Here is a 235,354-nt window from a genome sequence, read left to right as displayed (position 1 = left end):
TGTGTAAATGTAGTAAGGTTAGATCCCTAGCTGACACTCTGTAATGTATAACATCAGCAATTTTAATTTTTTTTTTTTTTAAAGGAGTTTAAGTCAAAATGTTCATTCCTGTTAGGACTGAAATACAAAATATGCCATTTCAGACATGGCTTTTACTGATTCCCTTTCTCTCTTGTCTTGCCTCTTGCTGCAAGTACTGATTTCTTTATAATCACACAAGCATGTTCTGTTCTTGAAATGTAAGTGCTGACTTTCCACTTGGAGCCAGATAGAGCCTTCCATGCTTTGATGTGTGTGTTAGTCTGCTGTGAATAGCTGTGCTACTGCCTTTTACCTAAATTCTTAGTCTGACTATCACTAAAAATTTTAGACTCTGCAATTTGTCATTGGAAAATAACAGGAGTTGCAAATATAGGGGCACTGCTGGCACCTGGTTGTAACAGTGTGACACTTCGCAGCTTGAATTGCCCTTCTAACAGGAGTAAGTTGCAAAGGATGTTACTGAGAGAGTTTGTGTGCTTCCTTCTGTGGAACAGTGACTACCTTATAATAATTGTACTCTTGACTTCCCCACCCAGAGTAACAGAAAAGAGCGTGTTACCACAACAGATTTCCGTCTTCAGCAGCATAATAAAGTGTTGCATGAATCGTGTCTGCCTCTGCGGTAATTCCCTGCCATACTAGCTATCTGTGGGAAAGGGGAGAGGGGACTGTGGGAAGAGCCTACCTGCCTCGTTTCCAAGCTGCAGGGGGCATGCTGGGAGAGGTGAAAGAAATCTGTTGCACTTTAGAGCAGACCAGCAGCTTTTACCAGTTGCAGAAGTGACTGGAAACTGTTTGGTGTTTTTCATGGGGAGAGGAAAAGGAGGTGACTGTTCAGCAGCCCTGATAGTTTGCTTACCGGCGCCGAGGTGTTTCGCTGCAGTTTTCTTCAGATCTTGGACAAGTGGCCAGAGGAACCATCCAACTTTGGGTAAGAATTCCTGAATATTTAGGTTGATGAAGAACCAGAGAGAGCTGTAATCATCACTCTTACAGTGTGAGAAGGGAGAGAATGGGAGACAGGCACAGGCAAATAGTGGGAGAGAAAGAAACTTGTGAATCTGTCTCTGGGTTTAGAGTCCTGTCCCTGAGGCTCTCCTTGTAAGAGCCTCTCCTTAGGTTAATACAAAGTTGGGAGCAGAAAATCCATGCCATAAGTAGCTTGGATGAAAACTTCATGGGTGAACCTGGAGAGAGGTTACACTAGAATTGGTATCAAATAGTTTTGCAGAGTTGAGGTATGCTATGACCAAAACCTCAGTGGGAGGGGGTGGGGGATGTGAGTACATGTAATGAATTAATGTTTATGGATGTGTTAGCCCCATGCAGACTCGGCACACTTCCTTACTTGGTTCTTTGTGGAGTTTGTTTTAAATGACGAATGAGGTAATGAGGAGACTGAGTTACCCATGATGTAAAATCGTCTGCATCAGTAATTAAAACATGTAATTAAGGAGGGGAGCAGGTAAAGGTGACCAGAAACTCAATAACTGGATATTCATTACTAACTTGAGTAATGAAATACTGGAAATACTGGTCAGTCTCTTTACTGTAAGAACTGGAGAGCAAATGCCCTTTTGCCAAGTTGGCTGGTATCCTGTCTGCCAGTTTTTCCTCTCCACCAGTTTAGCTAAGCTACTTTAGAAGACTTGTATAAATTGACTGCTTTAAATGCAAGATGTAAAGAGGTTGGTGATAACTTCCAGACATTTTAAAACAGCTACTGAGATTTAATATTCTTGGTGCTATTCAGATTGCTTAGAATAGCAGTGTGGAAGCTTATCTTGTGGCACATTTCATATACCTCATCACTTACTTGAGTCCATAAGGGTTTTGGCAGAACATTTAATTTAGTATACTTTGCCTGGAATGTGAATTTGACAGCAAATGTATTCTCAGATCTCTTACATATTTTATATTTATGTCCTGTAAGCTTGTTTTCTTTTACATGCAGTGTTCGTGGGGGTTTTTTGGTTTGGGTTTTATTGGTGGGGTTTTTCCCCCTTGAATAAAACATCTTCCCTTTTCTCCCTCCTTTGTGTGAAGACCATGCAGGGAATGGAAACAATATATTTTGTGTTGTGCTGCAAGGGACTGCAATACATGCATAATGCACAGGATATTCTGGGTTTAATCTAAAAGCAACATAAATTCCTGCTACAAATGCTAACAGTGTTTATTTGATTTACTTTAAAAAAAGGGCTGAGCTAGATGTAGAAATAATGTTATGGCACCATCCCAGAGTCCCAGTTTTGAGCCACAAGCTGCCCAGGGCTAAAGGACATAAAATATATTTTAACCCTTTTCAAGGAGTAAATTTTTTTTTTTAAATGTTCCACACTGGATTGGAAGTTTAAATGGAAATTCTATTTACAAATATATACAAAAGGCATTCAGGTAAAAGGAATATACCTGGGCCTACCGGGCCAAAACCTCCCAGAGCCTTCCAGAAACCTCCACCCCACTCAGCCTCAGTAGGCCGAAGAGCAGACCAAACTGTGCCCCCACTAAACTCAGGCCTACAGCAGGCTTCACCAGGCCCTGTGGCGTAGCTCAGAATTCCCTGCCAGCCAAGCCCAACAGAAAGCCTCTCCCCCACAAACCATAAGATAACAGCACTCATGTCCTGACCAGAGAGCAGAGCGAGCGAGCTTGGCCTGTGCACTCCTTAAATAGAGAGATGCAGGAAAACAGAATAGAATAACAGATTTCAGTGTCCTGGGATGAGCTGCCTGTCCCCCCTGGGAGTCTCTAGCCTCTGCAGGACTTTGCTTTGTGGTTGTACCAATTAACTCTCAATTACCCTTAACCTACAACACCCAGCTGATTATTGTTCTGGTCCACTCTTACTCATATATGAGCCTTTTGAGACAGTTGTGACCATTCTAGTGGTTATCCTGTGTTGGATATCAGTTAACTGAGGCTTCTTTGCACTGTGTCTACTACACCTGCTGCCTCTAATTGCACTGGGGCCCAATGTTCTCATAACCCAGCCTTGCTTAAGAAAATTGGCAATGTGCTCTACTTCTTCATTCTTTAATTCCTGTTTCTTGCCCTAATGTCTACAATTCCTCATCTTGCAGTAAGAAGAGGACTGTACACTGTGGCTCCTCCTGAGTTTGTTGTTAGCTCTGTGATTACTTCTAGAAATGCTGGCACTAAGCTAAGTAGCTTAGTTGTAACTTTGGGTTTTCTCCAGAAGTCTCCTCTTCAGACTCCCAGTGATGCAAGCCAGGTGGATGCAGCCAAGGCCAAGCACTGCTTGTTTGTTCGGGGTCTGCCTGAGCCTCAAGAGCAGTAAGATGGTGTCTCTGCCCACTGGAGACACGTGTTGTGCTGCTCAGCAGGGATGGCCTTTGGGCTGTGATTGTGCAAAGGCAGGAGCTGCTACAGGAAATGAGAATGCTGACAAAGGGCAGCAATACCATAACGCTTCACAGAGCAAGCACGCAAAATAAGTCAAATGCAAGATCAAATTGGAGCTTGATTTCCTGTTAGTGAAGAGCTGATTTAAAGATAAAGCCTGCTTTAAAGGTAATCTTTTGCCACAAAATTAAGTACTTGACCATTTTCCTCCATTAACTGCCTCTTTTTCTCTTGTGCATGCATGTTTTTCACACATTGCCTGCTTTATTTTTGTAATTGCTAGGGAGCTTTTCTGGGAGAGTTTGTTGTTCAGTTTTCTTCCAGCTTTCAACCTGGCATTGCACCTACTGCATTTGTGGTTGAAGAGCAGAGCTCCCTGCCTTGCAGCTGGGACCCGACTGTGCCCTACCTGTGTGTGTCAGTGCTAAGAAAGCTAAGTGCAGAAGAAAAGGCAAGTCACTATAAGATGATGTTATGGGGTGCTCCAAACTCCCCCTTCCCCCACCTCCAACAGCAGAGGTTTGATGGGGCAAGACAAAGGTGTGAAATTGCTTTCACACACACACCCCTCGGGGAACAGGTACAAGGTGCCCGTTCTTCCCGCCTTGAGCTGGAGCCCCTCACATGTGTTCACCCGTGGGGGGAAGCCCGCGCTAGGATTTGGAGCTGTGATTGGCTGGGTTCTTCGCGCCCAGTGTATGTTGGCACTGGACACATTGTCCAGGAAAACCTTAAACAGAGTGACCAGACAGTCGTCTGGACCCGCGCTCTGGCTCTCATTTTTGGATCAGCTTTGGCAGTCATTTTGAACTCGCTCTGGATTCACGGCGAAATTGGAGAGCTCAGCGCTCGGACCTGGCTCCTCGCCGGACCTGCCTACCCTGGGGTCCTGCTCCCTGCCTGCTGCTGGAGTGACCCTGCTGCCGTGAAACTGCGGCTGTCGGCTGGGACAGGCCGGCAGTGCGGCTTCCCTTGCCCTGCTCAGACAGTGCTGCCGCATGAGTCTTGCCTCGTGGCAGCTGTGTCTAAGGACACTTTGATTCTGGCGGGTCCCTTCTCCTTTGGATTTGTGCCGCGTTACCCACACATTGGATTATAAACTTGCAGTGCTGGAGCCGCCACCGAAGAGAGACCTAGGCACTGTCTGCAAATTCCTGCTCCGTCCTGGTGAGTACAGCCTGCATTCTCCTTGGCTTTCCCCAAGGCCCTGACTTGCCTCTGTTTGGGGTAAAGCTATTTTGTGCCTTAGCCTTTTCCATTTTGTGAATTCTCTAAATTATACTGAAGTTTCCCATGAGCATCCTGGTAGAATTCATGATGGAATAGAACCTGTACATAATGTAATCAGTTTTGTAGATAATTTTGGGGTGGGTTTTTTTTTGAAAATAAAGAAAACTGTATTTTTATCATTCCTGCCTTGTTAATTTAATCTATGGAGCTTTTCTGGGAGAGTTTGCTGTTCAGTTTTCTTCTAACTTTCAACCTGGCATTGCAGCTACTGCATTTGTGATAGAAGAGCAGAGCGCTCTGCCTTGCAGCTGGGACCCGACCGTGCCCTACCTGTATGTGTCAGTGTTAAGAACAGCAAAGTGCAGAAGAAAAGGCAAGTCACTACAAGATGGGCTGGGACAGATGACAGCTCTGGGAAAGACAAGCAGGGAGGAAATTGGTGGAGAAGAACTGCAATGCAGGCAGACTGTGAGGAGAAGGGTTTTGTTGGCCCCTCTGCATTGCTGCCCTAATTTGACAGGGATCTATATAAATTTTGTATCCTGCAAAAGCTGTGCAAACCCTCTCCTGTGGTTGCAGCTGCTGTTTTTCCAGAATGGCTATGTTCAGTCCTTAGGTACCAACAACCTTGGCAAAGCAGCTGGTTTTGAGAAGATTAAGGCAGGCCTCACTGTATCCCATTATTAGCTAGGATATGCTGCTATGATGTTATGAGCTAACAGCTGACCGAAGCTTCAAAGCACTGCTCGCAGCACTGCAGTGTCATGCTTTATTTGTGCAGCTCACTGCTCAGCAGATAAAATATTTAGTGGCACTAAAATTTGGCTCTCTGGTGTATGCATCTTTTGCAACAAAAGTACTGAGAAGTTTTTTAGTGTGTGCCAGTCAAATTTCACAGCTTAGAGCCATGAAGAGCCAGCTTTGGCATGATCCTACTGTGATGCATAGCCTGGAACCAAGACCTTTACATTTCCTGTGGGGAGGATGATGTGATGCCCACACATAGTGGTCAGAGACAAAATGAGAGCCAGCAAGAGATGCTAGGAGAGGTTGGGGGGGTGTGTGTTAAACTGAATTCCCAGCCTTTGATTTTTGTCTTGAAGTTAGCCCTCTCTGGGGACACAACAATAAGGAAGACCCTGACAGTCACTCAAGCATTTACTTAGTAAAATGTCAGACTCGGGTTCAGCGTTGTCTTTGACCAGGGGATCCCAAGTCAGCATCTCCCTCCTCTGCATGTTTATGCAGATGTTCAGCAGAGCCTCCATGTATTTCCCTGCTCTCTCAGGTGAGGAGCAGGCTTCCCTCCCTGACATTGGGACATTCTCTTGGCAAATGGGGCATGAGAAATTATGAACTGCCTGAAGAGGAGAAACTGATCTGTTTTCTGGGTGAGCGTGGTCATCACTGGGTTACTGTGTGAACTGGGGACAGTATAAGAGCCACCCTGCTTTCAGCTGGATCAGGGGTCGCTGTGGCAGCCTGGGCTTACTTATCTTCCTAGTGTACTTGCTGGATCTGTGTCTTTGGGGACTGGGTGTGGTCCTTCTCCAAGGACTGCCTGGTACTGGGTGAGACTCCATATCATGCAAGGATAAAACTCTATGAACAGAGAAGACTTAGAGTGAAAACTTGGGTTATGAGATCATGCTCTTTGCCTGAGGGCTCTGCTTTAAAATTGTGGGAGACCTGAGGCTGCTTTTGCCCTCAGCATTACAGTTGGCTCATGCTCCCACCCTGAGAGGTGCCAGCACTTGTCAGAGGGGTGGGGTGAGAGGTTGGAAGCACTAACAGGTTTAGCTTCTACTTTAGATCTGATGCTGCAGATTTCTCTGAAATAATTTAAAAGTTGGCTGGTTAAGTCCTATTCTAGGTGTGGAAGCTTTTTTACAGAGCTCACCTCTGGGTAAAGTGCCTGGAGCTCTGCTGAAGGCAAGATGTGTAAACTGAGTAAAAGTTGTTTCCCTCTTCTCTTCATGCATTCGTGTCCAGAAAGAGCAAGAACAAATTACTTTAAGCTGTCACTGGGTAATATGTGTTTGCAAAAAGCCTGTTCCCCATTTATTGTTACATAAATGGGGAATTGGTGAGATAAATCAAGTTGCCACCCCAGCCTCCTAAGCAGTTTATCAGCTATGTTTTGCCTGCAAGTTCAGCACACTCAGATGTCATCAGGCAACCATTTCCATACCGAAGGCGCACTCTGCACAGAGGCTGGCTCTCCTTGGAGAACTCCTCGTTTTCCCAGTCCAGTGGCCTCAAGCCACCTGACCTGCTGACTATCTTGCAGCCACAGGCAAATTTCTGAAGTTGTGCATTACTCACACTCTGTTAGGTATAAAAATAGATGGGCCTAAATCATGGATAGCCTAGTGGGATTTGTGGCTCTATCTAATTTTTCTTGCTATCCCTGTAGGCCAAAATGATAACCCAGAACCACTAATCTCTGGACACATAAGGTTTTCAGTGTCTAAATAAGCTTTTGGTGCTTCAGGTCAATCTCCAGTTAGGAGTGATTTGTTAAAATGCTGGTTGCTAGATTAGGAATGGCTTGTTCTAGATGTTTCTGTCTGAAACTGCAAGAGAATAGTAAAAAAACCCCAAACCACTATTATCTTGTTGATAAGTTTGTAGTATTCATAGAATAGATTCATAGAGTGGTTTGGGTTGGAAGGGTCCTGAAAGATCATCTAGTTCCAACCCCCCTGCCATGGGCAGGGACACCTTCCACTAGACCTGGTCGCTGAAGGCCTCATCCAGCCTGGCCCTGAACCCCTCCCTGGAGGGGGCATCCATGACCTCCCTGGGCAACCTGTTCCAGTGTCTCACCACCCTTAATTGTAATGAATTTGTGATATCCAGCATAAATCTGATGTCCTCTGTCTTCAGTCCATTTCCTCTCTTCCTATCTCTACAAGCTATTGTAAAAAGTCCCTACCCAGCTTTCTTGTAGGCCCACTTTAGGTGCTGGAAAACTGTTCAAGCCCTGTGATCATCTTGGTGGCCAAGAAGTGGCCAAGAAGTAGGTTCAAGTCCAGAAACTGAACTGTCACAAGTTCTTACCATATCTGTCTTTAAAGCTGCAGAAATTTGGAGAGTGCAGAGTGTGAGTGGTTAAATTCAGCACAGGTACAAATTGCTGTTTGCAATTGTGGTACCATTTCTTACTGCATAAGATCAAAATGTAAGACATGGACTTGCTGGAATGTGTCCAGAGAAGGGTCATGAGGATGATGAGAGGGCTGGAGCTCCTCTCCTACGAGGACAGGCTGAGAGAGTTGGGGTTGTTCAGTTTGGAGAAGAGAAAGCTCTGAGGAGACCTTATTGTGGCCTTCCAGTATCTGAAGGGGGCCTACAAGAAAGCTGGTGAGGGGCTTTTTAGGGTGTCAGGTAGTGACAGGACTAGGGGACATGGAGAAGGACTAGGGGAAAACCTAGAAGAGGGTAGATTCAGGTTGGATGTTGGGAAGTTCTTCACCATGAGGGTGGTGAGACACTGGAACAGGTTGCCCGGGGAGGTGATGGAAGACCCATCCCTGGAATTTTTTAAGGCCAGGCTGAATGGGGCTCTGAGCAATCTGATTTGGTGTGAGGTGTCCCTGCCCATGGCAGAGGGATTGGAACCAGATGATCCTTGATGTCCCCAGCCCTTACAATTCTGTGATTCTGTAACACTACATTTTTGCTGCAGTAAAGCAGAAAAACTGCCACTAGAGGGTGGTGGTAATACAGAAAGAAAGAAATCCTTTTGGAATTGGGCTCTTTCCAGGATAAAATAATTTATACTTTCCTACACGTGTATAATCATGGGGCAGATTTTACTGCTCAAGTCAGATTTGTTTGATTCCTGTTGGCCTTTTTTCCTCATCAGGTGATTTATATCGTTCTGTTTCAGCTGTAAACAGCAATAGCAGGTATCTAGTTTCATACTTTAATGTATATATGAATACTAAAATGATGTTGTTTCATCATCTTTGCAAGGGATTTTTTATTGACTTGCAAAAAAAGCCTGGATTTTCCAGTTAAAAACTACCCATTCACTTCAAGTTGCATTCCATTTTAGAACAGATAGAGTGCAGGCTTTCAGGGTTTTTTTCCCTCTATCTTCCCCCACCCCCCTTTTTCCCTCCCCCCTTCTTCCTAATTATTTTTTTTACCAGTGCAGTATGACCTAATGACTGTTAATGTTCATTTAGGGATCATCAGGCTGGAGTTTAAGCCTAGTGCAAAGAGGGTTTATATATGTACCATATATATGGTACAACCACATGTATCTATCCAGGTATGTACATGTATGGTATAACCTTATGTTATATGGTTGTACCATACCAACCCTGAGCTGTGGAGGCCAAGGTTCAGGGATTGGTCAGTGCAGTGGCTGAGTGGCTGATCCAAGGCTGGGTGGCTCAGGTTCCAGGGCCAGGGCTGCTCTGGGCCGTGGCAAGCCCGGTGTGATGCTACTGAGCGTGCTCTGGCACAATGGCTGTGAGCAGGTGCCCATGCTAGCCCACCATGGTCCTTCATTGTTGAGCTAGGGGAGTTTTGCCAGTGCTGCAGTCTGCATCAGCCTCAAGGAAAAGCTGCAGGAGGCATTGGAGGGGGCTGAGAAATGGAGGGGAAGTGGAGGGGACACGAGGGCCAAAGCAACAGCAGGGACCTCACCGTCTCCCACCTATCCTCCAAGAGGAGAACTAGCTGATGTTGTGGCACTTTTAGCATCAGTGATGCACACAGAGTGCACCTGCAGACCTCGGCAGGGATGCGGGTTTTCCGGGCTCAGGAGCCAGGTTGGGGTTGGTGCCCCTGCACCCCTGCCATAAACTGCTCCAAACCTGCTACCTCCTTCTGTGCTGATGGCCAAGCTCCTGTGTCACCTATGATTCACCCTTTGCCCCAAGGCCGGGTCAAAACCTCAAACCAACTGTATTTATTTTTCTTTCTTCTGTGTTGGAAGGTAGCTGGACAAAAGACATTATCTGTGTCATTACCATGAACACTTGGGCTTTGATGTGATCTGAAAAGTCTTCGCGTGTGTTTCCCCTGCTGCTGTTTTACGTCACTACACACAGTGATAACTCTGCCAGGGGGCAGCAGCCCGGCCTGAGCTGGCGTATTCGAACGATGATCACAAGGGGTTTGGTGGTGCGCAGTAAACACATTCTTTCACCATGGCTGTGTTGACATTGGGACTCTTCAGGGGACAGGACGGTGCCTTTGAACTGCTGTTGCGACTGAGTCGTGCGTGGGATGCAGATGCAGCATGCAAAAGCCCCCCTGTGGTGTGCTGGCTTCACAGGACAGATTTTCAATGACTCATTGAGAAGATGAAAATTTTCTACTTGCCTTTAATCTTCGCCTCATAAAAATCACTTGGGTGCAGGGGAGCAACAATAAAGTGCACAAACTTAGTGCTCCTGTGATGAGATGGATTTAGCTTTGGAGACCCAGTGGTGGTGGGGACCTTGGTCAGCAGGGTGGGGCTGGGAGTCATGGAAGGAGGTTGGATTAAACTGCAAAGATGGGTTGGGGTGGGATTGGCTGCAGGGCAGAACTGAGTGCACAGCCAAGGTGGTGGCTCCTTCTCATTGGCAGGTTGGCCATTGTGTGTGTGGTTAAAAACAATGTTCAGCCTGTTACTATGGCAATGATGTAGCACGAGTTGTCATGGTGATGGAGCAGAATTTTTTCGTCACACTCCTACAGTAGAGTGAGGGATGCTATTCTGGGGGGCTCTGAACTTGACCATTCACCTAGGACCTTTTCTTTGGTAGAAACACTTGCACCCACTGTGGTCAGTGGATGTACCTAGTCCTTCCAGTACCATCCTGCAGTGAGTGGATGCACCTAGTCCTTCCACTGCCATCCTGCAGTGAGTGGATGTACCTAGTCCTTCCACTGCCATCCTGCAGTGAGTGGATGCACCTAGTCCTTCCACTGCCATCCTGCAGTGAGTGGATGTACCTAGTCCTTCCAGTACCATCCTGCAGTGAGTGGATGCACCTAGTCCTTCCACTGCCATCCTGCAGTGAGTGGATGTACCTAGTCCTTCCACTGCCATCCTGCAGTGAGAGTGGATGCATCTTGTCCTTCCACTGCCATCCTGCAGTGAGTGGATGTACCTAGTCCTTCCACTGCCATCCTGCAGTGAGTGGATGTACCTAGTCCTTCCACTGCCATCCTGCAGTGAGTGGATGTACCTAGTCCTTCCACTGCCATCCTGCAGTAAGAGTGGATGCATCTTGTCCTTCCACTGCCATCCTGCAGTGAGTGGATGTACCTAGTCCTTCCACTGCCATCCTGCAGTCAGTGGATGCACCTTGTCCTTCCAGTACCATCATCTGTTTTTTCCGTGTTAGTTTTCTTTCGCATTTAGAAAGTTAAGAACAGCTCTGCTAAGCCATAAGTTGCTAGGACCACACCTAATTATGTGCACTACTATCCAAGGTATGATAATTAAACATACTTCTGCTAGTGAGGCTGTTTCCAGACACTTCCTTAGTGCTGAACATGTTCTTCACCACTGTATCTGCCCATTGTTAATTGTCTAACATCCGTTAGGTACTCATTTGAAAACAAAACAAAGCAAAACCAAACACAAAAACCACAACAAAAAACCAAAACCAAAACAACACAAATGATTTTAAGCTGATCTGAAGTTATGGAGAAAATGTGCTTCAAATACTCCCTTTGAGTGTGGAACAGTAAGCTTTCTGCCCTAGAAATCCATCTTGTTGTTCAGTTTTATTTAAGTTGCCTTCGCTTTCTCTTCCTCTTTGTCTTCAAAAGCAGCATATCATTTTTTCCCTTACTCATAAGCTATGTATCAGTTCCTCTCTGGCAAGGGTTTTTTTCATATAGGTCATCAACAGGATGAGTCCACTGTATGGAAATTATATTCCTTTGGAAGGTACTTCCTTTGGCGAGCTGTTGTTAACTCTTATTTTAGCCCTATAGAAACCAAGAGTGTAACTATTGGACACATTTGTGTGTTTTTTTCCAGTTGCTCAAGAAAACACACTCCTGTAGTGCAGAGCATATTCAGCAATTTGCTTTTGTAAAGATAAAAATTTCATACTTCACTCTGGTGAGACCCCACTGGGAGTACCATGTCCAGTTCTGGAGCCCCTATTACAGAAAAGGTATTGAGGTGCTGGAAGGTGTCCAGACAAGGGCCACAAAGATGATCAGAGGGCTGGAGCACCTCTCCTATGGAGACAGACTAGGGCTGTTCAGTCTGGAGAAGAGGAGGCTCCAAGGAGGCCTTATTGTGGCCTTCCAGTAACTGAAGGGGGCCTACAAGAAAGCTGGTGAGGGAGTTTTTGGGATGTCAGGTAGTGATGGGACTAGGGGCAATGGAGGAAAACTAGAAGTGGATGGATTCAGGTTGGATATTAGGAAGTTCTTCATCATGAGGGTGGTGAGACACTGGAGCAGGTTGCCCAGGGAGGCTGTAGAAACCCCATCCCTGGATGTTTCTAAGGCCAGGCTGGATGTGGCTCTGGGCAACCTGATCTAGTGTGAGGTGTCCCTGCCCATTCCAGGGGGTTTGGAACTAGATGATCCCTGAGGTCTCTTCCAACCCTGACAATTCTATGCTTCTGTGATAACTTGACTCAAGATGATGGCTGTTTTTAAAAAGAAAAACAACCCAAACCATTCTGCTCATAATCTACTTTTAAAACTCCCCAAGCCTTTCATTACATTTAAGTTTCTGTGCTAAACCATTCCCCTCAAAGTGAAGCCTGAAAAACAGCATTAGTGGTGTTTCACACAGGCATGCATGCTGCTTTCAGAAACTGTCATTTACAGGCACCAGGGAGTCTGGGAAATGGAAAAACTGAGTTTGGGATGTACAGCTTAATAGCACTGACACTTCATAAGTGTCTTCAATATTTTATTTGGTCCTGCTTTTTAGCAGGTAAGTTTTGGGTATGCCAGCAAAACTGTATTTATTGCCAGAGAGTATAGGGAAAATACTGGCTCAGAAACATCCTGGGATTCGAACCTGTACAGTGCTGGGTTGGAATTTGGGTTCTTCTTGAGGCTGCATAGCTTTGGATTTTGGAAAGTAACTGTAGTGATAGACTTTTAAGCCCTTTTTGCTTTAAGAACCAATGCTTGTGGGGTTCTTTAGCATATGACTAATGTGAGGAGCTCCTGCTGGCCACACACACTGGAGTGCTTAGTTCCTCTAAGCAAAGTCTAGTTTTTACAGCATCACTGAGACATCTGTGAATGATAGCTTTATTATTTTTATCCCTTGACCACAGCTTTTTAATTACTCCCATATATGTTGTTGAACTCATTGACTTAAGAAACAAAGGTTTCAGAGACTCACTAGGCTGTGTGGTTCCCATGTATTAATTTAACCACAAAAATTCAGCGTCAGAGTGAGGTAAACCCTCAGCTGTACATTGCTGGGAATCAGTGAGGTATCACCATGTGCTGTTTCCTTGGATATATCCAGGGGTCCTTGTTGGAGATGAGTTACGGAGCTCCATGGGCCTGTAGTCAAACTTGGTGCAGCCTCTCATGGTTGGCTTCTTAACTCAGGCTTCTCAACTCAGGTTTCTCAGAGACTTTAATTTTACATGAAGCTGTTTCAAATACTGGGAAATATTCTGTTGGTTTTTAGTCTACAGAAGAGAAGACTGAAAGAGAATTTAATAAATGTTTACAAAGAGAGGGGACAAGCTCTTCTCAGTTGCACCTTGTGATAGGACAAAGGGCAATGGATAGAAACTACAGCACAGGAGGTTCCACCTCAACATGAGGACGAACTTCTTCACTGTGAGGGTTGCAGAGGATTAGAATGGGATCCCCAGAGAGGCTGTGGAGTCTCCTTCTCTGGAGACATTCAAGAGCAATCTGGATGCATTCCTGTGCAACCTGCACTAGATTCTATGGTCCTGCTCTGGCAGTGGGGTTGGACTCGATGACCTCCAGAGGGCACTTCCAACCCTGTGAGCCTGTGAAAATGTTGCTCCGTTTCGTTAAAGATCTTGCAGATGTGACACTCCTGCTGCATCATCTCATCTTCCTACTATTTGTTGATTTTCACATAAAATTTTCCTTGCTTTCATTTCCTTGAATCTCTCACATGCTGGACTCAAAGCCAGAGCCTCCTTGGCTCTTGTCCCATCACCATAAATAAATAACAAGCTGGGAGGCCTGTCCAGTGCCCTCTTGTTCTTCAGGTGTTGCGTCAGCCCTGGAAGCCATTCAAACCTCCCCAGATAGTCCCTGCTCTCTGCTAGGATCCTCTCAATCTACTTTTGTTTGGGTTAATACAAGTCTGATGTCATGGGACATTTACAAATCAATGAAGTATGAAAGACTTCATAGGGTCTTTATTTGGACATTTATTCAGGCACAAACTGTGATGTGAATCCTGCTGTGTCTCAGAGGATCAGGTGACGCCAGTGAGCGAAGATTTGTCAACTGCATTGTTGTTCTGCAGGTGTATTATTGGGAGTGATTGTTAATAAATAGCCTCCAGAAGATTCATTGCACTGTAATATTTTTTTTAAAATGTATTTTAAATTTTTTCCCCTACCTTCTCAGTCTTTCTGATGACAAAAGCAAACTCAGTTTGAAATCATTAATAATGCTGATGTTACATTGGTACAGAATCACAGAATTGTCAGGGTTGGAAGGGACTTCAAGGATCATCTAGTTCCAGCCCCTCTGCCACACTAGCTCAGGTTGCTTAGAGCTACATCCAGACTGGCCATAAAAACCTCTAGGGATGAGGCTTCTACCACCTCCCTGGGCAACCTGTTCCAGTGTCTCACCACCCTCATGGTGAAGAACTTCTTTCTAACACCCAATCTGAATCTACTCATTTCTAGTTTTGCTCCATTCCCCCTAGTCCTGTCACTACCTGACATCCTAAAAGTCCCTCACCAGCTTTCTTGTAGGCCCCCTTCAGATGCTGGAAGGTCACAATTAGGTCTCCTCAGAGCCTTCTCTTCTCCAGACTGAATGGCCCCTACTCTCTCAGTCTGTCTCCACAGGAGAAGTATAGATGAGAAGATTTATGCTCAAGCTTGTGGAGTGCTCCCTCCCCTCTCCCTCCCAAATGAAAGACACTATCTGTCACTGTAGCTGGAGAGAGGTGGTTTAACAGTGTTCAGCTGCTGAAAAACTTTAAAGCTCACTGAGATGAAGGAATTGTTTGAAGTCACACTTGTAACTTCTGACAGTGGAGGCTGCTCGTGGGATGAGAGGACAGGCAAGCCCACTAATGAGTAAATTTGGGTTTATGAGCACTGAGGGAACTTTTCAATGATGTTGAACTAACTCAGCCAGATCCAGTCAAAACTCTTGTCTCTTGGAAAAATATTTATTCACAGGCACAACACTGGCTCAGAAAGTTGTTCTCTTGCTAGAAGGAGGATTTATGAAATTGCTGCAAATATTTTAACAGGAAGATCTGATGAATGAATGTTTGTCCTAGAGATTTTTCTAAGATATTCAACAAACTCTTAGAGTTAGTAGATGAGTAGAGGCAATTTTAAACAGCAGTGAAACTCCTCTGGTATGTACACCACTGCTTCTTTATGTGGCAAGGAGTGTAAATGAGACATTGCAGTATGCTGCAGAGACCTACCAAAAAGAACTGATGTCATGGCACAATCTTTTTACTTCTGTGAACGAAGTCAAGCAATGTTTGACATGCTCTTCATGCCCTGCCATGAATACACTGCTAGAATGCAAAGTCCAGGAGGGAGGAGAGGTCAGCATCCATGTGAAGGTAATTGGAGTGCTAGTTTTGATGGTGGGAAGCACATATGCTGCAGGAAAGATGATACTGTCACCTTCAGCCTTCCTAAATACATCAGTAAGTGTATATATGTTAGGAAGAAGTTCTATACAGAGGGAGTGATTGCCCATTGGAATGGGCTGCCTGGGGAGGTGGTGGAGTCATCGTCATTGGAGGTGTTCAGGAGACTTGATAGGATGCTTGGTGCCATGGGTTGTTTAGGTGGGTTGGATTGGTTGATGGGTTGGACGCAATGATCTTGAAGGTCTCTTCCAACCTATTATTATTATTTCCATAAAATGAGCAGGGAGGTCATTCTGCCTCTGTACCCAGCACTGGTTAGGCCACACCTTGAGTCCTGTGTCCAGTTCTGGGCCTCTCAGTTTAGGAAAGATGTTGACTTGCTGGAACATGTCCAGAGAAGGGCAACAAAGCTGGTGAGGGGTTTGGAGCACAAGCCCTATGAGGAGAGGCTGAGGGAGCTGGGGTTGCTTAGCCTGGAGAAGAGGAGGGTGATGAGAGACCTTATTGCTCTCTACAACTACCTGAAGGGAGGTTGTAGACAGGCAGGGGCTGGTCTCTTCTCCCAGGCAACCAGCACCAGAACAAGAGGACACAGTCTCAAGCTGCACCAGGGGAGGTTTAGGCTGGATGTTAGGAAGAAATTCTTCACAGAGAGCGATTGCCTGTTGGAATGTGCTGCCCAGGGAGGAGGTGGAGTCACCATCACTGGAGGTGTTTAGGAGGCAACTTGATAGGGTGCTTGGTGCTATGGTTTAGTTGATTAGATGGTGTTGGATGATGGGTTGGACATGGTGATCTTGAAGGTCTCTTCCAACCTGGTCTATTCTATTCTATCATATCCTCTCCTCTCCCCTACTTGATGAGTGTGTTGGTTGAGGAGAAATATTAGGAAACCTTGCCAGAGTCTTAGGAGTAGCAATTCTTCTGCCCTCCAGGTTTGGGGTAGGAATGTGGGACCAGTTTGTGTGTATTGATGTTCCTGTGTAATGGAGACTTGAAAGAGAAACCAAGAGCTGTTGATCTTATCCTTCCAGGGCTCAAGAAGGAGTTGGTTGCACAATAAATAGGAGAATTGAAAAATGTTGTTGTAGCAGTTTAATCAAGTGACTGCTGAAAGTTATATAATTTTGCAATATAAAATATATATTTAGGGAGAGATTATTTCTCTATAAAACACTCTTAAGAGCTCACTGAGGGACACTTGGTGTTAACAGATACATTCAAAAGAAAGTAGTGTCCAAAAAAGTAATATTTGTGGAAATTCAGTGGCTGCAGAACATTTATAAACCAGGAGGTGCAGGAGCAAGCTCTCCCCATGTGTTGTGAGATGAACAGGCAGGGAAGACGGCTTGCCAGGCTGAACAGGGAGCTCTTGCAGGGGCTCAGGAGGGGAAAAGGAAAGAAGAAAGGAGAGTTTACTGCCTTGGGAAGATGGGGCAGGCAACTCAAGATGAGTAGAGTGATCTCATTATCTCATGCAAACAATATCAGAAAAGCAAAAGCCCTGCTAGAACTCCATCTGGTTGCTGTGATAAGGGATAATAAAGAAGGGTTTTGCAAACCCATTAACAATAAAAGGAGACCCAAGGAGAATCTCCATCCTTTATTGGATGCAGGGAAGTATGTTGCCCCTAAGGACGAGGAAAAGGCGGAGGTACTCAGTTTAGGAAAGATGTTGAGTTGCTGGAATGTGTCCAGAGAAGGGCAACAAAGATGGTGAGGGGTTTGGAGCACGGGCCCTATGAGGAGAGGCTGAGGGAGCTGGGGTTACTTAGCCTGGAGAAGAGGAGGCTCAGGGGAGGCCTTATTGCTGTCTACAACTACCTGAAGGGAGGTTGTAGCCAGGTGGGGGTTAGTCTCTTCTCCCAGGCACCCAGCACCAAAACAAGAGGACACAGTCTCAAGCTGTGCTAGGGGAGGCTTAGGCTGGATGTTAGGAAGAAGTTCTTCATAGAAAGAGTGATTGATTTTGGAGTAAGACTTACTGTTATTGAGAGTGTTATGAAAAACCTCAGTTTATATAACTTATGCTTCATTGAGTGAACTTCTCCTTGGGGTCCTGCTGAACAGAGGGTGGCGTGCACTGCTAGAGGAAGGGAAAGGAGTCATGCTTCTGTGTCCTCACATTGCTGAGCTGAGCTCTCTAAATAAAACACATAGCTACTAAATTTTTCATCTGTCTCTCTCAAATAGAAGTCCTTAGTGTGATGGCTCTTTGCATTCTTAAATACTACTATTTTAATAGCAGTTTTTGCCCACCAGCACCCTGAATTGGAGATTGAGGTTCCCCTGTGTGCCCCTGGAGCTTGCCCTGCATGAGGGGGCCTAGATATTCCAAAGCTGTTTGCCAGAACTGACCTATAGTTTTCCTGCAAGTCATTATCCCACCAGGAAATGCTGCTTTGTGAAAGCCAGGCTATTTCCCAAAGACATAATTCTTAGCAATATTTTATTCTTGGAAGAGCAAAAGAAAATATATTGCTTATGTTAACCACAGAAACACTCAGGTTTGAAAAGACCCTCAGGATCATCAAGTCCAACCATTAATCCTACTCTGCAAGGTTCACCTCTAAACCGTATCCCCAGGCACCTCATCCAAATGACCTTTAACCTCATCCAGGCTTGGTGACTCAACCACCTCCCTGGGCAGCCCATTCCAATCCCTGACCACTCTTTCCATGAAAAATTTTATCCTAAAGTCCAGTCCAAACCTACCCAGTTGCAGCTTGAGGCTGCTCCTTCTTGTTCTATCACTAATTACCTGTGAGAAGAGACCAGCACCTACCTCTCCACAACATCCCTTCAGGTAGCTGTAGACAGCAATAAGGTCTCCCCTCAGCCTCCTCTTTGTCAAACTAAACAGCCCCAGCTCCCTCAGTCACTCTTCATCAGATTTATTCTCTAGGCCCTTCCCCAGCTTCGTTGCTCTCTGCCCTGGCTCCAGGACCTCCACATCTCTCTTGTATTAATATGCCAAAACTCAACACAATACTCGAGGTGTGGCCTCACCAGAGCTGAGTACAAGGGGACATTTACCTCCCTACTCCTCCTGGACTCAGCCTTTCTAATCCCAGCCACCATGCCATTGGCTTTCTTGGCCCCCTGGGCACACTGCTGGCTCATATTCAGCTGCTTGTCGATTAGAACCCCCAGGTCCCTTTCTGCTAGAGCACAGTTGTTTTATGCAAGATGTTACAATGCAATGCATTTATACATTAAAGCTGAACATTTGCAGCAAAACCTTTCAGTAAAAAAAAAAAAAGAAAAAAGAAAAAAGAAAAAAGAAAGAAACTTCAAAAGTTTCATTTAAGAACAAATTACAGTGATGCTTTTGTCCATTTTTGTTATGCAAAATGCATTTAAGCTTGTGGAATTGGCTGTGAAAGGGGGAACCCTGTTAACAAGCCAGCTTTGTTTTCTCCCTCTGAGCTGCTTCATGCTTTGTTTTATGCCTTGCATTAAGGAGGTGTTCAGCTGTGCAAGAAATAATGTTTCCTCAATTTGTGGCTGACCTTTTGATTGCTTAAACTCATTTGCTGTAGGATGTATTTGGATGTATTTGCAGTCCAATCTTCTGTAATTTATAGTTTAGGCATACACTAAATAATTCATAAATATGTAATGCAGAGTTAATATCTAATGTATAGAATGAGGCATTCACTTTGCTCTAATTCTGAAGTCTCTTAAAGGACTGTGGGACTCACTGGCTTGGTATTTCAGTCTGGAAGAGAGGGTGTCACTTGTGAAATAATTAGTCAAGACACTTCTACTCTGCCCTGGTGAGGCTGCATCTTGAGTATTGTGTCCAGTTCTGGGTCTCTCAGTTCAAGAAGGACCTCAGGGAACTGCTTGAAAGAGTCTCTTCTCCCAGGCAACCAGTACCAGAACAAGAGGACACAGTCTCAGGCTGCACCAGGGGAGGTTTAGGCTGGAGGTTAGGAGGAAGTTTTACACAGAGAGAGTGATTGCCCATTGGAATGGGCTGCCTGGGGAGGTGGTTGAGTCACCACCACTGGAGGTGTTCAGGAGGAGACTTGATGGGGTGCTTGGTGCCATGGTTTAGTTGTTTAGGTGGGTTGGACGCGATGATCTTGAAGGTCTCTTCCAACCTGGTTTATTCTATTCTATTCACCTCTCAAATTGTTAGTAAGGTCTAGAGATTTATGTTTAAAGCCTGAGAATAAGCAGCCTTCCACTGCAGGTACTCGTCCTACCTGGAACCTGAACTGAAGTTCTCTTTTTCCAGTTTCCCTTCTCTGGATCACAGGATGTTAGGGGTTGGAAGGGACCCATGGAGATCATTGAGTCCAACCCCCCTGACAGAGCAGGACCATAGAATCTAGTGCAGGTTGCACAGGAATGCATCCAGAGGAGTCTTGAAGTCTCCAGAGAAGGAGACTCCACAACCTCTCTGGGCAGCTTGTTCCAGTGTCCCACGTTCCTTACAGTAAAGGAGTTCCTCCTCATGTTGAGACTTCCTGTGCTGCAGTTCATATCATAACTCAAACTATTCTGTCCCAAATGATCAATCTCCAAGCTGTGCAAGAAGCATGGATGAAAATGTTTGAAATAAAAGAGAGCAGCTTGGGCTCTACAAGGAGCCTTGTGACTGAAAACCTCAGCTGTCACTTTAAAGAGGTGAAGGAACACAAACCCCAAGCCTTCCACACATGTGCAAACTCTTAACTGCAGCTGCAGAAAGGCTTGAAACAAATTTGTAGTGATAAAATATTTCTTATCAAATCCCAATGCATGTTTCATTTTGACCTTACTGAGAAGCACTCCTAAAAAGGAAGTAAATGAAGTAATTGTCCTTCTTTACATATTTACCTTTATTTCTTACAGAAGCATAACAGAACTCCATCAAGTTGTTCATTTACTAAGGCAGTTACCATTCCTCTAGCTCAGAAGGCAAACTTGATTTTTGAGGTACTATGAAGGCTTGTAAAGGAAACCTGTTTAAATAGAAGACTCCAAAAAGTTTGAAGTTAGTTGCTGAAATAATCACCTTTAAATCAACATATTTCTGGGAAAAAATATTACATCAGCAGACACAAGAGTATTAATTTCTGTATCTTTATGTGTGTTTGGAAGGAAAGCTAGCTATTAACAAATGCCTGTCAGAATCATAGAATCAGGGAGTGGTAGGGGTTGGAAAACACCTCTGAAGATCATCTGGCCCAACTCTCCTAGAGTATCCTTCCTGCCCTTTTTCTGAACCAAAATGTATCAAGTCATTTATCACGACTGCAAAATTAGGCATGGATTATGGAATTTTCTTTCTAGAATGATATAATTAAATACATTGTTAAGACAGCTTGTCTTTGAGTTAGGAATTTACTTCAGTGTTTCCACTACCTACACTTCAGAGAAAGATTAACTTTTGCTGAGCAATAGCATTGAAATAGCCAAACCCTTTCCACAAATTTGGTGGGATTTTAAACGGTTCACATATCAATTTTTATTCACTCTTGAATTTCATGGAATCATTTCCATTTTTATGTCAATATACAGAAGACCTTATTTTCAATATAAGGCAGCTTCAAATCCAAAATCCATCATGTTTTGATTTCTAAATACAGTTAAAAAAAGCCAAGCCCTTAAAGATGCTAGCTTGGTCTAGTAGAAGGTGGCCCTGCCCTTGGCAAAGGGCTTGGAACTGGATCATAGAATCATAATATCACCAGAGCTGGAAGGGGCCTCTAAAGGTCATCTAGCTTAACCTCCCCTGCCTTCCCCACCACCAGCTTTCATCTTCCCAAAGCAGCTCCTGCTCCCCCACCCCCACCCCAGTAAGGGGGCCCAGCCAGCACCCATGGATGGTATTGGAGTAGACATCGATAATTGCCCTACCTGACCGGGGGGCCACCAGGCCCCCCGGCCTTTGTTGTCACCACCACCATCACCCAGTGTGCACCATGGGCACTCACCAGTGATGAGAGGAGGATCCTCAGCCCAGATGGGCTCAGCTTAGAGGTTCTGCTGTTCCTGGTGGGGATTAAAAAGGGGAGTGGGTGGGGAGGGCCAAGTGGCCACACCTGGGGTGGGAGGAGACTCCAACAGAGCCCAGGATTTGAGGGGAAAAAGGGGCAGGTGGGGTGCATAAGGGGCAGATATGGTGGGACAGGGGAGGTGGTGGTGGTGAAAGGAGGGGATTTTAAAATAGCTTTATTTTCCATAAATCTTTCATAATGCTCAACTGCAGTTCATGGTTTGCTTTGCCTCCATGCAAAAAGAACAAACTCATCAATACTTCACAAAGTAAAGCACAATGGTGGCTATTACAATGAACTCTTTCCATAATTATCATTTTGCTTGGCAGGAAAATCTGTGCTTTTCAGATCAAAATAACAAGCTTTAACAAAAAGAGCTAAGGTAGCATTAGCATGAACCTTTTCTCTTTTCACCTGGGAGAGCAGATTTGAAGGGGCTATTGCTGCAAAAAAGAAGTATAAAAAATTAAAAGCAGAATTTTCAGGCAGATTTTCAGAATCGTAGAATCATAAAATCATAGAATTATCAGGGCTGGAAGGGACCTCAAGGATCATCTAGTTCCAACTCCCCTGCCATGGGCAGGGACACCTCACACTAGATCAGGTTGCTCAGAGCTAGATCCAGCCTGGCCTTAAAAACTTCCAGGGATGGAGCTTCAATCACCACCCTGGGCAACCTGTTCCAGTGTCTCACCACCCTCATGGTAAAGAATTTCTTCCTAACATCCAATCTGAATCTACCCATTTCTAGTTTTGCACCATTCCCCCTAGCCCTATTACTACCTGACACCCTAAAGAGTGCCTCCCCAGCTTTCTTGTCGGCCCTCTTCAGATACTGGAAGGCCACAATGAGGTCTCCTTGGAGCCTTCTCTTCTCCAGACTGAACAGCCCCAACTCTCTCAGCCTGTCTTCACAGGAGAGGTGCTCCAGCATTCCATATTTCATGCTCTCCCAAGGGAGCAATGCTTATTAAATGAAACCACCCTTACTTTGTAGCAGAAGGTGCAGTTTTGTGCCTCTATTTGTCAAGGCTGGAGAAGAGTTTTTTCTGCACTCAGATCTGTAAGGCTTTTCCTTCACGGAGGTTAGAGCCACAGAAGGGTTCCCACCAAGACACCTTGACTCATATCTTCACACTAAGGAGTTAGCAATGTCAAATGCCAGATTTGTAGCAGCAATACAATAAAAAAATCTGTAAATTTGATTCTTTCAAACCCAAAGTTTATCTGGGGCTGAACCATAAGATATTCAAACTAGATACTGACACTAGAACTTGTCTGAAGATGGGAAGTAAGGCAAAAAGGAAACTGCAGACTTTTCTGCAGGATTACTATGAGCTGTACTAAGAATACAAGAATGTAGTCAACTCAAGGATCCTATTAGTACCTGAAATTCAAACTAACTTCATGCAATAGCAAACATTACCTTAGAAAACTGACTTTTCAGGTGAATAGATTTGCAAAACCATCCTTTAGTGCTCAGGTTACTGCAGGGGATGTTCCTTTTCCCACCTAAGTTTGGTTTGGTTCACAGTAAATATGAACATTAATCAGCACCCAGAAGCACAGTAGATTTGTTTTTACTTTGTAATTGAACCTCATCATGAAATGAGGAGAGGGCAGTAGGAAGGATCTCTGAAGAATTTGAAGGTCATTCTAATGAAAAATCTTCACACTTAAATGTTAAGTGCTTGAAATCACAAACACTGTGGCAAAACATGTCCTGAGAAGGGCAACGAGGCTGGTAAGAGGCCTCAAGCACAAGCCCTATGAGGAGAGGCTGAAGGAGCTGGGATTGTTTAGCCTGGAGAAGAAGAGGCTCAGGGGAGACCTTATTGCTGCCTACAACTACATGAAGGGTGGTTGTGGCCAGGAGGGGGCTGGTCTCTTCTCCCAGGCAACCAGCACCAGAACAAGAGGACACAGTCTCAAGCTGCACCAGGGGAACTTTAGGCTCGAGGTGAGGTGAAAGTTCTTCACAGAGAGAGTTGTTAGCCATTGGAATGTGCTGTCCAGGGAGGTGGTGGAGTCACCATCCCTGGAGGTGTTCAAGAGGGGATTGGACGTGGCACTTGGAGCCGTGGTCTAGTAGTCATGAGGTGACAGGTTGGACTTGATGATCTTTGAGGTCTCTTCCAACCTTGTTGATTCTATGATTCTATGATTCTAACATTCTGGGATTCTGTGAAATTTAAACAGAAGCCAACTAGAGTCTATTGGACAGTTTACTTTAGGCCTTTTGAAAGCTTTTTTCCTTTATAAAAATCAAAAGGGTATAATCTGAAGCACAAGACTTTGGAGTACATCCTGTGTTCTTATACAGCTTAACTTGCTGGTGGTTGGGCTCTTGGTCAAGGACACACAACTTGCTGTGGTCTGGATGCCCACACTTCTGCTATGGAATGTGCACTTGCTCTCTATAAAAGGTTAACCTTACAGAATCTTCACACAAACTGTGAGCAACTCTTATGAACTGAACCATGAATTTTCAGTATTCAGATACCCTGAGTTACAAAATAGAGCTTAAAATAAGTTGCTTTGTATTTCATACTCTGAGTAGCATATGGGGGGAACTGAAGTTTCCAGAGGACTCTGTGCTTTGGGTTAACAGGACAATGTTACAAATAACCATCCCAGATACAGGTTTGGATCACATCTGCCCACTGGTAAATAATCTGGTGATGCCTTCCATTGCCTGTCTTTGTCTGGTGTCTCAGCTTCTGCTTGGTTGAGACTTCTTGTATGGTCTTGGTGGCCCACTGCAGCTCGAGCTGTCACTCCTGCTTTCAACAACAAGGTGACCGACACAAAAAACCTTGTGGTGAATAGGAAGCTTGACAGGAATTACAGCATCACTTTTCACCTGAGTTACAGTGAGGCGTTTTTTTCCTTCCTGCTCTTTTAAGTGTTGAAACATAGTAAAAAACACAGGGATTGAAGTGTTCTGCAACTTCCCTTAGCCTGTACTGCTTCCTTCCTCCCATCCTGGCCAAGAGGAGACCCTGCTGCAAAATACTGGATACACAAGAGTAAAGTGGGCCTGGTTCATCATCTCTTTTGTAGAATCTTTTTGCTAAAAAATAATTGGAAAACTCTAACCAATTACAGAATCACAGAATGTTAGGGGCTGGAAGGGACCTCAAAAGATCATCCATCCCACCCCCCCTGCCACAGCAGGATCACCTAGAGCAGATCCCACAGGAATGCATCCAGGTGGGTTTTGAATATCTGCAGAGAGGGAGACTCCACAACCCCCCTGGTCTGTATTGCCACAGACAAACCCAATGTCTTTCATCAAAGCTTTTGTAACGTAGAAACTGCAATAATCTTGGAAGGAAATGCTGAGAGATAATCAATAAACCAGAAATGCGGACAAGAAACTTATTTTTTGTTGCCAGGGCTCCTATGGCATTGGATGCCACAGCAGCAAAAAGCCTGGGGCTCACACAAAAACTGCCTGGTGGAAACTGCTGCTGCCACAGAAAGCTGAATGAGGAATTGCCTGAGTGTTTTGCCTTTCATTTTACCTCCCCTGGTGATGGGCAGTGTGGGAGGTGGAGAAGAGTGAGGGTGGGTGTGGACAGGAGGGAGGACTGTGATGGGCATCCAGCCAGAACCCTGCCCAAGCACTGTTCAACGTTTCCCATGTTGCTGTCCTAAATGCCTGTGTCTCATGGAAAGTGAACAGCTTTGGCTGCAAGATTACTGTTCTGGGCTACCATGTTGGAAAGCAGCTCTAACCCATTCTGCCCCAGCCCCTCTCTGTCCTTTGATTTTTCCCTGAGAGGAGGTGTGGAGATTAAAGAGGTAAAATCCTAAATCACAGTGGAATAAACCAGTCTATACAAAGGGATGGCTTTCATAGCCTTTGGCTTTACCAGCTGAAAGAAATGCATCTAGGTTTCAGTGCCCCTTGTGGGGAGAGAGAATTTAGTTTGTTTTGAATTGCTATCAGTACTTGCTGAAGTGCTGTAATTCTGTTTGTGCAGATACGTGGATGTCATCCTGGGAGGTACAGCTTATATTGATCTCTCTTTCTCTCTCTCTAACATTCTGTCTGGGGAGAATCAGAGCTGATAAAAATAATAGTAGGGCAAGCACTGCAGACAGGTAGCTGTTTTACTGAATGCTGTAGGCGCAACATGGAGGAGAAAAGTCCTGGCTGGCTCATGGATAACACATCGAGTCATAGAATAGTCTGGGCTGGAAGGGACCTCCAAAGGTCATCTAGTCCAACCTCCCTGCAGTCACTTAGTTCCACCCCCTCCTGCCATGGGCAGGGACTCCTCACACCAAATCAGGTTGCTCAGAGCCACATCCAGCCTGCCCTTAAAAAATTCCAGGAATGGGGCTTCCACCACTTCCCTGGGCAACCTGTTCCAGTGTCTCACCACGCTCATAGTGAAGAACTTCTTCCTGACATCCAATTTGAATCTAACTTTTTCTGGGTTTGCTCCATTTCCCCTAGTCCTATCATTACCTGACACCCTAAAAAGTCCCTCCCCAGCTTTCTTGTATGCCCTCTTCAGATGCTGGAAGGCCACAATAAGGTCTCCTCAGAGCCTTCTCTTCTCCAAACTGAACAGCCCCAACTCTCTCAGCCTGTCCTCATAGGAGAGGAGCTCCAGCCCTCTGATCATCTTTGTGTCCCTTTCCTGGACACGTTCCAGCACTCCAGTAACAACCTGCACATTAGTGCTGTTTCATCCCATTCAAGAAGTCACTGCTGGAAAAACATCCCTTTCAGTGACAGTCTTATTCCCTGAGCTCAGTGATTTATATCTCTTAGAGGGTAATTCATTCAAATAAATGTAACCCACTGGTTAATGTGGTTTGGTCAGTGTTTATGGGTGTCAGTGTATGCTGCTGAAAATGCATGTGGCAGGTATTAAGGAAGGAATTGATGTTCTCCATGGAAATAAGAACAGGCAGGGGTTGGGTTTGGCTTATCCATGCTGCTGTACTGAGTGCAGCTGCTATTGATTTCAATCCCGCAAGTGTCTGACCTCCTTTGCACAGCACAACTTGTCTGTCTTCATATTTTACAGCTGAATTTGTTTCACCTTGTACTTCACACTCTTATTCCATTACTGCGCTACTTGGGGGAAAAAACAACCCAACAACCAAAAATAAACCCCACAAACAAAACCACCACAAAACCAAACCGACAGGCAGTGCAGTTTCTTAATTAAAAAAAAAGAAAGAGCAAAACCTCCAACCTGGAGCAGAAAGCTTCTCTTCAGTGCCTGCGGTGACCAGCGTGGCCTGACCGCGGCCGGTGCGCTGCAGCCGCTGAGGCCGGCTCGGGGTCGCCATCCCAGCGCCCTCTGCTCGCCCTGGCTGCCAGGAGCCCAGCGGCGGCGGCCGGCGGCTTCCTGTGCGCTGAGCTCTTCCTCATCCTCCTGCGCTGTGTCCCCTGCGTCCCGGCTGCCAGGTGGGGTGGGGGGAACCCTGGCGCTGAGGGTTTTGTCCTGATCTGGGGATTGGAGGGGGCAGGGGGGACTGTGAGGCTGCTGGGGGCGTCTGTGGGGTCGGTGGGGCTGGGGGGCGCCTCTGGGGGGATATGGGGGCGGGCCTGTGGGGTCTGCGTTGAGGGCTCTGGGGGTTATGCACGGAGGGGTCTGTAGGATTATGGGGGGAGGAGGGGGTCTGTGGGGTTGGGATCAGGATCCTCTGCGGCTGAAGGGGGGATCTTGGGGTCAGGATTGGGATCTTCTGGGGCAGGGTGCGAGTCTGTGTGGTTCTGGGGGTCTGTAGTGTTTGGGGGTCGGTGGGGCCCGGCTGCCCCTGCCCCCCGCAGACTCCTGCAGCGCTGCTGAGGCTGCTGTGGCCGCAGACCCTGCTGGGCACCTCCAGCCAGGCCTTGGGCAGCAGGGCCCAGCCAGGCCCCCGGGGGGCGCTGCATGGAGGGCGGCATGCAGGCCCCAGGGAGGCTGCGAGAGCCTTTGATGCCTTTTCCAGCTGCCCCAGCACGGCCAGCTGCAGGGACCTGGGGTGTGTGGAGGCAGTTCAACCCCTGACACCCCCCCCCCCAACCAGCCTCCCCGACTGTCCCCCACAAACAGCCTCCCCTGATCCCCCCAAACAGCCTCCTTTGACCACCCCACAAACAGCCTCCCCTGGCCCCGGGTGCCCCCCTGGCAGCCCATGCTGACCACAAGCAGGAGAAGCAAAGACCCAGTCCAAAATGCCTCCTGGGTCTCAAAATGTTCCCCAGGTATCAGTACTGGGTCCAGTTTTGTTCAATATCTTTATCAATGACCTGGATGAGGAGATTGAGAGAACCCTCAGCAAGTTTCTGATGATACAAAACTGGGGGGGTGAGTGGTGTTGGCTGACACCCCTCAGGCTGTGCAGCCATCTAGTGTGACCTGGACAGGCTGAGAGCTGGGTGCAGGCAAACTTCATGAAGTTCAATAAGGACAAGTGCAGAGTCCTGCACCTGGGAAGGAATAACAGCAGTTACCGGGACAGGTTAGAGGCTGCCCTGCTGGAGAGCAGCTCCACGGAGAAAGACCTTGGAGTCCTGGTGGACAGCAAATTCTCTGTGGGACAGCAATGTGCCCTTGTGGCCAAGAGAGCCGATGGGATCCTGGGGTGCAGCAAGAAAAGTGTATCCAGCAGGTCTAGGGAGGTTCTTCTACCTCTCTGCTCTGGTGAGACCACACCTGGAACAGTGCCCAGTTTTGGGCTCCCCAGTTCAAGAAAGAGAGAACTTCTGGAGAGTCCAAGGGAGGGCCACGAGGATGCTCTGGGGACTTGAGCATCTCCCCTGTGAAGAGAGACTGAGAGCCCTGGGGCTATTTAGTCTTGAGAAAAGAAGACTGAGAGGGAATCTCATCAATGTGTATAAATATCTGAGGAGAGGGGGCCAAGCTCATTTTGGTGGTGTACAGTAATAAGACAAAGAACAACAGGTTCAAACTTGAACTTGATTTCACCTCAACATGGACTGAACATGAACATGAACATGAACATGAACATGAACTTGATTTCACCTCAACATGAGGAGAAACTTCTTTACAGTGAGGGTGACAGAGCACTAGAACAGGCTGCCTAGGGAGCTTGTGGAGTTTCATTCTCTGGAGACTTTCAAGACCCACCTGGATGCATTCCTATGCAGACTACCCTAAGTGATCCTGCTTTGGCAGGGGGGTTGGGCTGGATGTTCTCTGGAGGTCCCTTCCAACCTCTGATACACTGTGATCCTGTGACCCACAGAATGGCTGTGATCCTGAGATGTCAGTGGCACAACTGAGGATGCACTGCCCTTGAGCTGCCATGGGGCACAGCTCAGCTGACCTCAGAGTTCTGCATGAAAAATTGTGTTCTTGCTGGGTTTGATTGGCAGGCATGTACTGAAAAAGTGGTAGAACACCTGTGCCTTGGCCAATGCAGCTGCACCCCGCTGGTGTTATTTAGTGCATCAGGAATAGTGTGGCCAGCAGGACCAGGGATGGAATTCTGACCCTGTGCTTGGCACTGGTGAGGCCTCACCTCGAGCCCTGTGTGCAGTTCTGGGCCTCTCACTGCGACAAAGATACTGAGGTGCTGGAGTGGGTCCGGAAGAGAGCGACGAGACTGGTGAAGGGACTGGAGAGAAAGTCTGATGAGGAGAGACTGAGGGACCTGAGGTTGTTTAGCCTGGAGAAGAGGAGACTGAGTGTGGGGACCTTATCACACTCTACAAGTACCTGAAGGGAGGTTGTAGTTAAGGTGGGGTCAGGCTCTTCTCCCAGGCAACTTGTGACAAGACAAGAGTGCACGGCCTGAAGCTGCACCAGGGGAGGTTTAGGTTGGATGTTAGGAAGCATTTCTTCATGGAAAGGGTAATTAGAGACTGGAATGGACTGCCCAGGGAGGTGCTGGAGTTGCTGTCCCTGGAGGTGTGTAAGGAGAGCTTGGATGTGGCACTTAGTGCCATGGTCTGGTCAATGTGGTGATGTTAGGTCATAGGCTGGACTTGATGATCTCAGAGATCTATTCCAGCCTCAATAATTCTGTGAATCTGTAGTGTTACTTAATCTCTCAGTCAGCAACAAATTCTGCATATCACCTTCCAGCTCCTAGACCATGCTGGCTCTTGACATATCTGCCATGTGAGTGAAAAGGTAAGGAAATAGATTGCTTTTAATGCCACAGCACACGTTTTGGCCTCCCATCTGGCTAGGACACTGCATCAGAGGGCCTGGTCTGTGACCTGCCATTTTCAATCTCCTTTCCACCAGTTTTGGCCTTGTTGGTCAGTAGCATGGCTGGACAAGAGCAACTGAAATGCTGTGCTAGGGTCACAGGGGTGGGCAGAGGGACCATGGGGCAGGGGAGAGGTATCCAGCAGGGCCGTGTGTCAGGGAGAGGCCTGGGAGGCTGGTGTGAGCCAGGCTGAGGCCAAGGCTGCTGCTGTAGTCAGGGCAAGATGCGGCACTGAATGAGTGAGTAGAGCGCTCAGGTCACAGCCTCCTTGGCAGGAAAACTTGCTCACACTGGGTCTGCCAGAGCCATGGTGCCAGGAGGGACCTGTGTGGTCAGCTGCATGAGCTGCAAATGCCCTTGAGTAAAAGAGAAAGCAAGGCAGTGGCTGCAGTTACAGTGGTATGTCTAAACTAGTGGTGTTTTTTTCTTTTTTACCAGTAATTGAACTGTTTTAACCAACTGGATGCTAAATTGTTGATCTATTTAGGCTTTCATATATTGCATTTGGTCTTTTTTTCCCTGCCAAGTTCATGGAAAAAGCAATATTCCTCCCTGCAAGAATGGTACTTTCATCCTGCACCATCACTAGTTAATAGGCTGGTTTCAGTTGTTCCCCAGGTACCATCCAGATCAGTATCAAGGCTTTTGTCCAACAGAGTAATTGAATGAGGTGACTGTGCACCCTTCTGGGCAGAGTAAGTCACAGTGAGCTGCAGAGTAAACAACAAACCACCCATCTCTCCCGAGGAGAGGTTAAAAACTAGCTGATCCTCTGCATGTTCCTCATGCTGGCTGAGGAGGTGTTTGCACAGGCCAGGGCAGGGCTGGGTCCTGGAACTACACGTGGCTTGGAACAGCAATTTTCAGCAGTGGCCTAGACCTAAACACTCCACTGCCCCTGCTGCCTATTTTCTGTGCAGTTCATACATTTTTCTCAGCAAAACATCAGCACTCCTTTGCTTTGCTGGGTGCCAGTAAAGTCAGGAGCTCTCTACTCACCTGCCAAAATCTTTGGCTGCCTCCATGAGAGCCGGGCTTCTTTCCACTGCAAAACCTGGAAGCAAACTAAGTCATTGGTGCAATGCAACACCAAAACTTCATGTTATACAACAGGAGGAAACTCTTCTTCTCTTTTTTTTTTTTTCTTTCTTATCTGTTTTAAAACAGATTAGAAGCCACCAGAGAGGCCTCCGTCACCAGCATATAGGTGGACTGTGGAAATTGGGTTACACGTCCTCTGGGCTGTGCAGGACCTTGAATGTGGGAGGACTGACCGTTGCCGTTCCCTCCTGAATTTCTTAAGTTGTTTTGTTGTGCAGTGGGGGACAAGAAGAAAGACCTGAAGTAGGTCACTGGGCAGTGTGATACAAAAGCTGCCACCACAGGCTGATCAACAAGCTCACTAAGGAATGGTTGCTTTACGGCAGCTTTCCCAGCATAAGGAGCACAAGACCTGCTCTGATGCAAGGGTGGTTAGCAGGCCTGTCCTCTGGTACTACCCTGCACCACCTGACATCTGTCCATTTTCCTCTTTGGGCAGATGGTGGTCCTCAGCCACAGAGGACTTTAAAACCAACCCCTTCAGATGTGGCCCCTGCTGCTTTTTTTTTTTTTTTAATGCAAGGACTGGAAATGTGTTTCCAGGTAGCAATATTTCCCTGAGATGGGCAGCATGGAGAGCCTGTCTGAACAGCTGCAGTCCAAAGCCAGGAATCACCTTTGACAGGCTGTGATCCATGGCTGCACATCTCAAAGTACCTATGGCACTGTGCACACACCCCCCCACCCCCCCCAACCTGCAGTGTGATGGCATCCCTTGTGCTGTAGGAAATGCCCCAGGCAGGCTGTTGTATTCTTTTCACTCTGGGACTGTGTTTTTAAAATGTGGAAGCTGGAGTGTTTGTTACACCCCATTTTTTTTCCTGTGGGGAGCAGGAGGGTGGTGGTGGAGGGCGATGGGACAGTGATGCAGGGTGGGGTGTGGGTGGTTGGGGGTTGCAAGGGACCTCAAGGATCATCTAGTTCCAACTCCCTGGTCTTATAAACTTCCAGTGATGGGGCTTCCATCACCTCCCTGGGCAACCTGTTCCAGTGTCTCACCCCCCCCATGGTGAAGAACTTGTCCTAATGTCTAATTGAAGTCTCACCTCCTCTAGCTTGCGTCCATTCCACTTAGTCCTATCCCTACCTGACATCCTAAAACGTCCCTCCCCAGCTTCCTTGTAGGCCCTCTTCAGATACTGGAAGGCCACAGTAAGTTCTCCTCGGAGCCTTCTCATCTCCAAACTGAAAAACCCCAACTCTCTCAGCCTGTCCTGATAGGAGAGGAGCTCCAGCCCTCTGATCATCCTCATGGCCCTTCTCTCAACATCTTTTCTGGACACTAATGTTTTTCCCTTCACATGGAAGGTAAAGGTAGATTTGCAATCCACATTAGAAGATAGCCAGGTGGTTTACCCAGGAAAGCTACACACATAGACAGAACTATCTTCTTTATTATAAAGATACACTATGAAGAACAAACCTGAATGTATACTGAAGCTTGTAATGGTACATGCCAAAAATGTACAGTACTATACATAAAAGTGCATTGTCACAACAGATTAACAGTACATTTCTCTTCCAGAACCGTGAGATTTCCATGTTTTTACTTGTTCTTTTGAGAGAGTGGAAGGAATGCAATGGGAATGCAGCCATACACAAACAGGGAAGGATGCAATGGAAATGCAACAGTACAAGAGCAAGGCTAAAGCTCCTCTAAAATTTAAAGGCACTTTCACATGTACATACTACAGATGTACATTGACACAATTAGGTAACAGTCAACAAGCAGGAAGCTACCAGTACTGCAATTTATCAAACTTGACAGTAAAGGACAATACTGATCGGATTAGGTGTGCAGGAGTTACCCTTTTAGTACGTCTGTAGTTGTAGCAGTCTTTCCTGTTACATATCCACTTACTATACTTTTAAGTATCTATAATAACCATCAAACTACACATTTAACTGTGTGAATGCACTTAACGTGGCTGCATTCACTAAATGCACTGTTTCTAATATTTTCTTTTGCTAAACAATTTCTAATATAAGCATTATGGAGTCCAGTACAGTTATTTAAACATACAAAAAAAATTCCCTATGCAATTTCAAGATACAGGTAATCCATCTCACTTACGCCAGGTGGGTTAATTGAAAAATGCCAGACTAAAACTGCATGGAGATGGAAGCTGAAATTCCAGTTTGTTCCACTGATCCTGGTAAACTGGGGAACTGCTCAAAAGTATCTTCTGGTCCCGACCAAGTGAACAGACCCTAAAGACCAGTGCTGGGCTGCAGCTGGGGCCAGCCTGGCGCAGGCGCTTGCCCTGGTTAGGGTTAAGGTCGTAGAGTTGAGAGGGGTGGAGGTTCACTGATGGATGCCGCATGGTTTTGCTCTGGTGGATTAAGACTCTGCCTCTAACCTAGAGGTGCATGAAGCCTGTGGCTGGCTTGAGATGGGTTTGCAAATACCAGGAGCAGTTTGGCAGCTCATGGGGTACTTTTAAACAGGTACCAGGTGTGAACACCTGGGGCTTCATGTTACCTATCTACAGGGTGTAAACCAGAGCAGGAAGAAGTTGCTCCTAGGTAACAGGAAACCGCTCCAGTCACCTCAGTAATGATGTCCATCAAATTTTGTCACTACTCTTCTCCCCCCCAAACTCAACCACAGGGAGTGGTACAGCTTCAAGCTTTCCAACAGCGAGGTCTTAAGAATACATGGAAAGACAGATCTTAAAGCCAGCTGTACTCCTGGAGGTGACCCACTATAGATTTCTTTCCCCATCTTCTTAGCTGAAATTTATTTGAAATTTATTTGATGGATTGGAAGTCAGGAAAATATATTCACAGAAACTTGTTTTATGGATTGGAAGTCGGGAAATTGTTCACATAACTGATTTTATGGATTGGAAGCCGGGAAAAATATATTCACAGAAACAATATTATGGCTTACTGTTGCAATGTGCAAACCAGCTGTACATGTAGCTCACACCTAACAGAGTTTAACAACAGAGCACTAAGCAAAGATGACAGTTGTCACTCACACAGACATAAGGAAGGGACTGATTTCTGTCATTTGAAAAAATGAGGGGAAGAAGGGGAAAAGTGGTTATGGAAAACTTCAGTCAGCTTGAATCTAGGTGGTAGAAACTGCCTGTCCTATGAGTGACCCCTGCATTACTAGCAGGAGGGAGTCTCTCATGAGAGACGCCCTTCAGAGTCTCCCTGTCTTGCTGCTGTCAGCATAACCAAGGATGTGCACAGTGTTTGCACCATGCAAAGCAGCCAGCAGAGCCAGGTCAGCTCAAAACTCTTGACTATTACACCTCAAATCATGTCTTTAATTGGGTACGGAGCACTAAAGTCAATGGGATACTTTGCTGAACTGTGTAGCTGATCCTTTTAATCACCCAACAGCCTGCCTAATGGACCAAGAGGTTCATGTACTCCCCAGAGCCTGGCTCACTCAACTATGAACTTCAATGAATGTAGCTTTTGTGAGACATGTGGCATGAGGGAATGAAGGCCTAGCTTCATGGGAAAAGGTACAGCAGAAGGAGCTTCTAGATGCTATCCTTGAGGTGTGCTTTAGCTGTGACCTAGAATGCTTCTTGTTATTGGTGAGAGCAATGTGATCTCCACATCTACCCAGAGTTTGTCTGCAGTGAGACTGCCAACAGCAAAGCTAAAATTTGGTGCCAGTTATGAGACTTGTGAGGGCTTGGTGGCTTTTCCGTTTGTTGTTGGTGTTGGTTTTCTTTAGTGTGTCTTAAATAAGAAATGTGGCCTGAGATGACTTACACTTTCCACACAGACACTTAATCCTCACATGCTTGATTTTAGCTTTTTACTAACCTTCTTGAGGTTTGGTTTAGTGACCTAAAAATGAGACATCCCACATCCCCTGAACCCCACCCCTCCCCTTAGTTCTGTGCAGGATCTGCTATTCTATAGCTACAGTAAGATCGTGAAGTATGGTACACCTTGGCAAGCTGTTTGTGAACCGTGTTGTTTTTATTACAAATGGTGCAGCATCAACTTTTCAAGTAAGTCCATGTCTGTTTGCTCTTCCAAAGGATGCACAAGCGTCCAGTTTTTCTTGTAACCAAAACCATACAAAATACAAATGCCCACGTCGACGCAGCTAGTTTCAGACAATACATTCAAAAACACCGAAACCCAAAGCCTCTCCAGTTACACACATGAACAAACGCTGCTGTGGAGCCCTGGCTTCTATTGTTAATCCATCCCTTTTCCCTAGCATACCCCAGCCGGGCACTGCGGGTGGCTGAGCTGTCTACATTGTGCAAGATTTGTCGGCCGGACCCTGGGAAGGAGGGGAAGGCCCTATGCTAGGATTTGTTTTTGGAAGAACAATAGGTTTTGGCCTAAGAGCAGGAGGTTTCAGCTGCACTCCCATTCTAGGGGCCACCATGGGCTTGAAAGTACTCATGGTGTCACTGGAAGAACTAGTGCTGCGGCGGATCTGAGGCTCGGAGCTCCGTAAGACAACGCTGTGGAGAGGGCTGAGCGACTCTGTGGAGGTGGCAGGAGTGGGGGAGTTCTTCATCTGTTCCAGGGTGTCCAAGACCACGTCAGGGGCGTGCTTGGCCGAGCTCTGCCGCTCCAGCTCACGGAGCTCATTCAGCGCTGTGTTCATCGTCTCCTCAATATCCTGGGTCAGAGCACAGAGAGAGCAGCACGTCATCCAATTGCTACCCAATGGAAACCACCAGAGGAGCAAGGGCAGTGAGCAGAAAATGCAGGAATTACTTTGCCAACCATCCTTTCTTTAACAAACAATAGAGTGCTATTTCCACCATGTTTACTGAAAGACACTAAGACTCCACTACCTACAAGGGGGCCTACAAGAAGGATGGAGAAAGACTGCTTCCAAAGGCCTGCAGTGATAGGATGAGGGGCAAGAGCTTCAAACCAGAGAAGAACAGATAAGACTGGATGTTAGAACATGAGGGCAGTGTAAGGATTTGGTCCATTTCATCAGGAAAGTTATTTTTTTCATCAGGATTTCTGGCAGAGATGCTGAAAGAATGCAGCAAGACATGAGTTTACTGCTTTTCAGGGGTATTGAGGTACAAATGCGATTTGAAGTATCTGCTGTTCCCTGCTTGCTTGCAGTGCATTTCATGTAGTTTAATCCAAGTCTGGCTGCCTAATGATCATTAGTCTAGGCATAAAAAAATAAATTAGCTTAAGCCAAACACCACTGTATGTGGTTCCAGGAAAGTAAGTAAGAGTGAGCAATATAAAACAGTGACAATATCTGCACTTTCTAATTCTAATACATGGTTCAGCTTTCTGACCCAAGCATGACCGTCCCCGTTCTATCCCTTGTTGGAAATAGAGTTTGAAAACCAACTATTCCCAATGCACTCCATTTTAAAAGTGCCAGTGTTGTTGTAAAATACTTCCACCATCATATTGTCCCCTCAGGGTGCTCCTGGTAATCATTTTATCCTGCCTAGACAAAAATGTAAGTTCTGAAGGCAGCAGTGTTTATTTGCTCAAGAGCTGTTACCAGCTCTGTACACAGACCAATTTGATGATTGTTGTGCTCCCTGTTCCATCCTCCTCACCTCTTCACTGCCAGGAATGAGACAGGTGAGTGTGCACACAGGGACAGGATGATTTATGCGGGTCCAACATCTTGCACATTATGTTTTTAGGCACAACTACAAGCATCAAATCAACACAGGGTATGAACTATGTATCTGAACTATATAAAACCTACACAAAAGCCTCAAGACCCTGATATATAAATCTGTGCTTGGAATGACAATACTTGCTACTAGACAGTGAGAGTACTCTTCTGCATACCATAATAAGGGAAGTAACTGAACACTAATTACATGCAAGTTAGAACAGACCAGCTTTCATCAGAGCCCAGTGATTTACGTAGCTGTTGTAATCACACACTGTCCTAGTGCTTTGTGTGGCAGAGGCAATTTCATTCCAGTATAAGGGGAAATGATTCCTTCTTATTGCTTCTGCAATGTCTATTCCCTCTTGTGCAGCTTCTCTCCAGGATACCTTAATGCATCTCCTCTTGCACAGAGGCTGCTTGGAAAGCTGAGCAGGGTATTCTCCTTTCAGACACGTTCCTGGCAGTGCAGTGCTCTGAGACTCGCTCCTCAGAAAATCAGAGGGACAGCAAAGAAAAAAAAAATGACACAAACCTGAGCTATTGACTCTGGATCCAGTGGTTTGTGGTCATTGAAACCTGTGTACTGGCCAGATGATGTAGATCTTCTGATTGGAGGGCTATCAATCTTCTTCAGAGAGTCGTGCCTACTGATGTTAGTGAGACTGCCGTGTCCAGGCCTGCGTCGCCTTTCGGGGCTGTCAGCGTTGAGGTTGCGGTTTTGCAGGAGGGCTCTAGGACTGCAGTGAGTTGCCAGGTTGGGAGAACCTAGCTCCATGGTCGAGTTGGAGAGAGGGTGAGGTGGGTGTACTGGGCAGTGACCATCACTGCTTCTGCCGGGGCGTCTTAGAGGAGGTGGAGGTTCTGATCTCTTTCTTTGCCTGCACCAATGAAGAAGTGGTTACAGGTCAAACTGTAGTGACCCACTATAAGCATATGGAGAAGTAATTGCTGTGTCACTTGAGCTGTGAGCAGTACTACTGAGAACATTCCATGCTCAAGCTTACCTTCCTGAATAGACGTCAGAGTGACGGTCAGTGGGAGAGTTCATGTCCTTTGATGATGACTTGTCCTCGGTTATTGGTCCGCTGCTGGCCTCACTGTCTGCTTTCTGGCTCAGTGTATCTGAGAAAGTATCATCCCTGAACAGAACACATATGGTGAGACCAAAAGTCAGTGAGCTGTGACAGAGAGCACCTTGGCACTTCCAGATTTTAATCCTCTTAAGAAAATCAGGCCTGCAGAAAGAACTGCAGCCCCTCTCACGTCTCCAAAAATTGCTATAATCCTTCTGTTTACTGAGCTCTTTGCATTTCATGTGTAACCTTTCTGTAAGGAAGAACTTTATCATCCTTGGCAAAGCACATACTTAATACTGTAAAGCAAGAGCTCAGGGTTGCACTTCTCCAGCCCTCATTATTCTGACCAGCAGTTACTACTAAGAAACAGATTAAGATAGGTGCAGCAGCATCTGTCTCTTAATGTAGTGGGAACATATCTATGAACAAAGTAGCTTAGCCCAGTAGTAACTTTTGATTAAGAGCTGTCAATTCAGGGCAGTGAAGACAGAGGCATCCTGCAGAGAAGACAAATGTTTCATCTATCTGAGACTTCAAACCATTTCCTGTTTGGAAATGGCTTTGCTAACTACTTTAGCGTGTTTTTACACCCCATCAAGAATCTAGTCACACCAGACACTGCTTACATATCCTGCACCACTATGTACTGGTGAGGGACAAGGCCATCAATGCCATTGTGCCTTCCTTCCCACCAGTCTTCAGATGCTCGGTGATAGAGCAGAAGGGAAGCTCCTTTCTTGAAAGAGAGTTCTCGTGCAGATCTTCCAACGTAGTCAAACTTGGCTATAGCTTCTATGGGCTCACACTCTGGGTGGGGAGAGAAGAACAGATATCAGATTCCACCCTGGCTTGTCTGATTTCCTAAAAGCCATTTGCTGCATTTTCTTAGTGCTTGTTCTTACTGAGCAGAGGTGTCAGAGACAAGCTGAGCTAAGGCAGACTTCAGGCAGTAGTTATAATATGTCCCTTACAAAGAAACATAATCAATCTGTGCCCCAAGTGTGAAACATTTGGGTTGCTTTGCCAGCTGCAGAAAACATACACAGCAAATTCAAACATTATAATAGCTGCTCCTGGGAAAGAAGCCTCTGCCTCCTGATGCAAGGGCTCCTTTGTCACTGGGGTGTGGGATGGAGACCAGGCAAATGAGACTAAAAGCTGGTAAGGGACTTTTTAGGCTGTCAGGTAGCAATAGGACTAGGGGGAACGGATCCAAGCTAGAGGAGGGGGGATTGAGATTAGACGTTAGGAAGAAGTTCTTCAGAAGGGTGGTAAGACACTGGAACAGGTTGCCCGGGGAGGTGGTGGAAGCCCCACCCCTGGAAGTTTTTAAGGCCAGGCTGGATGTGGCTCTGTGGGCAACCTGATCTAGTGGAAGGTGTCCTTGCCCGTGGCAGGGGGGTTGGAACTGGCTTATCCTTGAGGTCCCTTCCAACCACCACAATTCTATGATTCTGTGATTTCCCTTCACATGAGGAGGGACACTGCCATGTGTATGTCTGAGATTTCTGATTTTCCCATGATGAGTGTGCAGGTCTAGTGAGAACATCACAACAGTGAAGCCTAGTGCTTTAATCTGCTTCCTTAACAACCTTTCTCAGTGAGGCAGGCAGCACCAGACCACCTAAGGATGACCCCACTGCAGGGGCAGTCCATGTGGCCTGAAGTTGCCAAAGGCAGCTCTGCTTGCTCCAACATCCCAAGCTGCTCTGGTTTTGCAGGGGAGGCTGGGCTTTTCTAAAGACAAACATGGATTACATCAGTCCTGGCTAATCTTCTCTCAGTGTGCTGGTAAATTCAGCTTCACACTGCTAATGGACTCCATCCTGTAACTTACGCTTGGATTGGAAACCTACTGATGTCAGGGCCCCTGCTGAATGTCTGCCAGCAGGTATCCTCAGAGCTGTGGCCAGACATCAGCTGAAACAGCTGTGATTTGAACAGCTTCTAGTTCCTTATGCACAGAACCAAAAGCACCTGAGCTCAAACAGATTAAAAATTTTCACCACGGTCTCAAACCATAAAGGAAAAACCTGCAAAGTACAGGTTTCAAATCACATGCTTTGTTGATTCCAATAACTCAGAGTCCCTGAGATGACAATTTTCTTTACATAATTAGAGCAATATTTAGATGGAAATTAACATCTGGGCTAATGACTAGCATAGCAACTTTCTGCCTGGTGTAAATTAAAATTGCTGAGGTTGTAATTCCCCAAAGAATCAGGCTGGTAATGAAAGCCACTGCCCCCTTATGACACAGCAATATCTTCTTGAAATTAACTTCATTCTGCAGCATGAAACTATAATGACAGCACCTTCATTGAAGTTATAGTTTGCAGCTCTTTTTTTCAAGTAACTAAAATAATTAATGTTTGGAGAGAAAAAAATAATGTTTATTTGGAGGTAAATAATATTTGGAGATAAGTAAATAATACTTTGGAGAATAAATCTTACAAAGAGGAACTGAAGGAGCTGGAGCTGTTTAGTTGGAAAAAGAGGAGGCTGAGGGGAGATCTCATTGCTCTCTACAACTACCTCCCTGGGCAACCTGTTCCAGTGTCTCACCACCCTCATGGTGAAGAACTTCTTCCTGACATCTAATCTCAATCTCCCCTCCTCTAGCTTGGATCCATTCCCTCTACCAGAGAGGTTGGTGCTGGTCTTACAGGTAATTAGTGATAGAACAAAAGGGAATGGCCTCAAGCTGCAACTGGGTAGGGTTTAGGCTGGACATGAGGAAAAAAAATGCACAGCAAGAGTGGTCAGGGCTTGGAATGTGCTGCCCAGGGAGGTGGTTGAGTTCCCAAGCCTGGATGTGTTTAAAGGTGGTTTGGATATGGTGCCTGGGGTTATGGTTTAGGGATGAAGCTTGTAGAGTAGGGTTCTGGGTTGGACTTGGTGATCCTGAGGTTCTTTTCCAACCTGAATGTGATTCTGTGATTGCCCAGCCTACAGAAGGCTGCCTTGTGGTTTGATGCTTCTGCAGTAGTGCTAAGAGCTCCTGTCAATGAGGAATGGCAATTCAGGGCTGGAGCTCCTCTCCTCTGAGGGCAGGCTGAGATAGTTGGGGTTGTTCAGTTTGGAGAAGAGAAGGCTCCAAGGAGACCTTATTGTGGCCTTCCAGTATCTGAAGGCAGCCTACAAGAAAGCTGGGGAGGGACCTTTGAGGGTGTCAGCTAGTGATAGGAGTAGAGGGAATGGACCCAAGCTAGAGGGAAGATTGAGATTAGATGTTAGGAAGAAGTTCTTCACCATGAGGGTGGTGAGACACTGGAACAGGTTGCCCAAAGAGGTGGTGGAAGTCTCATGCCTGGATGTTTCTAAGACCAGGCTGTATGTGGCTCTGGGCAACCTGATCTAGTGGAAGGTGTCCTTGTCCATGTCAGGGGGGGTTGGAACTAGATGATCCTTGAGGTTCCTTCCACCCCTGACAATTCTATGACTCTAATGTAACAGAATGCTGCTTTTACACATCTCATTGATGTGGAATTGCTTGTGGAATTGTTTATAAGAAGGTATTACTGTGATCAGGGAGGCTTGTTTGTATGAAGACACTGTTCTCAGACTGCAGGTTAAGTTATATGGGCTATGCGAGGGTAGGCCAGGAATTTAGAAGCAAAAGCTGGCAGGTTTCAGGGAGCCAGTCACTCACTGCAGTACTTTAAAACAGAAGAATCCTCAACCACACAAAGCCCCTGTACAGCAAGCAAGAAAGTCCCAAATTTCCTGCACGTATCTTCCTTTGACATCCTCTCAAGTTAACTGCTGCCAGCCATGGGTACTGGATTGATTGATAAACCCCTGCACTGATTAGCTATGGGATTTCCCATTTCTCTGCTAATTTCACCAGACCATGCAGTATCCCACACTGGGTACACAGGTCTTTTTATTGACAAATTAATGGACTAAACCAGAAATAGTTCTATCTCCCTCAGTGGAATTACACTAATCTAATAGCAGTGCATGATGGGAATCTGATTTTTGTATCTTTGCCTGCAAGACACAAATACTCTCTCAGAGGTCTGAAGGAAGTTGCTCCACAGGAACCAGCTGTATGAATTGGTAATGTATCCATAATAGATGTGACTTGTGAGATGCGTTCCTTAGATTGCCTGGGTAACAAATCTCAGCCCCTCAGGGAGGAGTGCCCAGCAGATCTCACACAGGTTTTTTAATGGAACCAAAATATATTCATCAATGACCTGGATGAGGGCAGAGAGTGCACTGTCAGCATGTTTGCTGATGACACAGAACTGTGTGGAGTGGCTGACATGCCAGAGGGTTGTGCTGCCATTCAGCCAGACTGAGGCTGGAGAGTTGGGCAGGAAGAAATTGAATGAAATTCAACAAGAGCAAGGGTAGAGTCTTGCACCTGGGAAGGAACAACTCCATGGATCAGTATAGGCTGGGGACTGACCTGCTGGAGAGCAGTGAAGGCAAAAAGGACCTGGGGGTCCTAGTGGATGGAAAGTTGACCATAAGCCAGCAATGTGCTCTTGTGGCCAAGAAGGTCAATGCCATTCTGAGATGTATTAGAAGGGCTGTGGTTAGTAGGTCAAGAGAGGTTCTCCTCCCCCTCTACTCTGCCCTGGTGAGGCCACATCTGGAATATTGTGTCTGGAATATTCTGGGCCCCTCAGTTCAAGAAGGACCTCAGGGAACTGCTTGAAAGAGTCCAGCACAGAGGCACAAAAATGATGGAGTGGAACATCTTCCTTATGAGGAGAGCCTGAGGGAGCTGGGGCTCTTTAGCTCGGAGGAGACTAAGTTGAGGCACAGGAAGTTTCATGTAAATATAAGGAAAAATGTTTTCCCTGTGAGGGTGCCAGAGCACTGGAACAGGCTGCCCAGGGGGGTGGTGGAGTCTCCCTCTCTGGAGAATCAGAGAATTGTCAGGGTTGGAAGGAAGCTCAAGGATCAGCCAGTTCCAACCCCCCCTGCAATGGGCAGGGATATCTCACACTAGATCAGGTTGCCCAGAGCCACATCCAGCCTGGCCTTAAAAATCTCCAGGGATGAGGCTTTCACCACCTCCCTGGGCAACCTGTTCCCGTGTCTCACCACCCTCATTGTGAAGAACTTCTTCCTAACATCCAATCTGAATCTACCCATTTCTATTTTTTTCCCCATTCCCCCTAGCCCTATCACTGCCTGACACCCTCAGAAGTCTCTCACCAGCTTTCTCATAGCCCCCTTCAGATACTGGAAGGCCACAATTAGGTCTCCTCAGAGCCTTCTCTTCTCCAGACTGCGTCTCCAACTCCCTCAGTCTGTCCTCATAGGAGAGGAGCTCCAGCCCTCTGATCATCCTCGTGGCCCTTCTCTGGACACCTTCCAGCACCTCCAGATCCTTCCTGTAATAGGGGCTCCTGAACTGGGTGCAGTACTCCAGGTCTCACCAGAACAGAGTAGCAGGGGAGAATCACCTCCCAGCATGCTGTGATTCTGTGGTAAGTACTCGAGACAGGGTTTACTGCTTTGAAAGGGACATTTTCTTTGCCTGAATGTTGCTTTTACATGGAGAGAACTTTCCCATAGCAAACAGTACTGAGACTGCACTTAAATAGTAATTCACCTTGTTACAGGTCAAGCCTTAATATTTATAAGCAAAGTACCATGAGAGTTACTCCTGGAACTAAATGCCTTTTGAGAAGTGAAGCCATTTACTATCAAGGTTACTGAATGACTGGCAAGAATTTCCAAAAAAGCAAAGGTGATGAAAGCTAAATTTGGGATCTGTAACTCAAATTGTGTGTGGTACTGCTGCATTTGTAACAGTAGAATTGACAGCTCGGAGGGAAATGTAACAGCACTGCTCTGTCCATACCTGGGGGCATTCATCTACAGCAGCAAGAAGTGTTTGATGACATACAGGATCCCACCGGCTATCGTCCCTAGGGACTCAGGCTATGCTAGGGAGCTGAAAAGTTAGGACAAACTGAAGCAATGTGAGAAATTTCCACTGCTTGGAAGAGCAGAAAGGACAAAGGAAACGTAAGAGCTAACTCAACTTTTGGGATTGAGTGCCAGATGTAGTACCAATCTCCCTACAGAGAGCTGCCCTCTGTGCCTCAGGGCAGGAGGAACTAAGAAAAAGAAGGGACACCATGCCCTGCAGTTTTTTGGAGGGTTTGCTCTTGCCTTGCTTTACTGTTCCTCAGTTCTGCCAGATGTACCCTGGCTGTTGAGAATAGAGCATGTCCTTGAACTCCCTGGGAAGACATCATCTCCCAGTGCCTTTATCCTCTTCTGCACCTCATCAGAGAAGAGTGGCTCTGCAGTTTTAAAGTTCTGCCCTCAGAACAGCAGTCATAGAATCATAGACTCAATAAGGTTGGAAAAGACCTCAGAGATCATCAAGTCCAACCTGTCACGACAGACCTCGTGACTACTAAACCATGACACCAAGTACCACGTCCAATCCCCTCTTGAACACCTCCAGTGAGGGTGACTCCACCACCTCCCTGGGCAGCACATTCCAATGGCCAATAACTCTTTCTGTGAAGAACTTTCTCCTCACCTCGAGCCTAAACCTCCCTTGGCATGGCTTGAGACTGTGTCCTCTTCTTCTGGTGCTGGTTGCCTGGGAGAAGAGACCAACCCCCCACCTGTCTGCAACCTCCCTTCAGGTAGTTGTAGAGAGTTGTAGGTCTCCCCTGAGCCTCCTCTTCTCCAGCCCTCAGACTGGGGAACAGCAAAAGCGAAGAAATGTTGCAAGGTATTAACAGAATTTGGCAAAATGTTGATCCCAACACACACTGCTGAAAACAGGAAAATTACTGTGTGTTGGGACATGATAACTGGGAGTCTTCCCTCTGATGTTTGCTTCCAGCACAGCTACCAGCTCAATTTTCACCCTGTGTTTGTGAGATACCTATGAATAGAATGATATTAATTGTATGTATGCTTTCCCAGGAGAAGCCCATCTGTTTAACTTCCTCAGGAAACCCTCTCTTATTTCCTCTGAAAACAAACCTAATCACCTTTTTTCCATATGCACCCCACAAGAATGAAAAAAAAAATCTCCAGCAAACTGAAGGTAAAAGAAATATGCTAAAGGCTGCTTCAGTAAAACTTGAACAATAGTTCCATGGAAACATCAGGAAAAATGTTTTCCCTGTGAGGATGCCAGAACACTGTTACAGGCTGCCCACGGGGGCTGTGGAGTCTACCTCTCTGGAGATATTCAAGACCAGCCTGGATGTGTTCCTGTGTGATCTGCTCTAGGTGATCCTGCTCTGGCAGGGGGGCTGGACTGGATGATCTTTTGAGGTCTCCTCCAACCCTTAACATTCTGTGATACCCTTTGAATCTTTACTGCAGAAGCACATTCAGGTAAAGGTCTTTCTGCAGCAAAATTACAGATAGATTGTTTGGTGCCTCAGCTTGAGTATAGATGTTCTGAACTTCACAAAATAAACTTCATTTCCAGATCTTGGGAAAAGGGAATAAAAAACCTCTTGTCTTTTCCTTCACAAGGATACTTTCTGCACAATTAAATAAGACTGAAAACTCTACAGCATCTCCTTCATTCTTCCCTTTCCAGCCATCCACAGAAGTATATGAGTAACAACAACCTCAGAAGAAAAAAGGCAATTTATATGCTTAAAATTAAGCAGTTATGAAGTATTTGTATGCTCAATTATAGTAATGGAATTGTTTCAGTTGGAAAGGACCCCTAAGATCACTGAGTCCAACTGCTGACCTAACACTACCATGGTTATTAAACTATGTCCTGAAGTTCCATGTCTACATGTTTTTTGAACACCTCCAGGGATGGTGGCTCCACCACCTCCCTAGGCAGCCTATACCAATGCCTGACCACTCTTTCAGTAAAGCAATGTTTCCTGATATCCAATTCTCTGGCACAATTTGAGGCTGTTTCCTCTCATGCTGTCACTTGATACTAGGGAGAAAAGACCAACACCCATCTCCCTACCAGTCTTATTTTCCCCAACCTATCAGATTTTACCTCTGCAGACATAGTTTTATTGTCAAAAAGTCCTGATGTTTCCTAATTGTAGCTAAACATCCCTAGCACTGCTGAGCCAGCTCCTGCAGACAGGCTTGTTCTAGTAGGCACAGAGATTCACTTGTAGTGTAACTTTATACAGCAAGTCATTCTTGTAACAGTGGTAAGTAAAGTAGAAGAGTAAATCCTTTCACTTTTGATCTCTGGGTTGTTTTCATTACCCTGTAACCCTCTGGTCCTGTATATGCATAAACCTAATGAGATTTTCAGCACAACCCACCCCCCTATTCAGAGAATCTGCTTCTTCCATCATATGAGGGAAACACAAAAGTACCATGTGTGATCAATACAGCAATCCCATGCCTCTCTTTCTCACCACACACAGCTGGCAGTGATGCATTCAGCTTGCAATCAATAAATCAATCACATTAACCCCCCCCAAAGTATTACCTTTAGTGTATCACAGAATCACAGAGACATTCATGTTGGGAAAAAGCCCTCAGGATCACCAAGCCCAGCCGAGAACCCTACTCTACAAGCTTCACCCCTAAACCATATCGTCAAGCACCACATCCAGACCACCTTTAAACACATCCTGGCTTGGTGACTCAACCATCTCCCTGGGCAGCACATTCCAATGCTGGACCACTCCTGCTGTGAAAAATTTTATTCATGTCCAGTCTAACCCTACCCACTTGCAGCTTGAGGCCATTTCCTCCTGTTCTATCACTAATTACCTGTGAGAACAGACCAGCACCAGCCTCCCCACAAGGTCCTTTCAGGTAGTTGGAGGGAGCACTGAAGTTTCCCCTCAGCCTCCTCTTTTTCAAACTAAACAGCCCCAGCTCCCTCAGTTGCTCCTCCTAACATTGATTCTCCAGGCCCTTCCCCAGCTTCATTGCCCTCCTCTGCACTCACTCCAGTATAAGCTGCCTTTCTGGTTTTTTTTTGTCCAGCACAGTTCAATAACCAAACTAAAGAAATCCTCAGCTATTCTCATATTTGGTGCCATGAACACTTTTTCAGAGGAACTGTCCAGAGGACAAACACATGAGTGTGTGTGCAAGGAGATGGCGACTGCACTTAATGTAAACCCTGCAACTTACATTAGGAAAGTGTGCTGTCATAAAGGAGAGCCATAGCCACAGGGAAAAAATGGTAGAGCTTGCAGCCTGGGAACTTAAGAGCAAACTGTTTGGTGTGCAATCCAGGCCTGCTGAGTTGTATCTTTGCTGCAGCTCTTCCCTGGATCACAAATATTTTTGTGCTAACAATTATGTTGTAGTAAACACAAATGTCTGCTTCCTTTTGGCACTGAATTAATTAAAAAGGTGCAATGAGGCAACCAGGATTCAACTGCTGGCCAATCTGGTGAACAAAAACCCATGTCTTTTAGCTGAGCTTTGTCCTGTTGACAGCTATTCTCTTGAGGGTTTGTCCTCACCAGTGACACTGTTGTAACACAAGTAGCATGACAACAGGGATGTAAAACTGTTTTTGTAACAAGGTGGTGAAAGGGCAGAGCTCATGATTATTGAGGCACAGGTGATGCACTATGTGATGCCATAGTCCTGCTCCTCTGCATCTTGCTGATGTTTTCATCTTTCCTAGGCATGGTTTTGAAGTAATTGCTTTTGACTGCTGCTGAAAAGCTGCACTTCTTTTCTATGCCCACTTGGGTCTTTCTCTCTCAGTTTGGTCACGGAACCCCACAACTGGCCCACGTGTACATTGAACTGCCGTGTCGCTTGCCTTTCACTGCTTTGCTTGTGCTCTAAATGAGAGACGGACTTCTTCAGTTTCTACTCTTGCTTCAGACCTCCAATGGAAGAAGGAGCTCTTACAAAATATGGCTATACTGTCTTGGAAAAAAAAAGTGCAATGATGAATTTTTTCACACCATTTTTAGCAGAGCTGTGTTGTAGAAAGACAGCAGGGGCTTAGCTCTAGAGAGCTGGTCAAGAGAAACCCACACATGCAGGCTGTCTTGTAAAACTGTCACTATTCCCTAGTGTGGGTGCAGGCATGGGAACACACCCTAGACAGAAGATTAACACTGACTTCTCTCCTATCCTCAGTGTTTCCCCTTCTCTGTGATGCCTGCCCACCCAACTGTCCCTCCTCTCCAAACAGCTGCACTGATAGACTGTGCCTGCACCTCCTCATGGCAGCAAAGGGGAAGAGACAAGCAATCTGTCACTGACAGCTTGCCTACGTGACAAAGCAGAAGGGTATGGCTAGAGTGGAACTATTGTTTACATTGTTCTGTGTGCAATGGGACTAGTGCAGTCAGATTTCCTATAGATACATTTTCCTGTTCTCTTTCCCTGTGGCAATCATCCCAGCTCCTAACCAGCATCCCTGATGGTATCCTTCTTAAAAAATAAATCCTTCTCTGTTGTAGATCTTTTCCTCCCCTTTTCCCTGTCTCTCTCTCTTCCTCTTCTTCATTTCACATATCCTCTCAGATGGACAAGGGACAGCTTTTGTTTGTGCTGCAGCTCAGTGAGAGTGTGCTGGTTGCTTTCTCTGGGTTACCTGCTGGCCAGCCACACAGTGAACTCAAGCTGCAGCTCAGTGAGAGTGTGCTGGTTGCTTTCTCTGGGTTACGTGCTGGCCAGACACACAGTGAACTCAAGCTGCAGCTCAGTGAGAGTGTGCTGGTTGCTTTCTCTGGGTTACCTGCTGGCCAGACACACAGTGAACTCAAGCTGCAGCTCAGTGAGAGTGTGCTGGTTGCTTTCTCTGGGTTACGTGCTGGCCAGACACACAGTGAACTCAAGCTGCAGCTCTTCTCAAGAGGGAATGTTACTCTGAGTCCTTCACCTCTAACTCCCTTATTAATTGTCAGGAAAATGATAGCTATTTAACAATTTTGACATCTCTTTCCATCTGTTACATTTCCTTGAAACTGGCTGAAGTTATTGGAGGAGACATCTGAAGGATGGTCCAACTGAAACATGTTGCAGTCAAACACACCATTAGGAAGCCTGGCTAAAGGAATCGATGTAACAGAGATGCATCACATTTTTCATGGGTATCTGTCGTACCCAGAGCTGTCAGAATATGTGATTAATATTTCTAGAAAAGGACTGTTGTTCAGCAGTTTCACTGTGGGACACACACACACACACACGTTGTTCAGTGGTTAGAAATCCTTCAGATGGCATAGCTTTTACATTCATTTCAGAATAGAGCCCACTGAATGGCAAATATCCCTCAGCTGAAATGTTTATAGAGACACACTTTTGCTGAGTTTTGCAGACAAAAGATAAAGAGTCACTAAAAATGTAACATTATATCAGAAAATACTATGTGCTGACTGAAATAGTTTCTTTCTCTCTTGCCCTTCCTGTGACTGGGCAAGTCAGGGGAGAAGGAAACAGCTGGTCAAACACAGATGAATCGGAGTGAAAAAGCACACAAACAGAGATTAAAGATGCTGGCTTTGCTGCAGAACACCAGCACTGAAATCCCCTTCTTTCAAATTAAACACAATTAGGAAAGGAAGGAGGTCTCCTGCACAAAACACCTGCAAAAGCTGCTCCCATCAAAGACCCAGCAATGTGGCAGACATACCGTCTTCACTGGTGTGGGGCTCTGTACTGGCATCCTGGTCCACTTCCTCTAATGTACCATGTTCACTGTATGGGCTGTCACTGAAGGAAACAAAAGGTCAGGCAGAGGGAGAAAGGACCTACTGAATATATGCCATCCCAAGGAGATCACTTAAAATTATTCTTACAATGTTACAAACTTTTGTGCAACAGAATTCTCATGGCATGCTGCAAACACACAGCTACCAAAATTGACTACACACCTCTCTCACAACACTTTCAGTTAGTAAGAAGGTCCCAGAACCTTTGAATCCTTTTGTTTATAACAAGTGTGTGTGTGTGCAGCTAAGAGAGGGAAGGAGCAGGAGGAAGACATCATAAGATGAAATTTGTTAAGGTGGCTCAGAGCCAGAGAGTCAGTTTGCTACCTGGCTGCATACTCTGCACAGTACGCTTGGAATTCTGCATGCATCTTGCTGAACGGAAGGCACGGTCTATGGGTGGTGTAGGGAATCTCATCATACTTTTCTTTGCTTCACTGGACTATGAGAACCTAAATGCTTTTTTTAGCTATCTTCATTCTTCTATTGTGTTCTAAAGGAATTCTGTATCACAGGAGTCACCCAGACAGCCACCCTAACGATTTTGTTGAGGAAGACAGAAGGGTAGCATTTCTGACTTACCAGTAGTCATCTCCAGCCATGCATTTTTCATACACTGGGCCATCAAGTTCTTTAACATCTGGAAAAATAGCCTCATGATGGATGATGATAGTTTTGATTATCTCGTTCACATGTGCCTGACAAGACACCTGGTCTTGTATGTCTGGAACAGGCATCAGGGTTGGCCCAAAACAAATGGCCAGGTTGTAGGGATCCATCATGTTTTCATCGCTGTACTGTGAGAGACTGTTAGAACAGAAAAATCAAGACAAATTGGCTTTTCCACTGTGACTAATCTCCTTCTCAATACCAGAAAGACTATTTGCCATCACAGCTTAGAGATTTCCTGTAGTCCTTCACACATTGCCACATAAAGTAACAAAACAAAAAGGGGGATTTCTTCCATGGGCTATAGACATTGTAAAGAGAGTTTAAAGTGGACCTGGATGAGGGCACAGAGTGCCCTGCCAGCAAGTTTGCCAATGACACAAAACTGGGTGGAGTGGGTGACACACCTGAAGGTTGTGCTGTCATTCAGCCAGACATGCTGAAGAGCTGGGCAGGGAGAAATTAAATGAAATACATGTGAACATAAGGAAAAACTTGGTCACTGAGAGTGTGACAGAACACTGGAACACGTTGCCCAGAGAGGTTGTGGAGTATGCCTCTGTGGAGACACTCAAAACCTGCCTGGATGCATTCCTGTGTGACCTACTCTAGGTGATCCTGCTCTGGCAGGGGGATTGGACTAAATGATCTTTTGAGGTCCCTCCCAACCCCTAACATTCTGTGATTCTGTGATTTACTACACATCTAAGTATGGAATAAATATGTGTTCCCACACTATTGCACTATTCTGTTTAGGGTACACTAACCTAATGGGCTAATGTCAAATGCATCAACTGCTGCTGCTTCTATCTCATCTGTGCATTTTCTTTGAGGCCCAAGTGGACTGGATCCAAGGTGGGTACACATGTGTATCATTTCTCATCAGCCCTCGACACATCTTTCCTATCAACTGCCTAAATAATTTATACTGAATTGTGTTCTGGAGGAAACTAAGTTCCTGGATCTTGCAAAGGTTCTTGTGACTTCTAGTTTTCATTTTTACCATACAGTCTAAAATTCCTGAGCTCCTCCTGCCCACAAACTCACTACATCTAGCTGTGGGAGACTGACAAATTGGTCTAAGTCCAGGAAAGTACTGCTGAGATGGCAGGGGAGCTAGAGCATAAGAGTTATAAAGTGAAGTGGAGACAATTGTTTGGTTTTGTGTGGGTTTTTTTGTTTGTTTTGTTTGACTTGTTTTGTTTTTTGTTTTTTCTTTTTCAGAAGAGAAGGCTACTGGAGAACTAGCTGCAGTCTTCCACTATCAAAGTGATAAATGAAACAGAGTCAGACACGGGTGCAGAGAAAGGCTATGAGAGGCAACAGACACAAGTCACAGCAAGGATAATCCAGCTTGAAGCAGGAGAAAAAAAAATCATTACTATAAAGGTGACCAAGCACTTGGACTGACTGCCCAGAGAGGCTGTGAACTCTCTACCCTGTTTGGTTCTTGACTGGACAAAGCCTTGAGCAGCTTGAGCTAACTTTAGAGGCTTTGAGCAGGAGGCTAGACCAGATGAGGTCTGCCATGTGGTGTAATGATTGCAAGTGGCCAAGCAGGCATAGCTGCACATGCAAAAAGCAGAACTGGATTTGCAGAAAGTCAAACTATGGGAATGTTTTTCCTGTGGATGTATCAGGAGGAATTTGGAGGCAGTAAAGGATTTAGCCTGCTTTTGAATTGCATTCCTGTGGTGAGAACAGATGTAGCTAACATGACCATGTAACAAGTACAACCTCATATAGCTCTGGCCAATCTGTAGGTCTAAGCAGAGGAGAAGCTGTGATAGAAGCCTTTGAGACATTGACACAGTGTCACTTCTTGGGGGGATGAATTAATGTTTCAAATGAAACAGTATTTCTGGAAAGTGGTTCAGAAATTACTAGATGAAAGGAACTGGGAACTGCTATCAAAACAGGCATGCATACATAACCTGGCTGCAAAGATCCTGTTTCTATAGGAACAGGATGGATGAAATGAGGAAGGTCACAAAGACGAAATGAATCATCAGGGGGCAAGTTTAGGAGAAGAAAAAAGATGGAAAAAGCAATATGAAAACAGATGTAACAGGAAACAGACAATGTGGAAGCAGAAAGAGAAAAGCCAGGATCAGGATGAGGCACACAGAGAAGAAATATTTAGTGAACATAGCGGGGTCAGCAAAACCAGAGAGGGCTGTGAAGGACTGAAGGGAGAAACAAGACAATTGCCCAACCTGCCTTTCATTTTCTCTTTGAGACTGTCTGAGATGATGAAGACACAAACACCAATTTCCCTTTCTCACATAGCCTTCCCTCCAGCAGCTGCCTGTGTTTTGCAATGTGGGAACCAAGCCGCTTTGCATTGAAGCATACACAGGGGATGTATGTTCTCTGTATCGGTAGCAGCAATAAATCAAAGCAGCAACCTGAATTCTCACCCTGGCAGTGCCTAGCATCAAATAAGCAGCTTGCAGTACCTGTGTTGCTTCAACAGACTGTTTATTTTTTCTGTCAGGAGATTAAAATCAGTCTGAGCTGAAGGAAAAAAAAAAAATTCTACTTTTACATTATGCAAACTATTTTTAATGTAGTTAGTTTTTATTTGTTACTTTCCTCATCAGCTTGTTTTGATACCAGCTTTAATGCTGTAGCCTGCATTCCCCATTTCAGAAAGCACTTTCACCTGTCTTACTACAACCTTTCTCAGTTTTGTTCAAATGGCATTTTAATTTGAATGAAAATTGCTCTTTTCCTTCTTGCATTCGCTGCCAGCTAGGAGATCGTGTCTTGTGCTCAGCGGAGCTTAAATGTAACTTCGACACAGAGAGCAGGAGTACATCCAAAGAACATCAATACCGGCAGAGGGAGGCAGCTGAAGATACAGTACCTCAGGGAACTATAAAGCACTTACTGGTTGAGGAAGGCGAAGAGGTATCTCATCACTATAAGGACCGACCTGGGCAGAGTAAGGAGGAGTTTGCGGATGTGAAGAGCCCTCTCATAGAGATTGTCTATTCCTGCAAAGAGAAGAATGTATTTTAAGTTCCCTTTCGTGTGATGGTCTAAAATAGCATTCAGTCAGTTCACTCAATTTACTTTGACTCATTACAAACACATATCCACAGCCACTACCTTCTCATTTTGGCCTATTAGAAAAGGAAGATCCAGAAGTCCTCCTCCTCATTACAACCACACAGTGTACAAGTAACCTCTCTAAAGGTAAGAAGTCACAAATCTGCCTTTATCAAACTCTGGCCACTTGCTGAGCTAGATGACTCACAAAGCCACAATATCAGGGCCATGAAATTGATTAGAGGGTTGGAACACTTCTGCTACAAAGACAGGCTGATGCAGCTGGGGTTGCTCAGCCTGGAAAAGGGGAGGCTCTGGGGAGACCTAATAGCAGCCTTCCAGTACCAGAAGGGGGTTTACAAGAAGAGAGACTGTTTACAAAGGCCTCTGGGGGGAGGATGAGGGGCAATGGCTTCAAACTAGACCTGATCTAGTTGAGGATGTCCTTGCTGACTGCAGAGGGGGTTGGACTAGATGAGCTTCAGAGGTCTCTTCCAACCCAGACCATTCTATGATTCTATAATTCTATAACTAACTTGAGGGAAACAAGGAGAACTGTTTGCCATCAGTTACAAATACAAATGAATTTTCTTTTTTTGAGTATCAGTTATGACATTCCAATCATGGAGCTTCTCTAATGAGTTTGCTTAAATGTCCACCTATAACCATTTAAATAGCAAAGAATGAGAAAGCCTTGTTTTTGTGTGTGTAAGCAACAAAGATCACGTGTATTTTCCCAAAGGATTTATAGCAGTTCACCAAAATTCCTCTGAAGCAGGCAAAACAAGGTAGCATCAGTTCCTAATGTCTTATAACGAGGTTGCATAACCTTCTATGTTGGAAAAATGATCACAGAATGTTAGGGGCTGGAAGGGACCTCAAAAGATCATCCAGGCCAACCTCCCTGCCAGAGCAGGATCACCTAGAACAGATCACATGGGAACACATCCAAGCAGGTTTTGAATATTTCCAGAGGGAGACTCCACAACCCCCCTGGGCAGCCTGTTCCAGTGTTCTGGCACCCTCACAGGGAAAATTTTTTTCCTCATGTTTCCATGGAACTTCCTATGCCTCAACTTCCACCCATTGCCCCTTGTCCTGTCACTGGGCATCACTGAGCAGAGCCTGACTCCATCCTCTTGGCACTCACCCTTTACATCTTTATAAACAGGAATGAGGTCAGCCCTTAGTCTCCTCATCTCCAAGCTAAAGAGCCCCAGCTCCCTCAGGCTCTCCTCATAAGGAGGAGCCTCATTTTTTTGGCTCTGTGCTGGACTCTTTCAAGCAGTTCCCTGAGGTACCTCTTGAACTGAGGGGCCCAGAATATTCCAGACACAATATTCCAGATGTGGCCTCACCAGGGCAAAGTAGAGGGCGAGGAGAACTTCTCTCAACCTACTAACCACAGCCCTTCCAGCACACTCCAGAATGGCATTGACCTTCTTGGCCACAAGAGCACATTGCTGGCTCATGGTCAACCTTCCATTCACTAGGAGCCCCAGGTCCTTTCCCCCTTCACTGCTCTCCAACAGGTCAGTCCCCAACCTATACTGATCCATGGAGTTGTTCTTTCCCAGGTGCAAGACTCTACCCTTGCCCTTGTTGAGTTTCAGTCACGTTCTCCCCGCCCTACTCTCAAGCCTCAGTCTCACTGAATGGCAGCACAACCCTCTGGCATCTCAGCCACTCCACCCAGTTTGGTGTCACAGCAAACTTGCTGATGATGTGGCTGCAAGTGGTGTAGTGATGGGATAAAAGCAGAAATTATTTGTCAAAAGAAGTAACAGCTCCATTTTTGACTCACTGTGTTTTCTGTGTAAATGACACTGTTAGAAACAGCCTCAACATTTCAGCAATGCTTTTTACATCAGCCAAGAACAAAATGCTGCAATTAACAGCATCTAAGGGAAGTCCAGTGGCAGTGAAATGGATATCCAGCAATTTGGAAACAAGGAACAGAAGCTGATTCCAATAGCTGAAAAGCCATTTCTAACAACAAAATGTGGTATTTAAGAGTACACATTTAAAGCACTTGCCCACATAAAACCATGCTAAATGTAAACAATGATCCTGGTGTTGTGCTCTTCAGTGTGACATTTATGTGCAGATGCAAAACGTGTGTTGACTTACTACTATTAGTCTTTTGGTACCAAGAACTAAGCATAAGCAGAGAACATTGGCAGTGAGACTTCTGTTTACCACACAAACGTGCTCTAGTTCATTAGGAGATGCCAGTGTGGTAAACTGGGAAGAGAAACCAGTTCCCATGTCTGCATTCAGAGAAGATTCTACTGCCTCAGCACCACTAGTGTGCTTGTGCTGGAGAGCATAAGATTCTGGTATGGGTGAACCTGTTCCTCAAGAGTTTCTGCAGAAGGAGAACAGCCTGCCACTGCTTGCAAAAAAGATGTCCTTTTGGGCTGTGGCATCTAATGTGGGAGCAGCAAAGCAAACCTCTTGAAGGAGGTAAAAAAACTCTTCCTTAGCAGAGCAACTGAAGGTGGAATGGTGTCCCTGCTGACCTGCTGCAGAGCTGGTGGGGGAAAGAACTACTGAGAAGTTATGTAACTTGTAACCTAATGAGTCACACTGAACTGAAACTCTAGCTGAAAATCAGCTCAAGCCATTACACCTTCTCAAGTGGAGTATGGGACCTGAAATTTACTTTTATGTTTCTGTTAAACATGGACTGCATGAATCAAGAAGTAATTCTGGCTACTGGTTAAGAACTGGAATCCATGGCAGTGATGTGCTAAGCTTAGGAGCTGCTTGCACAGTGAAAATCCGCAGAGCAACCCCAATTCTCCTCTCCCTTTCCAGTGCATATCATGTCTTGGAGATGCCAATGCTATACACCCTCACTTCTGCACTGTAGTGCCACACTGCTGCTCTGAACAGCTCACAGACACCAGGCCTTTTACCACCTGCCTAAACTAAGCCACTCCTGGTGGAAGGAGCCTGCCAGTTCTTCCAACAGAAGCAGCTGCTACTACAGCTAGAGTGCCTTGTGAGCATCCAGCCCAGCCAACCTTGCCCCTGACAAGCCTGTTTATGAGTCTCTGTATGCAGAGTTGTAGGTCTGGGTGGTTTTGAGCCTGTGTGCATGTGTGCAGATGGATTTTCTATGGAGTAGGGCTGAGGGAAGAAGGTCCAAAGTCTCTTTGCTTATGTCTTTCAACACTCCTGCTGCAGTAGCACTGCTGAGTGGTGCTGTGGCACAGCTCTTCTCCAGCCTTTCTGCCCTATGTGCTGAATGTGGGAAGCTGGAGGGAAGTTGTGACACAGCACTAGGACTTGTCTACTGCATTCCACCTTTGCCTAATACATTGTGATGCAGACCTGCCTTTTCCAGCCAGTTCTGGAGATTGGCCCTGGACAAGGTCCTGTCATTGCTGAACTCAAACCAGACCCACAAAATGCCCTAGCTGTACTCATTGCTGGCATGCATGAAATGTATGAGTGGGTTGTAGGAAAGGAGGAATGAACACAATCTTTCTGCATCCAGGCAGAAATAATGTGCAGCCCTGCTGCTTCTCATGCAGAGGGAAGAGGAAGCATTGCTTTGCCTCCATCAACTTTGCTGAAGAAAGCCTCGGGGTAGAATGGCCATCCAAGCTACAAGCTGGTTGCTGTGTGAAACTGCTAGCAATCCCAACACTGCAGATAGCTGAAATGTGTCTCCCTTCTCACAGCACTTGTGCTGCAGACCCTCTTTTCATTACTCTGAATTTCAAGAACTGTAATTAGCCCTACCTCAGCACCTGGTGAAGCATTACCCATTTGTCAGCTAGGAAAACTGAAGTGCTGATAGTACACGACTTGTCCTAATAATGCAGTTAGCTGCCAAGCAGAAATAGAAATCAGGAGATTTGAGAAGTGGTTCATTACTCTAATGATATGATGAGACTCACATTCCCAAAGACAAGCACCAGGACGAGCCTCGGGCAAGGCCAAGCACACTGAGAGCTAATGTCTTTTTACTGACTGTGGAGTGAGTGAGGGAAGGGAGATCTGTGTGAAGGAAACATGAATATCAACCACAAATCGAGACTACCATCAGGCAAACATCACAAATAGAAATGGTTATTTTCTACTTCCTAGTTCTTAGAGCAGTGCAACATTTCTGCTGCTCTGGTTTGATATGGCTGCCTTCCAGACCCATCTCAGCCAAACCCACGAGCGAGTTTCCTGGCAGCCAGAGAAAAAGGTGTTTGGCATGGGAATACATAGAATACATAGAATACATAGAATAAACCAGGTTGGAAGAGACCTTCAAGATCATCGCGTCCAACCCATCAACCAATCCAACACCACCCAAACAACTAACCCACGGCACCAAGCACCCCATCAAGTCTCCTCCTGAAAACCTCCAGTGATGGCGACTCCACCACCTCCCCAGGCAGCCCATTCCAATGTGCAATCACTCTTTCTGTATAGAACTTTTTTCTAACATCCAGCCTGAACCTCCCCTGGTGCAGCCTGAGACTGTGTCCTCTTGTTCTGGTACTGCTTGCCTGGGAGAAGAGACCAACATCCGTCTGTCTACAACCTCCCTTCAGGTAGTTGTAGAGAGTAATAAGGTCACCCCTGAGTCTCCTCTTCTCCAGGCTAAGCAACCCCAGCTCCCTCAGCCTCTCCTCGTAGGGCTTATGTTCCAAACCCCTCACCAACTTTGTTGCTCTTCTCTGGACTCGTTCCAGCAAGTCAACAACCATGCTCCTGTCAAAGTGGAGCTGCAGGGCAGCCCAGAGCATAGGAGGCATTTGTGAGGTGAAACGAGGAGGGGAAGAAGCCAGCTTCTAGGGCTTCATGACTACAGCACTCTGGGGAAGAGCTGAGCACCTGGGCTCAGAACTATTAATGCATTTTTATCATAAAATAATGGAGCAAAGTACCCTAGGAATATAAGGAGCTTGGGTTTCTGTGTATTCATAAAGTTATCTAGGCATCTAAGCATCAGAGGCGATTGGGATCTAAGAAGCCTTGACCAGTTACTACAAAAAAATGAAACCAGAGGACTCTTCAGAGGTCATTTAAGTCTTCAGTCTCATTCTCTGACTTCACTTAAATGACCTGAGAGATGGCTGTCCAACCTGTTCATAAAATCCTCCAAAGAGGCAGATCACAACCTTCACAGGAAAATCTGTTGAGATGCAATCTTGCGCTGCTCTTGGAAAAGATTTATTCATTGATCTCCCGTGGACTTGCCCTGCAAACACTCCTTGTCCTTGAACTGGATGAATGAATCTGGATGAGGGTAATGTCATTGCATAAATAAGAGAACCACTCATCAACTGTCAGCCTCTGTCAGCCACGGGCTAAGGAGCAATAGCATAAGATAGGCATAAAGCCTCAATGCTTGAAAGTGTGATCTTCGGCCTCCAGGAACATTGGAATCTGTTCTGGAGAGGCAGTGTTGCCTTTGCTTACTGCAGAGGCCCAGAATCAATTAATGCCCACTTTTCTCTTCCATGAGAAGTAACACGTTTTAACCACCTGGTGACTCATGAGGAGGTTTCTGCAAGGGCAGACATTAAATGAAGCAGATCAAAAGAGAACAGTCTGCCTCAGAACAGTAAAGGGAGCCTGAGAGGGGACAAGACACAATGACTAATACAAGCCCCCAAATACAAATACAGCAAATATTATCAGTGAAGACGAGGATACATCAATGCTAAATAACATTAGGAAAGTCTACAGTGAAGTTTAATTAAGCAGTAATTCTGAAGTAGTGGAGCATGATAAAAGCCAATAAACATTCAAATATATAAATGCAGTGCTTTGGTGATCACAGAATCACAGAATGTTAAGAGGTTGGAAGGGACCTCCAGAGATCGCTGAGTCCACCCCCCCTGCCAAAAGCAGGATCAATAGAGATTGACAGAGAATGAAAAACTTTTGCAAGAGAGCAGTTGCTGCTGGCTCTAAATATTTTGGGCCAGCTGGAGACCTGCATGCCTTTATCACTCTGGTTTAGTTAGAAGTTCTACAAAAGCACCATACTCTTCCTGGTTTTCTACACATGGCCTCTTCTGCACTGGTGGTGAGACACTATTACCCAACTAGAAGATTCAGCCTGGGAGCAGTCAGAGCTCAGACACTTGGGTTCTGGATAGGGTTTGGAACACAAGCCCTATGAGGAGAGACTGAGAGAGCTGGGATTGCTTAGCCTGGAGAATAGGAGGCTCAGGGGAGACCTTATTGCTCTCTACAACTACCGGAAGAGAGGCTGTAGACAGGCAGGGGGCTGGTCTCTTCTCCCAGGCAGCCAGTACCAGAACAAGAGGACACAGTCTCAAGTTGCGCCAGGGAGGTTTAGGCTGGAGGTTAGGAAGAAATTCTACACAGAGTGATTGGCCATTGGAATGGGCTGCCTGGGGAGGTGGTGGAGTCACCATCATTGGAGGTGTAGGAGGAGACTTGATAGGGTGCTTGGTTGCATGGTTTAGTTGATTAGGTGATGTTGGATGATAGGTTGGACGTGGTGATCTTGAAGGTCTCTTCCAACCTGGTCTGGTCTATTTCTATTTCTATTCTATTCTACCATCCTCTGCTAACTGTCTCCACAGGCCAGTCTCAGTAGTAGTAAAAGAATTGCAAACATTTGGCAAAGGGAAGATATTAGTGGTCAGAAGACATAGAAGAAACCTGGTGTCAGCAATGACTGAACTATGATACCATACCAGCCAGCACTGTGCAAGCTAAGCATATTTGACAGCCAAGGGTTACACAAAGGAGGAACAAGAAATTAAACAATGGTAATGTGAGCTATCTCTCTCCTTTAGGACCTCAGTTTTCAAAGATAAAATCCAATGTGCTATCTCAGGGGGGTGGGGTGTCACTTGCTACTTCCACTTGGTGTGATGCCTAATAGTAACAGAGTGAATACCTAATGCATATTTTACACACTCGCTGAACATCAAATGGGACTGAGTTACAGTTGCAGATGTAATTTTTATGGTCAATTTGCAGCTGACAAGTAATGTACATGAATATGTATTAGTGCTAAAGTTAACAATTTGTGCCTCTTCCCACTCTGGTAGATGAGTATGATCCAACTCAAATAACTCAGCAATGCCACTTACAGCTCTTTCAGATCTATTTATGAAGGCATTAAGGCCACAAGAATGATTGGGGGGTTGGAGCACCTCTGCTACAAAGACAGGCTGAGGGAGCTGGGGGTGTTCAGCCTGGAAAAGTGAAGGTTCTGGGGAGACCTAATAGCAGCCTTCCAGTCCTTGAGGGGGGCCTACAAGGAGGATGGAGAGAAACTGTTTACAAAGGCCTGTGGTGATAGGATGAGGGGCAATGGCTTCAAACTAGAGAAGAGCAGATTTAGACTGGATGTTAGGAACAGGCTCTTTACCATGAAGGTGGTGGAACACTGGAACAGGTTGCCCGGGGAGGTGGTTAGGGCCCCATCCCTGGAGATATTCAAGGTGAGGCTGGACAGGGCTCTGGGCAGCTCCATTCTATGGATCTATCATTAGAGAAGGACAAACACAAGGGCCTCTGATGACAATTAGGGAAGGAACCAGTTGCCATTTAGTTGAAACTTCTTCAGGAATAGCTGACTACTCAGAATATAGGTGTTTGGTTTGTTGGGGCTTTTTTTAAGCAATGGGCAACAGTCTGGAAAAGCAATAAAAAGATTTCCTTTCATAACATTTATGCCTTCAGGTAAATGGGCACTGCTGGCAGCAAGGGACTAAAATGATGAAAATCAGAAGGAAAAAAGATGTAAGTTTTCATCCATTCTGGCATCTCAGTATATCAAATTTAAGGCAAGGGAGATGAATTATAATGACCTGAGCAGAAGTTAAGCAGTCTGGGTAGCTGATAGGCATCTGCTGCTACATTGCATAGGTAGGTATATAAAAGTGAACTGTAATTCATGTGTGGAAGAACTCATACCAGGAGAGGAATTGCATTGCCCCAGCAGTGAAGGTGAATTACAGCCAGCCCTAAGCACAGCTTCAGCTCTGCATCCATGTAGCTCATGTTATAAATAATATGCTTGTGTTTGGTCCAACCTGTTCCTACAAAGGGGCATAAATGAGTGCAATTCAAATCCCTTCCCTTCCTCCCACCTTATTTTACCCTCTGGATGGTTGAGTGATGCTGGGAGCAAGAGTAGCCACTTCTTTTGCTGAGACTGCAGAATTAGGGCCCATAATCAGATGGATACTTTACATTCTGTCCTACCTTTCATACTTGCTCTGAAGAAGTTGTAATTTGCCTGGAATTTTATCTAAATCAGTTTATAAGGCCAAACAGAATAAGATTGTTCTCATGAGTTTAATTAATACAAATTGCCCCAAAAGTCACAGTCATTTAGCACTGCTTTCACTGTATCTGCAAAAGGGAAAGCATTAAATCACAATGGTCTATTTCATTTGGAAATATATGCATAAATGCAAAGGAATTCCTCAGTGGCTCTACTGAGGAAAGGTTCATTTTGCAGCTGTAGCCTCAATTATGCTTGACATCCATAACTAAGTACTTCAGTTTCAAGGGGTTTTTCACTGGCAACATCACATTGCCATGTAAAATGTGTGGCACTCTGCCCTTTTACAGTTTTATGTGAACATTAACTTTATAAATTTGCTTTCTGCCTCCCCCCCACTCCCCCAATAAGAATTTCTGTCAACTATTAAAAAAAAAAAAACCAACCAAGAAAACCCCCACACTGACATTTATCTGGAAAAACTACTTGGAAACAAACTAATGCTGCTTCTTTTCCTCACTGTTCCATCAGACAGCGGAGGCACTGTGAATTAAGAGTATTTAAACCCTCTTAAGTAGAAATGTGAAAGCTTTCTGGACTTTACAGATCAATTATGACCTAAAGAATTTACAGTCATGTGTCCCCAGAGAGGAAAGGGTGTCTGGCCCTGCTCCCACTAACATGGAGGCCAACATACTTAGTATGTGAGGTCACATGAGCACAGAAGAAGAAATGAATGCAACTATAACAGTTTCCAAGGCTGAAGTGGGAGAAAAATCTTGCCTAGACTGTCTTCCTTTTTGCAAGACATAGTGTTAAGGTTAAAACAGAGCAATGGAAAGGCTTTTTGAGACCAGTGGGTTTTGATAGTACATGCCACATAGGTGCTAGTTAAACTAAACACTGACAGGTGGTGTATTCTGAAATGGTTGTTTGTTCAAGCAACAAACCCCCCACATCTTATTCCCTGGTAGAGGTGGACCACTTAAAACACACAGTCTAGGTATCCAGCTGTAAAAACACTCCACCTCAGGCTTGTCAGTCAAAAGGTGCAGACACATAGCCCACTGTTCCCAGCATGCAGTTGTGGGGCTGGCTCTGGGTGCACAAGAGCTCTCTCTTTCTCTCCTCGCACCACTGTCAAACGCTTCGCTGTGACAACACAAGGTAAATTCACCCCAGTGTGCTCTAAAACTCCTTTTATCCTGCCATGTTCCAAACTTACTTCTCCTTCTGCTGAAGGAAGGCATTGACCTGCCATTTCAGAGTTTCTCTAAAGATGACCTTGTGGAAACCAAACCAAACAACAAAACCACCCCTGGTTTCCTCCAAACCCTGACAGAAACAGATCTGGTATTCTTACAACATATTATCAGGAAGGAAATCCTCTGCTTTCTTCTGTAACAGCAATAGCAGCAGTAAAACCTAGCAAAACTACTCAGTCATTACACCTCATTTTGACAAGCTGGTACAGGGTCACAGAATCACAGAATACATCCAGTTGGAAGAGACCTCAAAGCTCATCCAGTCCAACCTTCAACCCAGTACTGAAGGGTCAATCTTAAACCATGTCTGCAAGTGCCAGGTCCACACACTGCTTAAACACCTCCAGCAACAGTGACTCCACCACTGCCCTGGGCAGACCATTCCAATGTTTGAGAACCCTCTCTGTGAAGAAACATTTCCTAGCACCCAGCCTAAACCTCCCCTGGTGCAGCTTGAAACCTTTTCCTCTAGTCCTGTTGCTTGTCACCAAGGAGAAGAGGCTACCCCCTCCTCACTCCAACCTCCCTTCAGGTAGTTGTAGAGAGTGATGAGGTCTTCCCTCAGCCTCCTCTTCTCCAGACTGAATATTCCCAGCTCCCTCAGACACTCCTCATAGTTCATATTTTCCAATCCAGACTTATGACAGCCCCAGAGAACAGCCAGTCCAAACTAGAAGCAGGGGGCAATCCCTCTTTCCCATTAACTCTTCTGTTGTAAAACATGCCTGCAAAAAGCAGTGACCGTGCTTTAGGCTATTGGTCATCACTGATTTCAGCTCTATATAATATGTTATTATTTAACATTGCAATAGTTAGACAAGCTCCAAGGAAACCAAGACCTGACACTAGAGATCTAGTACTCATTGTCCTTTTTATTGGTGTTCTTAATAATGGGAGACCATTTGGGGCTAACTGAACCGGACGCCTTTCAGACAGTGATGCTCTGAGAGGTTGGTGATTCTCTCCCACAGGTGACACCAACACATCCTCAGTTCACTGAAGTTCTACCTCTCCACATACCCCATCCCATCTTCAGAAGCTTTAAAGGTGAACAGAAACTCTTTGAAATAATCCAGGTTCTTCTTCTTGGAACACATTTAAAAGGTTGTTTTGGGGAAGTGTGTTTTGCATTCCTAAGCAGTCCCTTGTACAATCTCTCTAACCTGAATACTCATTCTTGGTATCTTACAATTCAATGTAAAGCTCTTCACCACACTGGAGTGAAATACCACCTCGACATACAAGAACTATCATTTATATTTTTCTAATGGTTAGGCAAAATAACAAAGTAAAAAAAGAGATCCAATGGGCAGAATGTGACAGCAGAAACTTGCTACAAATGTTTCATGATGAAAGGAGATTAATAATTTGAACATCTTATCCAAGAATGTGGTAGATTTCCTGTCAACTGAAGCCATTAAATCAATACATTTTCCCAGCAGATATGCTTTATTTCATACAGAAATGAAAAACAGAGAAGGATTATTAAAGTTCCATCATCCCTGACATGCATAAAATCACTCAGTCAAAAGAATCCCTTTTTAGATTTCACTTTCGATGACTTGCAGACATTTTCCGGGTTGTGACAGCACAGTTAGCTAAAGCTGAGCTCAGGCTGAACTAAGATAGGCCAATGGCATCCTGGCCTGTATCAGGAACAGTGTGGCCAGCAGGAGCAGGGAGGTCATTCTGCCCCTGTAATCAGCACTGGTTAGGCCACACCTTGAGGACTGTGTCCAGGTCTGGGCCCCTCAGTTTAGGAAAGATGTTGACTTGCTGGAACGTGTCCAGAGAAGGGCAACAAAGCTGGGGAGGGGTTTGGAGCACAGCCCTGTGAGGAGAGGCTGAGGGAGCTGGGGTTGCTTAGCCTGGAGAAGAGGAGACTCAGAGGAGACCTCATTGCTCTCTACAACTACCTGAAAGGAGGTTGTAGACAGGTGGGGGCTGGTCTCCCAGGCAGCTAGCACCAGAACAAGAGGACACAGTCTCAAGCTGTGCCAGGGCAGGTTTAGGCTGGATGTTAGGAAGAAATTCTTCATAGAAAGAGAGATTGGCCATTGGAATGGGCTGCCCAGGGAGGTGGTGGAGTCACCATCACTGAAGGTGTTTATGAAGAGACTGGATGGGGCACTTGGTGCCCTGGTTTAGTTGATTAGATAGTGTTGGATGATAGGTTGGACTCGATGATCTCAAAGGTATTTTCCAACCTGGTCTAGTCCTATCCTATCCTATCCTATCCTATCCTATCCTATCCTATCCTATCCTATCCTATCCTATCCTATCCTATCCTATCCTATCCTATCCCTTATTCCATTCCATTCCTAAAGACAGAGAGTCCCCTTCAGCATCAGAGATCAGACTCTTAAACTGCATTTTTGAGGTTCCTCAGGACTCTTCAATACCATCAAGTCTGCAAATAGCAATAGCTGTATAAAACTCCTCTCCAAAACCCAAACCCAAACACTGCACACAGACCTGGTCACATGGATCCATGTATCTGTAACCTCCAGGCTGCATTACTGCAATCCTCCCTATGTGAGAAGGAAACCACGTATGTTGGGTTCCCCCAGCAAGGAGCAGAAGAGCCCATCTGATAGCCACTCCAGGACAGTGTGCACACACTGATCTGCAGTCCTGTCTGCTAGGCTGATAACCCTTTGCCAAAGTAAGTTTGGAGAAAGCTTGCCTTAAGTCCAAAAGGACTGGCCCTCATTACCTGAAAACCTGCCGCCTCCTCCATTTGACTGTAGAATGCAAGTTATGAAGGAAAGGCTGAAAGGAGGAAAGTCTTCCACAAAGCTAGCACCTCTGACCACTTCTAAAGGACCCACAGGGAACAGTAAGCCTACTGATAGTTGGCTTGGCCTTATCCCTCCTCAACATCTGCAGGGACCTGTGAACTCGAAGAGGTTTTGTGCATGCCAAAGCAATTCACTCATCTGCTGAGGATTTCCTAAACTACTCCAACCTCTCTGTGTCTGGCTACGAACACCAGCAGTACACAGACCCATGCAGTGTTCCTTCAAGGCATCCTGTTACAACTTGTGTGCTGGAAGGCAGACCAAGCTCCTCCACAGAAAACAAGCAGCTGCTCCCCTCCATTCCTGCACTGAAAGGATTTTCCTGCTGGTTGGATCAAGGGTTTTAAGCTGAGTACAGTAAAGGTCCAGAACCACACAATATCAAGCAGTTGGTTACTTATTCACCAGTGCTGACTCCAAGCTGTGGGGCATGAAAACCTTTCCACAAAGTAATGTACTCTGTTTGCACAGTCATGACTTCATTCCCTTCTGTCTGCCCCAACACACAGAGGAAAATAATAATGCATTTTAAATTTAACTATCTCTTGTATACCAAAAGCTATTTCTTCCTGCCCTATTAAACAAAGAGTTGTACTGTATATTAATCCCACCGGGGAAAAGGAACAACCGCAGCTGCAAGTATGACTAATAGCTGACCCAGACAGTTACAGATGGCAAACAAATCTGTGAAGTTAGCTCTTTTTTTTTTCAGGCCTCTGCTGTATATATGAAAGTAAAATTCTATTGAGAAAGAAACAGAGATTTCTACTTACTGATACAAGAAATAAGATCATTAAATCTTTCCTTAGGAAAGACAGGATTTTCCAGCCCGCGGAAATAGAGCTTCAGTACTCCAGCAACTGAGTTAATGTCATGGTTACTTTGGTCATCTGCCAAAGGATTTTCACCTTAAAAAGTAAATACAGTGAGTGAAACACACATGCAGGAGCATTCTTGCATGCAACATTTTTATAAGTGAGTGACATTGTGGTGGGGTTTTTTGTTGGTTTTGTTTTTAGTGTGTGGGAGGTGGCAACGCAAGCTTTCGAGTAAGATAATAAACACAGATTTAGAAAGCCCAGGCTATGATTAAAGTCAAACAGGCAGCCCAAATAAAGCTTCCTTTAAATTACATAACTTAGTGATCTCTAAGGTCCTGGACTTCCAAGTAAGTATGGGCATGTAGTGATTTACTGCCAGTAAAGAAAAACCACAAACCAACCCCTACATTTTCTTAACTGAATAACCTTTCTCAGACTATTCTTTGGGAGCTTATATGGTGCAGTTTGAGCAAGGCAATAACTCATTGAACTGGAAAGTTGTCTTCATTTAAAAGTCAGGAACATGTGAAAACACTGAAACCCTAGGAGAAACCTCAGGCCTGATGGAACTACATGGAATTTTGAAGACTTTATCTTGGAAACACTTCAAAATGTATCTTCCAGATTAACGCTACCTAGGAGAAGCAGTTAATGATAAGGCAGATTTAAAAGCTGGAGAATGGGAGGATGTGGCTTCACTTAGCATGGAAAAATGGTTGCTTCGGGTATCTTGTCAGAGATATCATCAGGTTTAACAAGACAGATAACTAATCCTGGGGAGAAAAATGTTGTGCAATTTTTTCATGCTTCTAGTCACACAACTTATGCTCCAAGGGTTTCCTTATTAAGCAAATGACCTGCAAAAAGTCTTTAAACTAAAAAAACCCCAGCTTCTAAGACTCAAGAAAAGAAAAAGTAAGAGTGTCTTAACATGGTAACTAGTATTGTTTTTACATGGTTAGGGGATTGATGGATTCTGGCTCCCCGAGCAGAGCAATCCTAGGCTGGGTGTTGGAAGCCACCTATGTTTAAAAAGTAGTTTGCACTTTCTGGTGTCTTTCCCATAATTCCTCCTCTGGGGATGAAGTTTCCTTTGGGAATTAAAACAGTGGTTGAAAATGGAACAACCTTTTCACAAGCTGTATTTTCACTGATCCCGATGCCTCTTTGGCAGAGGGACCAGAAAGTTCAGCGCTTCTAGTCTAGAAGGTCAAGTAACAGGGTTCTCAAATTGCAAGAAGTAGTCTCTTGAATCTAATTAAACCCCATAAGCTTTCTTTTCTGAAGTAATACAGAAAAATTATTATTTGCAGTTTATCACTAACAAAAGACCAAAGTTTACAGCTGATTCAAGAGTCAGATCCCTTTGTCTAAACAAATGAACAACAACCTCGAGCTCCTGGGATGTAAGAGGGGAAAAGCAAGCACGTCATGATTCCACTTCATCTTTAAGCACGTGAGGGGTGCAAAGTTTTAGGTGCAGTACACAAAGTGCACACAAACTTCTTAAACAGCCAAGAAAGCAATTAGAATTTAAAGGATTTGAAAATGTCAGATATTAAAATGCTTGAATAAATGAAAATGCAATTACCTCTCTCAAATGAATTTTTAATATCATTGACTTCCACCTGGGAACCAGACACTCTAAAAATTCCCTGATGCTGAAGACCTGCAGCAAAGATGGGAGACAGTGGTGAGAAACAAATCTTGTTTTTAAAATACTTTTAATTCCTTTTCTTTCTTTTCTTTCATTTTTTTTTTTTAATCTGTGGTGCTAAATGTGTTATGCAAAAGATACACAAAAAAGGTCAGGGCAATAATGAAATTTGTGTCCGCTTCTGGGCCCCTCAGGACATCGAGACACTTGAAAGTGTCCAGAGAAGGGCAGCAAGGCTGGGGAGAGGCCTCGAGCACAAGCCCTGCGAGGAGAGGCTGAGGGAGCTGGGGTTGTTTAGCCTGAAGAAGAGGAAGCTCAGGGGAGACCTTATTGGTGTCTACAACTACCTGAAGGGTGGTTGTAGCTAGAGGGAGTTGGTCTCTTCTCCCAGGCAACCAGCACCAGAACAAGAGGACACAGTCTCAAGCTGCACCAGGGGAAGTTTAGGCTCGAGGTGAGGAGAAAGTTCTTCACAGAGAGAGTTGTTGGCCATTGGAATGGGCTGCCCAGGGAGGTGGTGGAGTCACCATCCCTGGAGGTGTTCAAGAGGGGACTGGATGTGGCACTTGGTGCCATGGTTTAGTCATGGGGTCTGTGGTGATGGGTTGGACTTGATGATCTTGGAGGTCTCCAACCTTGGTGATTCTGTGATTACATAGTAGGTGTTAGCACTTACCATATAAATTGATAAATCTGATACAGCTTTCCACGATGAGAGGAATGACTTGTCCTGAATCCTGGAAACAGAAGAGCAGAAACAGTGAACTGCAGATCAGAAAGAGGAAGTCTCCCTAGTGTGAACTGAGTGTGAAAAGGCATTGTCTTGGTCAGTCCAGATGGACATACAGTGCTGGCAAAAAACACATAAGAAAAAAATAATAAAACAATTTCTAACAGAGTACTCTTCCCATTTAGGGAAGTAGGAAAAGGAAGAGGTGAAGGGAAAGGATTACAGTTCTTTATTACAATAACTGAATCGTGACATTCAGATACTTGGCTCTCTACCTCTGCCACTGCATCTGGCTAACACTGTATGTGACATCTAAGCTCATGCATGTGTTTTAGATTTTTGAAGCAAAATGAGTTAGAGCAGTGAATTTGCCTTTTCAGAAGTTTATTATTAAGAATAGTAATTCATCATAAAGATGATCCCTCTGCTTCCATTTAACTCACCTTTCTTTTCCTGGAGAATAATACCCTACATGGATCTAATCACACAGGACCTAACACTTTAGGGTGGGTGGTTTGGGGTTTTTTTACTTGTGTGTTTGGTTTTTTTTCATCTGTTTGTTTGTAAAGAATGTTGATTACAAAGAGCTGACCAGGCCTTTTCTGGACCTGCTGAACTATCAGAAATATTCCTGGAGAGCAGCCACCAAATGACATTTCATAGCGTACCAGGAATCCCCCTCCTGACCTGAGAGCACTCCTACGGGCCCTGCTGATTTGCACATCCTAACATAGGGCAGATGACGGGCTGGGACATTGTTTTAGGCTGCTCTAACTAGCTGGTAATATAGTGGGTGGTGAACTGCAGCCACTTTGATCTGAGCATGTGGTTCTGTAGGAACAAAGGCGTTTGGAAAGGGAGGTGACAGCCTCCACCTCCCCAGCTGGCCGCGCTCAGGTTATCAACGCTTGCGGTATCATTCTTGCTACAGCAGCAGGTCTGTAGTTACATGTTCGGTTAAGCAGAGATGTTTGAACAAACGAGAAAAATGCTTGTGATGGGAGGAGTAGAAGGTGACTATACATTCATTTTCAGTGAGTTATTTGCCTCTTGCTTTTAAACTGGCGAATTTCCAAAAGAAGAGTCACAGACTTTCATCTGTGTTTTGGCACTTTAAAAACTGCATGGTTGACCCCGAGCACACCGATGACTACAAGTCACCAAACACCTACTACAGACACAAATCACATGGTTAAAAACTATTAGAAGAGTTGGTGCTAATGCTGGAAAAAACACTGTTTCATAAATAATGGGGACCTTTGTAATTCCTGTCTGGGAAGCTGTAATTTTTCTTCCCAAATGTATTTCAAATATGTAAGTGCTCAGAGGATTGATTAATTCATTTTAAAGTTTAATATAAAACCAGTCTGTAGTACAAAACTCATGAATTCAAAAGCACCCTATAGGCCAGAATACACATTTTCTCTTACAAACTAGTCCTTCTAGTTTGTCCTTCTAGCCTGTTCCAGTCCTCTTACAAACTAGTCCTTCTAGTTTGTCCTTCTAGCCTGTTTCAGTCCTCTTACAAACTAGTCCTTCTAGTTTGTAAGAGGACTGGAACAGGCTGCCCAGGGTGGTTGTGGAGTCTCCCTCTCTGGAAATATTCCTGGATGCGTTCCTGTGTGATCCGGTATAGGTGATCCTGCTCTGCTGGACTAGATGATATTTTGAGGTCCCTTCCAGCCCCTAGCATTCTGTGTTTCATTTTCACACTAAATTACACTAATGGGAAGCTTATGAATCAAGCCCAAACGGAAGAAAAGCCAACTACTACAAAAAGTTTGACAAATAACACACAGTGGAACAGTGAAACCAGGCACTTCCTCAGATATCCTAACTCATGGTATTCTGTGCACTCTGTGTTGTTTTAGTGGGGTTACAGCAGACTGCATGATGCTATTTAATTTGCTAATTATGCTATTTAATTATGCTATTTAAATGGTGGCTTGTCTTTTAATTTGAAACTCAGCAAACACTGGCTAGCCAAGAACCAGTAACATCTGGATGAGCACTTTCTGTTTGACTTGTCTCACGATTCAGTAAGAGCTGAATAAAAAAATCCCAGTGGAAGAGGTCAGGTTCTAAACCCAGGACTGCTGTCATCTTCACCAACACTGAACAGCCTGGCTCTCCAAAAAGCAGAGTATTAGAAAACATGCACAACATGCTCCCGTCTCTTGTGTTAGTACACTGGTTCATGCAGAGGATGTAAAGCCTTGGAGAAGGTAGTGTTTGCAGTAAGAAATGACCAAAACCACCCCAACAACAACAACAACAACAGCAACAGCATTGCTCTCATACTTAGTTTTGGAGAATCTGTTGAGAACCACACACAACTTTGTAGTTAAGCAACTCCCTGAAATAATCTAAACCAACAGCTTTGGATTTTGGAACTGATGACAGGAGAGGAATGTGAAGTTACAATCTGTGCTGGTGAAACGTCAAGAATAGTGACCCTGCCACTGCTGTGAATTTGATCTGATGTGTGTAGTCAGTGCATGTACGTTTGGGACTAATTGTCATTTCTTATGATGCAAAAATGTAACAGAAAGCAATCTGGTGCAATACTGTATTTTGCGAGCTGCAATCCTTTCATGTCTGTCAACATGACTCAACCCTATCAGCAGTGACATGGGCTTTGGGCAGAGATGTTTTCTTATCTTAGCTCCCCCACGGGCAAATCTATCGTAAGGCTACCAGCTTTCTTTTTCTCTTTCCTTCTGAAAGGCTAACTATGTAGGACTCTCCATTTGGGAGTAAGCCCTCTTACCCACACTGCCATGTGACATAACCCTCTTCCCTGTGACAGGATACTGTTTCTCCTGATTTGCTCTGTGCTTCTCTAATGTAGGGGCTTTTGTTGTGGGAGTTTCTGCTTCTTTGCTCATTTCCATCCTTGAGTGAGAAACTGCTCATGAAATTAATCTCCTGCATCATGTGATGATTTCTCAAGAGTCTTGGCACCTCACTGCACTGTCTGCATAATAATAATAGTTTTCTCTACAGTTGTACTGAGGGTGGCTGAAAGCTTGACTCAAAGACAGCTAAACTGGTGTGGTGTCACTGAGCACAGAATTTGTTCTGCAAAATGTTTGCTGATAGCTAAGCTGCACAGGATGAAAAAAAAAATAATCCCTGTACCAGTCAAATGCAGTTCACAGAGCTTGCAGTCAGGAATTTCATTCACTGCATTTATAAATGCACTCTCACATATTTTTTTTAGGAGTTCTTTCCCTTAACTCTGCCAGCTGGTGCCCAGAGGTGCAAACTGACCGTGATGGGCAGGTGCTTGTTAATGAAGAAGGAAATATCCATCATTCAAGACTACTCTCACTCCAAAGTTATGCTCTGGGTCCAGTTTTGCCTGCTGTACTCGTACACTCATTTCTTAATGCAAACATCTCCCTCCAAGTCCTTTAAAGAGCTAATTTTGAGCCAGGCATGAGTGCAACCTGAAAGCGAGGCAGAGATGGTTCTCTTGTCACCAGAACTATACCTGATGTCTCGTGTGAGAGTTCCTTCGGCCTCGGCTAGAAGCATTATCAGAAATAAAAGTATGAGAAAGGAGAAGATAGTAAATACAGCAAAGATATGAGATCCAGAATAGCAGTGATCACAATTTCACCCAATATAATGAATTCCTAAAGTCACAGGAAATAAAAAACTGGATATCAAACCCAGGGCAGCGCTGCTTCTCCATAGGCTTCGTACACTGAATGTAATGAAAATGGCAAGCAGGAAATTGTGCTAAGTTGTGGGATGTACCACTGCATCTTATCTCCTACACGATGCTAAGTTTCCTAATAAAACCAGGTTACCAAAATTATCCCTGCTTGATAAACAAAATTGCAGGGAGGCTAATGTGAGAAATAAATCTCCCTCTTTCCCCGACTTCAGGAAGTATTATATTGATCACCTGGGAAGGAGAAGAGCCCCAGGACAGATTTAAACATAATGATCTGCCTCAGCTCATGTGAGGGGGTGACCATTATAGAAAGAAGTGTTGAGATCAGCCAAGAGGATGGCTTCTGCCAGTACCTTGATGAATGACTCCAAATCACCATTAAACAACTTAGCACTATACTGTGATCGGGGTCTGGGCTTCCTGTGTTTCAGGGGCTTAGGGGGAAGATTTGGAGGCCTAAGGGAAGGGAATATGGTTACTGAGCAAGGTAGAGTTAAGTTACACAATCAAATGAAATGTCTGTAAGCTCATGGCAAAACAACAGTACATTGTAAAGAAGAGAGAAATAAACAAAGTACCTCACAAATAAACACTTCCCTCCAAATCCAAGTGTTACAGTGATTAAAGAGTGCAGAACTCCCCCATTAAAAACACATTACATATGGATAGATGTTTACACTCTTTATGAACCCCTGCTTTGCAGTTTTACCATATACATTTATTCCAAACTCTGCACAATTGGAATGGTCTTTTTTGTTGCAGTCATGCATGAAATGTGCAGCAACCACTGGAATTCATCCTGCCAGCCATGGCAGGAGACCAGGCGCTGGAAGCACCTCTTATCAAGCAGAAAAGTCGCTTCATGCTGAAGAAGCTTCAAATGCCAATTAAAGCTGCTCATCACACTCCTAAGATACTTCCAAACCAAGCTGTCTGCATTTTCAACTAGAGCCAGGAAGGTTAAACAACTTTAGTCTTCCAGATCCGACCATCAACATCTTCACAGAAGAACAGAAATACCTTGTAAATTAGCTAAAGGAGTTAAAGGAGAATCATCAACTTGAAACAAACAAAAGCAGCATAAGGCAATCAAAAGAAAAGGAAGAACACACAAAACTTTGGTCTGCAAAATGTTGACAACTGAAAGACATTACAGGAAATAAATACTGTTCTCTAGGTTGTCTATTGTTCTCTAGTTTGTGAATGTCAGGGCATGCCAACAGCTTCCCTACTACCCCTGAATCAGCAGTCCGATGTTTCTGTCTTTTTCCCCCCCAGGAATTTGAAAAAGAAACACAAATGTTTTGTCAGAAAGAGAGAGGAATAATAATGCATAGAACATGAAGTGACATGGGGGCTTTGGTCTGTTTGAGTACTACCTGCTATTTTAAAAGGAAATCTTTAAATATACTCTCTTCCCTTCTGCAATTTAACCTTGACTTTGAAGAACATTTCCATTTGCATGGCTTACAGTCTGGGAAGTTAACTGAACGTGGGGCAGGTCCCAGATGGAGTGGAGGAACTGGTACTGAAGAATGGATGGGCAGACCTTGTGCCCTTAGAGTTTCTAAGGGACCAGCTGCAAGAAGATAGGTTTGGTGGCTTCAAGTTAATGCCCAACTTTAATGAGGCAAAATCATTGCCTAAATTCATCATCTTTCAGCTGCTTACACAGCAGGGAATTTAGGATGATGTGAGCCTCATGAGTCACCTGCTTTGGAGCCAAGAAAGAACACTTTTCTCATTAGACATAAGCTTGCTGACTTCCATGCATCCCTGGTAGCATCTGGGGGCACAGTTGAAGGCATGGGTCTCAGAATTACTGTCAGCAGTTGGAAGAATGCTCTGGTTTTTTGCTGCTTTTCATCTGGGGTTGTGTATGGAAAGAGAGTAAGTCCAACTTTACAGAGCTAAAGCAGACCATGAAGTAGCAGGAGAAAGGTCATCTGAAGTCTGTAGAGATGTCCCCAGGAACATGGTGGGCAGGCAGAGAAAGTATACAAAACCAAGTGGTCCATGAAAGGCAGAGTCAGAATTGATCCAAACTTCTTAGCTGGGAGGTCAATACTCCTCTGTTTTCTAAACAAAAAAACCCCTAAACATTCAAAGATGAGGCTTGGCATCAAAAGGGAAGAGACCAGGAAAGCTGGGCTGGATGGTCTTGCTGTCATCAGGAGGGGAAGTGTGCTGCCCAACAGCAATACACAAAAGTGGCAGCTGTAAATTCAAATAGTTGCAGTCTGGTGCCCTGCAGGCTGCAGGTCTCATCTGTCTTTAAGTCTGGAGGCATCGCCGCAGGTGTGGCATTACACAACGCAAAATGCACGTGCTGCACCAAGCAGGGAGATCGAACACAGTATCCTTTCTCTTTTGTGATCAGATAGACCCATTTAGGTATTAAACATGTGGATGCTGGGAGAGGCACTTATTCCTGTCCAGAACTCAGTTATTAAAGATGCAGCCTACCCCCTAAATTTATCTCTGCATCAGGTTCTTCTGAATCGTGTATCCTAACCAAGTTAAATAAAACCCCTGAGAGGTACGTTCTTCTCTAGCAATTGAAATAGAGTCATTTTCTAGCATCAAAAAGTCCCCTGCAACCTTCACATTTGGTGTGTGATTCACAAGTTATTCCTAAGGATCTCCCTAGCTTGTACCACCCTTGACATTGGCCTAAGCAGCTCTCAAGAGCGAGGAAGATGAAGAGTCTGGTCATTTACCCATCAGCATGCAGAAACAGAAGTGCTGCATGTGGAAACACACAGTTTATGTGACAAGAGCAGCAACAATATTTTACAGCCATACAAACGTGTTCCAAAATTGTAACTTACAACATTTTATTACATTTTCACGTTGAAATCAAGGCAAATAAAAAAATCTCTTACCTTGTTGTCATATATTCAGCCCTGTGACCTGAAAGAGTTGAGCAAATAGAAAACAATCGTTTTAGGGCTTATGTAGATTTTTTTTCCCCCCTCTGCATCTAAATTACACTTGCTAAATTACTTTCAGCCCTACCTTTACCAGCAAAAGATCACAGAACCACAGAATGTTAAGGGTTGGAAGGAACCTCAAAAGATCATCCAGTCCAACCTTCTCTCCCAGAGCAGGATTGTAGAGTCATAGAATTGTTAGGGTTGAAAGGGACCTCAAGGATCATCTAGTTCCAACCCCCCCCCCGCCACAGGCAGGGACACCTCAGACTGCATCAGGTTGCTCAGAACCACGTCCAGCCTGCCCTTAAAAACTCCAGGGATGGGGCTTCCACTACCTCCCTGAGCAACTTGTTCCAGTATCTCACCACCCTCATGGTAAAGAACCTCTCCCTAAAGCACCTAGAGCAGATCACACAGGAACTCTTCCAGGTGGGTTTTGAGTATCTCCAGAGAGTCCACAACCCCCCTGGGCAGCCTGTTCCAATGTTCCAGCAGCCTCACAGGGAAAAGCTTTCCTATGCCTCAACTTCCACCCCTTGCCCCTTGTCCTGTCATTGAGCAACACTGAGCAGAGCCTGACTCCATCCTCTTGGCACTCACCCTTTACATACTAATAAACATTTATGAGGTCACCCCTTGAGATACACAATTATACAACAAACAGCAACACAGTTATCTATCACCTCCACAGTTACATGTAAAACATAAACACAACCCATGTTATGGAACAACTATTAAGAAGTGTGCCCATAGATTAAAGAGTCACTTGCTACTGTAAATAATTTGAAGTAAACCTCCAAACAATATCTGTTGTTTGTGTTTATCTGGTCTAGTGGCTATATCAATATAGAAATAGAGCTGCACCAAGACTAGATTACATCTCCCACCGTGCCTAAATCTGTGCAGTGCTAAAAAGACAGAGCACTAGACACCAATGGTTTGCATTGAAACCCTGCCTCCTCTCCTGTATTGCAGGGGAAAAAATACAACACTGTTACATGTTTAAGAATTATAGAAGTAAAAATGGTCCCCCAGGAGGTACCAGAGAGTACAAGGAGGTGGACACTGGAAAATGTAGTCTTTGGTATTCCATTCCCATCATCCTGCACCCCTATACAAATGGACCTTACTGTCTGTCCTGCCCCTTTTCTCACTCTCTGCTCCCAGCGTGCCAGGCTGTTATCTCAGTGGTGTTCAAGGGCAGGCTTTCAGCCTCGAGCAGCCTGGCTAACTTTTTTGCTATGCAATTTTTGGCCTAGGTTTTTGGGGGAGGATCAGGGAGGCATGGGGAAGAGCACTGAGGCTTGGTTTTTGGCCTGGCTGGGGGGAAGGTTTTGGAAGGGTTTTGACCTAGTGAAGATTTGAGAAAGGCCAGGTTGGAGGACTGGGCCGAGGCTGAACACGAATTTGTGCATTTGGTATTTCTGTGTATATTTGTGAGTACTATTTCCATTTCAACTTTCCAGCTCTGTGGAGTGTTTTTATTGTACTCCTTTGGGGAGGGGTTAAAATAGCTTCCTATCCGCTCAAACCGAGACAAACGCTACCACTGGGAAACACCACAGGAAAACTGCAAGCACTGTGAAGAAGCAAATACTGTATTCCAGAAAGGTTCCTGCTGCAGAACAACAGAGCAGTAAGTCAGGCTTGTGCACTGCATCAGCTCAGGGTAATTAAAAGCAAAATAATGAAACCCTACAAAGGTCATGGCATGATAAGTTCCAACCAGCCCAGTTTTCCCAACGGGAGATTGTGCCCTATTAATTTATTAGAATTCTTTGAACATGTCACTAAAATAGTGGATAAAGGAGAATCAGCTGAACTAATTTACTTAAGACTTTCAAAGGCCCCTGGTAAGTTTCTCCACAAGCAGCAACTGAAGCAACTAAACAGCCATGGATTGCGTGGCAAAATACTTTCATTGATCAAAAACTAGTGAAGAGAAGGAAAAGTGAGTGGAATGAAATGATCTTTTTTCCATCATGACAGAAGTGTAACCATCATTTACTAAAGCCTTCCTATTAGGATCATTTGTGTAACACATAACAGACTTCAGTCTTGGGGAGATCACAGCAGCTAAGCAGGCAGAATATTGTGCTGGTGACTGAAATGCTTTCGTATCAAGTCCTGACGAAACTATGAGGCCCTTCAGAGGGGATTAACTGTGTTAAGCAACAAGATACACAATGGCAAATGAAATTCAGTATTGACAGATTCAAGTAAGATAGTAAGGAAGACAGAATGAAACACCTATGGAGTTCACAGAACAACAGCTATTTGTACTGACTCTTTGAGCATGGCTTGGGCTAGGTCTAAGTAAACTGCTCATTCAAAAGCGGCACCAAAAAAGCTTGTCAGACTGCAGAAAGAAATGAAACAACAGTGACATGCAAAACATGATATTCTGTGGCAGTGGCCAGGTGCATCTGAAATGCTGCACAGTAATGAAAACCCTAATCTGAAAATGTATTTTGCAGTACAAAAAGAGTGGGGAGCTGCACGAGGTGGTGAAATGAATCAGCTCCGGGAAGAACATCCAGCACTAACAAGACACATAAAGATTGTTGGCACTGAGTCTAGAGAGGTGAAAAAAGGGGATGAAAGAGTATGTAAAACAGCCTATGACAGAAAAAGGGTAAGCCAGGGACTTCTTTCTCATGTAAGGAGTAAAATTTCATTGAGACCGAGAATCCTAAGCAAAGCAGAAGATGTTACAAATCCTGACACTGGGGGATTTTAAGCACACCTCTGATATTTCACAGATTAGGGCAAAACCTATTTCTTTTACAGCTGCTTATTCTCTTTCTTGCATTTCCCTTTGCCTCGTTCATTCAGTAGATGAGACACAGGTCAAAATTAGTGTGTATCAGTGTGCTTCCTATGTTTAGTAGCAATTTCATTTGAGTATTTCTCATTCATTTCTCCCAATCTGTAGACACAGACTGTGCACAGAGCATTCAGATGAAGCGATCTCCCTTGTGCCAATCATGAATATGCATCTGCCATGTTCATAAACAGCATCAGACTGTAGTAAGCAAGTGATGAACTGGAACAGAAACCAAATGCTCTCATCGTTGTGGACAGCAGACTAGAATCTAGATTTATTCAGCCTACATCCTCACACTGTAAAGGTTTGAATAAAAGCAAGAGGATGCCAAAAGAAAACGTGGAGTTGAGACAATCCTCCTCTTTTCTCCCCTATTCTCCTCTGTATTACTTAATACAGCACCCTGTATTATTTGTCTGGTGGTGTGGTAACATTAAAACTGACAGAAAAAGCAGCTTGAGTGAAGCAGAGGAGCAGTTCACTTCCTACAAGTTCATTTCTCTACTAGCTACAGCAATAATGTTTTTTACTCCACTGTAATTCTACCCTTACAACTGCCTCCATTCAAGAAATAAATTGAATCCAGGTCATCCTTGCAAGGCATGTGCACTGTAATGTAGGACATGCCTCAACAGAAGTGGAGTACTTGAACTTTTTAACTAGTAAAAAACCCCCAGCCTTTTCTCCAAATATCAGCTTTGAATGTGGATGTGTACATTTGGGGTACTATTTGTACATGCTATGCTATGATGATGCAAAACCACTCTGAGTCACACAGATTAACTGCTCAGGGTTACAGCTGATGGGTGAAAGGGAACTCTTCAAACAGAAAGGTCTAAGCACGTCTGAGCATGCATGGCAGAATGCCCTGGAGGCTGACAGCAATTTATCACTTAGGTCACCCTGCTGAGAAGTTTTCTTTGGATTTCCTTTCATACATTTCTTTCCTTATTTCTTTCCCAACATGCATTAGGCAACAGATTCTGTTGCCTTTTACCTTGCTCCTCATGCATTTTACTGGGCTTCCAAATAACAAACATTCACTTTATTTATCCAAATCCATTTTCTGTGCACCTCTGGAGGTATATTTTTTTGCTCTTCTTTGACTGACATCAGCTGCACATTGTTTTGTGTGAATAAACTGCTTAATGCACACACTCAAAAGAAGCCCCATCATATCAAATGAAAACTTCCATGAGAACGAACACAACGTGTCTAAAACCAGCTAACAAACATCTACAGCCCAGTCTTGCATGAGAACCCTGTTGATTTCCTACCCCCAACCTCCCTAGATAGGGGCTTTGTTTGGGTCACAGCCATTGAAATGTTAATAGGTCTTTAGGCACCTCCACAACTGAATTTATGGATCTGGGCTTTTGTATTCAAGCAAGAAGAAATCTGATTAACAACAGACTTCTGGCAGTAAAAATAAAAGAAGTTGACACATCCTTTACAGACACTCTTTAGAAACTAAGTTTCTTCTCTTGAGTCTGAACTTTGAATTATGTTTAACCTTCAGGAGAGGATTTTTACTCTTTGCAGTGCTATTCACTTCCTGTCAGGTCTATCACATTCTGTGCGGCTAGTCCTCAAGGCATGCAGTGTGAGTCTCCTTTTCCCCTTGGCCCATGAGGAAGTGCCAGTTGGGAGGGCTGCTAAGGGGTGGGCTGGAACTGTGCACAGTGCCTCATTCATTAATACCTTCATTCCGCTTTACTGCTTTTGATCCCGGACACCTGCTGACTTCATGTCTGTTTTAAGATGTATTTCTAAAGATTGTGGTGGAGTGTTCAGGACAATGGCTGATTCTCTGCTATCATAATTTGTAGTACAACAATATTTGTTTGGTAATGCAGTAATTCAACATGCAAAAATGATAATATGTATAGAGCTATTCATTAAGTTTTGATTCAATAAGCAAACACTTAGTAGAAACTCAGTGATAAATTAAGTCTGTAAGTCTAGCTACTGGCATTAACTCTGTAAGTATAGCTACTGACATTAGTGACATCAGGGCTGCACCTTCTACCTTTCCTAAATGCTCCACTGAGTTGTTGGGTTGCAAGAAATACATTCATGTACAAGAAGGCTGGGGAGGGACTGCTCAGGATATCAGGTAGTGATAGGACTAGGGGGAATGGAATGAAGCTGGAGGTGGGGAGATTCAGGCTGGATGTGAGGAAGAAGTTCTTCACCGTGACAGTGGTGAAGCTCTGGAATGGGTTGTCCAGGGAGGTGGCTGGGGAGGCTGGATGAGGCTCTGGCCAGCCTGATCTAGTGTGGGGTATCCCTGCCCATGGCAGGGGGGTTGGAACTGGATGATCCTTGTGGTCCCTTCCAACCCTGACTGATACTATGATACTATGATGTCCATGCGTTAGAAATATTATGCTAGTGAGTCCATTGTAAGAGATGCACCCTGGGTAATTTCACATGCTGGAAAAAAAAGTCATTCTACCACAACTCTTAATGAAACCTCAAGTCAACAGAAATTGTTAGGAAGTAGAAAATACAAATGTGTCACAGGGTCTTAAATCACCCTGCAACTGTGTCACCTCTCCTTTCAGACACAAGACTTTTCACTCACTGGCTCCATTTCCAGAATACAGTCACTTGTCTAAATGTCTGTGCAGTGGAAAGAAGTATCTCTCGAAGAGACAAAAATCAGTCTATAGTGTGTACTCTGATCACATCACAACTGTGACTGGTAAAACCCAAACCTATGCTTACTGGACAATGAAACTCTAAGTTTTGTAGCTGTTTTTGCTGCATACCCTTGGCATTTCAGTGGATTCACGACATAGCCTGGAATCGCTTTCCAGTTTATTGAGTGATATTTACCTTCTCCGAGCGTCCGCTGCAGCAAGTCATGTTTTGCTTGAAGTTTTGTGATGAGGTTACTACCTTCCAGATACTCTCTGAATTTCTGTAGAGAGACAGATCCATCTGTTACTATGTATAGAATAGAATAGAATAAACCAGGTTGGAAGAGACCTTCGAGACCATCATGTCCAACCTATCATCCAACACTACCCAATCAACTAAACCATACAACCAAGCATCCTGTCAAGCCTCGCCCTGAACACCCCCAGCGACGGCGACCCCACCACCTCCTCAGGCAGCCCATTCCAGTGGGCAATCACTCTCTGTGTGTAAAACTTCCTCCTAACCTCCAGCCTAAACCTCCCCTGATGCAGCCTGAGACTGTGTCCTCTTGTTCTGGTACTGGTTGCCTGGGAGAAGAGACCAACCTCCGCCTCACTACAACCCCCCTTCAGGTAGTTGTAGAGAGCAATAAGGTCACCCCTGAGTCTCCTCCTCTCCAGACTAAGCACCCCCAGCTCCCTCAGTCTCGCCTCATAGGGCTTGTGCTCCAAGCCCCTCACCAACCTTGTTGCCCTTTTCTGGACACGCTCCAGCAAGTCAACATCCTTCCTAAGCTGAGGGGCCCAGAACTGGACACAGTACTCGAGGTGCGGCCTAACCAGTGCAGTGTACAGGGGCACAATGACCTCCCTGCTCCTGCTGGCCACACTGTTCCTGATGCAGGCCAGGATGCCATTGGCCCTCCTGGCTGCCTGGGCACACTGCAGGCTCATGTTCAGCCTACCATCAACCAGCACCCCCAGGTCCCTTTCCACCTGACTGCTCTCCAGCCACTCTGACCCCAGCCTGTAGCTCTGCATGGGGTTGCTGTGGCCAATGTGCAGAACCCGGCACTTGGATGTGTTAAATCTCATGCCACTGGACTCTGTCCATCTGCCCAGCCTGTCGAGGTCCCTGTAGGGCACATAAATTCCCGGAACTGCTGCAGTGTTTTCTTCCGGCGTTTGGTTTGTGTCACAGGAGCGAGCAAGCGACCAACATACCATGAAATAGAATTGCTCCGTTTCCTGCTGGTTAGCTCTTCTTTTTGCAATGCTGGGCTTACTCAGGTACGTCTCAGAGACTGTTGACTTCACAGACTCCGTTGAGCGACTGTGCTGGAAACACTCTGACACATCATAGTCTTCAATGGTGACCATATCTTGTATTGTCTGCAGCGTAGCCTCTGTCGTTTTCTTAACCTGGTGTTAAAAAGCATGACTTACCAAACAGAAAGACAAATGCCTACCAGAACAGCTTAGAAGGGAAGCTGATCACTCAAAATAATTATTTCACACACTCCCCTGAACAAACTGGTGTGTGAACATGAAAAATTAGATGTACTGTAACAAATACCAACGTGAGGGAAGAATGAGCCAATTAGGTTCCCCGTCTAGTTCTCTGCTTTACCACAGCAGAATCCACAGGCACGAATGTACGCTCGTGTTGACAGTCAACCACGGACTTGTTTCCTGAAATCAGCGTAAAAATGTGATGTGATTTGATAATGGTCCCTAATCTGGGACAACAGGCAGTAGAGATGATCTTCTTTGAAAGGTCAGCTCTCCCATGGGTGGTCACCACGTTAGATGGAATGTGTATATCCAAGGATCTGGCTGACAGAACAACATGTTCTTCCAAGAAAAAAAATCTGTGAGACTGTTCTGTAGAGTGCTATGGTGTGGAGCAGAGTGATGTTTAGATTGCAGAAGTGGAATACACAGCTGCAGGAGGGGGTTGGAGAAAGAACAATCTACACCAGCCTCACAGCGTTTCCTATGAGCTATAAAGAGCTCGGTTGCTCACAGTGGAAAGCAAGCCATGGAAAAGGGGATGCAGAGTTTCCACAGAACAATAAAGTTAACAGGCAGGATTCAAAAGGATGTGATTTACCTCCCAGTATTGCTAGTGAAGCCAACTTAACTGAATCATGTACACTTGTACATATATCTCTAGTGTAGGCAAATATCCCTTTTGTGTCTGCTAACACAATTCCTTCCCCTATGCCCTTGCACTTTACTGAAAGAAACAATCTTTTGTCTATCCTTTTGTCTTTGCTAGCATGAGATGTTTTCTGAAGTCAAAAGGGAATTTTTAAAGACTGCTGCCCATGTCTCACAGATACTAATACCTAGATTCAACCACTCAGCACATAACACAGGATGAGAAAAAAGGGAATCCTGAAAACATATCCAAAAACTACGCCAAGAAATGATCCCTATGTTTTAATCCAGGAACGGATTCTCATTTAAACTGAGGGCCTTTAACGCTGCCTTAACGTGGATAAAGGTGCAATTTATACCCACTGCTGCCAGTGCAAGAGGAAGGGAACAGCATAGCTTTGCTGCATTGTGAAAAAGGGAATTGTTTTGTATTTTACTAGGTGACCTATTCTGATCACAGGCATTCAGCACTCCTGTTTATAAATAGCTGCAGCTGAGGGCACAAGAGATTTTGACTCAGCTACCACAAAAGATAGTGCAAACTCCTTTGTACTTCAGAAGTAGCAATTTGGGGACTGGACAGAGGGCAATCACAGAAAGCAGAAACTGTGCTCAGTGGCTTTCTGCCACAAAACTTTAAAAATAAGTGCTTCAACAAGTATTCACTGAAGCAAAAAACTCAGAACTTGGCCATGGGAATGTAGGGATGAGTGGAAGATAAGAGTTTCCAAACCTCTATCTACAGAGCAGACAAGGACCTCCCTTAGCATATTCTGCCAGTGTTTGATTTTTAAAATTAAAACCACTCATATAGATTGAAGCCATTTCAGTGTCATTTACATGATTTTGACAAGGTAGAAACCACTACACCTTCCTGAAAAGGATGTTGAATGCATTGCCCTTGTAGACACAGATCTTACCTCCTCGTTTTCAATTTTGAGTGTGGCCAGTCGTGACTGTAGTTGCTGATATCTAAGCATAAGCTCTGCTTGCACAGGTTGCTGGGCAGTGACCTGACAAACCTAAGAAAGAATCAAAATGAGCTGTAAGATGCAGGAAATAAACCCCACCACTTAATAGTCTTCAGCTGCTCTCCTAAAAACTAGGGGAATTCCTGCCAAAGCTACTAAAAAATAATCAAGTAGATAAAATGTGTCCATCTAAATTTACAGTAGTTATGTGTTACAAAGCATGGAACTCTGTACTGCATTTTATGACTACAGAGCATAGCCTTGCTGTATGGCTGCTTGGTGTTGCCTCTCTATCATACAGTAATGAAACCTCTGGAGCTGCCTTCAGATAAAAGAAGTACACGGATGATGCTGCATTCTGCTTTGCTACAGGCCTTTGCTGTAGCAGGACAGGGTATGGCTGGGGTACTCTGTAAGCCTGAAATCTCCAGATGATAGCATGAGGAAGGAAGAAGGGGAAAAGGCTGCATTTGAGTGTGCATAATGGGGAGCAGCACTGCAGCTGCTCTCAAAGAGCACTCAACAGCTCTTTCATGGGTGAGACAGATAGTGAAGACATGAAGCCACTACTTGGAGAGGTGCTGGGCTGAGGACAGGGTGGCCAGCAAGTTCACAGCAATGTCATTACAAGTAGTACATAATGCAGTAACACACAACAGTTTTCACTGGAGAACTCTGAAGAAACTCAGAACAATGCTGCCAGTTTGGCCGTACATTGTTGCTCCTCAGCTTGCATTCAGGTCGCCGTAACAGCTTTTACCAAACTCTTTGCAGAAGAGGACAAATTCTCTGCCTTAGAAACAGAAAGAGTCAGCATGGGGTTACTTGTCAGTATACAGACCTCATCACCCATATGAGACTGGAACTCAAATTTCATTGGTGGACAAAAAGCAGTGGGGTACATTTCCATGAATCTCTGCTTGTCACTTCGTGGCTCCAAGCTGTCAACTGCATTTTCAATGATGTCTAAGCCCTCATGCCTGGAAGTTTCAAGGTTATACTCTGCAGAAAGGTATGTTCTGAGGGCTCTATTCAGACTGGCATGGTATCCAAGATCACAACACTAAAAACACAATAAAGGGGAAAGAAAACAAATTAAAAAGGAGCACCACCATTCCAATATCCCAATCCACATACTATTCACCAAAGCCTTCTGTCCTGAAATTGTTGAGTCTTTGAAGTATTTCCAAAGTATATGCTGAATTAAAATACAATACTAGGCTCAAGACACTAAGTGTTTAGTATCCTTGTTCTGTTGCAAAGATTAAAGGACAGCTGTAGAAGAGATCAAGTAAGTGTACACATATGGCAAGGTATTTGCATTTGTTTATCAGATACAGATGAGCAGTTGCTGTAGTTTCATAGAAAAGGTCTGGAACTGCACACAAACAAGTGGGCTTTTCAGTACTACTGTCACATGTAAGCCTTGGATCATCCACTTAAACTCACACTGACATAACTCTACAGTCTAAGTCCATTGCAGCACCAAACTGAAAATGAAGCAATTCCTGCTTGTGTCTGTGCCTAGACAAACCCCCCACAACTATCTCCAGCATTAGTGACCCACCCAACATGCTTTTCAATGCAACAAATAGGGCTTAATATCCTTCCCCCTGATAATGAACATTTATTTAATACAAACAGCATATTTCCCATGTTTAGACAGGGCCAGAAACATACATTGTGCCACTAAGTGCAGAAAGTCTTAATTTCTGTCTTTTTTTTCCCTAGGAGTGAGAGTAACACTGGAATGTAATGGAAACCTCATTGGTAGAATATAAAGTGGTGCTTGTTCCTGAATTTTAAATGTTGTCAGTTTGCATTATTCATGACTGGTTAATATTTCAGAGGAGCAGCTGAATATATTTTTAAATGCCATGTATCAAATGATTATTTCCTTAATTTTCTCTCCCACATCACACAGTAAACAATATCCACAATACCCTCAGTTTCTGCTCAGTGAGCTCCTGGGTAATGGCAGATGCACTGCAAACCTCTTTGCCACTCCAGTAGTGGGACTAACAGTTGCATACAGAGCAATGGTCTTTACTCAGACAGCAGAATTTTGTCCCAGTCAGAGGCCTAGCTAGAGCAGTCAGGGAGCACTTTGCTTCAGGGCATCCCTCAGCTCCCAGCTACCTGTCCTGGGTGCCTGCCTACAGTTAAAAAGTCTTCTCTCCCTGCAGGACTTGCAAGTTAAGCGGTACAGTTGGGTAAAGAAGCAATCTGAATTCAGACCACTGTGGGCAACATTTGTATGTCTACCTTCCTCGCAGCTACTATAAAGCCTCCCGAGTCCTCATGGGGTCACGTTCCTTCCCTTTGCTTTTATTTGAAAAGACAAAGTTTTCAACATGTTTTCCACACCTGTGTGTTAAGAAGAGAATGAACACCCTCACACTTCGCTTCAGGTGCAGCAATGACCACTGACCAAACTGCTCTGAAATCTGCCAACAGCGCTTTCAGTCTTAGTGAATACTGCAGGTAGTTACTGCAGTGGGGCAGTGACTACCCCAAACCCAGTTCTTGGCCCATTTAAAGAAAATGGAAAAAAAGTTGTCATGTTCCATCAAATACACATAGGTTAACCTCTCTCTTTAGCACTTATAGAATGGAAATTTATGTTACACTCACTAAAAGAGCCACTCAACTTTAATACTAAAGCACATCCATATCTCAAAGAGCTCCAGCCTGAAAAATATTGTTTCCAAAAGGAAAGGTCTCTCGGTGTTTTTCTCTTGTTCTGTGTCAAATCAGATCTCATATTTAATTCACTATCTTAGATGAAAGAGACAGACTAAAAGTGCTGATAAAAAAGTGGGTCTGGACAGCAGTTTTATTTCATGTGCATCAGTTTCAGAGAGACCTCACGAAAAATGAAACTGAGAGGAAATGAGAAATAGAGGGCAACACCAGGTTCAGCATGGCCAACTATCCATATGTTACAAAACTACAGGCATCCAGAGATTGAATTTTGGCTCTAGGGGATTAATGTGGGTATTAATAGAAAACTTATTGATTCACAGTTAGAGCTGTGTGGGTTTGTGATAAAGCTTTTCTGCAGGTTGGAATGTAAGACCACAGAATTGTCAGGGTGCGAAGGGACCTCAAGGATCATCTAGTTCCAACTGCCCTGCCAAGGGCAGGGACACTTTCCACTAGATCAGGTTGCCCACAGGCATGCACAGCCAGGCCTTAAAAACTTCCAGGAATGGGGCTTCCACCACCTCCCTGTGCAACCTGTTCCAGTGCCTCGCCACCCTCATGGGGAAGAACTTCTTCCTAACATCTAATCTCAATCTCCCCTCCTCTAGCTTGGATCCATTCCCTATACTCCTATCACTACCTCACACCCTCCAAAGTCCCTCATCACCTTTCTTGTAGGCCCCCTTCATATACGGAAAGGCCACAGTAAGTTCTCCTCAGAGCCTGAACAATCCCAGCTCTCTGTCTGTCTCCACAGGAGAGGTGCTCCAGCCCTCTGATCATCCTCGTAGCCCTCCTCTGGACATGCTCCAGCACAGCCTGTATGCTGTGATAGTACCAAGAACTTCACTGTTAAACCCTAAACCTATTCAATAGTTATCACCATGGCCACCTTTTGCAGCTGATGGCAGCTGAACAGGGTAACAAATAAAGCTTCTCAGCCAAGGAGAAGGATTCTTCAAGTACAGCAGAATAATTTGCCAGACTAAGGCATTTATGTGCAATGCCAATGCCTGCAGAGCAAACAGGAACTAAATCCAGAACCTAAACCACCAGTGGCTCTTTGAATGAAATTTAAAATCTGTGAATTTGGAATTTTGCTTCAATGATTTACATCAAAGTTGAACTTGCATAAATAAATTTAATCTTAAATAGCAAAACACGATGACCTTGAAGGTCTCTTCCAACCTGGTTTATTCTAAAAATAAACACTCATTAGACATCAGGGGTCCAGAGGAGGGCCATGAAAATGGTCAGGGGGTTGGAGCACATCTGCTACAAAGACAGGCTTGTTCAGCCTGGAAAAGAGGAGGCTCTGGGGAGACCTAATAGCAGCCTTCCAGTATCTGAAGGGGGTCTACAAGAAGGATGGAGAGAGACTGTTTACAAAGGCCTGTGGTGACAGGATGAGGGGCAATGGCTTCAAACTGGAGAGAGCAGATTTGGATTTAGATATTAGGTTCTTTACCATGAGGGTAGTGGAACACTGGAACAGGTTGCCCAGGGAGGTGGTTAGGGCCCCCTCCCTGGAGATATTAAAAAGTGAGGCTTAAAAGGGCTCTGGGTAATCTGATCTAGTTGAGGATGCCCTTACTGCCTGCAGAGGGGGTTAGGCTAGATGACTTTTGGAGGTCCATTCCCACCCAGACCATTCTATGATCCATGGTCACAACTCTTACTTCTGCCAGACTACAATTCACTTTCTCCAAAATCTGGAGATAAAAATAGTTATAACCAAGGAATGGCTCTGTCACAATATCAGCTCATGGCTCCTCAGAAAGAAGAGTATCTTTTCCATCTGCTAATACTGGTGATGGTTTAGAAAGAGCTGTTTATAATGGAGATGGCACTTTGATCTTTACTAAGAGTAAAATTTTAAGGCACTGCTTCTAAACTGCTGCCCTTGCCACATCCTGTCTGATCATGCTTGGAAAAAAAGTCCCAGTCTTTCTGGTGTTGGAAGGCAGTACCCACCACACTATACATGCAGATACACACACACAAATGCATATATACATGATTTTCAGTACAAAAATGTAGACTTGCAGAAAGTTTTGTAAAGCTCAAGGAAGCAACCACACTGTTAGCCAAAATAAATATGAATTCTTGAGGTTCATTAATCAGCACACCAAGGCTGAAGCTTGGATATCTAATGAGGTGTGCTATCAATCTATGGGCTAGAGAGATGCAATGTCAGTTGGTGCAACATGAAGATGAGAAATGAGAGAATGAAGTCATAGACTATGAGTTTCATTGCATTTCTGGCATATGTGTGAAAAATTAGTTTTGCAATTTGCATTTTACTCTTATTTGGAATTAAAACTGTAGCAGTCTCAAGGGCATTTACAACCTTTATTGCTCCCTAGAGTATATTTAGGCTTGAACAAAATAAACTGCAGTGCTTAGCACGCAGCGTCACCCAAACAAGAAAGATGCTCTGCATTTCATTTTAGAAGCAATAATAAAAGTCTGATGCAAATGGCCAGAGAAATTAATTTAAAGAAATGCATTAACCTCTGAATAAGTCACTTGCTAATCATCCTGTTACACAGACATTAACACTCAAATCAAAAGGATTTGGCTGTACGTACCATATTTAGGAGAACTTATGTAATAAAAGACGCTACACACCCTAGCCTAGTTTTAAACTTGGTTCTATGAATGATTAACAAAGAACCTTCACAGGATAAATGGACTTCATAAGAGCTAAATGTTCCCTAACTTCTTAACCATCCAAAGCACGCAGACTGCAATTAGAGATTCAGAAACTCCACTCTTAAGAAAGACCAACACATGAATATTTTATTCATTCTAGCAGCAGAACTAGAGACAGATTGTTCTGATCACTATTCCCTAGCATTTACCTTAAGATCATGAGTTCATGGTTACTCTGAAACTGTCCCTATCTTCTTTTTATACCCAAATAAACCTAATAAATCTAATTCAAGTACACAAGCAATAGGATGTGCCATATGGGTAGATGTTGGGTACGAAGTCACATTAGCAGAGATGAATACTCTGTTGCTCCTTTGAAACCTAGAGTCTTAAAAAAAATCATTTCTACATAAGATAAAACATTTAATTCAGATAACAAGTAATGTTTTTATCACACTGCCTCAAGAGCAATGTCCTCTTGTGGCCAAGAAGGCCCGTGCCATTATGGAGTGTGCTAGAAGGGCTGTGGTTAGCAGGTCAAGAGAGGTTCTCCTCTTCCTCTATTCTGCCCTGCTGAGGCCACGTCTGAAATATTGTGCCCAATTCTGGGCCCCTCAGTTCAAGAAGGACCTCAGGGAACTGCTTGAAAGAGTCCAGTGCAGAGCCACAAAAATGATGAAGGGAGTGGAACATCTTCCTTATGAGAAGAGCCTGAGGGAGCTGGGGCTCTTTAGCTTGGAGAAGAGGAAACTAAGGGGTGAGCTCATTCATGTTTATAAATATGTAAAGAGTGAGTGCCAAGAGGATGAAGCCAGGCTCTGCCTGGTGATGCCCAATGACAGGACAAGGGGCAGTGGGTAGAAGTTGAGGCATAGGAAGTTCCATGGAAACATGAGGAAAACTTTTTTCGCTGTGAGGGTGCCAGAACACTGGAACAGGCTGCCCAGGGGGGTTGTAGAGGCTCCCTCTCTGGAAATATCCAAACCCCAGCTTGATGCATTCCTCTGTGATGTGCTCGAGGTGATCCTGCTCTGGCAGGGGAAGTTGGATTGGATGATCTTTCGAGGTGCCTTTCAACCCCTAACATTCTGTGATCTTTGCTACTTTTTATAGAATGAAGGAAGAAACTACTCATGACCTACACTTGGACTAGATCCTACTACACAGGCAGTAAAGAAACACCATTCAACAGAAAATTCAGATTCCTCTAACACAATATGCAGAGGACAGAAATAGACTGTGCATATCAAATACAGTTTATTGCTCTACTTCTTTGCAAACGCTAGCCCCAGCTCACTACGTGCATTAAAACATCCAGCTAAGACTCCAGCAATATTTTTATCTTGCTTTTATCACAGGAGCTTAAGATGAACCACACATCATCTTTTTAAGTCAGGAGCTCTGAGCTTTGTTAATGAACTGAAGAAGTTCAACAGTTCAGACTGAGTTCAGCTGAGGAACTGCAATTTAGGATTTTTCCATATAAGCCTCACAAATCAAGTTGCAACTGAATCCAAATGAGAAAACTATGACTGGTTTGCAAAAAAAACACCCTAAAAGCTCACAAACCTCCTCCCCAATCTTGCTACAATAAAGTATATTGAGCAGTTCACTGCATTCCTTCATATATTTATCCTATTTTCATCAGGCATAGTTTTCAGTAATGTAAAAAACCATTTTGTTTCAGCTTGAGCAGATCTAAATCCCTTCCATGTCAACTGGAATTCACACATAGAGAAGTAATCCCCTTCTGTACAGGCAGAGAGCTCAGGCAAGCGTGGAGAGAGGCAGGCAGATGGGGACACAGTAGATGGGGTGAAGAATGAGATTGCCACCACTGCTTTGAAAACTCTGAATGGTACCATTACATTTACAGATTTATAGAAGGAGATAGTCTGAACTGTTGCAACATATGGCCAGTGGGAAGCACGTCTCACATTGCAATGATATAACCTCAACATTTTGCCAAGACTCTTGCATTTACCAAAAGTGTTTCCTTTGTCAAGTAGTAAACACTGTCTAGATAGACACCAATGCTTTCACAGCATGTTCTGATTGCATACAAATGTCTGAAAGACACTTCATTTAAACAAGCTCACCACCGGATTAAATTGGCTCTGAGGCAAATTCTGGCTGCACATGTTTACAGCCTGCTCTTACAAAACACTGATGCAAAGGCCACAGCTAGACTTTCCATTTAAATTCCTTAGGGAAGAGTCATGTCTAAAGCCATTTTGCCAAAAGAATGTTACTGCCCATGTTGGTCCCTGGCTTGGAAACAGCCACCCAAAGTAGGTATCATTTTCCTCCATTACTAAATACTGTAGAATACTAAAAACTAGCAGTAAGAAAGCTTTAGTCTTCATAGAATCATAGAATCAATAAGGTTGGAAAAGACCTCAGAGATCATCAAGTCCAACCTGTCACCACAGACCTCATGACTACTAAACCATGGCTCCAAGTGCCACCCACGTCCAATCCCCTCTTGAACATCTCCAGTGAGGGCAACTCCACCACCTCCCTGGACAGCCCATTCCAATGGCCAATCGTGGTTATGTAAATGTCTTTACATACACTAACTGCAAAGGATGTTGTCTTTGTGCATGTATGCACAGAAATTCACACTTCTCCCCCTGCAGTTCTTTGTGAAGCTCCAGGCCTGTGGTTTCTCCCCTCAGCTTCCACTGCTATGGAAACCTCCGTGGACATCACTGAAATGGTTAAGAATCAGGCACATTTTCCAACCTCAGAAACTTCTCACCAAGTAGAAACACATGCTGACAACATGGGGAAATGTGATCTCCAAAACAGAAGGCAGGAGAGAAGACAAAATGAGCCTCTTTCCAGCTTCTGAAGGGGCAAGGGTGCTGAGAAAGGGAACTTTCCTTCCTTCCAGTAGTCAAGAACTCAAAGTTCACTTTATCAGACATGCCCTAACTAGAACTAGAAATCTATCACCCTTTATGCAGTATCAGGACAATCATCCATTACATAGGGACAACTTCTCACTTCAGTGGCAATGCCAGCAGGTTATGTTGCTTGTCCTTGGTTTTCTACCCTGATCATCTTCCTGTTGAGATCTTGGTAAATGTTTTCATTGCCTGGGCAGGACAGGTGGGTGGGGTAGGATATACAAGTGCATGGGTGTAGATTAAAAAGGGACAACGTACAGCAGAATAAATCAGAATGAACCAGAGGAGAGAAGACATGCAACAGTGAGTAGGAAAAAGGAAGACAAGAGCTGTGGAGATAGAGACATCATGAAATACTGAAAAGAGAAAAAACACATCACCATCTTTTATAATAATGAAGACTGAAAAAAGAGGAGCAAAACTACTTGGAGAGAAAAAAGTTGAAAGAGAAAATAAAAAAGTGACAACAATTTCAATTGCTGGAAAACAGAAAAGTCACAGAAAGCTGGCTCTCAGTATTTAGAACCCATACAATAAAACATACCTGCAGCTGTTTTAGTCCATACATCTCAAGAACACATTGCCTCCATTCTCTATCAAGCTTTGCTTCTCCAGGCAGCAGAAACTAGAAACCTCTTGTCAAATGCTGCATTAACTTACATTATATTACAAACCAGAACTTAGCTGGTTTATCTTTGTGATGAACATCTCATCAAAAATGCCTGTATGTGAATGTTACTTATTGTAGTAAGTAGCAAATGCTATTGGTGCAGTAGAAAGCATATTTAATTATCCAGATTTCATTCAGGCCACAGAGGTGCACCCACTAACTTGAGCACGTAACATCACACTGCTAGTGAATGAATACTCTTGAGCTTGTGGTGGTTGCTTCCAAATTTTCTCTATCAAGTATCACAGAATCACAGAATGTTAGGGATTGGAAGGGACCTCAGAAGACAGAATAGAATAGAATTAACCAGGTTGGAAAAGACCTTTGAGATCATGGAGTCCAACCTATCATCCAACACCATCTAATCAACTAAACCATGGCACCAAGCACCCCATCCAGTCTCTTCCTAAACACCTCCAATGATGGTGACTCCACCACCTCCCTGGGCAGCCCATTCCAATGGGCAATCTCTCTTTCTGTGAAGAACTTCTTCCTAGCATCCAGCCTAAACCTCCCCTGGTGCAGCTTGAGGCTGTGTCCTCTTGTTCTGTCACAGGCTGCCTGGGAGAAGAGACCAACTCCTACCTGGCTACAACCTCCCATCAGGGAGTTGTAGACAGCAATAAGATCTCCCCTGAGCCTCCTCTTCTCCAGGCTAAGCAACACCAGCTGCCTCATAGGGCTTGTGCTGCAAACCCCTCACCAGCCTTGTTGCCCTTCTCTGGACGCATTCCAGCATCTCAGTATCTTTCCTAAACTGCAGGGCCCAGAACTGGACACAGTACTCAAGGTGTGGCCTAACCAGTGCTGAGTACAGGGGCAGAAAGATCATCCAATCCAACCCCCCTGCCAGAGCAGGATTGCCTGGAGCAGATCACATAGGAACACATCCAGGCAGGTCTTGAATATTTCCAGAGAGGGAGACTCCACAACCCCCCTGAGGAGCCTGTTCCAGTATTCTGTCACACACACAGTGAATACATTTTTCCTCATGTTTCCATGAAACTTCCTATGCCTCAGCTTCCACCCATTGCCCCATGTGCTGGCATTGGGCATCACTGAACAGAGCCTGACTCCATCCTCTTGGCACGTACCCTTCACATATGTACCAACATGAATGAGGTCAGCCCTTAGTCACCTCTTCTCCAAGCTAAAGAGCCCCAAGTCCCTCAGTCTCTCCTTGTGGTCAGCTTATGAAAATTTTCATGAGTTGGACATGATTGAGTGTGTGATCCTCCCCCATCTAAAAATGTCAATAATACAAATTCTGGAGACCAAATGATAGAACAAGTTGAGATCAGTGTCCAACCTCATTCTCCCAGGACTTTATCACATGAATAACTTAATGAAAATCAGTAACAACTGTGTTGACAGTACAGAGTACAGGATTGATTGTGTCTGTTCTGCAAACTACATGAAATAATAATAAGCAGCAGTGTATATTTGACCTAATGACTGAATTAACAAAACAGTGATTTTGAAGACACAGAGGAAGTGTCTTATTTTGTGTCAAAATGCTCATTTAAGAAGTTTACCTTGTAAAAAACATTTGTACTTCAGAAATCCTTTTATAGTACAAAATGGTAATGTTCACCCATTTTGTGTTATTCCTGTCATACATGGAGAGAAAACATAATGAAGGTCAATTAACCTCATGAAGTTCCATAAGAACAAGTGCAGGGTCCTGCACCTGGGGAGGAATAACAGCAGGCAACAGTATAGGTCAGGGCTTGCCCTACTGGAGAGCAGCTCCACAGAGAAAGACCTTGGAGTCCTAGTGGACAGCAAACTCTCCATGGCACAGCAATGTGCCCTTCTGGCCCTTGTATCCCGGGGTGCATCAAGAAAAGTGTGTCCAGCAGGTCTAGGGAGATTCTTCTCCACCTCTACTTTGCCCTGCTGAGACCACACCTGGGGTACTGTGTCCAGTTTTGGGCTCCCAAATTCAAGAGAGACAGGGATCTGCTGGAGAGCATCCAACAGACAGTCATGAGGATGACTAGAGTACTTGAGCATCTCCCCTACGAACAGCGACTGAGAGACCTGGGGCTGTTTAGTCTTGAGAGGGGATCTCATCGATGTCTATAAATATCTGAGGGGTGGGTGTCAAGTGGAGGGGGACTCAACATGAGGAGAAACTTCTTTACAGTGAGGGTGATGGAGCACTGGAAACAGCTGTCTAGAGAGGATGTGGAGTCTCCTCTGGAGACTTTCAAAACACTCCTGTGAGGACTACCCTACCCGATCCCGCTTGTGGCAGGGGGATGTGACTTGGTATCTGGAGGTCCCTTCCAGTCTCTAACATTCTGTGATAATGTTCTAACTTTAAAGGAATGGCTTCAGCATTTTACTGGCACTTTATTTTCTGAAGTATAAAGCTGAAGAGAAATCCTTGCTGATTACATCATGCAATATTATAAATGATAAGCCTATTGTAGGCAACCCACGCGACCAGTGGATCCCCTTTGAAAGTGAAACAGAAAGATTATCCCTGAACAGAAGAAAGATAAACCCAAGTGTGCCCATACTTACATCAATTAAATCCGAAAGGTCATGAATATAGTACTTGAAAACAGAAGCATTGGTTGCTTCAAGGGTGAGCAGGTATTCATTACGGGCCTTGATAGATTTCAGCTTGTTCTCAGAATATTTCGCTTGACGCTAGGAGAAAGAAGATCGTGCATCAGTGTCTTTGAATCACTTCAGTTTTTGTGGTGTAGCAAAAATGGTAACAACCCAAGCACACATTTCTATTAACAAGAATGAATGTAAGTTGCCAGCCTGTTATGCATGTAACAAATGTAATCCACAGGGCTAACTTAGTGTTTTGTTTCCAACAGGAGAAACCATATAGTAAGAATTATACTGGGAATTAAGTATTTGCCTCTCTGAACTGCAATTAAGTCAAGTTATCTACAATCCACTGCCAGTTTATTATGTATACTATTTAATTTTGTTTTCCCACTGGACTTCTCTCTCTAGTATTATGCAGAAATGCACTAATGCACTGAATTTACTTCAAATGAAGCTCAATAAAAGGAGTATTTACTTTTTCCTTCATTTTTTCGATCTTTTTCACAGAGCTCCGTCTCTGGTGCCTGTCTTCTAGTCGAATATGAAAAACAGGGTCTCCTGACCTCCCAATCTGTTTTTCTTCTTGCTTCTCTGCCTCCTTCAGTTTGCTTTCTGCACTGATGCTCTCTGCATGATACATGTGGTATGTTTTCATGACCTGCAAAAGGCAAGAGTCAAAGGAGAGTTAGGAAAAAATGAAAATATAACAAAGGTATCTACAGAGAAATCAGAGGCCCTTTGAGTAAAATGTTCACTTATTAACATGTGCCTTGGATAAGTTTCCTTACCAACAGAGCTTAAGGAATTCTGGTTTCATTTTTCTTTTCTGAATTATTTAGTAGCATCTCAACAGGGACTTCTCCCCCCCCCCCCCAACCCCAGCATTGCTTTGATAGGGAAGAGCAAAATCCCTCTTATTAAACTTCAGGATTTTTATATTTGAATGAAAACCTGAAATAATGAGCAAGAAAACTACATCTACAGCAGTGCCAGATCTATCTGACATCTTGACAGCTCAGCTGTGGACACAATGTTTGAAAGCAGAAGGACCTCTTTAGCACTAAGGAAGCAGAGGCAATGGGAATTTTCAGTCTTGCGAGCACATCTACAGCCAGCTGGATGGCTGTCCACAGCCTGGAAAGATGTGGCTCCCAATTGCATGGCCAGGAGATTGGGCACAATGTAAAGCTGTACAAGATACCACCTGATAAGTAAATTGTGAAGAAGCCTTCCTGATAGTCCCCCAGTTAATAGCATTATCTTCCTTTTACATACATTCTGGCTCTGCAGCCAAGAAAGCCTGGGCTGCCAGACTGCAAATACATGCTTGTACAGACCATGAAGAGGGAGACGGACTGCTTTAGTCCAGTCCTCCCTTTCTTCCTCAGGCAAGAAAAGCCTCATCTCAAATGCTGCATAATGGGCAGCAAGCAACCACAAATCATGCATGTCTGCTGGAGAGGTCTGTCACTTTTAGCAAAGAAAGCCTCTTTCCACCTTCTCCATCCTTTTTGTTTTGTTTTTGTTTCATTTAGGTTTGGTGGGTTTGTGAGTTTGATTGGCTTTGGGTGGGTTTTTGGTGGGGGTTTTTGTGTGTCTGTTATCTTAAGTTTCAAGCAAAGAACAAAGCAGGAAGGCACTCTCAGGCGCTCTGCAGCCTTCTTTCTTCTTCATAGGGTGCCAAAGCTCTCATCAGCAGATGTTATCTTTGGGCTGAGGCCATGCAAGCCATTCACATCTCCTCCAAAGGACACAGCCGGGGAGGGCTGTTCCTCCCTCAGCAGAGCTTTGTGTGATCCACGGAGGATCACACACTAGTCTGGGGAGGTGACTTCAAGTATTGCCTAGGGAGAGCAGTAGTTTCTGAAACTATGTAGTTTGGTCACCCTAAGGAGCATGCACAGAGTACCGACAGTGGGGACGCAAAAGCTAGACAGTGCAAATTCACAGCAGCATGGCTTAGCATGGATCAACACAAATCAACTGCACACCATGTCAGGTGATGGCTGAACTGATGCATATTTAAAGCCTTGTGCAACAGAAAGAGGCTTTTAGAGGGCTACAGTTTTATGTAACCCTGTATGTCATGCATCTGTTACACACCGTAACGGTGTATGTCACTATTTAATGCTGATGCCATGCTGTTGATATCAAAAATGAACCAGGCAGCTCTTCAGCAGCTTCCTCTAGCGAAGTAAAACATTTGGAGACATGCATCAAAAAGAATGGCCTTGTTTTCATTTTTAAAAACATATGTTTGCAGCTCTCTGCTGATAAAACCCAAACTGCCTGAGGCAGGGCTTGGTGTTCTTGCTGCTGTTGCTCTATTTTATAGCACAGATGCGCTCCAAGGCCTGAGCAGAGTGCACAGCTCCCTGCCCTAGCACTGCTTACACCTGCAGTGAACAGCTTCAGTATATCTGGATGAGGCAAAAACTGGAAGACAAAACAAGCCACACTAGAAGGAGAAGGCATGGCTGCAGAGCAGTAATCTGCACAGTTCCCAGCCTACCCAAATGGCACATTCAGCTCTCCATATCCTGCACTGTTAGCAAAGGCATTTCAAAAGTTGTCAGTTATCTGTGCCTGTGGAGTCTAACTCATACAACCACATGGAAATGATTACTGAAGAGATAAGAAATGCACTTCTTAAAGAAATGTTTTATAAAACTAACTTGGGAAGCACAGAAAGTGATGTGGCTCTATTAAAAATGATGGGAAAAGGAAATTAAACCCAAGGTTGTGCCCTTCTCTTTTCACCTTTTTATTTGATTTTGTGAGCGATTCTTTATAGAATTCTTCAGGTGCTTGCTTTCCTTTTTTACCTTTTGTTCTGTGTCAACACAGAGGCTTTTTAGTTGATGGGACAATGCTAACTCCTGTGTCTTACCATCCAGGACAGGTAATTTTCTTTCGTACTCTCTCAAGTTTTCCTTCCTGCAAAGGGTGAACAAAGGCTCAGGTGCCTCCACTCTGACTCCACTAACCTCTCATCACTGGAGAGTATTTCTTCCTCTCACTGCCTGCTTACAGCTTGCTAACAAATCCAGCACATCTCACTATACTCTGATTTAAAGTCAGGTTTTGTGTGAGGATGACATGGAGCTCCTAGTCTCTCTGGAGAACTAAGGACTCTAATTGAAATCCATGTTCTTGCAGCAAACTCTGCATGAGTTTCTGGTACAAATGACTCCTAAAATAACTAAAATTGGAGAACAGCCCAAACCAAACCTCCTTTTGGAAGTGTACTCAGGGCTGGACAACAGTCAGAGTGTGTCCTCTCAAGCCATGAGAGTTTGGAAATCAATACAGATCATGTACAGATCAGTGATCAGCCTATGCATTTGACTCCTGTTCAGTTTGTTATGCTGACAGCATCGCTTATCTCATGTTCTGGTGACATCATTATTTTGCGAGCCTCTGAGGAAAGCTGACAGCTTCAGCCCTTTTCATCTTTTGTCAGGTTGTTGGGTTTTTTAAGAGCTGGTATTGCAGCAGCTAAACTTAACTTGAGAAAGCATCAGGCAGACGCATAAGGAAAATAAATGGGAACAAGCCAGGGAGTTGGCCTCCAAATATTTCTGTGCATGCTTCAACAAATAGGCTTAGAATTTGCATGCTGGGATGCATATATGACACTGTCTCTTAACACTGCACCATTTTTTCTCCTTGGAGTTTTGAAAAGACTGTTAGGCACTGTAGAAGACAGTAACAAGCTTATCTAATTCTTGCAGCTAGACTAACTGTATGTAGAGTTCCAAGATCCACAAATCTCCCATTTGTTAGTATGCAGCAGATCCACAGATCCACTACTATTTAAACAACAACTGATCTGATGAAATAAGCCATGCCGCTTCACAAGCAGCCAAAGTGCTGAACGATGGACTTTCCTGTAGAGTATCCATCACTGGACTAACTTTAATTAGTCTCCAAAGTGCTTATTGATAAGCCATCAAGTGTGCACTGAAAAGAGAGAGCAAGGTTGTAATTTTGCAGATGCTGAACTGTCATCATGACATATGCTGCACTTCTCCACTGTAGTGAACAGGCACTGCTGAATGCATACTAAAGCCTTTCTACAATTAAATGGCGAGTTTATCTTCTATCAGTTTAGCAGATTTCCTCTGCAGACCCAGTGATGCAAAATACAGATACAAAGTGCAGCTGAAAATGTTATGCTACCCAATCTATGTACTCTCCCATCTGCAGGTGACAGACTGCTCGCTCAGTGATACAAGCATCTCATTTTGCGTGCCGAATGTTCATCCTCATTCGTAAGAGCTCAGCAAGTAGGCTTAGGGCACTTAGCACAGGGAAGGGCACATTAGAGTAAATCCTTAGATAATTATTTTATTTAAACCCACACTTGTTATCTGAACCAATCCACCCACAAGACAGCAATTAATACTGTACTTCCGTGGGCAGGAATGTTTCTGTAGCCAGGCTCTGTTTTCCCTTTAGTATACACATCTTTCTTTTTCATAGTGTTTCATTTCTTTTTCATAGTGTTTCCCAGGAAATAGGAATTTAATGGAGCAGTAGTTCATCCCTATTGCAATTACTGTGTTTGAACTGGTCCAGCTATGTCGTGAGTTCTTATCAGAGGTGCAGTTGTAAGGAATTCATTAAATCAGGTTAGGTATCTGTTCCCCCAGAAATAAAATCTTATGCCAATTTTACTACATCAGTGGCCTCTAGCAGTTAAGTAGGCTCAGTATTGGCTGTTTTCAACATCCTGTTTACTTCCAAACCAGCCTCTGATGTGGTTCCAGGAACTGCCATTGCTGCATTACCAACAATACAGAATTACTGATTTTACCTTCTCAGATCTCTGGCCTGATACAGCAAAGTGGACTTAACCTTCCTATGGAAAATCCAGATCCTGTGTTAGTTCAGCAAAGAAAGAAGAAAATCTGGCAGAAACTATCTTGAGATATTAAATAGCCAAGACTTCAAAAGAGTAAGATAAAGCAACGGAAGATGCAAGCAGCACAGCAGTCATATTAATATTTAATATTAAATTGTTTGCTTTGGACTGTCCCTACTTCTTCATCTTTTCTGAAAGCCTTATTGTATTGCTTGTGAGAAGTGTGATGCTATTAGAAGTAATCAGGAAAGCCAAGGGGAATGTATGAAGATGTATTTGTGTGATGTGCATTACTTTTCTCCACCATTTATGCTCATCTAATTAAGTTACCAGAACAGCTCTGTATTTTTAGCAGACTTGTTACTTCTTGATTCTCCACTTCCAACTCCTTTAGAGGTGCCCTTAGCTAGATATATACACAGTGGAGATCTGCCACCATTGCAAGGAAAGACTCTGCCTCCCTCCTGTTTCCTCCCACCATCAATCACTCAGATGTTACTGCCATATTACAGTATTCAGCCATGCATAATTAAAGGTATTCTCCACTCATCATTTACTGAACTTGCAAAGATACAGGAACAATGGATACAAACTTGAACATAGAAAGTTTCACCTCAACATGAGGAGAAACTTCTCTACAGTGAGGGTGACAGAGCACTGGAATAGGCTGTGCAGAGAGGTTGTGGAGTCTCCTTCTCTGGAGACTTTCAAAACCCAGCTGGACGCATTCCTGTGCAGACTACCCTAGGTGATCCTGCGTTGGCAGGGAGGTTGGACTCCATCTCTGGAGGCCCCTTGCAACCTCTAACATTCTGTGATTCTGTGAATGTACTACTCTTTTTTCTCAAAAAAACACAGAATCAAGTGACAGAGAGTTCCATGTTAGTATATGATTCACCCATTTGCAATTCATTTGCTTTCTTTCCGACGCACAGATTTAATGCACAATAGTAAAACTGATTTTTAATATTTCTTAAACTCCTTCCATAAATCATGGGGCAAAGAAGATGACTTCTCTTCAAAAGTGACTGAGAAACACACCTCTTGGATTTTAAAACTGTAGATACTTGGTTTGGTAAGAACTGTGATCTTATTCTGTAAACAGTAAACATCACACAATTAGCTGCCCGGGGAGGTGGTGGAGTCACCATCACTGGAGGTGTTTAGGAAGAGAGTGGATGGGGTGCCTGGTGCCATGGTTTAGTTGATTAGATAGTGTTGGGTGATCTCAAAGGTCTTTTCCAACCTGGTTAATTCTATTCTGTTTTATGCATGAGGTTTCCATGTTGCTAGTTATCTTCCCACCTTGGTGTCCACAAGCACATTGATCACAAAAATGCAATCAGGGGAACGGATCTTATTCTGCACCGTATCGTCAGTTTTCTGACCATGGGGTGTATCTGATTAAATAACTGCATCTACACCTGACCAATTGTTTTGCAGTCAATGACAAGCTTGATAATGGACTTAACAGACTAGGTCATTTAATCTGAAGCAGATGCTTGCATCTGATTCTACAAAATGCTCTGTTCTCCCCATTATTAGATTTCCAGTGACAGGATCTGAAACTCAGATGACAAGTTAAGGTATTTGTACCTATACTACATATGACTGAAAATTAGGTGAAGTGAATTCCATCCCAGGAAAAGCTCCTGCAGCAGTAACCTAATTCCAACTGTGCAGTGGGTCTGTATTCAACTAACTTGAAAAAAAAACCCTTTCTATTTTATAAAAATATTAAATTCTGAGAAAGGAATTAGGACTCACTAGAAGCTGCAGCATGGAACTGAAGATCTGATTAAATGCATTGCCATCCGTGAGAAGACACAGCACTAGTGTGAAGAAAAAGAGTAAGAATACCAGAATCCAATCCTGCAGATCTTCACTGGTGATTGAGCGAAGTATTTCAGCACATGCTTCACTGTTTTCCTAGCATGGGCACTAACCTGGTGCCTCATCAGGCACTGGAGTTGCACAACTATTTAATGGAAACAAAACTCTATCTTCAGGGCTTAGGCACCACTGAAAGTCACTTGTGCAATGGCTCCTACCGATCCTGATCCCCTGCAGCAGTGTGAATTGTCTGTGGCGATCACAGCTTTGCAGAAGCTGATCCCAACCTGCTTCACTGACTACAGGCCTGAGCCAGGAAGGTTTTGCAGTATCACACCCTACAAAATCAGTGATTTCAGATGCAAAAAAAAAAAGAAGCCTGAAATAAAATCCCTCAAAAGCAAAACCAGGAAAAGGTTTAGGTGGATTTTAGGAGCATGTGTCAAGAACTAAAATCCAAAAAACCCAGTACAGTGAGACAGGTTTAAATCACTCTTGATCTTACTTTCCTTGTATGGAGAGACTACACAAGCCTCTCTTTTTCTGTTCTTGTTTTCATAATTTACTTATCCTAGACAGGGAGAGGGGAGGGCACATAATTAACATTTGCTGATTTTTTTACTAAGCATAGTGCACAAATACAAAGCAGAAAAGGAAGAAGCTTTGCTCTGGTAAGCTCCAAGTAAAAATGTCTTAATAATAATCAAAACTTTAAAAAACCTGGCTGCCAAACAGAGAGGGACCTGGGGGTGCTGATTGACACCCGCCTAAACGTGACCCAGCAGTGTGCCCAGCTGGCCAAGAGGGCCAATGGCATCCTGGCCTGTATTAGGAATAGTGTGGCCAGCAGGAGCAGGGAGGTCATTGTGCCCCTGTGCTCTGCACTGGTTAGGCCACACCTTGAGTACTGTGTCCAGTTCTGGGCCCCTCAGTTCAAGAAGGACATCCAGACACTTGAACGTGTCCAGAGAAGGGCAACAAGGCTGGGGAGAGGCCTTGAGCACAGCCCTGTGAGGAGAGGCTGAGGGAGCTGGAATTGTTTAGCCTGGAGAAGAGAAGGATCAGAGGTGACCTCATTGCCCTCTACAACTACCTGAAAGGTGGTTGTAGACAGGAGGGGGTTGGTCTCTTCTCCCAGGCAACCAGCACCAGAACAAGGGGACACAGTCTCAAGCTGTGCCAGGGGAGGTTTAGACTCGAGGTGAGGAAAAAGTTCTTCACCAAGCGAGTCGTTCGTCATTGGAATGGGCTGCCCAGGGAGGTGGTGGAGTCGCCGTCCCTGGAGATGTTCAAGGGGAGATTGGACGTGGCACTTGGTGCCATGGTCTAGTCATGAGGTCTGTTGGGACAGGTTGGACTTGATGATCCTTGGGGTCTCTTCCAACCTTAGTCATACTGTGATACTGTGTAAACAAATGTGCAGCCTTTTTGAAAGAGATAGTTTAGGCTTGTGTACAGAGACAAAAATAAGCATCTCCAGTGCTAGATAAAAGGACGTTTAATGCTCATAGAAGAAACCCAATATGGAATTTGTATAAGATAAGCTAAGTAAGTAACTGTACTCACTGTGTAAAGCTCGTTAAGGACTTTCATTAAGTCTTCGTGGAGCTGAAACGCAATCTCTTTGCTCTGTAATTAAAAATAAGTAATTAGAAAAAGGCATGCAAAAACCTGCAACATACATTTGTTTCTTTTGATACCCATACTTATTGTTCATCCTAGATAGCGAGTGCAGTGTTGCTTGGAAAGACACTGGTCTGACAGCATTACAGTGCGCTAAAAATGATGATGGCAGAGGCAGACAGGTAACATCTGGACAGATGACTTCTTAAAGGAAACCCAGAAGTATCTTGTGAGATCTTTCCCATGAATCATGAGGATATTAGGTGCCCACAGGAAGAGTGAAGTTCAGGATTAATGCCTTAAGCTTTTTTAAATGGTACAAACTGTGTATTGTTTTATAACTGCGATGATATCTACAAAAACTGAACCATGAGGACTGCCATATTCTACAGGCACCTCCTCCCCAATTTGACCTTTAGAACAGTCTTTGTTTCTCAGCACATGCAACTAAATATTTAGGCAAAAATAATTGTGGCTCCTCTTTGAAACAGATACACAACTGCATAATATTCCACAGAGTGGGCTGCTGAAACAGCTTTGTTTAGCTTTTCCAGACTGAGTCTTTACTTTCATTCTGACCCAGAAGGAAAAAAGAAAGGCTCAGCTGCAATTATTAACAAAAGCAAGAACGTCAAAAAAAGAGTATTTAATTGGAGTCTCATTCAAATATATTCCTTTGTTAGCTGCCCACAGCAGTTCAATGAGATGAAAATTGTGGCAACTGTGCAAGAGCTGAAGGAATTTGTACCATAGCCTTTGGAAAGCAGCTACAGGATTTGTCAAACAGCCTGGCTACATCTCTTCTATGATGCCCAACATCCTAACATCCATGCTGGAAATGTCAGCTTTTTCTTTTCTTCTGTGAACAAATTGATAATTAGCCTGGCTTCTAAAAACTCCAACTTCATGATAGATAATGGCCTTAGCTATGAGAAGTACTTTGTATTGATATAGAAGCCAACGGGACAATCCTCAGAGACAACTAATCTCCAAAGCTGCTAACACATACTTGGCCATCACTAAAACACCTGCAGGAATAATGGCTTCTGAATGAGAATTCCCAGGGCAACACCCACACATGAGGAGCAACCATGCCACGCATCCCACCCACTGTGTCTTCCAGCAGGAGGAAATAGACACGTCCAGTAGCTGGAACACAATTTTGATTCCCCCACCCCACCCCCAATTCCTACTGTCATACTTGTAAATCTGGGCAGTGCTTTTCAGGAACATGCCATACTGCTTATCAATATACACTCCAATACGTATAGGCAAGATGATTTTTTTTTAGCTGATAAGGAGCTAGACATGCAAATTAAAAACCACTTCATTAAAATTCTTGCATTCCCAAGGGCATTAGCTGTAGCAGCTAAGGCACAAATAAACAAATGCTCAGAAGTGAAGTTACACAGAACTATGAAACTGTACTGCTTATACTTTTCAAAGTCTGGCATTTTTCATGAGGTGTGCTCTTCTGCTGAAGTATCTGGAACATAAAACTTACTACTTCCATTTCTTGGCAAGTACCAGATTATTTTCATTTACTATTAAGGACAAAATTTCATATGCACTAACAGTGCAGAGAGTGCTTGGAAAGAGTTGGGAAAGGATTGCAGGTTTGCAGGCTGCTGTAGGGAAACACAGTAAAAGCTGTAGCAAAAATTCTGAACTGCTTTTCCTTGCTTTACGTTGGCAGCCTGCCTTTAAAAGTCAGCAGTGTAGCTCTGACGCAGCTTACACATCTCCTCAGATCTCCAAAAAGTGGAGGCCACCTGTTTTCTCTTGCAGTGCTAAGTATTAGCAGCCTGTTTTTTAAATTAGCAGACAGAAGGACAAACATACAAATAAGATGGTTGACATTAGGACTGGAAGATGAAAGAATGCATGTGTGGGAAGAAGCTGCAGATGAACTCCAGCTTCAAGCAATTTACCCCTTTCAACTGTTGGTTACCACAATCTCAAAGCTGATGACAACTCAAGCCCTAAATACAGCAATGGCTGTCCTGAGGCAGAATGCCTTAACCTGGCTGTGCAAAAGTTTGCTTAAGTAGGTGAGACAGAGAACCCCAAACTAAGTTTCTTTTTACCCTTTCAGATTTTGCTGTAAGCAAAGCACACAGCAGGTCACTGAAAGACACACTCTCCTTTGCTCTTCAGTTACCCCTTAATGCAAATAGACACCAGATGAGTTGAGGATTTGGGGAATGACCCCTGCTTACTAGGAGCCACCTCTTTTTGCTTCAGTGCTTTGTCTAGCACTGAAGCACAAGCAGTCCAGTCCTCAGTATTTACTAGCCACCATGAACTTTTCCAGGCCACACACTAATCAATGGTAAATTTGAAAGTGAATGGATGCAGTCACAGTAGAGAAAAGAGGGAGAAGTTTTTATGCATGGACAATAGGCTTTAAAGCAGGAAGCAAAAAGAGAGGGAGAGAGGCCATGAGCAAAAAGACTGAAGATTAGGAAGAAACAGCCCAGCAATGCCACATGATCACAGATGATTCATCCTTCTACCAGTTCATCTGGGACTCCAACCCATAGAGGGTACCTCTAGTGATGGATAATGCCAGTTTTGCCATGAAAGATGTTGTAGGGATTGTCCAATAAAAAGCAGGAAATTTGGTTCACTTCAGCAGTTTAAAAGGGATTTTTTTTTCAAGAACAAACACATTTCACATAAGCATTTAAGATCAAGAACTACTGGCTCGAGTGGCAAACAAGACAGCTTTTAGTGTGTAATACATAGTGCATTAGAGTCCCAGTTAAGAAGTGCATTTATTCTCAGTGGTTAATGGCTCTCTTATTTCTCTTTTAGGCTACATACTCCCTGCAGCAGTTAGCATGTTTGAATTGTGTCCTCCTCTAGGAGCCTATTCTCAGTGTAGCCAAACAACAGAACATAAGACGCTGCATGCTTTTTCCTGGAGCCAAGCTGATAGCTGCAATCAGGCCATTACTACCTGACAGGCAATCACTAAGGTGCTTCTTCATTCACTGTGTCCTAGAGAAATGTATTAGCATCTATTAATCCAAAGAACAAAGAACATAATAAAACTGAGAGAGCTCAAACTCTTGCTAAAAATATTATATATATTACTAATCTGGCTCAAAGCATTAAGAGACAGTAATTTTTTTCACCTCATAGTAGGACAGATCACACCTGTGCAAAAGACAAGTGTACCTAACCCACCCTTTCAGTATGTACTCAACCTTCAACACATCAGATGTTATTGAGATTTTTATTTATGGAGTTATACAGAATTGTCAGGGTTGGAAGGGACCTCAAGGATCATCTAGTTCCAACCCCCCTGACATGGACAAGGACACTTTCCACTAGATCAGGTTGCCCAGAGCCACATCCAGCCAGGCCTTAGAAACATCCAGGCATGAGACTTCCATCACTTCTTTGGGCAACCTGTTCCAGTGTCTCACCACCCTCATGGTGAAGAACTTCTTCCTAACTTCTAATCTCAATCTCCCCTCCTCTAGCTTGGATCCATTCCCCCTATTCCTATCACTACTTGAAACCCTAAAAAACTCCCTCACCAGCTTTCTTGTAGGCACCCTTCAGATATTGGAAGGCCACAACAAGATCACCTTGGAGCCTTCTCTTCTCCAAACTGAACAACCCCAACCCTCTCAGCCTGTCCTCATAGGAGAGGAGCTCCAGCCCTCTGATCGTCCTCATGGCCCTTCTCTGGACACGTTCCAGCACGTCCTTATCTTTCTTGTAATAGGGGCTCCAGAACTGGACACAGTACTCCAGGTGGGGTCTCACAAGAGTGGTGTAGAGGGGGAGAATCACCTCTCTCACCCTGCTGGCTAGGCTTCTCAATGCATGATTAATATCTGAGAAACTTAAACTTTTATTCCACGTTAATGCCCTTTCATTAATGTCTGTAAGAATGTTTCCATCCATTTCAGTTAGAGCATCACTGGGCACCCAAACTTGACTCTTTTGGTTTAACTGAAATTTAAGAGTCAGTTCAGTTCTTCCTAGAACTCTTTAGGGCCTGCACTCACCACACCAAAGGCTATTCTCAGTTACATCATTTAGAGAAAATATTCTGTGACCATTACTTTTAAATGAGTCTGCTGATGGTCCCTGGGGGAAGTGATGTGCAAACTCTTCTTCTAAGGAGCTTTCACGAGCTGCAGTGACACTGACACAACCAACTCACAGTAAAATTTTGTCCCAGATTTGCCAGACTATAGCAACAAACAGCTCTGTTATCTTTTTAAACCTTAGAATGTTTAAGAAAATGATGTGAAAAAATCTCTCCATGTGCCATGAGCTTTATAAAGTCAAATAGATTTGGCAGGTAGTCACATTCCTTGTTAATAGCCAGATTACGGAACTAAAATATTTATTGTGCTTGGCTTCTCCAGCATCCTTTACTGTAAACATTGGAAGATATGCTCATCTTGGCTCATTATGGTTTCTGTCCAAAGAAAATACGTGTTTATAAATTATAAATATACAAGTCTGCTTAAGGATTTTGTGGGTATGTGTTTATGCAGTTGATTATTAATGCTGGGGTAACCAGAATCGCTGCATGAAATGTTCTGCATAATACTTTTCCCTTCTGCTTGACATTTTTCCTTATTACTTTATTCTTTAATTGTCCCCATGAGGCCATCTACTCCATCTGCCTGAAGAAACATGCAAGCATGCAATGTTTGAACTCTACTACTTTATGTTTGTAATTTCATGTGCAGCACGAAGGCCACAAACAGCAATTTGTACTGCTTTTAGACACCCGTAAGGAAGATGAAGAAGAGCTGAAGTTCCTGTCTGGAAGTATGAGGACTGACATACTATCATCAGATAAATGTCACAGAAATCTCTGAACTAGATCCTATCTTTGTCTTGCATTTAGTACATTTAAATGAATGCCTGAGTCCTCACCCTTGGAAATAAGGATGAGAAGGAGCTCCTGGGAGAACAAAAATAACTAATATCTACATGTTAAGTGGGTCAGCCTAGACAGGAAGCCCATGTACAGAACACATTATATCCTAGCCCATCAGAACATGCAAGGTAGAAGTAATAGGGATCACTGCATCACAGCAATACAAATGTTGAGACAGATGTGGAGACGCACACAGAAGAAAGAACTAGAGGAAGAACAGTGAGACAAAGTCAAGGTACAAATACCAAGGGCACAGACAACCCTCATCACGACACTTCATATAGACCAACACCAGGTACTGGACACACTTTGTTCAGAAGGACTGGAGAAAGGAGTTGCTGCAGACTCATGACTAGGAGCTGTTTCCCCACGTAGGAGACATCAGCAGGAGAGGGAACCAAACAATACTCTGCTGGTAAGCATGGCCAGAAAATGGAATTGTTAGACCTTAAACTTTACTACAACTCAAGCTGGAGTGACTCTTTGGGTAGCAAACAGTGTTAGTATCCCTCTAGAAAATGCTGAGCTCACTTAATGGCAAAGTTTCATCTGAGGACCAATGGGCCCATCAGTAAGGTGGAAAAAAACCAGTAAGGGCTACCACTGAGAATTAAATGGGGAGCCTCATCTTCTCAAGAAGAAAAAAGAGGGAGCAGGAAGAGTCAAGAAGTTCAGAATGACTTTGCTGTTGTCTCCCTGTATCTTGTTTGTGAGGAATGGGGGCAATCCACTCTGAGACACTTTCCCTATCTGTAACAGGCAGATTTGAGTCCAGAGCAGAAAGATGGAAATCTGCTCCGATCATGGACTTGGTGTAGTTACTCTCCAGACTTGGGAGTGGAGCTAAAGCACCTCCAAAGAAGCAGAAGACCAAGGGAGAACTAAAACCAAGATGATAATAGTGATGTGTACCACTATTAGGTTAATAAACTGGAAGACATATAATTAAAAGATCTAATTACTGAATATAGAGAAGCTTGATTAGCTAGTATTTGGAAATTACTTAGAAAGACAATAAGTGCTCCTTTGTGCAATGCTGTGAAAGCCATTGGAGTACAGATATCTTAGATGGGTGTATTTCCTGCTCTAGATCATGGGCTGCATTAAGCTACTAAGCATGCACTTGCTAGTTTTTATTTTTGAAATCTTGACATTAGTACTGTTATTGTTTACATTTATTACTTGAAATTGATCACATTTCAGCTCTATTGCTGTTAGAAGTTTAATGCACATGAATAAATTTGAGTAATAGAATAGAATAAAGCAGGCTGGAAGAGACCTTCAAGATCATCGCGTCCAACCTATCATCCAACCCACCTAATCAACTAAACCAAATGTCTTCACTTTTTTTCCTCCAAGTACAACCCATGTGCTTCCTTGATTGGTTCTTCTCCCCAGCGCACTGGGACTGTGGTCAGGGATATGTGAAACCAGTTCCCTGTTTTGAAAATATTAATTGGGTTCCCTTGTCATCATTTGGAGTACTGCATCCAAATCTGAAGCCCTCTCAATATAGGAAGGACATGGACCTGATGGAGAAGGTCCAGAGGAGGGCCACAAAAATGATCAGGGGGTTGGAGCACCTCTGCTACAAAGACAGCCAAGGGAGCTCGGGCTGTTCAGCCTGGAGAAGAGGAGGCTTCAGGGAGACCTAATAGCAGCCTTCCAGTACCTGAAGGGAGCCTACAAGAAGGATGGAGAAAGACTGTTTACAAAGGCCTGCAGTGACAGGGTAAGAGGCAATGGCTTCAAACTAGAGAAGAGCAGATTTAGATTGGATGTAAGAATAAGTTCTTTACTATGAGGGTGCTGGAACACTGGAACAAGTTGCCCAGGGAGGTGGTTGAGGCCCCATCCCTGGAGATATTAAAAGCGAGGCTCAAGAGGGCTCTGGGCAACCTGAGCTAGTTGAGGATGTCCCTGCTGACTGCAGGGAGGGTTTGTCTAGATATCTTTGGAGGTCCTTTCCAACCCAGACCATTCTATGATTCAGGCACATGCTTTACATTTGTAGCCTTTATTCTATTTAAACTCTTTTTTAATGAGGCCTGCTTGCCAGCATGCCACCATGACTGACAGATATGCATTCATCTATTCTATTTTTTCCCCCAGAACATTGTAACAAATACTGCAAACACAATATGTAGATGTCAAACTAGTGCTGCCTAGAATGCGTGCTTAGCAGAAGAGGGATCTACACATTGTGTTTGTTATGAAAACAGGTAACAGGTATGTAACACGGGCAAACATGTACAGAGACAATGCTTACATGATCTAACAGAAGTAGTCATGTTATCAAAAGTGGATGTTCATATTTAGTTTTGGAAGAGAAAGGAAACACAGCACACATTACTGACTCTATGCCAAGACACTATGAGGCACACCCTTAGTTTGGCTTGAATTAGTTGCTCTCCTGGACAGAGTTACAATGAAATCCTGGTTTTACAAATAATTCATTAATACAGCATGACTATTTTGGGAGTCCTAAGTGAAAACTGTTTCCTTTCAGCATGAGTAGGCAAGCATGCTTTTGAGAGAACAGGCTTTTATGCTTGCCTTTAGGATAGCTGTGATTCAGCTCTTAAGGTCACCAGCACATACAGCAGGTTCCCAGGCATTTCAGCACTGAGGACTCGCTCCGTGAGAACAGTCATGAAGAATTTATGTGTGTGCTAAAACAGATTTTGTGCTGTGGCTGCCAAATCTTCTCCTCAAATGCTACCTATTAGAATACTTTTGCCTCTCTCATGCATCTTACAAGCCTGGCTGGAGGACTGCTGGAGGGCTGTGTTACCTTCTTGAACATTCTGGTGGAGTCTTCGCTTATCTGCATGAATCGCATGATCACGTTGTTCAGGTAGATATCACTCAGTGTTGCATGGTCTTTGCTTTCTCTTCTCACTTGGTTCAGGAGTAAGTACCAGCAATTCACAGGTGACAAGAGGTTCTGGTCTTTCCTAAGGAGGAGATCATAGTATCATAGAATCAGTCAGGGTTGGAAGGGACCACAAGGATCATCTAGTTCCAACCCCGCTGCCATGGGCAGGGACACCCCACACTAGATCAGGCTGGCCAGAGCCTCATCCAGCCTGGGCTTAAACACCTCCAGGACAGGGCCTCAACCACCTACACACATGTATTATGTATATACATGTATTATGTATAGAAATAAAAAAGTTACATTCACAGATACATAGAATACCAGGTTGGAAGGGACCTCAAGGATCCTTATGAGGAGGGACTGAGGGAGCTAAAAATACACATCAGAAGCGTACATTTATAATTGCAGATGGTCAAATCAACAACACAGTGTTTAGTCATCCAGCTATCTTCAAATGCAACGAGAACTGCTACACTGCTGTTAAATAGGGGTGGAAAAAATTTTGAATGTGCCTTCAGTACTGTGTCCAGTTCTGGGCCCCTCTGTTTAGGAAAGATGTTGACTTGCTGGAACGTGTCCACAGAAGGGCAACAAAGCTGGGGAGGGGTTTGGATCACAAGCCCTATGAGGAGAGGCTGAGGGAGCTGGGTGTGCTTAGCCTGGAGTAGATGAAGCTCAGAGGAGATCTTATTGCTGTCTACAACTACCTGAAGGGAGGCTATAGCCAAGTGGGGGTTGGTCTCTTCTCTGAGGCAAGCAGCACCAGAACAAGAGGACACAGTCTCAAGCTGCACCAGGGGAGGCTTAGGCTGGAGGTTAGGAAGAAATTCCTCACAGAAATAGTGACTGGCCACTGGAATGTGCTGCCCAAGGAGGTGGTGGAGTCACCATCACTGGAGGTGTTTAAGAAGAGACTGGATGGGGTGCTTGGTGCCATGGTTTGGTTGATTAGATGGTGTTGGGTGGTAGGTTGGACTTGATGATCTCAAAGGTCTTTTCCAACCTGGTTAATTCACTTCAGTTTAATTCAATTCAATTCAATCCTATCCTATCCTATCCTGGGTTCCACCTAGCAGTACTAAAAACTGGGGGAATCTAAGAGTTCTATCACTCTAGCAACAGTTAACACGGGGGCAGGGGGAAGGAAATCTCTCTTACTTGTACTGCTGATGATCCTTCGTGCTTCTTGTTTTTGCCATGAACCTCTCTGCCAGTTTTTCCAGGTTTCGGGAATATTCCATCTCTATTTCCGACTTCTTACGGAAGAAATCCTGCAGATCCTGGAGAAGCTGCACTCTCATTTCAGTCTGCTGCTCCAGGCATTTCTGCTGCTCGATGAGTTGAGCTCGGATCTCTGATGGAAGAAGCACACATCCACTCAGGTCAGTGAAAGCAAAGGAGAATGAAGTGTCACCAATCAAAATGACAAACATTCCAGTGCAATTCAGCCTCACAGCTACACCTGCTGAATCTGGATTTCAGGTCCTGTGGTGGGTTGCAGCAGTGGCAGGTCTCACTTCTGCCACCACAGGCATGCTCCCACACACTGTCTGTCTCACAAAGGGCTATGGCAAGGGCTCAGGACCTCCCTGGGCTCACATAAGCAGAAGACCTGCCTCCTCCTTGCCCTCCCATCCTCTTCCTGGCCTCTGGCATTAGCATACTATCTGGTTTGGGGTGATCTCCCTGCAGGAGGTAGTGTGTAGCTTCTAAAATGGCAGGACAACCAAGCACCCTTTGGGCTGGAAACAGCCGGCTGACTGCCAGGTGGACCATGTACATCACCATGAAACACCATGGAAACAACCTTGTGATAAACTCTGAAGGCATTATCCACCAGATAATGGTGCACAAATGAGTTTCTCTGTCTGTCCCACCTCTGCCAAGGAAGGAACTATGCACTATAAATGAGGAGGTTGGTCTCTTCTCCCAGGCAACCAGCACCAGAACAAGAGGACACAGTCTCAAGCTGCACCAGGGGAGGTTTAGGCTGGAGGTTAGGAAGAAATTCTACACAGAGAGAGTGATTGCCCGTTGGAATGTGCTGCCTGGGGAGGTGGTGGAGTCACCATCATTGGAGGTGTTTGGGAGGAGACTTGATAGGGTGCTTGGTTGCATGGTTTAGTTGATTAGGTGGTGTTGGATGATAGGTTGGACGCAATGATCTTGAAGGTCTCTTCCACCCTGGTTTATTCTATTCTATTCTATTCTATTCTATTCTATTCTATTCTATTCTATTCTATTCATTCACCAGTATTTCAAGCAGACACAGATGAAGAGGTGTACCTCTATTTAGAGACTATATCAAAAAACTGCTATATTTATTACCATAAACCAAAGTCAGTCAATTTAGAAGAGAATATGTGCTCACAGTTATTATCTAGAGTAACAGGGGAAAGCCTCCACATTTCTTATCATTATTTGCATATGCACAATTACTATGTAATAGGGCTTTTCTTTTTCTTTCTGAGAGACTGCTTCATTAGAGTTTTGTCAGCTGCCAAAGCACAGTGTAATCCAACACTGTGAAGTAAACATAGGAGTAAACAGTTTGTGACCATAACATATGAATATAATTTACAACCAGTTTAATGCTGTAACAAAGTCTTACTGATAGCAAAACAACATGCCAGAAGTCACGTCCATGTAACTGCAAAATTATTAACTTTCACTTCATTCCTAATGAGACCTTACTGTGGCCTTCCAGTATCTGAAAGGGGAGATACAAGAAAGCTGATGAGGGACTTTTTAGGGTGTCAGGTAGTGATAGGACTAGGGGGAATGGATCCAAGCTAGAGGAGGGGAGATTGAGATTTGACATCAGGAAGAAGTTCTTCACCATGCTGGTGGTGAGACACTGGCACAGGTTGCCCAGGGAGATGGTGGAAGCCTCATCCCTGGAGGTTTTTAAGGCCAGGCTGGCTGTGGCTCTGAGCAACCTGATGTAGTGTGAGGTGTCCCTGCCCATGGCAGAGGGCTTGGAACTAGATGATCCTTGCAGTCCCTTCCACCCCTGACAATTCTGTGATTCTGTAATATAACCATGCTGGGGGCGAGAAGATTTTGGAAGTCTTTGATGCCTCACTGGCATGAAACAGAAAAGTCATCTAAAACCCACTGCTAACATCACATGGAACTGCAAACCAGTAAGTAGTAATAACAAAGCAAAGCAAAAAAATATGTGATGAAACTAGGGATTAATGTGTCCTTACTGATCTTAGCGAAGTTATGAAGGCAGAGATCCACTCTGCTGGAATTCAAACATCTACCTGGAAATACAGAAGTATGAGCACAGAAAGCTGTTAAGCCAGACAGAAGACAACACTGCAGTATTTTCTTCTGGATCTCCTTTGAGCTACCAGCTGCACTGTTAATCATTAAGGAAACCATCCGTTTTTACAGTCTGGGAGGTGAACCAAAGAAATTCATGGTTTGGTTTTCATTTCATTTCAGATCAGTTCACTGGAAAAGGACCATGCCTCCAGCAAGGATGAGCCACTGCACTACAACACTGTATCAATGACATTCATTGTATGTAGGAGCTGGAAGGTTATTAACAGATACAAAACCCCAGGACTACTTTTTAGTGTCCAGTACTTTTAATATCCTAATTGTGGAAAATTCCTATAGACAAGAATCCAGTTGCACAGAGTCACTGATCAGAAGCAGCAATTTTGCCTGCAAGTTGGGAGTTTTGACTAAATCTATGTCAATGTACATGGTTCCTGTAATCTGGCTATCTTCCATTCCCACTACAGATTTTCTACCAGTTCCTTTAAAAGCAGAGCTCTGTACAGAGCAACTATCTGATTATTTTGTAGGTCAGTGGATCTTGCTGCTATAATTCCTCCTTTTCAGACAGGCTTTTACCATAGCAACAGGAAAAAGAAAGATTTTAGAAACAGGAATCAGAAGGGAGTTAATGAGCAGCAAGGAACAGTTAGCTAAGAACAAGAAGCAATGACCAAAGACACAACATGAGAAATGGATGGAATTTTGTGATGCTGTCTCGAATTCCAGTGGACAATAGTGGCTTCCTTCAAACTTGTATAATAGATAACTAAATTACAGACTCACAGAATTAATTGGTTTGGAAAAGACCTTTGGATCATTAAGTCCAACCTATTACCTTACACCATCTAATCAACTAAACCATGACGCTAAGTGCCACAGCCATTCTTTATACACTTCCAGGGACGATGACTCCACCACCTCCCTGGGCAGCACATTCCAAGGGACAATCACTCTTTCCCTGAAGAATTTTTTCCTAAACTGGAGCATTATCCCTGAAAGCTAATGGTGGCTGGAGATGTCCAAGCTCTGAGAAAGGTGGTAAGTTAGGGGTACAGGAAGAACTGCAGCTTTCTGAAGGAAGTTCCACAGTTTCTGGCTATTTGAATCTTGGAAAGGAGAAAGAACATGCCAGCTCTAAAGGGCTGTACCTCTGGCCTCCCCCTGGGGAAGGAAAAGGGGAGATGCATATTCCACCTGTGCCAGCAGATCAAAGTCTGTACAGAAAAGACTTCAGCCAAGCATTTCTTCTTCCAGTATTTCACGTGCTTCTGTTCCTGCACTTTTAAATTCTTTTACTAATGAAGTGTGTAATCACAGAGTAACAGAATCACAGAATACATCCACTTGGAAGAGACCTCAAAGCTCATCCAGTCCAACCCTTGACCCAGCACTGGAGGGTCACCACTAAACCATGTCCCTAAGCACCATCCCCAGCAGGCTGAGGAGACAGCAATGAGTAAGAAATTGGATCAGTAAATGTGATTTTCCCTTTCTGATAGTAGAAAGCTGTGGATTTAAAAACCAAACACAACAAAACAATGAACTAACAAAACCCCAACTAACACCAGCATAACACCCAGCCAGCCTAAGTGATTGTGCATCACAAAATCACAACCATCCAAGTATTATTCACTAACACACAGTCGCAAGCTGCACCAGGGGAGGTTTAGGCTGGATGTTAGGGAGAAGTTCTTCACAGAAAGAGAGATTGGCCATTGGAATGGGCTGCCCAGGGAGGTGGTGGAGTCACCATCACTGGAGGTGTTCAGAAGAGACTGGATGGGGTGCTTGGTGCCATTGTTTAGTTGATTATATGGAGTTGGATGATAGGTTGGACTCGATGATCTGAAAGGTCTTTTCCAGCCTGGTTAATTCCATTCTATTCTATTCTAAACACTGGCTGCACACTACCTACTGCTATGGAAAAATGCACCAGGGCAACGTTCTCTCCTCTAACCAATCCACACGTGTGATTTCCCTAGGGCTGCAACGACTGGCACGGAAAAATGTTACACTGTATTCAAAGAAATAAATACCAGAGATGCCCCAAAAGGGCCAAGTTCAAAACTAGCAGAGTCCACAGATATGGAGGCAGGTGCAGCAGGTGAGAGGAGGGTATTTTGCTGGCACATTGAAATTCAATGTCAAACTGATGCCAGCTGTAATGGACAATGACATTGTCCCATTCTGCTCTGCAGGGTGGCTGATGTCAAATGATTGCCAGGCTATTTTGTGCCAGGAACAGGTGTGTTTAAACCCTGGATGAACACCTTCTCCTTCTCTGTACAGCAGCTCTGAGTCATAATCACTGGCCACAGGCTGGTTCAAAAGGATTCCCATCCATTTACACTACAGCTTGAACAGCCTGAATTCACACCAAATGGAAACCCTCCCCCACAGCCTTCATCCAAGATTTGCACACAAGACTAAAGTAAGGAAGCAGCAAATCTGTCTAATTCAATAACTGGAGTGAAGTTTTATTTCTAAGTATTTCCATGTTAAAAGTTATTTCAACTATACCCTTACTGACAGCACCCTCTAGAATTACTGCATTAAGTATAAAAGCAGGGTGTGTTTTTTGTAGCAGCCTTCAAGATGTGACTCTAAACTTTCAACAAATCTTTATTTTCTTGGGACAGGAGGTTAAATCAGTGCTCTATGAAAAATAAAGGTAGACAAGATTACAGCTGCTTTAAGAGTTAAGTGGAGAGTGGATGAAGCTGAACTACTGACATAATCCAAATCATCACCAGAAGTAAGTTTGTCACAGTTACCTCTTTGAACACAGCACAGTATTCCAAATAATGACTTATATAGCACTGCAGTAATGCAGCACATTACCCTGGAGGAAAAAATAGGTAACCAGTTAGAGGCCTGTGCTCCACCTGAAGGCACCTATGGTGAGTTACAATGCAACCAGACACACAACAATGACCACATACTAGCAATGAAACTTGTCACCTTCACTTCTGCATACACCAAAGCACAAGGCTCCATCAAATATCCAAAAAAAAGCCATTGGAGACCCCCCTGACCACAGAAGCTGGATACTCCATAAATACACAGTATTACAGAATCACAGAATTGTCAGGGTTGGGAAGGACCACAAGGATCATCTAGTTCCAACCCCCTCGACATGGGCAGGGACACTTTCACTAGATCAGGTTGCCCAGAGCCACATCCAGCCTGGCCTTAAAAACATCCAGGGGTAGGGCTTCCACCACCTCCCTGGGCAACCTGTTCCAGTGTCTCACCACCCTTACAGTGAAGAACTTCTGCCTAACACCTAATCTAAATCTCCCCTCCTCTAGCTTGGATCCATCCCTTCTAGTCCTATCACTAGCTGACAAAGTCCCTCACCACCTTTCTTGTGGTGGACCCTCGAAGGCCACATAATGGTCTCCTCAGAGCCTTCTCTTCTCCAAACCGAACAACCCCAACTCTCTGCTTCTCCTCATAGGAGAGGAGCTCTGGCCCCTCTGATCATCCCTGTGGCCCTACTATTAGTTAGACTGTTAGTATTACCTAACCCACTGCCAGAGCTACACCTGGCCTGCAGACTGACACCCTGCCGCAGCACTCCCCACCACAATGCCCACATCTCTGCTGTGATGCTGCAATGCTCCTGCTGTGTCACACCAGGCTGTGCCTAGTCTGGACCATCCTGAACCTTCACTACCAACCATTAGACACCTGCTGTGAGCTGCTTCCCACTTGAGTCAGCCCAAGAGCTCTTTTGGTCTGCCACCCTCAGTTCCCTTCTAAGTGGAATTAACTTTTGTGCTCGCAGAGCAGCCTTGCCCTGGGGTTCGCTGTTTGCAAGAAGCTCTGGAAGGTGCTGCAGAGCCAGACACTTCTCCCTGGTCACCCTCTGCTGCACTGCAAGCCTCCCACATGCTGCCTCACCCTTTGATGAGCTCCACCAAGAAGCTATATTTAAGCCATGATTACAGTTCACAGACTATGCAGACACAGTCTAGCAGCATTACTGGATAATAATACAAACAGCCTCAGGGTCCCATACCGAGAAAGACTGCAAAAGTAAGTTGCTTGTCAAAACCATTTGAGAGTACAAATAGACTTTCACAAGGCATAGTTAGGTCTGCAGGTTTTATCTGATCAGGTAACTTCAGACAAAGCTGTGTCACCTCCTATCACCTCCTTCACAAAAAAATGTTCTATTTTAGATCAGTTTCAAAACACTCAGGAATGTCTGATCAAATGCCCTAAGGACAATACATGGGATCTTAGTCTTTGTATTCCCAAACCATTACAACTTAGTGATTTTTCTTTTTAATCCCAGTAGAGTTCTTGGAGCATGTTAGAATCATAGAATGGTCCAGGCCAGAAGGGACCTCCAAAGGTCATCTAGTCTGACTTCCCCACAGTCAGCAGGGACATCCTCAACTAGCTCAGGTTGCCCAGAGCCCTTCTAAGCCTTGCTTTTAATATCTCCAGGGATGGGGCCTCAATCACCTCCCTGGGCAACTTGTTCCAGTGTTCCAGCATCCTCACAGTAAAGAACCTGTTCCTAACATCCAATCTAAATCTGCTCTTCTCTAGTTTGAAGGCATCACCCCTTGTCCTATCACTGCAGGACATTATAAAGTCCCCCTCCATCCTTCTTGTAGCTCCCTTCAGGTACTGTAAGGCTGCTATTAGGTTCCCCCAAAGCCTCCTCTTCTCCAGGCTGAACAGCCTGAACTCCCTTGGCTGTCTTTGTAGCAGAGTTGCTCTAACCCCCTGATCTTTTTGTGGCCCTCCTCCAGACCCACTCCATCATCGGGTCAGAAGTGACCCCTGGAGATCTTTGAGTCCAATCCCTGGCCAGAGCAGGACCATAGGATCTAGCACAGGTTTCAGAGGAATGCATCTAGATGGGTCTTGCAAGTCTTCAGAGAAGGAGACTCCACAACCTCTCTGGGGAGCCTGTTCCAGTGCTCAGTGTCCCTTACAGTAAAGAAGTTCTTTCTCATATTGAGGTGAAACTTCCTGCGCTGTAGTTTGCATCCATTGCCCCTTGTCCTGTCACAGGGCACATGTGAGAACGTATATATCCCTCTCAACACCTATATCCCTCATTCTCGTCATTCATGGTACCCAGATCATATTTCAAAGGAAAAGGTTCAGACCTTAAGTTCTGCCTAAATACAATTTGGTGACCAACATGCACTTGTCATTAATCAGGGATTGGAGCATTAATCATCTTGCACTTCCTCCTTGAAGACACTTGAGTATTTAGCGTATGAATGGCTGATATCTGAGCCCACTGCTAGAAGCTTGGGTGCTGCATCAGGGCACTGATCTTTACAGTTTCATCCCAGTCTTCTGCCTTTGTAAGGGCTTGCTTTCAGCTCCTCTGTCAAGATGGGTACACCTTGGTACAGCTGAACACAGCTGGCCAGCATCTGCAGCTCAGATTTTATTTCAGGACAGTGCTTAACTCCAGCCCACTAAGGATGCTGCCAGCAGAGAAAATGCTGCAGGAGTCTCTGAGAGGGGCCTGGAGGTGCCCCTGTGGACAGTTAGTAGCCCTTAATGCTATACCACCTCTAGGATCAGCGCTCCAACACATCCCAGGGACATTATCCAGCCTCTCAACAAACAAAAAGATAAAGATGATGAGAGGCATCAGCCCTGGGGTGGGTGGTTTGGCTGAACTGCTGATAGTCCTCTCTGAGATACACAGCTTAAAGGTACTAGTGCTGGACCATGACTAGAAAGCTATTTATGTGTTTCTATGACAAATGGCCAGGGAAGCTCTGTGGTCAGCAGGGCCTGTGGTTCACTCTCTCTTCTAGGTCATTGCTGCCATTTTCCTGGACCACAAGCAGGAAATTCCACTTCAAACGCCAGGAAATTCCACCAGCCTGAGAGCTGATGAGAGATGCTGGGGTGAGGATCTTGCAGGCTACTGCAGAAATGCCTTTAAATAGATCATGAGACTGTCCCACAACATTAACTTTCTATGACAGACCAGTGGAAAGCACTTCCCTGTGTTCAACATGCAACTAAGAAGTATGGCTGCATGCCCTTGAGCTTTTGAAGGCAGAATTTTTGTGGACTTTGTTCTTCTCCCCTGCTGATTTCACTCAGGACACTGAGCATACAGCTATAGAATAGAATAGAGTAGAGTAGAGTAGAGTAGAGTAGAGTAGAGTAGAGTAGAGTAGAGTAGAGTAGAGTAGAGTAGAGTAGAATAGAGTAGAGTAGAGTAGAGTAGAGTAGAGTAGAGTAGAGTAGAGTAGAGTAGAGTAGAGTAGAATAGAATAGAATAGAATAGAATAGAATAGAATAGAATAGAATAGGAGTAGAGTAGAGTAGAGTAGAGTAGAGTAGAGTAGAGTAGAGTAGAGTAGACCAGACCAGACCAGACCAGACCAGACCAGATTGGAAAAGACCTTTGAGATCATCAAGTCCAACCTATCATCCAACACCATCTAATCAACTAAACCATAGTGCCAAGCACCCCATGCAGTCTCTTCCTAAACACCTCCAATGATGGTGACTCCACCACCTCCCTGGGCAGCACATTCCAATGGCCAATCTCTCTTTCTATGAAGAACTTCTTCCTAACCCCCAGCCTAAACCTCCCCTGGCACAGCTTTATGCATGTTTACAGTTGAAGTGAAACCTCTGCAATGCATGCCTCAGCTCTAAATTTACTGTTTGGCTTTGTGCCATTTCCCTGAGAATTCATTTTGAACTTTTTGGTTTGGGTTCTTTTCTGGGGGGATGTGGTTGAAGTTGCCTTCCAAAGAACATGTGTCTAGGCCTGTAAAAATGGATGGGGAGTGAGAATCAAGCCTGGTAGCTGATGGGTCAGGAAGCTGCAGCCCTCGTTGACATCTGTCAACCCTTTCAAAAACTGTAAACCTCATTCATTCCAGCACTTTGGCATGCTTCAAGATAAAAAACCATCCTCCTGCAGCCATTAGCAAGAAAGCTGATGTAGAAGCCATTTGAAGGATGAAGACAATTGTTTACAGGTCACTTCAGTTGTGCTGAAACAAAGAGAGCAGAGAAAGAAGGAAGTCTCTCCTTGTGGCTGCAGACTTCATTCTACAGATCCAAGCAAACACTCCTGACTACTGCAGTCCAGACTGAGAAACAACATGCTCCCAAGCAGAACCATGTAACTGAGGGATCCCAGTGGACAGGATCCAAAAGGGGTGGCTGTATTAGGGCACCTTCTAGTTCCCCTTGAAATGGGAAGACATGTCTGTTAGGAGCCAAGAAAACCTCTATACGTAGCTGAAGAAGCTTTTTTTCTTGTTGTTCTTGGACTAATGCCCTCCTGCTATTCACAGCCACAGCTGCTGGTCACTTGGCTGCCTACAGACCAAACCTGAATGGAGGGCAGCGCGCCAGCTCAGGACTTGGCAGGACACTTCTTGCCACAGTGCTCCTGCCAAGCGACCGTGGATTTAAACAGGCAGTCTGTCTGCACCACATTTTGAGTGCTGCTGCTTTTGCGGCAACTGTTCCTTTGCACACATAACTAAGCACTGGCACTACCTCCTACCGAAGCTTCAGCACGGCAGACTTTGTCCTGGTCACAGGAGCTGGGTGTCTGAGTGCAAAAATGTCTATCCCTCAGAGGAGAAGGAACTTGGTTTTGCTCAACTGTGTCCAGTTCTGGGCCCCTCAGTTCAGGAAAGATACTGAGATGCTGGAACGTGTCCAGAGAAGGGCAACAAAGCTGGTGAGGGGTTTGGAGCACAAGCCCTATGAGGAGAGACTGAGGGAGCTGGGGTTGCTTAGCCTGGAGAAGAGGAGGCTCAGGGGAGACCTTCTTGCTGTCTACAACTCCCTGAAGGGAGGTTGTAGCCAGGTGGGGGTTGGTCTCTTCTCCCAGGCACCCAGCACCAGAACAAGAGGACATGGCCTCAAGCTGCACCAGGGGAGGTTTAGGCTGGATGTTAGGAAGAAGTTCTTCACAGAAAGAGAGATTGCCCACTGGAATGGGCTGCCCAGGGAGGTGGTGGAGTCACCATCACTGGAGGTGTTTAGGAAGAGACTGGATGGGGCACGTGGTGCCATGGTTTAGTTGATTAGATAGTGCTAGGTGATAGGTTGGACTCGATAATCTCAAAGGTCTCTTCCAACCTGGTTAATTCTGTTCTATCCTGTTTCATTCATTCACTGAAATTGCAGCTCATCCCACAACACCACAGACCAGAAGAAAAGAGGGCAAAATGCAAGATGCCTCTTCTGCCTCAACACTGTGATGCAGTCTTTGGCCAGGGTGATCCAGCTCCCACCTCCTGCTGCTGGAGCAGATGCTCCCCTGAAATTCAACTACCCCACCTCATGGCTAGCAAACTGGCTCTGCAAACGACCAGCACACTAAAGAAGAACAAAGCATCCACATCAAATTAGTCCCAAAGTACATTTAAGAAGAACAAAACAAAGCAGAAATTACTCCAACCACAGTGTTTTGCAGCAAAGGCCTGCAGCCTGAGAGAGGGAAGAAAAAGAACAGAGAGAGTGCGTGTTAAGGAGTCTGCCTATCTTTGCCAGGCAGACAGGCGACCGTGCAATAGGTGCTAAAAACCCATTCAGGCAGCATAAGCTGTCACGATCTGTATGACAACTTATTCTGAAGCTTCTAAAGGGCTTGGACCATTGTGGGGATTTTATGCTTGTTAAAGGTACTATGAGTCTCTCCTTGCAGACTGAAATGTTGGGCACATGAGAAAATTACAAGGCAACTAAGTATGTCCAGATCTTTCTTCTCTCCTCGCTGATGAGGTATCTGCCAGCAGAACAGAAACCTGATTCATGCCTCTTTTTTTGGAACAGTTCTTTGCTGGAATGCTGGATTGACATGACCACTCTACAAGGGAAAAAAAATCCCTCAGCAAATCATACCCCTCTATAAGTCTGTTATTTAATTTAGCTATTATAGACTGCTGTGATTGCTCTCATCGGTAGATTAAATGCATCCTTCCTTCTGGTTATTTTCTCTGTATAAAATATCCTTTACAGAACACAGACTACCTCTTAACCATTCAGCAGAATTCATCCAGTACACACTCTGTGCTATATGCTTGTTACACTTGCTCCTCTGTGTTTAAGCTGTAAATTCTCCATTTTAACTAGCACCTAAGGAAATGTTATTTCAGCTATGCCACTTTATTAAGTGGAACAAAAGAATCCCTTCATTTCTATGGCAATAAAAGTAGTTTTAGTGATGATCAAGCTCACATCTCCCAGAAAATTCATTTTAGCTAAAGATCAAAGCTTGGAAGCTAAATTCTGACCTCCCTGAAACAGTGCTCTGTCATTAACTTAACTTATGCTGGGATTAGTATCTTCCCTTAAACTTACAAGAAGCTTATGCTCATCCAACAGACATATTGCTATCAAAGCAGTCAATCTCTTTCCCTCTTTCCTCCAGGATACACAACTCTCCCAGGTCACCAAATCTCAGTACCAGAACCTCTACAGAAAGGACTAACCCATAGAGGAAAAAAAAGTGTTTTCTGTCAGTTACATTCCATGAGTATCGTCAGAGCAGGGAAGAAAAGGGCAGATATAGCTCAGACTACTCATGTCAGCTTCAGTCTCTTTTGAAAGCTTCCCAAAAGTTGGTAGCTATAAGCAAGATAACTTCCCAGCAGCTGCTTACACTGGAGAGGAGCACACATGAACTCTGGAGAGCTGCCGATTGTAGATTGATGGCTGGGGCTGCGAAACAAATTCAGCCCTACAAATGGAATGATCCTTGGTGCTCAGCAGAGAAGCTGTTCTGACGTGAACACAGCACCACTGGACAGGTCAGGTGGCGCTCAGACAGCTCTTTTATTCCTGCCTTGCTTCAACCTTTCACTACTCCATCTTAAAATCTCAACCATTTTTCCCTAGGGGGTAGCTGGTACCCCTCATAAACCACTTCTTAGCATGTCTTGTTCATCACATCAGAACAAGAGGACATAGTCTCAGGCTGCACCAGGGCAGGTTCAGGCTAGATGTTAGGAAAAAGTTCTATACAGAAAGAGTGATTGCACATTGGAATGGGCTGCCTGGGGAGGTGGTGGGGTCGCCATCACTGGAGGTTTTCAGGAGAAGACTTGATGGGGTGCTTGGTGCCGTGGGTTAGTTGTTTGGGTGGTGTTGGATTGGTTGATGGGTTGGACGCGATGATCTTGAAGGTCTCTTCCAACCTGGTTTATTCTATGTATTCTATGTATTCTATTCTATGTATTCTATGTTTTACTGCTCCTGGAATGCTTATGTGTTCTGCAAATTAAACCAACCTACAAGGTGTTGGGTTTTGGGTGGCAGTCAATTCTCTTCATAGACAAACCGCTGTCAAGTTTTACCTTTCCAGATGTGTAACACTTAACTGTTGTACTTTTATTTCAGGTCACCTGGAACTTCCCCCACACCCCCCAGTCTCCTCATTTTTACAGAAATTAGAATACATAGAATACATAGAATAAACCAGGTTGGAAGAGACCTTCAAGATCATCGCGTCCAACCCATCAACCAATCCAACACCGCCCAAACAACTAACCCACGGCACCAAGCACCCCATCAAGTCTTCTCCTGAAAACCTCCAGTGATGGCAACTCCACCACCTCCCCAGGCAGCCCATTCCAATGTGCAATCACTCTTTCTGTATAGAACTTTTTCCTAACATCTAGCCTGAACCTCCCCTGGCGCAGCCTGAGACTGTGTCCTCTTGTCCTGGTTCTGGCCGCCTGGGAGAAGAGACCAACATCCGTCTGTCTACAACATCCCTTCAGGTAGTTGTAGAGAGAATTCTCCCTCATTTTAATAAAGAACTGATAATATTTGCTTTTTTAAAAACCAGCCATTTTTTCTTGGTTGGTGTTTTGTTATTTTTAAAGCCAGAACTGACTTGAGGGCACAGCCACAAAGTTTTCTACTGTGTGTAGAGCTGATGACCTGTACAATGAAATAAGCAATATAATGTGAACCATCGCTGAGCCTCTGCCAATGGAAAGCAACCATGAGAGTGCAAAGAAGTCACCAAATGCATCTTAATCAGCATTCTCCAAAACAGTTTCATTTCAGTTACATTTCCAGGCCCAGTGCCCCACTGACAAGGGTTATTTCTGGGCCCACAACCCTAACCTTCCTGGGTGCTAGATGAAATGGTCAACTGGCCACAGAATTTCCTTAGGAGGTGGTGTAGGCTGCTAACCCTTCAAAAGGCTCCTCTCAGATGAGTGATGTAAGGCATCAAACTACAGCAACAAATAGCAAGAAATGGAGAAGAAAGGGAGCAGCAGTTCTACAGGTTGATCATAAAATGTAAAAGCAACGCTGGATGTATGTAGGTTTACAGACCCTGGTATCATCTTTGCTGACTTTGTACTAAAATGCAGGTAAGCTTGTTGAACAAACAGTCTTGTCATGGAGGGCTCCTAGATAACCTTCAGGTTCTCACATGCAACTATTTGGTCACTACTATACTGTTTTTGACAATTTCCCCTTTAAGTAGGAGCAAAAAGGAGGAAACTGTGAGGCAGATGGAAGATGCTGTCCATTCCTCATCTGCACAGCATTCTGAGAATGCAAGAGCTGTGGGATACAAGAGCACTAGGGAATGCCTGACACTGCCCAATTATCTCAACATGGCAGATTCAGATCCACTTTTTTCACTCTTACCACTCAGAAATTATCACGGTGTTTGATTAACTCATGAGTCCTCTAATTAAATTTAGATGGTAGAAAATATCTAAACCAGATTTCAGACTTCCATAAGTGCTATGATTTTTCACAATAATATCCAAGTGCCAGTTAGAAAATAATATCTGCAGTGAAAGCAAGTTCCCAGTCACTTTGCTCCTTCAGGACTCTAATTTTAGATGCCCTTTCTGCTCCCTGTTTCCCCAAACTCCAATGAATGTTATTGAAAGATGCAATAGATTCAAGGAACACTTCACATCATTCTGCCCTAGCTGAGGTTAAGCAGAAACAAGTAGTCAACTACCAGGTGCTGCACCAGTACTCTGACAAGCACTGTATGTCCTTGCTGTTGAGTCTGTGCACTAAGCACAAACTATTTGGTTAGCTACAGCATCTGCTTTCAAAAGGCTCTTCTGAAGTGTCTTCAAAGTGCAGAACACAGTATAAAGGTAAGTATGCAGCAGAGAAAAAAAACAGTTCAGTAACAAAACCCAAATGATTGTAATCAGCTTCCTCCCCTGTAAGCTGGGTGATGCCAGGCTAAGCTCTTGCTGCAGCTAGCGCAAGGCTGAGGAAGTGACTCCAGGCAGTGCAGCAGTGCCCACTCTGTGACAGACCCTGCATCACCCATATGTTCATGCCCCCCTGAAATGACCCCAGGCTTGGTACCAGCACACATCCCTTACCCCTGGAGAAACAGAAGCTTCCCTACCACACAGGTGTGAGCACTATTTCATTTTGTTAAGTTCTGCCCCAATAAAATCTGTCCTTAATATCTCAAGTGGACAGCTAGTAAGTGAAAATGTCTGGAGGCTTTTTCTAAAAGTGATGTGTTGAGAGATGTGTCTTGTTGAGAGATGTGTCTTTTCTTGCCAAAAAATAAATTATTCTGACCTTCTGGTGGGTGACACAGCTAAGTTAAGGTAGGGGTTGTGCTGGTAGCAGTCCAAGGCAGGAGTTCCTGAGCAGCAGGGCAAGTGGGAAAGCCATAAAATCTGCTGCTTATCAGTCAGATGTGGCCACTCCTGTATAGTGATGGCTATCACTGCAATCAGACTCAGGAATTAGTAAGTAGAGAAAACCTCTTCCCTACACCCTGTGAAAATGATTCTCCATGCATGACACATCTTTAAGAGCTCAGTAAAACATTTTTAGTACCCCACACACACATCCTGCCGCATGCCATGAACAAGAGCACAATTTGACCCATCCATGACTTTCAGTGACAGCTTTTTAAGTCCCAAGGTGCAGCCACAGTCTGCTTAAAGATAACAGGGAAATCACAATTTGTGCTGTGTGCCAGGATTTTATTCACATTCCTCTTCAGTGCAACCTACCACACAGCAAAATATTCTTCCTGCTGCTCATTTATGTTTGACAGAACCAACTCCTAGAAATGCAAATTCAGTATTTTGATCACTTTTGTGTTTTTTCTACAGCTCTATGATGCTTCTTTCCATCACTGAGACAAACAGCTATGTCACTGTGATGCCTTCCACACCACTTTTTAAAACACTATGTCCACATCCCATGCTAATTACACACCTGAGTACTTCCCTGTAGTTACATAAGGTCCTGTCTACTCTACTTGAAGTGTGGTAAAGACACTGTCTTAGACAATGAGCAAGTCTGGCTTAGTTGCTGCCACACTTCTGAGCACAGCATTAACTCCAGCCCATAAGCACCCTCCTTGCTGGCACCAGCTGTGCAGGGCTCAGGGGGGACAGCATGGACCAAGAGCTGTCCTTCTCACCTTGTATCAGTCAACTATCTCTGCAGCAATCACAAAATTATTGAGGCTGGAACAGACATCTGAGATCATCAAGTCCAGCCTATGACCTAACACCACCACACAGACTAGACCATGGAGGACTGGAGCTCCTTCCCAGCCTATATATTCAGTGCTGAGAGAAGGATGGTTATCCACCATATAATAAACCTTTGAACTAAATCATGCCTGCATCAGAAATAGTGTGGCCAGCAAGAGCAGGCAAGTCATTCTGCTACTGTACTCAGCACTGGTTAGGCCACACCTTGAGTCCTGTGTCCAGTTCTGGGCCCCTCAATTTAAGAGGGACATTGAGACATTTGAACGTGTCCAGAGAAAGGCAACAAGGCTGGGGAGAGGCCTTGAGCACAAGCCCTGTGAGGAGAGGCTGAGGGAGCTGGGATTGTTTAGCCTGGAGAAGAGAAGGATCAGGGGAGACCTCATTGCTGTCTACAACTACCTGAAGGGAGGTTGTAGCCAGGTGGGGGTTGGTCTCTTCTCCCAGGCAACCAGCACCAGAACAAGAGGACATGGTCTCAAGCTGAGGAGAAAGTTCTTTACAGGGAGAGTTGTTAGCCATTGAAATGTGCTGCCCAGGGAGGTGGTGGAGTCACCATCCCTGGAGGTGTTCAAGAGGGGACTGAATGTGGCACTTGAAGCCATGGTTTAGTTAATCATGAGGTGTTGGGTGACAGGTTGGACTTGATGATCTCTGAGGTCTGTTCCAACCTTATTGATTCTGTATCACCACCACACTTCGTAGTCCTTGTCCAGATTGATGTGTGCAAGTGCAGGCCATGCAGGTGAATGTGTCTGTCTGACCAGGCAGACCTCCATCCGCATCATTTTTTAGCAGAGATATGGCCTGAGCGTGAAAGGAAAACCCCAGTGTGTGACTACTGGCCCTCTGAGCCAGAAATATATTTCAGTGTCTTGTCTGAATTTCACACAGCAATTAGTGCTGAATTTGGCTCAGATAGAAGATTTAAGAAACATGAGAGCATCACATTCTGAGAAGGGAAAAAAAACCAACACCAAACTTTGAACAGAAAAATTTAAGGTTTTTACTAATTACACACAAAAAAATTACCCCCATTGCCCTATCATGACAGAAGAACTTCTACTGTCTGTGGGAATCCTAAAAAATTGTAAGATTCTAATCATTATGTTGGCTGATTACAACTATCACACAAATAGCTGTAACACAGGCAGGTATTTTAATGCCACTGAATTAGTAAGAAGACACAAGTTCTGCCAAGCTTCAAATACATGTCTGTGTGCTGCTCTGATTTGGTAAGAGATGCAATTTCTAAGTGAGAAAACACAATGTCTACCTCAAAGGAAATATTTCTGGCAAGTCTGAACTCCATTACTCAAAGCCACAAATTCCACTAACAGCTGCTGTGAAAAAACTACCACAGTATCACGGAGCAGATTCTTTGTTCCATCTTCCTGCTACAGGGAAGTATAAATTGGATTGTGGATCACATTTAATTAAATTTATCTTCAGTTGCTGCAGTAGGAGGAGAAAAAAGCACCCCTGAGGTTCATGCTAATGGGAATAGGAAAAAAAGTATCCACTGTGAGACTGTTTGTAGGTAAGTTACTCCATGGTTAAGATGAAGAATAGTGCCTGCTGGTAAGTGAACTTTGGGCTAAAATAATTTGCATACTTGCATCTCCCCTGGAAATAATCTTCAATCTGTTAAGAGATGAAAAAGCAAAACCAGCAAAATTTAAAGCTGGTGATTTGTAGGACCTGCTATCTGCATCATCTTCCTACACTACCTCACCGCTTCGTCTATTCTGCAGTTGTCTCTCTCTGAGAGACGTGTAAGTGGTCAGGGTTTCCAGCAGGGCTCCAGTGACTGCTCTAGAGAAGCAAAGGCACCACGAACAGCTGGAGGAAACAGACGTGCCACTGAGAGCACTGAAAGTCCAAGGGAGGAATCTTTGACGTATTACTTAGTTCAGGATTCCTTTATGAAAAAAAAAAAACAAAAAAAGGCCATAAACTCCCTTATTATTGCCTATGATTTTAGCCTAGCTCCATCTGGAAGTAGACACTCTGGTACCAAAAGCACTGCTGGAGTTGAGTAAAGGAGAAGGGTTGCAATGGGCAGGGCTCCTATGCCCCTTCTGAGGCTAAACCGAAATTGAATCTGAGCCACTTAATTTTCCTACGTATAAAGTGCCAGCTGTGAGAAGCACATCAAAAGCCACTGCAGCTGGATGGCTGTGGTGGTTTTGCATCACAGAGAATTTGGAATTCACCCCAAAGAGTAAATAACCACACTTACTCAGAATTTGGAAGTTAAACGAAAATAATATTTACAAAAGCAGATTAAATCCAAAAGTAAACTAAATATAAAAGGTAATAAACATACACATACACATAACTCAACAACACCCAGACCCTCCTGGACAAAGCCCAGAAGCCTGCTGCCAGCTAAGATTCTCTCTTGCCATCCCTGCCAGTATTCTTACCATAACCCAAACAGAGTGAAGAAAAAGTAAGCAAGGCCAGGAGAGAAAGGGGGGAAAGGAGAAAGAACAAGCTGTACTTCAGATTATATAGAAATGTGCAGACCAATGGAATGGGATAAAGAGATCTCATAGGTCCTGTTCAACCCCTTGGGGACTGTCCAGCCCCCTGGACTCTTGAATTCTCTCAAAAACTTTTATTTGCAAGAATGTTTAGTTTAGGAAGGATGTTAACTTGCTGGAACGAGTCCAGAGAAGGGCAACAAAGTTGGTGAGGGGTTTGGAACACAAGTCCTATGAGGAGAGACTGAGGGAGCTGGGGTTGCTTAGCCTGGAGAGGAGAAGACTCAGGGGTGACCTTATTGCTGTCTGCAACGACCTGAAGGGAGGTGGTAGACAGGTGGAAATTGGTCTCTTCTCCCAGGCAACCAGCATCAGAACAAGAGGACACAGTCTCAGGCTGGGCCAGGGGAGGTTTAGGCTGGATGTAAGGAAGAAGTTCTATACAGAGAGAGTGATTGCCCATTGGAATGGGCTGCCTGGGGAGGTGGTGGAGTCACCATCACTGGAGGTGTTCAGGAGGAGACTTGATGGGGTGCTTGGTGCCATGGGTTAGTTGTTTAGGTGAGTTGGATTGGTTGATGGGTTGGACGCAATGATCTTGAAGGTCTCTTCCAACCTGGTCTATTCTATTCTACTCTATTCTATAATATTAGACCTAAACTTACAACATGGCCAAAGTAGTAATCTGCAGAAACAGCTATTATTCCAGGGAAAAAAATTATTTTGGTAATGTATTGCAAGGGGTGTGCAACACAGTGAAGAAAGCAAAGATGTGAACCTGTGATAGGAGAAGTCTCTGCCCTGTAACAAGACCATCTTCCAGGCATGAGCAAAAATCTAGAGGGACTTTTGGAAAGAATAAATGCAGTAAATATGGGTACCAAGTGGGGAAAAAAGCAAGGGTACTCAGAAGGACAAACCAGACATGCCAGCAAGTGATACAAGTCTCACAGGCTTCTGACGAGTTGCCAAAGGAGGCTTTATTCTCAGTGAGGGATGACAGGAATACTCTGAATGCTCCTGATGCTAGTTTTAAAGCAGTGCTGTACTTCCATATGTTTACTTTTTGCTTTTATTTTTTTAATGAAGACAAGCTAGAGTCAATCAGTAGTAGTGGGCAAAGCTGAAACAAAAGGATTAACTATGGACTAGAAGTTGTGATGTGTGGGCAGTACACACTCAGCTGGGACAAACCCAGGGGTGCAGTGGCCAAGCTGGTGACAACAATGTTTTGCCCCTCCCTGAAAGTGGCTCCTGTGATCAAGGGGCTAGAAAGCGTCTCCTGGAAAGTGGTAGGGGGCACAAGAGATGCCAGCATATTCTAGGCAAGCAAATCACATCAATTAAGTTACTGAAGCTCCCATCAGAAGTACTTATAAAACCAAAAGTAGGTAGGGAGAAAAGGAGAAACCAGAGTGGTTCCTGGAAAAGAAAATGGTATAGTCAAAAGCTATTAGAGTTACTTGAGCTTATCAACACATAATGGATAACTGAAACCCAGCTGACCTTCAGTTTCAAGTTACCTGCAGTCCTTAGCCTCCAATTATTCTATTCCCTTTCCATTTAAAATCTATCAGCAAACCCTGAAGGGCAAGAAATATGGATAAACTGGTTTAAAAGCATTTAATCTTTCTAGTTTCTGTAAACCATGAATTCTGCCCACAGCTTGCTTTCTGCACCTACTCTGTCAAAGTACAGAAAGAGTATTTACTGAAAGATCAGCCCTGTGCTCTCCACCTGGGTATGTTTTTGCCTCAGTGTTCATTTACTGTTTTTCTGCTTTGGTGGTAATTTGTCATAATCCAGACATGTAAAAATCACAAAGAAATGAAGACTACATTTGAATGATGTCCAAGCCACCACAGCTGACTCCATACATGCATCACAGATATCTGACAAGTCTAAAACGTACTCATGTCCAAACTAGGTATTACTTGAAAGATTTCCTCTGCAGCTTCTCTATCCAACAATCACCACTGTACAAATAGTTGCACCCTCTTCAGGACAGTTGCAATTCATCTTCTACTTCCTACTTACTGTATGTGTGCAAAGTGCTGAATGAAGTGTGACTGTAGGCAGTACCTTAATACACATCACACACTATCAGTGAAGCCAGGTGGCATGGCCTGTTTGTGAGCATGTGCACTCCCACAGCTCACACAGGTACGAGGCTGTTACTGTAAATTTTGTTCCACCTTTGCACTGTATTTCTAAACAATACCACACTGCAAATAACAAGGTCCAAAGGCAAGTTACAAGTTCTAAACCAAGAATTCTTGTGTGGAGATACATTTTTACTTGTTTACACAAACTTTCAGGTTATAAGGATTAAGAGCAAGATATCCAGGAGATACTGAGAAGGGTTTTGGATATAATTGGTTTTGTCTACTTTGAAGGAACAAACTGCTGGTAGGAGGGGGGGAAATGAACTAGAAGTTCATGTCTAGAATGGAAAGCCAAGACAGCATGTGCTCAGTATTTAAGTATCTTGCAAGTCAAGTCTTTCTGACATGCTGCTCCAAGTAATAGTTCTTTCCCTGTCTGTAAAACCCCAGTTTCATCCTAAAACCCAGTTTCATGCTTTATCAGCACTGGTTTTGACTCCTGAGAAAACAGTTGACCTTCATGCAAGAAGAAAGGCTGGTCAGAAAACTAAGCAGAGCTATAACATCCAGATTCTGCTGCAGATGAGCCCAGCTAACTTTACCAGGAACATCCTCTCCCTACCTCCAAATGGTAAATTTGCCTAGGGGAAAAAACCAACCCTGCCCAAAACTGTGTCAATTACCCTTGAAACTGTTTGCAAATATAACCAAAATCTACTGAGAAGTTCCAACTAGACATTTTTTCACCCTGAAGACATATTTACAAAACTACATTAGAGACAGGTGCTGGCAAAAGCCTTCCCTGGTCTGGGAGATCACTGTGCATGGCATCCAGACAGGCTGCTATGCTCAGCTTCCTTTTCCTCCCACCAAGCTGAGCAAGCTTTTCCCACTTTTCATAGGGCAAGTCCTCTAACCACACAGGTACACAACACTCTCAAAGGAGAGTCAGATCAGAAAAGCCAGTATCTCAAATAGAAAAACCTGGTTATGAGGCAGCTTGCTAGGAAAAAGTTTTCCAGCAGACCCACAGGAAGTTCACACTTGAGCCAAACAAGCTGCTGGAGCTCCTTGGAGTGGGGTGGAAAAGCCACCCTGAATTAGGGCAGTCTCCAACTCAAAGCAATGTGAGGAGATGAAGACTGGAGATTTATCTCATGGCTTCTGAATGAGAAGCACATCTGCAACAGTTCAGCTCTTCTGAATAATTATTTGTTTCTTGAATCATCATTAATGCTAGATGTAAAAATGCATTTTGATAGGAATGCAGCAGATTTCAATTTCAGGGTGGGACACTCCAGATTCTGAGAAAAAGATCCTTCCTCTCAAAAATCCTTCCCATTGCCATCTTATCAAGGGTGCCCCTCACCTCAGCCTGGGAATGCCTTGAGAATGCTGAGCTCAACAGCTGGCTTCCTCCTGGGCACTGCCTGCATGGGGATCACTCCTGACAACACCATTGCCAGCGCTGCAGATCCACCAGGTTTGTGGAAGAAAAGGCAAGATGCATTCAAAGCTTATCTCAACTCATGAGGATGCATGGACAGTGCAGACAGAGGCAATTGAAAAGATAAAAATTAAATAATTCTGTACAAATCAGGAAAAGCTCTTAAGCATTCCTGTTCAACAAAGGAGAACAGGTGGGGGTTGGTCTCTTCTCCCAGGCAACCAGCACCAGAACAGGAATACACAGTCTCAAGCTGCACCAGGGGAGGTATAGGATGGATGTTAGGAAGAAATTCTTCACAGAAAGAGTGAGTGGCCATTGGAATGTGCTGCCCAGGGAGGTGGTGGAGTCACCATCACTGGAGTTGTTTAGGAAGAGACTGGATGAGGCACTTAGTGCCATGGTTTAGTTGATTAGATAGCATTGGGTGATGGGTTGGACTCGATGATCTCGAAGGTCTCTTCCAACCTGGTTAATTCTATTCTATTCTATTCTATTCTATTCTATTCCATTCCATTCCATTCCATTCCATTCCATTCCATTCCATTCCATTCCATTCCATAGCACCCAATGATGTTAATTTAAGGTCTCCTCTTCTGCAAAGTTTCAGTCTTTTGATTTATTAAAACTAATATAATTAAGATGTAAACAAAAGTTCAAAGCATTTCCTGCAGGAGGGAAATGCTAATTTTTATTGTTTTTAGTATGTTGTTAGTCAGTACAATGTTAACAGATTTTACACCTTAAGTCTCCAAGCAAAAAGGCTTAAACAACTGCTGCCAAAGGAAATTTAAGGGAAGAAATAAAAGCTTTCATTCAGTGGTATTTTAACAGCAGATCCAGGAGAAACAGCAACCTTGCAGAGGCTGCATCTGGCAGGGGGATACCTGACAAACTTGTCAGTGTTCTCAGGAGTCCCAGACTTCTAATTTGCACCTTCAGTTCTATGCATTTATTCACTGCAATGTAATAAGAAAAAGTCCTTTCTCCTTGTGCTGTCACTCAGCACGTACTCCATCACCGCAAGCGCTGTGGCACATCTCAGACACTTGGTCTTATTAGAAACCTGCACTCGTTCACCTCTTAGCTATGCAAGGGAACACACTGTCTGGCGGCCGCTGCTTGCATGCCAAAAATATCTGCCTGTGCTGTGCGCTGGATTCACCACCACCTATGTCCTTCCTCTGAACTCCTCTCTGTGTGAGTGACTTCAGTACTGTGCTGCCAAGCAATTTAATCCAAAACTACCTTGGTATCAGTTTCAGGTCTCCTTTCAGAAATGAGGTTTTTGATGCCCTCCCTGTATTCCCCCGGCTCTAGATGGACATCTCATACTTTCTGTCATCACTCAAGAGCCTCTATTGAGGCTCTCTGAATTCAGGGAAGAAGGGAGGGATAGCAAGAAGCTCAAGTGCTTGGGGGCAAAAGGAAATCCTTTCATTATCTTTTGTTACAAAGGCACTACACAGACATGTAAAACACACCGATTTGCAGAACGCTCCTCTCTATTTACCAAGCTGTTTTACTTACCAGGCATATGCTCCCTCTGCATTCCCCATATGTTTTGGGGGCTTGTAAAAATATATTTGGAGGAACAGAGTAATTTGCTCCACCACAGGCAGCTTATACAAGAAACATTTGGAAGAGCAGAAGAGGACAAAAGAACCTACTTGGTGAATTCAGTTTAAACACTCTTCCACAAAAGCACAGAACAAAGTTTTGAGATATTAAGGACATTCTTTACTAAAGCCTGTAGGCATAAGCATCTGAATACAGGTGGGTGTGCTACTTAAGAAAAAATACAGTAAAGGTCAGATCAGCTCAGCAAACTCTACCTTTCCTATATAAAACCATAAAATCTTGCACCCTCTTCAATATGAGACCGCTTCTGTTAAGATCTGCTCCAGGAAACCATTTACAGCCCACAACAGCAGCTGTATTGATCAAATGAATGGATGTGTAGTTGTACTCATTCTTGGGCAGCTCATAATGGTGACCTTTCTGTGAACTACGTCCATCTAAATCTCAAACCACTGTTTGATAAATGCTGCACGTACAGGAACAATGTGGTTTTCCTGTGGCATTAAGTATCCCATGCCAGAGTCCACAAAGGCAAGACAGGAGCTGCCTAGCTGTGAGTGAAGATGGTACAAACACATCACCTGTGAACTAGAGATTTTATTCTCAGCTTTCACTAAACTCTCCAACAACACAACAACAACAAATAACACCTCAACAACCACCACCCCCCCCCATAAAAAACCCCCAACATCAAAACCAAAACAAAAAGTGAGTTGCTTTGTGCTTTGTAATAAGGGAAGGGCATCTCAGTATGAAGCTGGACTGTTACAAAACACTTGAAGCAGGAAACTACTTACTTTCATGCTAGGATTTTTAGCTGTTGGTTTTTTTAAAGCACTTTAAAATGGAGGAGTAGTGTCTCAAGGTGAAGCTGCTTAGGAGTGGCCACTGTAAATAAAACCAAACCCCCTTCAGTTTAACGGGGCTGCATTTGGCCATGCTTTCTCTGCCATGGGCCACTTATCACTGTCTAAAATCCAGCTGACCTCAGACAACAGCAGAGAGGCAAACCCAAGCACTGAGATTCAGACAAAGCACCCTTCTCATTGTAGGAGAGCGGGGAACCTTATTACCTATCTCTGTGCTTGCTGTTAAATGACAACCTCCATCTGACTCTGCCCCTTGCACACTGCAGAGGTGCAACTTAAGCTGACCTAAGCTGGATCTACAGCAGCACATCTGTGCTAACATGTGTTATGCCAGCTCAGGGTGTTGATCTCACTAAAAATTAATAAGGCAAAAAAGATTATCCTTCAATATCAGCTCTCACTGCAACCATACTGCTGTTAGTGTGACAGGATGGACAAGGCAAGAACATGTGGTGGGGGCTAAGAAAGCAATTGCAAACGTGACTGGTCATGGGACCTAGGGCACAGATGGACTGAAGCTTCAGCTGATCTCTGTTAGCTGATTAGCTGTGGGCTGATGAAGAAATGTAGGGTCCTATTTTCCCTCCTCTCCCTGGTTGCTCAGCCCCACCCTTTCTTTCTTGCCCATCCAGAGAGAAGATGCACATGGCATGTTCTGTCACTCCAAGGCCTGAATCCAACCAGAATAAAAACAGTAGGTGAGGCAATTGAGGCTTGTTTTTGATCCATGTCAGCTCCCTTATAATAGGGTTGCATTATCACCCTGGCCTAGGAGAGCTTATCTTCCACCCTGCTTCACTTTCAGCCACTTATTCAGAGCAGCAGTCAAATGCCACGTGCTGTTGTCTGCTCCCTGGAGAACTGTTCCTCTCTCCACTGCTGACAGAGAGAACTTGGAGAAATCAGTCACTTTCCAACAAGATTTGATTACCATAAAACACTAACCTCTGTGTAACAAATGGTGGCATCAGCAAACAGAACTGTAGCACCTGAAATGGCACAGGGCAGCCCCCCATGAGAGTGAGTCAGGAGGGGCAGAGAGAACAACTGCACACAGGTGCAGTGGCACATGGAATGGACAAAATTCCACTTAAATTATTCAGATGTGCAGCCACACGTGTCACAAAGAAAAGGCTTGAGAGAAGTCCTCTCCGCCCCCCGTCACACACTGTCATCTGATCAGGTGCTCTACCATTTCTCAGTCTCTGGCACAGATGCTGTCTTACCTGTCAGCGCTGCATTAGACACCCCAGGGAGGTACCTGCAAGGATACATTTCCCTCAAAAATGATGCTCCAATGCCTTGGCAAAAGTAATAGCACTAATGCCAAGAGCTTACTGTCTTCCAGTCCAAATCCTACAGCATGGGAGCAATTTCCATTACTGTCAGCCATAAAGTACAATGGATATTGTCAAGCACTTGAGTAAAAATGCATGTGTAACACATTAACAAGAAGGATGATACCGTTTCCTCCTTGATAAATGACTCTCTTGCCTAAAGTCTGCAGCAGACACAACCACACATTTTACCTTGTTTCCTGTGAAGGAATTTCCTTTTGGTTTTGTGGATCAGAAGATCATTTCACCCTAACACCCCTCTACCAAGTTTGCAGTAGTGCAGCGCAGCAAGCCACAGGATACTGTGCCTCAGGCAGGCAAGCAGTTGTGTTAGGCATCTAAGATAGATGCAGTGGTACTTGTGTTCAGGAACCTAGCTATTCCTCATGTAGTCAACTATGAAAGGACTTCTCCCATAGGGAATCTGAAGCAGGTACAATGCCCAGATTGAACACCTCCTCCACCACCTTTGTGCAGGTAACTGGTCCTGAGGGTCCTGGACACCTGCAACAGGGGACAACTCAGCCGGTGCAGAGTACATGCAAACATGAACAAATGAATCATGGAGGAAGCTCAGGAGGAAACGTTTTGTCATGTAATTGCTTCCTCATGTGTGCATTAAGCCTAAGGCATGGAGACATCAGGATATTATTCACTTGTGAGAAAATGAAAATTCCTTATCCTGTAGGTCTGGTTATTTTTTTTGGTGATAGGCTGGATACAACATTAGCCCATACATCAATGCATGAAAGGGACAGATTTGCCAAGCAGGAGCTCAGCCAGGTCACCAGCTGGCTAATACATATATGCTGGAGAGGGACACATACTGCTCTTTTCTGAAGGAGCAGAAACATGCCTCCTTGCTGTGCACCACAGCAGACAGACTTGAGCCAACCTCTCCTGCACCAGTGGGATGCCTTTTGTAACAACAGCAACACTTTCCTTATTGCTGATGGTCTTTCCAACTCGTTTTTTCCCCTCTCTGTTAAGAACATAGGATGCATTGATATCCCAAGGCAACTGCTCAAGCTAGAGCTCACCAAAGATGATATCCAGCCCATACTATAAATCAGATGCACTTAGCAAGGACCTCGAAGTCCAAATGTTGGAATGCTAACACAAAACAAGTTATGAGTGCCTACAAACATACTAGTCAGGAAGGAGTGTAGTTATGGCAATTAAACGAGGAACACAAAACTCTCTTTGTTCAAAGAGACTTAAAACTACAAAGTAAATATATCAGAAAGGAAACACTATGGCAAAAAAAACCCCACAAACATTCACAAGAAAAAAAAACACATGGATTTGTCTCAGGAGGAAGGAATTATAATTACCACAAACCTTACATCAAATGCAACTGATAACTAACTTCAGCAAACAAATGCATTGGAAGGAATTCTACAAAGAACTGAATCCTATGTTAATGCTTTCCAGGTGTAAGATGATAGCTAGAAAACCACAGTAATGACAAACTCATAACTGTGGCAGGAGGAGAACTCTAATGGGGTGATAATCTTCCCAGAATTGCCTCTCTGGAGAGCTCAGCTGGCCTGGCTTATAATTTCCAATCTTAAAGGCGTACCACCAATCCCAACTCAGCCATTCTCCATGTCATCAGGAGTCACCCAGGCTAAGATCTGTGACTTTAAAAGAACACTGGAAACACAAAGTTAATGACATTCTCCCCCAGTAGAGATGAAAAAACTACTGAGGAAGCAATGCTATAGGAGAGAGGAGAAAAACTACCTAGGTGGGAAATACACAGGGATCAAAAATCAAGAGAATGAACAGCATTTCCCCCTCTAACCTTTTAAGCTGTGTTTCCCTCAAGGACTCACTGCTGCTGTTTCCAAGTGCCTGCCATGATCTTGCACCAGCTGCTGGTTGTCAAAGCAGAGCCTGTGACTGACCAGAGCAGCCCTATTCACACAGCTAAGTGCCAGAGGCTGCTAATGCTGCTGGTTCCATCTCGGTGTTACTCATCCTATCCCTCATGTCCTCTCCTTCTTGTGCTCCAAAGGCACAGTTGTCTTTCTTGAAAAGTTCATTTTCAGTCTCCTGTGCTTCCTTCCCCCTCATTTTTTTTCCTGCTTGGCTTTCTTGAGATAATGGATATGAAGAGAGTTTGAGAGAAAGCTTATACACCTCATCTCTTCCTGCTTGCATGATACCAGGGAGTAATAGAGGTGATAGGGCCTCTCTCTTCTTGCTGCCATCACATGCTGTGGAAGAAAAAGGGTTTTGCCACTCCACACACACTGCAGTAGATGGCAGAAGGTGTTAAGATGATCAAAGTATATTCTTTCCCTCTCCTGACCTTAATGAATTCAGGTACAAGGGACATAAGTGCTCACGCATCTCAGAGTTCACAATCAAGTCTCCTTCCTCAGCCACTCACCTCCCTCATAACCCTGTTACAGTCTACTGCAGTTAACACAAGCCTCCAAGTGACAGGTGCTCATCTGCCATGACTCACAAAGGCAGACCTTATGAAGTCAACTTAAAATTAATACTGCAGTGAACACCTATACTGCCTTTATCAAAGCACTATGTAAAGTGAGGCAGCTATTGGTACTGTGGTACAGTGCCTGGGAACTAAGGCACCTGTCTTAGAGCAGCAGGACTTATGAATTGCCACCAGAGGAAACAAGGGGACAGTACTGAAGAAATGGGTGAGTGGCAGGGCAAGGATCTGGGAGTGAAAGCAGATTTCTGACCCCAAAACCACCTCTCTTGCTGGTTAAAAGCTTGGACCCATAGCACACTGACAGAAAACACCAGGCATGGATGTAAAGGAAATCCTGGAGTGAACAATTCAGGTATAGAAAGAACCTGAGATGCATTCACCCACATACTAGTACTCGTCAAACAGCTCAGTCGCAAGCTCTGCTGCAGGTTTCCGCACTACTAACTTCCTCTTGCTTACTAAGGAAAACATTTAGTTCTAGGTGTCTAGAAGCCCGTTTCTACAATTCAAATACACAGACATCTGCCAGCTGAAGAGAGGAAATTGTGTGCAACACTGCCTTCAGTGTGCAAAACAAACATCTGTGTAGTCGCCAGCAGTTTATTGGTCACGTTTGAAAGCAGGGAGCCCTACAGCTGTCTACATCTACTTGCAGCAGCTGTGGCTACAAGAAGAAATAAATGCTATTGTTGAGGAGAGTGCAAGAGGTTCCATGACAGGAGGCAAAATGCCTAAAAATGAGACAAAAAGGGGAAAAAAAAAAAAAAGGAATGACACAACTTGACCAGAGTAACATAAAAATATCTGAAGTATAAAAAGCTGCTGTAAATTGTCTGGCAATACTTCAATCAATCTACACTTAACAGTATGATTTGCTCATAATTTGTAACTACACTCATCTTTGAAGGCTCCAAAATTAAGCTGCAGTTATTCTGTATTATCTTGGCTACATGTCTAAAATTTTAACTCTAGAAGTTTAAATAGTGCTTTTGAATAGCAAGAAGTTGCTCTATCATTTTCTGCTTCCTGTCTGGAAAATGCTGTCTGGTCTGGGAAGTAGTTGATGCATACATTAGTGAGATAAAAAGCAACTGTTAAAGCCAATTCTGGTTTACAAATAAAATTTTGTTACTTGACTGTCCTCCTGAAATTTTTCAGCTGGTTTGAAAACAAAATCATCCCAGGGACTGCATTTTACAGAGTGGAAAAGCCCTAAGTTAAAGTTCAAATTCTCAGGCCCAAAAGAAATCAAGCCTCTGTGACTCTCAACTAAAAAGTGCTTCTGAAATACAGGATAAACACACTCACTGCCTCACAAAAAAGGGAGAAGTATTTGCTTCAAAAGCACAAGGACATTCTTCTGATTAAAATCCTGCCTGGTGATTTGCAATGTAGCAGGCAGCAGAGCTGCAGGGTTAGCTCCTATGCCACTGTGCCTCTTAATAAGACTGCTGCTGGACAAATAACCTTCCTGTTCACTTACTTCCACGTCCGTTGCATCTTTACATCCTAAAAGTCATCTATATATTTTCAGTGCTGATCTCATAAGAGGCATTACCATACCAACACAACCTCATTTTAGAGCCTGTTACTTTTTTCAAGAGAAATGCAACTTAAGACTAGTCAAAGCTCAGCAGGAATGTCAGAGCAACAGACAAAAGCCAAGGCGGTTGAAGACACTGAAATTAATTTTCTTTTAGAAACTACTGCCATCACCAAACACAGGAGAAGGCTGATTCAGTATGTGTTTTTTAAAAGACATTACAAGAATACTCTGCTACTAAATCTTACTAATTTCCTATTGAATTTCAACCAACTGTGCAAGGATCTTGTTCAATACAGCCCTAGGCATAACTGCCTGATCATCCTGCAGCATGGATATTTATTCCTAGATGCTGATGTGACAAACAAGAAACAGACAACATCCAGCATCCTGCAATCCTTTGTAGCAAAACTATGATCAAGCCCTGATCTCAATTTTTACAGGCACCCAGCTGAATAAATTCAACATCTTTTAAAAGTTACATCATCTACAGCTGCATATGAGACATCCAAATCTACCAGTCTTGCACAAGATTATGGGCACACTTGGTTTAATCTGTTCTGGCAGTACTGCTTGAATTCTTCATTACTGCAAAAGGAGGAGTCACATTCACTTCAAAATCTCTTAAAGGAAGGTGACCTGGATTTCCAGAATCAGTCAGATAAATACCTTTCACTATGTAAGCCTAGACACAAGAACAAAGTTTTACCCTTACATTTCTCGCCCCAGAACTAATAAAAATATTCATGATTTGATGGAGACATTAGAATTAGAAAAGAATAAAACCGGGTTGGAAGAGACCTTCAAGATCATCACGTCCAACCCATCAACCAATCCAACCCACCTAAACAACTAACCCATGGCACCAAGCACCCCATCACAGAATTACTGAGGCTGAAATAGACCTCTGAAATCATCAAGTCCAGCCTATGAACTAACACCACCACATCAACCAGACCACGTCACGAAGCACTACATCCAATCTTTCCTTAAACACCTCCAGGGATGGCAACTCCACCACCTCCCTGGGCAGTTCATTCCTGTCTCTAATCCCCCTTTCCATGAGGAAGTGCTTCCTAACAGCCAACCTAAACCTCCCCTGGCCTCTTCAGGCCATGCACTCTCATCTTGTCACAAGTTGCCTGGGAGAAGAGCCTGACCCCCAACTTACTACAACTTCCCTTCAGGTACTTGTAGAGTGTGGTAAGGTCCCCCCTGAATCTCCTCTTCTCCAGGCTAAACACCCCCAGCTCCCTCAGCCTCTCCTCACATGACTTTCCATCCAGTCCCTTCACACTTCACAGAAAAAAGCCTTTCAATATTTTTTTTTCTTTTCATATAAATGTTGTAAAGCATCTGTGAATTCTCCATGTTGAAAGCTGTGCTCTGACAGATGTGTTCAAGAAAGGTAAAGCCAGAAAGCATTATCAATAGTTCAGAAACACAGGGGATTACAGTGTGTACAAACCAGATGCTTTAACATCCTCAGCCAACATATTTTGACACACCTAATACAAAGAGTGCTGAAAGCCACAGTGGCAGAAATAAGACTGTTAACATGGAGTAAAGATTCTGATTTAGCTCATTATCAGCACACAGCAGATCCTAGGAGGCTGGCTAGGAGAAAGTGTGAGGGGAAACAGCTAATTAAAAGGCTGAAGAACACCTATTTAACTATCTGTCAGCTGGGAAGAATTAAATAGCTAACCCTATCAGAAAAGAGGAGATAGTGGATGGTTCAAGTGCTTTTCAGATATGCTTGAGAGCAGTGGTCTGGTGTTAAGCTCTGTCAGGTTCCCAGTGTACAGCAAGTCTGGCTGGAAACCCTAAGGTGAAAAAGAAGCTCATTCTTTTCTATGACTTCTGTTTCCCTGGTTTCACAATACTCAAATCACAGTTAAAGTTCCAGAAGCTTTTCACTTCTCTAAGGCGAACTGGAATCAACTAAACTTAAAATGCCACCTCCAGATTTCTTTTTAAACTGTAGCAAAAATTTTGGGAGCAGCAAGGCCATCCAAAACTGCTACATCCAACCCAAATGTCCTTGGTGCCCAGTCACCCATAGGCACTTGTAAGGTTGCAGGGAATTGCTGTGGGCTAGGCTGCAGTGGAAGAAGTCAGTTTTACATCTTTTTCCCTCAGAAGAAGAGCCAGGAGTTTAATTAAAAACCTTTGGGACTTTCACTCCAGATGAGTCCAGACCCTGCACTATCAGCATTTTACTAATAGCATTTCCACTGGAGGATTAGTAAACCCTCTTGGTGGAACAATGCAATTAACCCAAGTGTAGAAACCTGAAATCTACTTTTCAGGCCAAGAAAAGCAGGAATCAGTAAATGCAAACTTGCTGAAAGCTACCCATCTGGAGTGTGATATTTGCTGGTGTGTAACTTATGCTTTACAATAATACACTAGGAAAAATTGAGATCTATTTTTATGTTGCGACTTTTGTGGTGAGACTGTAACAGCCACACAAGGAACAGCACAGCAAAGAACTAACTTTTCAATGAACTAATCACAGAAACATTCAGGTTGGAGAAGACCCCCAGGATCACCAAGTCCAACCGAGAGCCCGACTCTACAAGGTTCACCCCTAAACCATATCCTCAAGCACCACATCCAAACCACCTTTAAACACAGCCAGGGTTGGTGACTCAGCCACCTCCCTGGGCAGCACATTCCAATCCCTGACCACTCTTTCCATGAAAAAATGTTTCCTAGTATCCAGTCTAAACCTACCCAGTTGCAGCTTGAGGCAGTTCCCTCTTGTTCTATCATTAATTACCAGTGAGAAGAGATCAGCACCAGCCTCTCCACAATGTCCTTTCAGGTAGTTGTAGACAGCAATGAGGTCTCCCCTCAGGCTCCTCTTTTTCAAAGTAAACAGCCCCAGCTCCTTCAGTTGCTCTTTGTAAGATTTATTCCCCAGGCCCTTCCCCAGCTTCTTTGCCCTCCTCCGCACCTGCTCCAGTACGCTGTTTGTTGTAGCCAAAACTAAACCACCACATTTCCTAGCAACCATTAAATATTCATATATATTGTTAATATATTGAACCTGAAAGCAACAATCTCGGCCTCAGTCTAGAGTAAAATTGCATTTTTTCCAGCCAAGTGAAAATAATGTACAGTCACTGCTACCGTAACAGGTCTGATCATTTCCTTAGGCTGCCTCCCTTCTCCGTATGCCAGCTGTGCATAATTCATAAGATGTGCCATATGTTGTCTGAAGCAAGTGTCCCTATAAGTGTTTGTGGTTCTACTCAAAGGCATGTCTTCATAAATTACATTGTGATAGATCTGACACTAAAAAAAAAACCAACAAACCCAAAACCAACAAAAACCAAACAGGGAAAGCAATTCAGTGAAACGTAATGTGCTTTAAGTTTACCACTTAGCCATTTGTTGAACATTCAAGTGATTAGCACACCAAAGTACATTGTTTTTTCAGCGTGCACAGACTGCTTCTGCTGGCACCAGTTCCAAAGGCATGAAAAATTTTAGTTGGCTCTCAAAATAAAGACTTGGTCCTGCAACTCTTTACACACACACACAAAGCCTCTGCTGACTCTCCAAAGCCTGAGTACACAGACTAGAATTAGTCACTTGAGCAAAGGATAGCAGGATTAGATTTCCACTGGTTGTGGCCTTGCAGTAGAGAACACATCCTCCTATGACTCTGGTTTCCTGACAGACCTTGCAGCTCTGATGGCTTTTCTGACTCCCAGTTGGTTTCCCTGCAGCATCTCCAATAACTTGTAGGCAAGCAAAGTTCAAAAGACAAGCAGCTGTGGAGCTAAGACAAGAGTATTGGTCAAAATAACAGGATCTCCCAGGAGAGCAGCATTGTTCAGGGAGGGGAAATGAATAGTGAAAAGCATAGGCAAGGGCAGAGGAAAGGAAAAAATAAACCTGGAAGTGATGAAACCTGTTTGCTTCTGTGTCCCGACAGCTAATGAAAGATGAGCTAATTAGCACATCCCTCGGCTGGGACTCTGGAATAAAGCCTCCCTCCTACAGACAGCTAGGCATATTGTAAAATGCTTGCAGGAGCATCCTGTCTATCAGACTGCCGACCCTCTGACCCATGCGGCTGAGATCTGCCTGACAGTTCAGAAGGGACTGGAGAGAGGGGAGCACGCAGCCGGGCAGCTGGACACAGTGGGATCTCATGGGACATGCTTCCTTGGGAAAAAAAGGTTAAAACTCTGAACTATAAAGGAACACAAACAAGCATATTCCACCTATACTAAGAGAAATTATTGTAGAGACACAAGTTTAACTTGGTAAAGTCTAGTAACAACCAGAATTTGGTTTTGCTTCTGGCCATCAACACTACAACTGCCCTTACCTTTTTTTTTTCTAGCCAAAAGTAACAAGAAAGGAGATTCCAGATGATGGATGTGAACACAGTTATTACTACCAACCAACAGTACACTCTTTGAAACTTTCTAGAAGACAGGATACACTTACACTTGAGCATCTAATAAATGCAAGTTGAACTGTTTAAATGTCATCAGCAAGTGGGAAAAAAACCCAAATCATACAAACAGATCTGCTGCTGTGGTTACCATCTCAGGTATGAGAAACCAGCACAGCCATGTTAGGGACAAACTAAAATACAGTCACAAATATTAACACTTGAAAAGGAAACAGACTTGAGTACCTTCTAGGTATCACTATGGTTTTTAGCCAGTAGGAACTACTATTGCACAGGAAATGCCTATTTCAGACGTTTCAGCTCTAACTGGAAAATCACGAGGCCCATCACAGAAGCTTTGAGTAGAGTGTTAGACAGCATAGTAGTTCTCAATTCTCCTGTTGTGTTGGGCCACACAGTCTTTAATAGAGGAATAGGGTGAAGCATGGTGGCTTCCACCTTACAGCAACCTCAGTCATTCATGTGTCACCTTCATCCATGCTGCAGGTCATTCATTCCCAGTGAGCACAGGAGTTAAAAGGCACAACTGTACATGCTTCTGCCATTAAATTCATACCTCCTCCCTGCTCAGGGCTAGTCTGCTCCAGGAGGGAGCTTGGGCTGCTGCCATCAGAGTAATGTGCAGAGCTGCTTCCCAACTGCATCCTGCAGTTATGGGCAGTTTACATAGAAACATGCTCCTTGTCACCTTCTATTCCTGAGGCCTTTATGGTTCCTTTCCCTTCTGCATCATCAGGACATCAAAGAAGTTTAGGTGGGTATTAGGAATAAATTCTTCACTGAGAGTGTGGTCAACCACTGTTAATAAGCTCCCCAAGAACTGGACACAGCCTCAAGCCCTTAGGTGATCAAGAAGCATTTGGACAATGCACTTAGATGTATGGTTGAACTTACACGAAATCAGGACATAAACTCGGTGATCCTTGTGGGTGCCTTCCAACTCAGGATATGCTATGATTGTATAAACACAAAGATGCATGAGGACTGACTTAATTGCTGTTACATGATGGAGGCAGAGCTGGTTGCTTCTATCTGAACAGCTAATCAAACCTGTGCTATGCTCCCAAGCTTGACTCTGAGAAAGTGGTTAGAAGAAAATATATCACAGTAATGTCATGAAGAAGATACGGGACTTCTGCTGTACTGCACAACATGACAGCTTGGTACCCCGTTTATTAAATTCCAGACAAAAACTTGGGTTTCTTGATGCAAATCAGCAAGAGCTTGATTTCACTGGAATCCTTTGGAACATTTCTACCACATTTTGACAGAAGTTTTTGCCTAGTTCTGTCAGCTGGAAAAAATGATAGCTTGCCTAAATTGTCTGTGCCCCTTGCAAACACCTTCAATGGGAGCATTTGAAGAGTGCACTGATACTGACAGCATCTTGATATGATTTTTTTAATGAGATTTGTGAATAGCAATTAATAGCCTAACTCTTTCCACATTAGAGTGCTACAAACTCTTTTACTTTCAAAGCAGGTTTTAAGTGTGAAAGATTTAGCAGGATATTTCTGTTCGATGTTAATGCTCTTCAGTGCATATTTAAATAAGAAAGCTAAATGTACTAAGTTCACTTCCAACAACAAAAGTTAGCTGCCACTGTATTTTTTGGAGATGGAGATGGTTTAATAATTGAAATAGATAGGATTCTTTTATTCCTTAAGCATCAAAGCTCCCATATACCCCATGTGAGTAGGATTCCCACTGTGCTAAATGATGTGCGAATACGGAATAACACACAGCACTCTCCTGAAGTTCACCATCAGCAGGATGACAAAGAAAGTACTCTCCCTGTTTCATGTCGTTCAAGCCATGCAGGCAAGCTGAGGAGAGAATTCAGATCTGCAGAGATGTGATACAACAGACTGAAAACACGGCATCTGCTTGCAGCCACAGCCAGGATCAAACTCAGTGCTCTAGTATCTCTCTCAAGGTATGATCTCTACCACTTTTACCCTGTATTACCAAACCACCTTCTTCCTCCCCTTCCCTCCCCCCACCCCCTTTTTTTTAATTGTAGCCCACTAAATGAGTCATTTGTCATTTTGGAGTCACCAGTAGTTCAATTCAAAGCAGGTTAGTGCCTCATTAAATTCTTCCCTACTTACCATTACCATATCATACATTTCATTGTGATTTTTGTTATGCTCTGTTCTAGCTGCCTTTAAGCTTTTGTTCCAAGTGGGTTATTTTAATGGTTACTAATGCCCATTATATTGACAATGATGGAAGCAGTTTACCTACCAGAGGTAGGCTTTCTAAAAAGTCCAGTAGATGCACAGAGATTGTTCTTTGCTTTTTCAGACAGAAGTATCACATACATTGCAAAGTGGCTATAAAGAAAAACACATTGTGTTGCCTGAATCCAGCACACTTACCAAAAATGCTCTGAGAGGACTGTGGAGTTATCCCTGGGGTAATAAACATATTAATGTATCAGCCATTACTCAAAAGATGGATGATGCACAATAAAGCTACAAATACTAAGACAGCTGCTATGCAAAAAAATAGTTAAAAGCATTGCAGCGTAAGCTGGTTGTTGAGACTTCATAACTCAGCACTGTCTCATAGAGCAGTTGTTGTATAGTCTTCATGCCAAAATTCAATAGGGCTGTGGGAAGAGCAAACATGGAAGCAACACAATGGGCTCCCAGGTAAGAACATCTAAGTGTACTCCTGAAATATAATAGGCCAAGCTGTTAGCTTCAAGGAATCGATAGCCTCTGTCTTCAAGCATATCTTGCTCTGCAAGAGGTGGCACCACCAGAGTTACCCCACAAGATAAACAGCACCTTTGCTACAAATGCTGGATGAATTGCCAAGGGTTCCTCAAAGCTTCACCATTCCCAGAAAAAAAAAGTAGGAAAAAGGGAAGGTCCAAAGAAGGATCTCTGCTCATCCAGTGTTGACTAAACATTTAGTAAACATAACTTGCATTTAAACCATTCTACTGTTCTCAAAGCTAAAGCTTATTATGTGAAGGTTTTGTTCTAAATCTAGCATGTCCGTGCTCCAAAAAAAGAACAAAATTACACAGTCTAGGGAAAAAATTAGGCTTGGGGAGGAAACCTATAATTGGAGGACTGAAACTCAGGGTACCGCCTAAGAGTGGGAGAATTGCAGGCTTCCTTCCTGAGATGGGGAGGTTCAAGGTCTCCTGCTCAGACAGGACATAACTGGCGATGCCAGAAGGCACAGGCAAGCTGCTGCCCAGTCAGCAATCAAAGCAGGGCACACTATCATCTGAGGCAAACAAAATGAGCATACAACCTGAGTGAAAACAGCTATAAATACTACTGGAGGTAAGCTGACTGGCAAGATTTCAATGTAAGCCTGCCTGATGAAAAGTAAGTGAGATACAGCTTATACACCCAAGCAAAAGCTTTTGTCCAAAGTCAAGTGCTGCTGTCATCAGATTTGGGAGCATGTAAATCAAATCATCTGTGCAATTAATTGGGTTAAGTAATTAATAACGTTTATAAATGATCCAATACGGCGAGGCTGCCAGCCCAGCCCTTTTTAAATGCAGAATTACCATGTTCTCCCCATTAAGAAGCAAGGCAATAAAAAAATCAAACATGTGAAAGATAAAGTCAACAAACCAAACCAATTTTTCCATCTCCAGACTCCCTGATTCTCATAACCCTGGCAAACACACTGATGCCTGACAAGCAAATTAGTGAAATGAAAGATTTATCTTCCTGTGTTCCAGGAGAAAACCATCATCTTCCAGAATATACTTCCACCACCAACATCAGTAAAAAGAAAATGTCTAGGTCACAAGCATTTCCTCCTATTATGAAAAGCAAACAGCATATTCTTATGCAGTTCTGGGGTCTTTTAATGGGCATGTTGTTATGAAGCTAAAATACTAAATGGCACAGGAGGAATTTCTCAGCAAATGCCATGGTATTTATTTGCTTACAGTGGACAGGGATACCATTATTGAAGGCATATTATAAGCATCTATAAACACCTCATAAAACCTTATTTGTTACTTCTGTGTTCTGCAATTCCACTATGAATACTTAAGGCAAACAACCCACCTACCTCATCCAAAGCCTGAAGCTTTGCAAACTAAATGAAAGGCATTGAAAAGTCAGGTGGTTTGGGTTTGGTTTGTGTTTGTTTTGACTTTTTTTTCCTCTTTTACATAAATTGAAATTTAAGGTCAAATCACAGAATTGTCAGGGTTGGAAGGAACCTCAAGGATCATCTAGTTTCTAGGGCAGGGACACCTCATACCAAATCAGGTTGCCCAGAGCCATATCCAGCGTGGCTTTAAAAACAACCAACCTCCCTGGGGAACCTCTTCCAGCACCTCACCACCCTTATGGTGAAGAACTTCTTCCTAACATCTAATCTCAATCTCCCCTCCTCTAGCTTGAATCCATTCCCCCTAGTCCTATTACTACCTGACAACCTCAAAAGTCCCTCACCAGCTTTCTTGTAGGCCCCCTTCAGATACTGGAAAGCCACAATAAGGTCTCCTTGGAGCCCTGACCAACCTCAGCTCTCTCAGCCTGTCCTCATAGAAGAGGTGTTCCAGCCCTCAGATCATCCTCATGGCCCTTTCCTGGACATGTTCCAGTACATAGTATCATAGTATCAGTCAGGGTTGGAAGGGACCACAAGGATCATTTAGTTCCAACCCCCCTGCCATGGGCAGGGACACCTCACACTAGATCAGGCTGGCCAGAGCCTCATCTGGCGTGCCATCAGGCATGAGGCCTCAACCACCTCCCTGGACAACCCATTCCAGGGCTTCACCACTCTCATGATGAAGAAGTTCCTCTTCACCTCCAGCCTGAATCTCCCCACCTCCAGCTTCATTCCATTCCCCCTAGTCCTATCACTACCTGAGATCCTGAGAAGTCCCTCCCCAGCCTTCTTGTAGGCCCCCTTCAGATACGGGAAGGCCACAATTAGGTCACCTCGGAGCCTTCTCTTCTCCAGATTGAACAGCCCCAACGCCTTCAGTCTGTCCTCACAGGAGCGGTGCTCCAGCCCTCTGATCATCCTCCTGGACCTTCTCTGGACACGTTCCATCTTTCTGTAATAGAGGCTCCAGAACTGGACACAGTACTCCAGGTGGGGTCTCACAAGAGTGGTGTAGAGGGGGAGAATCACCTTTCTTGACCTGTTGGCTACAATTCTCTTGATACAACAATTTGTTTTCTTGTTTGGTTTGGGTTTTGGTGGTTGTTTTTTTTTTCCCCTGTAGTACAAAAGTTCAATATTGAAAACATTTTCATTTCTGGAACAAAATTAATTCTTTCCTTGAAAGCCTTCCAAACCTTTATTGAGCTTGAATTGAGCTGATGTACATGTGAGAGTATCACAAACTTCAGTGATAAGCTTCAGCCTTCCTCTAAGCTGAAACAAAGATCAGCACAAAAGCAGCCAGAGATATCACATAACATAACTAGTATGGTGCCAGCAGCATCTGAGAGCCACAGATGTACAAGTTTCAAGGCAAACCTTAAAATACCAGGAATTGCTTGCAAATTTAAAACTGCAACATCCCATGTAAACATTGACAGCTCTGAGCTACCAGAATATTTTGCATCCCAAAGATGAATAATTTAGGAATATCAGCAAAAAATCCTATGGAAAATGGCATGCATGAATCCTTTAGTATTCTTCTTTCACCTGTAGGCATCACCAGGCACAGTTCTTAGAACAGGTACTTCTTTCTCTCTAGTGTTACATGTCATCCTGACACTGGGCAAGTAATATAAAACCAAGACATTTGATCTGTTCCTTTCAGTAAGCAAGCATTCTTCTTTACTTTCTTGTTTTCTTCTGTCATCCCAAGGGAAGGAGGTCCCTTCCATCCCTCTACAAATACAGCACAGATCTTCACCCCCTCTGCCATCCTCTTTGCAACCACTGTTCCTGCAAGGGCTGGCTGCACCCGGACAGGTCACCCCTGCACTGTGTCCCCACTGGAGCCATGCCCTTGTTTTAACTGTTGCGGATTAGGCTGGATTGCAGCCAGCAGAGACATTCAGCAACTGCTCCCCAGGAACTGCAAAACCCTGTTAAGCTTGCTGGGGAATATATGGGGGGCCATCAGCAATGCAGCAGCAGAAGTTCATTGGCATTCAAATAGTGCAGCTTGCAACCTCTCACCCTGTTTGCTAACAGCATCCTAGGTCACCTTCCTTGGAGAACTTCTCAGCCAGAACTTAAATCTAGCAGTCACCACAGTGAGATATAATATATTCCAGAATGTAAAGGATGACCCCACCCCAGAAGAAACCCCAGGGACTTTTCTACTGGTTTTTTTTGGGGGAGGTTAGTATTCAACCCCCCCACACCCGACGCAGAGCTCATCAGACCAGTAAAGCCAGTTACAACACTAACAGCTGCTGTGTCTTTCCACTACTGCTAAGTTTCATCAATACAAGCCAGACCAACCAACCCAGGCTGCAGCCCAAAGACACTCATTTGGAAATGTTACATAAGAAATGAGCTGCTGGCCTGGCTGCTTCATTTTTGTTTATCCACACAAATTAAAAAGCGTGGTCATGCGTAAGTTAATCAATAGCAGAAAACAGCTATGCCCACGTCTTATGCCGGGTGGCCTATTTATTGCTCTCAATGTAGAAAGGAGCCACAAACAGAAACTGTGTCAGAGTGGAGCATGGCAACTGGCTGGAGAGCAAGTCAGGGTGTGACATCCATCAGTGCACATTTCCCAGAATCCAAGTATAAAACTGGCAAAAGTTACAGATAAACCTCAAGCCAGCAACGTACATCAAGACTTTTTGTAATGCAGCAGTGTCAAGCCCTGGACACAGTAAACTTGGGATAAAAAAGCAACTGAGAGGTATGAAGAAGTAGATGCAAAGGTCCTTCTTTCAAGACAGCACTGTGAGAGAATAAGAAACAAATGGAAAATCTCTGACAGTGCCACCAAGGACATCACACTCGCTATTTAAATGCTTCTGGAGAAACAGGGCATTTGGATCCAGCAGTCACCCACCGCGACTCCTTTTCACAGCCATTTGGTATCCTGATACCTTACTCTACGGTTTGAGGTCATTATGATGCCAGCCCCATGCTAGCCTTTCCTAATACTCTCTGTGTCTGCAACCATTTTCAGCAATGAAGAATTACTCTATACTAAAGCATGGTGGTTTTCAGCTATTTAAAACACTGAAATGGAAGGCAAGGGATTGCTCAGTCCGAAGCTCAGTTAATTGAGATGGAACGTCTCCTGGTGCTCACATCTGACCTCAGGATTCTTCACGATCTCACTGGTCTCCCTGGTGATAGTTGCTATGAGCACTTTCAGTGTATGTCATGAGAAATACTTGAAAAGAAATTTTCAGCGCTTTCACACAGTCCTTCCAACCTTAGCTGTACTCAATTTTATTGGTGCTGTTAGCCCTAGAAAGTAAGTGGCAAAATTATTTTATTTTTTGTTAATTAATTAATGAATGAATTTTGTTACTCCCTGGAAATCCAAGTCCAGGTGCTGGACAGCTTTTGCCTTTGCCTCTCACAATGAGCGGTTTTAAAACCTCCCAAGATGAAAAGACTTTTTTTCCAAAGCTTGCCCTCCAAAGGAATGAGCTTGAGAAGCTGAAGGTGTCTTGTGCTTTTTAAAGGCTCAAACCAGGTTAAACACACCAACATATGAAGTAAACTAAATTAAAGCCATGGGTCTATGCTCATCAGCTTCAAACACCAAGCCCTAAGAACTTCCTTTTATTTTAGTCATCTGAAGAAGCCGAGTTACACTGTTTGAGAGGCCACAATAAATTGTATTCTACTTTCTCTGTTTACTCATTTGAAAATACCAGCATTTTGTATACTTTAAATTACTTCACAGTATCACAGTATCACTAAGGTTGGAAGAGACCCCAAGGATCATCAAGTCCAACCTGTCACCACAGACCTCAGGACTAGACCATGGCACCAAGTGCCACGTCCAATCCCCTCCTGAACACCTCCAGGGATGGTGACTCCACCACCTCCCTGAGCAGCCCATTCCAATGGCTAATGACTCTCTCTGTGAAGAACTTTCTCCTCACCTCGAGCCCAAACTTCCCCTGGCGCAGCTTGAGACTGTGTCCTCTGGATGTTAGGAAAAAGTTCTATACAGACAGAGTGATTGCCCATTGGAATGGGCTGCCTGGGGAGGTGGTGGAGTCGCCATCACTGGAGGTTTTCAGGAGAAGACTTGACGGGGTGCTTGGTGCCGTGGGTTAGTTGTTTGGGTGGTGTTGGATTGGTTGATGGGTTGGACGCGATGATCTTGAAGGTCTCTTCCAACCTGGTTTATTCTATGTATTCTATGTAGTCTCTTGTTCTGGTGCTGATTGCCTGGGAGAAGAGACCAACCCCCTCCTGGCTACAACCACCTTTCAGGTAGTTGTAGAGACCAATAAGGTCTGCCCTGAGCCTCTTCTCCAGGCTAAACAATCCCAGCTCCCTCAGCCTCTCCTCATAGGGCTTGTGCTCAAGGCCTCTCCCCAGCCTTGTTGCCCTTCTCTGGACACGTTCAAGTGTCTCAATGTCCTTCTTAAGCCTCCAACCAACAAAATACTTCTTTACGAACCTTAGAAAATAAAACTGTCTTGTTTAATCTTTGTTTCATAATACCAAGGCAAGTAAGGTTCAAAGTACTGCAGTGTGTCTGCTTATGCAGAGTATGTCTTGAGGAGCTAAACCTGTTTGAATCAGTGTGTCAGAGCCAAACCCACAGCTCAATACAGCAACTCCTCCTGCCTGTCTTATTTAGTTTTCTGGATAGTCCAAATCAAGTTCAAATGCAATGTTTGAAATGTGCACAATGATCTATACTTTTTTTCCCCTTTCTTCATGCTTCATGATGTAACAGTAAAGAAAACTTAGTTGGTTATTAAAAAGAGTCAACAATGCCAACCAAATCAAAATTGACTGGAACATCAGAAACCACCACAGCTTAGAATACACCAAAGATGCACTTTCAGAGGGCTTGGCAAACACAATTTAAGGCCATGATTTTCAGAAAACACTAGGGTACAATTCCTCTGGCAGCTGCAGAAATGCATCCAGATGTATTAGATGTATTACATATTTGCCTAAAAGATTTTCTGGCAAAATGAAGTCAATACCAAACCTTACATTGAATGGCAAAGCTGAAGAGTTTCCTATCAAAGATTGCTTTATGCACACAAGATTTTGATGTTTTGTTGGTGGAGAGCCTGAAAGAACAAAACACTTCAAGCTGAAAATATGTGCATTCAAAGTGGAATTGTAGTTCTCAGAGAGATGTAATTCAAGTGCTTTATGCTTTCCACTACCATCTAATGGACACCTTCAACTGAACTACAGTCTCTTTAAAAAGTGAGGGAAAAGATTAGAATTCACCTGACAGAGGGGGGTTGAGGCTAAAGACTTCCACATTACAATTCCCAAAGGAAAACAAAACAGCATCTTGAATGTTTTCACACTTTAATTCATTGACCAAAATGCACAGGACAATACTACTGCTGCCATCAACCACATAATGGGAAAGTGTACAGAAGACAGACCATGCTATTCAGGGCCACAATAGTCAACAGAAGAGTGGAACACCTCTCCTGTGAGGAAAAGCGAGGAGAGTTGGGACTGTTTAGCACGGAGAAGAGAAGGCTCTGAGGAGACCCTGCTGTGAGCCTTCAGTACTTCAATGGGGACTATGAGAAAGATGGGGACAATCTTTTTAGCAAAGCCTGATGCAACAGGACAAGAGGCATCCTGGCCTGCATCAGGAACAGTGTGGCCAGCAGGAGCAGGGAGGTCATTCTGCCCCTGTACACTGCACTGGTTAGGCCGCACCTCGAGTACTGTGTCCAGTTCTGGGCCCCTCAGTTTAGGAAGGATGTTGACTTGCTGGAACGAGTCCAGAGGAGAGCAACAAAGTTGGTGAGGGGTTTGGAACATAAGCCCTACGAGGAGAGGCTGAGGGAGCTGGGGTTGCTTAGCCTGGAGAAGAGGAGACTCAGGGGTGACCTTATTACTCTCTACAACTACCTGAAGGGAGGTTGTAGACAGACGGATGTTGGTCTCTTCTCCCAGGCAAGCAGTACCAGAACAAGAGGACACAGTCTCAGGCTGCGCCAGGGGAGGTTCAGGCTGGATGTTAGAAAAAAGTTCTATACAGAAAGAGTGATTGCCCATTGGAATGGGCTGCCTGGGGAGGTGGTGGAGTCACCATCACTGGAGGTTTTTAGGAGAAGACTTGACGGGGTACTTGGTGCTGTGGGTTAGTTGCTTGGGCGGTGTTGGATTGGTTGATGGGTTGGACGCGATGATCTTGAAGGTCTCTTCCAACCTGGTTTATTCTATGTATTCTATGTATTCTATGTAATGGTTTTAAATTAAAAGAGAGAAGATTTAGGCTAGATATAAGGAATACATTTTTTGTGTTGAGGGTGGTGAAACACTGGCAGAGATCACTCAGAGAGATGGTAGCAGCCTCATCCCTGGAAACATTCAAGATCTAGTTGGACAGGGCTCTAAGCAGCCTGATCGAGTTGAAGATGTACCTGCTTTGTGCAGGGAGGTTGGACTAGATGAACTTCAAAAGCCCCTTCTAACCCAAACCCTTCTATGATTCTCTGAGGCAGAGGGGGAAATCTAGTAGACATGAACTGCAGGGGGAAAGCTAGTATGCATGAACTGCATGACAGGAAATCCTGATTAGCTATAAGCAAAAAGGTTTCTCAAACAATGGAATAGGTTGTCTAGACGGGTAGTAAAATCTCCATTCTTGGACACATGCAAAGCTGAAGTGGAAATGGCCCTGGGGCAACCTCATCTATGGGTTTGCTTGGAGCAGGCTGGACTAGATGGCCTCCAGACATGCCTCCCAACATAAAACTATACACAAATCTACATGGGTACTGAACAGCTATTCTGCAAGTTCACCAGCAAAGTGAATGCACATATTCCTCTTCGCGTACACCTAATTCTCAATCAATGATTTTGCTACACAATTACAGTCAAAGAAAACTCAACTGGACTGAACTCTTCCTTGCATTGTAGGCAGTGCCCTAGGCAAGGAAGATTATTTTTTTTTTTTTAATGAAAAAAAATCATATGCTAAACTCATTTAGAAACAAGAAAAATCTTTCTCACAATAAAAATATTCAGTTCTGTTGTGCACACAATTTACCTGGATCAGGAAGACATCTGGACCTCCCTGACAGGATAAAGAATCACATAATTATTGAGGCTGAAACAGACCTCTGAGATCATCAAGTCTGGCCTATGACCTTACACCACCATATCAACTACATCACACCACTAAGTGCCACATCCAATCTTTCCTTAAACACCTCCAGGGACAGTCCACCACCTCCTTGGGCAGTCCATTCTAGTCTCTAATTACCCTTTCCATGAGGAAGTGCTTCTTAACATCCAACCTAAACCTGACCCCCACCTTTCTACAATTTCTCTTAAGGTACTTGTAGAGTGTGACAAGGTCCCTTCTGAGTCTCCTCCAGGCTAAACAACCTCAGCTCCTTCAGCCTCTCCTCATCAGACTTCTTCTCCAGTCCCTTCACCAGTCTTGTTGCTCTCCTCTGGACCTGCTCCAGCACCTCAATAGCTTTCTTGAAGTGAGAGGCCCACAGCTGAGGTGAAGCCTAAGCAGTGCCACGTACAGGGGCAGAATTACATCCCTAGACCTGCTAGCCACACTATTCCTGATACAAGCCAAGATGCATTTGGCCTTCTCTGCCACCTGGGCACACTGCTGGCTCATGTTCAGCCAGTTCTGTAAAGACAGTGACTGTTAACTATGCTTATTTCACAAGCACCAGGGTAGATGAAAAGCTCTTTCAAACATTTTTCACATGGCAGGTCAACAGGCACTGACTCATGCTGCTATATGCATCACCTTTTGGAAGAAGTGTCATGTTAAAATGTGATGATCAGATCAGCATAACAAAACTCAGGGGGAAAACTAAAAATCTTTGCCTCTCTTCATACGAATTCATGCTGCAGGGGAGCAGTGGGCAGTTTCAGAAATGAAAGAAAACTCTTCAGCAATAAAAATATCAATGAATTAATGCTTAACTGATACATATTCAAAGTTTTAACTATTCCAGTATGTAAGAGACATACTAGCAATAACAGAAAAAAATATTTAACAGAGGCCAGTTTAAAATCCATAAATAAATGAAGTTAAAAAGAGAGCTCAGCCACTATCTCAATATCTATACTAAGAGATCCCAGAACTAGTTCCTTGTATTTCTACTACAAAGCAGACAATTTGGTGATGTGTTACCAGCTATCCAAAAACAGTCATTCTAAGCACCATGTCAGGATAACACTTTCTCAAAGTATAGAAATAAATGGAGAAAACCTGCTGTCTTGGAAAGCAAAAAAAAAAAAGGGAAAAAAAAAGAAAAAAGGGGGAAAAAGGGAAAAATTTTTTAAAAAAGTTAACAAAAGAAAGGAAGGGGAAAATGGGGGGGGAGGGAAAGAAAAAGCAGCCTTTGAATTGGTGACATTTTCATAGTACAAGGCTTTCCAACATCCCAGATACTTGTTTTCATCCCTGAATTGTATATACTCTTCTTAGTGAGGAATCAAACACAGCAAGATAGAACTATATCTGTTCTGGGTTTAAGACTGGGATGTCTCAACCAGAGACAGAAGCCCTCCAAGGGGCTAAACAGTGGGGAAGGTCAACAGGATATTGTCACTTTGTTATCCCAATCCTATAATTCTGTGACCTCTATGTAACAGTGTGTTCTCGCTCTTTTCAGACCCCTTCTCTCCAGGCATTGTGGTGGCTCCTGTCTCTGGTTTGCAGGAGTGGGGCCTTGAGCTGGCAAGCTACTTTATTGCAATACAATGCTGCCTGGGAGGGGAGGAGGGAGGCCTTGAGGCATTTGGGGCCGCTGCATTTAGTGGGAGGGAGCAGTTGTCAGCCTGCTTGGGGGCGCTGAGGCTCGGATTTTTTGGCCTGATTGGGGGGAAGGTTTTGGGAAGGTGTTGGCCTAGTGAGGTTTTGGCAAGCTCAGGATGCAGAACTGGCTGAGGCTGAATAGGAATTTGTGTGTTTTGCATTGTTGTATATAATTGTAAACAGTTATTTCCATCCAACTTTCCAATTCTGTGTGTGTGGAGTGCTTTATTTCATTCCTTCGGGGAAGGGTAAAATAGCTTCTGTCTGCTCAACCCAAGACAATATCCTATTCATAGGGCAGAGGGGTGGGGGTTTTTCATCGTTGGTCAGAAGATCTTCCCACCTACTAACACTGAATTAAGAGTTTCTTGAAAAAGAAATTTCCATCAGCCAGTCACAGTGCAATTCATCAGCACTGTGAATGGCAGTGTTTCATATCCACAGGCTGCAGGAAGCATGGTTATCCATATGAAACTCAAGGTTATGAGCACTATATAAGAACAGAAGAATAGCCTTAACAACTCAGTCTGAAAGTCTGTGCAGGCCTGGACAACAAAAGCCAGGGTAAGCATAAAACCAGTAATTCCAGCCTGGCTCCTATATGTGATTCCAATCTGGCTGAAACACTTGTAAACCAGCAACTGCATCCCAGGTCTGAAAGCCCCACCTTTCTCACTGGACACTTCTCACAATGGCTAATTATTATTTAATTCCTTCCTAACCTTCTGCATGCTCTGTACTCACATTCACCAGGAAGAATGTGTTCCAGAACATCACCACTTCAGTCACTCCTATTCAGCTTCTCGATGACCTTCATTATTTTGCCCATTTCAGTTACACACAACTTCCCCTTTCACTCCTCAGCCATTTCTTACCAGGGTGTCTAGAATCACCTTAGCTTCAAAGTGGTTCCATACTTCTGATTGTCTTCTGCACGTTTTTAGTTCTGTCTTCTTTCTGAGAGAGGGACTACAACAGCATACAGCAGTCAAGAAGTTTTGTGCCTCAGATTTATATAGCAGACTCTTTCTGATGCTATTATTAACTTGGAACACTTAAAGAAAACACATTAAACCATATCCATGGTTTAATAGCTTAATCCATAGTTTAATCCACAGGCTGCTATGTATTTTACTCTTTCAGCTGTTCCTTTTAATATGCCTTTGATTGTTTCCTCATTATTATCTACTTCCTTTCTGAAGCATTATAGTGGGAAGTTTGGGGCTTTTTTGGGGAGGCCTTTTCATTTTTAATGAGAGAACTGAATTAAAATAATCACACTGTCTGTTACAACTCTCCAGCACATAAACTGTGAATGAAGCCACAGGACAAAATGAGAATTTTTCTTGCAGGTCCTCCAAGGATGTACTTCACACTTGACCACTATTTCCATCATTACACCTTTTGTGACTTCTCCCTTGTGTATGCAGAAGTACCTGAAAAGTCTCTAATCATTATTGGGTTTGAGCACAGCCACAATCTTCATCTTCCTTTGTATTCTGCATCATTAACACCACATTAAGATATACATGCCTCACTCAGGCACTCGCTTTGAGAGAGGATGCAAACTTCTAACTCTTACTTGAAAGAAAGGCAAAAGATGATATTCAAAAGCCTGTTGGGAAGATTGCTCACCCAATATGACACAGTCTAGGTTGAGGTTCTTCTATCTGAAAGAAATGAGAGCCAGGGTGAACCCAAAAACTGAGATGTGGACTCCACTAAAAAGCCTCACTTCATGCTGCCTGAGTTCAGAAATTCACTTTTAAGAGACTAGGAAACAAACGACACCAGTGATTGTAGTCTACTGGCCACACCTAGACTTTGGCAACCAAAAATAAATAGGTTAGGTCCCTTTTTGTCAATGAGAGGCTTGTAAAATTCCCACTAAAAAGTGGGTTTCAAAAAGAAGTTGTTTGCTTGCTCTTTTGCTTAGACTCCTAACGATTACACAGGACTCCATGGAAAGCTAAATGCTGCCAGAGGGAAGGCAAGAAGAAGCCTTCATCCCAAAACAGGCCATTGTCTGATCATGAGAGCATTCTCATCAGGGAAGGAAACTATGAGACTGATTCTCTTCAGCTGGAAGCAACAATAACCATGCCCAGCTCTGCTATATCTTTGATTAGACACTAATTGCACTTCTGTACTAAAAACATCCTGAAAACTTGGAGAACTTTCATGAACTCTTGTGATCTTGTAATGCAGAATGAATAAAGCAGTTTACCAAAGACCAGACCCTTCTCAAGTGCCAAGAACTTGTATTTATCTCCTATAATTTGATTCACAAAGCAAAGCCAGATTGTCATTATGGTTTCATTGCCTTTATCAAAAATAGAGAATACACTTTCCACCCTATCTTTAACATAGTAGACATAGCAGTATGCAATGGTATTTTAATATCAAGAGTTCAGGTAAAATTCTTCACTATGCCCTCTTTGCCTCTCTGATCTATTCAAGTTCCTAGCACAAGGTTGCTTCTTTTTGTCTGGGGCTCCTCCCCTTCTCTTATCTTAACTCTGATTGTCCAGAAGACTGCAATAAGTTCCTTCGTCATTTTAAAGGTGAGAATCTAGAATCTGAGGGCCAAATAAAAAGAATTAAAGGCTAGAAGACATGAAAAGCCTGCTATAGGTCAATATAGGAAAAGTAGCTCAATGAGATATTGAAATAGCTTCTGTGACTTCTTCAAAGTTTCTTTCAAATTGCTGTAGCTGTGTAATTGGTGTAGCAACAAATAATGGACAGTGAAAGAAAATGAATACTTATGTCATAATAGTTAATTTTCTTGTTTCAGGATACCTCCACATGTGGTGTTCTAGATATTCCTCCAGTAGGGAAAACATCCTAGAGGAATAGTGGGCAAACTCTATAGCCTTTAGGCATTCCTGGACCCTGAAACACAGCAGCCATAGCAGGGAGTGTGGCTGGGCATACAACTGGAAGTTGCTTGTAATTACCATATGCTCAAATACGTCTTGCACACATACCTAACCCTGTGCTAAGATGTGTCCCCAGCACAAAACAGGATTGTGGTGGCAGAAGAAATGAAACTGGTCCCCTGTGACAGAAGGAATCACTGTGACATGTGATCCGAAATGACTCGTTGTGGTCTGCAGTCTACCCTCTGCCTGGTGCAAAAAAGGTGGTGAAAGATGCAGGATGTGGACTCTGGGAATTGCTTTGGTAAAATGGCTACTCCTTAATCAGAGCACTTCTAGAAGAAAGTTTTGCATCTCTTAAATAAGCAATCTACTAGAAGTCCTCCATGAATGTATATTACAACTTTCTCTTCTGCAGGGAACCCACACGTGCTTTGTGACTCTAGCCTGCCAAAGACATTTTGGCACTCAACAGGCATCAGTTCTCTGTAGAAGCACAAGGAACACTGCACTTGATGTCACAGCTTCAAAATAGCATAATCAATCTGACCAGACAGCCGAATCTGGTAACATCTGTGACCAGCTGCACCTGCTGTTTGTTATTTAGCCAAGTACTGAAATCCTTACCAGGTGCTTCTACATAAAAGATTTCCTGTTCAGTAACACAACTTTTCCTATTTTGCATGCACATAAAACACACATTATGATGGATACACAAAAAGATTCCTCTTTCCTCACATCATCCATTATTCTACAAAACAGTCTCCAGTTTTAACTCTGGCTATATGTTCTTACTAATCTCTACACATCAATTGAGCAGTATTTTCTTGTCTTTCATTTATCATATGGAAGTGCCTGCAGAAAACACATTCATCGATGAACCTTTGTGTTTATAGGCAACATGAAACAATCACAGCCACTGCAAAGTATAAACAATGATTTCATATTTTCAAACTGAAAAAGCTTAAAATGAAATTTAAAATGTTTACTGTCTTCTTTACACTGTGCTTATTCTACTGATAAGTGTTTGTTTCCTTTGCAGATAACCGTGCTAGCGCACCTTTCCCAGACAGGCACAACTGATAAACCATTTAACAAGCAAGTAGGCAAGTCACTGTCAAATTGGCTTGGGCTTCCACCAAAATTCTCTTATCTTCGAACAAGTGAGGGGGAAAAAATACAAAGAAAGGTGAGTTGGAATAATCTTCAGCATCTGCCTGTCGGCATCTTCACAGCAAACATTAAATATCACTGCGCAGTTAAGAGTCTGTGTGAAACCCGGAAAGGTCAGCACACATCCCACCTTTCCCTTCACAGCCTTCAGGCATGTAGCCTTCAGCAGCCACACAAATAGTGTCAGGAAAGTGCTGATACAGCAGGCTTACAGCACAATTCTCAAGTACTCCAGATGACTGTATGTTTAAAATGCCCTCCTCGTACTATTTATCTCGTAGATACGCACACACGCAAAAGTATGTAGGTATTTGAATTAGGTATCAAAAGGAAGTGTGGTTAGGGTCCCCAGAATGCCACACAGGAAGGCACCATGTTAATATTCAATCCAATGTCTTATTCACAACCTGCAGATGCAAAGCCATTCTTTTCAACTCATTCATTAAGCAGCCCTGGAAGAAAGGCTGATGACCTTAGTAATGAGCACTGATGTCTTACACACATTTAATGCATGTGGTAAGCAATCTGGAGCAAAACTTCCTTCTATGCCAATAAGACACAGAGGCTTGTACATGCCCAAGCAGTTTAATATATCTCCCTTTTGGTTTTATCAACTCTGGGACCTTAGATGATTGTTTTTGATGGCAAATTACCACTGAAAAATTACTTTTACCTCATTAAAGGCAGGTACAGAGCATAACTATCACACTACCTTAGGACATGGCTGCTAAACTGAAGTGAAACAGTAATTGAGATAAGGGCATGTCACGCTGCGCCTGCCATCACATGCAGAATCTGAAAAAAGAATTGTCAGGCAGAAGTCCAGGAACCAAGAATTGAAACATGGGCTGCCTGTGTCCTCTTAGCACAGCTAAGTGTTAGTTAAATGGAAAACTTCAGAAGGTACAACATAAATGCACCAGTCACTTTCCTACAGACTAGGTAAAACCTGTCGCTGGAATTCAGCTCTGTTATTATAGGTGACTGGCAAGTAAAAGAAATTGTAGGCTGAGAAGAGCAGGGCACAATGGATTTCACTTTCAGTTGTGCTGTGCAAATCCACAAATACTGTTTAGAAGAGGAAACTCACCTGATAAAGTGTGGTTCTTTTGGGGACAAAAGAAATGGGAATCAGGGAAATGGTGCTAAAACTAGTAGGACACTCAAAAGAATTGAGAAGAACTTCTTTCTCTCAATGAAGGAGTTTAGGACTTACCCTGAATTGCTAAATTATTCCTTATGGGCCAAAACACCTACAGACTCAGGAGCCTATGCTACTACCTTCACCCAGAGTACAGTATGTAGAATGATACAAAACCCAAAAGTGAACAGTCTTTTCTTCTAGCTAAAGAGGTAAAATACATTATCACATCAAATTTCAAATGTGCTGCACTATACACAGTATTTTTAAGCTGATGTCACTTACTAAAACATGTTATACAAACTCAGAGAATTACTGAGGCTGGAATAGACCTCTGAGATCATCAAGTCCAGCCTATGACCTTACACTACTATATCAACTACATCACACCACTAAGTGCCACATCCAATCTTTCCTTAAGCACTTCCAGGGACAGCAATTCCACCATCTCCCTGGGCAGTCCATTCCAGTCCTTAATTACCCTTTCAATGAGGAAGTGCTTCCTAACATCCAACCTAAATCTCCCCTGGTGCAGCTACAGGCCATACCCTCTTGTCTTGTCACAAGTTGCCTTGCAGAAGAGCCTGACCCCCACCTTACTACAACTTCCCTTCAGGTACTTTTATACATAGAATAGAATAGAATAAACCAGGTTGGAAGAGACCTTCAAGATCATCACATCCAACCCATCAACCAATCCAACACCACCTAAACAACTAATCCATGGCACCAAGCACCCCATCAAGCCTTCTCCTGAAAACCTCCAATGATGGCAACTCCACCACCTCCCCAGGCAGCCCATTCCAATGGGCAATCACTCTCTCTGTATAGAACTTCTTCCTAACATCCAACCTGAACCTCCCCTGGCGCAGCCTGAGACTGTGTCCTCTTGTTCTGGTACTGGCTGCCTGGGAGAAGAGACCAACATCCGTCTGTCTACAACCTCCCTTCAGGTAGTTGTAGAGAATAATAAGGTCACCTCTGAGTCTCCCCTTCTCCAGGCTAAGCAACCCCAGCTCCCTCAGCCTCTCCTCATCAGACTTTCCCTCCAGTCCCTTCACCAGTCTCATCACTCTCCTCTGGACCTGCTCCAGCACCTCAGTATCTTTCTTGCAGTGAGGGGCCCAGAACTGCAAGAACTGAGGTGAGGCCTCAGCAATGCTGAGTACAGGGGCAGAATTGCATCCCTGATCCTGCTGGCCGCACTATCCCTGACACAAGCCAAGATGCTGTTGGCCTTCCATGCCACCTGGGCACACTGCTGGCTCATGTTCAGCTGGGAGTCAAACAGCACTCCCAGATCCCCCTTTTGAAAGTCAAGTTGCTTTTTCTCTATGCATAACAAAATGCTTTATAGTAAACGCAAAAGAGAAGAATCAAATTTCCTCTTTCACTACCCAATTTCAATAATAAGCAGAACACATACAAACTGTTACCCAGGGAAGAGAATGGGGCTGTTGGAAGAGTGAGGGGGGAAAAAAAAACCACCTCCCCACTATATTTTGTTTTAAAGTGTCTTTAAATTCTGCCTTATTTAACAGATCATGCAATTGAGTGGAGATGCTCTGATCTACAAGTTCTATTTGCTTCTGCAAGCTGTTTGCATACCCATCTGTCTGTAGTGGCTCCAGGGTACTGTTCTGTTCTTTCAAAATAAATACACAAGCAAAATATATGTAAAGTGGCACAGAAGGAAGTCCTCATGTAAAGCATACACAAAAATTCCCTAATAGTTTGCCTCAATTTTGCTTTGAAACTAAAATATTTAAAGCAATTAAAGAAGTGAGACATACAAAACCCAAGAATCCCCTCAGTGAACATACAAATGGACATTTTGACTGACGTAAAAACTGAACTGCAGAGCTTTGTATAGAGACAGCTGCTGCACTAGGTTGATACACGTAACATGAAACACATCACACAGAACCACCAAGGTTGGAAGAGACCTCAAAGATCATGTCAGGCGGGGCTGTGCTAAAAAGCACATTGAATCAACTCATTCTGTCCTTTAGCATACACCATTTGTTGGCTCTCATGATACTGAGGAACTGCAGGGCCAAGCTTTGGAAGACGCAGAATCACAGAAACACTCAGGTTGGAAAAGACCCTCAGGATCACCAAGTCCAACCAATAACCCTACTTTACAAGGTTCACCCCTAAACCATATCCCCAGGCACCACATCTAAATGACCTTTAAACAAATCCAGGCTTAGTGACTCAAGCACCTCCCTGGGCAGCACATTCCAATGCCTGACCACTCTTTCCCCAAGAAAATGTTTCCTAATGTCCAGTCTAAACCTACCTATTCGCAGATTGAGGCCTTCCCCTCCTGTTCTATCCTAATTACCTGTGAGAAAGGACCAGTGCCTGTCTCTCCACAACATCCCTTGAGGTAGCTGTTCAGAAGTTCAGAGACTACCAAGCACTGTGAGTGTTCCATGTTGATTTTTTTCTGAAGAAAAGCTTTTTAAGACAGATGTCTCAGAATTGCTAGGGAAGCAGAACCATTCCAGGTGCAAGAAAACTTTTACTTCTAGGTAAAAGAAAGCTAAATACTTGGACATGAGCCCACATCACAGTAATATGAATCACATCATCTGAGTAAAGAGCAGCTACATATGAATTAATCACCCTCTGCTGTGAATGGCATATCTGGAGAGAAGATCTGCATAGAGATCATGAAAGCAACTCGAGTCAGTAAATACACTCTTTACCCATATTCTAGGACAACAACAGACCACTGTTTGGACTATGTAAGGAAAAAGTGCTGAACTCAAGTCAAGAAGTACCAAGGAGGCTCTGGGTTGACCATCAAGGCAGAACAGTCTAGAGGCTGCTTGGTCAGCTTGGTTCTGGAGCAAAGTCATCTTGCACACTCCCACCACACAGTGAGCATATCTAGATGAGTTGTCATTAAGCCCAGGGAGGCTATGAGGAAAAGGCACAGGTTGTTAGCTCACTCTCTGAAGACCTACTGCAAACAGGGTGATTAAAGATGCATACACTCAGGCCTATCAAAGTCAGTTGCATAACTTCAAACTTCGCTGTGGTTACAGCAGGAAGCTCTGACTTTACTAGACAAAACCAACGAAACATCACCAGGAGCATAATGCTGCAAATCAGCATCAGACAGAAAAAACAATGGGAGTTTTACTTAAGTATCATAAAATGAACTTTAATTTTAGGAAAAATAAATAATTTTAACCCTCTTGAACTTCGGTAAAGCTTTTAGAGGCAAAATCCAGGTGGTGAACTTGTGTCTTTCACAAGTTCATCAATAGATTAATTCATTCTGATTAGAGAACAAAGTGCATTACCAAAAGGCACTGAAGTCTAATGCAGCATTTTCTCACCTTCAGTGAAGTGGAATTGCACAACTCCTCTCTTATGAGAATTTAAAACTGTAATCAGGGGTACTGTAGGCTTTGTGTTACATGGAAACAATTTTACCCTGGCAGTCCTCTTGGCATCACAATATATCCATTAGCAATTGGTGATCTTCGCTTTTAACAGCGACCACGGGCATACCAATTCATGGCACTGACCTCTATTTTTCTGAATGAATTAAGAGGAAGAGAAAAACGTGGCTTCCACTAAGCTCCCATTCCAGCACAGGAAATCCTGTGTGGTTAGATACAGTATGTGTCGTGCTCAGAGATTTCATTCTACTCCCCTTTAAAAGCCAACACGAGCACAGCATGTCACAGGAAATTCTTCCTTATTTTCAGTAGTTCATAGGACAAGGCTTCTTTGGAAACAAGGTCAGCATGAATAGAGCATTGCTTCCTTATCACTGCTAAGCAGCTGTGTTGAGGATGCACGATGCAACACTGCACACTGTCCCTGAATACCTCTTTTCATAAACTTTAAGCATATGCAGCCCAAGCAGTTAGAAGTTCCTTTGTGCTTTTTTAGTTTGAGATTTTTATACCACCCACTTTCCACAAATATTTTTCTTGAAATACACTGAGGAACTTTGCAGGTTAAGTTACACACACATGAAAATAATTTTAAAATAAAATAAAAAAAAATAAATCAAACCACCTACTTTCAAACAGCAAGGTGGAGAAAAATTGGCTCTTTCCTGAGTCAAGGTGACAAAAGATAAGATGAACTTAAAGCACAGCGGTATGGTCACCTCCTTGCAAAGTATGGGACCCAATTCTAGCCCCCCTCGCAACATACTGCTTTCAAGGTACTACTGAAGTCTCTTACTCTCTGCTGTTCCTTGGTTTCATGGAAAGCTCCAGCTGCAATTAGTCTTTAACTTAATAAGCAACTTATGAAGGAATTATATGCTTAAGGAGTGAAAGCAAATTCCAGCTCTCCCTGATATAAACCACTCATAGATCACTCAAACAGTTTTCACTGCGCTTTGTACTGGAATGCAAAGTAACCAAACGACAACAGCAACCCAACCCAGCAAGACTACTGTCAAGTATACTGATGAGTAAGGTGTTGCTGATTTCCCTCAGAAGAAAGTCTTGAAAGGATTGTACTGATAGCAGCAGTACCTGAAATATTTGCTGCCTTTTTTTTTTCCCCTACTTTTTGCATCTTTTTGAAAGGAAACCAAGGGACGGAGAGAAAGGGCTGTGAAAGCTGTAAAAGTAGCAGCAGTTTGTCACACAAAACATCTTACTGGGAACCAATAGCAAATATCCCAAAATCACGAGACGTTTAAAACTAGGATGCTTAACCCTGCCTCAGCCACAGATGCAGCCCAATTGCTCTCACAATACAGCCTTTTGATGAAGAATTTAGGTGGAAGAGCTCAGAGCTGAGCTCTAGCAGCAATAGCCACCTTTGAGAGACAGGATGCAAAAGGAGTGAGCACAAAAGGAAGTATCATGGAGCAGTGAAAAATGGTCCTAGCAGTCAGAACAAATAGTAAACTGAGGCACACAGCAATATGCAGCACCCTGGCTGCACTGCATTTCAACCCCATTTGAGCTGAGCAATTCTATAAAAGAGATACATAGACAGCAAATATTGTTACCAACAGATTTGTCTTTCTAGTTTTCCGGCTGCAGATCCTTCCCTCTACATGGGGTAGACCCTCTCCCTTTCTTCTGAAGAAAAGCCCTAACACAGGGCACTGGAAATAGGCATCTTGGAGGTAATTTTGGTGATAGCAATCAGCATGCATCACACCCACCAGAAATTTTAATTCTCTTGTAGGATCTTTCTAAAGGTGATGGGAGTGCTTTCAGCTAGATCATCAAGTAAGATACCCTATACTCTTCTGGGTTTTGTGAATATCTGGAAGTCATTTCACAGTCCACAGAAAAGTTACAGTAGAGTCACCTTTGTCTGGAAATTGAAAGCTTGATAGGTAAGCAAATCACATCTTAAAACACCAGAATAGTAAGGAAGCCATACAGAATCACTTTGGGCATATAAGCAGGTAATTAGCAGAATATTCCTGTGACAATGGGACAATGTAAACGAGACAATTTTGTGTGAATGGCTTGGCCTAAACATGCAGACTGGTAACACCTCAGAAAGCTTTCTCTTCAGGGATCCAAATTTTAAGCCTATCCATTTTTCCTTTCAGCATGCTGCTGTTACCTCAAACTTTGGTATACACTTACACAGTCAACACATTTCATTTAATACCTAAAATCCTGTGGGATAACTGATAGTATAGATTCAATTGTAATGGAGGGCTAAAACAACCACAACAAAAATAAACCACCACCACACAAACCACACCTGACCCCTGATCTTTTAACAGTCTCTGGATTTGCTCTTCCATCCAACACACTGGAAGTTATTCACAGAAGGGCCACAAGGATGATTGGAGCGCCTGAGCACCTCTTCTATGAGGACAGGCTGAGAGAGTTGGGGTTGTTCAGTTTCGAGGAGAGAATGCTCCAAGGAGACCTTATAGTGGCCTTCCAGTATCTGAAAGCAGCCTACAAGAAAGCTGGGAGAGACTTCTGAGGGTGTCAGGTGGTGACAGGACTAAGGGGAATGGATTCAAGATAGAGGAGGGGAGATTGAGTGCTCTCACATGTACATCAGCTCAATTCAAGCTCAATAAAGGTTTGGAAGGCTTTCAAGGAAAGTATTAATTTTGTTCCAGAAATGAAAATGTTTTCAATATTGAACTTTTGTACTACACATTAAAAAAACAAACAAACACCAAAACCCAAACCAAACAAGAAAACAAATTGTTGCATCAAGAGAATTGTAGCCAGCAGGTCAAGAGAGGTGATTATCCCCCTCTACAACACTCTTGTGAGACCCTGCCTGGAGTACTGTGTCCAGTTCTGCAGCCTCTATTACAAGAAAGGTAGGGATGTGCTGGAACACGTTCAGGCTGGATGTTAGAAAAAAGTTCTATACAGAAAGAGTGATTGCCCATTGGAATGGGCTGCCTGGGGAGGTGGTGGAGTCGCCATCACTGGAGGTTTTCAGGAGAAGACTTGATGGGGTGCTTGGTGCCGGGGGTTAGTTGTTTGGGCGGTGTTGGACTGGTTGATGGGTTGGACGCGATGATCTTGAAGGTCTCTTCCAACCTGGTTTATTCTATGTATTCTATGAACAAAAGGGCCATGAGTATGATCAGAGTGCTGGAGCACCTCTTCTGTGACGACAGGCTGAGAGAGTTGAGGTTGGTCAGGGCTCCAAGGAGACCTTATTGTGGCTTTCCAGTATCTGAAGGGGGCCTACAAGAAAGCTGGTGAGGGACTTTTGAGTGTGTCAGGTAGTGCTAGGACTAGGGGGAATGGATCCAAGCTAGAGGAGGGGAGATTGAGATTAGATGTTAGGAAGAAGTTCTTCACCATAAGGGTGGTGAGGTGCTGGAAGAGGTTGCCCAGGGAGGTGGTGGAAGCTCCATCCCTGGATGTTTTTAAAGCCACGCTGGATGTGGCTCTAGGCAACCTGATCTAGTGGTGGGCGTCTCTGCCCATGGCAGCAGGGTTGGAACTAGATGATCCTCAGGGTCCCTTCCAACCCTGACACTTCTGTGATTCTGTGAACTTAGAGCCACACTGGAAACCAGACAGAGAAGGCACAATCAGTCTAAGTGTACCAGGAACTACTCCCTCAGCAGAGCATACTGTAGTCACAGGCTTTTCCTTTAATTATCCTTAGAAGTTTGACTCAGTGTGCAAAGCCAGAAAACATCTTAAAATTAAACTGAGCAAGTACTTGTGTTGGAACAACTCATGAATATGGTAAGAGTCTCTGATGCTAGTGCATTTGGCAGGGCAAAACCTTGATTTCTTTTTGAATCTGAAGTTAAGCTGAAGAGAGGGGCAGAAGTGGTATTTTTGTTATGACAGTGACTACAGAAATTCTGAAGCAGTTCTCAAACTAGTAATTAAACCTGACCAGTTCACTGATGGGTTACCTATAGATGGTAGGGTCCCAGAACACAGAACCAGTGGAGTCTGAAAAGCAAGCCCATGTATCAGGTAGCTGCAGAAAGTGCCAGGATTGCATGGCACAGAAGCTGCTGAAGCTGTTCCCAGTGCTTGTCCAAGCCCGTTCCACCTTGCAGTGGAGAGACCTGGCTCTGGCTCTTGTCATTTGAGTATCACTCCCAGAACTCTTAAACTCCTAGACCTTAGAGCTCTGCAATCCATGGCCTGCAGAGGCTGACTGTTCTTGCACAAGGCTTTGAATTTGTACTGCTTGCCTCAAGGGTATTTAGTACTTAGTCTACCAGCACCTGTTACATCAGAAAAAACAGGAAAAAAGCTTCTGCCTGCAACATACACAGCATAAAGCACACTGACATCATAAATACAGCTAGCTATGAGAAAGGAAACCAGCAGCCTTGAGGCCAACCCCCTAACAGGATGCAGCTTCTAGGAAGTCACTGCTGACAAATTCTAATAATTTACATCATGTTTGCTTAGGGATTTTCATGTAGTAGACTGTAAGGGAGAAATAGGAAAATAATGCCAGAGCTGAGACCAAGAAAGGCAGCAGGAAGCAAGGGGACATTGATTGAAGTCATTACAAAGGACTAGCTGCTCAAGTGACTCAGTTTTAAGTCAGTGTCAAATGCCTTTCAGTTCTTTCAGAATCATAAAAATCATCAATATTCATCTCTTTCCTGGCAAGAAGTCTCATTCTTTAGATTCCCTTGTTAACAGAATAATCCAGGCAGAATGAAGTTGGAAGTTTCTCTCTGGAACAGTCAGAGACCCATCTGTCTGCAAATGATTTTCATTTTATGGAGAAAATATTCCTCTTTTTCAGTTCCATCTTTGGCACAAATATTTCATCGTAGAAGTACATTATTGGGTTCACAACCTCTCACATACAGAAATACACTCTTCTGTAACTTAAACCTGTCTGGCTAAGACATATCATGTAGCAACAGACTTGCAGGCAAAAAAAAAGGGACAAACCCAACAAGCAAACATTCACGTACTTCAGCTATGAAATTCCTTGGGCAGCAGGCCACAAAAAAATTATGGAGGGCCTTAGAGGGCTGAAAAATTCTACTACAGCACAGGAGGCTAACCAATGGATAGCTACAGTGGGATAAGAGGGAGGGGGGACGGAATCCAGCTAACCCCAAACCCCCACACCTGTCCCCCAAACACTCACATCCTAAGTATTAAAGTACAGATTCTAAATATTATATGGTGAATCACCCAACTGGTCTCCACAAAGGCTTGATATTCCCCATCCAGGAACAAGCACCCATTTCATCACTGTGGTCACCTGAATTTCAAGAGTTCCCTTGCCAGTAGTAAACTGATCTGTCAGAGACCACAAAGGATCCCATACAGCAGGAATCAGCTTTATTGCTTTTTATTGTTCTCTCAGGCAAGAAGTATTTTAATCTCACCAGAACCTTCACCAGGCTGCTAACAAACAGGCAGGTTGTTTTTTGTGGAGGTTTTCACCCCACTGTACCAGAAAAAGGAGTAAAATGGCAGTTAGCACTTAGAAAAAACAGCTCTGTTTAAAGACAAAACAAAATAAAAAGCACACTCACATTGTCAATAAGGAAGATTTGGATGATTTACCTACTAGCTCTAAAACCTTACATTTTTATAGTGTGAAGAGTAAGATAATTAATACTTGGTTAGCCAAGTTACATAACCTGGGGAGACAAATGACCAAACTCCTTCAATCTATGTAGGGACACTTTAACATTTGAGGATTAAACAGAGAAATGGGGGAATTAATGCCTCTGGTGTTTTTAACAGTGTACAGCCAAAGAGATTTTCCTCTAATGGAATTACAAAACAGAAGCATGCCTTGTTTAGCACATTAACAAGCTTGCATTTACTGCTGTCAGCATTAGACCTCCCAGTACAGCCAGCAACCTGATAATCAATGAAAATAGTTTGCAAAATGGCACTCTGATATTAGTCAGAGAGAGTTATTCACCCAAGGCAAGATCTCCCAAGGAAAAGTTGAGGAATAAGAGTAGCATTTTTCATCATGGAAACTGGTCTGTCAACAGCCATTCTCCTCCTGCACAAAACCTCCGACAATGTCAGCTCAGAGCAACAGTAGACTCATTTATTGGCGGGAAAAAAGGCATCCCTTTGTACCATCAGTTCGGTGCCCCTTCAATAGCAGCTCCGGTGGTAGACTGGTGTGGACAATCGCAGTGACCATCTGTGACTGCAAGACAGTTCGATAGCTGCAAGACTAACTTCGGTTCGACATCACCACATCACTCAGCCCTGCTGAGTCTTTCATATGGCTTTGAAAAACTTAATGAAAATGGATACATTCAAAGCTGAATAAAAAGAGGTCTCAACAGGCTTGACCCTGAATCTGAACAATGGAACTGTAATGCCTGCACCATTGTAGCAGCCCGACAGATGTAGGTCGTGCTAGCTTTCATCTGTAGCTGTGACTGAGAGCTTGCAATTTGCTGACAAGATGTATAAAGTTTCCACTTTCATTCAGTTTGTAGGCACAAAGTTTGAGGGTTCAACTAACAAGGAAGACGCACTGTTTTCTGGTTGTTCAGAGAGAAAATTACTGCAAAGCCTATAGTCACCATGTGTCGCTAACCTAGGGATACTCCTGTCCAAAATCTGCCCCACAGGACTTATTCTAGAGTTATTCAGGGTAAGACTGGTTTGAAAAGTTCACAGAGGAATATCATTGCTTACCCAAGTAAGTTAATACACAGAATCTTTAGCACCGGTCCAAGCTTTAATAGCTACATACAAACATCTTCCTGATTGCTTTAATTATGTAATCTAAGTTATAGTAAATTTAACTAGCTCCATAAATCCATCCATCATAAGCACATGTTCGCTGCCAGTGCATCCTTAGCACGTGTTTTGTCCTAGCTAGATCAAGGTGAGAAACTGATTCTACATTTGAACAGGGCAAAACAAATACACAAAATCTACATAGAAGACTTGAGGAGCAGTCACAAGGAGTCTCACAAGCCACACATTTCTCTTTGTTCTTCATTGGCAGATGTATTGGGTTTGGCTGAGATGGAGTTAGCTCTCCATGTCCCACAGGCTTTTGTAGTGCTGTGTTTTGTAGTGGTAGCTGGAAGGGGGTTGATGACAGACCAGTGTCTTAGCTACTGCTGAGCACTGCTTGCACAGCACCAAGGCTGTGCTTTTTCCAACATTGCCCCCCACAATTTAGACTGAGGGGTGGGCAAGATCTTGGGAGGGGACATGGCAAGGCCAGCTGACCCAAACTGACCATAGGGGTATTCCATACCATATGATGTCAGCTCAGATATAAAAACTAATGGAAAGAAGGAAGTGTCTGGGGACATGAATTGACAGCATTTGTCCTCCAGAACAATTGCTATGCATATTGAAGCCCGGCTTCCCAGGAAGCATCCAGACATCATCTGCTGATGGGAAGTAGAGAATAATACTTTTGTTTGCTCTTGCTTCCACGTGCAGCCTTTGCTTTTGCTTTATTAAGCTGCTCTTATCTTGACTCATGGGCTTTGTTATTTTTCCCCTCTTCCCTGTCCATCTGAGAAGGGGAGTGATAGAGCAGCTTTGGTGGGCATCTGGCCCCCAGCCAGAGCCAAACCCCCACAACAAAGCAGTCTCATAAATTACCAAACTGCAACATACCTAGCTCACCTTAGAGCTGCCCTGGTATGACAAAGCAGCTCCAGAAGAGCAACACAGAAAGATATGGAGACATGACAGCAAGTGATCCCTAAGAAGCCCTGAATTTGTAGGCCAACCCTGTTCTCTGTACCGCCTTGCACGCCTATATGAGTGAGCAGAGAAGTTCACAGACTATAAATCAGCAGATACAGAAAGACATCAGAAAAGCCTCCTGGATCTTCTTGTCCAGAAGGCAGGGAGGCAAAGGAAGTAAAAATCTACATGAGATAGCTAGGAAAGTTTTAGTAACGAAGGTAAAAAGTAATTTTACAGTTGAGTTCTTGAGCACGCTCATGCAATGTTTTTGTCACTTCATTAAGCACAGAATTAAGCTCCCACCACATAAAAAGAATCCCTGAATCCCAGTCACACATAAGACGTTGGCAAAAGGATTTCTGGCCAACCTGGTAAGGAGAGCTTTCAAACTGGAACGATGAGAGAAAAAACTAAAGCTACAACCCAGTCAGGAAGTAGCAGACTTGGATGACAAGCAAAGGGGACAGCATAATCAACATGTGGACAAACATAATCAACAAAACAGGGCTGAAGGGGAATGGCCTCAAGTGTATGCACAAAGTGAGAAAATACCTACAGGAATGGTACTATGGGGGAAGTTCACATCTACTGTGCAATCAGTATGACAGGGATACTTCTCTGACAGGCCTGTACACTAATATTTGCAGTATGGAGAACAAATAAGGATTTAGAGGTTTGACTGCCATCCTGGTAACTGCTAGAACAGTACAGCATGGCACAAGCAACACACAAGCAACTGTGTCCAGTTTTGGGCCCCTCAGTTTAAGAAGGACATTAAGACTCTTGAACATGTCCAGAGAAGGGCAACGAGGCTGGGGGGAGGCCTCGAGCACAAGCCCTATGAGGAGAAGCTGAGGGAGCTGGGATTGTTTAGCCTGGAGAAGAGGAGGCTCAGAGGAGCCCTTATTGCTGTCTACAACTACCTGAAGGGAGGCTGTAGCCAGGTGGGGGTTGGTCTCTTCTCCCAGGCAACCAGCACCAGAACAAGAGGACACAGTCTCAAGCTGCACCAGGGGAGGTCTAGGCTTGAGGTGAGGAGAAAGTTCTTCACAGAGTTGTTGGCCATTGGAATGGGCTGCCCAGGGAGGTGGTGGAGTCACCGTCACTGAAGGTGATCAAGAGGGGACTGGATGTGGTACTTGGTGTCATGGTTTAGTAGTCATGAGGTCTGTGGTGACATGTTGGACTTGACGATCTTTGAGGTCTTTTCCAACCTTATTGATTCTATGATGTCTCTGATAACAGCTTCTTGACATAGATGATCCAGGAGCCAATGAGAGGAGATGCTCTGTTGGACCTCATACTTAAAAATAAATAAGAACTGGCCAGGCACATGAGGGCTGGCATGGTCATGGCTGCAATGCCCAGGAGATGGTGGAGCTCAGGATCATATGAGGATGTAACAAGACAAGCAACAGGATCACAGCCCTGGACCTCAGGAGTGCAGGCCCGCTTAGGGACCTGCTAGCAGCTGATGGGATACTGTCCTTCAGAGAAAAGAATCTAACACAGCCGGTTGATTTTCCAGAATCACTTCCTCAAAGCTCACGAATGGTGTGTTCTGACGAGCAGCTTTCCTCTCCCAGAGCCTGACCAAAAGTCCAGCAAAGTCGACAGCAGCTTTCTCCTGAATGTAGTGAGTTTCGATTAGGTGCTTTAAAGAAAGCACTCTTGATAGGGAAGGAAGGAGGCTGTAAAATACTCGAAGAGATAGGAAATTAGGGACATGAACTATCTCAAGCCATGTCCCAGAGCTCTTCTACCCAAACAAGGAGTAGAATCAATTGTTTCCCAGACAACAGCAGTCTCTTGTCATTGTTGGATGTGGCATTTAAAGTGCAGAGGACAGGTGCAGGACAGATAGCCTAAGCTTCACTGCAACCATCTTTTTGAGGTGTTCCTTTGAAGAATTCATTTGGAGACAAGATTATTTCATTGTCTCATGGCACATAATAAACCAGTGAACATTAGATAAGCCAGTGCAAAGGAAAACCAGCCTCTAATCTGCCAGGCTTCCTCTTACCAACGTCTGCTGGAGAGAGAAGACTATAGTTTGTATTTTTGCCAAAGGTCATTTCAGAGACAAATTAACAAACCCTTGAAGCTCCTACACATTATTCACAAAAGGTCCCAGTTTTGTAATTTATTGCACACTGGCAATTTGCTGAGGCTGCACAGAAGGTTGACTTCAAGACCTTGTCAACACAATGAACGTCCCAGAACAGACCAGGAAAGATTTATTGTCAATTCTTCATGTTTAAAGGAAATACCACGCTGTATTTAGAGCATACAAACCAAGTACAAAGATGAGTAAAAGAAGAATACAATTACAACCTAAACCCAAAACATGGCAACAAGATAAAACACTGCTATTAATTTCACATTGCAGTAAAGGTATTTCCTGTATCAAAAATTCAAGCGAGCAAGAAAACCCCAAACCAAACAACTGAATAAGCTGAAAAATATTTGCTTAAAACATCTTGCCTCAGATGTGCCCAGGGATGTGGAGAAGCAGAATCTTATTTTAAGAGCTTCCCAAGTGAAAATTACTGGTTTACTGTAAACTCATCACTTAACTTTGTAAACACATGTGCTGCTTCCAAACTTCCTCCATCCCATCCATTGTTGCATTTATTTATCTGATTTAATGCAAGTTTCTTTAACACAAAGCAAAGCAAAAAGAAAAGGAGTCAGCTGAGACTCCTGTACTAATTAAAGGTTTCTTTGTTCTATTATGAACCTTACTTGACTGCTCAATACTATTGCCCAGAAGAACAATGCATATTTAAATCTCAAATCCCCACAAGGGAAGAAGGTCCATTTTGAGCTCTGCAGTAACTGTAACAAACTGGCTTGGGGACAAAACACTTTAAAAACCAAAATCTAAACTGTATTCCTGATTCTTAACACTCTGCACCCTATACCCACTTAGCTTTAAATTTCTAACATCATGTAGAGGGCAGCTGACTCCTGTACCAGCTCATCAAGTCTGAACTGTGGAAAAGGTAGAACTAAAACTATTGAGACAGAGTTGCTAAGAACAAGTGTCAGAACACATCCTGTTTTGGCAGGGAGGTTGGACTCAATGATTTTCAAAGGCCCCTTCCAACCCCCACCATTGCCCAAACACACCACAGGATTAGTACCATTGCTCATGACACTTTCACAAACAAGAGACCTCCACCTTCCTCAGAAACTCTAGCTCTGAAAACCACAGGATGTTAAAGGTTGGAAGGGACCTCTGGAGATCTTTGAATCCAACCTCCTTGCCAGAGCAGGACCATAGAATCTAGTGCAGGTCACATCCAGATGGGTCTTGAAAGCCTCCAGAGAAGGAGACTCCACAACCTCTATGAGGAGCCTGTTCCAGTGCTCCATGACCCTTATAGTAAAGAAGTTTTCCTGTGCTGTAATTCACATTCATTGCCCCTTGTCCTACCACAGGACACAAGTGAGAGGAGGCTGTCCCTCCTTCTTTACACCCAGCCCTCAGATATTTATATACAGATATATATATTTATTAGATCTCCTCTCAGTCTTCTCCTCTCCAGACTAAAAAAAGCCCCAGGTCTCTCAGCCTTTCCTCATAAGGCATGTGTAGGACAGCAGTTTTCATACTATATTTTGCCCTCAAAAATAAGTGACCAAAAACCTCATCCCCCTCAAAATAAATGCATGATTTACTTTTCCAGCTCTCGAAAGCAACCTCTAGACACAAGCCTGTAGGTACCTGAGCTATATATCCTGCAGAATGATAAAGCAGCACAATACCAACATCACTTGTAAATTCCATAGGTGGAAGACACCAAACAGCCTCTTGCAGATTTGCAGATGTCTGTTGAAATGGTGGTGTTCAGCTGTTTGGGGGCAAAATACAATCCAGGAGCCTCCCAAGAGAAATGGCATGCAACTCCTCATTCTTTTCTTGAAAAAGCATTTTACCCTCCCACACATCACAGGCACAAGCATGAGACAGGCAAGTGTGCATTCAGTACTGGGACAGCATCTGCAACCTGTCCTCAGCTATACAATGTCGCGCACACAAGTCCTAATTAAGTGACATGCATTTCATGTTATAGGATAACAGTGTATCTAGCCACAACAGGAGGGCGGCATGTAGGGTCATGAGGAAGTGGGGCAGAAAGCAAGATCTTGGGCACCAAATAATAGGGGGGGAAAAAGGTTAAAAAAATAATTGTAATAGTAACTTGGCCTAGAGCCTGCCCCCAGGTTCTACCTGGAGCAGCTCTCTGGCTGGAGACTGGGGATGTAGGCTAGCTAGACTTCATCAAGGCCTTTGACACTGTCCCCCATAGCAAACTCCTGGCCAAGCTGTCAGCCCATGGCTTGGACAGCAGCACTCTGTGCTGGGTTAGGAATTGGCTGGAGGGCCAAGCCCAGAGAGTGGTGGTGAATGGTGCCACATCTAGCTGGCAGCCAGGCACTAGTGGCATCCCCCACACATCAGTGTTGGGCCCCCTCCTGTTCAATATCTTTATTGATGATCTGGATGAGGGGATTGAGTCTACGATTAGTAAGTTTGCAGATGACACCAAGTTGGGGGTGGGTGTGGATCTGTTAGAGGGTCGGAGATCTCTGCAGAGGGACTTTGACAGGCTGGGCAGATGGGTAGAGTCCAATATGATGGTATTCAACAAGTCCAACTGCTGGGTGCTGCACTTTGGCCACAACCCCATGCAGCGCTGCAGGCCAGGGACAGAGTGGCTGGAGAGCAGCCAGGCAGAAACAGACCTGGGGGTACTGGTTGATAGTAGGCTGAACATGAGCCAGCAGTGTGCCCAGGTGGCCAAAAAGGCCAATGGCATCCTGGCCTACATCAGGAATAGTGTGGCCAGCAGGTGCAGTACCCCTGTAGTCAGCACTGGTTAGGCCACACCTTGAGTATTGCATCCAGTTCTGGGGCCATGAATTTAAGGAGGACATTGAGACTCTTGAATGTGTCCAGAGAAGGGCAACAAGGCTGGTGAGAGGTCTCAAGCACAAACCCTATAAGGAGAGGCTGAGGTGGGGGTTGGTCTCTTCTCCCAGGCAACCACCAACAGAACAAGAGGACACGGTCTCAAGCTGCACCAGGGGAAGTTTTGGCTTGAGGTGAGGAGAAAGTTCTTCAGAGAAAGACAAAGTGGCCATTGGAATGTGCTGCCCAGGAAGGTGGTGGAGTCACCATCCCTAGAGGGGTACAAAGGGACTGGACGTGGCACTTGGTGCCACGGTTTAGTCATGAGGTCTTGGGTGATAGGTTGGACTTGATAATCTCTGAGGTCTTTTCCAACCTTATTGATTCTGTGATTATGATAAACTGGACTATGCTTGTTAAAAGAAAAACAAAACAAAAACCCCAAATGCAGTAAGGTTTAAAAAAAAAAGGTTAAAAAACCCTACCATATTGCTGTGTATTTTATACAGATACAGACACACATGATGTTCAGCAACACCATCCTGTCACCCTATGACAGTGTTTGGGGAAATATAATGCCACATCAGTAAAGCAACTCACCAAACTTTAATGAAATAGGAAGAGCATTTTATTATTAATACAGCTTTTGCTCATGAGGCAAAAGTCACTCTCCTCATTCAATCTTCTGTGGAATCTTCATTCCATCAATATTGTAATTTCACAGCTAAACATATTAATAGGGTCATAAATATTCAGATTATGTAATAAAGACAGTGAAAGCAGACTATAAAATGCTGTTAACATTCATTTACAGCAGCTGGGAAGGCCCTGCCAAATGCTGCTTTACATAACAGGTCATGACGCTCTGACTGCATTAAGCTTTCTGATCACTCCTTTATCTGCTATGATTTTGAACACAATATGAGACAACACAGGCTAACCAATGGATTTAGAAGCCTTTTCGAGCACACCAACATTTCAAAGGTTTAAAAGATTAAAATAGTTTAAAAGAGCCTTGTGGTTACTAATGTTTATGCTTTTGCATTTTACAGTGCAGACACTGAAGTGCCATTCACATCATTTATCTGCACTAGCTTCACAATTCAGTGCTTCCAATAGATTTTAAAAGTGAGTTTATTTCACTGTGCTGTACTTTAGGTAAGCTAGATGTAAAATATTTCCCCTACTACAGTTTTCTCAAGGCTTCATGAGTACTACAGACACATTCTGTAACATGTGGATAATGCTGTCCACAACCCACATTCATTTTGAGACTTGCATCAGAATCAGATGACAGCTCTTACTTTGCTTCAGTATATTCTGCATTACATCTCTTTTGGTTCATAACAGCCTCTTCCACACTCTGAAGTCAGGATTCCCAAAGCATGGGTCAGATGCTACAAGCTCTCAGGAAAGCATCAGCCAGGCACATGGACTGTGAGACTAGGTCAGAACGTTTTACTTCAAAAAACAATGACTCACAGTTTGATTCATTCATTTTGCACATTTCAATGCCAAAATTAAGCCAAATCCTGCAGACATTTATGGAGATTAGTAGCCCTAGGAAGGTTAAGCGCTCTGGTGAGGTCAACAAATTCATGTGTGTAAAGTAAACAAGGCTGTGCCTAACAGGACACACATGGCAGCTACTACACTGCTTGTAAAAGCAATACCACTCCATTCATTCCTCCAGCCCTGCATTCCTTAGCAACTATTCAGAGCACTGAATATGTTACAAAGCCTAATGCTTTAACTGACTGATATTTTACAGCAGTGAAGCTCAAGCTTTTTTCTGTAGCCAAGGCTCATTAGAGAGAACTGACATGTCTATACACAGCTAGAGGAGTTTCAGCAGCACTTAGCAGCTCCAGCTCAACCCCATCCCATCTGTGGCAGTGCTTCCAACCTGAATGTTTCTGTGATTCAGCAAGAACTACCTCACCACCTGGGAAACTGCAAGTTAAAGTAAAGGAGACCTGACTAATTACCAGATGTCGGCAAAAACCTCAGCCATCATAGGAAAAATAAAGCTCACAAAGGGAAATACCAATTTCATCAATCCTCTTTCAGTGTTGTGAAGTCTGCATCATCTACAAAGAACTCAGTAACCGGCTTTCAATTCGAGAAAGGCTACCTTCAATCACTTCTGGAGACTCTTGACAGTGCATTCAGTCACCTGAAATTAAGATTTCTCTTCACATTAAGTGGTGTTGCCCAAATTAGAGTAGGTCTTGTCCCAGACTTGGAGAAGGAGAGACCAGAAGTGCTTTTTCCCCAAGTTACAGTATCACAGTACCACTAAGGTTGGAAGAGACCTCAAGGATCATCAAGTCCAACCTGTCACCACAGACCTCAGGACTAGACCATGGCACCAAGTGCCACGTCCAATCCCCTCTTGAACACCTCCAGGGATGGTGACTCCACCACCTCCCTGGGCAGCACATTCCAATGACGAATGACTCTCCCGGTGAAGAACTTTCTCCTCACCTCAAGCCTAAACTTCCCCTGGCGCAGCTTGAGACTGTGTCCCCAGTTGGGTCTGTTTGCACAAGAACTACCAAAGAGGTATGTCTCCCCCAAAATCACAGGCTCTGGAGGTTCAAACAGGTAATTCCAAGGCTATAAGCAGTGTAATAGAAATAATGGCCCCTGGGATCTTAGTAACAGGTCTGAATCCCCACTGCACTACACAATGTGGAAGTTGTAACTTAAAAATATCTCTTTCACATCACCTTGCAAATAGACCTAAAAGCATGAGGTTCCTTAACCAGAGGTAGTTCCATGATCTCACATACTACTGGTGTCTTAATGAATGGAGAAAAAAGAAATTACCAGGATGGTACCTAAAAATATGTGGAAATCAATTTACTTTCAAATATCCTAATACAGGCAATGTTAAGGGAGAGCAAAACCACATATGCTCTGCAAGTCAGATGTTACAACTGAGAGAACAGAATACATACAAACAGGGAACTGAAGTTACTGTTAGGTCACATGTATTCTACCTCCTTATTCACAGTATCTCTAAGCTCAGAAGCATCTTCTTATCCAGGAAGAACTGCTACTGATCCAGGATGCATTGGCTATTCATTTCATACAGCAGCCAGCTACCTTTATTTAAAATAAAAACTTAAGAAGTTTCCAAGCTAGATAGCTAGATAAAATACCAGGTGGAGTGCAGAACAGAATTAAGAACAAACTGTTCTTTCCAACACAAAGTAAGTCAGTGTGCAAATTCAGAAAGGTTGAAAAGAATTTGGACTTTTCCAACTTCTTGCCTGATTCTGAGCTACAGTACTTTGCATACAGCTGTACAAACAACCTGATTTCACCACATACATCTGAAGTAGTACAAGTAAAGGACAGGCATGTTACAACACCCAAGTAAAGCCCAATATCTACAAGTACCTTGGCTTTTTGAAGTACTGTCTGTTGCCCTCCAGAGCAGTTCTGCAAAGCAAATAACCTGATCAACTGTCATGACTAACAAAGAGGTCTTCGGGTGTCCTTCTTTTTACAGATAGAGTAATGAACTGTAATTCATTCACCTCTAGTGACTAAACCCCAATCATTCACCACTATTTGGCTAACAGCTACAGGCTTGCCTCTGTAACATTTCCAGACCCACACCCCTTTCTTTTCTCCTTCAATATCAGTTAAGGCAGTTTTCCCATACTCAAAAAAAAAAAACCACCCACCCACAAAACCCCTGTTCTTCACAGATAGGAAGTAAGTCAGCAATATTTGTAGAGCAAGCTTTGGATGGCTATAATGAAAGCAGTTTGTGCATCAGCAACTCAGGCAAGTAGGGAGCAGAATCCCCATGGGACAGAGGGCTGAATGTACTGTATGAAAGGAGTCCTGGGAGAAAAAGGTTCGTGAAAAAACACATTAATTTGTGAACCTTTCAAACAACTGATCACACAGTTTTTTCTCAGATTGTCTGTAAAGCCAGAGGCAATTTGCCAAAAACTGCCTTACCAATTGCCTTGGTCGGGTATTAAGAATCAATAGAAAGGAAAATGTTTGGGCTTTGCTCTGTATACCGTATGACCACGTGCAATGAATAAATAAGGCATCCTCTGAATACTTCCTTCTACAGATTAATAAAGTATACTTAATTTAGAATGGTCACACAAATATCCCAACCCTACAGCACTTCTTCTTTCCCTTTTCTTTAAAGAACTAGAGCAGGAACACACACTTGGTGGAACACATAATGAGACCTGTATCCCTCAGGTAACTGCCCCTAACTACCACGCAATGGACTCAATCACTCTGTAAATACTTAAGTATTCACTAAGTCTGGGAAAAAGCAGGAGAGCTTCAACAAACAAGAAAACTTGATAGGACTTCTCCCAGAATACTGTCCCCTACATGTCAGAAGGGTCACTTGCAAGGCAGGAGACTTGGACCCAAGATAAGATTGAGTAAGATAAAGGCAGTGAGGTGTGAATCCAGACTCTGCAAATGCTCTGATCACTAGGAAGGACTCACTGATCAGATTTCTCATGTTGCCATTCCATACATATTTCCATGTGGCTCAGCAAAAGAAGATAACACGTTTAGGTCTTCTCTGGTGGCAACTCAGATGACATCTGCGTGCATGTGGCCAGCACTCGCGTCTTGCCTCTGCCTGCTGAAGGCAAGGCAGTTTCTGGTCTATAAATAAGGGAACTATGTTAGCGAGATGCTGTGTTTCAAATTGTGACTCCTGTAAACAGTCTGCAGAACAAACATGTAGGCCAGTATATGCACTGCCTAAACATACCCACAGACACCTCTGAAGTTAGACAGCAGCCAAAGGGAAACTAAACATGGTATCTGAAAAGCAAACACGGGAGCTAGAGTTCTTTTATGGATTTAATCCCAAGGGATATTTTTCACCCTAAGCCTCTTTGAGCCCATACGGGGAAAAAAAAGTGTGAAAAACTGCTGTTGTAGTCTGAAAGTCTGTTCTCACAGGGCTGAGTGGAGACCTCCCTGGTTACACAGAGGCCATACTGCAGCTACAGAGCTAGACTGAACTGGCAGATGAGCCACCAGCAAGGCACATGCTTGGTATCTGCTTGAACAGTCTTTCTGCTGACCCATCATGTCTCACGAATAACCCACAACTTTGATAGTCAGGGTGGTACACTTCAGAGGAATTACACTTGGGCTCTTATTTTCATCAATTTTGCCCTTTCTGTATGAAAGAGGTGATTTTCTTACTTAGCATTATCAAATCAGTTCCCAGAGATTGTCAAGAAAGGTTTCCCAGAGATGTTCGGAGAGACTGGGCAAAGCTGCTACATGAATTGTACGCACATTAGCTACCTGGTCCTTGGTAGTCAGTTGTCCTTGCTCTTTCACCAGCCTCTCAGCACTACACAGAATCACAGAATTGCCAGGGTTGGAAGGGACCTCTAGGTTCAACCGCCCTGCCAGAGGCAGGGACACCTCACACTTGATCAGGTTGCTCAGAGCCACATCCAGCCTGACCTTAAAAACTTCCAGGGACGAGGCTTCTGCCACGTCCCTGGGCAACCTCTTCCAGTGCCGCACCACCCTTATGGTGAAGAACTTCTTCCTAACGTCCAATCTGAATCTACCCACTTCTAGTTTTGCTCCATTCCCCCTAGTCCAATAACTACCCAACATCCTAAGAAGTCCCTCACCAGCTTTTTGGTAGGCCCCCTTCAGATACGGGAAGGCCACAACAAGCTCTCCTCAGAGCCTTCTACTCTCCAGAGAGAACATGCTCCATTACAGCCCAATGCAAGGTACATACACTACACCAGAGTTTCTTTAGACATGAAAGCAGTTTCACACAAAAATGTGCTCATGTTTTCTGTATGGTAGGTACAGTCTGTCTGTTAGTATGCACACAATTCAGTATTCACTTCCCCTTGCTCTGCTACGTTAGCAGGTAGGAGCAGCACTGGAGCCCTGCTCAAATACAGATTGTTTTTCTTGTCCACAGTGTTACCATAAAGAAAAATGTCAAAATGTTAACTGAAGTACCAGGGACATCTCCACAGGACTTAGGTCACTGATCCCCTTAAGCACCATTATTCACAATGGTTATCATGATAACACATTAAAATCTTGGCAGAAGATACCTGAAGCAGTAAAAAATCTCAAGGAAGACCTTGAGTAAAAAACAACAATAAACCCCCTAACTCTCACACCCCATAATCTCTCAGGCCCAAGAGAAGGATGACAAAGTAGCATTTTGGTCCACATTCCCAGTGTCGAAGTTCTGGCTTAAACAAGTTTGCTGACAGAGAGCCATCTGTGCAGATTCTGGTGAAGGTCAGTAACTTCAGTCAGGTACCAGGAACAGGATGATTTGAGATGCTCCTGGATGCTTGTTTCTCAAAAAGGCCACACAATCGAGTTTGTCAGGGGTAGTGTATTCCACTATCCCACAGGTAAAGTTAAAGACAGCAGTGGGAACACTGCTCAAGAAGCATGGAATTTGACCCACAACTACAGTATCATAGCATCAGAAGTGGCTGGCAATTAAAAGATTACAATAGAGTCAACAATAATCCGATGAGCTCAGCACACAGACTGCTCAAAGCAGGCTGCCACAGAAGCAGTGATGCCAGGCACGCACTCACTACCACTGGGGTCCTCCACAGCACCCGGAGAGGACAGGAACCCCTAGCTATGGAACTGCTGCCTGCACTGGGTTCCTTCACCTCTTCTGCACTGAAGGTCTTCTCCCACTCTGCACACGGTTGTGACTTTCAATGCAAGGGTATCTGAGAACATTAACACTTTTGTTCTATTTTCTGGTGTGACATTAAGAATCTCACTAATTTTATGCACTGTTACTTGGCAATTAGGAAGGCACAAATACATGACGGCTGCCTTAAAAAAGGCACATGACACACACAACCCTATTACACTGGGTCTTAACCTCAAGTAGTCTGTTGAGCAGCAAAGACAGCATAGCAATCAAGTTCTTAAACATACCAGTTAGCCCTTTGCAACACAAAACAAACAAGCTAAGCTTTCCACTACACAGTTGGTTCTTTATGGAGCTGATATTATTTATGCCAAGAATGTAGAGATACCGATTTGCCACTTACACAAAGCACCTATGAACAAGAGTTTATAGACTTTCATTTCTACTAATCATCAAATTAGTGAGTTGCAAGAGAAAAAACATGTTGTGCAGTCTAAACACAGCTTCAGTGTGTTATAAGTATCCTATAATAAGGGTGGGAAGCTTTTTCTTTCTAGTATTGCTCTCAAAGGCCTGCATAAATAGTCAAATGACTAAGGCTAACTTCATGACTATCAGCTTAGTCACAGCTTGCTTTGATACAGAGGCTTCTATTGCAGCGAATCCAGCAGGCAAGGAGAACAATGACTGAAGATACCAGACAGCTATCTGACACAGTGCTCTGAACTACCAAGAATATAAAACTTTAAGGAAAGGGACTGTGTGGATTAAGTCCAGTCTGCTCTTACCAGAAGAAAACCTATTTAGCTCCTGGGTTTGGGGCTCTGGCTTCCCCCGCCTGCCCAGCTTGGTGTGCAACGTGACTGGCCAGAGCCTGGAGTTGTGGCTAAACATTCTTTTTGGTTTGTTTTTCTCACCTGGACAACCTCACTGCTTTGTGTTTCTCTTCCTGAAGGGTTGATATAGGCACAGTTTTCTCTCCTAGCTCTCTGGTACTAACATCTCTGTGATCCTTGGGAAATGGGATTAGGATGCAGTAATAAGTATTCCTGAGGACCAGATCAGAGATTGGTCTACTCTATAGCCATTGCCTTGAGTGCTTAGTAAAGAACATCTGCCTGCACCCTCCTAAGCACCTGGCTGTGCAGTCCTGTACTTGAGTGAGCAAGGGGGAATAAGAGAGGGCTTTATTCCTGTTCCTCTGCTCTCTGCATCCCCCCTGTTCCTCATCAAAGCTGATGCTTTTTGAAGATCAGCAGGGATGGAAGGGATGTCTCAGAAGGGCAGGGTTTTCTAATCACCAGGTGTCAGAGCTTCCCATTTCTCCACTGTTCCTGGGGCAAGAAGCCTCCCTGGAATGTCTTGTCTGTTGAAGGTGTTCAGGAGGAGACTTGATGGGGTGCTTGATGCGATGGTTTAGTTGTTTAGGTGGGTTGGATTGGTTGAGGGGTTGGACGTGATGATCTTGAAGGTCTCTTCCAACCTGGTTTATTCTATTCTATTTCATAATCTTTACTATGAGACTACTTACTGGACAATTGGCATCTTTGAAACAACAAAATAAAATGAGTTAATGATGAAAAGGCTAAAGTGAGGATTTTTTTCAGCAAAAGCAGGAGAATAATAGATCTTCTTGCTTTATAGTATATATAAAAAAGTCACTTCTGTACCTTTCAATTTTTCTGTTACTTTCTAAAATGGTAACTTAATTGTTGAGTTAGAAACTTTCAGTTCAGATGCCTGCTCGTCTTGATGCTGAATGAACACATTTTATCTTGACTCTGACCGAATGCTTTGGATTTCTTTTTTTATTTCTAAGAGAAGAGAGGATAAACAGAGTCAGAGGGGAAAAGCAGAGAACAGCAAGGCTTTAAAGAAGACAGGTTGTTGAAAGAACAGAGCCATACAAGAGCTATCACTGAATCTTATTAGACTTCTGCAGTACTCTCTAAACATGAGCAGATTCCTCTCATTTTCAGGAAGCAGATACTCTGGAATCAGCTAGAACAGTAGAGACTAGTTTCTCTTACCATATGAAAGAATGTACACTGCACAGTGAAAGGCTATTTACACATCTCTTCATTGAGTTTAACACATGGCCAGAGCAAAGCCAGAAGTGTGCACCACTCCACTTCTGGTACCTTGAAAGAAACAATTCAAGGCAGTATCTTGAAGACTCCCAACACAAGACAGCATCAACAAACTGCTAGCAGACCCCACATACGGAGCAATTCAGATGAGTAAGCACTGAGTCACATGAAGAGTCTGGACACTCCATTTACATGAATCTGCAAGTAGTCAGTTACATTTCCCACAACAGCTAATTATGTGAGGGGTTACAATCATTACTTCCTGGAAGTCATCATTTGGAAAGCCAGCTGCATTTGCCTTTTATCACCAATATACTTAACAAGAAATACTACACCATAAGTGTTCAATTTTATTACTGTTTTTTTTTAACTTCTATTTCACAATAAAACATAATTTTGTGTGTAGTATATTTTGAGACAGTTTTGGCTAATATGTTAAAACAGCTCCCTTGTCTGCTTGTCAGCGCTTCTACATCTGTAATGGGAAGTCTCGTGAGGTTGCAAATGAAACTCGGGACAGGCTTTATCAGTCAATAATGTGTAACACAACAAAGTTAATAGGGATATTCTGATTGATCTGTGATCATGCTTCTAAGCAAGTTCTACTGAAACTTCTTCTAGAAAATTATAGACAAAGAAAAACTTTTTTCCCCTTCTTACCACTGTAATTAAAAGCAACCATCCAGATGCTATGACCAAGGTAAATGCAGGTTAAGGATTTAGTTGATTAGGTGGGTTGGATAATAGGTTGGATGTGATGATCTTGAAGGTCTCTTCCAACCTGGTTTATTCTATTCATACCTTCAGAGGGTCTTCACTACAACGACATCAACTACACTGCCCTGCACTGGATAAATTTAGAATTTAATGACACAAGTCAGCCTTAATTCTTTTCACAGATATAATTATTACAAGAGTCAAATCATAAAGCATACACTTTCCCCACAACATTTTCTGAAATCATTTAGTGGTTTTGCTGATGCTTGTTTCCTATAGTTTTATTGATACAGGAGGCTGAGCCTTTTTCTTGCCCAAATATTTGAAATGAAAGACCACGAAGAGCACCTTCTCTCCCTACCTGCAACATCTACTTCATTTACATACACCTCCATCTGGGATAATTTTATTGTGCCACCCATGAACTAAAACAAATGCTGTCTTCTACAGAAAACAAACTGTTCATTATAATGTTTGCACTCACTGACTAGCAGATAATAACATCTATATGCCTGAGAAACAGTGCCATGAACTGTTACTAAGCTGTAAATAACAGAAAACAGCTTGAGAACACCAGCAGTTTGCCTGGACAAGATGGATTAATGGGCAGAGCATAGGTAAAATGCAATACATCACCTTTAGCCTACCAGGTGGCTATAAGCGACTTGTGACACACTTCTGTGTCTACCAGACCTTCCACAAGCTGCAGAAAACAGTAGATTCCTGAGGAAGTGGTGCCTCAGGATTACCGCTCCCATTACAGCGGATCAAAGTGAATTGTCTTAGAGCATTCCCACAGGAGCAGGCCACCACACAAACTTGTCTGAACAGCTTGCAGTTGTTTAAGCCTTGGAAACAAAGGAAAAAGCGCAGTGATAACCAACTTCTTAGGTTTTGGCGCCAGATATGGTCTTGGTAATGTAAAATACACACAGCAATCTTCCTGTGCAGCCAACTCTGCCTCTTAACCAGGAGATGGTCCCCATGCTCTCAGCAAAGGCTCTTTGTGATTCATCCCAAGTATCTGCTACTGCACAGCCCATCAGCCTCATTTCTGTTAGTGGGACCCAAGCAGCCATTGCAGATTCAACCACTGACTCCAGTTTTCAGCTGCTTCTCTTCCTCTGTGTGCACACATACATATATACTACGCCTACAATCTCTTGAACCTTGGCGTGGTTCCTGAGAAGCGGGGAAGAAAAGGACATAAAGTCACTTCAGGCAGAACAGGCTATTCATGACTCACAGCTCCCAGGCTGACCAGCGCTGAGCGAGGTCAGCCAGCCTTGCCTTACACGCGGCCAGCACTTGACTGAATCAGCCCAGAGAGCTAAGAGCAGAGAGCACAGGTGAGTCCCAGAAAAGTCAGGTCAGTAACTGGTAAGGGGACACAGCCTCAGGCTGCGCCAGGGGAGGTTTAGGTTGGATGTTAGGAAGAAGTTCTATACAGAGAGAGTGATTGCCCATTGGAATGGGCTGCCTGGGGAGGTGGTGGAGTCGCTGTCATTGGAGGTGTTCAGGAGGAGACTTGATGGGGTGCTTGGTGCCATGGGTTAGTTGTTTAGGTGGTGTTGGATTGGTTGATGGGTTGGACGCAATGATCTTGAAGGTCTCTTCCAACCTGGTTTATTCTATTCTATTCTAAGAAGGAAGAAGCCAATTGTGGAGGAAATGCTGCCATGAGACTAAAACCTGCAGGAAGCAGAAGGGACAGCACACAGGAAGCAAGGAGCCCTGGTACACATTTAGACTAATCGCTCATACACAAAAACAAACCCCCGCACTCCAAAGCCTATTCTGCTACGTGAAAGCCAAGCAGTAAGAGTAGATTAGACTCTAATAGGGATTAATACAAGTTAAGGTAGCACTGATTTCCACCAGGGAGACCAGAAAGGTTAGACAGAGGATAGCATGACAGCTGGATGTAGCAGGAGCTTGGAAAAAAAGGTAAAGGAAAGAACAAGAGCCATAAGAACTTCAACTGACACCTGTCTGGCTCCCTTTGTGCTCTCCCTCACGTCCAGCACTGTCCAAAACAGAGATTAGACATGCTGCACTGTCAGGTCATGGTCAGTGATTTCTAATAGGCTGTGTGATGGTCAGCAGGGGATTTCTTATCCAGTTTCAACAGCACTGACCCACTTTTTCCAGTGCTACCATCCATCACGTCTGACTGACAAGGAGACTAGTTTTCACAAAAGGCAAACATCTAACCCAAGTGAAGTTTGAGGCAGAAAATGAGATGAAATTCAGATCCCATCCTGATTTACCACAGCCATTTCAAAGCTATAAGTATTATTTTACTAGCATCCAGGACTTCAGTTCATAAAAAACTGACCAATAAAAGATAATGACAGGAAATTAAATGAATCTTACAATAATTTAAAGCATTGTTCTGCAACAGCCAAGCTTCACACAAAGTACACCCAGGAAGCAAAAAAATTCCCAAAGAAGTGATCATGAAAGGACATAAACTTCTTCAGAGTCAGAAGTGAGTTACAGCTTTCCATGGGACTAACCCAAAAAAGTGCAAATATATGCAAAATGTACAAATGAAGTATGTATTATGATTGACATGTTGCCAGAAAGAAACACTGCCCAGACAATTAATGCACTGCTTGGCCTTTCACGTGTGTTACAGCAGTTGGGACTTTATTCCCATTTAAACTGAAGTAAAATAATAAACATAGTTTAACTGCAGTGCTGGGAAACATCAGCTGCAGTGTGTGGTCAAACCATGAGAAACAAAAGACTCCCAACTGTTGGCTATATTTTCAAAAAGGTACCAAGAAAAGGTTTGGGGCTTTTTCTTTCATTATATATACAGACTAAGAGGCCAAAACCTCTGATGTTGAGGATTTTTTTGGGGCTCCCCCATTCCCCAACTAATATGGTGTAGGGACTAAATGAGTTCCTTAGTTTTCCTTCCAAGAAAACTGTGAGAAAAGTACTGAATATGTAGATAAAAGAAAAACACCAAACCAACAATAAAGAACAGATTGTTCCGTTTATGACCAAGCTATCTAAACCTGAGGATGCTTCTTCCTGTTGAACAGCCAACTGAAAACTCATTAACATTTACCTGGAAAACTCAATTTTGTACTCTGAAGGAAAGGAGCAGAGAGCATGGAAAAAAGCAGTGTGGGGAGAGAAAGGTAAGGAATTATCCTTAATTAGCCTGTCTCTTGAACAACCTGTAACATCAACTGCAAAACAGCACACAGAACAATATCCTTTCTGTATAAGACAAATCACACCGTGGTCAAGCTCTTTGATCAGAAGAATTTCCACTCAACCACACTTGATAAACTTGAGCTTTGGAAACTGGTGTCTATTTAACTGAATTTTGAAAAACAAAGCTCAAAGATTCTGTCATCCTCTAAGGCACCACATTTTGCATGACAAAGATGTCTGTCAAAATGCTTATCAGAAAAGTTTACTAAAACATCAACCCAATTTGTATTACAGAACTCAGCCTTTCCTCACAGGCTCTTGTTCTTTTAATTTCAGCTTGTTTTAATTTGAAGTAAGCTGAAAGTCAGTTTCACAAATTAGAAGTTCCATTTTCCATAAAAATGAATTAGAGAATTATGCACAGCACTAACAAGTTGTTTCTGGTGGAAAACAGGAGTATTTTGTGCTGAAGATGATCTTGCAAAATATTGATGTTAGGGAAGTGTCTCTATGCACAACGCTGCTTTTGAGCTCGTATTTCCACACCTGGGAAATTAAGGTGGAGAAAGGAAGCAGCTAAGTGGCTCTTTCCTCATTTCTTTTCAGTTGGAGATGCAGTTAAATAGAAAGGGTCAAGAGACTGTTAAAACTCCGAAGATCCTCAACAGTTCAAGTCACACAGAGGACCTCACTGAACAGACAGGCCCCGATTATCAGTCGTCACAATGCTCATCTACTGAAAGCACATTTCTCCTAAGCTGAAGGCCAGTAAATCGTCTTAATCAGGTAAACATGAGAGTTTAACACTTGAACGACCTGAACGTTACTTAGAAGCCAAATCTTTGCTACTACTCTGCGTTTCTTCTCCAGAGGGATAAATTTCTGAAGTAAGCCAAGTATTCAAGATCTCACTGCTTCCCCCTTTCACCATACCTGAGATACCGACAAGGCTGTCAGTGATTACTCTAGTATCCTTTGCTACTGTGGATGGCTCTGTAACTTTATCAACAGATACTACTTTACATTATCAGCAATACCAAGGAGCAGATGGTCCTCAGAATACAAAAGGTAGGCTAAAAATAGGCTACTATAGCCAATTGAGCTTTGAGGTTTACAGACAACATTCCTAAAACTAAATAGGGTCATGTATCAGAAAGTTAATACTCCACTCCTAATCATATTACCAGTCTGCTGCTCATTTAAACAGGATTCCCTTAACTTTCTAGATCTAGCCATATCCCCCACCCCAGCTGCAAAGATGGTAGAAAACCTACCTCTGTGACTTCAGAGGGCCTATAAAATTATCACATTCTTCAGCAAAAACCCATAGAGTCTGGATTATCAGGGATATTTTAAGAAGTGATTGCATTCAGTAACCCAACACTGTCTGCAGAAAGTCTACAAGGCACATCACTCAAGCCATTTTAACAACAACATAAATTGTTCCTCAGAACTGTCACAATGTTCTTGAATAAATGAACTCTTGATGCCTTTCCTAAAGCTGTTGAATTAGAAAGTGAAACATACTGCTGAGAAGTAGGTGCTTCAGCAAAATCATCGAGTAGTAAGGTCATACTGAAACAGCTCACTTCCAATGAGGAAGAGTTACAGAAACAAGCAATACATTCCATGTGCCTTTATGTCTACAAATTAAGGTACCTATGTCATAATGGAGTACCCATCTAGACAGATCTAACTTCACTATTAAGACATCTTTAATAAATATCCTTCTGCTTTCTCTACGATGGGCAAGGAAGTGAACAGAATCCATTATTCCTACAACTGGGATAGTTCCTGACAGAAGTTAGCCTGAAGAACAGGGATGTTGCAAAGAAAAGTTTCCAACAAGTCAGAAGTACCTTGTTCATTTCAGTGTGACAAACGGGTAACATTCGCAGGCTTTCTACTGTTCCTGTATGACCTCCACTAAAGCAGCAGCCAATTTATTGATACCGTTCAAAGTCCAAGGAGAATATGTCAGTTTACATCACCCAGAAGCCCAGCAGAACAATTAACATCTGTTACTGCTTCCTATTTGAGGAGTTAAGAGCAGAAAAGCTATGTGAAGAATGGCATAGGCAAATCCTCTTTTCCAAATACGGCACCATATACATACCCTACAGGCCATAGCCAGTAGAGGCTCCTTCCTTCAGTACCCGCATTCAGATGTCTTACAACAGGATTTACAAATGCACACATCAGTGGTGTGGTCTCTGAACAGCTCACTGGTGTTCAGCAGGCTGGGCTCAATGCAATCGTGCAAAGTTAAGGACTATATGTGGTGTAACATGCCTTTGCACACAACTGTCCAGATGACCTCAAATGGCTAGTTTGCTGCCAAATTGTCCACATCCTCTAGGCAACTAAACACACCAGAAGCCAGAAATCAGCCAGCCATTGCAAACACTAGAAATCATCAGCAAAAGCACTTTGGCCACACCCTTTCTCCCATCCTAATGTATGAAATTCCAGGTAGTACACAGGACCCTGCCTTTCCTGCATTCACCTTCCCTTAAAAGTTACCTTGCTGGTTAATTGTGCCTGATTCCTCAGCCCTTGAGCCACCCCAACGCAAAAAGATTTTTTCAAGGTATCACACAACACTATCGTCACTTTGTTCCAATATCACTGTGCTAGCATCAAGCAGAATTATGCCTTAGCCTTAGCACAGACAGTTCTTGCCACCTGAAATACAATTATAGTGAGGCTGGTCAAAGAAAAAGCATCTCTGGCTACAATTTCTAGCCCGGCATACTTCTTTCAAACAGCTGCTAATCCACATTTCAGGCGAGACACTTGGGATCAGACTGTACACACCCCAGACCACCACAAAGGCACACAGCAAGTCAAAATTCCTACTAAGTCGTGTTTACAAATGCCACCTCCTTCTCCAGTTATGATGGAGGACTGTAACAACGAGGAGAGACAAGATATGGAGGTGTCTTTGTGCCTTAATCTTTGCTGTTTATGAAATAATCTAATAGATGCAGCTGAAGGGCATGGCATTTTCCCTTCATTATTCAAAAGAAAAGAACAGCTAATACAGCAACTGGCTGTAGTTAGCACAGGCTGGGTCCATAGAACCCATAACAATTGTTAGTGGGAGGCAGAGAACCATCTCCGCACTCTGCAAAGAGCTTAACATCTTGAACTTTTTTTTCTGCTCATAGATCAAGACAAACCTGCACCATCTCCATAGAGAGGCAGAAGCATCAATACTCCGAGGGCTCAACGGCAATGAATCCACTAGCTATGCAAGAGCTGTTTCAGCCCTGCCAGTGTCAAAAGGACACGTGAAGCATGGCCTGTCAGGTCAGAGAAGACATCACTGCCCACCTATCTGGCAGGTCCTTTACTTTATGCCTAACTCCCTTGGTGGACACAACAAAATTTTCGTTTGTGACAGGTATTTTTCCACCAAAAAGTTAAGCTTAGGAAGAATAAAACTCAAAAACTAAATCTTCCCTTTTAAGAAGGGAAAAAGCCCTGAATGAACTCAAAACATTGTCTTGAAAATTTGGTCTCACAGGATCAAGTAAGAGGAAAAAAACACTGTGCAATTACGGAAAGTCAACAACAGCTGAGGAGCGGCTGCTCCCACCCTCTTTCAGACACCTCAGTCGGAAGGTCCCCAGCTAACGCCTGCATGGGGCAAAAGAGCTCCTGAAGCCCACAGAGCTGCATGGGGTCACGGTCTGTCTCCGCACGTTGCAGAGCTGCAGACACAGCATCAAGCAGGGTACACCCCGATACATGAAGCGCACACCCACATCATTTTCATAAACAGAGTTCAGGTGTCGCATCGCTTTTCAAACGCTGCATTCCACATTTGCATCCATCCTCCAAGCTTGCATTTATTGCAGTTTGTTTATTATGCAATATATTCCCTGACAGCATCCAGTAGAAAATTACGTGCACCAAGAGACCCACACCCCACCGCCCATGCTGCTACTTTCCCACCCTCTGTTCCACCGGAGATACTGGCGGACGGGAAAACGCTAGGCGAGGAAACTCGAGGGTCTGGAAGCACTGGTGGTTCAAGCCAGGGTTTGCCGGTGCCGCCCTTGGCATAATAGTTGGAAGCGATACAACCAGGCGATGCAAGGCTGAAATACTTCCTGGGATGGCTGAAAGGGCTCATTCAACAGTCAAGGATAATTCTTTATTAGCCCAACAGAGAAACTACAACCCTGAGGGAAGGGTGGAGGACACCAGCCATGTGCCTTAAGAAAGAGGCATGGCTTACTATTGTCTCTCGCCTCAGTTGCAGTGCCAAGCCTTTCTTTTTTTTTTTTTGGTATCTTTTTAATCCCCCCTCCTGTGTTACCGAAGTCGGTGGAGGAAGGGAAGGTGCCCCACTGGGGCCGAGCAGCGGACAATCGCCGCAGCTGCCGCCCGTCCCCAGCCCCCGCCATCCCCTCACACAAACGGACGCCGTTCGGAGTGCGGGGGGTGCAGAGGCCGCCGCTCACCGCCCCCTTTCTGCCCCCCCCCCCCCGGCCTGAAGTTCAGACAACAGGGACCGACCGCCCGGAGGGCTGTGGCGGCGGGGCCGGCCTCGGCCCGCAGCCCGGGGGAAGGGGCCGGCTGGCCGGGCGGGCCGCCTGCCGCGGGGGCTCTCCCCTCCGCCGCCGCCCCGCGTCCCTGAGGCCGGGGAGGCGCCTGGCGCGCCCCGCGCTTACCTTTCACTTGACTTTCATACTCCGCTATAATCTCTTTGTCCTTTTTGAATCTGCTCGGGGTTGACATTATCCACTTGCTTCTTCCGCTTCTCCCCCTTCTTATCCTTGTTTTAAATTATTATTATAAATTATTATCTTTTCTGGAGGGGCTCCCAAGTTGTATCAGGTGGCCACAAGCCCGAGCGAGGGCGGCGGCGGACGGCTGGCCCCACGGCAGCGCCGCCGGCACCGGAGGCGGCGAGTCGGGGTGGCGGCGATCAGGCTAACCCCGGCGCGGGCACCATCGCCTCCAAACACTGCCGCCGGCAGCAACGCGGTCCGGGGCCGCCACGAGGCGGGGCGGCGGAGGAGCTGCCGCGGGGCACCCGCTTCCACTAGGCGAGGGCGAGGGCCCGGCGGCTATGCCCCACCATTGTTAGCTCTCCTTACGCACCCGGGAGAGGGGAAAGGAAGGAGGGAAAGGGCGCAGGCGGTGGGCGGAAAGCAAGAGGCAAGCGACCGCACTCGGCCCGTTCACCAGAGGCACTAGTTACTCCTGTCGCCGCGCTCGTCTGGGTGGGGACTCGAGGCCGGCGCCCCGCCGTGACTAACCCCGGGAAGCAGCGCGGAGGCGCATGTCCCAACCCCAGCAGCGGCCGGCGTGAGGCAGCAACCCCACCGCACCCTAGAGAGGTGTCTCCGAGAATAAACTTCTCCCCGCCCTCCCACCGTTCTCTCCTCCCTTCCTGCCTTCCCCGCCCGCCTACCACTCCACGTTCGCTTCGTCCCTAGCGGCGGCCGCTCCGCCTCCCCCCTGCCGGCAGCCGGGGCATTAGCGCGGCCGCCGCCCACCGCCGTGCCGCGGGTCGGGCTCGCAGGCCCCCGTGACAGCCGGCCCCCCTGACAGTCTGCCCCAGCTGCCCCACGGCGGGAGGCCTAGCAGGCCCTGCGGGCTCGGGCGGGGTCGAGAGGGATGCGAAGGGGGCCCCGGCTCCGCAGCCCACAGCGAGCATATGGTGGCTGAGTGCCTTCAGGGGGCTGGGGTGTGAGGCGGCGATATGGTGACAGCCCTTGATCCGGCGGAGAAAGTTAAAGCCCTTTGCTGCCGCCTCCGCAAAGCCGTAGGGGAAGAGGAGAGGCTAGAGGGGAGACGTGTCCTTTGGGGACCCTAGTTTCTGTCGCTGTTTCTGTGGAGGCAGGGCACGGCAATGCTGAGCGGGTTATGCTGCATCAGAGTGCCCAAGTGCCAGGACTCAGAGGAGCTAGGGCATGATGGCACCACGGGGAGAGCTGTGTCCCTCAACACAGCCGATCTTGCTTCCGGCACCCTTGCCTGCGTGATGCTCTGCTTCAGATGTCATTTGTTCCCGAGGGCAGGACTACCAGCGCCCTTGTTTGGGACACTCCCTGCAGCTTGTAGGGTAAACAAGCCAAACTCTGTGGGCGGCCATCAAAAGTGCTACTCTTTTGAACTGCTGTGCCTGGCATGTGTGTCAGATGGTCATGTTCAATGTCAGCATCAGGATAGGCTCCAGCCCTGCAAATGATGGTGCACAGCCCTTCACGTGAAGCTGGGACTGTGAGAAGGGGAATAAGGTGGTCTAGAAGGGCAGGAAGAGCTGAAGTGAGGAGTATGGGGCAAGTCACTAAGGGCAAGAGGTGGCCCAGGCATGCTCTTGATTATGGGTGCCAGCAGCAGCAGCAATGAGGGCAGCCTCCTTCTGTGCCTGCAGAGCTGGCACCTGGCTCAGCCCTTCAGGGCTGTGAAGGATGAGCTGACTGCCAGCTCTGCAGGCAGAGATGAAGCCATGCATGCCAGGAGTCACAGTACACAAACCAAGTAGCCACACGTCTGGTCCCAGGCTCTGAGATTGGGAGTTGCCTGCAAAATATTCAAGATGACTTTTCTGTCATTTGGCTGTATTTGAGCTTTAATGGTATGGAGACCTGGCCCTTGGAGATCAATGCAAAGTTAACTGTAGTCATGCAGACATTTCTTGCTTGTCTGTGATTCTTATAAACACATTGCTTTGGTGTTGCAGTTGTTCATTTCCACACCTCTGCATTTCAGCAGTAAATGTAATCCTTCCTTTGCAGCCCACCTTTTAGTTTCATTAAGTACCATGCTCTCCCCTGCTACAGGATCAGGATAACAGGAGTCCTGTTCCTCTTTCCCTCTTCTTTGTGATTTTATTGTGTTTCTTCCTCTTGTCCTCCTAGCACAATCTCTTTTCAGCCTTGATCCTGATTCAGATCACCTAAAGCAATCCTAGTACAGAAGGGTATTGTCTGAAGGCAATTTAACTCCAAGCTGGATGGTCAAATTACATCCCTTGAATACGAAACCCAGTCTTAAAAGAGCAGTCATTTTTGTAATCCCACCCAACTCTTATTTTCATCTCAGCCTTTGATGCTCATGTCTTGCCTTCTGGCTGTTCCAGTCCATCTGTTAGGCTGGGGAGAGGCTGATGTGCAAAACAGTGGGCCATGTTCCCTGGGCACATGGGCACTAGCTGGAGATTAGTGGTGAGTCTTGCCTGGTCTTGCAGAGCACCACGTCTTTTGCAAACTGTGAGGATGGAGATTGGTGGTCAAATCCCTTCAATGCCCTGCAAGAAGATACACAGGCTGGCACCTCCAGCCAGGCCTGTCAACATCTCCCATGCCCAGGAGCTGGGCATGTGAACCATGTCCAAGATATAGTTAAAGATGTAGACATGATGTTATCTGCCTCCTCCTCTCCTGCAGGCTGAAAGACAGTCTCCTTTTGTTAGTGAGCCTGCATTGGGGAATACTGCCCAGATCTTTCTCCACAGGAGAAGAGTGCAGAATGCCCATACCTGCACCACCCCTTCCCTCTGCACTAGATGCTACAGCCAGAGGATGGTCCTGGCTCTACAGATCCATCCCAGGGGCTGCAGACAGAGCATTTCTGTTACTCAGCAGAGGCAATTGCCTGTGAAGACCATCTTCTGGCTCTGGAGATTGATCTTCCTGCATTCAAGATGCTTGGCTCAGGGCTATGTGTCCATGGTAAGGCCACCAACCAAGGAGGGACTTGTGTCCCATCCCGCTTAAACATGCCAGGCTTAGCACTACACAGGTCCTGGATCCCTGGGTTAGAGTTGGCCTCCAGGACAACTAGGATTGAGCTGGCTGAGAAATCTGATTTCCCTCTCCCCCTTCCCCCCCTCTTCTTTAGGGATTGGCAGAGGATTGTGCATTATTACATGGGTGTAATCTTCTTTTAAGATGTTCATGGCAGCTCAAGTCTCCGGACTCAATTCCGCACTGATTTACACAGCTTGCAATCCTGAGAGGATGGCAATTGCACAGGAATAGACCCTGCCTGGACTCTGAAATGCCAGGTTTGAGGTGGCTTACAGGACACAGAAGATTATTATCGAAACGCCTGTCTTCTGAGACCTGTTCCCAAAGAGGTCCCCACAGACTTCCCATCAATTTCAAAAGCAGCAAGTGCTGGAGCTGTGGAACAGTCTGGTTACATGAGCTCCTGTGCATCTTTGGACGATGCTTCAAAACGCCTTTATCCACAGGGTTGTTCTGTTTAAATTATTGCATGTTGGGAATATCCAGGTCCTGGCAGGGAGGACACTATAGACATTTAAAAAGTGTTAGGATAAAGCTGATTGAGAGCACATATGTTGTGTCAAGAGGCAGAGTTCTATCAAAAATCCTGTGCACTGCAGTGGTGTGATACTGGTGCAGAGCTTGTGGCCTGTACCTCAGTGTGTGGAGTTAAATAATCTACTCCATCAGGGAACTGGAAATCCTGAATTATGTATGATGAAAGAGAGATGTGTTTATACAGACAGCAGTTCCTGCAATACTTGGTGCACTCAGTGCAGAAAGGGAGTAACACGGGCATGCTGGATCCTGCTTGCTTGCGAGCTTCATTATTGCATTTCATTTACACAGCCTGACGAGCTGTGCAGTATTTGCTTTCTCGTGCTGCTAATAAAAATAGACCATATAACTGATGGCTGGAATATCACTGAGCTCTTCTGTTAGCTTGCAAAGAAACACATTGACCCCCTTAAAGAACAAAGACCCACACTAATTTTCTTCAGGCTGAAAAGAAGACACAAATAATTCATCTTGTTTTATACTTGCAGTCAGTCTGTCATTTTACAGTTGCACAGTAAGTCTCTAAATGAAAGACCAAGCTTTAATTGAAACAGTTGAAAATTTGATTGTTATTGAAAAATCAGTAAGAGACACCATTCAAAGAGCTTATTCAAATGTTTGTCACTGACAAGGTGCACATTTCTATAGAATCAAACCTATTTCCTTGGGAATTAGATTATTTTAGTAAATACAGTTGCTTATCAAAGGTATAAAATCAGCAAGGCTTTTTTCTCTCCCCTGCCCCCAACCAGTGCAGCACTTAATGCTGCTCTGTGCTTATAAACTCCCAAGATATGGAGATGAAATCTGGGCTTACAGGGTTTGTCACAGGCTGCCGAAGAGCTGGGACTTCACCCTGGCTGACCTGAAAATGAGTGGCTCTAAAGCATTTAGCCAGAGCTTCACAGCAATGAAATGAGGATCATGACCTGCCCAAAATTCAGTAGTTCAGGAAAGATGTTTTCCTCTCCCGAGTTTCTCTGTGACACCTAAGGTGTCACTAACCTTTCATTTCCAGGAACAGTACTTTGACCACTGGCACAGGTGTATTGGTTGTAAGGGCCTGTGGACCTTACAACCCAGAAGCACAGTAAAGGAAGGAAAGGTATCCTTATTTCACAGTAAGAGTGTCTACAGGTGTACATAGAATTGGTATTGTGCTTTAAATTCATGCTGTACCTGTAATCATTTTCAAGCCCTAGGTGTTTGCCACGTACTTCCTCACATTACTATTTTTGCCTGTTGAACAGTTGCTTGGCTTTCTTTTGGACACAATGACCTGAGTGTCTGCTTTTGTGAGTTTCACACACCTAAATTTAGCCAGCTAAAGTCATATGCCATATTTAAATGTGTCATTTAACCAAGTAAGTTAATCTCCTTCAGAAATCAATCAAGAGAGGTGAGCATGTCCTTGGTGTTGATAGCTACTACAGTTCAATTAGTCTAGACACTTGGTTTAGTGTGGATTTTGTTGCAGTTTCCCTTGCTGGCATAACCAGGGGTCATATTGGATGAATGACACACTCCTCATAAAACCTGAATGTAATGTGCTGAATGTTAACAACAGTCTATTAGGAATATTATAATTTATAGTTCCTTGTTCCAGAATGAAATGCAAAGCTCAGCATATGCACCCTGCTTTTGTTCATTACTGTTTGCTGTCACATTGCAAAGTAGTCCTGTCAGCCTGTCATCTGAAGGAGGATCCATGAAAAACACCACTGAGTAACCTTCTCTAGATGTGTGTGTGTGTGTATGTGTGTATGCAGCCAATTTGAATCACAGAGTCACAGAATGTTAGGGGTTGGAAGGGACCTCAAAAGATCATCCAGTCCAACCCCCCTGCTAGAGCAGGATCACCTAGAGCACATCACACAGGAACACATCCAGGTGGGTTTTGAGTATCTCCAGAGAAGGAGACTCCACAACCCCCCTGGGCAGCCTGTTCCAGTGTTCCATCACCCTCACAGTGAAAGTTTTTTTCCTCACATTTCCATGGAACTTCCTATACCTCAACTTCCACCCACTGCCCCTTGTCCTGTCACTGGGCATCACCAAGCACAGCCTGACTCCATCCTCTTGGCACGCAGCCTCTACATCTTTATAAACATTAATGAGGTCACCTCTTAGTCTCCTCCAGGCTAAAGAGCTCCAGCTGCCTCAGTCTCTCCTCATAAGGAAGATGTTCCACTCCATCATTTTTGTGGCTCTGTGCTGGACTCTTTCAAGCAGTTCCCTGAGGTCCTTCTTGAACTGAGCAGCCCAGAACTGGACACAATATTTGAGACACGGCCTCACCGGGGCAGAGGGGGAGCAGAGTCTCTCTCAACCTACTAGTTTGCTATGTTTAAGTGCCTGCGATAGCTCTCTCGGCATGAAACACACGTGAATCCAGTGGAGAATTGTTCACATTATAGGAAAAGAAAAATCTTCCAGGTGAAATCACTGACTTGAAATGAAAAAGATCCTTCTGTTTCATTAAGGTAAGAATTTAGCCCTGGAGGACTGACACAGTCTGGGACATGAACAAGCATTTGATTGCTTCTAAAGCAAAAAGAAAAGCACCAAGCTCAAACCTCCCTACATTAGTTTTGTTGCTATTTTGTTTGAGGAAATTAATTACACTTAAAGCAGTAATTGGTATGTCAATATTTAGCCTTTTGGCTTTACAGTTGTGAAGTGCATTTTAATGTTTCCTTGTTGAGCATGTTCCTTTTGAGCGCTGCTAATAGGACTAATGGCATAACTAGTGTATAGAAAGTGATGAGGATACTTTATGCCTTTTACTTTTATTAAGAATATATATCCTTTTTTTATATATGGTGTTGCTATTCACTTCCCAATTAGTAATTACAAGGAGGAATGAATTGTGAGTAGTAACTTTTTCACTTAATGAGAAGAGACTGAGGCAGTCTTGCCATTTTGAAGAAGAAATATAGAAGTAATTGCATCCTCACTGCAGGGTTTATGTTCTCTGTCAGGCTAGTTTTGTCCTGCTGGTAGCCTTTGAGGTTTTGGTATTCCACTTCTCAGCATAACAAAGCGAATGGCCAATTTGTGAGCTTCACACACCTAAATTTAGGCAACAGCATGTGCCTCACACCTGCCACCTTACATGCACTAGCATTACTCTGAAGCTTCATCTTAATTCTTGAATTTAACAGCTATACTGTCCAGAGAAGCACTAAGATGGGTTTTGGTTTAGCTTTTCTTTACAAGCCTGGTGTGTCTGAGAGAACTCTTCCAAGTGAGCCTAAGGGGCTATGTTAGTGGTAATTCAAGTGTTTGATGAGCAGATAATTGCAACTCTGATAATTAGCTTTTGGGTTTCCATTTTCCATTTGCTTTGTTTATGTTTGTTCCATCAGGTCTCAGCTAAAAATGAAATACTTTCTGCTACTTCATTACTCCTCACTTTCTCAGGCTAATAGTTTTAAGTGGAGAATATTAGAAGCTGGGTTAAGTTCAAAAGGAGAAGAAACTGCTTGAAGCAGCATCAGAAAATTAAGAACATTGTATTTTTAAAAAAATCAATCCCATGTACTTCATCATGTTGTTGTTATCTGACTTTGATTAGAATGCTTCTATGAATAAAGTTGCTGGATTGTACACTCACAACTTAGGGAAACATGACTCCTAGTCTTTCTATCCTTATATGGCCTTCATGGGCCATCCAGATTTTGCAGAATCTCAGCTGTCTGGGCTGCTCCAGTCTGTGCCAGTAGTTTAGAGGTTGTGAATCACCCTCATTTATCTCAAAAAGTCATTAATTTCGAAGCCCAGCAATGACACTTCAAATGTCAGCCTTGTTCCTTTTCACGGAAACATCTCTCTAGTCCGCTTATTCATTAGTGTGGGCTAGAGGCCTATCAGGCTGTAAAAGGGCCTTGCTGTTAGGGGTCTGTCCAACATGCTGCAAATTCAGCCCTTGCTGAGCCCTTGCCCAAGTGAAAGGCATGCATGGAGAGAAACAAGAGTGGAAAAAGAAAGGCAGTTTCTGCAGCATTTTCTCTTTTGATTATTGACAGTGGTAACATGCTGCTTTCCAGAGTTCTTTTTGCCCTCAGCCACTTTTGCCTTCACTACTGCAAGAAACAAACCACAGTCATGTGAGAGGGATGTCAGATGGCTGAAGGCAGTGATACCTGGGTAAGGATACACCAAACTGGGCCTGAGGAGACCCAGTATTTCTACATTTGGCTTAATAACAATTGAACACAGAATCTCCACTGCCAGCATGGCCTGAGAGTGCTCCTGGATGAACAGTGTGGTGGCAGCTGGAATGGTTTTGGGCTACAAACAGAGCTGAATCCAGACCTCCTGCTTTTCAGGTTGCTTCTTTCCTGTATTAAAAGGCATAATCACAACGTCCTTCTCCTGTCATTGGGTTTTAAAACACAAGGATTAACTTGAACACTGTTCTTTTAAAGACTTGATACTTGTGGGACTCTCTGAAGAGAAGGTGGTCCTTGCTGCAAGTCTCTCTTTGAAAACTGTGTTAAATATCTAGCTCTAGGCAGCAGGGAGATTTCAGACATTTCTCTATCCTTGGCTTTTCTTATCACTTGGCTGTGAGAGTCTCTTCATGTAGCATGCAAGTTTTTGGGTGAGTTTTGAGGTGCCTATCATTCCTCAGGAAGTGCCCAAGTGCCTGTTGCAGAGGTGTGGAGTTGCTAGGGGCAGGGAAGCAGGAGATGCTGTGGGTACCCTCTCACATCCTTAACTGGACCTGGATTTCTGCCACATCTTCAGGTTGCAGCTGACCCACTCTATACACTTGAACTGCTGGTTGCCATCCACAGGAGACACACAGTAGTTCAAAGGTAAAATATAATGATCTTACTCTCACCGCTGTGGCTTCAAAATAAAGCTTTTAAGCTTTTGTTCCAGTGTGCAAGGAGATGTGTCCTACATGGAAGAAAATTACTAGGGAGTTCAGGTACAAGTTTTCCTTTCTTTCCTTTTTTTTTTTTTTAATTTTTAACTTTTCTTAATAGCTTCCTTTTGTTATTTCTGTTCTGCAGCCCAATATGAGAATCGTTTGGGGTGCAAATATCGCATGCTACACACAAGTACTGGTCTCCAAGTGTTAGTATTTTTGATGGAGTCATCTCTGTTTCTCATACTCAGGCATGTAACTGAAAGCTTTCTTTTAACACCAACTACTTAAAACTTTCATTTTGATCGAAGCCTTAATGTAAATGACAATATCTGTTCAAGATGATCTGTAGTTTTCAAAAGCGATGTATGAAAACCCTTCCGGGGGGCCTCCAAGGCAGTTTCCAACCAAGGCTGCTGATGTATTTCAGATGTCACAGCTCCCTCCAGTGGGAAGATGCAGGCAGCGGATTGTTACCGGGAGAAGGTTTCTGCAGACACCAACCCTCTTAGAGCTTAACATAAAAAAAACACCCAAAAACCCCCAACCAAAAACCTTCCCCAAACCGCCTCCCCCACCCCCCTGCCCAACCCCCCCCAAAAAAAACCCCAAACCAAACCAGACCCCAAACAACTCAACCAAAAAACCCCAGTCCAACAAAAGCCTCCTCACAAATCAAAAGACCCAAACAAAACTCAACAAAAAAACCCAACCAAAAAAACCCCACAAACCCTCACAAATGAAAACAAACAAAATGCAACAAACAACCCCCCCCAGACAAAACCCAACAAACAAACAAAAAGCCCACCACTGTTAATTTTTTTTACTCCTGAATACAGTAGCTGATTCTCCCTTCTCTCCTAACAATATATTTGAACCAAAGATGTGTATAAAATCTGAGGTTAATTTTACCCACATGGACTAGATTTTTCATGCAGACTCAAACCAGTTATTTCCTGTTGACTACTGTGCAAACACAGTTCGTGCTGAGTGGCTTATGAAACCACAACATCTGAGATGTACAAAGATAAGGAAAGTGCCTATATTAACATCCTGCAAGTATTATTCTCCATCATCAAGGAACTGCAACAAATACAACACAAAATACAACACAAAGTACAGGTTGTTCATTTGAGCATAGAATCATAGAATTGTTTGGGTTGGAAGAGACCTTTACACAGAATCACAGAATTAACCAGACTGGAAAAGACCTTTGAGATCTTCAAGTCCAACCTATCATCCAACACCATCTAATCAACTAAACCATGGCACCAAGTGCCTCATCCAGTCTCCTGTTAAACACCTCCAGGCAGCACATTCCAATGGCCAATCACTCTTTCTGTGAAGAATTTCTTCCTAACATCCAGCCTAAACTTCTTCTGGTGCAACCTTCAGATCATCAAGTCCAACTTAGTACAAATAAGTCACCACTAAACTGTGTCCAGAGGGCAGGGCACTGAGAAAATGGTAGGTTTTACTATTAAAGACTGAGGTAAAGAAGGTGTTAAGTATCTCAGGCTTTTCTTCATCCTTTGTCACTATGTTCCTCCCCAAATACAAGATGGAGATTCTCCTTAGTCCTACTTTTGTTGCTAACATAGGTGAGTTGGTGTAGGTTTGCTTTCATAACACAAATAGTGGTATTTTTGAACTCCTAGGGGAGCTGATGCTTTCATTTGGGAGTTTTCAAGTGTGAAAATGGATGTGTCCAGCTCTGGAGCACTCAATATAGGAAGGACATGGACCTGATGGAGCAGGTACAGAGGAGGGCCATGAAAATCATCAGGGGATTGGAACACCTCTGCTACAAAGACAGGCTGAGGGAGTTGGGATTGGTCAGCCTGGAAAAGAAAAGGCTCCAGGGAAACTTAATAGCAGCCTTCCAGTACCTGAAGAGGGCTTAAAAGGAGGATGGAGAGAGACTGTTTACAAAGGTCTGTGGAGATAGGACAAGAGGCAATGGCTTCAAACTAGAGAAGAGCTAAAGATTTAGATTGGATGTTAGAAATAGTTTCTTTACTATGAGGGTACTGGAACACTGGAACAAGGTGTCCAGGGAGGCGGTTGAGGCCCCATCCCTGGAGATACTAGAAGTGAGGCTCAACAGGTCTCTGGGCAACCTGATGAGAATGTCCCTGCTGACTGCAGAGGGGATTGGACTGGATGACCTTTAGAGGTCCCTTCCAACCCAGACTATTCTATGAAGCCATGTTCATGTGAATGGCAAAGTCTTACTCAGGTTAAGTAACAGACACAAAACATGATTGGGTTCTCAAAGGTCTCTTCCAACCTGGTTAGTTCAGTTCTATTCTATTCTATTCTATTCTATTCTATTCTATTCTATTCTATTCTATTCTATTCTATTCTATTCTTTCCAAGAACCTGAAAGCACAGAACAGTTTTTCCAGGAGATCTCCAATATTTCTACTTCTGGGTGTCATTTTTCATCTGGCTTTCATATCCCCATGTGGCTTTTGGGGAGATGATGCCTTGGGACTTAGGCATTTTATAAACATCTTACTTTCCTCAAATACAGTAAAAAGCACCACCCATATTAATAATTTTTTAGATTGGTAATTCATTAGATGATATGAGAAAGAAATAATTAATAGACTTCAGTTCATTACAGCTCCTTTCCAACCACCCTCTGCTTACGTTACTGACTATTATTAAGTAGCGATTCAAACTATAGATTTAAAAACAGGTTTGCATGGTGCTGGCAAAACAGGGAATAAACTCAGCATGATGCTTATAGCTGGGTGGCTCAGCCTGTGAGAATCTGCTCGAGATACAATGGTATCAGCATCTGGAGACACAACAGCAGCACTACATAAATCATGGGAATTGTTATACGTTCTCAAGGTACGTAAGGTGTTGCCTGGCAACTGCATGTCTCCCAGCTCTGCAAAGTAAGTAGTTTTAATTTTGTCCCTGTGATATTGCATGTCCCTGTGACACCACAGAATTAAGAACACTTGCTCTGCCTCTTCTTCAATCTCTTTCAAAATTACATCTATTAAAAAATAAAGCTCTTTTTTCCCCACCCCCAATTATCAAGGTGCCTTGCCTCGTTGCTCCTAGGCACACATGATAGGATTGCAGTTCAAGGATATTCCTTGACTATTTCAGGATTTGTAGGATTTATAAAGCATCCTTCACATAGTCAGGAGATGCTGCTCCTTTTTTTTTTCCTTCTTTTTTTCCCCCTATATCAGGTTGTGCTTGCATCTCTGTACTTACAGAGAGAAAAAATCCGGGCTATTTTGCTCGCCTACAGAAGCAGGACCTTGTGTAAGGAAACCTACTAATACACAGACCAGCTTGGCACATATCATCTGGAGTTATATATTCTGTTCCCAGAATTCTCTAAGTTACTGCTCTGTAGCTTACAAGGGCTGAGAGTGGAACACATTAGGAAACCACTTTTAAAAATCACAGCTTTGGTGCACCCTCTAATCCATGGTCTTGAGTGCATTAGCCTCTGTGAAGAGCATATGTGGAGAAGAAATTGTATATCTAATGAATCTTTGCAGGCCCAGCCTCAGGAAGGATTTGAAGGACTCCCTGAAGCACACTGTTCCCCACTGTGGGGGTCACCCCTCTATTCAAGACCACTTTGGCTTGGTGAATGAAGAGTAGCTCTTTTATTTTAGAGGTGAATATTGTAACCAGAAGCTGGGTGATAGAAAGGGTGTCACAGTTTTACATCTCTGTTTTGTGGAGTCCTGCCTATTTGAGTGTCTTCAATAAACTCTGACACAGCCTTCTGGACTGGACCTCTTAAGAGACTTAAGAAGGTGTCTAGCTGCTAACAGTTAAGAAATCCCAGATACCTGTGGAAATTTAGCTACACCAAACAGGAATTTTCAAGGTCTGTGGGCAAATTTGTAGCAAGGTGAGGTGCCTCCAGAATTACTTACCAGCTGCTGCAGAGTTCTTGGGACTGAATTCTTTGACATAGGTATTCAGCTCTACTCTTATTTCTGTTTGATTAAATCTCTTGCCAACTGATAAAAAAATTATCATTTTTATACCTGGGCCCAACTGAGATTGTGGTCTTTGGTGGTTTTTGCACCTCATTGCCCATTAAAGAACCTTCAAGAAATAACTTAATGCTAGATCAGTCTTTCTAAGAAAACAGCCCTGAGAGATCACCAAAGAGAGGATTAATATTACTCCCTTCTATCACACTCAGCCCTGTTTATTTTTTTTCACTGTATGATTACATAAGAACAAAGCTCAGATTTTCTCAGGCACTATTGTTTCATAGCCACAATTTTGGACACTAATTTCATATTACACTTTTCTTTCTTCAGTGTCTATGGAGTCCTCACCTAATTGTAGAAAATGTAAGAAATGCACTAAGCTCACTGTGAACACATACATTATCCAACCCAGCACTGGAACACTTGGCCAGGGAGGTGTGTGGAGTCTCCATCCTTGAAGACATTCACAAGCCATCTGGACACAGTCCTGGGAAGTTGGCTGTAGGTGATGATATTTAAGCAGAGAGCAGATGACCTCCAGAGATGCCCTCCAACCTCAACCACTCTGATTCTGTGACACATCTAGGGAAGGGAATCTAATCAGAAGACCCAATTACTATTTGTCTCCCCCTCTTCTTCCCTTCCCCCAAACCTTCTCAGCTAACTTGAAAGTAACTACAGAGAAAAAGAAAATTAGTCTCAAAACTCAAACCTGTATCTATAGGACACAACTTGGAAGTTGGCAAGTTCAGCCTATGGAGCAGAGTAAAGAGACAGCTCTTAAACCTAGAGCCTTATGAGCAGCTCACAGGCAGAGTGAGCTGGGGGACCAGCAGGTGATGTATCCATGGTCAGAGTGGCTGGAGAGCAGCCAGGCATAAAGGGACCTGGGGGTACTGGTTGATAGTAGGCTGAACATGAGCCAGCAGTGTGCCCAGGTGGCCAAGAAGGCCAGTGGCATCCTGGCCTGCATCAGGAATAGCGTGGCCAGCAGGAGCAGGGAGGTCATTCTGCCCCTGTACACTGCACTGGTTAGGCCACACCTTGAGGACTGTGTCCAGTTCTGGGTCCCTCAGTTTAGGAAAGATGCTGACTTGCTGGAATGTGTCCAGAGAAGGGCAACAAAGCTGGGGAGGGGTTTGGAGCACTGCCCTATGAGGAGAGGCTGAGGGAGCTGGGGTTGCTTAGCCTGGAGGAGACTCAGAGGAGACCTTCTTGCTCTCTACAACTACCTGAAGGGAGGTTGTAGCCAGGTGGGGGTTGGTCTCTTCTCCCAGGTGGCCAGCACCAGAACAAGAGGACACAGTCTCAAGCAGGGCCAGGGGAGGTATAGGCTGGATGTTAGAAAGTTCTTCACAGAAAGAGTGATTGGCCATTGGAATAGGCTGCCTAAGGAGATAGTGGAGTCACCATCACTGGAGGTGTTTAAGAGGAGACTGGACAAGGCACTTGGTGCCATGGTTTAGTTCATTAGATGGTGTTAGGTGATAGGTTGGACTTGGTGATCTCAAAGGTCTTTTCCAACCTGTCTATTCTATTCTATCCTATTCTATCCTGTTCTATTCTATTCTATTCTATTCTATTCTATTCTATTCTATTCTATTCTATTCTGTTCTGTTCGATTCGATTCAACTCGATTCGACTCGATTCTATCCCATCTGAGCATTCAATCCTGAGCAGCCCAGACAGAGCAGGACAGAACCATCTGGCATAAGATTTTTTGTTTAGTTTTGGGTTTTGTTTTGTTTGAGTTTTTCTTGCTTTAGTTTGAAATTGTGTTAGACTAGGATGACTTCATATCTTTTTTTCATAAAGAGAACTGTGATGGATTGATAGAGTTATCATCTCACATCAGAGGTTGTGTTTTAGACACATCAGATTGGCCCAGTGTAAGATTTTAGTGCCTACAAACCAAGCACTGTGGTGCCTAGTGACAAAAGTGTCCTGCCCACTAGACTATAGGCAATGATGTCGCAGTCTCTGATTACCCATTAAGCTGTGTGGCTGCTCAGAAAGGGTAATATGAGTCACTGAAGAACAAACAGGCAAGGCCACAAGAGAAAGAAAATTAGAGCAAGTCTTACTCTGCAGTCTGGTGAGGAATTGAGGCGGGAGAATCAGATCTGCTCTATATAGATGTAATGTGGAAATGAAGTAGAGAAGAGATTCTCTGATTGAAACTGTCTGCAGTGCTGAGGACGTGAAGGACTTTCAAGGTTGGAAATAAGTGGCCTGTTTTGTATCTATTACCTTTTCTGCAGCAGCTAAAGGGAAATTTGAAGTTACAGATAAGCTTTTTGTTATTTTTCAGAAGTAAGAGCACAGGCTCTTATCAGCCAGGTCTGACTGAACTGTTTAGTTCCTGAAAATAGGTCATGGAGAGAATCTGCACTCATTAGGAAAAGCTGGCAAAGACCATGAGTGCAAGTTAAAAACGTGCACCAGATCCACTTTATTTGCATAGCTGATCTGGAGGTGATGTAATGAAGAGGTTAATTATACCAAAGCTGGCCATACTGAACAGTATGACTCAATTCTGGGAGCCCCAGGGAACAAGTCAGATCAGGTTGACTCTACAGACCTGCAGCTTTTGCTGACTCCTCAAGAACACCAGCAACTGCAGCTGCACCCTTCCAAAACGCCTCACATCATATTGACATTTATCCATGCAGTTAAAATTTTCCTTTTCACACCCAATTTTCTGTTTGATGGATGTAAATTGCAACCTCCTTTGGCTGAATTCAATGAAGGACTTCAACTCTGGTGAGTCAGGTGATGTACTGGCCTTTTGGTTTTTAGCATGCAAAACAGACTCCCAGGGCTTGTGCTGCATGTCCCCCAAGTTAAGGTCAGGTATGAAGCTATGCAGTGCATGGTGAGGAAGAGTTATACCAGGATGGAAAGCTATAAAACTGCTGCATAAGCAGGCTAATATAACAGTAGCCAGTAGAATATGGAATGCCTATCTCTATGAAGCTGTAGTGCAGGCTTCTGGATATTTTGGGGGCTGGACATCCAACACCCTGCAGTACTTCAGTTCATTGTATAAATTGTAGACATTAAACCTCTTCTTTCTTTTTCTTCTTTCTCTGGCTAAGCAGATTCTGGTTCCAGAATCTGTTTAATTACAGGCCCAGAACAGTCATTTTGCTGCTCAGTTGAATCTGATTCTCTGTATATCCAAAAGCAAGAATGGGAGGAATAGTTAGATCAGGCATAAAAGTGTGTACACCACAAGGTTAGGTGTCTGGCCAACTGTTTAGTCCCTTTTTAGGACAGATTGATATTTAAAGCTAGACCATTGATTTCCCTGGATTTTTGTTACTTTACAAATGACCCTGAAGCTATTCAGGGTCAGGCTGGACAAGGCTCTGAGAAACCTGATATAGTAGAGGATATCCCTGCTGACTGCAGAGGGAGTTGGACTGCATGGCCTTTGGAGGTCCCTTCCAACCCAACCCATTCTATGATTCTATGAATCACAAGAGTGATTCTTCTATTTTTAGTGTTAGCCAAGTATTTTACTTACCTGCTGCTAGAACAATACCCTGGATAAGTCATCACACAAGGCAGGTACCAACAAGGAAGGAAAATTTGAATTTCATGTTCCAAAGCTGCTGAAATAATTTGGCATAATTTTATTGACTTCAAGAAGCTGCAGGATTCTATATCTTGGTGAGTATCTGGATGATGGGAGAAACTTTTATTATCTTCAAGCATTTTTTTCATTACATGAATCATTCCAGTATGCAAAGCTGTCATAAAAATTTACAAGCCTAGGCACACAGTCCTACTTGTCCTATGTTTACTATGATGGAAAAAAACCTAATAACACCTTACTCACACATCAAAAAAACCATTTGCCTCAAGCAACCAGAATTTCAATCAGCTCATCTTCCACTAGCTCTTAAAAAAAGCCAGATACAGTGAAAAAATCCCAACACCTCTGTTGTGATTCTTCTTAGCAGTTTGTATGTTAACATGAGATGAATCAACCTAGACACTTTCCAACCACAGAATCATAGAATCATAGAATCACAGAATGTTAGGGGTTGGAGGGGGCCTCGAAAGATCATCCAGTCCAACCCCCCTGCCAGAGCAGGATCACCTAGAACAAATCACATAGGAACACACCCAGGCAGATCTTGAATATTTCCAGAGGGGGAGACTCCACAAACCCCCTAGGCAGCCTGTTGCCTGTTCCAGCGTTCTGTCACACTCATAGGGAAAAGAATTCTTCCTCATGTTCACATGGAACTTCCTATGCCTCAACTTCTACCCACTGCCCCTTGTCCTGTCATTGGGCATCACTGAGCAGAGCCTGACTCCATCCTCTTGGCACTCACCCTTTACATCTTTATAAACATGAATGAGGTCATCCCTTAGTCTCCTCTTCTCCAAGATAAAGAGCCCCAGCTCCCTCAGGCTCTCCTCATAAGGAAGATGTTCCACTCCCTTCATCATTTTTATGGCTCTGTGCTGGACTCTTTCAAGCAGTTCCCTGAAGTCCTTCTTGAACTGAGGAGCCCAGAACTGGACACAATATTCCAGATGCAACCTCACCAGGGCAGAGTAGAGGTGGAGGAGAACCTCTCTTGAGCTACTAACCAGAGACCTTCTAATCCACCCCAGAATGGCATTGGCCTTCTTGGTCACAAAAGCACATTGCTGGCTCATGGTCAACCTTGCATCCACTATGATCCCCAGGTCCTTTTCCTCTCCACTAATCTCCATTCTGATACATGGGGTTGTTCCTTCCCAGGTTCAAGATTCTACACTTGCTCTTTCCAAAATACTGGCTACAAGTTCATAGTATCATAGTATCAGTCAGGGTTGGAAGGGACCACAAGGATCATCTAGTTCCTAGTTCCATCTAGTTCCATCTAGTTGCCCTCTGCCGTGGGCAGGGACACCCCACAATGGATCAGGCTGGCCAGAGCCTCATCCAGCCTAGTCTTAAACACCTTGATCTGTTACCATGATCTGGGAAGTATGGGCAAGTATTCTGGGTTGATATTCCATTCTATAAAGGAATACAGTAACTGCATATCTAGTATTTAGAAAGCATTTTATCTGAGATGGTTCTCTCACTGCCAGAAATCTCACTAAGCTTTATTTTTCTTTCCTGCATGGCAACAGAAATTGTAATGTGAATGTGCAACAACTATTTTGAAAATGAACATTTCAAAGTTCATATATTACCCAGCTCAAACTTTGGATGTCTGCTATGGTTGACTTTGCCAAGGGACTATGAAGCTAACACCTTTTACAGAAAGCAGGCTCACAGGTCAACAGAAAATGCAACTTCTAGTGAGAGCAGTTCTTTACCGTATCCTTTTGCTAAGAAAGAACATATTTTATCCCTTCAGCTATGCTGTTAGTGGCTTATTCACTAAGATCTTAAACAAGACAGCTCTGATGAGGCCACACTTTGAGTATGGTGTTCAGTTTTGGGCACCCCAATACAAGAGAGATGTCGAGATGTTGGAGTGAGTGCAGAGGAGGGCAACGAAGCTGGGGAAAGGCCTGAAGAATAAATCTGATGAAGAGCAACTGAAGGAGCTGAGGCTATTTAGTTTGAAAAAGAGGAGGCTGTGGGGAGACCTCATTGCTCTCTACAGCTACCTGAAATGACATTGTAGAGAGACTGGTGCTGGTCTCTTCTCATAGGTAATCAGTGATAGAACAAGGGGGAATGGCCTCACACTGCAACTGGGTAGGTTTAGACTGGACATTAGGGGGGAAAATAGTCACGGAAGGAGTGGTCAGGTATTGGAATGGGCTGGCCAGGGAGGTGGTTGGGTCACCAAGCCTGGATGTCGTTAAAGGTCATTTGGATGTGGTGCTTGGGGATATGGGATATGAACCTCTACAAGGTTCACTCCTCTGGGTTCCTGTCTGTAGTGTAACCTGTTGCTCAGACACACTATATCCTCAGACCCCTGCTCCTCTGAGCTCTAGGTGTGGGGGCAGCAGAGGTGGCATCAGCTTGGGACAGGGCTTCTTTGAGTTTGGGAGGTGGAAGTGCAAAGGGTTAGGTGCCAAACAGGTGGATCCCATCTGGGGACCTCAGGAGGCTCCATTGCCTGAGCAGCCATCTCATGGGTAAAGATGAAGGTGATGGGAGAATGCATGCAATGGAGACCCAGGCCAAAATACTTCTCTGTCTGCAGTTTTACATGAAAAGTGGCTTAGATTATAGCAATTGGAAGTCTTTTGTTACTGAATGGAGTAACAAAAAGTTAAAATAACCTGAACTTATAAATTTGTTGCAGTATTTAGTCCTCAAAAAGAGGAAACGAGAGGTGATTGTGGGAAGAAAGCAAAGAATAAGTAGAATGTTGTACTGCTCAGGCACTCAGACTGAAACCAGGCAAGTGAGGCATTAAATGTGAGGTAAATTCACATTCAAAAGGATCTATTTTTGTATAATACGTGACTAGGAAAAGAATATGATTCAGTATGGTTACTAGCTTTAATGAAGAAGATAAAACATGTGCTTTTAAGACGGAATTCCTCACAGCATAAGAATAATTAAAAAGAGGCAGTCTCACCCATAGGCCTACAACAAAGCTGTTAAGGATTATTGCATGCCATATTTAGTCCACTGTACCCTGTGATTCTCTCAAGATGAAGGTTATTTAAAGCTGTCTGATGATAAAAAAGATGAAATAGAGGAGGAATAAGGTCCTGCACTATGGTTCAGAAGAAAAAACATCCATGACCTTTTCTGGGTGCTTCATATTCTGGGGTTTATGTACAGAAACACAGCAGAGTCTCCAATGTGCCTCTGCATAAACCCACTGAGAGTCTTCACACCCAAGTGTTAACTAAACTTTTGGAGATGAATATTTATTATTTTGCTTGCTTTTCTATGATGAACTTGTAATGAAGGAGCATGCAGGAGAGAAAAGCAAATTTATTCACTGCTACTACAAGACCTTCATAAACAGCTTCAAAGCAAGAGGAAAATGCTTTGTGCTCAGCCACCAATAGGTTTAGCACCATTGTGTTCAAAAGCATCCTTCTGCAAGTGAAGTTTTAGCTCACAGAGTGGGATCATTTTATGTGGATGCCATTAATTAGGGCAAACCCATGGAAAATAAGCTCCTTTTTTGTGTGTGTGTGCGTGTGTATGGCTCACACTGTAAGGACAAGTAAGACAATTTTACTCACAGTACCAGGTAAGTGCTGTAGCTAAAAGTTCACTAGGATAGTGGTGTAGATTTTTTAAACTGAGCACACAATGATGTGTGTGCTTTATCCCAGTGTCTTTTCGTATTTCAGTAACTACTCTGTAGTGGGAGGAACTATAGGAAAGAAAACCCTTTGAGGAAAAGCTCCACATTTAGAAGAAGAATAGTCTCTCTTCATCCCAAGAACAGGCTTAGCTTTTCTCCTTGTGCTGCCCTCCCCTCAGTGTATTTTCCCTTTTTGGTGTGTATTTGCACTTCCACATGCACACACCTGCCATTTGTACTGTCCATAGCCCAAGACAACAGATCTGAAAAATGAATTCAATCCCTCTTCTGACCCTTTATGGCCCATACGTGTCCCACCAAACACCTACCCTGTCCTCTTTACTCACTGAATGCTTCCAAGGACTGTCCTCCCCTGTGAGGGGAGAAAGAGTGTTCCACTTTCTAAGGGCAGATGAGGTTCCTACTCCTTGCAATAAGTCACATCCAACTTTTCTGCTGATATTTCTGCTTCAACTGTGCAGTCATGTTGACTGGGGCAACTGTGCATCATCTGTGTTGATGTACTGACCTGCTCACCAGAGGCAAAGCTGCCTCATGTACTGACCTGGCTAGTCTGGTGAGCAGAGGCAAAGCTGCCTCATGTACTGACCTGGCTAGTCTGGTGAGCAGAGGCAAAGCTGCCTCATGTACTGACCTGGCTAGTCTGGTGAGCAGAGGCAAAGCTGCCTCATGTACTGACCTGGCTAGTCTGGTGAGCAGAGGCAAAGCTGCCTCATGTACTGACCTGGCTAGTCTGGTGAGCAGAGGCAAAGCTGCCTCATGTACTGACCTGGCTAGTCTGGTGAGCAGAGGCAAAGCTGGCTCATACACTGACCTGGCTAGTCTGGTGAGCAGAGGCAAAGCTGCCTCATGTACTGACCTGGCTAGTCTGGTGAGCAGAGGCAAAGCTGCCTCATGTACTGACCTGGCTAGTCTGGTGAGCAGAGGCAAAGCTGCCTCATGTACTGACCTGGCTAGTCTGGTGAGCAGAGGCAAAGCTAGCTCATGTACTGACCTGGCTAGTCTGGTGAGCAGAGGCAAAGCTGGCTCAGACAGGTACCAATCTGCCAAACCAGGTGCATCCATCCTGCCAGAGGGTTGAATACACCTATGGGCCAGTGACACTCTTTGCTAGGCTACCTGAGTTGCATGGAGGTTGGCTTTCTCTGGACTAGGGCACAGAGCAAGACAAAGCGCACCAGAGAGCAGGAAGACTTGGCTGACTGCAGGATGATTCTCTGAACCAAGATGACAATGCAGATGTACTTAAGTCATTCTCCAAGAGCCTGGCTACAAATTCTAAGCCCTAGGGCATGGCACCACAGGCTTTGTTCTTCAAGGGGCAGAGCAATATGCACATGGCCATCTGTCTTTGCCAAGAAATGATGTCACTAACCAGGTAACTAAAGCAAACTCCAAATTTGAGGAACAGCTCAGAAGCAGCAACAAACCTCTTAACATAAGGAGCAATGCAGGTACTTCACATGTGTAGTACTTACCTGGCCCCTATGACAGCGCTTCCTGAGCATCTGAAGCTCTTTCTATGTGGCAGCCCTCACTGAGGCCTGGTGATGAGAGACAAGAGCTGCAGTGTTCCATTTAGGAACAGAGACTCTGAAGTCATGTCTTTGATTTTAGTTAGTGCTCTGGCCTCAGGAGAACATTAAACCTGAAGGATTTGTGTTTGGATTGAGGACCTGTCAGCCTGGCTGTAATGTCTTTGCCATACATAAAGCTGAGCGTGGGTCAAATGAACTGCTGGCCTGTACTGTACTTGACACAGGCAGTGCTGGGTGTGTTCACACTTGTGCCTGTGCTAGTGTTTGGTTTTCCCTTCATGAAGAACCTGGAGACAGGCTGTTACCAGAGTCTTATTTTATGCTGGTATGTGAATGATGGTTTCATTTTCACACATGCAGCCTAACCTGCATGTTTCAAACTATGCCATAATATGTCTTGTGTCTGCATGTAGCCATTTCTAGCTTGCTTTCTGGAACCTGACCTTGGGGAAAGACAATTAAACTATTGTTCATGATGAACAGCCTGCACAGGGCTGTATGGGTATGAATTCAAATGTTCCTAACCATGCAGTGGTCATCTAAATGTCAGGGCTGGAAGCTAGGATTTGGTAAACCATTCTACCAGTTCTCCTTTTCCAGCTCCCAAATGATGCAGACTTCCAACCTTGTTTCTGGTGGCTTTTCAAGAGCTCTGCTGATACAGCCAGCATCTGTTGACACCTACTGTCTTCTGGTTTCCATTATCCAGAAGAGATCATGAACTTCCAAAGGTTATCCTCTTTCAGGATCTTTCTGTGGATCAATTGGTAAATTCTCTGATGATACACAACAGCTCAGCACTCATTTTCATTATACAGGGATGAAAATTCATTGAAGAAGCAAAGAAACAACACACAGGCTTCCTCCCTTTGGGTCACCCAGAAGAGTTTGCTCTCCAATGGTCCCATCTTGTCCATGGTCTTGTAGAAGGCAATATAATCACTTAAGAAATATAAGAGGCACAGGAAGGATCCATTTCAGGTCAGCCTCAGAACTAATTGTCTGAAATGCTTAGGAAACCTGGCCCAGTGTTCAAGCTGTGGGTGCTTTTTTTCCTTTCCTCTTGGCAGGTCTTGTTTTGATCATAGAGCCTGAGCAAAGAACTGCACACAGTAATTAGGAACAAAATGTCATCTCACTAGAACAAAACATCATCTCACTAGGAAACCACCTGCCATGTGGAAAGTCGTGCAGTGAAACAACATCTATAATGTGAATGCAAATGTAGCTGTCTTGAAAACAGAAGCTGAGAGACAGCTGGCACAGCTGAGCAGCTATAGTACACTAGCCCAGACTTAGATTAGCAGTGCAGTCATACTCTCTAAGGCTTAAGTTACGGAAATTCAGCGGCAGAACTACAAACTCTCATTAGATCTTACACTTTGAAGGATGGGGCTCTCTCTCTCTCTAGTGTGGCCAGCAGGAACAGGGAAGTCATTGTGCCCCTCTACTCAGCACTGGTTAGGCCACACCTTGAGGACTGTGCCCAGTTCTGGGCCCCTCAATTTAAGAAGGACATAGAGACTCTTGAACATGTCCAGAGAAGGGCAACAAGGCTGGTGAGAGGCTTTGAGCACAAGCCCTGTGAGGAGAGGCTGAGGGAGCTGGGATTGTTTAGCCTGGAGAAGAGGAGGCTCAGGGGAGACCTTATTGCTCTCTACAGCTACCTGAAGGGTGGTTGCAGGCAGGAGGGGGTTGGTCTCTTCTCCCAGGCAACCAGCACCAGAACGAGAGGACACAGTCTCAAGCTGTGCCAGGGGAAGTTTAGGCTCAAGGTGAGAAGAAAGTTCTTCACAGGGAGAGTCATTAGCCATTGGAATGTGCTGCCCAGGGAGGTGGTGGAGTTGCCATCCCTGGAGATGTTCAAGAGGGGATTGGACATGGCACTTGGTGCCATGGTCTAGTAGGCATGAGATCTGTGGTGACAGGTTGGACTTGATGATCTTTGAGGTATTTTCCAACCTTGTTGATTCTATGCTTCTGATTCCACCACCCCAATCTTCCTCACATTCACAAGCAACTACTAGACTTTCTCCTGTATTTAGTTTGACTCTGCTTGCAAAACAAAAGCGTCTCTGTAGCTAAAAGGCTCAAACTTCTGCAAATGCTCATTAAGGTTGGAACCTTGCCCTCCATCTCAGCGGGGACAGGTTTGGGGCCTTGAGCACTGAGCTGTGAGGGAATGAACAGGATGATCTAAGCACAACATGCTTGGTCCTTGATATGCCCAAGGCTTTTTAAGCGTCAAGGTGTGTCACTGTTAGATTACACATATCCAGTCATCATTTACATCAGACTTTGAGCATTAATCTCTTAAGAATACACAACACAAGGAATATTTCTAAAATGAGGACATCTACTGGATTTTTTGGGGCTTAAACTGGATAAATACAGTATTTTTCAAAATAGCCCCAAACAGCTATAAAATCATCACGATTGACTGACTTTCCAGACAGCCTTTTTCCCTACAGAGATACAATAGCAAGATACTGTAGTGGTTCCTCAATGGTGGAGAGCAATGTGCTCTCTGTCTCTCTCAGCTTAAGGAGTGAGACAGGCTCACTTTAAGCCTTTCAAAAGGAGTTAAAGAAAAACACTCCACACACAATCACAGAATCAGCCAAGTTGGAAGAGACCTCCAAGAAACTAGACCATGGCACTAAGTGCCTTATCCAGTCTCAAACACCTCCAGGGACGTCGACCCTACCACCTCCCTGGGCAGTCATTCCAACGGGCAATCACTCTTTCTGTGAAGAGCTTCTAAGATCAGGCCTAAACTTCCCCCTGGTGCAGCCTGAAACTCTGTTCTCTTGTTCTGCCACTGGTTACCTGGGAGAAAAGACAAACCTTCATCTGGCTACAACCACCCTTCAGGTAGCTGTAGATGGCAATAAGGTCTCCCCTGAGCCTCCTCTTCTCCAGGCTAAACACCCCCAGCTCCCTCAAGCTCTTCTCACAGGGCTTGTGCTTGAGACCTCTCACCAGCCTTGTTGCCCTTCTCTGGACACACTCAAGTATCTCAAGGTCCTTCTGGTCCACTGGTCTGGTTCAGCTCCTAGTACCAATCTGGCACACTGGAGGAATCATCTCTATGGTTAGGACATAGGCCTCAACCTATGACACTCTCCTGTAAGCACTACTGCTAGGACAGAGAACCTAAGGGAAGTGTCCCTTTCCTCCAGCTGCCTATACAAGGCCTGCTGTCACCTAGTAAGTACACCCTCAGGAGGCCTTGCTTTTCATCTCTGCAACTGGAAGAACTAGCTTTTCTTGGGGGAATAAGCTTAATGTTGCTGGTGGGAAGAAAATGTTTAATTTGAACACCACGCAGCAGGTTTGGTGCACACAGCTAGGACTAAGCTAATTAGCTGAATAAGAACAGGAACTGCAAGTAACACAGAGGCCTCCAGTAACCAGCCATAAAACAACAACAACAAAAATCAGTGCATTGTTGAAAAGAATGTCACCAAGGCACAAGAAAAGGTTCAGAACTGTGTCTCTACCAGAAAGGACATAATCCTTTTTCTTCTGCTTCGGGGTGACTTGACTTTTCCTCCCACAAATGTCATTTAAGAGACTCTGCTGAGCAAGAATTGAGGCAGAACTCACTTCACTGTTAGCTTAAAGCTCATTTTCTTTGTACTGTTACCAACATGCTCCTGCTTATTTCAAACTGGCTTAACCTGGGAGTTACACAGAAAATGTTGCTTTCTACTTTTTCCTGGCACTGGATTGAAATAAAAATGCCACAAGAAGTACAGCTGATAAGAAATATAGAACATGGTGTTTCTGCAAGAGTCAAGGCAGTATTTATCATGGCATGATAAAGAAACATGACTAGTGCAATAGCAACTTCTCAAAGATTTGTTCAAAAGTTGCAGGCAAATAGAAGGCTATTGGAAGCCTTGACTAGCTGATCCTGTTGACTGATAGACACAGGTTCCTGGTTTACCAACAGAATAAACCCATGACCTTTAAACCTTTCAGACTCCCTTTTGATATTAATCTGTAACAGTGAAGTTCACATACTGTTGATTGACTTTCTAGGAGTCTCAGGACTAAACCAGAATGATATCTTGTTCATCCTCACAACACTGAACATAGAATGGTCTGGGTTGGAAGGGACCTCCAAAGGTCATCTAGTCCAACCCCCTCTGCAGTCAGAAGGGACACACTCAACTAGATCAGATTACCCAGAGCCCTGTTGAGCCTCACTTTGAATGTCTCCAGGGATGGGGCCCCAACCACTACACTACCTGTTGTATAGTACTATAGACTAGAGTACATTAATGTAATTTTCAGTATCTTGTTTTAGCACAATTAATATTATTATTGCCATAATTATTATTATTAAACAATAATAAGAGTGTATAGCATCTAAATATTTTGTTACAGCTCTGGGGACCTGATATTCTATCTTAGAATTATAGAGCTACTAAGGTTGGAAAAGACTTAAGATCATCAAGATCAACCACCAACCCAACACCACCATGCCCCACTAAACCATGTCCCAAAGTACCATGTCTACATGGTTTTTGAACACCCCCAGGGATGGTGACTCCATCACTTCCCTGGGCAGCCTGTTCCAATGCTTGACCACTCTTTCATTACAGAAATTTTTCCTCATATCTAATCTAAACCTCCCCTGGTGCAACTTCAAGCCATTTCCTCTTGTCCTATAGCTTGTTACCCATGTGAAGAGACAGACCACCACCTACCTACAATTTCTTTTCAGGTAGTTGTAGAGAGCAATATGGTCTCCCTTAGGCCTCCTTTTCCCTGGACTAAACAATTCCAATTCCCTGGGGAATTATTCTTGACTAGAAATAAGAAAAATAGAGCTGTTGAAAGAAGACAAATCAGATGATCAAAAGCAAGGGACAGATGAGTGTAGGTTCTAGAGCAGCTTGACACTGTGGCAGTTCCTCCTTCAATTTTGTAAACATGATGGCTCCTGGGTCCTGAGAGACATTTCTCAACAGAGTATTGACGCTCTGGATGGTAAGTCCCTTCTTTAGTCCTACACCAAAACAATTCTCATTATATCTGTCATATTTCACATCATCTGGGTGTTAGAAAAGACTGCTGATCTCTAAGTAACATACAGCATATACAGCAAAATGTATACTGAATTCCTCCTCCTACAGTATATAAAGATACTCAAACATGACAATTCATTACTTTCTGAAGTTTAGCTCAGTGTTCACACTGAGCATACCAAGTGCTTGGGCTTATGTCATCAAATTATGACACTAGCCTACATGAATGCTCACAGCTATTAAGGCTGAGTTATCAAGAAAAAGCCATGATGATCTCCTAGGCTGATCTGCTGCATTATAGAGAGCAAGAGATTTCAGGAATCACTGGCTGCTTCAGGTCAGATAGTTCAGACTGAACCAGAATGTGTTTTTCAGAAGAAGATTCAATCTTGGGTTTAAATACTCCCAGTGCTGGAAACTACCCAAACCCAACAAGAGTTGTTTGTGGGGGCAATAACCAAAGCCTGCAGTTCTGGCTGAGATTCTGCTCCACAGCAAACTGGCTCTTACAGCCAAAACATTGTCTTTGTAACATACACAACTGCAGCTTTTTTGCTGTACAGTCCTTTCTCTTCTTTGCAAGGTGAAGGGTTTACAAGACTAGAACCCCCTGAACTGGATGCAGGATTTTGCTGATTGGAAAAATCATCATTTATAATATTCAAGAGTTTCAAGGATATTTAGTTCTGGCTTCACGATTCTTCTGTTTAAATCACTCACACTGAAATCCCTCACAGTAATACTGGGGTTTTTTTCCTCCCTGCATGTTACAGATAGTGCTGTTTATGTGCTGGTGCTTGTGTTTACCAAAGCAGTATGATGGTCTGTGGCAAATACCAACTTGCAAGTCTCTTTTTGCCTTCACAGAGCACTGATCAAGACGTAACCATGGCAATTAGTTTTCAAGCTGTTAGTGACTCAAAGATAAATGGTGACATGTTTGGCACAGAGACCTACTCTACTTTCCTTTTTGCCCTCTGTATTTCTTCAGCAGGCTGTGAGCTGTCATTTTAATAGTCTAATCATCTGCAGCATCCTACAGGCTTGAAGAAACCCAAGCAGGCAGAATCTGTTCTTAAAGGAACAGCTTTAATTCCTCTTGCAATTAATGTCTTTCTTTCCTTTCTACTCCCTTACATCTAGATAGGCTCTTGCTCTTGTGACCCTAAGTTCAGGTGAAGTGAGTGCTCATTTTTCCTTCTTTTTTATTTTTTTTCCCAGGGTGCAATGGGAACTGGGCCAGGGGAGCCAGGAGCGACCTCAACATTGGCTGCGCCTGCATCAACCATTTCCATCCTGTGGGGACTGACTGTGGAAGAATTTAATAGTCCTCTAATTCAAGAGGCACAGAGGAAGAAGCTTCAAAGAGATCTCAGTATTTCTCTGCTTTACACTCTCCTCTGAGGGTGTGGGCTATGCACAGGGGCCATGGCACACAGCTGCTGCTGCAGAATTGCTTACCCAACTCCAAATGCATTCTGCCCTGCCTCAGATGGCTGCAGGAACCCCTCAGCACTCTCCTGTTACCTGCTCATCCTGCACAGGATGCTTTTCTTTGCTCTTCCTAGCAGAACACATACCCCAGTAGAGCCTCCCTGCTTGACCAGCGGCTTGCCCACCATCATGCCCTGCGCAGGGTGTCTATTCCAAAGTTACAACCTGCAGTTTCCATGCTGGGCATCCCATGTGCATCTGGTAACTGGGATCCTCTGCTCTCCTCTCACTGTGACTGGCTGTGTCTCATCTCGTGAGCTTATATGGTGAACACTACAGCCAGTGTTTTGCCTTGCTGAGCACTGGCATGGTCAGCTTGCATTTCTCCTTCTTAGAAACATGAAGGCAGAAAACATCCTTCCCAGCATTTTGTGGAGTGCTCTTCATACTCTGGGCATGTATCTCATTAGCTTCCTAGGAGTTAAACATTAGTGAATGCTGTCATCACAGCAAAATTACTGGAACAAACATGACTAAAGGGTTCCAGACACCTGCTGCTATGAGGAAGGCATCATATTTGTCAAAAAGTAAGATGTGAATTCAATCCTTGCTCAGGAAATAACAAGCTTTAAGAATACATGGTGTTGCTGCAGCTGTCCCATGTCTATATATGGCTTTAATGGAGAATAAACTCATTTGGATAGTCATAGCTGCTCAGGTCATCATAAGGGAAAATCTCCAGGCAAAGCAGGACATGAGTGCTTCTCTGCACATCCCCTCCAATTCTCATTCACTGCTGATTAAAGGCACGGATCTGAGGTAATGTTACCAGTGAGGAGACAGAGAACACCTTGCTGTGTAGAAGCAGCTTGTATATATCAGAGAATCACAGAATCACAGTCTGTTAGGGGCTGGAAGGGACCTTGAAAGATCACCCAGTCCACCCCCCCTGCCAGAACAGGATCACCCAGAGCAGATCACACAGGAACAGATCCAGGCAGGTCTTGAATATCTCCAGAGAGGGAGACTCCACAACCCCCCTTGGCAGCCTGTTCCAGCATTCTGTCATAGTCACAGCAAAAAAAGTTTTCCTTATGGTTACATGGAATATAGGATCTGGGGGATTAGAAGCTGAAGAGAGCTGAGCAAAGGAGGCTTTGAGAAATAATTCTGTAACTAAACAAATTAGTCCAGGATTGCCAAGCCATCTTCACAATCCATTTCTACAGTACTGCAATTTAGTATCCAGCATGGCTAAAGTACTGGGATGAGGTGACAAATGAGGACAGATACTATCAAACAGGCAACGCCATCTCCATGTCTTCTGAGGGTACTCCTGTCTAAATACTCCCAAGCACATTTTCTTAGGGGCACAAAGAGGGGACTTTGAATCCTACTTTAAATGCACTTCCTAAAATGGAGAATTCTTTGCTATTTTCAGGAGGTAACACTGGTTCTGTTGTGAGATAAACTAGATACAATTCCCTGATTGTTCCTTTGTTGACAAATGCAGCTCTTCTTGGAATAAAAAAGGTTTTACCAGACCATTAAACCACACAATTGTCTCAAACTTCCTTTAGTTAAGGATTGCAGTATTGGTTGCTTAAAACTAGATACAGCTCTGCTCTCTGCAGTTTGTGTTTATTCAGGTACTCCAGAGTTGGGCTGGGGGAGAAGGGGAAAGGAATGGATGAGTGAGAGCTCATCTATTTCCAGTGAAAGAAATTGTGACTTTACAAAAGCAACCTGCAGGATTTTTCTCTCATTCCTAATTCATCTTTCAGCAGGAGGAGCACGAACCAGAATTACTAGCCAGAAGTACAACAGGAATGACAAACTTGGATAATAAACAGGGAATGGATGCAAGAGCACAGCTGGCATCTTCTTTGAATCCATACTGCTCCCTCAGATACTTGCAGTGAAGGACATGAAAGCATGTGTTGTCTACAGTGCTGTCCATGTAACAAACTGTCCATCTGTTCAGTGTTCCAACTGGTAATCTGGACTCATTAACCAGAGTCCCAAAAGGTCTCATGCTGTGTAACATCTGCTGTAACTCTTCCTTTGCTGTTCCAAGCATTGGTTGTCCTTCCTGTGGCCACCAGGGATGTTTAAACCAGAACAGACTTACTACTGGACCTGTGGTGCAGAAGCAATTCTTCATGAGATGGGCCAAAAGCACTTGCATGTGGGGTATTGTGGTTAGCTAGTAATGCCTTGTCCGGATCACTGGACTTCTCTAAATACTCTTATGGTCAATGAAGCTTTAGTGGGCTCAGTTCCATGAGCCAGCAATGTGCCCAGGTGGCCAAGAAGGCCAATGGCATCCTGGCCTGCATCAGGAATAGTGTGGCCAGCAGGAGCAGGGAGGTCATTCTGCCCCTGTACTCTGCATTGGTTAGGCCACACCTTGAGAACTGTGTCCAGTTCTGGGCCCCTCAGTTTAGGAAAGATGTTGAGTTGCTGGAACGTGTCCAGAGAAGGGCAACAAAGCTGGGGAGGGGTTTGGAGCACAAGCCCTATGAGGAGAGGCTGAGGGAGCTGGGGTTGCTTAGCCTGGAGAAGGCTCAGAGGAGACCTTCTTGCTGTCTACAACTACCTGAAGGGAGGTTGTAACTAGGTGGGGGTTGGTCTCTTCTCCCAGGCAACCAGCACCAGAACAAGAGAACACAGTCTCAAGCTGCACCAGGGGAGGTTTAGGCTGGATGTTAGCAAGAAATTCATCACAGAGAGATTTGCCATTGCAATGGGCTGCCCAGGGAGGTGGTGGAGTTACCATCACTGGAGGTGTTTAGGAAGAGACTGGATGGGGTGCTTGGTTGCATGGTTTAGTTGATTAGATGGTGTTGGGTGATAGGTTGGACTTGATGATCTCAAAGGTCTTTTCCAACCTGGTTAATTCTATTCTATTGTATTCCCAGAGAAGAGCAAGGGATGGCTTGGTAAGACCTAGTGTTTTGCTACTGCGATGAAGAAAGACACTTTTGGAATTATCCCTGTATGGCTTCTCATCACAGCTCTTGGAAATCACATCCAGCATAGGTGAAATTCAGATGAGAGCTGCACTGAAGCAAGAGATCCTTGACTTTCTCTACCTGAAATAACATGAAGAGTAGTCAGCCATTAAAAGCCACCACTGACCATTTGAGAGGAGGAAGGTGCTTGGGGAAGGTAGACAGCAGAAGCTGTTGTACTGGCTCTGGCTGGAACAGAGATAACTTTCTGCATAGCAGCCCCTATGATGCTGTGGTTTGGATTTATGAATAAAACAGTGTTGATATAATCAATGTTTTAGGTATTGCTAAGCAGTGAGCAAAACTAGAAGTGGGTAGATTCAGACTAGATGTTAGGAAAAAGTTCTTCACCATGAAGGTGGTGAGACACTGGAACAGGTTGCCCAGGGAGGTGGTGGAAGCCCCATCCCTGGAAGTTTTCAAGGCCAGGCTTTGAGCAGCCTGATCTAGTGTGAGGTGTCCTTGCCCATGGCAGGGTGAGGTGGAACTAGATGATCCTAGAGGTCCCCATCAACCCTGACAATTCTGTGAAATACATGTACTTCTGGAACAGAGACAGGAACTCAGGATGACTGTCCTTTAGGTGGGTACCATAACCAACACATGTGTAGTAGCTGTCCCAGTGAATGCTGAAGGTTTTGTGAAGAGTGGGATGACTATAAATGGAGAAAGGCCAACTCCAGTCTACACTTAGTGCATGTTTTCATTGTGGGAGCTGGAACATGTGGGTTCAAGTTTTCACAAGTGGAGAAGGGAAATGAAGCCAATTTTAACACACCTTGGGGAAGTGCTCTCATGCCCAAACAGTAACATGAAAGAACAGGCAGAATCCCCTCCTTCCAAAGTGCTGCTTTTTGAACAAAACCAGTTGCCTTTTCTTTCTGAAGAATCCAACCCCAGGGGTGTGAATGGGGCATGCTGTGAGCACATGCAACATGAAAATACCTAGTCTGAAGAGTGGCACTTAGCTGGAGATAAATGTGGAGTCATTCATCTCTGACCAGACCTGGAAACTGAGGGGTGCAGAAGAATTTCCTCTGGTGAGAGAAACCTGCTGCAACTAACCAGAAACTTTTAAATCAAGGGAGTACACAATAGTATCAGGGGAAAGCCTAGCCTCCACCTTACATCTCAGTGCTCTTTGATGATGGAGAAAATACTAGTTACCATATAGGTAAATATTTTAACAAACTAGCATTTTATGTTTGTAAAAGCTTTACTGAAAGCTGGTAGCAAGCAAAGTGATGCTCTTTCACTGCCAATACTCTGCATCAGTAATTTATCTGCATCTGGGAAATGTGCACTTACAATCAAGAAGCAAAACAGCAGACCTTTTAAGGTCTGCTTTGTGGTGTTTCACAGCTCACCAGTAGGCCAAGCACCACAGGCTGTTTAGCAGTAGTTCAAAGGATTAGTCCTTTGGACAGTTAATCTAAGCAGAGGTGACAAGCCTTAGGTTTTACACTGGATGTGAATATCCTCTGGTGAACTTGGTCCCCTGTACTTTATATTGTGAGGAACTGAACTGAGATCTCAAAAGTTATGAGACAGTGTCTTAAGACTTTGGTGTGGAACACCATATGCTGTGTTCAGGTATCTACAGCTGCATGTGAAGTTTCACTGTGGGACTGAAGAGCCCTCCTTGCTGTAAAAGTCTGTTGTCTTTTCTGGTCCCACAAACATAATTCTTTCCACTCAACTTTGCATACCATCCAAAATCCTAACCAACAGGCTATAAATGTTTAAGGAACAAGCACTCAGATGATGTAATACCCTACAGAGAGATACTTTGGCAGCATGCTGTGTTAACAGCAGGAGTTTGTTAAGGCAGAAATTCAGCAAAAACTTAATTACATCTATGCTGAGATTTGGTACCTGGTAGAAATTCTCCATGGGGACAAGGAAATTATATCCCTACCTATCCTTGCTGTAATCTGAAAATAAACATATGAAAAACATGTCAGTAAAATCAGGTCGCAAGGATACTTACCTAAAACTGTTTAGCTCAGTTTAAGCTGCTGTAAGACTGGCTGAGAGAATGAGTCATGTTATTTCATGGCATGCTTGACCAAACACATCTGTGTTGTGGGACTATGGATCAGAAACACCCTGTACTGTGGTGTAGCAGAGTTCACTGAGTTGCACTTGGCTCCCAAGGGTGTTCAGGGAAGAACCTCTGAATAGCAGAGCCTGTGCTACCGGGGCATTCAAAAGAAATAGGAGGTAAAGCTGCTACTGTACAAATACCTGGCTGTGTGGCCAGTCCCTCAAAACCAGACAGTGCCTTTGGGGTACCAAACTACAGAAATCTTAAGATGTTATTAATTCACAAAATCTGTAGAAGCTTTCTCTGAAGACTGAAGCCTCTTTATGGGATCTTGAATCACAGATACTTAAAATAAAAGCCACACTCCAACACCAGATCCTAAGGACTAATGTTACAGAGCCTGTTAGGAAACCAGTTTACTGCCGTGCAGAGTTCCAGGTCTCAGATCACAGTATCATCAAGGTTGGAAGAGGCCTCAAAGATCACCAAGTCCAACCTGTCACCACAGACCTCATAACTAGACCATGGCACCAAGTGCCACGTCCAATCCCTTCTTGAACAGAGATGCTTTTTCTCTTAAATACACCAGAAATGTACACAGGCATTCATCATTTTCTCATCAGCATTCCTCTTGGCCCTTGGATTTCATCTCTAGTGCTTTTTCAGCTATTACACTCTTGAAAACTAGAGTCACGTGGAGAGGTTTTAATGCTCTAAGCAGCACTCCAGGCTCAGCTTAGTAGTAAAGATGTGAAAAGAATTTATACTTACAAGATGAAAATACGTCACTCATTTATTGGTTTTCTTGTTCAAGAGACACTTAAGAAACTCTTTGGGTGGGTCACATCTCAGGATTTAAGCATCTGTTGGTAACGTGGCCTTTTGCAAGCTCTTTCTTTATCAAAGGGATCATCAGCCATGATTCATCAGCTGATGAGTAGCAAGAAATCTATGCAATTGTTTGCAACTGCATAAGCAGGGAGGAGGAGAAGAGTTTGGAACCACTGTCACTTTTGCTGCACAGCATGGTTTTTATAGCATCACTACAGAATGATTCCAGAAGGGCTCATTGTACAAACTATTTATCTTACCTTTGTGAACTCAGAAAGCCAGAAAATCCCTCAACACGAAGTCCTGGGATGCAGTGTAAAGTCTACATCATCCTTTCAGGCACATTTTCATCAGGTCAGACTTTCTTAAATTAAATTAAATCTTAAGATTCAAGCCCTACAAACCCTCAAGCTGCTGGAAAATGGCAACCCCAACATGCCTTATGGTAGCAAATTTCTTGGAAGCAACACTTTGTTACGGCACAGTTGGAATAGCATTTGAAATACTTTTTGTCTCTCCCAATGTCAGTCTTTATCAACATGCCAAAATAAGCTTAATTTTGGTCAACTGTCATTAATTTCTCCTACCCCAGCAGCATTAATTCCCAGAAATAATCTGGGACTCCATGGCATGGAAGCTGCTTCCGAGTTTGCTCTTAGAGGGTATTACTAACATGCAAGGTTTGCCAAGGAGAAACAGGATTTTGTTTCTATGGTTTTCCAAGTGTTTTGGTAAAAGCAATAAGCCAACACAAAAAATAGTGATTCCAGCACACAGTGATCCTGATTCATACTTAGTAACTGTGGTGAGAAAGGCTCTTACAAAACTCTTAGTTGCATCCCTGCTTGTATAAGTTTCAGTCATTGAAAGACAGTACCCAGAAGTACCAGAAAACCTAACTACTGGAATCACACAGAATCACAGAATGTTAAGGGCTGGAAGGGACCTTGAAAGATCATCCAGTCCAACCCCCCTGCCAGAGCAGGATCACCCAGAGCAGATCACACAGGAACGCATCCAGGCTGGTCTTGAGTATCTCCAGAGAAGGAGACTCCATAGCCCCCCAAGCAGCCCTTTCTACTGTTTTGTCACCCTCACAGGAAAAAAAATTTCTTCCTCATGTTCACAAGGAGCTTCTTAAGCCTCAACTCCCACCCATTGCCCCTCATCCCATCATTGGGCATCACTGAGCAGAGCCTGACTCCATCCTCTTGGCACTCACCATTTACATATTTTTATGTATTATGTATATGTAAATATAGAAATATATTTTTATATATATTATATTTACATATATAAGCTTAAGAGCCCCAGCTCCTTCAGTCTCTCCTCATAGGAAAGATGTTTCACTCCATCATTTTTGTGGCTCTGTGCTGAACTCTTTCAAGCAGTTCCCTGAGGTCCTTCTTGAACTGAGGGGCCCAGAACTGGACACAATATTCCAGATGTGGCTTCGTCAGGGCAGAGTAGAGGTGGAGGAGAACCTCTTGAAGGTCTCTTCCAACCTGGTTTATTCTATGTATTATATTCTATTCTCTCTCGACCTGCTAACCACAGACCTTCTGATCCACCCCAGAATGGCATTGGCCTTCTTATCCACAAGAGCACATTGTATGGTCAATCTTCCATCCACTAGGACGCCCAGGTCCTTTCCTGTTTGCTGCTCTGCCACAACTGAAATGTCCAAGAACAGTTAGCAACCAGCAGACCTTTGCATGCCACTCCCTTCTCTACAGGATTATCAACAGTTAGACAGACTGGTAATGTTCCTTTAGAAACGTGGCTCTCTAGAAGCTGATCTTTTAAACAGTTTACACTAGACATTCACAGCCACTCTCAGTGGCTTCAGAATCCAGCTCAGTGAGTGTAATCTTCATCAGCAGGAAATACCTCTGACAATGAACGTTCTGCATACAAACCCCAGGATGATGCAAATTACTGCATAATTATCACTGCATAACATTCAATACTACAGTTGGCATTCTTGACTGAAGCCAGGCTTGGTTCTGTGCAGAACCCACTCTACAACATAGACAGCACATGTGGTCATAAGAGGCCTCAGGTCCTTGTTTTGTGCTCTGGAAAGCTGTACTTCACCAGCCCAACCTTGAGCCAGAAAGCAAACTGCAAAAATTACCTTTGTGACCAGTGGCTTAACTGCTTCCCTTCTTTTAAACCACTTTCTCTACCACCAGTAAGACCTCGTTTCTGACTTCTTACACCTCTCACTGTCTTTCTTCCCCAGGCCACAACATTTTTTTTTTAAACAAGATCCCTTTTGTTGTCTTGAGCATCTCTGGATTCAAACAGGGCACAGAGTTAACATTTCTTCCAAATGGGAAAAGATTAGGAAGTAAACTCACCACTACAATCACTCCCACAAGTTGGACAGTGGAGTAGGGGAATGACTAAAATACTAGCAACCTGCCCAACGTGTTGGGAACCTTCTCTTGGCTTCACGATGATTTTCTTTCTTTGCTCCACCACGAGAAATAAAATAGAAGAAAAAACTTTCAGCAGTAACTCCTGCTGGACTGAAGCAGGCGAATTGAAAGTATCAACAATTAGCTACATAGAGATAAAACGTGACTTACTTCCTTCACTACTGCAGATACTCAAGCCTCCTCTCTAAGCACTGTGTACTACTGCACAGATAGCTACTGCAGATCCTCAGTAAGGAAATTTACTGGAGATTTGGTCTAAGAAGGTCCAAGACAGCCTTGTTGCCCTTTTCTGGACAAACTCATTGAATCAATAAGGTTGGAAAAGACCTCAAAGATCATCAAGTCCAGCCTGTCACCCAATACCTCATGACTACTAAATCATGGCATCAAGTGCCACGTCCAGTCCCCTCTTGAACACCTCCAGGGATGGTGTCTCCACCACCTCCCTGGGCAGCACATTCCAATGGCTAACAACTCTCTCTGTGAAGAACTTTCTCCTCACCTTGAGCCTAAACTTTCCGTGGCGCAGCTTGAGACTGTGTCCTCTTGTTCTGGTGCTGGTTGTCTGGGAGAAGAGACCAATCCTATCCTGGCTATAACCACCCTTCAGGTAGTTGTAGACAGCAAAAAGGTCTCCCCTGAGCCTCTTCTTCTCCAGGCTAAACAATCCCAGCTCCCTCACTCCTGCACTTCAATATCCTTCTTGTACTGAGGGGCCCAAAACTGAACACTCTATTGAGTATGTGAAGTACAGCCTCGCCAGCACCAACTACAGGCATACAGTCACTTCCCTGGATTGGTTTAGGTTTTCACACAGAAAGGATGCAGAACTCAAAGATACCCACAGAAGTGCTCTTGTGAAATACGTATTCCAGAACCAGACAGTATCACTACACAAATGAGTATTATTTAGTAGTGTAACTGCACTGGCTTCTGATTCCTCCAAGAGAATGAACCCACATGGCATGCTGATACTCCAAACAGAAACCCCAGCTCTGCAGCAACACTGCTCAGCTGAACACAAAGGTAACAGCACAGCCTGGTTTCTCACCCACAACAGTAACAGGGCCTCTTGGCTACATTTGATGAAAACCATCACAACTGCTTGTGGTACATGTAGTGTTACAAACACACAACACTATACTTCTGCCATCCTTTGGAGCTGACAAACTTCAGCAGATTTTGAGAAATCAGATAAGCTACAAGCAGACTCATGTTTAAGGTCTGGTGTTCAGAATCTGCAGCTGCAGGTAACAAATGCTCCCACGGAAGAACTTCAGAAATATATGTCCCAAGACTTAATGGAACTGGAGGAAAGAAATTTTGGTATCTGAGATTTAAGGGGAAATACACTGCTATGAAAGATCTCTTAAGACAGAGCTCTCAGTTTTTACCCTGAAATACACGCTTTTATTCCACAGTTTTTAGTTAGCTTTATGACCACTTCCTTGGAAATGAAAGAGCAATCATGTTAACAGTTCACATTTTCAGAACAAGCACTTACCAGGATGTATCTTAACAACTGTGCTAAACCTTTGCTATAAGCATACTTCTTTTTTTCATCCACATAATAAATTACTCTGTGTACCATCCAGCTT

At 44.1% G+C, this 235,354-nt stretch overlaps 2 protein-coding genes across 3 annotated transcripts in view; both read right to left on the bottom strand.

Moving 5' to 3' along the window:
* Window positions 1-34,158: 34,158 nt before the first annotated feature.
* SRGAP1 (SLIT-ROBO Rho GTPase activating protein 1) lies at window positions 34,159-198,324 on the bottom strand. 2 transcript variants are annotated; one of them, XM_054178674.1, is made up of 22 exons: window positions 197,656-198,324; window positions 112,271-112,466; window positions 111,026-111,188; window positions 103,260-103,322; window positions 95,469-95,651; window positions 94,952-95,080; window positions 84,318-84,539; window positions 83,426-83,527; window positions 81,567-81,764; window positions 80,539-80,623; window positions 74,820-74,847; window positions 72,288-72,390; window positions 68,196-68,256; window positions 67,454-67,531; window positions 65,815-65,949; window positions 52,588-52,693; window positions 49,608-49,832; window positions 48,947-49,026; window positions 38,022-38,202; window positions 37,324-37,458; window positions 36,852-37,197; window positions 34,159-35,329 (listed from the first exon to the last, which is right to left on the bottom strand). In XM_054178674.1, the coding sequence occupies exons 1-22, from the start codon at window positions 197,720-197,722 to the stop codon at window positions 34,952-34,954; spliced, it is 3,264 nt and encodes a 1,087-aa protein (XP_054034649.1). In that variant the 5' UTR covers window positions 197,723-198,324; the 3' UTR covers window positions 34,159-34,951. The 2 variants fall into 2 exon arrangements, with proteins under 2 accessions (XP_054034649.1, XP_054034650.1); XM_054178675.1 differs by lacking the exon at window positions 72,288-72,390 and adding an exon at window positions 71,746-71,779.
* A 36,366-nt stretch (window positions 198,325-234,690) lies between these two features.
* Window positions 234,691-235,354, bottom strand: part of RXYLT1 (ribitol xylosyltransferase 1) — an 11,033-nt gene continuing 10,369 nt past the window's right edge. Inside the window, exon 6 of the mRNA XM_054178249.1 lies at window positions 234,691-235,354. This exon is cut by the window's right edge and continues 797 nt beyond it. The gene's annotated coding sequence lies outside the window, so the exon portion shown is untranslated.

Source organism: Dryobates pubescens, chromosome Z (assembly GCF_014839835.1).
Source record: "Dryobates pubescens isolate bDryPub1 chromosome Z, bDryPub1.pri, whole genome shotgun sequence".
Classification (NCBI taxonomy): domain Eukaryota; kingdom Metazoa; phylum Chordata; class Aves; order Piciformes; family Picidae; genus Dryobates; species Dryobates pubescens.
This window is presented reverse-complemented; position numbering and strand designations above follow the sequence as displayed.

Excerpts from the sequence above, each read along its gene's own strand:
- SRGAP1 (XM_054178674.1), bottom strand. The coding sequence starts at position 197,722 with ATGTCAACCCCGAGCAGATTCAAAAAGGACAAAGAGATTATAGCGGAG. Across the intron at positions 84,540-94,951 it reads ACCTTTCGGATTTAATTGAT|TGTTGTGATCTTGGATACCA; the intron begins GTAAGTATGGGC and ends TTGTGTTTTTAG. Across the intron at positions 37,198-37,323 it reads TCTGACGTCTATTCAGGAAG|GCAAAGAAAGAGATCAGAAC; the intron begins GTAAGCTTGAGC and ends TCATTGGTGCAG.